Consider the following 243,793-nt stretch of genomic DNA (forward strand, 5'->3'; position numbering starts at 1 on the left):
GATTTCTAGTGGAGCTCAACTACTTGTGGATATTAGGAACATAGTTTGGTCTCTCAGATTTAGTTTCTAATTTAATATAGTGGGCATATAATGCCTGATTTTTCCAGTCCCCAAATAACATCAAGTCTGAAAGAATATAATGTATGTCAGAGCACTATGCACCAACACAAGATCCCTACTAACAAATTCTCATCTTCCCCACTTATACTCTCTAGTAAAGGTATTGAATGATGCAGCAGTGATGTCATGCTCCAAGGATCGTTGCCGGGGCCTTATGATCCACAATCACTTACAAATGTGTTGATACTAGAATAGCAGGAAGCTACTAGTTCAAACGTGTCTCTTGTCCCCTACCAAATTTCTGAATGCTCTACCACTGGACACTGAAGTTCTTCTCTCTTGTGATATCTCAGTGAAAGCAAAAAGGCCATAGTGTTGCCCAAGTCCTAGCACCATTGCCCTTAAATCTCAAAATGGGACATTGTAGGGTTAGGCTTGTTGACAGATCCCTGAAAATGAGACAGGCATCTTCTCTGCAGGGAAGAGAAAAGAGTGGAAGGAGAGATACTGAGAATCAAGGCAATGAAAGGGGAAACTGAAATATGAAGTCAGGGGAAAAGATTTCACCTACTTCTTGATTTCAACAAGGTCTCATTCTGATTAAATATAGGTCTGGATCTCTACCAGCGACCACAACAATATACATGACTGCCACAGGATAGCTAAACCATAGCTGCACACTCCTGCCTATGGCCACTTGCCAGTCTACCCTTTTCCATCTACTTCCCTCTGAAACCATCAATGGCTTCCCTCAGTGGGGCTCTCACAGGTCTGTCTTTTGACCTGTGTATGAGAGGGTGATGTTCACAATTATTAGAATAAAAATTTTAGTTCCTTAACTTGAGTCCTACAATTAAAAAGACCTTCATTCTGACTAAGAACGGAAAATGAGAACATGACCCACTCTTGCTTAATTAGCCCCCTCTTTTTCTGCCAAGATTTAATTCTACAAGTCTTTTGAAATGCAGCATATTAGAAATTAAATAACACAGAGTCCTCAAGCACTCTCAGGGGAGGAATGGAGAAAAGTCTTTGAAAAATAGCAAAAGTAATGGGAAAATAATTAAAGGAAACATCTCTGACATATTAAAACTGAAACAAACCATACGCTATGACAGAAAATTATTTCCTATAGCTCTGGATGAAGGCTAAAAGGGAAGGTCCAGTCTGGACCTAGAGGGCTAATCTGGGTTGGCTCAAACTGGAAACTCAGGGCCTTACTCCTCCTGACTCAAGGGCTCTAGGTGGCTGTCCCGCTCCTAAGTATCTGCCACGGAGCCTGCTACAGCACTAGCAGCAATTACTGGAATGTTGGGCATTGACCTACTTTCCAATTTTGTGAACCAGTAAAGCTAATTTAGTGCTCTCTTTTCAATTGCACAGACTTCATTGATTTTTTCAGATAGATAAATGCCAGCCACCCTAGACCTAGACAGCATTGAATAGTCTCTAAGCAGTGCTGCTGTGGTGAACTGAATTGCATAGACAACTACATATGTGCTTCTAGAGAGTATTCTTTATTTGATCTATGCATTCACTCTGAAATGAAATATCTCTAGGCAAATCAACAGAGTTACAAGTGTCACTTATAATCCATCAACTGAAAGGAAATGGCAAGACGCCAAGGAGCCGAGCCTGGGGCCTGTCAGTGATGCCAAGTTGGTGGCTTCAAACTTCAGGTAATTTGAAGAACACTCAAATATTAATTCTGCTCAAATCAGAGAATTTAAATGGAAGGGACCATTGAAACAATGAATGGTAGGGACCATTGAAACAATAAGGAAGGGACCATTGAAATGGAAGGCGCCGTTGAAACTATAAGTAAGGTTCAGTGATCTTCAACTCTTAGGTAGGCTGCAGGGGCAGAGCTGTTCACTGGAATCATGAGGGAGTTTTTTCAAGATATAAGCAGGCTACCTAGACCCTGCTAGCTCAATCTGAGAAAATATTAGAGTCTGGGAGCATTGTGGGGTGGTCTCACAAGTGTTTTAGAAGTTCATCAGGTAATTCTGATAAATGATTTCCCTCACCTCCCTAGAGAACCCACTATTTTAGAGACAAAGAAACTGAGCCCCAAAAGGCATGGTTTATCAAAAACCACTTACCTAGTAAGATGTAGAATTGGGACTCCCTACCCAGATGTTCTGATTCTGAATCCAAAACTTCTTTTATAAATTTACTTCATTTTGTTAGAACATAATCTTTTGTTTAATTTAGGAAGAGGCCAGGCCCGGTGGCTCATGCCTGTAATCCTAGCACTTTGGGAGGCTGAGGAGGACAAACTATCTGAGCTCAGGAGTTCAAGACCAGCCTGGGCAACATGGTGACAGCCACCCTAGACCTAGACAGCATTGAATAGTCTCTAAGCAGTTCTGCTGTGGTGAACTGAATTGCATAGGCAACTACATATGTGCTTCTAGAGAGTATTCTTTATTTGTCTGTCTCTAATAAAAATGCAAAAAATTAGCCAAATATGGTGGCGCATGCACGTAGCCCCAGCTACTCAGGAGGCTGAGGTATAAGAATGGCTTAAGTCTGGGAGATGGAGGTTGCGATGATCCAAGATCACACCACTGAACTCCAGCCAGGGTGACAGAGAGAGACTCTGTCTCAAAAAAAAAAAAAAAAATAGGGACTGTGTGCATTGAGTAACTGTTGATCTGAAAAAATTGATTATAATGTTTTTTCAAATATTAAGATTTTGTATGCAAAGTGGGTTTCTTTAAAGCAGCACATAGTTAGATCCTTCTTTTAATCCATGCTGACAATCTCTACCTTATATTTGGAGTGGTTAGACTATTTACATTTTATGTAATAATAATATGGTTGGGCTTAAATGTCCTATTGGCACTAACCATTTCATTTTCTCTTCTGTTTCTGCCTTTTTAGGGGGTAATGAAGTTCATTAATTCATTTTCAGTTCTATTTCTGTCTATTTCTTTCTATTCTCTATTTCTTTCCATTATTGGTTTATTATCTGTACTCCTTGCTGCTGCTGTTATCATTGTCATGTCTAGGCTTTACAGTACAAATTATTATTTCCACTTTAGAAAGCCAATTATCTTTTCAAGTAAAACATTTTAAATAGAAAAAGCATTTTATATTTGCCTACATATTTTCAAATGCTAGTGCTTTTTTTTTCTTTACATAGATCCAAATTTTCATCTAGTGTCATTTTTCTTCTACCTGAAGGGCTTCCTTTAATGTTTCTTATGGTGCGGGCAACAGTGTGCTAGAGCCAGCTCACAGAGGTTTGCAAGAACAGTGTGTGCATCTCTTCCATACTCTGTCTTCAGAAATGACAGGTTGTTAGCATAAAATTGGTCACTGTAGGAATATTTACAGCACAGAAGTCACAAAATGCTAAAAGTCTAGGTTTATTTTCCTGGAAAGCTACTTGTTAAAGATTTACCATTACACAACTTAATACAGGCCTATTTGGTGATACATTCTCTCAGTTTTCATGTGTCTAAAAATGCCTTGATTTCATTATTATTATTTTTTTAAGACAGAGTCTCACTCTGTCACCAGGCTAGAGTGCAGTGGCACGATCTCGGCTCACTGCAACCTTTGTCTCCTGGGTTCAAGCAATTCTCCTGCCTCAGCTTCCTGAGTAGCTGGAACTGCAGGTGTGCTTCACCACACCCAGCTAATTTTCGTATTTTTAGTAGATAGGATTTTACCACGTTGGCCAGGATGATCTCAATCTCTTGAACTTGTGGTCTGTCCACCTCAGACTCCCAAACTGCTGGGATTAGAGGCATAAGCCACCATGCGCAGCTGATTTCATATAAATTTTTTGAAAAAAGTTCATGACCCCAAAAAGGAGACATATAAAGAAAATAGCATAATCAAATTGCTAAAAACTAGCAATGAAAGAAAAGCTTTAAAATTCCCAAAGAAAAACAGATACACAATATATGGAAAAGTAAAGATGAAAATGACAGCCGACTTCTCAGGAGAAACATTGCAAGCCTGAAGAAATGAAGTAACATCTGTAAATTATTGAAAAGTGTCTGTTCATATCCTTTGCCCACTTTTTGATAGGGTTGTTTGTTTTTTCTTGGAAATTTGTTTTAGTTCTTTGTAGATTCTGGATATTAGCCCTTTGTCAGATGGGTAACTGGCAAAATTTTTTCCCATTCTGTTGGTTGCCAGTTCACTCTAATGATTGTTTCTTTTGCTGTGCAGAAACTCTTAAGTGTAATTAGATCCTATTTGTCTATTTTGGCTTTTGTTGCCTTGCTTTTGGTGTTTTAGTCACAAGGTCCTTGTCTATGCCTATGTCCTGAATGGTATTGCCTAGGTTTTCTTCTAGGGTTTTTATGGTGTTAGGTCTTATGTTTAAATCTTTAAGCCATCTGGAGTTAATTTTTGTATACGGTGTAAGGAAAGGGTCCAGTTTCACCTTTCTGTACATGGCTAGCCAGTTTTCCCAACACCATTTATTAAACAGGGAATCCTTTCCCCATTGCTTGTTTTTGTCAGGTTTCTCCAAGACCAGATGGTTGTAGATGTATGGTATTACTTCTGAGGCCTCTGTTCTGTTCCATTGGTCTATATATCTGTTTTGGTACCAGTACCATGCTGTTTTGATTACTGTAGCCTTGTAGTATAATTTCAACTCAGGTAGTGTGATACCTCCAACTTTGTTCTTTTTGCTTAGGATTGCCTTGGCTATGTGGGCTCATTTTTGGTTCTATATTGAAGTTTAAGGTGTTTTTTTTCCAGTTCTGTGAAGAAGGTCAGTGGTGGCTTGATAGGGATAGCATTAAATTTATAAATTACTTTGGGCAGTATGGCCATTTTCATGATGTTGATTTTTCCTAACTATGAGCATGGAATGTTTTTCCATCTGTTTATGTCCTCTCTTATTTCCTTGAGCAGTGGTTTGTAGTTCTCCTTGAAGAGGTCCTTCATGTCCCTTGTTGTTTGTATTCCTAGGTATTTTATTCTATTTTTAGGAATTGTGAATGGGATTTTGCTCTTGATTTGGCTCTCTGTTTGTCTGTTATCAGTGTATAGGAATGCTTGTGATTTTTGCACATTGATTTGTATCCTGAGACTTTGCTGAAGTTGCTTATCAGCTTAAGGAGATTTTGGGCTGAGACAATGGGGTCTTCTAAATATACAATCATGTCATCTGCAAATAGAGACAATTTGACTTCCTCTTTTCCTAATTGAATACCCTTTATTTGTTCTTAACTGATTGCTTTGACTAGAACTTCCAATACTATGTTGAATAGGAGTGGTGAGAGAGGGCACCCTTAACTACTGCCAGTTTTCTAAGGGAATGCTTCCAGTCTTTGCCTGTTCAGTATGATATTGGCTGTGGGTTTGTCATAAATAGCTTTCATTATTTTGAGATATGTTCCATTGATACCGAGTTTATTGAGAGTTTTTAGCATAAAGGGCTGTTGAATTTTGTTGAAGGCCTTCTCTGCATCTATTGAGATAATCATGTGGTTTTTGTCATTGGTTCTGTTTATGTGATGGATTACATTGATTGATTTGCATAATATGTACAACCAGCCTTGCATCCCTAGGATGAAGCTGACTTGATCATGATGGATAAACTTTTTGATGTTGGATTCGGTTTGCCAGTATTTTATTGAAGACTTTCACATCAATGTTTATCGTGGATGTTGGCCTAAATTTTCCTTTTTAGTTGTGTCTCTGCCAGGTTTTGGTATCAGGATGATGTTGGTCTCATAAAATGAGTTAGAGGGGACTCCCGCTTTTTATATTGTTTGGAATCATTTCAGAGGCAATGGTACCCTGGTAGAATGTACCATCTGGTACATCATTGTACATCTGGTAGAATTCATCTGTAAACCTATCTGGTCCTGGACTTTTTTGGTTGGTAGACTATTAATTGCTGCCTCAACTTCAGACCTTGTTATTGGTCTATTCAGGGATTGAAATTCTTCCTGATTTAGTCTTGGGAGGGTGTAAGTGTCCAGGAATTTATCAATTTCTTGTAGATTTACTGGTTTATGTGCATAGAGATATTTGTAGTAATCTCTGATAGTAGTTTGTATTTCTGTGGAATCAGTGGTGAAAACCCCTTTATCATTTTTTATTTGCGGCTATTCAATTCTTCTCTCTTTTCTTATTAGTCTGGCTAGCGATCTAACTATTTTGTTGATCTTTTCAAAAAACCAGCTCCTGGATTTAATGATTTTTTTTTGAAGGGTTTTTTGTTTCTCTATTTCTTTCCATTCTGCTCTGATCTTAGTTATTTCTTGCCTTCTTGTAGCTTTTGAATTTGTTTAATCTTGCTCCTCTAGTTCTTTTAATTGTGATGATAGGATGCAGATTTTAGATACTTCCTCACTTCTCATGTGGGCATTTAGTGCTATACATTTTCCTCTAGACACTGCTTTAAATGTGTCCCAAAGATTCTGGTACATTGTGTCTTTGTTCTCATTGGTTTTGAAGAACATCTTTATTCTGCGTTCATTTCATTATTTATCCAGTAGTCATCCAGGCACAAGTTGTTTAGTTTCCATGTAGTTGTGCAGTTTTGAGTGAGTTTCTTAATCTTGAGTTCTAATTTGATTGCACTGTAGTCTGAGAGACTATTATGATTTCCATTCTTTTGCATTTGCTGAGGACTGTTTTACTTCCAATTATGTGGTCAATTTTAGAGTAAGTGTGATGCGGTGCTCAGAAGAATGTATATTCTGTGGATTTGGGGTGGAGAGTTCTGTAGATGTCTATTAGGTCTGCTTGATCCAGATCTGAGTTCAAGTCCTGGATATCCTTGTTAATTTTTTGTCCCATTGATCTGTCTAATATTGACAGTGGAGCATTAAAATTTTCCACTATTATTGTGCAGGAGTCTAAGTCTCTTTGTAGGTTGTTAAACACTTGCTTTATGTATCTGGGTACTCCTGTATTGGGTGCATATATATTTAGTATAGTTAGCTCTTCTTGTTGCATTGATCCCGTTACCATCATGTAATGCCCTTCTTTGTCTCTTTTGATCTTGTTGCTTTAATTTCCATTTTATCAGAGACTAGGATTACAATCCCTGCTTTTTTTTGCTCTCCATTTACTTGGTAAATCCTTCTCCATCCCTTTATTTTGAGTCTATATGTGTCTTTGCACATGAGATGGGTCTCCTGAATACAGCACACTGATGAGTTTTGACTCTTTATTCAATTTGCCAGTCTGTGTCTATTGACTGGGACATTTAGCCAATTTACATTTAAGGTTAATATTGTTATATGTGAATTTTGATCCTACCATTTTGATACTAGCTGGTTGTCTTGCCCATTAGTTGATGCAGTTTCTTCGTTGTGTCAATGGTCTTTACCATTTGGTACATTTTTGCAGTGGCTGATACTGGTTGTTCCTTTCCATGTTCAGTGCTTCCTTCAGGAGCTCTTTTAAGGCAGGTCAGTAGTGATGAAATCTCTCAGCAATTGCTTGTCCATAAAGGATTTTATTTCTCCTTCACTTAAAGAAGATATTTATGAAGCTGACAAAAATATGAAAAAAATGCTCATCACTGGTCATTAGAGAAATGCAAATCAAAACCCCATTGAAATACCATCTCACACCAGTTAGAATGGCAATCATTAAAAAATCTGGAGACAACAGATGCTAGAGAGGTTGTGAAGAAAGAAGAACACTTTTACACTGTTGGTGGGATTGTAAATTAGTTCAACCATTGTGGAAGACAGTGTGGCAATTCCTCAAGGATCTAGAAGTAGAAATACATTTGATCTAACAATCCCATTACTGGATATATGCCCAAAGCATTATAAATCATTCTATTGTAAAGACACATGCACACGTATGTTTATTGCAGCACTGTTTACAATGGCAAAGACTTGGAAACAACCCAAATGCCCATCAATGATAGGCTGGATAAAGAAAATGTGGTACATATATACCATGGAATACTACACAGCCATAAAAAATGATGAGTTCGTGTCCTTTGCAGGGACATGGATGAAGCTGGAAACCATCATTCTCAGCAAACTGACACAAGAACAGAAAACTAAACACTGCATATTCTCATGCAGTGTTTAATAAGTGGATGTCGAACAATGAGAACACATAGACACAGAGAGGGGAACATCACACACTGGGGCCTTCTAAAGGGTTGGGGAGGCTAGAGGAGGAATAGCAGGGGGTGGAGGTATTGGGGAGGGATAACATGGAGAAATACCTAATGTAGGTGACGGGCAGGATAGATGCAGTAAACCACCATGTCATGCATGTATATACCTAGGTAACAATCCTGCACGATCTGCACATGTACCCCAGAACTTAAAGTATAATTAAAAAATAATAATAATGATAAATAAATAAATAAATTCTTGAAAGAGATAAACTATCAATCTAGAATTTTATACCCAGCAAAAAATTCTTTTAAAAATGAAGGTGAAATAAGGACTTTTAAGATTTACAAAAACTGAGAAAGCATACTAATGTCTAAGGAGGAATTCAGAAATATGCTCGTGAATTTGACCTGCTTGTGGGTAGGCCATCCAAAAGTCTATGTACCGGAGGAACTGAGGTATCTTTTGGTAGAAAAGACATCTTAAAATAAAAGGGAAGCAGACTGATCTAGTAGTAAAGTTTAATGGTAATGGAGGAAAGGAGAGTGTTATTACATAAGGGAAGTACAAAGTCATTTAGATTTTGCACAGAGCCAGGTCCTGATGGGATTTATATGTGAAGCCAGGAATAAAAACACAGACCTGACTATAATTAAAAACTGAAAGATATTTTTTCCAAAAATTCTATGAGATTTTATGGAGTAATCAAGAACATGTTGACATTCTTTTAACAGACTATAGCACCAGAAGAATTGAGAAACACTCTGTCCAAATTTACACCCATGTGATTATATCTAGATTTGTTTAAGAATGTGGAAAAGACTCATGTGGAAATCACCCAAAATATTAAAGGTATCTTTGCTGAGGGGAAAGAGAAAGTAGCATTTTATTTGATAATGCCCTTTTGTCATGGATGTGGCTAGCATCTTTTGAATTCTCCTCCCATTACTTGGAGTCTATCCTTTATCATGTTTCACCTCTCTGGGGTAGAAGTCAGAAACTCTTTTTTAGCCTCTTTTGCAGCTTGTGTGCAGTCAGATAAGCCATTGTGAAACCTTTATATAGAAAGAAACCAACCTGAGAAGCAGGTACCAAGAGGAATTCATTGTCTGGAATGAATGACCACAGTGACAGGTGGCTGGCCAAGATAACAGAGATGAAAGTTCTGGAATCAAATGCCAAGTAACAGTGAGGCAAGTTATATATCTGTGCTAAGTAGCAGCAGTAGCAGCAGCAAGATCTGTGTTGGATTAACCTCAGTGTGTGGTTTGGTTTATTATTGTTCCTCGTTCCATAGCTTCCAAGGCCCATTCTCTAGACCTCTCAGAGAGTCTGTGAGTTTCCTAATATCTTTAATAAATTTCTTTACTGTGTAAACCAATATGATAAGGTTCTATTGTTTTCATCTTAGATGACCAGCTGTTACAATTTCTATCACATCCTGATACTCAGGGTCATAATCAGTACTTCCTAAAACATTCCTATACTCTCTCATTCCCCCAAAGTGCTAAATTTTCCGGATTTGACTTTGCATACTCATGTGCAGTCAACTGGCAGATAAAATATTTTTCCAATGTATTCCTGACACAGCTCCAAAGAGCCTTGTAAACCCCACAAGACCTCAACTTGGCAAATATTGAGTATCTTTCAAGGGGCACCAGAGGAATATTGAATAAAAGGACTTATTCAGGCATATCTTCAGGAATCAGATTGTTTCATTTCCTTTTTTAATGGAAAGAGGACCTGTGATGGGAATTGTATATTCTCTTGTACACCAGGATACGTGGTGGAACCCTCATTCTCAACGTGAAGACTCTGCCACAGGTACTTGGAAGAACAATTAATGTTTTGGTCATCTAAGCAGCCACCAACTGTCTTTTCCACCATGCACACTTTACAAAAACAGCAGAATAATTTATTAAAAAATCAATCTGGAGTCCTCACTACAGAGCAGGAAGGGATTTTGACCAATTAAGAAATAGTGTTGAAAAATTTAGCTATTCGAGTTTTTGATATAACTTAAATTCCTCCTCTGTTTTTAGAAATATAAAAAGATAATCTTGAACATGCAAGTTTTTCTTACCATGTTTAAAATAATTTTGTAATTGACCATGATTTTATATATGTAGTGGCACAATAACTGGAATTAACATAATTTTATCTTTTAATAGCTTTTATCTCCTAGTGCTCCTGAGATTGTCTTTCTGTGATCCTTCTCGCTTCCACTCACCCTCCTTCCCTTTTCCAGCATTCAGTAAACCTTCTGCCTTTTGATACATTAGTTTCTGGCAGAAGAAGAGCGATGCCTTCATGCATACAAATGCGATTGATAACAAGTAACAACTAACTCTTTGACAGGTGTTTGCATTTCAACTTTAAGCCAAGAGGATGGATTGATCTGAGAGTCTGCTTGTGGCTTTCTTGTCAGTTCTGGATTTATGTTCTTTGTGAAGCTGCCGACCCTACTCACAGCCAGTATACAGAACAATACCATAGGTTGGCCCTGCCTGTCTACCTCGGAAGCTGAGTGTACATTTGTAGGTGTATATTTTCTTTCTCTATGGTTTTCTAAGTAATGTATACAAGAAGTACAAAAAATTTAAAAACTAAAAAAGCAAGTCTTAGAAGTCATTATAATGCCTGTGGGGTGTGCTATTTTGTACACAGCCAGAATGCACCTTCCTGTAATGTTATCTGCCTCCTGTAGGGACTAGACCTGCTGCAAGGAGCATTTGCCTTCAGGAGTAGTCTGATGGCTCTCGTTGGTGAGGCTAGCGGCACACTTAGTGGTCAAGAAGGTGCACCAAACTCTGTCAGGAGCAGAGCCATTTCACCCACTGTGACTCCAGGCATGCAATAACAGTTATTTGCATTTGTTATATTGGCTAGTAATTTCAAACACTTTCATACACAGCTACTTTGGGAGGACAGCAGGAGAGGAACTTTTCCTATTTGGCAGGCAGGTTTCAGAGTGAATGCAGTTACTCAGGTGACACATATAGGAATGCTAGGGAAGGAACTAAACTGATTGTAAATCTAGCGCTTTTTCTCCCACATCCTACTGTTTGTCATGCATCTCCGTTTCTCTCTCTCTTGTGTTTCTCCCCCCTCCACACACACACACACACACACACACACACACACACACACACACAGTATGAGAGGCTGATGAATATCAAACTAGCCCTTGTATGAAGAATATGTTTATAAGGATCTACAGAAATATCACACTGGCTTGATAAGATAACAGAACTCCTTCTGCATAGGGAAGAATTCAGCCCTTCATCTCACAAATATTTATTGATATCGCCTATTTTATATGATGCATTGGAAGAAGTACTGGGATACACTAGTACATAGAGCTGATAGGATCCCAGATCTCCTGGAGCTAATTTCACCATAAAGAAAATGAGAGCAGTTGATTATGTTAACAGTAAATGTTTAGGCTCACGTTTGCTTATGAGCCCAGCTGATTCCCTGTATGACTCACCCATCACCCATCACATTCTGCCTTATGCTGTAATTTTCTTATTAAAAGCCTCTTTTCTAGCTCGTTATAAATCCTACAGGGCAGAGGTCACAGATTTTTATAACCACCAAGTCAAGGGAGGGGAAGGGAGGATAATACTTGAAAAATTCCAGGGATAGCTCTCTGTAAAAGGAGTTGACGGCCATTGGATGAATTGTTAGTGTTTAGATTCTAAATAATTCCACCTGGTCCCTCTAGAGTCAGATGTTTTCTTTATGTAAAAAGAAAAAAAAAAACAAGTTGCCCACAAAAATGTAGCAAGTTTGGACTTTCAAACTGTGTTTGGGTCTATCAAAATTGCTTGAGCAAAACATTAGAGTTACCCGTTTTATGTAGGCAAGACATAGGTATCTAGCAGCTACTATCTAAAGAAAGATGTCTGTATGCTTCACTGTGGTATACATGGTACAAAACACCTGCATGTGCAGCCTCCATTTCTCTGTAAGCAGGTGATAGTGAATAGAGTGCCCAGATGCTCCATCATGAGGGAGGGCTAGCTTGCCTTCTGCATCTTTTCCTTAGCTCTTTTTCTGGCATCTTCCATATTTGTTTTCTTTAAAAAAATAGGAAATAATATGATAGGAATATTTTAAACTTTAATATTTATGTTCAGCAGACATTTATGCATATATACCATGTGCCAGCAGCTATGATACTGATCACTTTTCATAAAGAGCTTCTAATCTGTATGTGAGTTAAGAGACCTGCACACAAAAGTATAGCTTAAGGTTATTAAGAAAATGACACAGAGACACATAAGACAGGGATGGGAACATTGTAAGAGGAGAGTAAATTGAGTAATTAGTAGATAACTGATTAATTTGTTCCAACAATAATATATAATTAAACCACGTTTTAGGAACTTTGGAAGTTTGCTGGGAATATGGAAGAAAATAAAATAAGCTAAGTCCTTGAACTGATAAAATTTAAATTCTAGTGGAAGAGACAGGTAATAAATAAGCAAGAAGCAACTAATGTCACAATATATTTTGTTTCCAACCAACCCTAACATGTTCTCTATGCCACAGCCCTCCTGAGTAACTTGTTATGCTACATATGAGCCATCTTCATTCACATTTCTCAGATGGTGTGTCCTCACATACAAAAATTTCCTATACTTCTTGTTTGACTTAGATGGTTCCTTCCACCCTTCAAGGCTCAGCAGCTATCCTTCCAAGCATTTCCTCATAATTCCAGAAAAAGTCAACACTCTCTCCTCTGGGTTGCCATGATACTCGATACATTGGGACTTGATTTCTGTAAGTATAGCAATGAAATGCAAGTAATTGCTTATATTCCTTTCTACCATTAGACAAGGAGTCTCTCAAGAGAAAGGGCCATGGGTGATTTATTCTTTCCATGCCCTGTGCCTAGAGATCACCTGCACATGGGGATGAACTATACTGTCAACCACAGTGACAGCAGTGACACAAACTAAAAGTACCAACAACACACTGGGCATTCCACAAAGTAAGTGAATTCCACACATTTCTCTGAGTTACATATTTTATTATTCTCTTTGTTTTATAAATGAGAAAACTCAGAACCATGGAGGTTATGTGATTTGCCCAAGGCCAGAAAGCTAGTAAGGGAAAAACACCTGATGAGTGACTAAACAAATTGAATTTTAGTTTATTATTAACAGAGAACTCTGTGCACATGTGCTGATCCATAAAACTTAGATATTCATAAGTACCTGCTTAAAATTTCTTCAAGATTTGAGAAATATTGATTATTATTATTATCATAGCTGCAAAATCCAGTTATGTAGAATGTTTCATGAACCTGAACAATGTATATAATTTTAAAATTTAGAGAATAAATCATCTACATGAAGGAACTCTGATGCATACAATTCCCAGAGAAGCAATTGAAAATCTTAGCCTTTATTTTTTTTCCTGGACACATATTTTCTCTAATTCTCCAATTTCTTGAAGACAGCTGTTAGAAGGAAATGAGGCAAGGGATTTAGGGGTAGTCATGAGACTTAAAAATAGAAACTTGCATTTTTTAAGCATGCAGTGTCTTTTTTTTCTTCCATTGCACAATATACCATGTCTGTGACCACATAGCTGATAGTCATTATATCCGGGACAATCATCGTGGACACAGTAGCTCATTTTCATAGTTTACATAGAGAAATTGAATCAGAAATATTGACATTGTCTGCCTTATTCAATTTGCCTATATTACAGAGGCCCTGGGTTCATTGGATAATTGTTCACTCTTGTGCTCATGAGCTTCAGTAGGGACAATAAAGACCAAATCTGAACATGTTTATTCCCATTGGTCTGAAGTACTACACTAAATTTTTGTTTGCAAAAGCTTTGAGATCTGTATAGTAAGGATATCATGAAAAGGTAGGATGTTCTTTTTTTTTTTTTTGAGAAGGAGTTTCACTCTTGTTGCCCAGGCTGGAGTGCAATTGTACAATCTCAGCTCACAGCAACCTCTGCCTCCCAGGTTTAAGCGATTCTCCTTGCTTCAGCCGCCTGAGTAGCTGGTTTTACAGGTGCCCACTGCCATGCCTGGCTAATTTTTGTATTTTTAGTAGAGATGGGGTTTCACTGTATTGGGCTGAATAGTCTTCATCTCCTGACCTCGTGATCCTCCAGCCTGGGCCTCCCAAAGTGCTGGGATGACAGGCATGAGCCACTGCACCCAGTCGAATTTTTTGTATTTTTAGTAGAGATGGAGTTTTGTCATGTGGGCCAGGCTGGTCTCAAACTCCTAACCTCAGGTGATCCACCCACCTCAGCCTCCCAAAGTGATGGGATTATAGGCATGAGCCATCACACCCAGCCAGATGTTCTTTTTAACAATGTCTTCCTGATATCTGTTTTCTTTGCCATAAAAGTATCTATCTTGATAGATGGAGAATAAAGAAAATTTTGACCATTCTCTCCAGGGTCATTTTAATCAGCCTACTGCCTGAGTACTCATAATACCAACAGCATTCATTTTGAAAAATTCCTTTCAGTCATCCTAAATAAATGAACCATTTGAAATGCAATCAGGGAATGAGCTTGGGTATTGTAAACATACATGCTTACAATCTTGACATTTTTAAAAATATTCATATTATTGAGCTAGAAAAATATTACTAGCAGTATTAAACCGGATATCATTTAAAATTCATATACTTTTTCCTGCCACTAAAAATGTGAGATAATCTTCAGGGACTGAGCCATCTCTGGGCAGGAAGGAGGTCTGGCCTCACAAAACAAAGAGGAATCCATGGTTTGCCTTGGGTCCAACTTCAAATTATTAAGGAAGGCCCTAGAGAAGGGAAAGATTCTTAGAAGGGGTATTTATGAATTCCTATCAAATAAATAGAAGCTTTAAAGGATTCCATCTTGTTTCAGAAGAAGCCAGGACCTTAAGTCAAGGGCCACAATTGTTAAGATTTTGCAGCCTTCAGGAGAATGTCAAATATGTTAGTTACATTTGTTATCCCCTGTTCGTTTCATATTCTGAGTTGTGGTGAAACCCTTAAAACTAAACGGGAGACATGAAGGCAGCTGGAAGGCTATGGAAGAGCCTGCAAGAGCAAGTGGTGGCAAGGAAAGAATGTAACTAAAATTTATAAGGCAGACCTTTAGGAAAGGAGACTGGAAACTGGAGCATGGGCTTATGCTGCAGTCCACAGGTGGAATTTCTTCCTCCTCAGGGAGGCCTCAGCTCTGCTCTTAAGGCCTTTTAACTGACTGCATCAGGACTGCATCAACTATTAAGGATAATCTACTTTACTTAAAATCAGCTGATTATACATATCAATCACATCTACAGCATACCTTCACAAAAACACCTCATTTAGTGTTTGATTGAAGAGCTGAGTATTACAGCATAGCCAAGTTGACACACCAAAGTGTCCTTCAGCTGGGCGCGGTGGCTCACACCTGTAATCCCAGCACTTTGGGAGGCCCGGAAGGGCAGATTACCTGAGGTCAGGAGTTCAAGACCAGCCTGGGCAACATGGTGAAACCCTGTCTCTACTAAAAATACAAAAATTAGGCAGACATGGTGGTGCACACCTGTAATCCCAACTACTGGGGAGGCTGAGACAGGAGAATCACTTGAACCCAGGAGGCGGAGGTTGCAGTGAGCTGAGATCACGCCACTGCACTCCAGCCTGGGTGACAGAGCAAGACTCTGTCTCCAAAAAAAAAAAAAAGTGTCCTTCACAATGCACCCCTTGTCGTCTCAGCACCCATACACATTGCCTTAAACCATACCTAACCTTCACATAAAGATAATAACAAAGTCGTTTTTCTACTTAACATGATAAAACTATCCTACATAAAACTGAAAACAAAATAATCTTTTTCCAGAAGAGGATGTAAATTCCTTGGGTGATAGTCATTCACTTTTCTCATTGATATCCTGTTACTTAAGTACAGTGATGTAAAGTTAACTTATTAATGTATCTTATGTTAGATGTTAAGGGAGGGAAGAAACACACACACACACACACACATATAAAAAGAAGAAAAAGTAGGGTTTTGGTGTTTAAATTGATACTACATTTCCTGTAGCCTGATAAAATATATCTATTATTATAACATGTTTCTGAGAGCTTTAAACTACTTCCCTATTTTTATGCAATCATTTTAAAGATTATGGCTACATCTAATTTAGATGATCATTAAATCTAAATTCAAGAGAATAAAGCACCATTAATTCCAAAGGAAAAATTTTATATTAAGAAGTAGAGGTATGAGGGATATTTTATTATAATGTCCTTGTTATCAAAAAATGTCTTTATTTATGTGGGTGCCACATTGAACACAGTGTCTCTCAAAGTTTGTCAACTGGAAAAAAAAGTTGAAATCTATTTTTCTTGAGGAAATTGGAGATGTCATTAATAATTTTTGATTGGTAAAAGGTCTTATTTATTTGTTGAGGATTTGAGCTCTCTTTAAGAATTTATTTCAAAGGAACAAATACTTTGAATAATAATTATCTGAGTATGTTTAAACTAGGTAAGAAAAACATGGTGTTGTTTAATTGTCAATAGATTGGTACAAGATTGGATCAACAGTTGATGTGTTCAATTTTAGTATGTAGAGGTTTTGTAGGTTTCTTAGGTTTCAGTTTTTCTCTCCAAAAAAAATACCTAAAATTGCGGAAGTGCCTCTGGGTAGAAGCTGGAAAAATTTTGAGGACAATGATAGGAAAAAACCTAGAATGGTCAGGTGCAGCAGCTTATGCCTGTAATCCCAGCACTTTGGGAGCCTGAGGCAGGCAGATCACTTGAGGTCAGGAGTTCAAGACAAGCCTGGCCAACATGGTGAAACCCAATCTCTACCAAACAATAGAAAAATTAGCTGGTGTGGTGGTGCATGCCTATAGTCCCAGCTACTTGAGAGGCTGAGGTGGGAGAATCTCTTGTAACTGGGAAATGAAGTTTGCAGTGAACTGAGATCTGGCCACTGCACTCTAGCCTGGGCGACAAAGTGAGACCCTGTCTCAAAAAAAAAAAAAAAAAAAGAAAAGAATAAAACCTAGATTATGTTGAACAGACTATTGATAGAAATACGGATTTCAAAGATGACAATGGTGAGGCTCAGAAGGAAGTGAAGAACATTGTGGAGATAGCTTGTATTGTCTTAGAGAATACATATACAATCATGAACAGAATATTCGTAAAAAATATGAACCTTAAAGGCACTGCTACTGAAAACTCAGTCAGCAATGAAGAATATATGATTAAAAACTGGAGGAAAAGAAATTTTTGTTATACAGTGGCAGAAACTGTAAGTCTGAATTGTGTTCTATAGTTGTGTGGGAAGCATAACTTGTATGTGATGAATTTGGATATTTAGCTGAGATGTCCAAGAAAAGTGTTGACAATAGGACCTTGTTTCTCCTTGCAGCTTTTAGTAAAATGTGTGAGGAAAGAGAAATTTGAGGCAGGAAGTATTAAGCAAAAAGGAACCAGCACTTGGTGATTTGAGAGGTGCTCAGCCTATTCAGATTGCAAAGGATGCTAAAATTAGGAAATTCACTATTGAGAATGCGTGCTATGGAGAGAATTCTAAGTTTGGCTGGACAATCTTTTGCTGAAGAGATTAGGTGTGTGACTCATGAATCCACTCAATCATTCAGAAACAGCCAGGAATAGAGACAGGATTATCCAGGAAAGATCTGCGAAGTACATTACTCTCTAATAATGTATGTCTCTGTAACATACACAGGAGACCCACGTTTTTGATACTGTTGTATAAGCAGAAACCTTGCCAGCATGGATTGAAGGGAACAGAGGTAAGGCAAGTGAAACAGGGCTGTTGGACTTTTAAAATTCCATACTCAGAAAATGAGTTGATAGAGCAACTCAGCTTAACTTTGTTTAAACATGAATCCTTAAAAAAAAAAAAAAAAAAAGGAATGATGACTCTTGAGTGCAGCAGCCTGAGTACAGAGGCAGAGGCCAGAGGTGTAGAATTAAAGACTAGAGCTGTAGGCACAGACATCTTCAGAGCTCCTGAAGGCACAGAAGACAGAGCCTTGAGCCACAGAAATGGAACAGAACTTGCCTTGCTGGATTTCAAACTTGCTTGGGGTCAATTATCCCCTTTATTCTTTCTATTTTCTCCCTTTTGAAATGGGAATGTCTATTCTATGCCTGCCCCACCAATGTATTTTGGAAGCAGATAACTTGTGTCCTAGTTTCACAAGTCCACTGATGGTTAGGAATTTTGCCTCTAGATCAATAATACTTAGAGTCTCACCCATACCTGACTGGAGGATTTAGATGATGACATTTGGAACTTTTTGAGCTGATGATAATTAGATAGGATTTTGAACATAGAGTAGATGCTGTAATGGGTCAAGACATTTGAAGGTATTGGGATGAAATGAATGGGTTTTGTGTATAGGAAAGATGTAAATTTGGAGGGGCCAGAGAGTATAGTGTAGTTTGGGGTTAAACAGTGGCTCCCCAAAAGTTATACCCATACCATAATACCTGAAGTCTGGGAAGGTGATTTTATTTGGAAAAAGTGTTTTTGCAGATGTAACTAACATCTACCTGGTTATCCGGATGGGATCTAAATTTATTGACAAATGTCCTTATAAGAGACACACATAAGAGAGAGAGAAAAGAGGAAGAGAGCATGTAAAGACGGAGACAAAGTAGATGAGGGCACCGCAAACCCAGGAATGCCAACAGCCACCAGAAGCTGGAAGAGGCAAAGAATTGGTGCCTCTTCCTAGAGCCTCTGGGGGATCAGCCTTACTGACATTTTGATCTCAGACTTCTTGCTTTTATAATTGTGACAGTGTAAATGTTTGTTGTCTAGAACCACCAAGCCTGTGGCAATTTTTTTACAGCAACCCTAGGAAACTAAAAAGTCATCACATAGTAGAAAATGTGTGTGGGGTTCCCTCATGCAATTTTTCAATAACATTCTAGAATATACACAAAAGAGTGATTTCCTCTTTTCAGAAGTCATCTTGGATCTCAAAAGCATTATGCTAAGTAAAAGAACCCAGGCTCACTTACAACATACTGTGTGATTCCATTAAGGTAACAGTATGCATTTTATCTGGAGAAAGCTAGAAAAATTATAGTGCAAGAAAAGAGATTAGTGGTTGTCAGGGGCTCAGGGAGGAGGGAAACAACTCCACAGAGGGGTTCAAGGAATCTATTGAGGATGATGAACATAGTCTATATTTTGACCATGATGGTAGTTATACACTTGTATAAGTTGGTCAAAACTTATAGAACTGTATACCTAAAAAGGGTATATCTTACTGTCTATACAGTATACCACAATAAATCTGACCTTAAACATTTTTACCTTCTGCTGTTATAGGCTTATGTAACTCTTGTTTTAACTGCTTGGAGCAAGTAATATGAAAACATATAAATATCAGTCTCACATTGTTATTTATTTATAACTGCAATAGACTTGGTTTTACATGAATTTTTTAGTTTTTTGATATGAATCTACTCACTTCCAAAGGGCAATGATTTTCCTACCCTTGAGGATATACTAAAAAAAAATACACATATTCTGCCCTTAGTTCCTAAATAAGATTTTTAAAAATGTTTTGCTAATTAAGTATATAACAGCCAACAGTGACTACTTTGTTTAGTTTAACTTAACAAATATTTATTTAGTATCTTATGTAGAAGGCACTATGCTAAGTGTAGGACTGGAAGTAAAAGTGGTTACAGAGAAAATTAAGAAACAATTCTTCAATACGTAGATGTATAAAATAAGAAGCAAGTAACTCTAATTTTAAAAAAAAATTAAAAAAAAATTCAGGTCAGACACAGTGACTCACACCAGTAATCCCAGCACTTTGGGAGGACGAAGCAGGCAGATTACTTGAGGTCAGGAGTTCGAGACCATCCTGGCCAACATGATGAAATCTTGTCTCTACCAAAAATACAAAAATTAGCTGGATGTGGTGGTACACACCTATAGTACCAGCTACTTGGGAGGCTGAGGCAGGAGAATCGCTTGAGCCTGGAAATTGCAGTGGAGATTGCAGTGAGCTGAGATCATATCACTGTACTCCAGCCTGGGTGTCAGAGTGAGGCTCTGTCTTCAAACAAACAAACAAACAAAACAGATTCAAACAAAATGTTTTCAGGTCTTTGAAGAGAAAGCAATTACAACCAGTGAAAGTGTCTCTTTTAAATAGGTGAAATGATTTTAAAAATGGTTAATGGAGGATGTGAATTTCAATAAGATGGGGCATTTCAGGTAGAAGGAACTGCTTGGGCAAAGGTGCAGAAATAGTAACATACTCAGGGAATGGTGAATAGTCTCTTTGACCAGAAATTAGAGTACATGCAGAGGAGGGAGAGAAAAATGAGATAGTGGATTTAAAATAGCGTTCTGCATGTCTTAAATATCAAGTTGAGGCATTTATACGTAACTAGGTGGTGAGTGAGGAGTTATTAATGTATCTGTTTAGAACTTGAGAATTTGAAGAATCTGATAAAAGCTATGAATATATTTCCCTAAAAATGTGCACGGGTATATAAAATGTTGCATACCATCTCAAGAGGTTCACAGACACCTGGAGGTTCTCCAGACTCTTCCCTCACTGGTTACCCCTGGATTTAAAAATGTTTGAGAAGGAGCTGATATAAGGGAACTATCATTTCATGTTATTTTATTTCACTCCTCCATACATGATCAGAATGGAGAATTAGAGACAGTGACACAACTTAAGTTGAGAGTTTTAAAGTATGTACATTAGAATTACCTACAGGGGGCCGGGCGCGGTGGCTCACGCCTGTAATCCCAGCACTTTGGGAGGCCGAGGCGGGTGGATCACGAGGTCAAGAGATCGAGACCATCCTGGTCAACGTGGTGAAACCCCGTCGCTACTAAAAATACAAAAAATTAGCCGGGCATGGTGGCACATGCCTGTAATCCCAGCTACTCAGGAGGCTGAGGTAGGAGAATTGCCTGAACCCAGGAGGCGGAGGTTGCGGTGAGCCCAGATGGCACCATTGCACTCCAGCCTGGGTAACAAGAGCGAAACTCCGTCTCAAAAAAAAAAAATAAAAAAAAAAAATAAGAATTACCTACAGGGTTTATAAAACATCAATCTCCCTAAGTCCCTCCCCAAATATACTAAATGTCTCCAGTGGTGGGGCCATCTGAGATACGTTTTTAAGTACCTACCTGACTGTGATGCACATTGAATTCAGAAAAATGCTGATTTTGTGATGAAGAGGGCATTGTAGTGGACAGCGTGTCTTTTGACTTTCCAGCACCACATGGAAGGAACAGGAAGAACTCAAGCACAAAACTGTAAAAGATATTTTTTTCAACTACACTGATTCTCAAGACAATCCTATAATCAGTACCAATTTAGGACAAACATAGGAACATCTTCAGCTACAGTGTGTTAGACAGGACTGAATTTACCCTGGAGAAAGCTGTCACCTTTACATTAGCCAGAACATTTAAAAAGAACATTAGCATCATATATTCATAGTGTTGAAAGCTACTGATGGGTCCCAGTAGACTAAGATAAACAGTAATCATCCTTAACCTTAAATGATCACCTGCCACAGCAGCCAGAGAAGCTTCTGCTCTGTGTCTTGATCTGAGAAAAAGATCCACAGTTACACTTATGTATCAGTCAATCTTTCCAGGAAGGATTTTGCAAACTGACAGTAATTGGCACGGTCCTGGAATCAGTAGGGTCTGTTGCTTATCAGGGTTTTGTGGGATTCTGTTATCTTTTCATTTTTATAAAATAATCACCATGACTGTATTCTTAAAAATACTATTGATCCCTGACATTTTTTTCTTCTGACATTCCACACATTCATTTCTGGTTAGGAACACATTTTATGATTTAATATTAAACTACCAAATCAAGGTATTATACATCCTGATTATTTTTTAACCACAAACACAAAAATAAGTGTGAGAAATATGCTGATTAAGGAGTTAGTTGTTAAATGAAGCTGTCATTTTCATTTTCTAGAAATTCCAAGCTTGCTCATTGAATATTTACATAGCAAGCAGATATACTAGTATCTGTATCTGAGTTTTCAGTTCATCCAACAATAGTCATAGTACCTGCGTAAACAGCCATTTTTATTCTTCCTTGGGCATGGGAGAATGTATACATTTATTGTTTCAGAGTTCCCAGTACCTCTTTTCCTCTTCTTCTTGTTACAGAAACCCTGCTTCTTTTGGAGAGCTCTTCCTTCTCCACTCTAGTCATAAGGACTTTTTTTTTGAAGCTGTCAGTCACAGAACCCCACTCTGTCCTAGACTAGACCAATTGTGTTACCTCGCCTAATTAATGAGCCATCTGATTGACCTGAAAGTGGGCACAGTCAGAGTTTCTTCCCAAATATTTTTTGAGTGGAAATTGGAGTAGTCAGGGGGATCTTGATGGGAGGATGAAGAGTTCTCTCCTCTGTGATGAAGCTGAAAATGTGTGATTCTAGAGAGGCTAGCAGCCATGTGCCCAGGCACACTGAGAAATCAGAAGTGTACAGTAATGAAAGCATCACACAGAAAGAGAGGTGGTTCTTAAGGAACTCTTTTAGTTCTAAGAGCCACCCTAATATGTTTTAGTACTGTGCTATTTAATACAGTAGCCAACAGCTACTGAACTTCCAGTACGATGTTGAACAGGAGTGCTGAGAGTGGGCATCCTTGTCTTGTCCCAGTTCTCAGAGGGAATGCTTTCACCTTTTCCCCATTCAGATTTATGATGGCTGTGTATTTGTTATAGATGACTTTTATTGCATTGAGGTATGTCCCTTGTATGCTGATTTTGCCAAGGGTTTTAATCATGAAGGAATGCTGGATTTTGTTGAATGCTTTTTCTGCATCTATGGGAATGATCATATGGTTTTTGTTTTTGATTCTGTTTATTTGGTGTATTACATTTATTGACTCACATATGTTAAACTGTTCCTACAGCCCTGGTATGAAACCCATACGATCATGGCGAATTATCTCTTTGATATGTTGTTGGATTCGGTTAGCTAGTATTTTGTTAAGGATTTTTGCATCCATGTAGATCAGAGATATTGGTCTGTGGGTTTCTGTTTTGGTTATGTCCTTTCTTGGTTTGGGGATTAGGATAATACTGGTTTCATAGAATTATTTAGGGAGGATTCCCTCTTTATCTGTCTTGTGTAATAGTGTCAGTAGCATTGGTACCAATTCTTATTTGAATGTCTGGTAGAATTCTATGTGAATCTATCTGGTCCTGGACTTCTTTTTGTTGGTAATTTTTTAACTTACCACTTACATCTCAATGCTTGTTATTGGTCTGTTTGGGGTATCTGTGTCTTCCTGATATAAGCTAGAAGGGTTGTATCTTTCCAGGAATTTATTCATCTCCTGTAGGTTTTCTAGTTTGTGCGCATACAGTTGTTCATAGGAGCCTTGAATGATGTTTTGTATTTCTGTGGTGTCAGTTGTAATATCTCCCATTTTGTTTCTAATTGAGCTGATTTGGATTTTCTCTCTTTTTTTCTTGGTTAATCTTGCTAATGATCTATCAGTGTTATATATCTTTTCAAAGAACCAGATTTTTTTTTTCATTTATCTTTTGTTTGTTTTTTGTTTTTGTTGCTAGAATTTCATTTAGTTCTGCTCTGATCTTGGTTATTTCCTTTCTTCTGCTGGGTTTGGGTTTGGTATGTTCTTGTTTTTCTAGTTCCTTGAGGTGTGACCTTAGATTGTCTGTGTTATTTCAGACTTTTTTATGTAGGCATTTAGGGCTGTCTTTGCTTTTAGCACTGTCTTTGCTATATCCCATAGGTTTTGATAGGTCGTGTCACATTGTCTTTCAGTTCAAATAATTTTTTAATGTCCATCTTGATTTCATCATTCAGGAACAGGTTATTTAATTTCTATGTATTTGCATCAGTTTGAAGGTTCCTTTTGGAGTTGATTTGCAGTTTTATTCCACTGTGGTATGAGAGGGTGCTTGATATCATTTCAATTTTCTTAAATATATTGAGGCTCATCTTGTGGCCTATCATGTGGTCTAACTTGGTGGAAGTTCCATGCACTGTTGAATAGAATGTAGATTCTGCAGTTGTTGGGTAGAGTATTCTGTAAATATCTGTTAAGTCCATTTGTTCCAGGGTATAGTTTAAATCCATTGGGTCTTTGTTGACTTTCTGCCTTGGTGACCTATCTAGTGCTGTCATTGGAGTATTAAAGTTTCCCACTATTACTGTGTTACTGTCTCTCTCATTTCTTAGGTCTAGCATTAATTGTTTTATAAATTTGGGAGCTCCAGTGTTAGGTGCATATATAATTAGGATTGTGATATTTTCCTGCTGATCAAGACCTCTTATCATTATATAATGTCCCTCTTTGTCTTTTTATTTATTTATTTTTTTAAATATGGAACGCTTCACGAATTTGCGTGTCATCCTTGCGCAGGGGCCATGCTAATCTTCTCTGTATCGTTCCAATTTTAGAATATGTGCTGCCGAAGCGAGCACCCTCTTTGTCTTTTTTTAACATCGGTTGCTTTAAAGTTTGTTTTGTGTGATAGAATAATAGCTACTCCTACTTACTTTTGCTGTCCTTTTGCATGGAATGTCTTTGTCCACCCCTTTAAGTTAAGTTCATGTGAGTACTTATGTGTTAGATGAATCTCTTGATGGCAGCAGATAGTTGGTTGGTGAATCCTTATCTATTCTGCAATTCTGTATCTTTTAAATGCAGCATTTAGGCCATTTACATTCAATGTTAGTATTAAGATGTGGGGTACTAGTGCATTCATTGTGCTATTTGTTGCCTGTATAACTTGTTTTATTTTTTAATTGTATTTTTGTTTTAGGTCCTGTGAGATTTATGCTTTAAAGAGGCATCTATTTTTATGTGTGTTCCAGGATTTGGTTCTAGATTTAGAGCTTCTTTTAGCAGTTCTTGCAGTGCTGGCTTGGTACTAGTGACTTCTCCAAGTATTTGTTCAACTGAAAAAGACTATATCTTTTCTTCATTTATGAAGGTTAGTTTTGCTGGATACAAAATTCTTGGCTGCTAATTGTTTTTTTTAAGGAAGCCGAAGATAGAGCCTGATCCCTTCTAGCTTGTAGGTTTTCTGCTGAGAAATCTGCTGTTAATCTGATAGGTTTTCCTTTCTATGTTACCTTGTGCTTTTTCCTCACGGTTCTTAAGATGGTATTAACTTTAGATAACTTGAGGACAATGGGCCTACGCAATGATCTTTTAGTGATGAATTTCCCAGGTGTTCTTTGAGCTTCTTGTATTTAAAAAGCTAGGTCTCTAGCAAGACCAGGGAAGCTTTCCTCAATTATTCCCCCAAATATGTTTTCCAAATTTTAGATTTCTTCTCTTCTTCAGGAACAGCAATTATTCTTAGGTTTGATCATTTAACATAATCCCAAACTTTTGGAGGCTCTGTTCACTTTTTCTTATTCTTTTTTCTTTGTCTTTGTTGGATTGGGTTAATTCGAAAACCTTGTCTTTAAGCTCTGAAGTTCTTTTCCTTGTTCAATTCTGTTACTGAGACTTTCCAGATAATTTTGGATTTCTTTAAGTGCATCCATTATTTTCTGAAGTTTTGATTGTTTTTTATTTATGCTATTTCACTGAAGATTTCTCACTGCATTTCTTGTATCATGTTTTTTATTCCCTTAAATTGGACTTCACTTTTCTCTGGCACCTCCTTGATTAGCTTAATAACTGACCTCCTGAATTATTTTTCAGGTAAATCAGGGATTTCTTCTTGGTTTGGATCCATTGCTGGTGAGCTAGTGTGATTTTCAGGGATGTCAAAGAGCCTTGTTTTATTGTATTACCAGAATTGTTTTTCTGATTTCTTCTCATTTGGATAGCCTATGTCAGAGTGGAAGTCTAGAGCTCTAGGTTGCTGTTCAGATTCTTTTGTGCCACAGGGAGTTCCCTTGGTGTAGTTAAGTAAACCTCTGTGAGTCAATTTCCTCTTCTATAATATAGAGATAATTTTTGTCCTTCATCCTTCATAAAGTTATTTGGATAAACATTAAAACTACTTATAAATTGCAGGTTGATATACAAATGTGATATATTTTTATTATGTAAAGAAACTGCTAGTAATATTTTGCTACTTGGCACACTAATCAGAAGACTTATAAAAATAGCAGGCAAGATAACATCAAATTTAAAAAAAGTAGACTCTATTTCTGGCAATTTGACAGACTAGATACACTGCACAGCCATCCCAATTGAAACAATTAAAATCTTGGATAAATCATCTAAAAAGAAATATACTTTAAATGTATTTCTGATGGAAGATAGAAATTCTGAGCAGAGAATTAGGAAATACAAAAAAGAACAAAATGAAAATTTGAGACCTGAAAATTACAGTATCTGAAATTTTAAGTCATTTGGGCTCAATAGTAGAATTGAGAGGAGGAAAGAAAGAGCAAGTGAATTTGAAGATTCACTAATAAAAGTCAAATAATCTGAAGAATAAAGAAGAAATTATTGTATCCCTTGATATGGGAGCAATATTGTCTCACCAGCCCCTATGGTTCAAACTATTTTTATTTCAATCATATGATTAGAGTCCCTGAAAAAGAGTGGGTGGTACAAAGGAGGAATTGATACAGAACATTTGAAGAAAAATCACGCGAAACTTCTCAAATTTTGGCAGAAGCCATGAATTTACAGACTTAACAACTTCAACAAATTGGAAGCAAGATAAAATCAAATAAAGTCATATCCAAATATTATAAATAATGAAACTGCTGAAAACTAAAGACAAAGAGAAAAATATTTAAAGCAGTCAGAGAAAATTGCACATTACATTTATAGCAATTCAGATGACTGGGTTTCTCATTAGGCAACAAGCTAGAAGACAGTGGAACAACATCTTTAAAGTGCAACATGAAAAAGAACTATCAGTCAAGAATTTCATAATCAGTAAAAATATCCTTCAGGAATGAAAGCTAAATAAAGACAGTCTCAGGTGAAGGAAAACTAAGAAAATCCATTGCGAGCCAACCTGTTCTAAAAGAATTACTAAAGGAAATTCTTCAGGCTGAAGGAAAAATGATTAAGGAAAAATGAGCCTTTAGAAATGAATAAACAGTAACAGAAGTAGTAAATATCTGGGTAAATATAATACACTGTGTTTCTTCTACTTTTAATTTCTTTAAAATAGTTAATACTGTGTAAAGTAAAACTTGCAACATCACCTGGAGGGGTTTCAATATACATAGACAAAATGCATATGACAACTAAAGCATAAAGACAGTAAAGGTAAAAGCCCTACATGGTGCTAAGTTTCTTATGCCTTACTAAAATGACAAGATATTAACTATTTATAGACAGTGAAAAAATATATATCTATATATAAACATATGTTTCAATTGCTAGAGCAAATATTAAGTAAATTCAAACACGGATAGCAATAGACAAGTTGCACTGGAGTCATAAAAATAAGTAAATAAATAAAAGTTGACATTATGCAAAAGAATGCAGAAAATGAATAGCAGAAGGAAAAAAATAGAGAAAACAAAAAATGGTAGACCTAAGTTCTACCGTTTTCTCAATAATTACATAAATGTAATGATATGTACACATTAACTAAAAGATAAAAATTAACACATTGAGTTTTTAAAAGAAGATGAAGTATATGCTGTCTATACAAAATCTACTTTAAATATAATTACATGGATAAGTCAAAAGCAAAATGATAGAAAAATATAAACATAAAACTAATCAAAAAAAAGCTAGAGTCACTATATTAATATTACATGAAGTATATTTCAGTACAAGAAAAATGACAAGGAACAAAGAGGGCATTATATAATGATAAAAGAGTTAATTCACCAAGAATCCATAGAATGAGTTAATTCACCATGACCATCCTATATATGTCTGTACTTAGTTACAAAATATATAAAGCGACATTTGATGAACTGAAAAGAGAAACAGATCATTCTAAAATTGTGGGTGGAATTGCCAGGTAGAGAGGAACTTGGGAAGGATGTGGAAGACCTCACCAGTATCAGCCAACTTGACTTAATCAACATTTGAAAGTCATGTTGGCCAACGATAACAAAATATGCATTATTTTCAAGTGCATCTCAAATATTCAACAGACTAGACCATATTCTGGACCATAATATAAATCTTAACAAGCATAAGATAAATTAAATCATATGTACCATGAAACTAAAAATGAAACTAGAAATTAATAACACAAAAATACCTGGAAAATTGGAAATTAAACAAAACAATTCTATATTACCCATGAGCTAAAGAAGGAGTTTCAAAATACATTTGAAAATATTTTGAATTGAATGAAAAATAATGCAACACATCAAAAGCTGTAGGTTACAGCTAAAGCAATACTTAGAGAAAGTTTCTAAAGTAATACTTGAGGAAATTTTATGGCAATAAAACCTTGTATTAGAAAACAGGAAAGATTCAAATCAATAAGCTTCTATCTTATGAAACTAATAGAAGAGCCAATGAAACACAAAGTAAACAAAAGAAAATAAAGATAAAAGCAGAAATCATTAAAATTGAAAAAAGAGGAATAATTGAGGAAATCAATGAAAACAAGCTTTCTTTGATAAGATAAAATTTATAAGCTTTTAGATAGACTGACCAAAAATAAGAGAGAAAGAATATGCAAACTACCAATAACACAAATAAATAAGCAGAAACCGCTATAAACCCTGAAGACATTAAAAAGATAATAAGGGAATGCAAGAGCAACTCTACACCCATAAACTTGACAATGTAGATAAAATGTACCATTTTCTTGAAGGAAACAAATTACTAAAACTCACTCAAGAAGAACTAGAGAGCTGGAATGGTCATATGTTAATTAGAGAAATTTAATTCACAGCTGACAATCTTCCAAGAAAGAAAAATCCATTTCCAGATTGTTTTCCTGGTGAACTCTACTAAACATTTAAGAAGAAAAATGACCAAATACACATAATTTGTTCCAGAATAAAGAAGAAGTATTTCCCAACTCATTTTATGGAGCCAATATTGCCCTTTCTATACAACCTAACAATTCCACTCCTAGATATTTACTCAAGTAAAATGAAAATTAATGTTCACTTAAAATCTTGTACCTAAGTGTTTATAGTATCTTCATTAGTAATCATCAAAAACTGTAGACAACATACATGTCCATCAGCTGAGGAGTAGGTAAATAAATTGTTATATTCATATAATAGAATACTACTAAATATGCAAGATTATGGACGAATCTCAAACATATTATGCTAAGCAAAAAATCAGACTCAAAAGGCTAGATAGTGCATAATTTCAGTAGTTTCTAGGGGATTAAGCTGAGATGGGATGTGACCATAAAGGGTGACCATAAGATAATGGGAAGTGGAGTGGGTAATGTGGGTTCTGTGTCTTGATTGTGATGGTGGTTACCCAACTGTATGCATTTGTCTAAATTCATTGTATACCTAAAAGGTGTGAATCTTACTATGTGTCAATTATGTAAATCTCACCAAAAAATATAAAGATTAATATATATATATAATTTAAAATATATTTAGGCCAGGTGCAGTGGCTCACTCCTATAATCTAAGCACTTTGGGAGGCCAAGGTAGGTGGATCATTTGAGGTCAGGAGTTCAACACGAGCCTGGTCAACATAGTGAAACTCTTTATAAAAATACAAAAATTAGCTTGGTGTGGTGTCATGTGCCTGTAGTCCCTGCTACTCTAGAGGCGGAGGAAGGAGAATCGTTTGAACCTGAGTGGTGGAGGTTGCAGTGAGCCAAGATCACGCCACTGCACTTCAACCTGGGCAACAAAGCAAGACTCCACTAAAAATATAAATAAATAAATAAAAATTCAAAAACATCAGTCAGTGTAATTGATCACCTTTATGGTTTAGAGAAGACAAACCATACATCACCTAAGTCATTGCAGACCAAATTTAATAAAATTCAGCAAATTTTTATCATATTTTTGCAAACTGGAAATAGAATTACATTAACATTAGAAAGAGCATCTACAAAAAGCATATCACAAGAATCATACTAAATGGTGAACAGTCAAAATAGTTTATTTTAAGATCAGGAAAAATACAAAATGCTCACTGTCACCCCACTTGAACATTATACTGGAGGTCTTGGCCAGTACAGATAGAGAAAAGTAAAAAGGAAGGAAAAGGTATAAGAAATGACAGGTATGTAACAATGAAGAAATTCCAAAGAAAATTACAGCTATATCATTACGACTAGTGGAGAGTGGCAAGGTTTACTAAATAAAGATGAATGTATTAAAGTCAAATGTATTTCTTATACATCGGCAGTAATCAGTAAGAAAAATATAATTTTTAAAAGTACATCATTCACAATAGCAACAAAACAGAAAATACCTAGAAAAACTGGTATAATTTTGTACAATTTTTTTGTACCTTTTTTTTTCCAGGTACTTTATGTTTTGGTACAAAATTGTAAAATTTTATTGAATAATATAAAATATATAAATGGAAAAATGAATGTAATTCACTTGAATAGGAAGACTCAACATAATCAATATGTCAATTTATTTATTTATTTATTTTTTGGATCAAGTCTCACTCTGTCGCCCAGGCTGGAGTACAATGGCTTGATCTCTGCCTTCTGCAATCTTCACCTCCAGGGTTCCAGCAATTCTCCTGCCTCAGCCTCCAGAGTAGCTGGGATTACAGGCGCATGCCACCACGCCCAGCTAATCTGTGTTTTTTTAGTAGAGATAAGGTTTTACCATGTTGGCCAGGCTGGTCTTGAACTCCTGACCTCAAGTGATCCACCTACCTTGGCCTCCCAAAATGCTGGGATTACAGGCCTGAGCCGCTGGGCCTGGCCAAGATGCCAATTGTTTTTACATTTAGTCCAAATCCAATTTGGACTGCAATTCAAGTCCAAATCTCAGTAGGATTTTTTGTTGAAATTGATGGGCTTATTCCAATGTGCATTTGAAAAAACAAAGGACAAAGAATAGCTAAACATTCCTAGAGAAGAAAAATAGAGTAAGGTGGGAAAATTATCCCGTCAGTATAAAGATTTAGCATAAAGCTATAGTAGTTGTTAACATGATATTGTACCATAGTTGGAAAAAAAATAACCTAGAAATAAACCACAAATATATAAACCCTCTACTTGTGACAGAGCAGGCTTTGTACACCCATGGAAATAATTGAATATTTAATATGATAGTGCTAGAACAACAGATGAAAAAATGAAATTGCATCCTCACCTCATACTGTGCACAAAAATTGGGGTAGATTAAAAACCTAAATACACATAAGAATATGGTAAAAACTTTTAGAAGACCATTTAATTTTATAACCTTCAGGTAGGGAAAGATTTCTTAAATAAGATGAAAAAAGTAAAAATCTATATGAAGATCAGCAAATTTGACTCATAATTAAGAACTCAGTTCATCAAAGGACACTAAAAAAAGGAGTAAAAAGACAAGCCACAAACTATGAAAGATAGTTTTGATACCTAAATCTGAAAAGAATTACCCAGAATATATCTTTGTTAAAAATTCATATTGAACAATAAGTAAAAGACAAGTAATCAACTGAAAAAAAAATGAGCAAAAGACTTTGACAGTCATGTCTCAACAGAAGAAATGTTAAGTGTCTTAGATGAAACATTTGTATTACATAATATATTTTAAAATCTGTATTATATTTCCATATAACATATAAGACCTATATGCCCCATTAGGGAATTAAGGAATGCAAATTAAAATTACAATGAGAATCCATTTCAAACCCACAAGATTGAAAAAAATTTTGAAGTTGAACAATTTAATTTCCTTTGAATATGCGCCCAGGAGTGGGATTGTTGGATCATATGGCAATTCTATTTCTATTTCATTTCTATTTTCTTGATGATTAGTGATGCTGAGCATTTTTTTCAGGGGTCTGTTGGCCATTTGTATGTCTTCTTTTGAGAAATGTCTCTTCAAGTCTTTCACCAGTTTTTTAAATCACATTTTTAAATTTTTATTTTCATTTATTTTTTTCTATTGAGTTGTTTGGATTCCTTATATACGCTGGATATTAATTCCTTATCTGAATCAATATGTTGAGGAAGCATCTCTACTCCATGTTTATTGCAACACTATTCACAATAGCCAAGATATGGAAACAACCTATGTGGCCATCAACAACTGGATGGATAAATAAAATGTAGTATATATACTCAATAAAATACTATTCAGCCATAAGAAAGAATGAAATCCTGTTGTTTGCCTCAACATGAATGAAACTAGGGAACATTACGTTAAAGTGAAATAGACCAGGCACAGAAAGACAAAGACCATATGATCTTACTCATATGTGTAATCTAAAGAAGTAGATCTCTTAAAAGTAGAGAGTAGAATAGTGGTTACCAGAGGCTAGGGAGGGGAGAGGAAAGAGAGTATAGAGAGATGTTGAGCAACAGGTAAAAAGTTATTAGGAAGGAGGAATATGTTCTGGTGACTATGGTTAAAAATGTTGTACTGTATATTTCAAAGCAGCTAGAAGAGAAGACTTTGAATGTTCTCATCACAAAAACTAATAAATGCATGAGGTGATGGATATGCTAAGTACCTTGATTTTATTTTTACACAATGTATACATGTATCAAATATCACACTGTACCCCATCAATATGTATAACTATTATGTGTCAGTAAAAACAAAATTTAAAACAGTTTAATAATTCCAAATCTTTGTAAGGATACAGAACCAGGAAAATTCTCATCCACTGTTAATGGTAACATGTTATAATTTATTAGAAAAAGAAGTATGGCGTTATGTAGTAAATTTGAATGTGCCTAAGGATCGTCACACCTTTTCTTTCCCTTTCTCTCTCTGCCTCTTTTTTCCTCTCCCTTCCTCTTTTAAGCACACACACACTAAAGGGTGACATGTTTCTTTTAAACAAAGTATCAATGCACACAATAGGTTTATGTGTGCATTATGTTTTAATGATACCAAAATGCCATAAGATAGAAATTTCTTTTTTTTTCTATCACAGGAAGGCTGGGGTACAGCCTTACTGATAACGAATTCAGTGAGCATGCAATTATTTGGAATAATAACTAAAAGGCTTCTACCTTAGTATTCAAATCAGTGTTAGAATTTGACATCCAGATTCAGTTTTTATTTTTAGTAAAGTAGAGATCTACACCTATAGGCAGAGAAAGTCAGGGGAAAGAAGAATATCATCATTTTTGCAAACATGTGTTGTAAGTTACTATGTGCCAGGCCTGTGCTATATATTTTATGCCCAGACTTATAGATACTTAAGAATTTGTGCACACAGCTAGGAAGTGACAGAGTGAAACTACCAACTCAAACATTTAGCTTCCATAGGCTTCCCTACCATTATACATCTATCTAAAAGTCAGTAATAGCATCTTAAAATAGGCTTGACATTTTTGTTCTTTTTCGAGACGGAGTCTTGCTCTGTCACCCAGGCTAGAGCGCAGTGGTGTGATCTTGGCTCACTGTAACCTCCACCTCCTGGGTTCAAGCGATTCTCCTGCCTCAGTCTCCCGAGTAGCTGGGATTACAGGTACACATCATCATGCCCGGCTAATTTTTGTATTTTTAGTACAGATGGGATTTCACCACGTTGGCCAGGCTAGCCTTGAACTCTTGACCTCAGGTGATCCACCCGCCTCAGCCTCCCAAAATGCTGGGATTACAGGTGTGAGCCACCTCACCCAGCCTTGCCATTTTTTAAATAAAGAAAATGCCATAAAGATCCATGAAGTTGAAATTTGTATATAAGGTCTGTTTTTCCTTGTTTCTATTATTTTTTTTAGAAAAATTGCAGTTTATTAGTTTGGATAATAAAACTGCTATGCCCAACTTTGTTAATTACACTACAAAGATTTATAATACGTGTTTGTATTATCTGTATTGAGTCCAAATCTAAATCCTCCCAACTAAGATTGCAATTCCAAATTGCATGAACATAGTTCCATAGCTGTCAAAAGCTTTTCTAAGACTTCACAGTTCAATGTCATAAATTGTCAGACAGCCTGCTTCTGGAGTTTAAATAGATTATCTCCCTTTGAACTTTTATAATATACAGTTTAAACAGTAGGACTTTAGCTACCTAGCACAAAAGTAATCTTGATAGGCTTCAAATGCTATCATTTCCCATCATCTAGGCATTTCCAAATATCTAGATGGATAACACAATATAAGGAATATAGTTGGATGCTCTAAAGAAAGCATCAACAAACTATGGCTAGTGGGTCAAACCTGGCCTGCTGCCTGTTTTTACAAATTTATTTATAAATAAATATATGAATAAGTGTTCCACAGCCACACTTATTCATTTACTTATTCTGTATGGCTACTTTCACTATACAACAGCAGAACCGAATAGTTGCAATAGTGGCTTCAAAGCCTCTGCAAAGTCTAAAATACTTGCCATCTCTCAAGAAAAATTTGTCAATGCTGCTTCATCTGAAATATCTCTGCTTTCTTGGGTTTTGTTTTTATTTCTCAATAATGTCATGAAGAAGGAGAAAACTTCCCTTCCTGCTCCCTTCATTTTCTTTGGAGCATCTAACCCCTCTGAACCAGTTATTATATCCTACAAACTGGAATCAACATCACTAGCTGTAAAAATGTCTACTTTATAAAGTACATGTGAAAGGCAATATAATAATAATGAGACACTTGGGATTCTTATTCAACAGAGTGTGAGGTGATTCAAAACAGCCTGGAATAATTTTCCACCTCACAAATTTTACCTATGTTTTGGGTGACTTGGGCCACTAAGGATTGCAGGCAAGGTTTTGTAATCAGACCTGGGTTCCAGCCTTGGCTTTACCAACTATAAGCTGCATGGCTTACCTTCCACCTGCCCGCATTTCCTCCTCTGTTACGTGGAGATGATCATAATAGTGTCCATTTCCATGGGTTGTTAAGAGGATTAAATTCTATGAAGACAGCATGCTTAGCCTTGTGCCTGGCACATAGTAAGTCCTCACATCCTGCCATTGGCAACTTTAGAAGGGAACTAAAGAAAGGAATGCAGGAAGAAGGGAAGAAAGAATTATCACTAAAAGAATGTGGGCATTTTTCTGCTCTATTGCCTTACATTTTAATTTCCAGAATTAAGTAAAAAATTCTCTATTTAGAAACAAGAGCAAATGCTTCAAATACGAGATGCCTTTATAACTCAAATTATTTAGAAACTTAAGAATTGGCTTACTAATTTGACTAAATGGAATTCATGAAACCATGAATGTCTTGCTCATGCTTAGGGCTGATTTCAAACTTCAGGGATCCTGAATGAGATGTGAACTCATCCTCAATGCATGTGTACACATAAGCGAGAGGTGATTTTGTAAGCTCAAGAAGCATATTTGCTTTCAACTAGAAGTGAGCTCTTGCTTGGAAAATTGGCCTGAAAACCCGTTACTGCAGTGGATTCATTTTCATTTATTTCCCAACAGGTAATGGAGTTTATTTGGAGGAGTGAGAGATAGATAGTACTTCTGTGAGGTTGGATATTGTCTCATTTACATGCAAATATTTTTATCTTCATCTTAGGAAAAAACATGATCATGCTCTATAAAGTCTGTCCTGCACCCAGAATTTAATTAATGATGTATCTATGCAGAATCAAGATGAAAAGCTGAAATGAAAAAAAGTTTATGCAGGTATATTTGGCATCACATAGTTTCAAAGCCTTCAATTGTTTTAGTAATTTCATTCATTTACTCATTCAGTTATCCATTGATTTAATGAACATTTACTGAGTTCCTACTATATGTTAGACACTTGTATGTGATACAGACACTTAGTTGGAAAAACATAACTTTGCCTCCAAGAAGGCTACAATGTAATAGAGAGACAGAAGCAAAGAGAAAAGATCCTTCCTGTTCTGATGAAAGTAAGGCTTAAGTACAATGGCAGCATATATGCCCAGGGACAAAAAGATAAGCTTCACAGATAGGTAGTTTCTGAACAAGCCTTGAAAAATGAGCAGACATATGCTGAGGGCATGCCGGGCAAGGAACAGCAAGCGCCACATCTAGCAGCGTGCAGACCATGCAGTGTTTGAGGCACTAGAAGTGGCTCAATATTAGCAGAATGTACAATGTTAAGTGGGAGGGGCTAAAGGTATGAAGAACGGGTGAATGTGGAGGCTGAATGGACCTTGATTATGGAACACTTCTTCGAGCAAAACACTGCAGATTTTATCTGAAGATAATAAGAAGTCACTGCAGATTTTGGGGCTGGAGAAGGAGAATCAGATTTTCACACTGGAAAATTTCAGCAGCTTTGTGAAGGATAATGAGATAAGGCCAAAAGTGGCACAATCAGAAAATGCCCTATTATGACAAATGGGCAAACAATGCCGTTTGCATGGGCGTGAGTTATTCCAGTGACCATGGAAACAGACATCAGGGATGGAAATGATAATTCTTTAGGAGATGGAATCAATGGAGCATAGAGATTAACAAGATGTAGGATTTAAAGGAAAAATTGTAATCTGGGAGGATACCCTTGTCTCTGGGTTGGGCAGTGGGATGAAGTGTCATTTATAAGATAAGAAATTCAGGAAACTATTTATGGAAGCAGGGTGTGAGATTATTGTAGATGATGAATTCTGGCTGGGCCACCATTGCTATGGATTATCAAAGCAGAGACTCCTGGTAAACAAACAGAAATAAACATTTGAGGCTAAGAAACAGATGTGGACCAAAGTTCTAAATCTGAGAATTATGGATATTTGAGTGATATCTGATGTTGCAGGTATGAATGAAAACATGCAAGGAAAATGTACTGCAAGAAGAGAAGAAGAACTAAAATGGAAAACTGAAAGGATTTGGTGGGGGGGGAAAGGGAAGATTGAAAATTACCTGAAAGATAGCATCTGGGAGACCGTTGTTGGCTTTCCAGAGGAAGATTTGAATGAGAGGTGAAGTCAATATGTGGGAGATGGGGAGTAGCAGCACGGGGCCGTGGAGAGAGCAAGCTCAATTGTGAAGAGAAGATCTGGGGGAATAAAGAATGAAAAGAGGCTTATTGTGGAGAGGAAGAAAGAAAGAATGAATAATGGGAGAGAAAAATGAAAAGGGAGAGGTTGAAGGTTAGGAAAAAACAAACAGCTATTTATTAGATCAAGTCCTATGCATTTTGTTTAACTCTTTAAAAAAAGATACATTCGCTTTAAAAATAAGCATTTTCATGGGGAAAAAAATGGTGGGTGGTTCTACCTGATGTTAAATAATTATGTAGAGTGCATTCTCACTTTTAACTGGAATTTTTTTTGCCTGATATAAATAACTCTTTAAAGTTAATTTTGATGTGAGGTGATGAAAAACAAGAGTTGACTTGCTAAACACCAGGAGCATTTGAATGGTAGAGTCTCCTTGAGTTGAGAAGGAAACAAATGTGTTCTTTCTGAAGCTCATAAACTCTTTTTATGGAACACAAGATCCATTATAACCTTGTTAATGCATGATGAACTTGCTTTCAATTAAGGATTATCCTTTAATGAAGTGTGGTGTGTAACGTGTGTGGGACGCTTACCAAACACCAGAGGCGAGGTCTTCAAGAAGCAACTCTACAAGCCACAATCTTCTAAGAGAAAAGCTTTCTCAGGGAACCTAGTTTTTCAGATACACTGCTGCTGTTGCTGCTGCTACTCCAAGCGGCTCAGTGCTGGTCTTGTTCTTGGAGTGGAAGTGCCCAAAGTACAAAGCAAAGGACAGAAGCCATGGCTAATGACTCTCTCCCCTGGGGCCAGGCCTAGATAGCTTCACACCCTATGACAAATTTGAGCCAGCAATGAATGGGTTATGGTAGGCAGTAGAAGAAGGCAAAGGAAGCAGTACACGGGGAAACAAACCTATAATTCCCACACATCAGGAAGAGGACAGAGGATGTAGCTGAAGGATGGCTGAATGAGAAATCAAGCAGAGCACATTTAGCCACAGTTACCAGAAAGCTACTGAGTTAAATAATTTGCCTAATAAATACAACTGCCTAAGACACAGTTCCTAGCCTAGAGAATATAAACCTACACTCAGAAACGATGTCTAAAATTTTAAGTAGCAATGCATTTGTATTTTGTTCAATATATCCTATATATTACATGGCCAACCCAACAAAAAACAGATTGCCATATTAACTAAAGGTCTACATGTATTTTAAAATATTCTTGATGAGCTTGGTATTTCTGTTAACACTTATCTATATTACCTGATGCATTCTATTAGTAATTGCAAAAACATTTCACCACAAATAATGGAATCTGCTTCTAATTTAAATCAGATTGAATTAATATCTCCAACTAAAATCTCTTCATATGTACGTTATTCATGAAAGATTTAATAAAGATTAAAAGGGATTCCCAAATCACAACCTAGTTAATATTATACTTTACAGCAGGTAAAAACATTTTTTACTACAGGAGCAGAAAAATAAAATATCAACCAAAGTGGAGATCCTACTGTTTCTTTTTAAGCCTGATTGAATTAAGTTTTTGAAAAATTGAATTCAAAGCTGTAAGGAGAATATGAAAAATCTTTAGATGTTAAGGCTAGGTCCCAAGCAATGTAAGAATCAAATTTATATTCCAGTTATACATTTTTGGAGGGCAGATAGCATATATTATGCCAGTACCTAGAAAAGCAGAAGCAACTAAAATGGAAACTGAGGTTTTCTAGTCCTGGGGAAACTAACTTGAATTTTTCACATCTATTTTTCTGAAAGCTTGGTCATGAAAACCAGAAAGAAGTATAAAAGGTCTTTGCCATTTTCTTCTGAACACTCTGTGCTTCTGCAATAAATCCTATCATTAAGACATTTCTCTTATGCATACTCTGACAATTTCAGTATGTTGAGAAAATTGATCAATGGGAAAACTGTGGAAATCACAATAATATTAAGTGTAAAGAAGTAGGTTACATGTGTCTCTGTCTTCTCACAAATTTATCAGACTAAGGGTATAAAATGAAAAATATTTTTACAGCCATGTGTTGCATTTTAATTCTCACCAAAGGTCACCCAACCAGTTTACAATGCCAGCATGTCTTGTTTGCTAAATTACCTGAACATTATTTTCAGTATGTCAAACAGCCTTCCTGCCCTTTCTTATTCAACTCAGAGAGTGCTGAGTGGATAACTTCTCTAGCCTCATTTATTTTTTTACCGTGAATATTTGCTCTTTTCCTAAACATGCCTGTCTGTACCTCTCCCTCTACAACACATAGCCTAATAGTGTATTTCAGGTCCTTTGTTAGAGAATCTCCTTTACTGGAAACCACAATTTCAAGAGTAAAGGGTCTTGGAAAGACAGAGAACTGAATTTTTAAAAAGAGAAGAACAGCAAAGAGAAGAAATAAAAAAATACAAATGAAAGAATGAACAAAGCCAAGAGGAAGGTACACGCTCACAGAGCAGCAATACTGAAAAATACTGAAATTGAATTTATAGCATGACACCTGCAAGTATTGTTATATGGCATAAAACATTTTGAGTAAGCATATTACTCATGCCAAGGGCCATATTTGGTACTACCTTTAAGTCATAACGCGTGGAGAATTATAGAGTTGTCTTGGTCTAAAGGAAATTAGCTTCTATGTAAAGAAACTAGTCATTTTGTAGACAAACATGCCTAACTCTGTATTAGGAGGACCCCAGTTCAACCTCAATTAACCCTTCTCTTTGGTCAGTTGTCCAAAACAACCAAATAGTACTAAAGTCTTACATATTCTATCACTACTTCAAGTAGGTTTTTATTGTACCTAATGCAGTTAGAATCATTTTTAAGATTTGCATTATTACCGACCGGTAAGTTGAAAATAGTATTGACAATGAGTTGGTTTCTAATGATACAACTTATTGACGAGATATCTAAACCTCCTTTGAGGAGGTTAAATGTGGTACCTCTTACCACATTTAAACAGAACAAAGAAATTGCATGGGTCCAAGGTCTATGTGATAATTTCGGTTTTTCTTGATATTGACAAGTTTTATTCGTGCAGCGCTTCACAGTTTACATAGCAATTACCATGCTCGATCGTATTTGTGCCTCACAGAAACCCAGTAAGAGAAGCATTATTATGCCCATTTTCCTTATGAGGACTTTGAGGTTCAGAAAGGGATGCAAGCTGCCCAAGTTCATAAAATCAGTAAATGAAAAAGCCTTCATTCAAATCTATAATTCCCAATATTTTCTTCCTCCCAGCAAAGCTGGTTTCACTGAACAATGAGGCCAGATAACCAGATAAGGCTTGCTCCTGGGTTACATAAGTCGCTGAAATCATAGGAGCATGTTCTGGTCCCTTCAGGTACCCTCAGTGTCTATAAATTGAGACATTGCACTTATAATAATTGCATCATCAAATATCTTTAAATATGCAGTGTCCACATGTGGACATCTTTCCACTTTCCACTTCATAAAAGGCTATTTTCCTTTGGATCTCTCATTATGGCATTTTTCTGCTCTACTGTGCAATTTCACTGCAGAGGCTGCAAGGCAAAATTTTCTCTGTGGGAATCTTCTCAGACCTCACCTGGACTTGTCCTGGTTGTTTAAGTCTGCTGTTTTGTTGACATCACTGCAATTCAGAAAACACTCACCCTGGGGCAGGATGGGGATAGGGGAAGAGAGGCATGAGGGGTTGAACATCACCATGCAGTGACATGGACTTCCATCTCCACAGAGCTACCATGTGTGATAAAGAATGGAGGGTGGTGGAGGTGGCAGAAATTCGTGGGAAGCACCACCTGGCAGAGGGGGGAGCTGTGATATGGATCACATGAAGGGAGATCCTTTATGATTTCTAAAACTCCATACCATGTATTCTTTCTGCAAGCTCAGAGCTACGCAGACAATGCAGGTCTTTCTAGGATTCCTGACTCCTGACAAGATGACAAAAGCACAAACAGCCACAGGGTCCATTTTTTCTTAATGCATATCATTTAACTTTTGCAATTTGACTACTGTAAGTAGATGCCATAAAGGAATTTTCAAAGCTGTGAGTGGGAGCTGTGAATACTGGAAACTAAAGAATCAACTCACACACTTAACAATTCTATTCTAAACAACCAAGGTGTTTGGAAAGGAACACATAGCTCTGCTTTTAAATTGCCCAATTTTACATAAACATACAATTTTATTAATAGTCTATGTTGCTGGACTGTTCCAGCAACAATGCCAACACACTGGGCCTGACTCTGCACCCTAAATGCACTGCATTCATTGGACATGGGACTCAGGGAAGGAAGAAAAAGACTTCTCTATGATTAAGAAGCTTCTAGAAATCTTTTATTCTTTCCAGGAGCCCTTCAGGTACACAATGTGCAAAATCACCCCCAAACTCTCCATCTTTTAGCAGTGAATAATGCAAAATCTCTGAGCAGGAGAAAAAGAACTAATATATGCAAGACAAAATAAAGGCACTTCTGGTAATCACTACTTTTCTTAAAAAGTTGTCAATCAAATATCAGAAAACGTGTGTGTGCACACGCACGTGCCAGAGAAACTTACTATTATAAGAAAGCTTTGGATAATCTTTTGTTAATACAGAGTGTCTTCTCAAGGCACAAATAAAGTCCCATTTGTCTGTTTTGAAAATACATATTAGTCTGAATCTCTCTTTTGTTGTTTGATAGCAAGGTACATTTGCAATATTGTATTACTGTTTTACAGATAGTAAACGTGAAAACAAAAAGGTTACCTGGCTTAATTTTAGTTACATTCCAGTAATGTAACTAAATTTAGCTGCCTAAACCCTTAATTTTGTTGTCAAAAGGGAAACTGGTAGGAGGGCAGCTAATTTGGGTCTTGCTCCTTGTGCTGTCACACTGACATGTGGCTTCTGAGTCACAACTGAAATAGCGACTCGGAAGGATATTGATATTTTCTCTAGCATCTTCTCACTTCTCTAAACCAGAATCATCAGATTTAGTTCCTTATTTACTCTTTGAGTTATAGTTAACTTTTCTGAGCCTCAGTTGTTCAACCTTAAAAACAAGGCAATAGCACCTACTTTATCGGGTTGTTGTATGAATTGAATGAGCTTATCCCATGCAACCCTGACATGGCCTCCTGGGCCCTGTACACCTGTCCTGGCCCGCTACCCTCCCTCTGATCCTTCTACTGCCTTAATTGCCCTCTCCTTCCAGTCTGGACACACTCATTACCATTCTTCAAGCGTGTCAAGTCAACTTGCCCTATAGGGCTTTTGCATTCGCTTCTCCCAGTGCTAGAACCCCAAGCCCCTGATAGCTCCATGGCTCCCCTGCACCTCCATTCGGTCGTTGATCAAATAGAACATTGTAGGAGAATCCTACTGTGGTAGATAGAATAATGACCCCCAAAGATGTCCATATCCTGATCCCTGGAACCTGTGACTGTGTTCGCCTATATGGCATAATAGACTTTGCAACTGTGAATAAACATGAATAAAGAATATTGTGATGGGGGGAATGTCCTGGATTATCCAGATAGGCCCAATATAATTGCAGGGTCCTTATAAGAAGGAGGAGTGAGAGAGGGAGATTTGAGAATGTTACACTACTGGCTTTGAATGTAGAGAAATGGACCATGAGCCAGGGAATGCAGACAGTTTCTAAAAGGCAAAAAAGGCAAGAACCCTCCCCTAGAGCCTCCAGAAGAAATGTAGCCCTGCTAATCCATTTGAGACTTCTGACCTCCAAAGCTGTGAGGTAAAAAATTTGTGTTATTTTATGCCTCTAAGTATATGGCAACTGGTTGCAGCAGCATTAAGCAGCTAGTAGACCCTTCTCTCACTCTCTACATAAAATTGCTCACAGCTGTCCTGCCATACCATCACTTTCTATCATGCTTGCCTGCTGTATTTACCACTGTAGCACTGTCACCACCCAACATAGGTTTGGTTTTCTGTCTCACCTTACTAGAATGTAATCTTCATGAGAAAGGGGTCTTTGTTTTATTGTTTTGTCCCCTGCTTTGAAAAGTCCCTGGCACATAGTAGGTGCCCCAAAATATTTATGGGATGCATATAGAACCTAGCATAATATAAGCCTTCCGTGATTGATGAAAAACAAGATCACATCTGCCAGCGCAGAATTTCTAAACAGTGGGCTGCAGACTAAATGTTCCATCTCAAAAGAGTTCCAGGTGTGCCTGACATACTGCTCTCCTCTGCCCCCGAGTTGGCAGGTGTAGCAGCCATGTCTGCTTATTCAAGTGTACCATGCAACTATTGTAATTTTCTATGTGAGATGTGATACACAAAAGGTGTGGTAAAGTGTATTTGAGAGCATCGGTGATACAGGAGTTAAGAAGAAATCACTTAGGCAGATAGTAAGGGTATGGGAGTACTTGGTAAGGCTTTTCTTTTTAATGAAAAGCAACCCAAAATCATTTTCTAACAAAGAGCAGTCTGTAATGTTGAGTTGCAGACATAGAAAGCAAGCTGGGAGCTTGCAGGGGTGAATGCCTGCAGGAAGGAGGGACTAGACATGTTCAAGATGGCGGCCTGCTCTTCCCTTCTCTGCCAGCCACGTGTATAGTAAGGAGAAAACAAGATGGCATGGGCCAAGGAGAATTCATTTGCTTAATAAAATGAGGGTGGGGCAACCAGCCTCCCCCACCTGCTAGTAAACATCCTACCTGATGGAACCAATGTGTGAGCCCTGCATGAATCAGACACTGCCTTCTCAAACCACAGTATAAAATTCAGGGCATCTGCCACCAGCCAGTCCTTTCTGCTGGGAGACACCTCTCTATGTAGAGAGAACTGTTTCTCTTTCTCTTTTCTTCTGCCTCATAAACCTCTACTCCTAAACTCCTCATGTATGTCCAAATCCTAAATTTTCCTGGCGCGCGATGACAAACTCCAGGGTATATGCCCCACACAATGTAGCTGCTTCGTCGGCAATGATTACCCTGTGAAAATCAGGTTCTTACTTGTTGAGAGTTAAGAATGCAAGGAGGCTGTCCTCCCCACCACACACAGTTGTATAGTGAGCCTGAAGCAAGTTTTAGTTTGAAGGTCGTGATGTCAGCAGATATCCCTTTTTTTAATCTGGAATCTCTCTATGATTGGGAGTGACTTCCTAGAGTACAATACCTAGCACTGACAGTAGACAAATGTGAACTTCAGGGATAGGACCACATCTGTGGTTTTCATTGGGCTTTCTAGGCTCACTCTATCTCTTTAGACTGGGATTCTTTGCCTCTGTTATTTTCTCACCAGAAGCCCACATTTCTTAGCCTGCAAGACTCTCTGTTTCACCTACATTGGCCAACAATTTCAGTGAGCTTCCCTGCCACTAATATATGTTTCTTTTCTTCTTTGACTTTTAAAAAATTCTCTTCAAGAGTAACAGGATTATTACTCATTAGCCATTTCATTTGTTCTATTCTTACTACTGTCGCAGGAAGAGCTGACTGCTCTTATAATCAGAGCTGTTTATTCCTGGAATTTGCTGACCCAAATGTCTATGCTGATGGTGAGTGTGCTGTTGGAGAAAATGGCTCATTAGATTAAAGCCTTCTAGTGCTGGCCTTCTATTTTGATTCACTTATTCATTCATAGATCTATTAATTAAATAAATTGTGTTTAAGTATTTACTACATGCTGAAATAAATAGAGAATAAGGTAGACACCATCCCTTCCCTAATGAATGTTACAGTCCAGAAAGAAAATTAGACATTGATGACTAAGAGCAAGCATGTTGATCCTACAAAGGAAGAACGTATAATTTATTCGGTATTCAGCAGTTATTTAATTAATGGCTTCTATGTATGAGGACATATTTTTGGGAGCTGGGATTCAACAGTAAATAAGACTCGCAAGATTCTTGAACTTCTGGAACTTTTAATCTAGTAGAGGAAAGAGAAACAACAGTAAGGAGGTACACAGTGTCAGGGAATGATAAATGTTATGAACAAAGATAAGAAAAAGAGATGAAGGAAATGGTGAGTGAGTAGTCATAAAAAGACATTCGGAGATTATATCTGAGCTGGTCTCTTAATTATGAAGCATATTTTCTCAAGCTGCTTGCGATGTAGCCTTAGGAAGAGGAGTATTCAGAAATGTCCTCAAATTTTCACATTTGCTTGCAATGCCGGTATCATCATCACTTTAAGATGGGTCTCTGCCCCCAGCCTGCAAATGTTTTTCATGTTCCCATTAATAATCTTAAGAGCATGTTGAGTCCTTCATATTCATACAATGATCACACAGTAATTCAACTTTTACAGAGACCTATGGAATAGGTTTTAAAAAGTCAACAGACATCAGACAAGAGTATGAAAGTTAATTCCAAGGAAAAAAATTAAGAGTTAAATCTGAGACATAGGGGACTTAAATGAGATACAAATATTAATCTATTAGCAATCTTCTTGCCTAGGCAAACCTTTTTCATATCCATTTGAGGATAATACTCAGTGTGCAGAATCACTGACTAGAGAGCTCTATAATGTAGGAACAGTGGGTTTAAGGTTGACCAAAGAATAGGTATTTATTGAGCACTTACTACATGCATGGCTATATAGGCTAGGCATCTAGAAACAAGATTATTTTCTCCTGTTGATTTTCTCTACCTGAAATGTACTTTTATACCTTGTACTAGTTGTATTTATGCCTCAAAATCCAAGATAGATATCATCTCCTACATATGCCCTTCTCTGAGCTATGCCTCTTCAATCAAACTAAGTAAATTACTCCATCCTATATGCTACATGCTGGGCTTCTACACACTTATAATTTTGCTTTTACCATCATGAATTATCACTACTTAATTACATGTCTTCTTGAGGAGCTCTGCCTTATTCATCTCTGTATTCCCTTTATCTTACCTAATATTTTCCAAACTTCCCTGGTGATAAAAATTACACTTGTTAACTATCTGAACTATCTGGCCTCTCCCTAAAAATTTGGATTCAGTAGTTTTGGATTAGGGCCAAGGAATCTGTTGTAATTCCAGGTGATTCTTATCAGGTAAAATTGAGACATACCAGTACATAATACCACTAAGGAAATGTAATTGAGTAAATTAAGAAACTATGGATGAACACAAGTTTCTATCTTCCTTTAGATTAGATAATCATCAAATTTAGGCTCGCTCCTAATTTTGATGAAATCGGGAAAAGGTAAAGATGATGAATTATTTTATTTCTTTGGCCATGAGTGGGGTAAGTTAAGAAGTGAACAAATAAACTACAGTTACTGCTGATAATGTAGTTATTTATCAACCATTCACAACTTTGGCTTTATAACATGCAGTACTTTTCAATGGGGCAATTTTGCCCCCTAGGGAAGAATTGACAATGTCTGGAGGCATTTGGTTGTCACAACTGGAGGAGTGCTACTGGTGTCTAAAGAGTAGAGGATAGACATGCTGCTAGACACCCTACAATGCACAGGACAGCCCTCCTCAACAAAGAATCATCTGTCCCCAAATGTCAACAGCATTAAGCCTGAATAACCATATTTTACTCACCCAAACGCTTTAAAAATCCTGATTCCTAGGTTACTTCCCATACCAATGACCTCAGAATGTCTGAGGGTGGGACCCAGGCATTAGCATTCTGCAAGCTCTTCCCATGATCTCAATGTGCAACCAGAGCTAAGTGCGATGGCAGAGCATAGAGGATGCTAGAAAGAGAAGTGAACTCAGAAATTCAGTTTTAAGTCTGAAGTTTGCCACCACCTAGTAGGCTAGGAAATTAGACGTGTGACCTCCAAGTTTCTGTTTCTTCATCCATAAAATAAGAATAACTCTTAATCAGATGCTTATTAAAAGGATTAAAGGGATAATGCATGTGGCAGTGCTTTGTAACTATACAAACAAAAGTAAGGTATCATTACTGCTCCTTGTTTAGGCACCAATCCAAGTGGCAGAACTGGGTAGGTTACTTGCTCAACACCACAAATACATGCCTACATACAAATTCAGTCTTGTCTTTTTGCCTGAAATATGTTCTACATATGCCAAAGTGAGAAAACTCATGTGCTTTAGAGTATTTTTTTCATGCAATAAACAACCTTCTCCCATTCTTCCTACGTGTTCTGTTTGATATATTTGAATTTATGTGAGGTTTCGATAAAATAATGCCTATGTTGTTTGAAAATAATACCATTGGGCCGGGTGCAGTGGCTCACGCCTGTAATCCCAGCTCTTTGGGAGGCCAAGGCAAGTGGATCCCCTGAGGTCAGGCATTTGAGACCAGCCTGGACAACATGCTGAAACCCCGTCTCTACTAAAAATACAAAAATTAGCCGGGCATGGTGGTGGTCACCTGCAGTCCCAGCTACTAGAGAGGCCAAAGCAGGAGAATCACATGAACCTGGGAGGCAGAGGTTGCAGTAAGCCAAGATGGTGCCACCACACTCCAGCCAGGGTGACAGAGCAAGATTTCATCTCAAAAAATAAAATAATAATAATAATACAATTAGACCTGCAGTCCACCAGCTACTACACATAACCTAGTGACAGACCTCACTTGGAAAAGCTACCACAGATCTAATATAGCTAAAGTTGGACTAAGGGTAGGAGAGGCTATAGAGTTACAAAGACTCCACATGTTTAAGGAAAGCAAAGATGACATTAGCTTTGGTGCATGAGTTAAGATAGCTGAGTTATGGTAAGAGTCCTCTAGAACTGGATTGCTTTAGAGTATGGTCCACAGACAGCAGCATCCACATCCGAGGGTGATTATTAGAAATGCAGACTCTCAGGACACATCCAGATATATTGAACCAAAATGTTAATAAACTCCCCTGGTGACTTGTAGGCGTGTTCAGTTTACAGAAGCATTGTTCCAGCAAATCCTTCATGGGAAATTAGACAACTCAGTTCTCAGCAAACACCTAGCTTGCTGCTGCCCTTCATGAATCCATGGCAATTTCAGTTCCTTGTGCCTCTCAAAGGGAGTCAGACTGCATACTTAGGGATGCTCGTGGCTTGCTAATTCTTACATCCTTTGCCACTTGTGAGTTTTTAGAAGCCATTCTATGTTATTAGATAATGATCTTACAGTTTCCAGCGTATGTTTAGCCAGAAAATAATCACAATTTTCATCATTAAATTATTTGAAATGTTATTTCCTTGTTTTCATTATCCTGGAAAATAGTTTGCCTGGTAAAAGAAGGGTTAATTCATGAGCTGCAAGACTGGTTTCTTTTGTGCTGAGAGAATGAGGTGGATCATCCCTCTTGCTGAGAGAGGCAGTTAATCAGTATATAAAGGCCTGTGATTGATGTGGCATAACTTCAAAAGGTGCATGGTTTATTTCTCAATGCAAGTGCCTACTGCCTGAGAAGCAGGCCAGGGGAGAGCTGGAGTGGGGCTCTGGGAAGGCCACACTCTCTCATCTTTTCCTCTGCCTTTGTTCTTTTATTGTTCAATCATCTACAGCTATATTCCTACAAGTTTTTTGGCTTCAGATTCACAATATCTTTTTAAGAATATGTTTACATTGGTGAGGCAGCTTATTTTAAAATGACACTGGTACCTGTAAAGGAAGAAATTATCGATGACACTTGTTGAAGGCAGTAAGAAAGACTTTCTTCAAGGGAGTACTATTGTGAATGATTATAGGGACTACTTCAATGGGGTCTTGCAGTCGAGAAGAGAGTTTCGACTCAATTCTGATTCCAATAAGGACAACTGGGGATTTATAGCCAAGGAGCAGAATGGGGGTTAGTGGATAAGAAATTACTAAAAGGAAATATCAAGGGTGAGAAGGGATTCTACCTTAACCGGCCTAACAGGATTTTTACTGAAGGAAGGCCAGGGTGATCAGACATCACCTGGGGGATGGTGGAGGATGAGAAGTCTGATCAGATATCGAGGGTGATCAGCTATGGAGGGTGAGAGATTCTGGCTAAACTGACTTAGTGGGTTCTTGCTAAAACTGGACAAACACAAAAGTCCAAAATTCAAGACCTAGTTGAAAAGAGTTCAGGAGAACCTGAGTAGATTTTGCTCAAAGAGAGAATCTTTGTCACACCCAAACTTCGACTCGCTTTTAATGAGCTAGGAATTCCTTCTATTAATTCCTATTTCACCTTTTTTCAAAAGTTTTCCTACATTTTCAATCACATGACTTAATATTGTAAATTATATGCAGTCATTCAAATCTCCATCCAAGAAATTAAAACAGTTTCTGAGCTATTTGGTAATTTGTTTGGAGAAAGAATGATTCTGATGTGAGGGGAAGACACATATTTCACATGAAAAACCAAATCTAAAAATACTCAGTTCAGGAAGAAAAATATAAACCCCTAAAGAAGATTTGGGAATAAAAATAAGATTTACCTTGTCAGCAATTAAGTACTAAAAACCAGACTAGACCCCTTAAAGTGGAGATTAGCTTAGAGAGCCTAGAAAAGAGTTGTGTTTTTTTTTAAGTGTTCCAACCTCTTGAGTTAGGAACCCAAACCTTGACTTAAATTCCTAGCTAAACCACATTTATACTAAATATCAGTAAGGTAACCGCCTATGTAGTATACACGATTTAGGGTTCCTACAGTAGTATACATGATTTAGCATTCTTACAGTCCATTAAGCAGAATAATCAGCTCCTAGTCAAATAAATAATTATGATGTAACAAATACATTTCAAATTCAGTGTCTTTCATCTTATTAGCAATGCTAAATGCAACACCATGTATAAGATGTGACCATAAAGTTACACTTGTGTTTGTTATAAGAGCTCAGTCTCATTATTGTAAAGCCACAATTCATATAATAGTTTTGATAAGTAATTATTACTAAACTCTCTGAGGTCCTTTGAAACACAGCCACTAAATAGTTAAATAGAAAGAGTTTATATTTTATGAAATACCTAAATGAGACTGTCTTTTTAGAAGATCCTGAAGAGAAGATACTGAAAACAGTTTTGCCATGGACTTCGGGGAGTTGGGGAGAAGAGTGGGAGAGAGGCAAGGGATAAGAGACAACAAATATGGTGCCGTGTGTACTGCTCACGTGATGGGTGCACCAGGTTCTCACAAATCTCTGCCAAAGAACTTATTTATGTAACCAAAGACCACCTGCACCCCAATAACTTATGGAAAAATAATATTTAAAAGAAGAACTCAAGTGTCCTACGAGGGATTCAACAACAAAAACGTGACTGTATAAGCAAAATGAACTTTCACCCCCTGAAGTTTCAATAATTTCAGTCTATAAAACCACCTGACAATAGGCAGATTAACAGAGAAAGGCATACAAATGTATTAGGTGCAAGCTCAAGGGAATCCCCCAAAATATGAGATTCAAAGAAGGGCCAGATGGTTGAGGCTTAAATGACCTCTTCATAAGAGAGAAAAGTGGGGGATGTAGGCAATTCTCAAGGAAGAGTTAATGATGTTTAGGGAAGATAAATGGACCCAAAGAACAGACAACGGCCTGGGATAAAGCTTGTCTGGGCTCTGGGTGTGGGGTAAGCTCTAGTCTTTCTTTCTGTGATAGGCATCCATTTCCTCCAGTTGATGTCCTGTCTGGGGAAGGGATTCACAGCAATTGAATATCTTCTGGAGGACCTATAATAGCTTTCAGGTAGATCTGGGAACTTCAGAGAAAGCCAAAGCACATTTTGAGGTATTATTTTCTATGCCCCACATGGCATGAATATAGCATAATTTGAATTTTTAGAAACAGATGTTATGTTATTGTGTATGAGAAAAAAAGTGTTCAGAGAAAAGAGAGATCATGATAATTGGAATTTTCAGAGTATGTTTAAGGAAGAAGATGGAATGTAAAGCTGGAAACTAAAAAAGTTAAGTTTAGAATAAGAAGGCTGGAGGGAGCATTTTGGGCAGGGAAATCTGTATGCAAAAGCATGGAGCCAGAAATTAGTTCACCATGTATGCAACAAGCCATGTTGGATTGTTTATCTAACACACTTTGTACCCCATCTGTCCTTTTTGGCCTCTGCTTAGGATCTAGACAATCTATATACTTGTTCAGCCTCCTTTGCAGTTAGATGTGGTCATATGAACATAGATTTACTTCTGACCAGTAAGTCATATAAATAGAATTCTGCTTGAAGTTTTTGGCCAAGTGCTTGCTTTCTTGATAAAAGGGACAGATATAGTTCACGCTCTCCTTTCCCTTCGCCTTTCTTCATGAATGAATATGATGCCTGGTGCTATAGTACACATCTTGTGACCATGAGGGGAAAGCCTAGACAATTCTAAAAATACAAGCCTTGACACTGGTGAGTTACTAAATCAACACCAGCAACCACTTACCTCCCAGTCTCTTACAATGTGGCGGAAAAATTAACCCTTATTTGCTTAAGCTATTGTATCAGGTTTACTTGCAGGCAAGTTCATTTCTCCCTCATACAGTATATGAGAAGAGAAGTGAAAAATTCTGACTGACAAAGAAAGAATGTCATGGAGTGATAGAAAATAAGACTGTCTTAGATAAACTGGTTAGATTCTGGAGAGCAAATGAGTCTGTTCTGGAAACCATGGATGATAGGAAGTTACTGAGTATTATCAAAGGTAAGAGTATAAAAGAGCTACAATGTGGCAGATGCACCTGACTGCAATAACAAGCATCCTCTTTACCCTGAGAATGACTCTATGGTCTAAGAAGAGTGTCTGTTTAAAATTCCAAGCTAAAGAATCTGGGAGTAGCCAACCTGGAGATTCACTCCTTATCTATGAGGAACTCCGGAACCCCCTGCCTATCCCATGGAATGCAGTCCATGTAAGAGATAAGGTCGTTTGTTTTGGGTCAAATGAAGGTTGGTAGGTGGAAGTTGCTAGCGGGAGGAGGCTATATGAAAATGCTACATAAACTGCATGCATTTTACAAGTGGTCATGGTTCTCTTGTCCAGCCCATCATCACTGGACAAACCTATATATAAGTCTCCTCAGTAAACTCTATGCCTCATTTGCTGACTCTGGCTCTCTTCTTTGGCCTCTCAAACACGGTGCCATCCCTACTTAAGTCATTATGGGTCTGGAATGACAGCTACTTGTTGGAAATCTTACCAGTAAATATAAAGATTATCCTGACAATAACTTGCAAGATAATTTGGAAGAATTAGAAGCAGCACTGTCAATATCGAAGATGAACCTATAATAGTAAAATTTAAACTATTAACATTTTTTATTCCTCTAAGTCAGAATTTGATGTAACCAGACTAGGTGTTGTGATTTCATATTCTATGTATGGTATAGGTTCTAAAATAAGTGTGTTAAGATGAAAATTGCATATAGCTAAAAACGCCATGGGAAATTCCTTAGGAATCAAAGGACAAAACTACTTTTGTTTCTTTTTACATTTTTGCTGTGGTCTCATTTTCCCTAGAGTAGTGGTCAGCAAGTTTTTTCTATAAAGTTCTAGAGAGTAGGTAATTTAGGCTTAGCAGACTGTCTGTGTTGCAACTCATCAACTCAGCTCTTGGACAGCAAAAGCAGCCATAGACAATGGTATGCTGTGTTGCAATATAAGTTTATTTACAGAAACAGGCAGCAGGCTGGATTTAGCCTGCAAGGTATAGTTTGACAGCCCCTAACCTAGAGCATTGGAAGCTAATCTTCTTTAAAGTAGAGAAGAGCAATGAAGTAAATTAAGAATGAAGCCTATGTAATTTAATTTACATAAGGTACATGCACATGAAAATCAACCCTATTGTTTATGATGTATATGGTTGTGTGTATTTTCTATCATTTTTAGGGCCTCACTGAGAATAAAATAAATTCTTCCCAGGGTCAATAACTTTTTTAAGCAAAAGGCATTGAGTTTTAAAGAATGCTTAAATTCACTTTCAATTTCTAAAACTGTATTGTTTGGATAATTGTTATGCAATGAGATATTTTGATTTTCTTTATTAACATACTTCATTATCCCTACATAATGAATATCACAGAATGTCTGCATTTCTTTTAACATATTCTCTAATTCAAATTTAACTATGTTTTGTTTTTATAATTTTTCCCAGTAACTTAAATATCAAATTAGTTATTTCATTTTCAGTGTCAGTTTGCATATTAGTCAAGATAGGCTAGATGACGCTTTGGTAACAAATTACTGCTCACATCTCAGTGGTGTAACACAGTGAGCATTTTTTCTCATGCCAGGCAGCTTTCTAGGCACTTGTCATCCAGGCACTGACTCAAGGGTCCATCTTATAGCTTTGCCATCTGGAATTGTTGACGTTTAGGTCCCTGAGCAGGGGAAGAGAGATCACCACTGTTCTGTGCTTCAGCTGGAAGTTATATATGCCACTTCTGTTTATAGCCAAGTACCCAGAACTAGTTACATGACCCCAACTGAACTATCTGGTGACCTGGGCAATGCCATCTTCCTGTGTGATCAAATGGCATTTGGAGAATACACAGCATGGCCTCTACTGCACTTTTATTCTGTTGTATAAAAGGCCATCAAAGAGCCAATGTTTAGTGTTTTGGCTGAGGTTTAAGATTTAGGTAAATATCCAACATGATATATTATAACACATAGAGACACAGAATGAAGGTTGTTAATGGTCAAATGTTATTACCCAGTTTTCTTCTCCAGTTTAGATAGGTAACTATGTGAGAAACCTTTCATGAATTTCAAAAGAATTAGGTGAGAAGTAGAGAACCTACGAGGTGGAATTAGATTTTTTATTCCAATATCATGTTACTTGACAACCGCAAATAAACAAGTGGCAGGGTAGTGATGGTTATTCCAATACATTCTTTATAAGGATTTAACGAGCATCCTGAGCTAGGCATAGTTAAGAGAATGCCCTTTGTTACATGCCATCTTTCTGTTTTGCCTCTCAATTCCGTGAAACCAGTTGGGAATCTCACAAAATTATTATCCCTGATCTGCCCTGTAGTGCTGTTTCTTCAGAGGAAAGCCCTGAGTGCTATTGCTGGATACCTTAAATCTTTGATTATGCACATATTCTGAGATTACTTTATGCATCAAAGCTTTGTCAGTAGGGGCACCAAGGATACTTCACTTCCCTCTAATGAACTATCTAAAATTGGCTGCCTGCTTTGCGTATGACTCCCAAAGTAGCAGAATGTTACCATAATCTGTCTGTTCTCTCTAATCTGAGTCTTCTCACTCTGTAAATTTACCCTGGGTTTTCTGCCAGAGTTAGAACTATATTCAGCATCTTTTGGCTCAGGAATTCTCACCACGGATACGTGGATTTCTGGGTCTGAAAATGAAAATTAGAATCTCTGGAACTAAGAACAGTGGGTGTAAGGTGTTTATAGTAAGAAAAAGCATATTTAGCATGACAATGCAGTGTGATATTTTGGAAAACAATTGTTTTTATAATTCAAATGCCTAAAAGTAAAATTCAACCATCTTCTTGGCTGCTGCTAATACACAAATATTGATGACTTTCGTCAGGATTGCAGAGATGCATTTCTGAATCAGCAGGGAGTTGTTTTTTTAAATTTAGCCAAAAGGGAATTGGGTTGAAGATGTGGAGAAATTTTTTATCAAGGCAAAAGCTGAGCATAGATTGATCCTCCAGTGAGCAGTAAAAAGAAAACCAGGCCATGACTGAGAGATCTGAGGGTAAGTGGGTCAAAAAGGAAGAATTCAGAGCAGCAAACGAGGGGATAATGTCAGGAAACTGAAAACAGCTCTAGGAAATCTTTCAGAATATAAAGGCAGGCACTGGACATGACATGGTTGTGTGGATGGAGCTGAAATTGTTTCATTTGGATGTTAATAGAAGGCTGTTAAAGTTGGGATCCCTAGAGTTGCATTTATGTTTGGAGAGAGAACATGTGACCTACTGTACAGCCAAAATAATAAGCCCACCTGGGCTATGGTTTCACCTCCAAGGACGGGTGACAGACAAGGTCTTCTCCATTCAAAAATTCCATCATTTTCTGATACTTTTCCCCTACCAAATTCCCCCCTATGCTCCCGCCACACACAATAAAACAATTAGCTAATAGTCAATGAACATACATCAAAATCATATAATGATCCAAACATTGTGGCTAAGTTCTATAGGTGTTGCAAAAACAGAATATAGACTTTCCTGTCTGCAAGAAACTTACACTGTATTTGGGAAGATATTATTGTAAATGATGCAAAAAATACATAATTTTGTATTGGAACAGGGGTAGGCAAAATATGGCCCGCAAGACAAATCTGGCCCACCACCTGCTTTTGTTAATAAAGTTGTATTGGAACACAGCCACACCCTTTGTTTACATTTATGACTGCTTTCAAATGGCAAGGGCAGAGTTGAATAGTTGAAACTGAGACTGTTTAGCCCACAAGCCAAAATATTTACCCCTGGCACTTTACGGAAAAAGGTTGCCAACACGTATTTTAGAATAGTCAGATAACATCATAAGGTAAAACGAGATCAATTCCAAGAGGGTAACAGGGAGGTTGAAGGTATTGGAGTTGAGAGACCCAGGGTGTGCAAACTTCAAATGATTCCCCAGCCAGGTCCTGGAGACAGACAGGAAGGCAAGGACTTTGCTTCTATAAAAAGAAGGTGGGAAATGGGGGATTCTTATAATTAGTAAGAACATTCTGAAAGTAATTGCATATTGTTTTAATTACATCCTTTTCCTATCACTTTTACTATGCTGGCCCTCAAAATAATTAATTTGGAAAAGTCTAATCCTTTTAAATATTTTTCACAATGTTGTTCCAAAATCAACATTGATTAAAAATTCACCACCCCTCTCCTGAGAAGCAGGAAATATTTCTGTGTAGTTACTTATAAATAAGTGAAATTTTGTGATTCACTCTACAGATAATAAGAAGAATGTATAAAGGAGTTGCACGAGAAATTAAGATAGGAAAATCTAGAGTTAGAATTAAAATATCAGTATTTCTTATATTTTGATTGAGAGATTTCTATTACTATTTGTCCCTAATTCACAGATACATTTTCTTAACCACCATAATTTTTACAAATGAAAAGACAAAGATAAATAGTCATTGCTACAGTTTCAGGGTCTAATTATTTTCCACTGTTTGAAACTTTGCTGTTGTGGTGAAGCAGGTACTTTTAAAAATTTCAAAAGTTTTGGAAGAACAGGTGGTGTTTGGTTGCGTGGAAAAGTTCTTCAGTGGTGATTTTGAGATTTTGGTGCACCCACCACCCAAGCAGTGTACACTGGACCCAATGTGTAGTCTTTTATCCCTCACCCCGCCTCCCATATTTCTGCCCAAATCCCCAAAGTCCATTATACCATTCTTACGCCTGTATCCTCATAGCTTAGCTCCCGCTTAGAAGTGTGAACATACGATGATACCAAGTCTTTTCCATTTCTGCATTACTTCAGTTAGCATAATGGTCTCCAACTCCATCTAGGTTGCTGTGAATGATATTATTTGCAAGTGTCTATTTCATATAATTACCTCTTTTTTCTTAGTGCCTTTAAACATTTCTCAGTGCCTTAGAGCTCTTTAGATGTTATGGGGTCAGTCACCCACTGTAGGCCACTCTCAGGCCAGCCCCCTCCACATAACATCCTATGTTCCACAATCCTTACTCCAATCCAAATGTATTTTCCTCTGTTTGCTTAATATCTTGTATCTTGGGGGCCTTGCTCCTCGAGGACAATGATATATTTTTATTAAATATCGACTAGTGATATGATACAGTATTAGGATATGGAAGAATTCATTCACTCCTAAAACTTCCTGTGCCTGGCAATGTGCTAGGCTCAAGAAACACGAGGATAGATGTTAGCTTGCAGGAGCTTGCTGTCTCCAGCAGTGTGTCCCAAAAGGTGGTCCCTGAATGATCTCCAGATGAAACTCCTGGGCTACCTATTAAAATATGAAACTGTTTAGGCTCAAAAAGGGACTTACTCAGTGAGGATACCTTAGAATCCACTTTTAGCACGTTTTCATTTTCTGTGCATTAAGGATAGAGGGAGATAATTTCTGGATTTAAGGCATCCATTGATCAGCAGTTGAAAACTGGCAGCCATGGGCAGCTTTGTCTTACAGATATACTTTTTATATTAGAAAATATCACATAAATATTTTATTTCTTCCTCCTTTTAAAAAATTAGAAGTTCTAACATTGCTGGGTGTGTAGTTTTTTGACTCAGTGTGAGGAATTTTTTCCCTTTAGTTGGACAGAGGCTGTGCACTGCTGTTGGCTCAAATCTTTATCATTCTCTATTGTCTTCACCCTAGCCAGCCCTATTCAGATATCCTGCACACTTGGCCCTTATAATCATTTAATACAATGACTCTATGATCTACATTCAAGAGGATAATTTAAAAGAAAAACTCTGCCAATGTCATCCAGTTTCTCTGTGTCTCAGATAATGCTAGGCTAAGACTTAATTTCATGTACAACCTCTGAAAGGCCTTAGGAAGTGAGAATTTAAGGTTTGGAGTAGGGAGGGTGGTCAAGATATATAGGGCAAATAGTCATTTTCAGTCTTATAGCTAGCATGGGCTTGATTTAGACTGTTAAACATGGATAGCAGAAACAGAATAGAAATCTCTTCGTTTCTTTCCAAATCTAGCATTTCTATAGCAATTGTCACCATGGTATCTTGATGTGTTTTGACAGAAGAAATTTCACTTTTTGAAAAATGTGGTAATGAGGGAAAGAGAAACTGCTTCTATGCTTAAACTCCAGAGGCATTTCCTTAATAAAGAACTCAGAAATGTGTGTATATAGAATAGAAGTTCCAACATGGTCTGACCCAACTAAGGGCTGTTGGGGTTTCTTAATGATGAGGCTTTCTAGATCCAGCTGAAAGAACCCTTGAGTGCAAGGACTGGAAGGTAAATCAAGTCTATAATACTACTAGGGTAGCTCTTTTCAGTATTCAAGCACTTATCCATATTAATCTCATTTAATCCTCACAACAACCCTGTAAAGTGAGTATTGAAATTATCATCCCCATTTTTTAGAGACAAAACTAGACTCACTGAAGATCAGTGACTTGCATCAAGTCACAGAGAAATCATGCTCAAACAGGTCTTCAAGACCAAGTCCCTTGGACTTTCACCATACCAATGTTTTCTGAGTTTTCCTATTCAGACTTCTGTGGAGCATGAGGATGCCATTTCCATACACTACCAGATGAGTGGCACCCTCTGGAGTTGTGTAGCGTGGGTGATTCTAAGCCCTGAAACACTGTTGGAAAAAGTTTGCATGTAGGGTACACCACAGGCATAAATAAAACATGCGACTGCTTTGCGTAATTCATGACGGGCTGGCTGTGAATCTTCTTTTTCTCAGACTCTTTAAACTTGTTCAAAATCAAGTAAATGAGATGGTACAGAAATGACCTTGAATCTTGTAGGACTGAATGATCATGTCTTCCTAAAATTCATATGCGAAGCCCTTACACCAGATGTAATGGTATTTGTAGACACCTCTGAGAAGTAATTAGATTAGGTTGTGAAGGTAGAGTCCTTATGGTTCTACTATCAGTGAGTGGCAGAAGAGAAAAATCTCTCTCATTCTCTCTCTCTCTCTGCACATGCACTGAGGAAAGGCCATGTGAGGATGCAGCAGAAAGCTGGCCATCTACAAGCTAGAAAGAGGGCCCTCACCAGGAACCACGTGTGCCAGCATCTTGATCTTGGACTGCCGCTGGATTTTTAAAAAATGTCTAATTTAATAGTGCAGCATTTCTTTTTACCAATGGCTTGTGTTTCACAGAAGCTTTTAAAGATTGCTTGTCTAACTATAGCTGCATACTATATTCTAGCTATGAAAAACAAGTAAATCTTACTTCAGTTTTTGCCAGTTGTTTCTGTATTTAAAAAAAGATCACACTTCTGCTGGGCAGGATTTAGAGGTTTATTATCAGTCTATGTGTAAAGTTCAAAGCAAACTCAATTTTGCTTAAGGGAATGTTGTAAAGTAACAATTCTTGGTATTTCATGTCTCATATGATCCATTTCAAACCATAGAGATTACACCTTTGCGTGTCACTGTTTCAAGAGACAAATTTGAATAACTAAAACATCTTAAAAATAATACAAGTTTAAGAAGTCTCAAAAAAACTTGAATTTTCTGTACATACTCCTGTCAAATGAAGTAATTTCCTATACACCACTTCTCGAGCAAATTGGTCTTGTATTTCCTTTCATTTGACCTAGATCTGCTATGAGATCTAGAGAAGGATCGGGACAGCTTGTGATTTCTCTCTGAAGACAGTGGTCTCTCTCTTCTGTGTTTAGAAAGAAACCTGCTTCAGCTGTGATAGAAGCTTCTCCTTCTTGGAGATCTGCGGTGAGGTGGCAGACTCCTTCTGTGATAATCATCTTGAGGGTGAGGACCCCAAGACAGAGATAGGTCATGATTTCTATTTGTTACTTTGTTTTTCACCATTTGACAGTTTCACTCCTTTTTTTTTTTTTTTCCTCCCAGGTTGGAGTGCAGTGATACGATCTTGCTCACTATAGCCTCCACTTCCCCTGTTCAAGTGATTCTTGTGCCTTAGCCTCCTGAGTAGCTGGGATTACAGGTGCCCACCACCACACTCAGCTAATATATTTTTTTAAATAGAGACGTGGTTTCACCATGTTAGCCAGGCTGATCTTGAACTCCTGGCCTCAAGTGATCCGCCCACCTTGCCTCCTAAAGTGCTGGGATTACAGGCAAGAGCCACCGTGCCATGCCAATTCCATTCCAATGTGGTAGTCACAGGCTATTCTTCCATCGAGCTCTCAGACAGCATCGGCTGCATCTTGGGCTTCTCCAAATTCAAGAAAAGCAACCCACACACTTCGGAGTGGTCCATAGTAGCCTAAAGCCTGTTCCCATTTGGTCTTACTGCCATTGTTTCAAAGATTACCTACATAAACTTTACTGTCCGATGGACAGGAATCAAGATGTATTTCCCGATCTAGGGCAGGGGTTCTCACAGCCTGAGTGCCTACCAGTACTGGCCCATGGCCGTTAGGAACTGGGCAGCCCAGCAGGAGGTGAGTGGCTGTCAAGGGAGCAGGCATTACTACCTGAGCTCCGCATCCTGTCAGATCAGCCACAGTATTAGATTGTCGTAGGAGCGCCAACCCTACTGTGAACAGTGCATGTAAGGGATCTAGGTTGCAGGCTTCTTATGAGAATCTAACTAACACCTGATAATCCAAGGTGAAACAGTTTAATCCATGAAACCATCCCCCACCTACCCCATGAAAAACTGTCTTCCACAAAACTGGTCCCTGGTGCCAAAAAGGCTTGTGACCATTGGCCTAGGGTAAAAAATGTACAGGCTGAAATCCACACCCTCTGATTTGTCTTCCCACTTCCCTATGCCCCAGAACCCACTGATGCTGTCACTCACCCAGGATCCACGAAATGGCAGTGACTTTCCAATGTATATGCTTCATGCTGAGTTTCTCTATTAAGACTTTTGCAAGCACTTATTGAGAGTGTTAATATTTAATCTAAAATCACGGAATATTTGGTTTAAAATAAAAAATTTATACAAATAGCCTTGTTGGGACTGTTGTGTAGTTGTAGGATCATTTTTATTAATTCAACAAGTTATTTGTTTCTGAAACTCCATGCATGTTAGCGTGATTCTTAATTATTTAATAGGTATATGAAGAGTACGAAAATAGTAATAAGAGCCAAAACTTACTGAGGGCCTGGCACTGGTCTAAGTGTTTTAAATAAGTTAATGTAATCCTCTCAACAACCCTGTAGAGACAAGAGCCATTATGATTAACCTCATAACTGAAGAGATAATTGAGACATAATACTTGCCTAAGGTCACAAAGCTAGAAAGAGGCTTTTAATAATATAACCTTGAACTTAACCGCTAACTCTGTAGCGTATGACCTGAGTTGTATTCACTTGGAGGACAGAGCATTTGGTGATCTTCTAAGCTCTCTCTTACTTAGCATACCCTAATTGGCCTATCACACCTAAATTGTAATCTCTCAATAGAATTTAATTACTATATTTAATATGTACATTTTATAAACATAAATTTTTTTTAAACATAAAGTTTTTTACAAATTAAAAACAGATATTTTCATGTTTACTAGTCTCTCCTAGTGAGCATTTATTTCAATTATGACTTAAGGCAACAGGCCATAAGAGACCTGGCAGTGTCTGTGACTGTGTCACAGTAGAAGTTACAGACATTTAAATCTTGATACAATTGCCACAGATATCTCAAAATATAATTTTCAATCGTGGGGTCTGGTGCAGTGGCTCATATCTGTAATACCAGCACTCTGGGAGGCTGAGGCAGGCAGATCACTTGAAGTCGGACGCTCAAGACCAGCCTGGTCAACACGGCAATAACCCCTCCTACTAAAAATCCAAAAATTAGCTGGGCATGGGGGCTGGTACCTATAGTTCTAGCTACTTGGGAGGCTGAGTGAGAGAATTGCTTGAACCCAGAGGCTGAGGTTGCTGTGAGCTGAGATCATGCCACTGCACTCCAGCCTGGGCAACAGAGTGAGACTCTGTCTCAAAAAAAAAAAATTACAGTCATAGAAACTTCAAAATTATATCAATTATGGAGTTCACCACTGTATCTTGTTATTTACTATGCTAATAATCGCTTCCATTACTACCTTATAAATTTGTTTTTATATGCCTAATTTTGGTTACTGGATTTTAATATAACTATTTCCTTTAAGAGCCTATGTGTTTTATTTTATATACTTAAAACCTTTTTCTGAGAAGAAATTATTAGGCTTCACCACAATGTCAAAGGGGTCATTAGAGAAGGAAAGAAAGCAGTAATATTTACTTGATCCATTTGTTCATCTGCCTTTCCATCTATCCACACATCCATTCCATTCAATTAATATGAATAAATATTTCTTGACTGCTTGTTATGTGTTTGGCTAGTGTTAGATATTAAAAGTGTAGAGTTAATGTTCTTACAGACCCACCAATCTTCATTTGACCTTGAAGTTCAGAAAATCTGCCAAAAGTTTTCAGAATGTACTAGAATCTTCACATTTGAGATGGCTTTGTTCTATGAAACACCCTGTTAGTCATCAGTCTCTTAACTGGGTAGAGCTCAGGGCCACCTTCACTCTATTCCTCCTCTTCTCTTTTCAATCTCTGCCACTTCTCTTGTTTTCTGAAACCCATGCAGGCATGCCACTTTCTAGAAATGAAAGGAACATTACTACAATTTAAAAACTGTCAATACAGTCTGTTTTGCATAGTTATCATGTATTATAGTTTATGTATATATCATGTATTATATTCCATGAATGCAATGTGATCCTTTGTTGCCAGCCTGGATTTCATGTCAACTACAGATGAAGTAACAGATTCGTGCCTGGGCTCTATTTGTCAATGGTAAATAGAGAGTCTAAACTGGGTTCACCCCACTCCCAGGATACAAAAACAAATAATACAGTCCTGTTTATAATCCAATTAGGCAAGGAAACATTAGGAAGTTTTGTTATACTCTCTAAAAGTAAGTGCGGTTTTCAGTTCCAATCATGACAGAGAAGCTAGTACTGGCCCAACTCTAATACTGAAACAAAAAAGTAGAACAACATATATAAAACAACTGTTAAAAGGCATTGGCAAGCTGTGAGTGCAGGCAGGACTTTAGCAGCTATGATTCTTTTTTTTGAGACGGAGTCTGGCACTGTCGCCCAGGCTGGAGTCCAATGGTGTGATCTCGGCTCACTGCAACCTCTGTCTCCCAGGTTCAAGTGATTCTCATACTTCAGCTTTCCAAGTAGCTGGGATTACAGGCACCCTCCACCATTCCCAGCTAATTTTTTGCATTTTTAGTAGAGATGGGATTTTGCCATGTTACTCTAGGCTGGTTTCAAACTCCTGATCTCAGGTGATCCATGTGCCTCGGCCTCCCAAAGTGCTGGGATTACAGGCAGCAGCCACTGTGCCTGGCGCTAAAAGCTATGATTCTTGAGGGAAGAGCTAGGATGGAATTGGGGCAGCTGGGGAATAAAGACGACTTTTACTGGGCTAAGGAGATAGAGCTCAGGCCTTGGTGGTTGCCCAAGAGTCTTGGACTTGAAGGACAAAGTTCCAGAGGAGGAAGAAACTTCAGAGAAAGAGCCCCCAAAAAAAGTATGCATGCAATTTCCTCTCAAAATTAGGCAGAATTCTAAGCTGGGCATGTGTGGGATGAGACTCCAAGAAAACCATCAGAAAACAGCATCTTGGTGACTTAGGAGCTAAGCAAAAATTTCATAAACAGGACACAAAAACACTAACCATACAAGATAAAGATAAGTTGGATTGCACTAAAATTAAGAACTTATATTCTGATTACAAGTTCATGAAAATATTTTTCTTCTAGCAGCTTTGTTTCTTTACCACTCATGTTTAAATCTGCAATTCTAGGCTGGGCACAATGGTTCATGCCTGTAATCCCAGAACTTTGGGAATCTGAGGTGGAATGATGGCTTCAGCCCAGGAGTTTGAGACCAGCCTGGGTCACATAGTAAGACCCTGTCTCTACCAAAGAAAAAAAAATTACCCAGGTGTGGTGGCACACACTTGTGCTCCTAGCTATTCAGGATGCTGAAGTGGGAGGGTCCCTTGAGCCCAGGAAGTTGAGGCTGCAGTGAGCCGTAATCACATCGTTGCACTCCAGCCTGGGTAACAGAGCAAGAACTTCTCTAAAATAAATGAAAATAAAAATAAAAACCCACAAAACTATGATTCTGGTTATGTTTTCTTCTATAGTTCTAAAAATGTTTCTGTACAGAAAATATAACAAGACAATGTGGTATTTTAATATGGGGTGCCTTTACCAACTGTTCAAAGTCAGGCAATGTTTAGCAGGTTCAGCTCAATTCCTAACCTGTTGCCACCTCAAATTTTAAATTCTAGGAATGAGGTTCCCCTCTGCCATTCTAATGGCATCTATGGCCATGTTGGGTGATGGGAGAGGGCTGGTCAAGGCAGAAAAGTGTCAATCAAATGTGTTTTACGACTCAAATGGCACGGTGTCCTTTGGATGGTCAACTATCAGGAGGTGGAGACTGCAAGCCAACAAGGGAAGGTCCTTAACAGATGTCAAAGGAAGGAAAAAGCAGCAGTAAAATACATCCCAACTGAACTGATTCTTAACAAAGACGTTACTGCTGAAACAGATAGATAGTGGCATTAAGTGAGGGTGTCATAATGATGATGATAGTAATGACCAGTATGTGACTATCTATCTTTTGCCATAAGAAAAAAACATGTATAGAATTGCTAGCATAAAACATTTTCAGTAGTTAAATTTTTCTTTAATTGCCAGAATAAAACATTTCAGACTGGTTAAACCTTAATGGTGGTTTGTCAGAAGTATTTTTCCTTATTCTAAAAGAAACTTCACCTTCCCCAGAATGAAAATAGCAATACCAATGCTTTTTTTTCCCTTCAGTTCTTAAATCAAGAAGTGAAATAAATTAATCCTTCAAGTCTAGCCATGACATTGTTTTATAAATATTATGAATTAAATTATATGGTATGCTTATTGGTTAATTGAACAGCTGCTGCTGCATATACTTATATATTTTTAAATAATGTCATCACATTTCCAGGTGATTTTAAAATAAGCCCAACTAATTTGGATTAATGAAAAAAGTCTTGATGGACCAAAAAAACAAAAAGCAAAAAACAAAACTATTATCATCAAGTGGGATTTGGGGCAGGGTAAGGTGAAATTTACATCTCAAAAATTTCAAATGTAAATTTAGTATGTGACAAATGATTATGAGGAAGTGTTAATGTATTGGTTTATTTCGCAGTTTGACACAGGAGAGATATACATGTGCAGCTTTTTTCCTGCTTTTTGTATCCTAAGTAAATCCTGACTGAGTCAATCATAAATGCCATACGCATATTTATTAAAATCAAAAGACATCATCTTTAGTGTTCTTATTAATTCTTCAAACACTAAATTTCCTTTTGTGTTGAACAGTACTACATATCCCCAAGTGAAAGAAAAATCTCAGCTGTGGTTTTACAGCTGGCTCCATACTTCTAATCAGAGGAGGAAACGGTCTGATCTCACAACCTATTTATATAGTTTTTAAACTTTCTAAGAAAAATGAAGCTCCACTATAATTAATGCCTAATGGTATAAACACTCCTGCTTTAATATGGTTGCCTAGTAACTATATACGGCAGGCTTGTGACGTTGCTAAAGAGGCTGAATAAACAGAAATATTCAGGTCCATTTCCAATTCAGGTGGATAAGGGGAAGAGCAGGCCAGATTTTTTTGTTGTCAAAATTGTTTTTCCATAATGGTTTTGCACTAAAACATCTTTCTGCACTAAAACTTACTCTTGTAAATGACTTCTGCAGATAAGAGTCCAAACCAAAAAGTAATGATTTAAAATGTAAAAAACATTCAAGAGAATGGAACCAACACTATCTCATTGTTCAGTATTAGCCAGTTTCTGTTCTTAGAGTGACTGCACTGGGGGATGATTTTCTTAATGTGGCTCTAACCTTGCAGTAAAATGTTATATTTGGATATTACTTCAGCAATTGAGTGAACAGATACAGTTCCCAGTTAAAGGTGATGTTAAAAGGGGCTGGGAGTGATTATGTTAATTATTTATGTTTCCCTTTGGCTTGCTTCCTACATAGCAGATTTTATTTCCTAATTATGTTTTGCTTTAGCTTAGGTAAAATTAGCTTGCATTCCGTTGGCACACACCAACTGCAGTTGGTGGAGGAGGCCTTCCAAAAAACCATAGATTGTTGACAAGAGTGGCTAACTAGATTAGAATTAAATTTACTGAGTAAAATCCACAAAAAGCCTAAGGCGCATGTAGATAGGTTGACTATAAGGGAATGTAGTTAGGTCATAGGAAGATCGTTTCTGGCAATGGACACTCAGCTCCTCTGTACTCTTTGTCGTGGAGTTCCTGATGTCAAGATTTGGGGCTTCCTAGGTTGGTCACCGTGCTGCCGACAGGGATAAGCATGGTTTGCAGTATTTAAATTGTATAACTATAGGCTTGCAGATACAGTCAGAAATGATTTGCTACTATGTAATTCTGTCATTTGGCAATACTAAGACATGCTGACATACGGTTTGCTCTTTGGAATTAACATAAATGTTGTCATTTTACCAAAATAAAGAATTCTCTTACTCCATGATGGAAACAGTTTTAGGCTATGTGTATATTTCTTTATCTTTTCACATGGAAGGAAGCATCCTGTTGTATCATTATGTATAACTCTGGGTTTTTGGTTTAGTGGGTTGGAGGATGTGGCTGATGAGGCCAAGGACATGGTTTAATCAGAAAACCACTTGGCTCCCAAACATTTATCTGCATTCCTACCTTCAAGAACTAATTTCCCTGGTCATTTCACCCTTAGAGAGTGTGCTATAGCTCAGCACAAATATCTCTATTCCAGGGTTTGGAAAATAATTAGCCTCAAATTATTTAGTCAGTGGGTCATCAGCATCATTATTACATTCCAAAAAAAAAGATGTTAATTATAGTTTTCTCTATTTGCAATATATTCAATATTACTCCTTCCATTTTAAAGCTGAAAGGAATTTACTGATTAAGATTCACAATTCATTTTTGTTGAAGGGATTTATTTTCCCCCTGTTTATACTTCTATCTCACTCCTTTTTTACCCTGCCTTTCAGTAATTTTCACTGTAGCCCTGGGATGTCTTTTTAAATTATTATTATTAATTATCATTATTATTTAGCTGTTTAATGAGGCTTCAAAAGATTTAATTTCTGGAACCATCCAGTCACTACCCTTTCAGATCTATCTGCTTTGACTGTAATAGAGCCTGCCTTTGTGCAAAGAAAGTCTTAGAAAGAGTTAATTTGCAGTAGTAACAGAGGCTTATTCTCAAGAGAGAATTTAAACCAGCAAGTGTCTTCCTGGTGGAGAAGCAGCCTCAGGCCAGGCTACTGGTGAGGAAGTTAACTCCTAGTGTACCACTTCTGTGCAGTAGGTGAGATCCTCAGCCAACCTTCAACAGTGCCAGTTTTAAGGTGGAAACAGAATGCTGTCAATTCTCCTTCCAAGGTCCTGGATTTTGGTGGTTAGAGAATGTGGTGTCCTGTGATTTTTGTCTGTTTGTTTTCTTTCCATTTCACAAAAACAAACAAAAAATGCTGGGGGTGGGGGTGGGGAACAGGGACTGATTTCCATGTGGCATGATCCTGCTTTAATTGTATTTAGGTGAATACAAGCTATTTTTACTGAATGATTTTTTTTTAATTGGGCTGCATGTATAAAAGAGATTTGCTTCCCAGAGATAGTGTCATTTCATATTTCTAGCTCTTAACCCTGAGTAAAATTTATTATCTTATTCTTTTTTTTTTTTTCCAGAAGTGTGCCAGTTAATTGCTTGGGGAGTATTCAACATCAGAATCAAGAAAATTGATTGTCTTGCAATGTGTGAAAATGCATTTTGAAAAGAACAAGAAATGCTCTTGGACTTTAAATTTTTACTATCAGCTTGACATCTAACTTTTACTGTCCAATGCTTTTCTTTCATCTTAAAGGAATCTAGTAATTCTAATATTGAGCAGTTTTAGAGAGTATACTTAATAAAGAAAAGTGGTATAATGAACACGGATGATATTAAAGGGATAAGAGAGGGAGTAACTATCAGAGCTAATAAAAATAAATTAATAAATAAGTAAATAAATAAATAAAATACCTCTACTCACAGGATAACCTGGAGAGGATTTCTAGTCTTCTGACCTTTAGCCCCAGAGTTCTAGGTAAAGTTCTTTCTTCACCTCTCTTCTGGGACAGACCTTTTCACAATTTATTACTCAATCCCTTTCACGGTCTTTGTAGAAAAGGTTTTCTCTGCCCTGGTTTGTGTCATATTTGGATCCAATTTGGAAAGTGGAGCACTTAAAGTGTCAAAATCTTTCATTAAGACCTGCCATTAAAAAAAAAAAAAATTTGATCTGTAACTCTTGGACTGAACATTCCAGTCATTCATCTTCCAGAATTTCAAGTGCAGGATTTGGTTGTGGTTTGATTTTACTTCTTTGAGACAAAGCTTGAATGTCTCAATTTGATTTTATGCATTCGACACATTTTTAGGGATCTGGTGATTTGGGAAGGGCTGTACCATATGGTCTTGGTAAGGTGATAGATTTTCACATTCTGGAAATTGGCAGCAAATGGTAGGAAATGAGTTAGATGTGGGAAGGGAAGATTAAGTGTTTGGGCCTAATTCACTCATCTCATGAAAAATCTTCTGAGATGGGTAATTCCCATAAAATCTATGTTTACAAAGATGGCTTTTGATTGTTTTTTGTGTATATGTACACGTGTCCTCACACGAAGGGAATAATTTTTGTAAACTCTCTCAAAAGTAGAGGGCATAACAACATTTAGCTTTTAAAGCTATGACATTTAACGCTTCTTGGTTAGTCCTTCAGAAGAGACCTCAGACTTGAGGGGTCAAAGAACATACGACAGCCCACTACAAGGTCCCTGAAAAGGAGATTACAAAGTTAGAAGCTGAGGGGCCGGTGCCACGCACTAAAAGAAAACAGAACCAGACACATCGTTTTCACCTGAGGACTGTTTTTGGAGAAGGACTAGGGTCAAGATAGAGTAAGTAAATCAGAGCCAGGTGTATATACATATATATTGGGAGGGTAAAAACACCCTGGCGGCGGTGAAATTTAAGAAAGCAATTTAAGAAGAAAGGGGTGCCTTGTGTGATTCCTCGGGGCGGGATAGAGGGAGCTGAAGTGTAGGATTTTCCCTGATCTTTCAGAGAATTCAGGTTCAGGAGGCCTGACATTTAATCCGGTCTGTGCAAGGATTTCTCCGGCTTGGTGGGGGTTCTGCGGCACGCATCGCTTCTCGGGCGCTTTCTCCCTTTACCTCTTCCCTGGTCTTTGACCCCAGCCCGCGCGCAGGGCCGCAGCACGGTCAAGTCTTGCGCCCATTTCTCGCACCTCCACGAGCCCACGGCTGGCCCAGCCAGGCGCGGGGCACGGGGCGCGGGGCGGGACCGAGGCGGGGCGCTCTGGCACGCAGCGGGTTAAGCGGCGAGGGCGGCGGCGAGGGGCGGAGGGAGCGCGGCGGCTCCCGGCGCCCGCGTCCCGGACAGCAGCGGGTTAAGCGCCGCCCGCGCGGAGAGGGCTGAGTCCGGAGCCGCGGCTCCGAGCTCGCATTCGGATCCGCTAGAGCAGGAAGATGGCGACGGACGGCGCGAGCTGCGAGCCCGACTTGTCCCGGGCCCCAGAGGACGCGGCCGGGGCAGCGGCGGAGGCGGCGGTAACCGAGTTCCCGGGGCGGGTGCGGGGCGAGTGTAGACGCGGGCCGGGGGCGGCGCTGGGGCCCCAGCTGGACCCGGCTCCGCACCGCCGGGGCGTTCTGTAAGCCCGGGACCCTCGGGTGCCCCTTCCTCGGGGTGCCCGCACGGCGGAGGCCGGTGGGAGCGGAGCGGCCACCCGGGCTGGGGCTCCGTCCTGCCCCTTCCGCGCCCCTTGGGGAGCGGCCCCAGGTCGTCCGGTTCTCCCAGCCTCCTGCGTGCGTCCCGCGCGACCCCTTCGCCCACTCCCTCCGCTGCGGTGGATTCTGGCTGGGGGCGAGGCTGGGACGTGTTTCCTGGCGAATTTGACCCCCCATTGTTCACCTCTCGCTGCGCGCGTGGTTGCGAGCGCGTGTGTCGGGGGTGCCTGGTACCTCAGCGGACCTGGGAGAGCTTCGAGGGGGAGGCGGGCCATCGCCCAGCAGGTGTGGGGATGCCCATTGTGTGCATCTGTTCCTGTGCCTTCGGGAGGCCCTTTGGGAGAGGCCCCGTGTCCAGCTGTGGGCGCTGCTGCCGCTGAGGCCAGCGCTTTAGGTCCTAGCAGCCTGCTGCCCCATCACTTGGTGGTGGTGATTGGAGTGGGGTGGAGGGGTTGGTTCTTCCCGAGGCGATGCCCGGGCGAGGTGGAGGTTCTGCACCTGGTTTCAAGACATTGTTCTCCTTCTCTGGGGTCTAGAAGCCCAATGCGCTACCATTTATAACTGGTCCTCACTTTCACCCCCTGAATATCTCCGGGCAGATACTCACTGGTGGTTTCCAGCCTCTACCTTGTGGGAGGGCTGGACCCACATTTCCCGGGTGGAAAACGTTCTCAGTGTTTGGGAAGCAGTTTCGCAGAAGCTGCAAGGATCTGCAGAGAAAGGCAGATCTGTGAGCGCCTCCCACTCTTGGCCCGATCTAGCTGCTCCTGCCGAAGGATCGGGGTGGGTTGGAGCGAGCGGGGCGTGGACGCCCCCTCCCTTCCTCTCAAGACCTGAGCAGAGTCCGTGCAGAAGCGGGAGAGGGCAGGGCCAGGCATAAACAGCCAGGGCCGCTTTAACTTCCTCCCACCCTCTGGAGGTAGGGCTTTCTGGAGAGGGAAGAGGAGAGATGTGGAGGAAGGTACTTGGGGTGAGAGGAGCTGAGCCTGGGAGTGGAGGGAGAAACAGAGAGGGGGAGGAGGACTGCTGATTTCCACTTGTAAAACTGGCAAGTTTTGATTTGAACTTTTGGGAAAACTGAGTTTCCATTCTTTGCATTGAAAATCAGAGCTTTAAGATTTCCAACGAAACCTGCCCACTTAACGTGAATCAGCTCCCCTCTGTGGGGCACAGTAAGGAAACTAGCTATTAAGACAAGGCTCTCTGGGAAGTGGAAATGATTTGGTGCCTTCATCCCCAAAAGGTGGGAAGGAGAAGAAAGAGGAAAAAGAGGGTGCGGGGGGTGTGTGTGTGCAGGTGTGTGTGTGTGCGTGTGTGTGCGCGGGGGTTCGTGCAGGGGTGTGTGTGTAGGGGTGTGTGTGTGTAGGGGTATGTGTAGGAGTGTTTGCAGGGGGATGTGTTTCTTGTTCCCCAGGTTGAATTTGTTTACTTAATCTACTCAGAATGGGTTTCTTTCTATTACGCTCAGTATTTTAATCACCTGACAATTAACTCAAACACAAACATCTGATTGATGGTCTGTAGAGCTGATAGTTTTGTTTAGTTAGATCGTAAACAAAACCTTGGTCGCCAGGAAGATTTCTGTGTTAACAAGGTCAGTGTTCCCTCTCTGCTGTTTAAAATTTTCAAGTCTGATTTTCACTGTTGATATTTGGGGATTTGATAATTTCACCGTTGTTAATGGGCAGAGCCCTGGAAAATCTTCGAAAGTGAACCTTCTTTGCCATTTCCATGGAATCCTTTAGGGTTGCGAAATGCAATAAGGATTCTTCATCTAGTAGTTAAAAAGAAATAGTAATAATTTCTGACATTTTAGTAAAATTTCGATGATGGCTTCTTATGTAGTAAATTGGGCATTTTATTTTACTTCTCCAAACAGTTTTGACTTAATAAGGCATGGTTCTCTCATATCAGCCACTTGACTTGTAGATTGATTTTTAAATGAAAGGAAAGCTAGTGTAGAGGAGTGATATGTGTCATCACAGTTGCTCCTTAAAAATCAAAGGCGTTTTAATGCACGTTGGGTTCCTGTTAACTGAGAACTTAATTTTTATCCTAGTGAACAATTCACTTTGCATTTTGCAGATTTATTGAATTTCAAATTGGTTTACATATTGTGCATTTTTATGTATACATTTGGCAGTAAGGAGCCAATGGAAGCTCTGAAGCAGTAGGCTATTTTTGAAAGTGAGTGTTTTCACTAAGCTTTGACTATTTAGATTGTTGCTTAGAAACAAGCTTAATTTATAGTTTTCAGTTTAATATCATTTTAGTGGAATGTTTTAAATTTAGTTTGTGATTCTCATTCTTAGCTGTTTAAATCCTAAAAGCATACCAAGTTTAAAGCTGGGTAACAGTTACATTATTTAGTAGGATCGTATTAATAGTCTTTGCCATGAACCATGCTGGGAAACCTGGGTTATTTTCAGTGCCTTAGCCAAATGTGATGACTTTTATAGGCCATATTGTTGTTTCTACTCTGAAAATAACTCTTAATGGATAAGGCAGTATGGAAAACAGAAATCTTCATACTTTTTATTGTCACCAAATAATTTTGGAGTGAAAGGAAAATGGAGATCTTTTTAGAGTTATATTTGGGAAGCCAACCAACATTCTTGCCAGTCTGGGCTTTTCTGGAGCAGCTAATATGCAAGAAGTAGGTATAAAATTTGTTGTCATGGTGACAGTGACAAAGAAAAACTTGGACAGTGATTTAAAATGCACAACAGTGATGTAAACAAATTAACAGCTGACACCTTGAAATTTTTGTTTTCCAGGTGACAGTATTGAATGTAAATGCACAGAAAAGAACTTTCGTAGCCAATTTCACTATGTTTTTTTTTTAAAAAAACTAAATTATAGATATGTGGCAGCTATAGAATGTTGAAAGTTTTACAACTTAATGTTTTAAATGGGAAATAACATAGATTTAACACGTTACTGAACATTTACAGAGATGCAGGCATCGTGAGTATCATCTTTGCTGCCCTGAAGTAATACATCCCAGTGATAGAAACTGACATACACCAAGGAATCAAATCAGAGATGATGGTGTCATGAGAGGCACACGTGATTTTGCGTTAGAAGTTTGAAGTGCAACAGTCAGAGAGAGGAGCCCCAGTGGATGGATCTAGAAACTTCCATAGAAGGATGGCATTTGAGGTAGGCCTTGAGATTTAAGGATGATTTGGACTGGCACTGCAGGAAGGAGTGTGCAAATGTGGCCATATCCTCAGGAGACATATGCGAAGGGCTCTCAGTGATGAGCGTGGAGGTTTCCATTCTGGTCTCAGCTATGTGGTTTGGAAAAATAGCTCGGAAGTTGAGGAAACTGACTGGAATATTTTTCCAAAGACGAGAATATAACTGTTTTCAGTGTCCTGCTTTTCACTCTTTGTTTTTTCCTTCTTAAATAATAGGCTGTACATTTCTGTTTGCACCAGTTTTTGGACTTCATTATTATTGTTGCTGTCGTTGCTACTGTATTTCTCATAGGAGCAATTTTGTTTAGAGAACATTTGTCCTCTCAGTGATTGAACCCATGCCTCGGCTAGACTGCCAGTTGGTTCTATCCTGGTGTGCTTCACATAACTTTATGAGGTGAGAAAATGTTTCACAGCCTTGGTACTTAGATTTGCAAATAGCTGCTGTTGATCATGTGGACAGCAACGCTGTGGCTGGGAGAGAGTGGTGTGAAGTTTGTAAAAGAAAGCAAAGGTGCTAGCACAATGCCAGGCACATGGTAAGTGTTCCCCAAATATTTACTAAATGAAGAAAATAAAAGGAAGCTCACCAAGAAGTTGTGTCATAAAACTTAATGTTGATTGGCTAATTAGAAAATTCACTGTGTGTGTTACCAGCTAGCTTATAGTGAAACTATTGGCCTGCGACTTGTAATAATTAACATTATAGATATTAACAGATGTTGATTCAAAAAGATGACCCTAATTCTTAGTTTTAAAATTTTTCATCTTAATACTCCCCCTTTCCAAGCTACTTTTCTCAATAACTTCTTAGATTCTTCATAGGGGTTTTTTAAAAGTTTAATTTCCAACACTATTAGTTTTCTCTTTAGATTCTCTCTTTTCAAAATGATGATTGAGGCTGCACACCTGCCATCCTGCATCCTTCCAATAATAGAGTCAAGGCCACATCACCCACTGGGTTAGAAGAGAAGATGATTGATAGGGGGTTAAGAGAAACGTGGAGAAGTTTGGAAAGAGGAAAAGGGAATAAAAGGAAAGATTGGGCAGGAAAAAGGAGATTAGACAAGGCTTTAGAATAGTCTGCAATTGCACAGAAATGTAGGACTGGAGTAGTATCCCCCAACTCTGTTTACTTTGCCACCCAAGCCCCTCTGAGTATTGCGTTAGAAGGAGACTTTATTTAAACATGTTCCATTACATTATTCTCTCTTGGTGCTCCTTTGCAAAGCTTATATAACATGGAAAAGAGATTTGTCTTTTTTCTTGGTAGTTAGGTAAAGAATCAGAGAACAGGTACGAGAGAGGATGATGATAACACTGATAGTAAAAGATTTTTAAAATGTTAATGTTTTAAATAACTTACATAAGTAATGAGATCATATTATTAATGCTGTGTACAGCATGATGCCTTCCATACAGAAATCCTGATTTTAGAGGGGGGAGATACTCTGTTTAAATAAATTATTAGTAACCAACTAATAGGTTGGGGATCCATTTAATAGGTCATAGAAATGTAGTGTAGTCTAGGTAACATTGCTATGTGGAGTGGATACTTGGTTGCAAAGATTTGGTTTTGACATATTATATTTCATTGAAAAAGACAAGATGGTTCCAAAGGCCTGCCTCTTCTTTTGGCCCAGCCTCTTCATTTGAAAGTCAGCATGCAGACATTTGCCACCTACAGATAATCAAGACGATATTCTTTAATGCATTGTAAGCTTCTTAAAGGTTGGTTATTACATCTGAATGTCTGCTTGCCTGTGGAGCTGATCCACGTCCTGTGTTGGGCTGATGTAACATTGAAAAGCTGAGTTAGGGTGAAAATAGGTGTTTGTTTTATTTGAGATGTTGCCTTTTTTTTTTTCTAAGGAGGAAATAGAAACTGTGGGGAGATCTGAAAGGAGGAAAAGGGAGGTAGTTAGGCTTAATTATTAGAGGCTGTCACCCCTGACTGAGCCACTTTTCTGCCATTCTTTTCAGCTTTCTCTTAGTTAAAATTAGTTACACTCATTACCAGGTTTCCTTCCTGACATTGTTTCTTTGTCCGTATTACCTCCTTTCAATACACTGAGTTTCTTGTCTTGCATGAAAGACCCCAGACAGTGTGGTTGATTTGAGCTGAGGTACATGGCTTTGGAGAGCTGACACCAAATAGACCCTATCTTCTCGGTACTATATGTTGTCTTAAAGGCAAACGTCAAACTGCTTCCCTAGTTTAGGTTAGTCTAAATATTTTTGAAACACTGAATGATCTAGCACAGTTACTTAGTTGCCTCTAGAGTGGGCTGAAACATTGTATCTTAGTAAGATGGTTGTACCCGAGACATCCTTTGCACATTTCTGTTTTCCTACTGTGTGCAGTAGACATTTTATACCAAAGGTGTATATGGTGGGGTGGGGGCAGGGGTAACATGTTGGATAAAATCAAGTGAAGAAGTAATATTCTTACTGTCCTGACACATCTAGTAGGGGTGAGAAAATAATTAATAGATTTAATATGAGGAAATGCACAAGGCTGGACATGATTAACTGCCAAGTGAGGATTTTAAGACTGGAGAGAACAAGAGATTTCTGGAGTCTGGAAAGGCATTCAAAGGTGAGGTTTGAGCTATGTGCTAAAGAAAGCTAGGACTCAGATGAATCAGAGGAGAAGGGAGGATTAGGAAGAGCATCATCAGAGGTATGCAACCTCATCACGAAAATTATTTCCTCCTTGCAGAGAGAGAAATCAGGAAGATAATCTCAAGGTACGAAGTAGCTTCAGAGATTTGAGAATAGTTTGAGATCTTGAGAAGCCTGTACTTTTCTTCATGAAAACCCTTATAATTAGCTAAATTCTTAATATAGTCCATGTTCTTATGTACCCAGAGAGGTGGATTTAATTTTTTGCATGCCAGTGTTACAGCCTTCGCATTGTGATCGGGAACTTACAAGATGATTTCATTGCTTCTCCTTCTTTATAGCCCTTTTTCATTCCCAAAGCATAAATCTTGCTTACATAGAAATTTCTAAATGCATTATTAATTATTAGCATGTCTATTAAACTAGGAGGAAAATACATTTCTGTAACTTCTGAGCAAAGAGGCAAAACAGTTTTCCTCAAGTACCTCACAAAGGCTTTTAGGCTCAGGAAATGACCTAAATAAATTTCCTCAGTCCAGTAATCCAGTTACCCTGATGTTACATGAAATCAGGACATTTAGGGGCTGGAGGAGATTTAAGAGATCACTTGCTCCAGCATCCTTATTTTACTGATGGAAACCCTGAGATTCAAACAGATGAAATGATTTGTCCTACTTTGCTGATTGTTCCCTAGCCACATCTCTCATCACCCAACCTTCCAGTCTGCTTGCTTTCTCCTGTGTAAAACTTACTGATGGAAAATAGGCACAACCTGCTGGATTTTAAACTGGAAAAGAGGCTCCTGGGGTTGGTGGAAAGAGCCAGAGAATGTGCCTGAGTTTGTGTTTGGTCACCAGCATATCCCCCAGCAGCCCTGATAGGACGGATGTGTTTGAGGAAAGATCTGAGGGGTATCTGTGGCTCATTAGGTCTCCTGAAGGCATTTTGATAACTGATCAATGTGCTGCCTCCACTAATTCTTAAAGGATATGGGCAAGACTTTTCTATTAATATTTAGCTGTGTCTACTGAATTTCCCACATAAACCTAGTATTTTAGATTTGGGGAACTGGCGGGGGGGATGGTAAATTTGGTATTGGCCTGTGTTCAGTTCTGGAAATTTAAGATGACTTGATTCAGCCAGGGTCTATTTTATGTGTTCTGCCTCTTTCTCTTTCTCTCAGCCCGAATGAGAAAAAATCCTAAAGAATGCCCACCCCATGATTGCCCCCTGTAATTCAGAGCTGTTCAAAACTACTGTGTTGAACAGTTGAGTGTGGGATTATTTCTCCTCATTTATACATAATATATATCATATATATGTATATATGATATATAAGTATAATTTTTAATTTTAAAATAAACTATAATTTGTAATATACAATAGATTAACATAAAGTAAATTAATGTATATGACTTGTATCCCAAGCAAGACATACTTTGTATTTGATGACCAGATTCTGGATTAGTTGAAGCTGCCATGCCAGATAGGTGTTAAGCGATTTTTCTGGAATACTTTTCCTGGCAAATGTAACCGGCAGAAGGGTGGCGTGTGAATTTGAAATCTAGCAGGTCTGGTTTTGTTTTGTTTTGTTTTGTTTTGTTTTGTTTTTAGTTTCTTTTCATCACTAAAAATTAAGAGCTGGATTTTTCTTTTTTAATTGGGAAAAGCAACTTCAATAGTGAACCTTAGTCTGTGAATGTGTCTGCTGTGGTTTTTTTTGGGGGGGGGGCGGGTCGAGGATTTGGGGGTCATGTTTTCATGAATGCTTTGATAGAGACTTTAATTTTTTGTGTGAATAGCATTTGGATATGTTCTGTCTTATATCCAATTTGAAAATTAGTTTATCAAGGCAGTCTTTTATAAACATTATATGATTAAAAACAATTCCTTTGGCTCCTAAACCAAGAAACTTAACAATTTTTTTCTACATCTAAGTACTTTTGTACCATATGCACCTAAGATTAATGCCACTTCTTACATATATACATATATGTATATATCGTTTTTTTGTAGAATTTTTGCTTCTGGGCTTATTTTTCTAAAAATACCAAAGTGCTTTGTATTTATTTATGAAATACTTGGAGTCTTAAGATCTTCAGCATCTTTTCATGCTTTTTTTTTAAACCTGTTTTGCCGGAATAGAATGGAAATGAAAGGTGTTGAAAATTTGAAATTATTATAATATTTGTACTATGAAAGGCCAGAAATTAGTAGTTTTAGTGGAGAAATAGGGGTGGAAACATCGAAGAGAGACAAGCAGACAGATGCACTGTATGTTTCAAACAGTATATCATACATTGTGATGGGAAACAGATTTATTTTTTTAACATTCTGTGTGACATAATCTATGGTTTAGCACGGACTTTTGTACCACTGTTTTTTTTATTTTAATGAATTTCCCTCTTTATTGATGATAATATATAGAAAAACAGAAGTTTGGGCTGTAGGTCACATGTATTGCTGCTGCTGATGGAAGCAGGGCAGGCTCTCCTGATTCTAATATGAATCAGGATCTTGGCAATGTCTTTCATAATTTATTAGTTTTTAAAATGGAGCACTTTGCTTATAAAGCTTTGGAGAAACAGGACAATAAAATATACAATTAATTAAAATCTTTAGAGCAACCAGCAGCATCATTAATAAAACATTACCCTCTAAAGCACACAAGAATTGCAGCTTACTCTCCCATCTCAGTGGGAAAAAACAGGATAAAAGAGCCTGTCTTTCATCATAGTCAATAAACTGAGTTTATTGGACTTGGGCTGGTAGATCTTCAAAGAAATAGGCTCCTGGCCAATACCCCACTCCTCTCTACATGAAACATCTGGGTTAATAATAACAATCGCCTGCCTTCTTTTGCCACTTACTTCATTGATATGTTCTTGTTTAATCCTCAGAAGAATGCAGGGTAGATGTTAGGATTTCCATTATACAGATGAGAAAACAGAGAATGACATAAGTTAAAGAAATGCTCCTCAGAGTGTAATCTTTGGACCAGCAACATCAGCAGGAGCTTTTTAGAAGGGCAGATTCACAGCTGCACCTCAGACTCACTGAATTACAATTTCCAGAGGTGGAGCCCTGTGGCTTGTTTTTTCACAAGGTCTTCAGGTGATTCTTATGCATGCCAAAGTTTGAGAACAATTGGCTTATAAGACTTTATGGACACTACTGTGTAGTGGGAGCAGAAATTGAGACGTGGTATATTGGATTTTACTATTCGTAGGAAGCATCTCTAAGAAATCTTTGTAGCAGGCATCCCTGAGGACTACACATGATTTATGCATAGGTTTTCCTTTTCTCTTTATCCTCAGTCTTTGCCTTCCCAAATAACTTCTCTGTCTAGTGTATATGCAAAAAGAAATGATTTTAAGAGAGAGTCTTTTTAAAATCTTTCTTGAGAGAACACCCTAGCTCTGGTCTCTTTCCCCTTCGTGTCATCATATCTCTTTCCAGAAGCTTCTTTTGAAACTTAAATGTGACCATTCTGGTCATGCCTGTTTGAAAGCCTTTGAAGTAATTTATTGTCTTTGCTATGTATACTTTTGTGTCTTCACAGAAATAGCCTGGTGTTCATGTTGGCTGATTGATAGGATGATACCTTTTTTATCTAATCTCAAAGAGCTTATTCTAGAATGTTGGTGCCATGCTGGTAAAGTGTGAAGATAAGTCATGGCATTTGGTCATACATCCTGGTTTTACTGTTTACTGGTTGCACAATCTGGATACATTAGCTGACTTTTCTGAGTTTCAATTTTAAAAATGGAGATGACAATATGGTGTAAATTAGAGTTGATTCTTTGAGAATACTTTGGAAGTCATTGGGTGCTATGCAAATGTGAAGTAATGTTCTGGCACATTTTGAGCAATTCTAAGGGCAAGTGTACAGAGAGATTTGGGAATGAATGTTGCGTTCCCCTCCACTATGATGGTGACTGGGCTTGTCAAATGAGTCTGTCTACCGTAGGGAGGAACAGAGTGTGCCTGGTGGAAGGAGCACAGGCTGACTGTGAACTTACCAATGATGATCTCTCAGCTTTATCTCTAAAACGAATGCCAGAGGACCTACTTGTAAAAGTTCCTATGAGAAAGGAGATTGGAGCAGAAGACAAAAGAATCAAGAGTCAGTGGTATATCAATGGGATTTAAAGCCTTGAGAGGTTGGCTGCAGTCACTCAGGGAAGAAATGTACAAGAGAAGACAAGGGCTGGGAGAACCTTGTGTGAGAAATTATAACCGCCTCCCCTCCCCAGCCCCCATACCTAGGACCCTGGTGCTGACTTCATGTTGTAGCTGGGTCCCTGGAAGGCTCACTTATTCCAGCCTCAGCTCCCTCCCAGGCCTGCCAAGAAGCTACAGAGGCATTCATAAGAAGGCACTTTGATAACCAAATAGCAGAGGTTCCAAACTCACCTGACTGTGGCAGCCCAGATGACCACATATGGGTGGCAGTCCTGGCTTCTTAAAAGTGTGTGTGCCTGTACTGTGTGTGTGTGTGTGTGTATGTAGGTATGTGTTGGTGGGGGAGGGTTGGCAACATGAGGAATGTGTTCCTTCTTGAGGGGCAACTACTTCCTGGCTCTGTGGATTATCACCCTGAGGAAATGTGAATCTGGGGTTACCTAGTCATCTGACATTTGAAGACAAGCCAGGGATCTGGATTTTTTGGTGACATCTTCAGATTTTTTAAATGTTGGCTAAATAAAAAACAGCAACGACGACAAACCCACTTTGTGGCCCAAGTAACACACATCTGTGGGCCAGATTTGGCTGCCAGCTGGTGGCCTCTGCTGCAGAGTATATAAACATGACCTATTATTATTGGATGTTCTGGAATTTGTAATAACCTCCCCGGAGCCTTTATGTTGGGGGCCTTCTAGGAATACATCCATGCTTTCTTTGCTACCCTTGAAACTCCCCCACTCCCCTAAGATATACCAGAGCTATTTTGCTCCAGACTCCAGGGACTTTAAGTTTGTGCTGTGTAATTTGTAGAGATTTTGAATCTGGGTGTGTAGGCAGACTGGGGAACTGTAGCTCTTTGGAGGGGAGAGTGGAGAGACTGGCATTATCGTTTTTACCTCTCCTCCTAGAAGGTCAAGGCATAGATTGTCTGCTGCAAATAGTACCCCATTCCTCTTGGATCTGCTGAGCCACTAGAATAAAAATGATCCATTGTATACCCTTAGAATGTGTGTGTCTTCCTTAGGAAAAGATTTTTCATTGTCTTGTTTTTTGTGTGTTACAGAAAAAAGAGTTTGATGTGGATACTCTCAGTAAATCCGAGCTGCGAATGCTCCTCAGCGTGATGGAAGGGGAGCTGGAGGCCAGAGACCTTGTCATCGAGGCCCTGCGGGTAAGAACAACACGGGACTGGGTCTCCGTGCTGGGTCATTTGCTTTTTTCAAAGAGCCATTGGCAAACCGTCTTTCTCTTAGTGTTTGAATAAAATAGATTTAAAATGTTACATCAGGTCAAAACGTGTTCTTCACCCCAAACTCTAACCCATAACCTTTATAAGCCCAAACAAACACTGAAGTCAGATGGTCGTTGAGATGGTAGAGGCTGAGAGTAAACTGTTCAATACGGGAAACTTGAGAAGTCAGCTATACTCGTTCAAAAATCCTTTCATGTTTCACATGTTTAATTGGTTAGAAACATGTGTTTTCAGAAAATGGGTAATTTGGGATCCTACATGTTTGTGAGGGCAGTTAGGAAAAGTTGAGATTTATAAAAAATATTGCTGGTAGTGGATACTTTTTTCCCTGTAAAAAATTATAATCATTTTTTAGAAACTATGAGTTAAAAAGTTAATGTTTATATGTCCCTACCTTCAAATAGTGTTAATTTTTTCTGATCTTCCAGTAATTTTGAAATATTTCTGTAATAGCTTACAAAGAATATATTACTTAAATGTCTCAATAAAATTTTCTTTTTGAAAAAACAATGGCAATTAGACTTTCTTGGTGCAGTTTTCCAATTGAATATTCTAGATCTTGCATTTGTTTTGGTGTGTAGATCAAACATAATTTGGTGCTTGTTTGTATTTTTATTTTTCCCTCTTTTCTATTTAATCCTTTGTATGTGATTAGTTATTTTTTGGCTCTCGGTCATTTGGTCAAGGATATATTTATTAAGTATGGGTTTTTCTTATTTCATCAGGGAATTATTTCCTCAAACCTTGTCTTAGGAAGTTTATTTTAATGTACATATGAAAATCTGTGGAATGTTAACAAAGTGTTGCCTGTGACAGGAGCTTATATGGTAGAGGAGGGAGGTGGTGGTGCTGGATGGTCAGACATAATAATGGAGAAGGTGGATATGGGGAGAACCCGGTTGTGTGAGAAGAACAGATAGTTCCTGAAGTCATGTCTTCAATGTATTTTCATAAACCCGAAGTTGGCATAGTAGATGTGATGATTAGCCCTCAATTTGATTACAGGAACAAACTGCCACAGAAAAGTGGCACTTCAACGCTGTCGGCAAGCCAGTATTGAGTTGAAGGTGTCGCATTTTGAGTGAAATTAAAGTTCTGCTAAGTAGACATTTGCAGTTTGGTTGTGTTCCTCCTGTTTCACATTTAGAACATCTATATTGCTTGCAAATGTATATTTTTCTGAATAAATTGTTTGGGAGAAATGCTGAGGCAGCATATAACTAACATATGTGACCCTTAGCCCAAGGACAGAACAAGGGCACAGTCAGCTCCTGAGGCCAGTAGTGTAGCCTCCTGTGGCCAGACTGAAGGGCTCCAGCTGTGCCTTAGGTATTTTTTTTGTCCTTCTATGTTAAGCTGTGAAAGGCATCAGAACTAGGAAATTCCCCCCCGCCCCCCGCTCACATCGATGTTTGAACATTTAGTGAAGTCTGTGTTTTCATGTATCACCTTAGCAACCACATGTATTTCGCTTTTTAATTTAATTGCAGTACTTTGAAATGTAAGAGTAGAGGTAAAGGCTTGCTAATAATCAGCACTTGCCAAATGAACATTTTTCGTAGAGTCAAGAATGTTAGAATTACAGAGAGCCTTAGATTATATTGTAGGTCAGCCTTTTGCATCCCTATCAGATCTAGTGTCTCCTTTTCATAAAATATTTTATTACCTTTTTACTATCCTGCAATGAAATTTATGGACAATTGCACGTATAAGTAGGTTCTGTTAAAAATTACAAAACCAATACAAAGATAACAGGAAAATATTTAAAATATGATATACTCAATATATAAATGCTCAGACATGACTGTACTGTCAGATGTGGTAAAGCACATGGCTATTTGAACCTCTTCATGGTATTGACATGAATACAATAGTTGCAAAAGAATCCTGATTCCATCCTGCTAATGTTGTTTACTTTGAGTCAGCAGATTTGTGGAGGGTGAATTGATTTTTCTGAAATGGTGAATGACTCTTACTAGAGTTCCAAACAAAGTACACATGTGCACAGGAGTTGAATCCCTAGAAAATTCAGTTTGTTAAAACATTAAGGGCCTGGCGCGGTGGCTCACGCCTGTAATCCCAGCACTTTGGGAGGCCGAGGCGGGTGGATCACGAGGTCAAGAGATCAAGACCATCCTGGTCAACATGGTGAAACCCCTTCTCTACTAAAAATACAAAAAATTAGCTGGGCATAGTGGCACGTGCCTGTAATCCCAGCTACTCAGGAGGCTGAGGCAGGAGAATTGCCTGAACCCAGGAGGCGGAGGTTGCGGTGAGCCGAGATCGCGCCATTGCACTCCAGCCTGGGTAACAAGAGCGAAACTCCATCTCAAAAAAAAAAAAAAAACATTAAAATGACTTGTTTAATAAGTAAAAAGGAGTTACTCTCCAGACTGGTCATACAGAGGGTTCCAATGAAAGGAATGAACAGAGAGACATTTGAAAGTGGTAGGGAACATGGCACAGTTCCTGGATATGTGGCAGGGAACCACATTTTTGCCCTGCCTCCCTAAGTGCCAATCACTGTGAAAACCAAAAATGCTCTTGTCTGTTTCTAAAACAGATCCTAAGGTACTGCTCCTGTGGAGAACCATTGGCCAAGATCAGTCTCCTTTGTTTATAGAAAAAAATCAAACAAACAAAAAAGCCTGGAGATTTCTGACTTATCTAAGGTCACAGATATGGCATGCATAAGAGCTTCCAGTTCATTTTCTTTTTCTTTGCTTTTTTTTTTTGCTCTGTTGCCAAGGCTGGAGTACAGTGGTGTTATCTTGGCTCACTGCAATGTCTGCCTCCCAGCTTCAGGTGATTGTTCTGCTTCAGCCTCCTAAGTAGCCGGGATTACAGGTGCACACCACCACACCCAGCTAATTTTTGTATTTTTAGTAGAGACAGGGTTTTACCATGTTGGCCAGGCTGATCTTGAACTGCTGACATTGTGATCCACCCACCTTGGCCTCCCAAAATGCTGATATTACAGGCGTGAGCCACCACACCTTGCCGCGTCCAGTTCATTTTCACACAGCCTCCCATATGGAACTCGGTGTATATGGAGATTCTTAAAGCTTCTTGGTTTAAAATTAAGAATTGTGATTTCTTTATTTAGATGATTGTTTTTTACAGCAGGTAACATCATTTTCACATACATGTGGTAGCCATCATGGACTCACTGCAGTGATTTACCGATTGAGTGTTCCCTGGGACATTCATTGCTCCAAGTGTGTCATCTGTTTGCCTTTTCCTATAGTGGTAAAATGTAACTGAGTGACTAATGCCCCAGAAAGAAATTGGGAAGGAGAGAGATTTTGAAACTGTCATTTTAATTTTGTTTTACATTATGAGATCAATTTATTCCTAAATCAAGAATCAAAATCTCCTCCATGGGTAATCAGTGTGCTGCTATTCAACTGGGAATGAAGTTCATCTTGTGTTTCTTTCAGCCAAAATTAATATTCCACTAAAATAGTAAATAATTTTGAACTTAATATATAAATTGTAAAGATATCTAATTTGTACACTGAACTTTATTAAATTTAGAAATGATTTTGTTGTGAGACCTTCAAATTCTTTAGAATTTAAAAATCTTTAAACATATATTTCAGATGAAGCTATTTTACTTTTTAAATCATGCTATGTTGATGCTTTGATTTCAAGTTATTAAAAATTGCATATATCATTGGATTAATGGCAATGGACTTTTCAGAACAATCCAGAAATATAATTTGGGATGGGGAGGATGTTAAGAGATTGCAATATATATCATGGTACCTTTGTTATTTTCATATATTTAAGGTATAGATACTTCCCAGTATAAAAAGTCCATGATAGTATGGAAGACATTAATTTCTATTTATTTGTTTATTTATTTATTTTTGAGATGGAGTCTTGCTCTGTCACCCAGGCTGGAGTGCAGTGGTGCGATCTTGGCTCACTGCAACCTCCGCCTCCCAGTTTCAAGTGATTCTCCTGACTCAGCCTCCAAAGTAGCTGACATTATAGGCATGCACCACCACACCCGGCTAATTTTCATATTTTTGGCAGCGTCGGAGTTTCACAAAGTTGGCCAGGCTGGTCTTGAACTCCTGACCTCAGGTGATCCACTTGCCTCAGCCTCCCAAAGTGCTGGGATTACAGGCATGAGTCACAGTGCCTGGCCATTTAATTTTAAAAAGAGCAATATTGAAAAAATCTGAATTGCATAAAGCTGCTTAACTGAAATATATTTTAATTGATTCCCATGGGAAGTATTTAGGTTTTCAAAAATTCCTCCATATTCACATAGAGTAGGAGTAAATCTTTGAATAGATAGATACATTCCAATAAAGTCCAGAGAAAAATACTTTGTAGTTTAATAAGGAATATGCCCAAAGAGAAGCAGCTGCATTTTCTGAACACCAGGACAGGCACAGAAGCTTTTGAATTAAATTTAATTGGCTATTCAAAATCTGAGTATACAATTTATACAGAAATTAGTGATTCAAGGTTAATTGTTTACTTTTTGGAGTCTTCTAGCTTTTTGTTTTTGTTTTTTGTCTTTTTTTTCTCTTGTTACTGGTATTCTTACAGTATCTTAGAGACACAGTCAAGATGATGAAGATGCTATGATTACAAAATTTTAAAAGTCAAAATTACATGATTAAACCTACATTTTACAGGGCCCAGCCTGCTAGCTGAGTTTACATAAATATTATATCATTTAAACAATGAATTTATTTGGCAGTTATCTTCAGATTTCTTCTGTGCCTTTTTCCTTTAGATTGGGTAAATGAGATTGACCATATTAAATCCATGGCAATTCTTCCTCCTAACCTTCATGTATAGAGTATATAATCTAGACTCTCAAATATTACTTGCATTGAAATTTTTTAAATTTAGCCAGTTTAACATTTCTTCAGATAGAATGCATTTATAACCCCAGTAACATAGGGGATTATCAGTTCTAGAATTGCTTTGTGCAAGTGACTGTAACAAAGAGACTCAACGTACGACAGATTAAATAAGTTCATTTCTCTCACGTAACAAATCTGGAGGTGAGTAATTCCAGCTGGAGAGGCAGCTCCATGCCAAGCGGTCATTCAACAACCCAGGTTATTTTTGTTTTACTACTACTCTTAGGGAGTTAGCTTCATCAGCATACTTGAAACAGGATCGATGCCTGCTCCACATCCCAATACATGGTAAGGGGGAAAGAGGGGAAATGAAGGGCAAGCACTTCTCTAAGCATGGGCTTTCTGCTGCAGAGTGCACACAGGTGTATCCGTGAGACCTTTCATAGACATGCAACTTTTCCTAGTTGCATAGGAGCCTGGAAAATGGCCCTGGCTGGCTGGCTGGCTGGCTACACTGCAGTACTATGGAAGAAGGGAGGACTTTGGAGAACTTTAACAACCTGCTGAAGTCCAAGAGGGAGGGGTCCTATCTTGATTTCAATATTATTTTTCAAAATATCCTGGGCTAAGATATAGGAAGATAGAAATTTCCTTCCTTCCTTCCTCAGTAAGTGTCTGGTGAGTACCTACTATGTAGCAGGCATAAAAATAAAGTTTGAAGTACATATAAGTGAAGATATGTTATGCCAAAATTGTATCTGTTTAGAAAATTCTATTTCTTGACTTTATGTATTTAAAATTGTTCTGTGTAGTGTCATTTAGGCCTAAGTTTTACTTTTCTCAGACTGCGACTCAGTACGTTGAGTTTACCTAGAATGATCTTCCTTTTCAAAAGCTTGACCTGTTCATTGGGTTCAAAATTCAAAAAAAATTTTAAAGCTTTTTAGTAATTTTGCTTTAAAGCAGGTTTTCTCAACCTGAGCACTGTTGATATTTGGGACCAGTTATTTTTTGCTGTTTGCGGGGAGCTGTCCTGTACCTGGTAGGACATTTAGCAGCATCCTTGGTCTCTACCCACTAGATGCCAGTAGCAACTCTTCAGTCGTGACAAGAAGGTTTCTCCTTGCCACCCCTTGGGAAATGCTGCTTTAAGGAGGTAATACTGGTCAAGGAAGAATTATTCTTAAAACTGTTTTTGCTAAAATTGGCCAGGTGTGATGGCTCACGCCTATAATCCCAACACTTTGGAAGGCCGAGGTGGGCAGATCACTTGAGGTCAGGAGTTCAAGACCAGCCCGGCCAATGTGGTGAAACTCCATCTCTACTAAAAATACAAAAATTAGCCAGGCATGGTGGCAGGCTGCAAATTTGGGAAGAAGTCCCTCTGTTTATGGCTATTAATGCAGATAGTCCACCTGAGGCGACAGCTGGTTGACACCCATCCTCTCTGTAGAACTGAGCCCTCCCACGTGCAACAGTGAGCTCTTGCTTTGGGACAGGCAGATTTACTTTGCCAGTGATTATAAGATGTATCTCAGGCTGGGTGCTGTGGCTCATGCCTGCAATCCCAGCACTTTGGGAGGCTGAGGCAGGCAGATCACTTGAGGTCAGGAGTTTGAAACTCTCTGGACAACATAGTGAAACCCCGTCTCTACTGAAAGTACAAAAATTAGGTGTGGTGGCACACACCTGTAATCCCAGCTACTTGAGAGGCCCAGGCAGGAAAATTGCCTGAACTTGGGAGGCAGAGTTTGCAGTGAGCCAGGATCAAGCCACTGTACTCTAGCCTGGGTGACAGAGCAAGACTCTGTCTTTAAAAAAAAAAATTGTATTTTTGCTAAAATAAATGTAAAAACACTATTCATATACATTGCATTATGATACAGTGATTTTTCTTGCAAGGGATACTTCCCTTCAAGCTAAAAATAATCTGAAAATGCCCATTTTAACAAATATAACAAATTTCAGGACCGTTTCAAAATGCATTACATATTTTACTATTTAAAATTGAATTACAGTTTCTTCTGCAGAAATTAAATGCCTTATTTTCCAAATTAAAAAGCCTTTATGGTTGTATGGCTCAGTGCTAGAGTCTTGACATAGAACAAAGGCAATCACTTTAAGTAGAATAATGGTTCCACTCTAGTTTTAAAAACAGCTACAGAGTATGCTACAGAGTATTGTGAATGTTTTCCTCATATGACACATCTGCTAAATCCTGATAAAAGAATAACAATCTGTTTTTTTATTGGTTTCAGCTAAGTAAAACATGCAGTCTCTTGTATTTCAAAATTCTCCTGTGAATGCAGGCATTTGATTGACCAAAACATACCCTTTTTGTGCTGTTCATTATAATTAATGAATGAATTTGCTGAGCAGAGCTAAATTTATGAAAACATAAATTAATTTTAGTTTCCTTTCCTGTCTGTTGAGATAACGCTTTTGTGCCATGCTAGAGAAAGGAAGAAGGGTGTTGACCAGATTTTGTGTTGTTTCTGCAAGCAAATCAGTTTGCAGAAAGAACAAGTAGCTGATGATTTTTAAATAGCATTGTATTTGTTCCAGTAGGACAAACACTGAAATGAGAAACTGATTTTTCTGGTAAATTTTTTTCTCTGATAAACATTTCCCATTAATAACAAAAAATAGATGAATACCATGCAAAACATTGCTTTTGCATATATTAGAAAAAGATGGTGATGAGGTGATGAAAGCAAAATGTTTATGATCACTATTTCTGGACAATTTAATAAGCAACTGAAATAACTGTGTAGCATTTGCCTGCCGATTATTATTAATAAGTTATCAAGATATCTGTAAGGAGAACAAATTAAAGATGAAGCTTTCCCCAGCTCAATCCCACATACCATTTGATCTGTTCTGGCACAGGATAGAATCAAGGTTACAAATAAGATGAAACCGGGAATATATTTTTGTACACTTCAAAGATGATCACAATTGTGGGGACTGTCAGTCCAATTAACAGTTCTTTTTTAGAATTCCATGTATTCTGAAAATACAAGGTGTTCCTCTGAGGCATTCTGATTACATTTTAGCCACCTCATCCTGACACTTGGTGGCTAAGCTACAAGTCATGGGTTTTTGCAGAAATTTCTTTTGCCACATTTATGATTAATTATATGTTTTGATTATAATATAAGCAGTGTGCTTATATTCAGTGTGCAGCTTATTCTTTATTAAATAAATTTTTAAATTTTGTGTGACATTATTTTCAACTTTGTATAAATAATTGTTTGCAACCACCTCCATTCACAACCATTTAAAAGTAAACTAAAAATGAAAAAAAAAGAAAAGGGTGGTTTTTATCATTTTAAACTAAAACAATTTCTTTTCTTTACCTCCATCTGTCCCATGATGGTGAGCAGTAACCAAACCAAAATCAAGAAAAGGGTAATTCCATTTGGCGCATGCTTTGCAGGAATCCTAAGGTTAATTGCCGTTTACAACAAGCTAGAATTTGAGCAGGGGATGGAGATAGAATGGGGCTTAATGTTGTTAGGTTTTGGTTATGTGTCAGGCATTTCATAGGCATTATTTCTTATCTTTATGAAATTTTTTGAGATCAGTGGTGGTACCTCCACTTTAGGAACAGAGAAAGTAAAGCTAATAGGATATATGCCATTTTCTGTCTGACTCCTAACCTTAGCTCTCACCATGTCTCTGCCCCAAAGGCAACATTAATGAAACTAAGCATTTTCCTGGAGCTGAAAATTGTCATTTATGGATTCTTTATTTTACTTTAATTGCTACGAAGTCTGAGATCATTTCTACACACCTGTAATCAATTGTAAATTTCAAAAGCTACACAGAAGTTGAAGCTACAAAGAAATTGTTAGTCTTCTATGTTTAATCATTCATTTGCTGTTCCTTTGCAATTGAGCACAGGTAATTATAAACAGAAGTAAATCCTTGAAGACTTCTAAGATCCTATTGAATGGCAAGTATGATAATGTAGAATAACATCATTGATTTTTAATGTGTCCTCCTTATTATCATACCAAAAGCTTGTACTTTTCTGTAATTAGGATATAATTCTGCATCCTCTGGATGAGAGAGAACATGCTGGTGCATGTGAGAATGCTGCATGACCTGAGTTTAGGGACGTGATGGAGATTTCTGAAGTTTACAAGGACACAGTTATTAAGGAACTGCTCTTTCCATCCTGACCATCTTTGCATATTTCAGTCATTAAGTCTGTCTCTTATAGTTGCATTTTGTTTTTAAATTTGTAAATCTATTTTAGTTTATCATATTTGATCTTTTTTTTTTTTTTTGGTTTTGTGTCTCCAAAACATCATCAGGTAGTAAATTGAGTCTTTAAATAGAAATTTGGTTTGGTTTCCATGAAAGGCTATTGTATAGATTTCCTTAATGTTATGTAATTCTTTGATTTGTTTTTTCTAATTGATAAAAGTTAAAGTGAATTTTCGAAGTTAGATTATGTAAGCCAGGGTCATGATAGAGGCACTAAGAGGAAGAGTTCAGTATTTTGCATAATTGGTATATTAAAATGTGGCTGTGCCATTGGCCTTGTTAGAAAGTTCAGGTTTCCTTTCACGAAGCCTGAATCAACAGAATCCAGTTTTAGATTTTTTTTAAGACAAACTTTTAAGTAATCCCTACAAGTATTTATAGTTGATTCTTTTTTTTTTTTTTTTTTTTAAGAGATGGAGTTTTGCTCTTGTCGCCCAGGCTGGAGTGCAGTGGAGTGATCTCAGCTTACTGTAACCTCTACCTCCTGGGTTCAAGCAATTCTTCTGTCTCAGCCTCCCAAATAGCTGGGATTACAGGTGCTCACCGCCATACCTGGCTAATTTTTCGTATTTTTAGTAGAGACGGAATTTCACCATATTGGGCAGGCTGGTCTTAAACTCCTGACATCAGGTGATCCACCCACCTCGGATTACAGGCATGAGCCACCTCGCCCAGTGGAGTTGATGATTTTCTATTGATGAGTCTCTTTCCATGAGTGACTGGGAATACATTTTTCATAAAAAGTCTCAAAAGTGTATTGGGCTTCCTTCTTCTGGATAAAATAGAGACTTCACTAGTGTAACTGAGAAGCAACCTTTCATCATGTTTGCTTGGCTACATCAGAGATTCCATACATTTTTGTGCCTGTCTGGGAATAGTAACAAGTTGTTAAGTTTGGTTTGGTGGACTGTAGGTAGAACAACTAATGGAAGAGCTTTAGAAACTCTTAATAGATATTGAGAGTATGTTAAACTCTTAATGAGTTTAGATTTCAGACAGTTGACAGTTGAGATTCACTGTAGGCTCTGAGGTAGGAAACTGATGTGATAAAAATGCTGTTTAAGGGAGATTATGTTAACCACTTTTGGAAATAGATTGACAGTAAAAGGGAAAGAAAGAATCTGAGGAAGCAATTACAGTTGACGTTAATTAAAGTATGGTTCTATGAAGCTCTGAATTTCTGGGTAATGGCTCTAAATGTGAGTAATTTGTTGTGTGTGTGATGGGGTTGGGTATTAACAGGACTTGAATAGATGGAGGAGATTGGGAATAAAATTATCTCCTCCAGCATGAGTGCATTATTTTCCTTTATTTCCTCTCTTCCTTTTCTTTCTCGATTTTATTTTCTTTTTGTCTTAAATAGAGACAGGGTCTTGCTATGTTGCTCAACCTGTAATCAAACTCCTGGGCTCAAGAGATCCTCTTACCTCAGCCTCCCAAGTAATGGGACTACAGGTGTATACCACCACACCAAGCTTAAGAGTACATTGTTTTCTAACTGGTGACAGCAAATCGTTGTTCCTAATGCAATTTCAGTGTTAAGGTAGAAACTTTGTTTTTTAAGGACATTGTATTTATGCTCCATGTAAATTTATGCTCAATTAATTCAGGCATTTATTCTAGTTCTTCCAGCGGCCTTTTTAGTGCTAGCTGTTCAACATTCACCTAGCAAGTATTTTCTCGGTGTATATTTATGTCAGGTGTTGCACTGGGCACTGGGAAGAGAGTGTATACTAGACAGTCCTGGTACTTCTAAAATGTTTTGTCTGGTGTAGAACACTAACCATAATTTACAGGTTCCATGTATGATAAGTGCAATAATGGAAAAGTACCGGGCTTTTAATCTACGCTAAGATTATGTACCATGACTGATGGGGTATTTTTCTGAGACCCACTGTGGATGGAGGGCTGTGTAAAAATAGGGCCAAGGTAAGAATACAAAAACTTTGCAAAATATTTATAATATATCGAATAAAATAAAAATAACCATGTTTCTCGTTTGGTCTCCACCTACTTAGGTTTCCCTGGATTTTGTGTAACTCCCCCAAAGTTGTTTCATTTTGTGCAGCTGCTTTGCCGGGTCTCCTTTTGATCTCTCCTTATATGCAGATGGTGACCTCATGAATTTCTTGCTTTTCAGAGTGAATATTAGTCTCTCTTATTTATCTGTCATTCTTTGGTTACTTGAAGTTACAAAGCAGTATGGCTGTAACAAACTTCTTAAAACAAAACAAGGTCATGCCATTGCATTCCAGCCTTGTTGACAGATGACTTTATAGAGGTGGTTTGTTTGTTTGTTTTGTTTTAAGAAGACGTCTCTGTCAACCAGGCTGGAGTGCAATGGCATGACCGTAGCACACTGCAGCCTTGAACCAATCTATATATATATAGGGTTTGGTACTATCTGTGGTTTCAAGCATGCACTTAGTGTCTTAGCACGTATTCCCTATAGATACAGGAAGGCTATTGTATATTCTATTAATCAAGCAGTCACAGAGCTTAGATTCAAGGTGAAGAGACATAAACCTGACACACGAGAAATGTTGAAAAATTGGAGGATGTTCTAAAACCTCCAGGAAATAGTTGCCCTTGTTTGCTGAGCCTTAACTGCTAGGTATGCTATTTAGTATTTCATGTGGATTATGTCATTTAACCTTCATGAATACCCCTGGAAGTAGGTACTGTTGTTATCTCACTTTAAGGCTCATGGTTAAAGAAGGTGTTCTGTATCACACAGCTAAGTGCCGAGCCTAAGTTTGAAGCCAGGTCTTTCTAACTCCAAATGCATCTTCTTAACTATTCTTCTATATAATCTCGTGGAAGAGAGCTAGGTGATAGCTACTAATGATAATGCAGGGCTGGCTTGTGTATGTGTTTAGTAAAGCCCAGACAAAAGAGTTCTAATGAAGATGAATTATGGATGGCTTCTGGGAAGAGGTGGCATTCCTGCAGTCTTTTGAAGAATAAGTACCTTAATGAATAGAACAGGGAGAAGTATATTCTGATCAGAAAGAGCCAGAGCACAGGATCTGTGTTTGCTCTGGGCAGAGTGAGGAGGTAATGAATGAAGGCACAGGGGTGTGGACTGATGGAGTAGGAGTTAGGATGGACTCTATCCAGGAGGTTTTGAATGCCAAGCTGAAGCATCCATGTCCTTAACCTGATAGGCAGAGAAGAGTCCCTGAAGATTATCAAAAAGGAAAATGGAATAATCTGAGCCTTTTGTTCTCCAAGTGTGGTTTCCAGACCAGCAGGATCAGCTTCATCTCATTAAAAATGCAAATTCTTAGAGCCCTTACCCTAGATCCACTAACTCAGAAACTCTGGGGATAAAGCAAAGTGTTCCATTCAGTGTTTCCGCAAGTCCTCTGGGTGATTCTGATGCATGCTGAAGTTTGAGAACCCGCTGATCTGGACAGTCACTCATAAAGCTGATGTATTTGTGTAACATCAGGGTGCACGGTGAAATCGCTGATGCTGATTAGGTGTCAGGGCTGGAAAGGCTTTCTGCTCACTAAGCATGATGGCCAGCAAATTGGTCTAGCGTTTTTCTTTTTCTCATCTGCTGGATGCAATAAAGAGAGGCAGTGGCTCTTCTCAGGACAGCTTTTTCATAAGCCATCAGCAAGTGCCTCAAAGTGACTCAGCCTGGATACTTTCTTAAGGAAGCCTGTGGAAATAGCACTAAAGGAGCTTTCTTGAATTGTTGGATTAAAAATAAAACATGAATTACTAAGACAATAAGAACTGTATGCAATAGACTGAATAAAATATAATTATGTTATTCACTTATACTTCTAATTGTTCCGCATAGGAATTAAAGTGGTTTACAGGAATAAAAACAGCAAAATGGGAAAATCTAAGTATATAAAAATTAGGACTAGAACAATGACTTTAAAAACCTTTTAATAATAAGACCTCTTATTCAAGTGAAATCTTACTTGAGTCCCAGTACGTAAAATAGAAGCTGAGCTCTTGGGGTGGAGCAAATGATTAGAGTCCTAAGTTTCCTGAATAAACTAAAAGGGAAAATAAAATAGGAGCAGGTTGAGTTACATATGATTTGTTGTTGTTAATAAGGTAGAAAAAAGCTGTAGCAATTACTTCCTCAGGGAAGGCAAATGTTTCCTGATACTGGGCTCTAAAATTTCTTCTCTGCCTCTTCAAATTGGAGGTATTGGGTAATGTGGTCATGTTTTCAACAATATCAACCTAAAACTGTAATGGCTGGGTATAAATGGGTGCTTTTGCATAAAATTCATTGACATAAGTGAGAGGCAGGATGCTTGGGCGAGTAGCTGGGGTGGAGGTGATGGGGTGGGGTGGTGAGGCGTGGACAAGACAGTTGGATTTAGAGAGGGATGGGCACCACGGCAGGGTGGTCTGCTGTGAACTGGATCTTCAGCAGATCATCTCAAGAAGCAGATGGGCTGTGTGACCTTCAGATCATTTGCCAGTTTGATCTCATAACATTTGCTAATGTTCCTTGTTTAATCATGTTATGTACATGTTTTCCAGACTGAACAAATATTCAAATATGTGTAGGCAGGCCGGCCACAGTGGCTCACACCTGTAATCTCAGCACATTGGGAGACTGAGGTGGGTGGATAATGATGTCAAGAGATCGAGACCATCTTGGCCAACACAGTGAAACCCCATCTCTACTAAAAATACAAAAATTAGCTGGGCGTGGTGATGCGCACCTGTAGTCCCAGCTATTCAGGAGGCTGAGGCAGGAGAATTGCTTGATCCCAGGGGGTGTAGATTGCAGTGAGCCGAGATTGCACTACTGCACTCCAGCCTGGTGACAGAGCAAGACTCTGTCTCAAAAAAAATATACATATATATATATATAAATACATATATATATATATATCCACACACACACACACACACACATGCACATACTGGGCTTTTATATATATATATTTATGTATATAAATATATATATGGTTAGAAAAGCAGTATCTAAAAATTTGAACATGAAACAAAAGCATGGAAAACAGTTTTATCAATGCTTCCACAATAAAATGAGAGTTGATGTCAAATAATTTTAGCTTATAACACTCTTTCTCAGAATGTATGATGACTGTAACACAAATTATGTTACAAATTTATGAACATACTTTAAAGTACTAGTAGTTGACAGTAAACAATATTTTTCTATGATACGGAAATAATTTGTTGAATTATTTTTTCTAATCAACTTATTTCAGTTTAGAACACTCCTTTTTTTTTTTTTTTTTTTTAAAGAGTCTTGCTCTGTTGCCCTGATTGGAGTGCAGTGGCGCGATCTCAGCTCACTACAACATCTGCCTCCTGGTTCCAGCAATTTTCCTGCCTCAGCCTCCCAAGTAGCTGGGATTACAAGTGTGCCCCTCCACGCTCAGCTAATTTTTGTATTTTTAGTAGAGACGGGTTTCACCATGTTGGCTAGGCTGGTCTTGAACTCCTGGCTTCAGGTGATCTGCCGGCCTCAACGTTCTAAAGTGCTGGGATAACAGGCATGAGCTACCATGCCCGGCCCAGTTTTCTACGTTCTTGTTTTTGGACTTTCCAACTCCCTTTATTGTCCTACTTTTAATTTCTTTGAAAACCAGTTTGTGCGTTTTTTTTTTTTCCTGGATGCCCCTGAAATGGTTTAAATGTTAGAAGCATGTTGGTAACCCTGTAATCTAAAATTTTGTTATTTAGCTCTTCTTCTTGTTGATGAATTGAATATCAATTTTTTTTTTTTTTTTTTTGAGACGGAGTTTCGCTCTTGATACCCAGGCTGGAGTGCAATGGCGCGATCTCGGCTCACCGCAACCTCCGCCTCCTGGGTTCAGGCAATTCTCCTGCCTCAGCCTTCTGAGTAGCTGGGATTACAGGCACGCGCCACCGTGCCCAGCTAATTTTTTGTATTAGTAGAGACGGGGTTTCACCATGTTGACCAGGATGGTCTCGATCTCTTGACCTCGTGATCCACCCGCCTCGGCCTCCCAAAGTGCTGGGATTACAGGCTTGAGCCACCGCGCCCGGCCTTGAATATCAATTTTTGCAGGGCATTGTTCTTTCTGTGGTGTCTCTTAACAGTCTCAAATTGTCGCTAAGTCAGTCTGTCTTTACATTGTAACTAACCAAGTGTAACTTCTGGTAAACATTCACTACCATTTTTTCTTCATAATAAGTTAAGCCACCCCTTTGACATGAGAGTATTTTTTTTTCTTTTAGTTACAAGATGACATTAAATTATATAAATGTTGGTTTAAGAAAAGTCACAATGTTCAAGAAACCAGTTTTTAAATCTTGATACATTTAAGGAATGAAGATTAGTAATAATAATGGAGCAGCTTTTAATATTTTTATAATTATTTATGAGCATTGAGTTTATATCAGTTTTGTAAAATATAACAATTTAATTTACAGGCAATTCAAATGTTTCTTCATTAATCCTTTTCCTAATGCTATAAATAGCATTATGTGATATTTTAAAGTATTTTTTTTCTTTTGGTAGGTGAACAATGATTGTGGGATCCCTGTGGGATTAGTCCTCCTCCATGAGTTATTTTTCTCACTAGTAACAGACTTCTAATTATTTATGTAACATAAAGTTATACTTCCTTTTCTTAATGCAAACATGTGTCATTTGATTATTAAATTACTGACTTTTTAACCCATAAACCTACTGCCATAACATAGTTGTAACCACATTATACAATAGTTTTATATTCTTCATTTTTTATCAAGCATTTTAACTGTTTTTAGTTTTTCTAGTATTCATAAATTATAGCCTGCTTGAGTATACGGTATTTCACATGGTTGAAGGACCAAAACCTTATTATTACTCTATATTCTGTCATCAGCTGTTTTTCCATTAGCTATGAATAGGGATGATATTCAAAATATTTAACAACAGAAACCACACAGGCAGGAGTAAATCAGAAAGGATGCCTAAATTACCAGGACAGATTACATTCGTTACACCATCTTGATGTGTACTGACTGAACCACAGCCCTTGCTGTGGATATCATTTGGTAATGTTTTAATCTGCAAAACCCTCCATAGAGAAGCACAGCCCAGTCAAATGTATTTGCTTATAAAAATCTGTGTCATCTTAATGAGCATTGGTAGTGCCTGCTAGATTTTGGGGCAGCTTGAAATGTGTAATTTAGGTAGATACAATTTTAAATGACATAATCTGCAAGACATTTTAATAGTTGTGCTATTTAAGATACGATTTATAGATTTTTTCTAATTATTAGTGTAATAAATGTTCTTCATTGAATATCTTCAAAGGCACAAAAGGAAATTTTCCCATCACTCAGAAGCAACCGTTTTTCTCTGCATTAATGAACACATATAATACAGAGCTCTCAGAAATGGGAACATGCTCTATACAGTAATTTGTTCAGCCTGCTTGCATTCTTAATATATTGTGAGTGAACATATCCCTAGCTATTCTTCAACTTTGAGATTTTCAATCACTGCGTATCATTTATTTACTCAAACCTCTGTGCTTGGACATCTCTTTACCCGTCTTAAACCCCATGAACTATTGCTGCAATTCCTCCTTTGCAGACGCCCCTATTCCCTTGGTCTTCATCTGGCAAAACCCTGGTGCCTATGAAATTAAATTCTCTGGCTACCTCTTGCCCATACCAATAGGCTTGCACAAGGCTGAAGAAAACCCATCCAACCTTGCTGACTGCCCTCACTTTAAATTCACCACATCCTCTTGGTGGTCCTTTTTGCTGCTTGGCAATTGTATGGCATTTCTCAATGCTTTTACTCACCTGTGTTCTCCTAGACTCTTTTACACTTTCTTCTCTCTTCTGAGGCCTTCAGTACCTCTTTGCTTTACTCCCCTCTCAGTTGCTTTTAGTTTCATCGAGAGCATAGAAGCAATCAGAAAGAGCTTCCCGACTCTCCCGTTAGCACATCAATCCATGTGCTCACTTTTTCTCCCCTCACTCTGGCAAACCATCCATGTCTGAGGCTCAGGTCCAGCTGGCCATTGTGCATTCAGGTCTGTCCCTCTCACACATTCAGATGTCATCAAGTTTTTCCTCTCATCCACCCTGCCTCCCCTTTAGCTGTTGTGACATTATTTCCTTTTGCCCTATTGCAGCAAAAGTCCTTAAAATAGTTGCCTGCTAGTTGACTGCAATTCCTTTTTGTCCATACTCCCTTGAACCTGCTGTAGTTAGATTTTTGCCAACACTGTTCTAACCAAAAGTTGCTATATTTTTGTAGTTTTCAGGAACAAAAATAACATTGGACTTGATTTCTCTTTTTCTCCCATTCCCTACATCCAGTCTCTCTGTACATCTTGTTGGCTCTAAGGTTAGGATGTACCTTAAGTCCTTCTGCTTCACCCCGTCTCCACTGACACCATCCTGTATTAGCTTCCTATTGCTGCTGTAACAAATTATCACAAATGTCCTGGCTTAGAAAGAACACAAATTTATTATCTTACAGCTCTGGAGATCAGAGGTCTAAAATGAGTCATCAGGGCTGCATTTCTTCTGGAGGTTCCATGGGAGAATCCATTTCCTTCTCTTTTCCAGCTTCTAGAGGCTGCCTGCATTCCTTGGCTTATGATCCCTTCCTCCATCTTCAAGGCCAGTAGGGTGGCATGTTCTGATATCTATCCCTCCCACTGTGTGTGTGTGTGTGTGTGTGTGTGTGTGTGTGTGTCTGTGTGTCTGTCTCTCTCTCTCTTTCTCTCTCATTTCTTCTTCTGTTGTTCTGCCTCTTTCTCTGACTCCAAGTCTCCTTTCTCTCTCTTTTGATGACCCTTGCTGTTACATTTGCCCACCCCATATCTGAGATAATCTTCCCATCTCAAGATCTTTAAGTTAATCACATCTGCAACATCCCTTTTGCCACGTAAGGGAACATATTCACAGATCCCCAGGGTTAGGATGTAGACATCTTCAGGGGTCATTATTCTCCCCACCACAACCCTCTTGTCTGAATTAAGTTAATGCCTTCCTAACTGGTCCTCCCACTTGCATGGCTGCCCCACTCCAGTTTCTGTTTTCCATAGCAATTGAGTTATCCTGTTAAAACAAGGCCAGGGTCATATCACCCTTCAGCTCACAGCCTTCCAGTGGCCACCATCTTGCTCAGAGTAAAAAGCCAAGGCCTTTCTGTGGCCTCAAGGCTGTATAATCCACCTCCCTTATGTTTCTGAATCACTTCTTAGTATCATCCCTTTTATTTTACAGCCCTCCTGGCCCCTTTGCCTGTTCCAGCCCTAAAGCTTTGGTATTTGTTTTCTCTGTCTGGAAAGCTCTCCTAAATGGACCTGTAGCTCCTTCCCTCACTGTTTTAGATGTTTGCTGAGATGTCATCTTAGTGAGGCTTACTCTGACCATCTATTTAAAATTGACATTCTTGTCTACACGACATGCAACCTCCATCCTTTCTGGCTTTATTTAGCTCCTCTACACTTAGCACTATCTGATATTCAGTCACCCCTCAGTATCTGTGGGGATTGGTTTCGGGACCCCCTGGAACACTGAAAATCACTGATGTCCAAGTCTCTGATATAAAATGGCCTAGTATAATCTATACATACCTTCTCATATACTTTAAATTTTCTCTATTTATAATACTTAAGTCAATGTAAGTGCTATGTAAAAAGTTGTTATACTGTATTATTTAGGGAATAATTAAAAGAAATCTGTACATGTTTAGTACAGATTACAATCATTCTTATTCCTCCCTCCCCAAATACTTTTGATCCTCTGTTAAATCCGTGGATGTGAATTTCCAGCCCATGAATACAGAGGGCTGACTATACTACATATTTTTAAATGTTTATTGTTTGTTTTACTTTTCGCACTGTAATGTAAGCTCCATGAGGGCAGGAATTTTATTCTGTTCACTGCTCTATTGTACCTGGCTCAATAAGCATTTGCTGAATGAAAGTATATTGACTCCAAATTTCCCTTGTTAAATATAGATGAATCTTTATATCAAGGAGTTTAGATTAATGAATACTGTATAAACATAGAAATGATTTCTTCCTTTTATCTTTTTCATGTTATGCAGAAATATCCACTTTCTGATTTTAGGTTAATATATTTTTTCTATCTCTATTTGCTTCTTCCATAGTTGATATTGGAGCCAGTGGGGGGGCACTTTTTATACATTACCTAGTTCTGTTTTATTGTTGAGTACATGTTTCTATGGACCCTGGAGTACTTTACCTTGCTTTACTGTGATTCATTCTTTCTTTTCTTTCTCTTTCCCTTTTTCCTTCCCTCCTTCCCTCCCTTTCTTCCTCTCTTTTCTTTTCCTTTCTTTTTTCCTTTCTTTTCCTTTCCCCTCCCCCACTTCCCCCCTTCCCTCCCTCCCTCCCTCCCTTCCTTCCTTCCTATTTTGCTGGGCACAGTGGCTCAGGCCTGTAATCCCAGCACTTTGGGAGGACAAAGCAGGCAGATTGCCTGAGGTCAGGACCAGCCTGGCCAGCATGGTGAAACCCTGTATCTACTGAAAATACAAAAAATTCGCTGGGCATGGTGGCACATGCCTGTAATCCCAGCTACTCAGGAGGCTGAGGCAGGAGAATTGCCTGAACCCAGGAGGCGGAGGTTGCGGTGAGCCAAGATCGCGCCATTGCACTCCAGCCTGAGCAACAAGAGTGAAACTCCGTCTCAAAAAAAAAAACCAAAAAAAAAAAAACGAAACTCTGTCTCAAAAAAAAGGACTATTTTTTAGAGAAGTTTTAGCTTTATATAAAAATTGAGCAGAAAGTAGAGAGGGTTCTCATATGGCCCCCTCCACCAGTTTCCTCTATGGTTAACCTATTTTTAACCCTATAGTATGTAGAGTGGTTAGTGGTTAGTGTGGTGCCATGACCCCTGGAAGAGCTTGTGAGAAACTGGGTTCCTTTTTCCCACCATCTCTCTCATGCTCTCCTGCAAGCCAGGGAACTGTTGCTTCTTTTGTTTCTAGGTTCTAGTGCATTTCAAGTAGCATCCCTGCTGTTTACTGTCCTGATTGTGGATTCTAATGGCAACTACTTCTGGTTGTTACTGTTCCATTTTTTCTCTTTTATGTTTTGACTTTCCATTCTTTTTAGTACCTCATCATTTTTCAGCCATCACGAAAAAGAGAAGTAATCTTTTATCTGACCACACCAGTTAGTAGTGTCTCTGCGTGTGTAATCATTGTATTCATTGCACCTATTTAATTCCCCTGCATTCCTATGCATGCAGTTTCTGATGGAGAGATGAGATTTAGCTGAAAGGTCATAGCTTTCTATCTGAGACTGACTTTATCTTTGGAGAGGTATGGGGAAGACTCTTTGGGTCCAAGGGCAACAACCACATTGGCATTTGATGTGTGGGGGATGCTGTACTTTCTTTAACTTTCTGGATGCTTCATTCCCTATAGCAAAGCTGATAGAAGGCTAAAATGTTCCAAATGGCTTAATGAAAGGATGGACATGAAAGAAAAAAAAGAAAGAAAGTAATAAAGTCTAGTCTCTCAAAGTATGGGCCATGATTCAAGATCTCTAAGACCCTGCTAAGCAGTCTATGAGTTCAAAACAGTTTTCTTAATAATAGTAAACATTATTTTCTTTTTTCACTCTCATCTGTCATACGTATACATTGTAGCTTTCCAGCAGCTACAATGACAGATGATTTTTTTTAACAGATTAGATGAAGCAGCAGAAACCAGACTTCAGATGTTTTCTGTGAGGCCAGATAGTAAAGAAATTGGCAGAAATACAAAACAGTGCCATTCTTCTCACTTATTTAGGTTTGAAAAATACAGTGATTTTTCTATAAAAATGTTTAAGTTAACACATAAGTGGATTTATAATTATTTTTAAATTAATGCATTTAAAATTTCTGTTTTAATTTTTAATAACTAGCAAAAGCTGTAACACAAAATCTTTGTGTTTTTAATAATTTTTAAGAACATAAAGGGGTTCTGAGACTAGAAAGTTGGAGAACTGCTGAATTTGGCTTTTGAAGTATAGCTTGTTGCACTGCCTAGACTCATTCTTCCTCCAGAGTCCATGCCGGGCTATTTCAGTCCCTCATGAGAAGATGAGCAGCCTCTCTACTTGAAGTTTGCCCTCACCATTCAGATTTTCTGCTGGAGAACATAGCTTTTCCCAATGATACTGAAAAAAATTGCCTACAGGAGAGACCAGACTTCTTCCTGAAGAGATAATAGTCATTTGCTTCACAGCCACAGCTAGCTAACTATATCACATGACACTTGTGTGCTTTTACATAAGGCACTTGTGTAATGATTTACATGTATTGATATGAGAGGTTTACGTGAGAGGACATTGGAGGAAGCAGGGAAATAATTTTTGTTGTTAAGACATGTCTTAAACTCTGTCACTCAGGTAGGAGTGCAGTGGCACAAACATGGCTGAATTGCAGCCTCAGCCTTGGCTCAAGTGATTCTCTCTGGGTGGCCTCTCTAGTAGCAGGGACCACAGGCATGCCACACAGCATCTGGCTAATTTAGGATTTTTTTTTTAAGATTCTATTTACCTGACCCTAGCTTGATAATGGGGATGCTCACAGGTATCAGAAATATCCCCTTACTTTTCAACTTTTTTGGACAGGACTATTGGTTGTTACCAACTGTCCTGCTTTTCCACAAAATATATTTTTCTCCCTTCTAGGCTATTTCTGGAACTAGCAGTGATTCAAAAGCCCATGGGTTCAATAAAACTGTGATGCTTAGTTATGGTTTTGTACTTCGTAGCCTTCAAAAACCTTTAAAGTATACCCTAGATATTTATGGATTGTATGAACAGGTGTGCGTGTATATATAAGTATATATTTGTATGTACATACATATAAACATATGTGTATGTATTCATTAATCTGTATACCCCACATAAATTTGGAGTAGTGAATCTTTCAGAATCAGGAAAATATTTTGAGACTTCAGACATTTATGTTAACCAGATTTGGTTATTTGGTGGTTTATTATTATTAGGGAGAATTACAGTCATGAAGAGTTTTACAGATAAAGCCTACTTTAAAACTATTTTGGGGAAATTTTGGAGGAGTAAAGATGAATTACTCCATGGGGTCCTGTAGATAATAGAGCTAAAGTAGAGAGGTGGGACAATGTGTGTGGAGTCCTGAAAGCTGGTCAGGACCACAGCAGGAAGTAGAACTAAAACTAGGCTCTGGTTTCCTGCCATTCTTCAATCCGAAGTCAGAGACTGGACTTTGATTCTTCCTTAGACAGAAGGAGCATTTTTGTTAAATTCGCCATGTGGCCGAAATGCTCCTAAGAATGAATTTAAAAAAGTACCTGTTTTAAAATGAATAGTCACTAGCATATTAAATATAACAATTTGTCACATTACAAGTGTGTTGAAGTTTTATATTTATTATGATCCCTTAGCTATAACTAGAGGATTTTGCCAAATTACTAGATGTATTATTAAGGCAATTCTGTGGTTCTGACACAGGGCTTTGGAACTAAGACCAGACTGCTATTGTCAGCTGTGTGACTTTAGGAAATTTATTCCTGTTCCTTAAATCTCAGTTTACCACTCTTGACTAATGGCATATAAAGAGCTATCTTAACATGATTGTCAGAATTTAATGAGACTACATATATACTTTAATAGTTGTAGGTAACACTTGATGACTGGGTGCTCATCTGCCAGACAAGGGATCGGGTGAGGGGAACACACTATGAAAATAATTACAAACTGTGTTGAAATTTTGTACTAAGAGAATTACAGGCAGGTTCCTACTTTAGGTAGGGCAGTTGGGGAATGCCTTAACTTGAATATTAATGTTTCTGGGAAAAAACAGTAAACCTGTGGAAATTGTACTTTGGAGGATTTTTTTTTAAAGCTCCCCTTTGCAATGTTACTATACATTATTAAACAAAAATCTGGAAAACAGTTTAAAGAAATGAAGAAATTCCAAATAAAATGGTACTGTGGTTTCTAGCTGCAGCTAAATAAATGCATGTTATTAAAAAGATGAATAAAAATAAGCCCAGGAAACTATAGTAAATCCTGAAATCTTCATTTTATGGCAGGTTTCTTTCAGTATTTTATATGTTGCTAATTTTATTAACATTTTTGTAAAGGCAAAATCAAAGGTGATGCATGACTTGCCCCTCATAGATTAAAAAATGTAGATTTTGGAGATTCAGCTGTCTCAAATCTTCCAGACTGGATCATTTGTTAAATAGCTGGTCATTTGTAAAAATGGCTGAATTCGTCTATTAATCTTTTGAACATCTGGGGTGGTTTTCACAGATTGAGCCTGTGATTAATGCAGAGTTACTCTGTTAATGAATTTTTAAATTTTTATTTTTCTTTTTAGTAACACTTAGTGTCTAAAGAGAAGAATTGTTTATAGTCTAAGTTATCCTCCAAAACAAGGTGTTACATAACCACACATTCTTTTTTTTGAGATGGAGTCTCGCTCTGTTGCCCAGGCTGGAGTGCAGTGACGTGATCTCAGCTCACTGCAACCTCCACCTCCCGGGTTCAAGCAATTCTCCTGCCTCAGCCTCCCCAGTAGCTGGAATTACAGGCATGCACCACCATGCCCAGCTAATTTTTGTATTTTTAGTAGAGATGGGGTTTCGCCATGTTGACCAGGCTGGTCTTGAACTCCTGACCTCAGGTGATCCACCCACCTCAGCCTCCCAAAGTGCTAGGATTACAGGCGTGAGCCACTGCCCAGCCTAGACTCCTTGATGATACTAGCATTAGAGACCATGCTCATGTTTTGTGCAATGCATTCTTTATGACAGGCCACATTTTATGAGATCAGAAATTGCAGCTCAGCAACTGAAACCTGCACGTGGTGTTAGTGGCAGAAATACCATCTTTGGGCTCAGAATTTAGTGTTTTTGTTTCCCTGGTGATTGCTAACACCAAAGATGGGCTCTGCTACTTGGGAAGGGTTTTATGGAAAGCATTCAAATATTCAGCCCTGTCTTGCAGCTTGGTCGGTGGTACTTATCTCTAGGTGGAGACTATCTCACCTTAGGAGATTACATCCTTGAGGCTAACGTTTCGCTTATCTATGGTCACATAACAAATTACACTAGCATTTTGTGACTTTAACCCATGAGTGGTTAACTTTGAGATCTCTGTCTCTGGGCATTGGCTGGGCTTAGCTGGGCCAGTGTAAGGGATAGGGTAGTAGGTGGTGAGGCCATGAATGCAGATGGGAGCCAGATGATGAAGGGTACTACACGTTACAGTGTCAGGTGGATGTCACTTTTCTGGCGTATCTTGGCCGTCCTTTATAGACAGGTATGGGTTGAGCATCCCTAATCTGAAATTCAAATGCACTAAAATCCAAAACTTTCTGAGCATCAACATGATGCCACAAGTGGAAAATTCCACACCTGGCCTCATGGGATGGATCACAGTCAAACACAGACAAAACTTTGTTTCATGCACAAAATTATTTAAAATATGACATAAAATTACCTCCAGGCTATGTGTATAAGGTGTATGTGACATATAAATGAATTTCATATTTAAACTTGGGTCTCATATCTAAGATATCTTATGTACATGAAAGTATCTCAAAATCTGAAAAACTGAAATTCAAAATGCTTCTGGTTCCAAGAATGTTGAATATGAGATCCTCAACCTGTAGTTGGCATTTTCTTAACTGAGGGAGGCTGGTTAGGGCAAATGACAGGGAGGAAGAGAGGAAGAGCAGAGAAGGTAGCAGGGGTATACTGAGAGAGAGGCAGAAATCAGAAAATATGTGCAAAGAATGCTGTCAAAGTTAGTGGTAGTGAGAAAAGCAGTAAAAGTTTATTAGACTGGTAGATGTTAGCAAGTGAACATTTTGTTATTGGTGGTTTTGTTGTTGTTATAATAGTCTGGCATTCAGTGGCTTAGTAGGGGAATTTTTGGTTGCAAGTGACAGAAACCCTTACCTCTCAAGGGACATATTGGCTCATGTAACTGAAAAATTGTAGGACTAAGTCTAGATTTTAGGTTTGGCTAGATGTAGGGGCTCAAATGATGTCTATCAGAACTCAGTCTCACTCTCCTTGTCTCTCAATCCTGATTTCTTTGGATTAACTCTGCTTAGGCAAAACACTGACCCTGGATTCTTTAAAAAGTACAACATTGGGTCTGGGCACGGTGGCTCACATCTTTAATCCCAGCACTTTGGGAGGCTGAGGCAGGTGGATCATGAGGTCAAGAGATCAAGACCATCTTGGCCAACATGGTAAAACCCCGTCTCTACTAAAAATACAAAAATTAGCTGGGTGTGGTGGCACACACTTATAATCCCAGCTACTCAGGAGGCTGAGGCAGGAGAATCACTTGAACCGGGGAGATGGAGTTTGCAGTGAGCCAAGATTGCACCACTGCACTCCAGCCTGGTGAGAGAGCGAGACTCCATCTCAAAAAAAAAAAAAAGTACAACATTGGTAGAATTGGATGGTGATACGGTTTGGCTGTGTCCCCACCCAAATCTCATCTTGAATTATAGCTCCCATAACTCCCACATGTTGTGGAAGGGACCCCATGGGAGATAATTGAATCATGGGGCCACTTCCCACCATACTGTTCTCGTGGTAGTGAATAAGTCTCATGAGATCTGATGGTTTTATAAGGGGTTTTCCCTTTCACTTGGTTCTCATTTACTCTCTTGCCTGGTGCCGTGATTGTGAGGCCTCCCAAGCTACATGGAACTGTGAGTCAACTAAACCCCTTTCCTTTATAAATTACCCAGTCTTAGGTGTGTCTTTATTAGCAGTGTGAGAACAGCAAGTGACATATTTAATAACCCTCTCAGTATTTTTAAAGATCACTCTCTTCAGTTTTATATAAAAGAAACTTGAGGTGGGAGGGGACTTGAAATGATAACAAGGTAGCAGCGGTTCTTAATTTACTAATCCAAGAATGGGCTTGTGCTTAAAACTTGAGAAGGTGGAAGCAACAGTCTTGGTAATGAAGCCTCCTCTTTCCAGCCCTCCAGCTCAGACTTAGTCTGGGTAGTTCATAGGGGGATGTCAATTATCCTATTCTCTCTTCTTGAAAGTGACAGAACTCGACACTTTTACTTGTGTCAGACAACAATGCTTGTGCCATACCATTACTTCTTTGAACTTTACAGTAATCCTGTGACTTAGGTGTTAGTTGTAGGTATTATTACTAATACTAGGTATTACCTAGTTTATACAAACTGAGGCTTAGAGTGGTTAGCAACTTGGCAAAGGCCACAGAGCTAGGAACTTTAGAGCCCAAACTCAAATCTAGGCAATTGAAAACCAGAACCCCCAATGTGGACTGAATTATGTGGCTCCGCGTCCTTATAATCCTCAATCTCTTTCCAGATGCACAACCAGACTCTCTGGCTTTAATCAAGACAAACGCTTGTTAAAAGGAAAACTTTAGACAAATTAAATTTTAACAATTCAATTGAGCAAAGAATGATTCTCAAATTGGACAGCCCCTGAACCAGAATAGATTTGGTACAACTCCAGGGTGGCCACATGGTCAATAACATTTATGGACAGAAAAAGGAAAGTGACTAGAGAGAGAAAAGGGAAGTGAGGGAAACAGCTGGATTGGTTACAGCTGAGTGTTTGCTTTGTTTGAATCTGCTTCTAACAGTTGGCCCCCTGTGGTTGACTGAAGTTTGGCTGCTGTGATTGGCTGAGTCTTGGCTACTTGTTAGAAAAGTAGATTCCAGTCTGTTTTCACATCAAGTTGGGTCACAGTTCACTACAATTAGAGAAACCTTTAGGCTGAACTTAAAACATGTAAGATGTCAGCTTTGGGCCAAACTTAATTAAACATAAGTTAGTGTGCATATCTTTCATGTGGACAAGACACACTGACAACTCACCATGGCGTCCTTAGGGCTCAGAGAGAGGCTTGTTCCTATTTCTGCCAACACTTAAACTGCAACTTCAGCTGTCCCCTGTGGGAGGCTTGGTGTTGAGAGCGTCCATTCATGTGTGGCAGCTGAGCTGCTTGGGTTTAGAATTCCACCTACGGAGGTGTGCACTGCAAGCTGTTTTTGCTTTTATTGATGCTGGCAATTATCTGAATAGTATAGGAAAATTGGAACACTGCTACATCACTTTAAGGCATTTCCAAGAGGCAACTCTAAGTAAACAAGTGAAACCTGAAGCATTTTTCTTGTGTGGCTTTGAAGGGCCAGAATTATTTTGTTTTGAATAAGTAAACCCAACCTAGCACCTTTGATGTGGACTAAAGAACTAGTACATGCATTTCTATCCCTATGTTTAAACAAAATAGAATAAATTACAAAATCTCATCACTTCTTGAAAGTAGTATTGAATGGACTTAAATGAGACTTCTCTAAACGTTAAATGGAGAAGTTTATGACTCACACTAAAAAGTAACATGTGTTCCTTCATCAATATTAAATGTATTAGAGTTCTTTTCAAAATGACTTAGATACATATTTTTTTCTTTAAACTATGTACTTACATAGAATTCTAGCAATTTATGATTCAAATACTGAACTGCCCTTCTTGAGGATAAAAAGAGAGATTAGCTTGTTTAAATCTGTACTTTCCCATCATTTCCTAACTGGGGTGATTTTTCTCCTAAGTAGGGAGAAAAAAGCAAATTAGCATAAGTTCTCAGTTCAGAGTCAGATTATCTTCTCTGATTTTTGCAGATACTGTATTGCAAATTCCAAAATTGTGCCAAATACCCTTAGTCAAATATACATATGAAAATACATTCCAGGCCGGTGTGGTGGCTCACGTCTGTAATCCCACCACTTTGTGAAGCAAGGGCAGGTGGATGACCTGAGGTCAGGAGTTCGAGATCAGCTTGACCAATGAGGTGAAACCCCATCTACCAAAAGTACAAAAATTAGCCAGTGTGTGGCAGACACCTTTAGTCCCTGAGGTTGCACCACTGCGCTCCAGCCTGGGTGATGGAGTAAGACTCTATCTCAAAAAAAAAAAAAAAAAATTCGTTCCAAAGTCAATATATATTTGACTGGTTAAGCCACCATTAAGATGTTGTCCATCTATCTCTATATATTTTTGGATAGTTTAAAGAACTGTGAGTAAGGGGTGTCTAAGGTTATTATTGATTGATGTCTTTTTTCTTCCAGCTGGGAAATTCTTAATGGAGAAGCTCTATTTCAAAGCAGCAATGCTGATCATTAAGTACTACTCAATACTGACATTAGCAGTGCACACTCAGACTAATCGATTGAAGAATTAATTGAGTGCTTGTTGTATACTAGGCAAAGTGCTCACAATAAACATGAGTATGGCTTGGTCCCTTTCTTGTAGCTCCCAGCCCAGCCTTGGAGGAGAGAGAAGAGATGGAATTATAAACAAATCACTAGGTTGTAGTGGAATGTGAATTCGGTGAGGAGCTATGTACAAAATACAGTGATCACAGAATAGACTCAACATTGGGGTGGTTAGGAAAGGCTTTTCAGAGAAAGAAGAACTAGACTCTTTGGCTCTTGTAGGATGGATGCAACTCACCAGCTTCACATACACAGGCATGAAACCACATGGTGAACTCAGGACTCAGAATTGTTTTGTAATTGGAACTTGTTTTAAAATGCACTCAGGATTTGTTTTAGTCAGATAAGACAAGACACACAAACACAGAAATGACTTTCATGAAGGAAGATGTTTTTATTCTGAGAGATTGCTAGAAACAGGAGGCACAGCATGTCAACAGGACCACATGGGAAGTCCCAGGGCTGGTCAGGAGGCAGAGAGAGTGAGGGGAAGCATGGGCCAGCACCTTCATTGTGGTTTCCATGGGAAGGAAGGAGTGAGGCGGAGGAAAGCAGGTTTGAGATTAGCTAGTTTGAATAATTTCGGCAGGTTCCTGCGCTGTAGGGACTGCCTCTGGTTGTGGGACTTACGATACCTGGACCTAGGGGTGATTAGTGCAGGGAGATGGTGGCTTGATGTGTGAGTTCAATAAAAAAAAAAAAAATGGCTGATGAGCAAACGTTATGGGATGTAGGTTGATTAGTAGTCATTTGCTGTCTCTAAGAATTGGCTTGTCTCTCCCCAGTCTATGATGTCCCAGATACTAGAGCATCAAGAGTATAGAAAACAAACAAATAAAAACATAGTTAATCCAAAGCTTTGCAGAGAGAAAGGAGGAAATGAATTGTAGTATGTAAAAAAAGAAAAAATGAGAGTAGAGCGAGAATAAGGAGTCAGATCATGGAAGAACTTGGTGAGGGTTTGGGCTGTATTTTTAGGTATTGGAGAACTCTTGACAGATTTGGAGAAATGTGGTAATACCTGAGACGTACATTTTAGGGTAGTCCCTCTTAGCAGCAGAGAGGAAGGTTGACTGAAGGAGTGTCAGGTCTGAAGATGTAGGGACTGAGCAGGAGTCAGCTGCAAGTGTTAGTGTGAAAGATGCTGAGGGGTAGAGTCGCATGGTGGTGGCTCGGATGGAGAGGAGGGGATGAGGATGAGCAGGATTTATAATAGGATTTAGCCATTATAGTCCTTGATGGACTAGCTGTGGGCAGGGGGGAAGTGATGTCTCTGTGGGCACTCGGGTTTCAGGTGAGTTGTAGGATGGCAGTGCCACAGCCAGGGCATGGAATGTGTGAGGTACAAGGTGCTTGGTGGGAAAGATGCAGAGTTCACTTTAGTTCTTGTTGAGTTTTAGGGGCTTGTTGAAACATCCAAGCCAATTTATTCAACAGGTATTTGAATTTAACAGTTTGGAACCTGTCATTTTGGTCATAGAATACTGTTTCTAGAAGCACAACACAGAGAGAATTAATAACCTGAGAGGAGCAAAGAATTGGTTTCCTTTAAGAAAGAGAATAATGTTGAAAGCAGAATGTTGAAAATACTTGAAAAAGAAACTGATCCGTGGTGTGAAGAAGACAGCAAGATTAAATGTCATGAGGAGGATGAGGGTGGGTTAGGAGTGCAGTAAGGGTTTGGAATGTCCACCTCTAGCAACAGACACAGGAGAGAATAGGCTCCTGGCCAACACAATTCATTGAAACTGTCATAGTCTTTGCTCCTGGGACCCAGGTGTGTTTGGAGACCTCAAATGTACACAGTCTTTCAAATGTGCTGTTGTGTACTTGAGAGAGAGCACAGATGGCAGATTCTGGATGGACCCAAGCTCACAGTATTGAGAAATAAATGGCTTGAATCATATTGGCTAGCAGGAGCCTATTCTCTCCTGTGGCTGTGGCTCAAAGAGGACATTCCAAACCTTTACACTCCTAACCCACCATTATCCTCCTCATGACGTGCAATCTTGCTTTCTTCTGGAGCAAGAGATGATTCTCCAGAATCATCTGGAGAAATGTTAAGAGCTCTACACTGGTTGGGGAGTGGGAGATGAAGTTGGGGAAGATGCTGAGATCTTTGTGTAGTTATGATGGAGCCCACAGACATGAGGTGTCGGGGAGTTCTAGTGAAGGCTGTTGGAGCCAAGGATATTAAGAAATAGTGAGCTCTTGGTATTCCTTTGCTTATCCACATGGTTCGAGGACTCCTGGGTAATGACAGAGTTCTCGGTGAATGAGGGGACTTAGGGCTTTAGATAGCCATGTGTATGTTTTATCTCTAGGTGCTCGAAAAGTTTTAAATGTAGGTTTAATAGCCAATAAATAGTTGTACACAGAATTACACTTTAACCCTGAGGTTTATTTACTTTAAGAAACAAAAAATAATAATAAAAAAATACTTACAGGTGAAAACATTACCTATTTTCTAGCCAGGAGTATTCTTTGACCATTTGGTAGTCTAGGCTATTCATCCCCAAAGTGGAATTCAAATATAAATCCTTCTTATGACCTTGTGAAACAAAAACAGTCATTACTTTCTCAGTTAATTCAGCCAGAAGTGTTTATTTTCTGTGTGGCAGGCAGCTTTCAGAAGTGCCAAATAGCCAGGGAAGGGTGGCATTCATTCTAGAGAGGGAGGCATTCCTAGTAAAGAAAGAGCAGACAAACAGGGTTTCAAAACCATTAGCTGTTTAGTGACTCTAATGCCTTCTTGGGTCTCTTCTCCCTCCAAATAATATATCAGCTTTAAGGATATTTCTCCCGATGGCTATATATTTTTAATTGTTTACTTTCATTTCCAAATGAGTTTGAGTGTTCTTGACACTCAGAGCAAAGAGGAAAGAATAGGAGTGCCAGATGCGTTGATGGTCAGCATGTCTTTGGCTGTTCATTCATTCAAGAGCTAGCAGGTTAATTGATCTTGGGGTAGATTCTTAATATATCATGGTGCGAATGAATTTTTTGACCTTAGAAGGTCTCCATGGAGCCCTTGTTGTTGGCATCGAAGTGTGACTTTGTAACTCAACAGAATTGTAGTGAAACATTGTAACGTAGGTCACCTGTAGAAGTATATTCAATTAAAAGTAACTTGATTGCCTATTGTACACTTGGTACACGTACTTGTGCATGTATTTTAAAAGTCTGTTATCATTAGAGTCATTTTAAGACTGAAAAATAGAAATAAAATTAAGACTGTTGCCAATACTAAATTAGCTTCCAAAGTAGTTATTTCGGAACTTGGCTCTCAAGATATTTACTTGCATTAATTGGCTTTTTAAGATCATTTTGGTGGACTCTTCTGTTGATACTCCTATTTCTATGGAATGGAGTAGGAATTGTTTCTATGGATGCCAGGCTTAATTCTCAAGTACATGTTATTCTTTACTTCTCAAACACAGCTGCAAGCATCCATGTGCTTGGTACCAATATTTAAAAATAGACTACACAGGCAAAACCATGCATTCACAGGCAAGCATGACATTATTTTAGAGGGCTCTTCTAGATGTATGGCTGTTCTGAGACAGCTCAAACTATCAGGATGCCTCATATGTATTCTGACACCTCCTCTTGTATGAATTCTGATGTGCAGTTGCTCAATCGGTTTGGGCTATTGTGACTAGAGCTGTGGTTGTAATTCCTCTTTGGGGCGCTTACTATAGCACAGAGGTAGTTATTTTATACCTGGGTCCTTTTCCACTGGCTGGCCACGTGGGGAGATAGTGATGAGGAGGAATAGGGCATGAGCATATGTGGATCCCTTATTCCTAGTCCCATTGTATCCTGAGAAAGTCCACAGCATCATCTGCCTAATACAAAGAAAAGGTGCAGGTGAGAAGGAAATGAGTACCTTTAGTCTGAACTCGTAGTGCTGCCTGCCCTGGCTGAGGGTCTGACACAGGCTTTAGCTTTGCCTAAACCAACACTTCGGTGTAACTGATGAGTTTTAAGAACAGACGTATTTGGGGCAGAAGCTGAAGACCTTAGTCTTATCCTAACTAACTTTATTATTTTTGCCATCCTTGTGTTCTCTAGGAATATTAATGATAGATAAAGGACATTAAAGGACAGAGACAGATGCCTTCAGTAGCTGCTCCAGAATAGAGGGGGTGGGAATGGTCAGGTCCTGACCTCCTTCCTGCAGCAAATTCCAACAAGCTCTGTTATGTGCCACCTACACAGAATGGTGTCACATGCTCTGAGGCCACTGAGGCCTGAAGGCTTGTGCTCCACTTTCAGTGAGAAAGTGGGTGGCATAGCTTGGAGAAGAGAAAACAGATTCCTACAAGAATAGATTTTAAATACATAATTCAGGTTTAGTCTTTTCAGAAGTTGATCACAGCCAGTCATAAATAAATCATGTTGGAGACTCAGGAAATGATTTACATCCATCTTGGTCTAAACTCCTTTGGAGGAGATGCTACATTTCACTGTTTTATAATGTGTAACACATGTTTACAGTATTCTAGCATTTATTCTGTATTAAAGACTATTTAATAGATCGTACCCACGTCCCATTCTGCCCCCAAATGCCCAACATAATAAGAAAGACAAGGGAAGCTGATTGCTGGAGAAAAATTGTGTACACATAGACAATTCTTGATGAATTTTCTTTGGATAAATGATGTAATATTAAAAAGTCTAGCAGAAATATAAATAGTTGAGCATTTTTACCAATATGAATGAACAAAAACAGGCTTGTGACAAATGGCCTGTTCAGTTTTATATTGCTGATACCAATTAACCTATGCACTACATTTGATGGTTTGTAAAGCATTTTTTTTACAGCAGTTAATATATTACCTACAATGAAGGAAGACAAAATTGCATGATCTGAAATAGATTCTTACCTGTTCCTGCAAATGATACTTGTCCTGATGAGATGTGCTTACCCCTGAGCAAGACCAGCTTTTCCCTTCACCTCTTGCCTAGGTCCCTGTACCTCTGACTTAAGGGTAGCCAGGAGTGCCCTATCCACTGTTTGCACATTTGCCGCTCATCTGAGGGGTACACATGTTCTTTATTGCAGGGATAAGATGGAGTTACCCTCAAAGGACTCTGCTTTCTTTCTGGGCTGCCCCATGATCCTTTTCTGTCAGCCTCCAATGTTTTCTGGTTTGCTCTGGGAGTAGCAGGAGGTATACATTCTCTCAGTGACTAGGGAACATTTATTTAATGGTGGTAAAATCACTGGCAGGGTTTGAATAAAGACTGCTTTCAAACTGTTGACGTTCCTTTTCCCTTGATTGTTTTTGATATGGAGTGAGTCATCTTCAGCTGGTAGATGGTGAGAATGTTAAGATCTTTCTGTTTATTTTTTCCAGATGCTCAGTGGTTCTTGCAATTGGCAAGTTACTCGTCAGTGGCCAAGACTGGTTCTGCAGGGAGTTTGGGGCAGGGGCGTGGGGGGAGTACAGGAAAACAACTGTCTCCACCAGTCACTCTTAGGGTCCTGGGGAATTTTATTTTTAACCAAGCCAACTTATGTTTCTTGGAGCCATAAAAGGGACTGTATTTAAAATTTTTAATCACAACTTCTGCCCACAGAAATTATCTGTTGTTATTTTCCCTAGTAGACAAGACACTAAGTTTATTTCTGTGTTTTTCACTCGGTAAATTTTGTGTGTGGGAATGCTTCTGTTAACTCTGTTTCCATATCCACTACTATTTCCCCATTTCTTTTCTCAAGTCACAGAGAAGTAGGCATTTCTGGAATTATACTGTAAACTGTATTCTTCCCGAAATATTGAAACACCTCAGGGAAACTTCCTGCATTCTCTTAAGGTTTTTCATTTGCTTGTTTGTTTGTATACCTGCTTATGTGTTTATTTTATGTGAGAAGTTTAATATTGAGAATTTTTTTCTGTTATGAGTTGAAATGTCTTAGATGATTAAAATAAAAGCAAAAACCCACAAACATGATTAAAGCCAAATAAGAAAATGCTTCTGTGCGGTCATAATGATGAGAACAACCTGCAAATGGGGGAAACTCCTGTTTGAAAATTTCCAAAACAGGAATTTAGTCTAGTAAACATGAAAGCAGAACCTGCTGAATCCTGCGCCAGCCCCCACTCTCAGTGTGTTTGCTACGGTGCTATTCATCCCCCAGAACATGATGACTGTTTCTTTGGACAATATCAAACCCTCTTCAGAAGCCTTATTTTCTAAACACTTACTTTAAAAGTAATGGTCAATTGGTCAGTTGCAGTGGCTCATACCTATAATCCCAGCACTTTGGGAGGCTGAGGCAGGTGGATCAATTGAGGCCAGGAGTTCAAGACCAGCCTGCCCAACATGGTGAAACCCTGTCTGTACTAAAATTACAAAAATTAGCTGGGTGCAGTGGCATGCTCCTGCAATCCATTACTCGGGAGGCTGAGGCAGGAGAATCGCTTAAACCTGGGAGACAGAGGTTGCAGTGAGCCAGAATTGTGCCACTGGACTCCAGCCTGGGCAATAGAGTGAGACTCTGCCTCAAAATAATAATAATAATAATAATAATAATAATAATAATCAATTGAAAATTTAACTTTCTTTTAAATTATTGAAAGAATGTCTTATAGATCTTCTAAAGTCTTTATAGGAGCTATTACTATAATTATCTAGTTTATTGTAATGTCACAAACTTGGTTCACTTTATGATGGGATTAGTATCACAAACATTGATAAGTTTTATGATAAGATTGCTTAGAAAATCATATCACTCAAGATTTAGAAGCTTGAGAAAACTTAACATAAAGGATATGATTTAGAACTTCAGTAAATGAATAGATTTTGTATATTTGTTATTTTAGGGCTACAGACAATATTTATACATTCACATCTAAATTTACCCTGAAAGCTGAAAACATTTATTAATAGGGACAAGACTTATAAAGTTAATGATATAATAATAACTTTTTTGTTCCTAAATGTTATGCTTTAGAACACATCATTTGACTCACATTAGACCTGAATTCATGTATTAAAGAATGACCTTGAAACAGGATTCTGGTGCATTTTGTTCTAAGCCCTTTTTTTCTCTGTAATCCTTTAAAAACTATCACTTGAAAGGATTTATTTATATTTTCTCACTACATGGAGTGTTATGTTCATGCATGTTTATGTAAGTGTTGGATCATGGTGAGTTCATTTTCATCCTTGGGCACGTGGATACATTCGACATAATTAGCTGTGTTTCATGAGTGCGCCCATCATTCTTGGCTCTCCCCAGATGATGAGGGGCTCTAGAATAATAGGTGGTTAGGAGCGCCAAGGTTTTTTCTTCTAGAGTGTGATGCAATTGAAGAGAAAGAACAGTTATGACTGTGTGGACACACACATGGAAACAGTCACCCAGCATGCTAGATACCTGATAAACTGCAGTTGGGAGTTCTAAATAACACGGAAACGTTGGCACTGGCATCTGGCTCCCCACTTCCCTTTTCTCTAATGAGACATCCTAAGGATATAAAAACGGGGGAAAACTTACACCAATGCTACAAACTGGAAAGAGCATAATCATTATTGCAAAGATAACTGTGATTTGTCACATGCTTCCGTTTGTTTAGGCACCCAGCTAAGTGCCTTGCCTGCATTATTTCTTCTTCTTCAAAGCAACGACGAAATTCTGGGTTAGGTACTCTACTGCCTTCATGTAACTGCTGAAAGCCCAAGGGGAGTAAAGTAACCAACCCAAGTTTACATAACTTGGAAGCAACAGATTCTATGTCTAAATCCAGTTTGTCTGACCTCTGAGCTCACCCCTGCACTGTTGCACTACCTGTAGCCTGAAAAATAAAGGAATGCCTGATAGATTTAATGTCTGTATGACCAGGCTGAGGGATAAATGAAAACCGACTCTTCCTGAGACCCTGTGATGCTCTGGAAAAGAGCTAGCCAACGCCTACCCTCTTGTATTTGGAGAGGCCAAAGCAGAATGTGGGATAGGTAGGAGTTGCTGATTGAAATCCCTTCTGTGACTGTGAAGGAGAAGTACCAGAAAGCAGCATTGCAAGCGTGCATGGCTCAGACAGAAGTAACAACCGGAGAGCTGGTCATTCCCTTATACTCTGCAAGGACTGAGGATAACACAGACTTTTTCTTGTGCCTGTAGGTAGACACAGCCAAAGAGACTGCATATCCTTAACACAGATGAGAAGAAAAAAACCTAATTAGGAGTCCATTTGTCTTGAAGGGCCTGCCATTGGCTTTTACTCTCTCTCGCTCAAATGAAAGGTGCAATAAAATGTAAATTTGTACCAGTTTATCCATTGACTCCTGGTATTAAAGAAGCATTTTAATGGCAACCAGCTGGACCATAAAGATATTCAGGAAGAGTCTACCCGCATGACCTGCTTATGGATAAACACCAGATCTGGGTTAACTCCTACTGGTCTAAGGATGGAGTAAACAAGAAAAAAGAAAACATAAGGCCCATGAAAGATTTTGCAGGATAGAACAAGGAAGATAACGTAACATTTAAAATGCAAAGGAACAACTTACATTTGAGAAAATTATTATAAGAAACAAATTTTAGAGTGTCATTTTTAGATACCATCTGTTCTGTGTCTTACAATTTGAAGAAACCTAGGCTTTGAAGTGAAGGAAGCCAGATTGTGAAGGGTGGACTAGCTGTGAAGCTGGGGAAGAGAAAGCATTGAATGGGGCATAGATCTTGGAGGCAGATTGCTAGGAGTGAGTCCAGGCTCCAAAACTTCTAGCCATGCAGTTGTGGGCAACTGCTTACGCTTTCTTGGTGCTACAGTTTTCCTATCTTTAAAATGAGCATCTTAGTACCTAGGTAATATGATTGTTATGAGAACTTAAAGTACATTAGCAGAATTAAAGCATGTATTGGAAGTAGTAGAAAAAATCAACACTGTAAAAAATTGAATCAGTAACAAACTTAAGAAGATCTCCCAGAACCCCGAACCTGGTGGAAAGGAATAAAGTGATAAAGTAGAAATGAAGATTCATGTAATGTGCAAGATGCAGAATGGAGATCCACCAGGAGAAAAATTGATGTTCCTCAAATAGCCTGGAACAAGTGGAATAAATGCTGCTACCAAGATTTCACGGAATTTTTATATAAAAAACACTATATGCCAGAAAGATAGCAGCTGACACCAAGAATAACCTTAAATATTATGTATTTTAAGGTAAGAAAAAGAATTGGCTTAACAAGGCAGAAAAACAGAAGGTTTACTGAAAAGGAGAAAAATCCACCTTACCTCAGGCTTGCTCTTGCATACTCTTGAATTCAGGAGATGTTGAAATTAATATCTGCCGTTGTGAGGGATACTACTTAAGCATGTTTTTTACCAGACAAGGCAGTGTTTACATAAGAAGAAAATAGAAATCTTCTTCAAATTGGAAAGGATAGAAAATATTCCCATCTAATGGCTGCTTGGAAAAAAAAGACCAGACAGATTCCTAGTTGGAAATAAGCATAAAGAAATTAGATGAGCCTGGGCAACATGGCGAAACCCCTTCTCTACAAAAAATACAAAAATTAGCCAGGAGTGGTGCGTGTGCCCATAGTCCCAGCTACTGGGGAGACAGCGGGGAGGATCGCTTGAACCCAGGAGGTTAAGGCTGCAGTGAGCCATGATTGCACTCCAGCCTGGATGACAGAGCAAGACTCTGTCTCCAAAAAAAAAGTGTCCAAGAAGAGCAAGAAATCAGTAACTAGGTCTTATCCTTGGCTGGGGCATCCAAGGACTTAGGAGAATCAAGTGGACTTGCCATTGAGTGTTGACCCGACTCTGAATGTTTGCAGAGTTATGCAGGTGATTCTGCTGAGCGGTCAGGATTGAGAACTACTGCTTTAGCAATTTTATTCAAGATAAATAAGTACAAAGAAAATTAGGCAAATGAGGATATTACAAAAGATATCTGAAAATATTTTTATTTTCAAATTTATGCAAATTCATTTGAAAATATAAACCTTTCTAAGCTATAAAAGCAAATTTTAGTATATTAAGGAACAATATGTTTTTTTAACAAGACTTAATTTTATGAAGAAGTCTTATTTTAATTGTATCTCTAATTTACACATAATTCCAATCAAAATTATGATTGTTTATTTTTAGAAGCAGATCAAATAAATTGCATCTAGAAGAATAAGCTAGTTGTATAGCAAATTTTAAGAAATGAACAGAGTTTTGTCCTACTGTAGCAGGTAGTACTTATATTTTCCCATCTATTATATAGTAATGTGTAATAATATACAATATATAATATATTTAAATATATATGAGTAAATGGTAGCATTTACTAATATAAATTAAAATATTTATATTGGTGAATTACGAATAGACAAAGGAAACAATAGAAGATTCAATAACAGGCCCAGTGTTACAGAGATATTACAGTTCATAATGATAAAAGGGACAATTCATCACAAAGATGAAGTGTTTATGTGGCTAATAACAGAGCCTCAATATACATGAAGCAAACATTGACAGAATTAAAAAGAGAAATAGACAATTTCATAATCATACCTTTTATACCTCTCTCAGTAATTAGTAGAACAGCTAGAAAACAACTCAGTAAGAACCACCCTCTACCACCTTGATTGACATTTGTGGAGTATTAGATCCAACAACTGCAGAAAACGCATTCTGGTTAAGTGCATGTGATACATTTATTGAGGTAGGCCGTATGCTGGGCCATGAAACAAGTCTTAATTTAAATAATAGAGTGTATTCAGTGACCTCAATAGACTTAAATGAGAAATCAATCACAGTTAGCTCTTTAGGAAAATTCCAAGTATCTGTGGATTAAAAACGAAAACAAAACAAAACTCATGTGTCCAAGACAAAAGGATTTAGACAGTAATTTGAACTGAATGGCAGCAAATATGCAACATGCCAAAACATTTGAGATGCAGCTAAAACAGTGCTTAGAGGAAAATTTAGAGCTCTAAAGGTTTATATTGAAAAAGGGAAAGATATAAATCAATGACCTATGGTTCTACTTTATGAAATGACAAGGGCAGGAAAGTCAACTCAAAGTAAGTAGAAGGGAAAAAATTTTTGTTAAAAGCAGCAGTCAATGAAATGCAAAATAGATATACAATAGTAAAAATAATAAAGCCAAGAGTTGATTCATTGAAAAGATCAACAAAACTGACATACTCCTAGCTAGAATGAACAAGAAAAAAAGAATGCAAATCACCAGTATTAAGGATTGAAAAAGGGATTATCATTATAGATTTAACAGATGCTAAAAAGATATTCAGTAAATACTATGAACACTTTTGACAACCTAGATAAAGTAGGCAAATTTCTTGAAAAAATACAACGTATAAAACTAATACAAGAAGGAATAAAAAATCCAAATAGCCTTGTATCTGTTTTAAAAATTGAGTTCACTATCAAAAACTATTCCCAAAAGAAAATTTCAGGCCTAGATGATTTCCCTGGTAAATGAGTGAACTCAATTTATGAGGTCAGAAGTATCATAATCCCAAAACTGCCAAGGTATTAACAACAAAAAAAAGAAAATTACAGAGTAATACTCTTCATAACTATAGATGTAAAAAATCCTAAACAGAATATTAGCAAATTGAGTTCCAAACAACAATATAATCAGAGTTTAATATTCAAACATCAAACAATAAAATTCACTGTATTGACAATATAAAGTATAAAAGCCACATATTCTCATTAACAGATGGAGAAAAATATTTGAAAAATTTCAACAGCAAACCAGAAATAGTAGAGAATTGCAAAGTGATAAAGGGTACAGCTACAAAAAAAAAAAAAAAAAAAAAAACCACAAAAAACAAAACAAAACAAAAAACCTGAAAAAGAAAAAAACCCAGACTACTAACATAATAATTGAGGGATGCAATTTAGACAGGATTAAGGGAAGCACTTAGCACTTTCACAGCACATTTGTTCAGTGTCAAGCTGGAAATCCTAGCCATTGCAAGATGGGAATAAAAGAAATAAAAAGCATAAAGAAGTAAAATTGTCACTTCTGCAGATATTACTGCTTGTGTAAAAATTCTAGGTCATCTTCAAAAACAACTGAAACCAAAAAAGGAATTTATAAAATGTGTGGAATAAAAACTTTGCATTGAAAAGTCAGTTATATTCCTACATACTATTAGAAAAATAATTAGAAAATGAAATTTAAGTAATTTCTTTGCAGTAGCATCAAAAAAATACAATACTTAAGAATAAACCTAACAAAATATAAACATAAGCATAAAAAACACATAAGCATAAAAACAAAGCTTTTATGCTGAAAACAAAAATAAAATTGCTGAGAGAATATAAAATGAGTTACCAAACTCAATTAAAATTTCAGGAGACTTATTAAAAAAAAAACTTTACAAATGGATTCTAAAATTCATGTGGAAAAACAAAGATCCTGGAATAATGAAAGCAGTTTTTAAAAAGAAGAATTTGAAAGACTTAACCTACCTGATGTCAGTACTTATTATAAAGCAAAGATACATACATATGCCTCATGGACTAGAATATAGAATCCAGAAACAGAGTCCCATAGGTGATCAGTTGATTTTCAACAAAGGCATCAGAGATATTCAATGGGGAAAGACTAGTCTTTTCAGCAAATGATTGAGAAATTGAATCTATATGTGGAAAAGGTGAACATCAACCCTTTTTTTCCAACACCATACACAAATGTTGCCTCAAAGGGGATCATGAACTTAAAAGCTATATACATAAAACTTCCAGAAGAAAATCTTTAGACTTCAAGTTGGGCAAAGGTTTCTTAGCTATTAAATAGAAGATGAAAAACATGACACTTGAAAAAGTGGTTGAATTGGATTTCATCAAAATTAAAAACATATTCTCTAGAAGTAAAGATCTAGCTAATGATATTTCAGTGCCCAGGGCAGAAATGGTAGGTTGGTTCATCTGTGCTCCAGTGATTACTAATAAGTGGTGGCTGTCTGGAGTCTTAATAAGACAAAGTTGGAGGTTGTTCTGGATTCAGCTTTAAGTGCACTGATAATTTAATAACGTCTACCCTGGGCAAGAGAGTGGAACAGTGCAGCACTTGTATACCATTCTTGACCTAGTTAGGGAATAAAAATGATGTTATTTTCTACAGATGAGCATGGGCTCCCACATCTGACTGAGAGAGTACTGATGAATGTGTACAAGGTAGTAAGTGGCATACAAGGTCAAAAGAAAGTGGTGGGAGATTTCAGAAAGGAGAGAGGTTACTTCTGGCTCTGACTTGTGTGAAACCAAGCCTTTCATGAATTCTGTTAGAATTGTCTACACTTTGAGAAAAAATTGGTGGTTTATTGAAGTATGCCTTCCACATTTTAGCTTTGGGAACAAAATAAATCAGTCTTAGTATGATTCACAGTATGCATTATGTATATTCTGGCATGACAATTTCTGCACCTCCAGATTATGATGTCTATGAGCAGGTAGGACATTGTAGGAGGCAGAAAGGTTCGGGGGATGAAGGTGGGAGGCGAGAGGGAAGAGGAAAAGCTTCTCTCTTCTCTGACATTCTCAGCATTGCACGGAAAATCATGTGATGCCATGACATTCTCCTTCATTTCTGTGGCTTAAGTATATCTTCACACATAGATGTGTCTGAGATGCAGACACTGAAATGAACTCTTCAGTTCTTTTGGCATTTAAGTCATAATTCCAGAAGTTATTCTTCATTTCTGGCCAGTGAATTTCTAAGGCTTTAAAAATGTGTGTGTGTGTGAGAGAGAGAGAAAGAGAGGAGAAAAGAGAAAGAGTGTGTGAATGTGTAAACTCACTCCTATGCTGTTCTACCCCTCTTAGAGTGAGAATGAATTTTGGGGACTGAGGCTTATCTCTGGCTTTCCATTCTTTTTTATTTACAAGTAGAATTTTCCCCCTTCCTTCTTAAAAGAGCTTTTAATTTTAGTGTTATTTAATGTTGGTCTACTTGAACTCCTTAACACTAAGAGATTTATAGCTGGATAGATAAATTTTTGTGTTGGCTGTTTGGAAAAACTGCTATGTATTTTCTATCCTTTTTAATTTTGAGTCATAGAATTTCGGGGTTTGAGAGGGATATAACAGTTTAGAAGCCAAAGACCTTCCTGACTTTTGAGACTCCGGAATTACATTTCTAGCATGTGTTTTTTCAGCCTGCATTTGAAACACAGCTGAAGGCAGAGATTTTGTTCCAGTCAAATTCAGCTCGTTTTATCTGTGGAAAAGCTTTGACCCTTAAAAATTCTTTATTATATTGACCATAATTTTATTCCTTAGGAATCATGTAAATAAATCATCGAACATCTATTTAAACATAAAATGCTTTCAGGTATTGAAAGAGCGCCATCATGCACCTGGAAGTCTTTTCTACTTTGAAGTGTACTTTCTGCTCTTTGTCTTCAGTCTTGTCTTCAGATTTGCTATTGATCGTTCTTTGAATACCTCAGCCAAAAATGATTCCAGAAGTCCAGTTCTGACACCTGTTCTCTACTGAATAAGGAAGTCTGGGGTGGGGTTGCTGGTTTGGAGGAGGGTCAGTGTCCATTTCACGGTTTGCTGGTCCAGTATTTTGTTGATTGACACCCCTATGTGTTTTTCATGCTTGCTTCTGTGCTTGTACTCAAGAACTGACTCATTTCTTCCTGAAAAACTCCATCTTGCCAGATTGGACTCACCATTTCAACCATCCCCTATGACTTTTTGTATCATTGGCACCCAAGATAGTGACAGTTGTGTTGAGCAGGTTAGAGCAGAGTACAGAATTCCTTAGTGGTCTTCTTGCAGTTAGATCTGTATTAATGCTAGTTTTTTGGTTATTTTTTTGTTATTCTTAGGTAATCAGTGGTTTGTGAAAAAAAAATCTGAAAACCATTTTTATTGTTGGATTTTATACTTAGATGATATAATATATTCTGTGCGGAATCTTGAAAAACCATTTAAGCCTGATTAAATCATGTTAGCATGTGGTCAGTAATAATGGAAGTACAAATACAGCATATAGAAAACTAACTTATTGAGAAACTGTCATATTTTTGTCTTTCTTTTAAACCTAATTTCTTTATAGTGGTTTAAAAAGTGTTGTAAACAGCAGTTATTTCTGAAGCCTTTTCTAGTGTTCCAAAATACTACAGTCATAATTATCTTTTAGTGCTTAAAAATGTGGGCTTTAGCATAGTGCTTGCCTGGGTTCAGTATCAGCTGTTGAAGTGACCTTAAGCAAGCAAGTTAATTTTTCTAAGCCTCAGTCTGCTTATCTATAAAATGTGAATTAAAATAATGGATATCTCCTGGGCTTATTTTTAGGACAAAATAAATATAAAGCACCTAGCAATAAATAATGTCAATAAAAGTCATCTTTTGTTAGTATTATCTTTAAAATTGTTACAGAATCATTCTGGCTTTTCATAAAATGAAGTTATTTTAGTTATAAGTTTGTCAGTACGTTTTAAAATTGGTAATATGTTTTATAATGTTTAATTATGACTCACAGTGCCAGTTCTAGTTTCTGTTTCTCAGAGGATTACATACTATAGGAAAGGTTGGCTATTTTAAGTATGCTTTCTTTTATTTTTACTAATCATGTCCAAACTAGATCAATTGATTATATCAAACAAGGAAAGCCAAAGTAGAAACCTTATGTATGTTAAATCCTCTGGTAATAATGGTCATCTTTTAACCTCCTGCTGGTGACATTCCCAACAAAAAACTTCACATTCTGATGAAATTATATTTTTATACACCAGTGTGGCTAGGTTTAAGAGTTCTTTTAAGAGTCTGTTTTTATTATAAGTAGTTCATGTCTTCATAATGACTCATTTCCCTGAAGTGCATTTCATTCTCAATTAATTCTGATGCATAAACCAAGACATTCTCTATACATTCAGGTCTTCCTTTTTTAGGATCAGGCCTCCTCAAACCCAGGATAATAAACATTCCAAGTCATTTTTTGTTACATGGTCTCCTTCCATATTAAAACCATTTATAGTGTTGATCTGCCCTTATTAAACATAATGTAATACATAACAAACAAGAACCTCATTGAAAGTAAAGTTTTAAGAATAGTAAACTTTTTACAAGAATGTTAGAAGGAATACACATTTTGTTTGTTGAAAAGTAGGTACACTTAAGAGACTTTAAGTGGCTTGGACATGTGTTTCATTACGGATGTTTTCTTGAGTCCAAATTAGGCTAAACTCTGAAGCTTTTGACATGAGCATGAAAAGAAGAGGTGGCAGTGAGGGCTGGCAGGTCATGGGGAGATACACGGGTAAAGGAGGGGAAGCATCCCAAGCAACGCAAAAGCCTGGGGCAAAAGGGTGCTGAAAGGCTTTGAGCAGAGAAATGACTGAGAAGGTTTCCATTTTAGAAAGACTACCCCGACAACTGTGTGTTGTACAGAGTGCCTCCATGCAGCACAATTCAGGGGGTGCAAAGTTACCATTACAAACAATGGTGAACCATGCAAAACCAAACCAATATACCCTGTTGTTCTGGAACTGCTCTCACCTGCCTTTAGGTTGGAAAGTTGATGAATCCTTCCTGGGATCCCTACTTTCTGTCTTGGGCAGTGGGTGAACTGATCCTTAGCTATCATTTTCTCTAGAATTAGTCCTGCATAGAGGAGTCTGACATTGGCCCAACTTTCTCTCCAGATTCCTGGGAAGATTGCTCCCTTGGAAAAGAGACTTCCCTCCAACAGGGAAATGTGGTCTGAGCTCTTTCTTCAAGGATACATCTGCTATTTTCCTAAGTCTGTTAGATGCTACCTTTGTTCAGTCAACCAGTGTGCATTATGCACCAGTTTTTTGCCCTGTAGGGGATTGGATGTGTCAGTTAAATAACAGTACCCCTACTTAAAAGGAACTCAAAGCAAAATGCTTAGGAGAAGATATAGGCTAGTGAGTCTCAGAGCGACTGGACTCTTCCCACAAGTCACAGATGATAAACTGGCTGTCCAAACCAGGCCTGCCAGTTGTATTTTGTTTCACTGGCAAAGTGTCATGATTTTTTACAAAACTTGAATGTTTTTTGTTAGAGCAGATCATGTTTAGTTCACCGAAAGTCTGCCATTTCACACTGATTAATAGCAAGCTAAACATACACACTGATGTTGGCTACCTGGCCCCTGCATGCATTTGTGGGAGTCAGCACTGCCCAGCATCCTAATAGTGGGGAGCCTGTTGTTGGATCTTGAAATTTCCAAGTCACCAAAAGTTCCTAGGTGGATACTTTTGTCTGCTATGTTTTCTATTCCTCTATCTGGGAAAACTCATCCACTGGAGGTAGGATATATTTATATAGAAAAGTAACTTTCTATTTATCTCTGGTACTAATCAATTTTAAAAAATACATGGATATATATTCAACATTAAATATATCAAAATATATTTTTTAATTAGTTGTTAGTGGATTATCTGTCTATGTCATGAGTGCACTGATTCATATTATAGCATCTTGTCTTCATGTCATAGTCTTATTTAATCTATGACTTTTCACCATGGAATCAAAATGGGCAACTGGATTCTAATTTATAAGCCTAATAGAAAGCTGTAGACCAAAAAGCACATTTTAATTGTTAGAATTATATATTTCTAGAAACCCTTGCTATAAGACAAGAATATCAAAAGTACATGTTGAATATATGTAATACACATAAATAGATGCATATGTGGTCATAGAACAAGATTATTAGCTGGCATCGCTGAAAATAATATGAATTTAGGAGTCAGTTTAATGTTAATTAAGAACATGTGATCTTTGACATTCATTTTTTACCTGGTTTCCATGCTTTTAAGGACTTAAAAATGAAAGAATGAAATCAGGTTTTCTGTCTAAACTCAAAGTGTCTTAAGCAACACAGGCTGCTTCATTTCTCTCATTTCGATAACTAAAGATAACACAGTTGCATAGCTAGTTAGCAAAAAACACAAAGCCACTGTTTCTACCCTTGAAGGAATCTAATATACATATTTTATACTCCATAAAGGCTATATGTTAGTCCATATTTGTGAAGCAAATTAATTGGCGGTTTTAGGCTGGCATGGAGGCTCACTCCTGTAATAACAGCACTTTGGGAGGCTGCGGCAGGAGGATTGCTTGAGCTCAGGAGTTCAAGACCAGCCTGAGCAACGTAGTGAGACTTCATCTGTACCAAAATTTTAAAAAATACCTAGGTGTGGTGGCACATGCCTATAGTATCAGCTATGCGGGAAGCTGAGATGTGGGAGGATCAGTTAAGCCCAAGAGTTCAAGGCTACAGTGAGCCGTGATCACACCACTGCACTCCAGCCTGGGTGGCAGAGCAAGACCCTATCTCTAAATAAATAGGCAGTTTTATGTTTATGAAACTGTACATGTATCACTTTACGACATTTTCAGCAGAAAAAAAATTTGCATTTAACAATGTCATAATGTGATTATCAGTTAAAACTAGTAATTTTAAAACAAAAACAATCACAGCAAAAATACACATATACAAAACTTTCACACCAGTAAAAAAAAAAAAAAAAAGACATACTTTCTGACCATAAAATCTGTTGGGCAAAACTGGAAATGGGTCTGTGATACATATATTTACCTCTTACATTATACAAAAAATAATTTTAACCCATTTATCAAGATAAATTTACTCAGGCTTAAGAATAACTTGTGTGTTAACAAATTGCTTGATCAGCGTTAAGTATTGTACATCATAAAATATGTTGTATGGGTGAGTAGACATCAGGTAATTACAATGGGTTGTTAAAATGTCCGTTTCAGCAGAGAACGCATTGTGATAAATATCAGATATTACAGTGAGGACCAAGATGCAAATTTTCAGAAGAAATATTTAAAAGCTAGTGTTGACTTTTAAACCTTTCATCCACATTGAGAATATAAAATAATGTAGTTTTTGGAGATTAAAGAAAGATTTCTGTCAGCGAGCATTTCTCTGCAGATAATTGTGCTGTCAGACTTGCCTCATCCAGTTGCTTCTCCCTTCATCTCAAGAGAAAAGGGCTTCAGAGAGACTTTTGAATGACATGATAGATTTTTTCTGCAGATCTTGGTGGGCTCAATGGAGGTGGGGCTGAACAAGCAGCCATTCTGTAGAAGTGAGAGAGAGATAGATGTGGGGATCATCTTGCAGAGACTCCCAACTTTGGTTTAGATAAACATCCATGAATGTTTCTTGTAGACCAGTTTGAGCCACGGTCATGAAATGGTAGGAATGAGATCGATTCAGGCCTTGTTCAATAGGGAAGTCTGGAGAGAACATGGGACCTCAGTTAACAAAAGGTGGATTCCAAATGCTAATAAGGAGAGTATGCAAGGCTGGGCTTTATGGGTGTGCAACCTGTGCAGTCACAAAGGCCATGCACTTAGAAGGGCCACTTGCCTGGTTAAATACTGTGCTGTTGCCATCTTGAAATGCTTAATAATTTTGAACAAAAAGTCCGTGTCTTCATCTTGCAGTGGGTCCTGCAGATTATGTAGCTTGTCCTATGGCCTACATTGAAGAAACTGTAGATGAAGGAGTCCCAGCAGTGCAAGAAGGGGTGTTCCTGTAAGAAATCACCAAGCCCTTCATGGGAAAAGAGTAGGCTTTAAATATTCTGCACATTCTGTTGGCAAACCCAGCTGACCAACTGAACCAATCAGGTACAGCGTTCCTGCTCCCTTCACCTCTCCTTTATCATCTACCTCCAATCCCTTCCAACCCAGAGGGAACTAAAACAGCTTAGAAAGAGGGGAAGAAGGTCTTGGGAAAAAGAGAGAGGTTGTCATATAAACCCCTTTGCCGGGTGGTGGATGTTAGCCTGCAGTAGATGCTAGCTGAGGAAGGGAAGTTGCCATAACTCTGAATGAAGATGGACATTTTAATAACCAAATTGAGACTGTTTTGACGCAAAGTGACTCTAGGTCTTTTATTAAATTAAATTGATTAGAAAAAACAGAGAGCTAGCCAAGTGTTCATCCAGGGGTGGGAAAAGAACTATATCAAATAAATATTAAGAAAAAAGTGAAGGACAAAATGAAATTGCTTTTGAAATTGCATCTCTCAAGTGATACTTATTTGGTGTATTGATTACATAATTGAATTTAAAGAATCTAGAAACACCAAATGCTTTTAACTCATAAATGTTATCTTTAAAGTTTGAAGTGGTCTTCTGAAAGCTAGCTTAAATTTAATGATGAAACTGGACTTAAGTTGATAATAGGGAAAGAAATGTTAGCTTTTTTCCAGTTGTCATAAGACTTGTGTTTATCTAGTTGTTGGCTTACTGATAATGGCCTAAAATGGAAAAGTGTAGTTTTTCAAGTAAGGAACTGTATGGATTAATAATATTTCTTTAGAAAACATGTTTAATGTTTTGAACAAATAAGAGCTTGATTTTGATTTTGATTTTTTTTTTTTTTTTTTTTTTTTTTTTCCGAGACTGTGTCTTGCTCTGTCACCCAGGCTGGAGTGCAGTGGCATGATCTTGGCTCACTGCAACTTCTGCCTCCAGGGTTCAAGCAATTGTCCTGCCTCAGCCTCCTGAGTAGCTGGGATTATAGGCACACACCAACACACCCAGCTAATTTTTGTATTTTTAGTAGAGATGGGGTTTCACCATGTTGGCCAGGATGGATTCGATCTCTTGAACTCGTGATCCGCCCGCCTTGGCCTCCCAAAGTGCTGGGATTATAGACGTGAGCCAATGCACTCGGTCTAATTTAATTTTTCTACTGGCAGTGACATAGATATTTTTTCTTTCTAGTGGCTATTCTAAAATGACCTGAATTAGGAAAATGTTGCTAGGTTTTAATACATTTCTACTGCTATTTTCCATTTTTATGCAATGACTTTGTAGGCTAATTATAGAAAATTGCATTTGGTCCTCATTATGTGGGTGTGAAATTAACTTTGTTGCTGATGGACTGACATTTAGTGTATAATTAGGTTGCATTCTTTCCTGGGATTCTGTGAACTATATTTTAATGCCCTTCAGTGAGAAGGAGATAGATGCATTTTTTAAATTTTCTGAAGGCTGTTGTGGTTGATCAAACTTTACAGACTATGAATATTGTGATTTATTTTTACGTTAAAAATTTTAGTTTTTTTAATTAAAATTTTTACATTAAAAATTTTGCAAGGAATTTTCTTCTTACTAGTTATCCATATGACTTCCTTCTGGCTATAAAAAACTTGTAGGGGATTTTTTGTGTGCATGATTTAACCTGATATTTATTATTTTAAATATAAGTTCCATCAACATAGAGATAATATTATTTTTAAACTTGCTAAAAGTTATTTTAATTGTCAATATTTCTGATTTTACTTTAAATTAGAAAAGACTAAGTGGGGTGTGGTGGCCTCACAGCACTTTGGGAGGCTGAGGCGGGGGGATTACTTGAGCCCAGGAGTTTGAGACCAGCCTGGGCAACAAAGTGAGATTCCATCATAAATTCAAAAAAATCAAAAAAATTAGCTGGTTGTGGTAGCATGCATCTACAGTCTCAGCTATAAGGCTGGCTGAGGCAAGAGGATTGTTGAGCCCAGAAGGTTGAGGCTGCAGTGAGCTGTGATTGCGCCACTGCATTCCAACCTGGATGACAGAGCAAGAACTTGTCTCGGGGGAAATAAAGACTGGGCCTTAAATTCTGATCCTTGAATGTAGTACAGCATGCAAACTATATTTGCATCATTTGCAATGTAAAATATGATATTCTTAAAGGAAGAAAATTTGAAAGCAGATGGAATGGTATTCCAGGCTAGTCAGCGATCGGGGGTCACATTTGCCTCTCACTCACCACTGACATCATGTATAAGCCATTACTCACAGCAGTTGGGAATACCATTTGGAAATGTAATCACAAAACCTTATAAATATCTTTCTGTATATTTTCATTTCTTACTTCAATACATTTCTCTAATTTTGTTCCAGGCTCGCAGGAAGGAGGTATTTATCCAGGAACGGTATGGGAGATTTAATCTAAATGACCCGTTCTTGGCACTCCAGAGAGACTATGAAGCAGGTGCTGGTGACAAAGAGAAGAAGCCAGTTTGTACCAACCCCCTCTCCATCCTTGAAGCAGTCATGGCCCACTGCAGGAAAATGCAAGAAAGGATGTCCGCACAGCTGGCTGCTGCTGAGAGCAGACAAAAGAAGGTACTGAGACGTTCAAATGGTCATTTTCCCCTCAACATGGTGTCAGATGAAGAGATCATCTCCAAGGTTGTTGTTTGTTCTTAAGTACTACATTTTCAGGCAGCATTGCAATAAGTACTTAGAAGTGCAAGAGGCTGAAAGATTCTTTAAGTCAATGTAACTTCATGTTTAAAATGTAGCTCAAAATAACACTAAACTATACAGGAAGTATAACAGAAAAATTAGGTTTCTAATAATGGTTACTTTGGTGCTTTGTTTAAAATCTCTCTCTCTATATATATGTTTTTGGACTTCTACTCCCTTCTAGAAAACATGCTTAGCTGCTAGGTAGGTTAATCCAGTGATGCAACCAGGGCTCTCTGATCATATGGTAACATCCCAACTTATTTTATCCAGCTTCTGTCTAAAATAGTTATTTGCAATTAGAAATTATTATTTTTTATTTTTGGTGGGGGGAAATGAAAATAATGTGAAGAAAATGGAATGCACGTTTCCATGGTATATCCAGTCTCACAGTGTGTCATCTTAAAAGTCCTGGTTAGTGTCAAACTCACCTCTGCGATGTGATAGTTGTGTCAGCTGCAGACCTCAAGCCTCCTGCTCACATGTGTTTCATTTTAACCAACCTCCTCCCCCCCCTTCCCCTACCATCACACACATATTCCTTTCACTTGAGCATCTACTTCAAAGAGTACAAAGTTCAATAAAAACTTACCTTGATCAGCCAGAAGGAAATAGAAATTTAAATTTTGTCCTTCCAGTACGCTGCCAAAACTATTGATTCCTTTTATTAGAAAAGAGAGGAAGTTAAAAGTTGATGCTGTGTGGTATGATTAAAATTAAAACTAATGGGCCAGACGCAGTGGCTCACGCCTGTAATTCTAACACTTTGGGAATCCGAGGCAGGCAGATCATGAGCTCAGGAGTTCAAGACCAGCCAGGTCAGCATGATGAAACCTGTCTCTACTAAAAATACAAAAAATTAACTGGGCATGGTGGTGCACACCTATAATCCCAGGTATTTGGGAGAATGAGGCAGGGGAATTGCTTGAACCTGGGAGGCAGAGGTTGAATTGCTTGAACCTGGGAGGCAGAGGTTGCAGTGAGTTGAGGTCACACTACTGTACTCCAGTCTGGGTAACAGAGTGAGACTCCATGTCAAGAACTGAAAAAACAATTAAAACTAATATGTTCTCTTCACCATTATTATTAAAGCATAAATTAAAATGTTTCTTTTATTTGGCCTTTTCAGAGAACTTCTAATATCTCATATGTAACACCTGGTTGATGATTAACTTGAATGTACTATACCTATAAATATTTATGATAGATATTGTCATTTCATGTGTGTCTTTTCCCTGAAATTTTATCTTTACATTAACATAAATGCCACTGTTCTGGTATGGGTGCTGCATAAAAGGAAACATTTTTCTGAGTAAGTTACATGGTAGAAAACCAAAGCACTGAGTAAAATAGTTAAGAAAAATAGAAGGCTTTCCATAGCTGTAAGGCAAAATCAGACAGTTTAACTCGGGATTTTGAAAGCCCTTTACAAAGCCCTGCAGACAACCACTGAGATACCTGGAGGTTTTCAAAACTTTCCACATACCGCATAAACAAGAGCCAATGAATTTCAGCTGATGTCACTGAAACTCATTTGTATTTCTTGGATAGGATACATTTCAGTTATGCCTGTAATGTGTCAAGTTAGTTATTTCACATAAATTATTTCTGCTGGATTTTATGCTGCATTATAAAAAATTAAGAAAACATTTTGTTGTCCGTGAATATATAAAAAATACTTTCCTAAATTTTACTTCTGTTCTGCCTTTAAAAAAACTCATTTCTCTTTTAGGAGAAAAAAAGTACATTTCTAGTTGGATCAAAGAGTTTATTATCTAGCTGATTTTTTTAAAAATCAACTTACATCCTGTTTGTTTCTGAATGACTGGGTCATTTCCAACCTGGCTGACAGTGAAAGGAAATTGTTTCTGTCCTATGGGTCCTGAGAGTCTAACATAAAATGAGCCAGTGGTGAGTCTCCCATGTATAATGGGAATACAGGAGTCCTTTATGGCTAAATTCATTGGCTATGTAGTCTCAGCGAAGGGTTTATCTGACACAGTGCTACATTTTATTCTTAAAAATATTATATTTTAGTAGATTATAGTGTATGAGAAGTTAATAATTTGTACTCTTACCCTGTGTCTTAAAAGGAAAATATATCAGCTGATGCAAGCAAAAACACCAAAATCATCTCTTTAACAACAAAATTATCTGTCACCTTTAGTCCTCTGAAAGCAAATATTTTAACCAAATGTCTTCAGTTCCCTCGCGTATAAATTGCCGCTTTAGAAATCTAAAAGCCATAAGGAAAAAAAATCCATTATTTTAAATGAGTCCAGTTCTTTAAATCACTGCCAGAGAAAATGTCTGGAAAAGCAAAGGCTCCATTATCTATGATTTAAGTATTTATTATCTGACACCAGGCATATCTCTTTGCTAATTCTAAGGCACTTGGCCTGAGTGCTGCCCTGGTTGGCCTCTCAAGGCAGGAGAACAGGGTCCATGCTCATTCATGCGTTGGCTCCTGCTGTGACTACTAATAGGCAGGTTAACTGTTTGGTAATTTGTGTGCCAGGGAAATTTGGGCAAGAGTCAATTTGGCAAATGGACTGAGCCTGTAAAGCCACTTTGAATAAGCTAATGAGTAATCATCATGGGGAACTTTGCCTCCGGTAATCCACTTCCCATTTTGAGCCAGTAACCCAGGATGAAATGATATTTGGAGGTTTTTTTTTCTTTTATAATCTTGTCTATCATCTTTTAATGGAATTTCCATTCTAATTTATTTGAACAGTAGGGAGGAAATCTATATATTTTCAAACATTTTCTTCACAGTTAGAAAACGTAAGTTCTAGCCCTGAAATAGGAAAGACCTTTTAATTTAATCAGAACCTTTGAATATATGTAGCCAAAATAATAACCAGGAAATTCAGAGGGGGAGAAATTCTTTTCACCAGTGAAAAACCAAAAATAGCTGTGTATATTAGATACAGCTTCTTCTACATGGCAGCACATCATAAATAGGTGAGTTGCATGGCAATAGATGCCTCAGATGGGATTCTTAGTTGTGAACAGATAAACCAATGTTCACTGAGAAGGCAGAAAGGGCATTTATTGACTGGTTTACAGAAATAGTAGTTGGCTTACAATGTGGTTCATCATGGCTGGCAAAGCCTAGAGGACCAGCTCTTCCCAGCCAGCATCACAGACAAGTACCCTCTGCAGAGCTCATCTGCAGCAGAGGATGCTTCTGCTGATGGGAATTGGATGCTGCAGCTTGCTTTTCACCCTGTTGATGCCAGACAGCACCAGTGCCCTCACTGCTCCAGATCCTGAGTGGTCCTTCCCCAGGCCCTTGTTTATATCACGAATTTCCTATTTGAAGCCTAAAACAAGTGCATGTCATTAACCAAGCTTAGGCGACACAGAAGACCAGGAAAGCAACTATTGGACATACTTAGCTTCTACAGGGGAGAATCATAAAATAGAGAATTCTTCTAACATAGGAAGGAGTTTCCAGTGCTAGACAACTAAAGAAATGGAAATGGGTCAGAAAAGAACAAAGTATTTGCTTTGTTTCCTTGATTTCATATGCCCTTTTCTTCTTATAAATATTTGCACTTTATTCAGCCATTTGTATTCCATGCTCTCTACTTCATTATATATTGCTTATCACATATATAAAGATATTTTCATTTTAAATTGCTTTCTAGACTTTGATTCAGTAATAATAGGGTAGAGAATCATATGTAATAAAATTATGCACATGAATGATTATTTAGCTCATTTCTGAGTCTTTTTTGTTGCATTGCTACATTACAAAATGCATTGATTCCCCAGGAGCATTGCAGAGCCATTATCAAGGGGGATTTGGAGATTGAGGTCTGTGGCTCTGAGTAGAAATTTCAAGGACAGAGTAGTTTGCCTGATCCACATAAATAGAAATGATCCGGCCGGGTGCAGTGGCTCATGCCTGTTAATCCCAGCACTTTGGGAGGTCAAGGGGGGCAGACCATGAGGTCAGGAGTTTGAGACCAGCCTAACCAACATGATGAAACCCTGTGTCTACTAAAAATATAAAAATTAGCTGAGTGTGGTGGCACACGCCTGTAATCTCAGCTACTCAGGAGGCTGGGGCAGGAGAATCACTTGAACCCAGGAGACAGAGGTTGCAGTGAGCCAATATTGCATGATTACACTCCAGCCTGGGTGACAGAGCAAGACTTCATCTCAAAAAAAAAAAAAAAAAAAAGCCAAACCTCTGCTTCCAGGGCCACTCTTGAAACTCTAGATTAAGAGGGAGGGGCAGATGAGAACTGTATAGCACAAATCACTGAATTGTAGCCACAGCCCCTTTGAAATTAAGAAAAAAAATGAAAAGATCTATTAATATATCTTGTTGTTATATATTTGTTTACCAGTGTGAGCATATGGGTTGAGTTTCCCAGGGGGAGAAGAGCACAATGATGTAATGAGCCTTAAAAGATTTGGGGGGAGCAGTAGAGAATATGGTTAAATGTTGTAAGAGTGTTTTGTGGTGTAGCAGATATGCACTCTGCTTTCTCAATTTATAAATGGCCATAATTGCTTTCCTCTCAGTTTTCCACTTTGAATTAGAACTAATTGCCTTTACATAGCTGCTGTGCTCCCACCTACATAGTTTTCCCTTTCATTCTATAAAAACATGTGCTTAGTGCCTCTTCATTCATAGCTTTCAGTTTGGGTGCTATTCTTGGAGCAACCACCCACTTTCTCACTACCAGGGAAGCTGTGTTCATTCTTCTGAGCTCTTCCACACAATCCACTGCTTTTTGCAAAAGAGTTCAGTGATACTGCTCCATGCAAAGTTACCCTCAGCCCCTACTTGAAAGTGTTAGAAGGAGATAGAAATTTGACAATAACATAACAAAGTCACCTGGAACTCCATAATTTATGTATACTGTGGTTCGTTTTTAGTATGTGGTCCTGCCATCTGATCATCTCTCTAAAATTTGTGTAAAGTGCTACAATCAAATAAGTGGAATTAATGAATTTTCATAGCCTTTGTAGTTTCTAGTGTGGTTTCTTATATGCAGTTCAGTACATACTTTCTCTCCAAAAGTTCTTTAAGACATTGCTTGTGATCGGAGGTGAACAAACTTATACCAAGGTGACTCATATTTAAACAAGTGTGCATTCACTGCTGTTATACTGACCTGAAAAATTCTTTAAAAAATTATTATTGGAAACTACTTTATTGATGTTAAGAAAAAATATAGGAAATAATGAATGACTCGGTGGCTATAATGACAGGAGGTTTCAAAATTATATGATGAAACTCAGAATGCTTAAGGGATTCTCCTGAGATGTAATGAGCTCACAGTGCCCTACGCCCTATTAAATCAACTCATTTGATCCTTAGGATATTATTATTACATACAGTAGAGGCTATTATTATTGCAGTTTAAGCATAAGTAAGTTAAGATCACAGAGAAGTTGAACAACTGTGCCTGCTGGTTTGAAGACAAGCAGTTGGCCTTTGGAGTCCACATACTTAGCTGCTGTGCAAGGGCGACTTTCCTATAGCCACTTGGTGGGAGAACTCGGATCTTCTGCTTCTCAGGCTTCCTCTTATATGTACGGCATTTCTTTCTTACTGCTAAAAAAGTTGAAAATCTTTAATAGTTTGGATTCTTTGTGATTTTATGTCATTCCTTCAAGCGACTTAAGATTGAGAGACACAGATTTTAACACATTTATTCCCCCATAGCTCTACAATTAAGAGAATATCCCAAAGTTTCGAGGGAAAAAATGCCTATCTGATATTGGATCAAAAGAGCAGCTCTAAAACCCTTATCCTTAAATGTGTGGTCGACCTAGATCACGCTTCAAAAAGAGCTAAAAACATGAAGGATGGGTATTCAAAAGACATTCAAGATGTATAAAACAATCAAGAACGGAGTCCACAGGAAAGATTTTGCTTGAAATGGGTTTTTTCCTACATATTATGGAAAATGAACATGCAGGAAATTTTTGATTTTAAGTTCCAGGGTACATGTGCAGGACGTGCAGGTTTGTTACATAGGTAAACATGTGCCATGGTGGTTTGCTGCACCTGTTAACCCATCACCTAGGTATTAAGCTCAGCATGCATTAGCTCTTCTTCTTGATGCTCTCCCTACCCCTGTCCTGCCCCAACAGGCCTCAGTGTGTGGTGTTCCCCTCCCTGTCTCTATGCTTTCACATTGTTCAGCTCCTCTTACAAGTGAGAACATGTGGTGTTTGGTTTTCTCTTCCTCCATTAGTTTGCTGAGAGTAATGGCTTCCAGCTCCATCCATGTCCCTGCAAAGGACATGATCTTGCTCTTTTGTTTGGCTGCATAGTATTCCATGGTGTGTATGTACCACATTTTCTTTATCCAGTCTATCACTGATGGGCATTGGTTGATTCCATGTCTTTGCTAATGTGAATAGTCATATAGGAAATTTATAATAATGAGTTAGGACTTTTCAGTTTGATCACCAGAAAAAAAATGTTTATTGTATACATGAATGGTTTGAGAAACTTAGTGGGCTCATAACATTTATTAAAATTGAAGCCAGGCTTGGCTGGGCACAGTGGCTCACACCTGTAGTCCCAGAACTTTGGGAGACTGAGGCAGGCATATCACTTGAGATCAGGAGTTCAAGGCCAGCCTAGCCAACATGGTGAAACTCTGTCTCTACTAAGAATACAAAAATTAGCCAGTCATGGTCGCATATACCTGTAGTCCTAGCTACTCAGGATGCTGAGGCAAAAGAATCTCTTGAACCCAGGAGGCAGAAGTTGCAGTGAGCTGAGATTGCGCCATTACACCCCAGCCTGGGTGACAGAGCGAGACTCCTCTCAAAAATAAATAAATAAGGCCGGGCGCGGTGGCTCAAGCCTGTAATCCCAGCACTTTGGGAGGCCGAGACGGGTGGATCACGAGGTCAAGAGATCGAGACCGTTCTGGTCAACATGGTGAAACCCCGTCTCTACTAATAGAAAAAATTAGCTGGGCATGGTGGCGCGTGCCTGTAATCCCAGCTACTCAGGAGGCTGAGGCAGGAGAATTGCCTGAACCCAGGAGGCGGAGGTTGCGGTGAGCCGAGATCGCGCCATTGCACTCCAGCCTGGGTAACGAGCGAAACTCCGCCTCAAAAAATAAATAAATAAATAAATAAATAAATAAATAAAAATTGAGTCCAGGTTTTTGAACATCAAAAAGCAGTTATTCAAATATTCACCATACTAAATTACTAAAAATCATGTATCATGATTTACATATATTATTTTTTTATTTTATTTTTGAGATGGAGTCTCGCTGGAGTGCAGTAGCGCAGTCTTGACTCACTGCAACCTCCACCTCCCTGGTTCAAGCGATTCTCCTGCCTCAGGCTCCGGAGTAGCTGGGACTACAGGCGTGCGCCACCACGCCCAGCTAATTTCTGTATTTTTAGTAGAGACCAGGTTTCACCATATTGGTCAGGCTGGTCTTGAACTCCTGACCTCGTGATCCGCTCACCTCAGCCTCCCAAAGTGCTGGGATTACAGGCATGAGCCATGGCGCCAGCTTTTTAATTTTTTAATGACAAAAATGTAGTTCCTTCTTCGATGCCATTTGGTATCCATTTCTTCAAGAATCTTATTGGCTCTCTTTTATTCCTTGCAATAGCCTTTTCTGGCTTTCTGTGGTAATGCTTTAAATCTCCCGGTGCATTCTTCTTTATTTAGAGAAGATTCTCACCCTCTCTTTACTTATGTCTTTTGATGGATTCCAGACATACCTTTTTAGATGAGTCAAAACTCCCTTAATACATAAAAGCCATTCTTCCTTGGTCTTTCTTATTTTCATTTTTCAACTTTATTTTGAAGCTTCTTAAAAAATAATTTCAATTTTATTTTAGATTTAGGGGAAATGTGCAGGTTTGTTACATTGGCATATTGTGTGATTCTGAGGTTTGAAGCATCATTGATCCTGTCACCCAAGTATTGAGTATGGTACCCAATAGGTAGTTTTTTGGTCTCTTCCCCTCTCCCCTCTTTTGGAGTCCTCAGCATCTATTGTTCCTGTCTTTTTATCTATGTGTGCCCAATGTTTAGCCTCCACTTGTAAGTAAGAACTTGCGGTATTTGGTTTCTGTTCTTGCATTACTTTGCTTAGAATAATGGCCTCCAGCTGCATCCATGCTGCTGCAAAGGACATGATTTCATTCTTTTATATGGCTGTGTGGTGTTCCATGGTGTATATGTACCACATTTTCTTTATCCAGTTCACTGTTGCTGGTCACGTAGGTTGATTCTGTGTCTTTGCTATTGTGAATAGTGCTGAGATAAACATAGGCATGCATGTGTCCTTTTTGGTAGAACAATGTATTTTCCTTTGGGTGTGTATACCCAGTAATGGGTTTGCTGGGTTGAATGGTATTTCTACGTTCTTTGAGAAATCTCCAAACTGCTTTCTACAGTGGCTGAACTCATTTACATTCTTATCGGCAGTGTGTAAGTGTCCTCTTTTCTCTACAGCCTCTCCAGCATCTATTACTTTTTGACTTTTTAGTAATAGCCATTCTGACTGGTGTGAAATGGTATCTCATTGTGGTTTTGATTTGCATTTCTCTGATGATTAGTAATATGGAGCATTTTTTCATGTCCGTTGACTACTTGTGTATCTTCCTTTGAGAAACGTCTGTTCATGTCCTTTACCCACTTTTTAATGGGGTTAGTTGCTTGTTATTTATAGATTCTGGATGTTAGACCTCTGTCAGATGCATAGTTTACAAATATTTTCTCCTATTCTGTAGGGTTTCTTTGGTCATATAGAAGGAATTTAGTTTAATTAGGTCTCACTTGACAATTTTTATTTTTGTCGGGATTGCTTTCAAGGTCTTAGCCATACATTTTTTTTTTTTGCCAATGCTGAAGTCCAGAATGATATTTCCTAGGTTTTGTTCTAGGATTTTTATAATTTGAGATGTTATGTTTAAATATTTGATTCATCTTGGGTTATTTATTTTATATGGTGAAAGATGGGGGTCCAGTTTTGCTCTTCTGTATATGACTATTTTGAAGCTTTCAAAAGAAATCCTTCCTCCTCATATTCAAGTGATTACCATATCTATTTCTTACATAATTGTAATTTCCCTCTATTGTAGTGCCGCTTACATTTTCCAAACTTTTAATTTTGATATAATTTCAACCTTACAGAAAAGTTGCAAGAATAGTACAATAACAGCGTTCTTTACCTAGATTCATAGTTGTTTATATTTTATACCTGATCTGTTTTATCATTTTTTTCTTCCCCTCTTTACACACATACACATGTGTGCACATGCACACACACACAGATTTGTTTCCAAACCATTAGAGAATAAATTAGAGACATAGTGCTTTTTTACTCCCAAATATGTTGATGTATATTTCCTAAGAACAGGGACAATCTTTTATATAATCACCATACAGTTTTTTAAAATCAGGAAATTTATCATTGAAACAGCATTTTTTCTAATTTACATATTTATTTTCCCCCAGTTGTTCCAATAATGATTTTTGTAGCAATTATTTTCCTAATTCAAGATCAGGCATTGCATTTAATTGTTGTTTCTCTTTTGTCTCCTTTAAGCTGCAACAGTTCTTCAGCCCTTCTTTGCTTTATTTACCTTGATATTTCTGAAGAGCATGGGCTAGGTATTTTGTAAAACGTCACTCAATTCAAATTTGTTTAATGTTTCCTGACGATTTTATTCAGCTTTTGCATTTTTGGTAGAAATACCATGTCTGTGATGTTGTGTTTTTGTTAGTTCTTAAAATTCAAAAGGCATATGATGTTGATTTTTTTCAAAACCAAGTCATGTGATTGATAGTAGCATTGATCACCTGGTTAAGGTGGTGTCTCTCCGTTATCCTCACTGTTTAGTTGTTACTTTTTCTTTTGTGTTAGTAATTTGCGGAGAAATATGTTGAGATTCTTTAAATATCTTATTCATTAAATGTTCACCTGCTAGTTTTAGAATCCACTGATGATTTTCCAACCCCCATTACTCCTTCTACATTTTTTATGTGGCATTCTACTGTAAGGAAAAGCTTTCCTTTCTCCCCCGTTTACTTGTTTATTACATCAGTGTGGAGTCACAGATGCTTATTCGATAAGTTAGAAACTTACCATCACTATCTGTCCCAGATTTAGCCAGTGGGAGCCCTCTTAAGATGTCTCTTTCTATATATTCTCATCATTTTTGAGCACTTGAGCAAGATACTCCATGCTCATTTTGTGTTTTCTTTAACCCGATGATTGGAATTAGCTGTTTCTTCCAGGAGCATTAAGTTTCCTCTTTGATGGGAGACGGTACTTAGCAACAAGTCTGGAGCTAGGAAATTATATATATTTATGATATTCATAGGTACCCCAAAACATAGCTATATTTTGTCTGTCTCTCTGTGTATCAAGCTGTCAGTATAGTGACACTGACATTCCTGACTCTAATTCCAAGCTATAGAGTATGTGCCAGTCCTTTTACTATTTATGACTCCTTTTTTCCACCAGTGAGAAACCCGATTTTCACTGTACTTCGGTATATTTACTCATTTACTGAAGCATGGAACACACAGAGTAGTTTCAGAATTACTTACTCATATGTCTGTATAAAGCCAAAATAGAAACCTGGAATTCAATATTTATTTACAGATTTTTAAGGCAAAGTTTACAGGAAGTACAGTTCACATATCTTAAGTTTAAAAATTAATGAGTTTTGAAAATGCATACACCTGTGTAATCTGTACATACCCCGACCCTACCAACAAGATATAGAATATTTCCATTGTCACATAAAGGTTCCTGGAGTATCTCTCCAATAAGTCCCTTCCCCAGCTCAGGCAACTACTAAGCACTATTCTTATTTTTTCATCATGGATTAGTCTTACCTGTATTAGGTAAACGATGACTATTGTTTTATAGTTAGTATGCCTTAAATTCAGGAGCTGTTAGTCTTCTGCCTTTGTTTTGCTTTATCAAAATTGTTTGGCTGGTCTAGATCCTTTGGTCTTCTATACGAAAAAAAAAAAATTAAAGGCAGTTTGGTTTCTCCAAAAGTTTTCAGGGGTCGAAATTTCACTGAATCTATAAACTAATTTTGTCAGAACTGACATCTTAGTAAAATGTAGTGTTCCAATGCATGATTGTAGTATATTTCTCCATTCATTTGGTTCTTTTATTTCTCTTAGCAACATTTGGCTTCTATCAGTGTAGCGGTCTTAGAAGTCATTTGTTGCTATTATTTATATTTTATTTTTTGATGCTGTTGTAAATCTCATTATTTAAAAATTTTGAATGTTTGTTGTTAATGTGCAGGTATTCAGTTGATTTTTGTACGTTCATATTGTATTCTGTAATCTTGCTATATTACTTAGTTCTAGCCATTATCTTGTATATTCATGATTTTCTAGGCTAAAAATATAAAACCATGTGATCTATAAATAGAGAACATTTTACTTCTTCATTTCCAAATTGCTTGCCTGGCTTCCTTTTTCTTCTTCTTCCCCACCAGTGCCCTGGAATTACAGCAGTCACTAGAACCTCCGGTACAATGTTGAATAGAAGTATGAAAGTAGACTTTATTGTCCTTTTCTCTTTCTTTGGGAAAAATATTTCATGTTTTATCATTAAGTACAATGTTAGTTGTGCTTTTTATACATGCCCTTTATCGCATTTGAGGTTTCATTCTATTCTTTTACATTGTAGAAAGTTTTTTTTTTTTTTAAGTCATGAATGGTTTTGATTTTAAAAACTGGTTTATCTGCATTTGTTGACATATCCTGGTGTTTCTCTTTTTTCTTTTAATATAATGAATTACACAGATTGATTTTCAAATACTAAACCAACTTAGATCCCTGAGGTAAATCTTACATGGTCACCTTTTTATTACTCTTTTTATTTATAGGTGGATTTCATTTCCCTGTGTTTTGCTAAGGAGTTTTGTGTCTGTGTTCAAAAGAGATTTTTTTTTCTGTAAACTTTTAAAATATATCTTGTTATATATAAAGGTAATGTTTTGTTCATAAAATGAATTGGAAGTGTTTACTCCTCTGTTTTTTTGAAAGGGTATGTATAAGTTTGGCATTTTTTTTTTTTTTTTTGGCATTTTTTTTCACGTTTGCTAGAATTCATCAGTAAAACCTTATAAGCAAGGAGTTTTCTTTGGGGAAAAGTTTTTAATTGTGAATTTAGTTCCTCTTTAAAAAAAATGAAGCCATTCCAAATTTCTGTGTCATTTTGCAATTTCTGAAAGTGTATGTTTCAGAAGAATTTGGTTTTTTTAATTTATCGAATTTATTGGCACAAAGTTATTATCTTTTAATATTTGTTTATTCTATAGTGATATCCCCTCATTCATTTCTGTTATTTGTAATTTGTGTTTTTCTCTAATTCTAAATCTGGTTCTCTACATATTTAGCAGTATTATTAATCTTTTAGATGAGACACAACTTTTGGCTTTGTTAATTTCTCTATCATTTATTTCTTCTGTTTCATCAATTTCTTTGGTATTTGCTTCCTTCTACTTACTGTGGATTTAATTTGCCCATCTTTTCCTAGCTTCTTAAGGTGAAACTAGGATAACGGATTTGAGGCAGCTCTTCCAATGTAAACATTTAAAGCCATAAATTTCTCTCTGTCCTCTGCTTTAGCTGCTTTTAGATGCTCTGCTTTCACTGAGTCCCACAAATTTTGGTATGCTGTGTTCTTATATTCATTCAGCCCCAAATATATTCTAAATTACTTTGTGATTTTCTCTTAACCCGCTTTACTGTTTAACAATATTGTTTTACTTTTGAATTTTGAGGTTTTCTTAATATCTTATGATTTATTTCCAGTTTAATTCTGCTTCAGTCAGAGAACACGTTCTATAAAATTTTAGCCTGTTGAAATCTATTGGTTTGGCAGTTCTCAATAGCTCAGCAAGTGTGTTTGAAAAGCATGTCTTTTGTAGCTTTGGTATATTGTACCCTATAAATATCAATAGCCAGGTGATTTTTGTAATGTTTTCAGACACACTATTTATATTTTTGCTGAGCTTTTTAATCTAGGTTTTTAAAATGAGATATTGTTATTATTGCAGATTTGTCTATTTTCCCTGTATTTCTGTCAAGTTCTGCTTTGTTTATTTTAGAGAAATTGCCATGATTTTTGTTGTAGGTTCTCTATATGTAATATGTCTTTAATTTTTTGGCTGATTTTAAGATTATTTACCTTTCTTTTCAGCAGTTTTACTATGATGTGCCTAGGTTTAACTTTCTTTATATTTTTTTTGCTTTGGGATTGCTGAGCTTCCTGGATTTGTATGTTTTCTTTTTTATCAAATTTATAAATTTGGGGCCATTTTTTTTTCTAAGATATTTTTCTTCCTCATTCTATCTTTTTTCTCATTTTGGATCTCCAGTTCATGAAAGTTAGACCAGTTTATATTGCCCTAGATATAAATAAGATGCTGTTCATTTTTTTTTCAGTCATTTTTTTCTGTGCTCTTCAAATTGGATACTTTCTTTTCCTTTATTTTCAAATTCATTATCCTTTATATTCTCTTTCAAATCTGCTATTAAGCCCATTCATTGAACTTTTTGTCAGTTTAGATATTATACTTATCAGTTCTGTTTGTACATCTGGTTCTTTTTTACAGTTTTCATTTGTATGCCAAGATTCCTCCAATTTATTGTGACCATATTTTCTTTGAAAATGGCTGGCTGCTTTAAAATTCTTGTCTGCTAATTCCAATGTGGATAATCTTGGGCCAGTTTTTATTGACTACTTTTCTCTGGACTATGACTCACTTTTTCTTAATTTCTTTGTATGTTTAGTAATTTCTTATTGTATACTGAACACTGCAGATGATATGGTACAGACTCTGGATCCTGTTACCTGCTGAAGGGTTGTACTTTGTTCTAGTATTTGCAGTTGGCAGCATCTGAGGTCTTTGCTCAGCTCTCTCAGCCATTCAGTAGCCACCTTCTGTCATTCTCTGGGGTCTCTCCCATGAATGTGTAATTCAAGGATCAACCAAGATTGCTGATAAATCACAGCAACCCCAGTTTCATCTTCTGACTCTTAAAGCCCATATGATCAGTGCATTGTATTTGAGCTTCACAATTATGAAACATATCAGAGAAAGTTCCACTACCAGTAATGGAGAAGCAATGTTTATTAGACCCCATCTAACTTATAAAAACATTCATCTACATGTTTAATATGGTGTATTCTCTAGATCTTTGTATGCCTCTAATGTGTTTTCAGAGGAAGAAATATAGTGCAAAGGCACACATTTTAAAATAATACAAGTAGCTATTGTATTATGAATTGAAAATTTAGTATTTTTTAGTGCCAGGCACTATACTATGTGCTTTACGCATCTTGTCTTATTTAAAAGCATAAAATAACATAAAGATTGGTTCTGTATGGTCCTAATAATTAAAGGGAGAACTTACCAAAGTCACACAGCTAGTAAGTTTGAAATCAGAATTTAGTACTACATCTCTTATGCTCTTAAGTACACATACTTTGCCTCTGAGCTTAAATGGTCAAGGAGTTTTTAATGTAAAAATTATTTTTAAAATATGGGAGTATGTTTACATGCTGACTGGAAGGCTCCTGTAGAGAAACAGGAGTTTAATATTTTAAAAGAGCAACATGATAACTGATGGAGTGAGTCCCAGAGGTGATGGGAGAGAATGAAGTTAATTGCTGAAGGAAAGTTCAGCATTGAACAGATGGAAAGCTTTCTTCCTTAGATTGAAGGGAAGGACATATGGATTGATGTGGCTATGAAAAAGCTTAAAGGAGGAGATAGGATGAAAGGGAGAGTGAGTTAGTTTGAATGTTTTTGATAAAAGAGTCTGTAAAGAGAGACTAAGAGTCAGTTGAGTGGTCATTGGGTCAAGATTTGGGGAAAGGCAAAGGTTTGAAATATCCCTTGTAGTAAATGGCAGAGGAAGCTAAATAAAGTTAGGTAGAGTGATTGATGGTTGGGGGTCAAAGGTTAATTGAGTTTGGAGCCATATGTTTATATGTATGTCAATTGTGAGGTTTCCTCTGCTCGGCTATCTGTGGTAAGATTTTTTTTTAAGTCATGCATTAGTCTGAGATAGGATTTACAAAGCTCAAGTGATGGAGGACAAAGAAAAGAATTACAGATGCTTTTATAATAGTATAGTTTTCTGTATAAATATCTGACATTAGCTGAGTTGCTCTCCACTTGGAACTCTTTTTTCAATTTGATTTTGAAAGATGATCATCCACAGTGCAGAATTACTGTGGACAAAATGTGAGATATGGTGAGAAAAACTTGAGACAAGCAGAACACAGAGTGATTACCATGACTCTGACACTTATTAGCTGGATGACATTAGAAAAAAACGCTAATAAGGCCTCTAGTAATTGTTTTGTAAAATGAAGGTAGCTCTTAAAATTCTCTACCTTCAGAGGCAGATGATAAAATTTGTATTTTAATAGCAAGCTGAAAATTGACCTAGTTTATGTTTTTCTTACATTGCTGTAAATTTTTTTTTTGGTTGGGGTTAGTATAAAATATGATTTAAATTTTCTTACTAGTTCTAACTTTGCATATGCCTTCTAACACCAGTCTGTTATTTGGTGCATTTAAAAAGAGTTCAACGTGTTTTAGTTAATATGTCAAATTTGTGCAAGGCACCCACGTGAATAAGATACACATGAATACAGTATATGACACTATTGTTCCCCAAATCTTACCTAATCTACTTATGAAATTACTCCTAAAATTTCATACAGTAGAATAAAGTATATGTGTAATTATTCTTGAGGAATAATCTATATTCTTGATCATCTATTTATGGGACACATCCCAGTGCTATTTAGCAATTGTTCGTCAAAGCAGGAAGCATCCCAGAGTAAAGAAACAATATCTCTGACCACCAGTTGGATAGCAAGCCATTTTCTCCTTTTGGTCCCATGACTGACTGAGGGGAATATAGTTGTAGATTTTTATAACAGAGTAAGGAACAGGAGTACATCCTCATGACTCATAGATCATGAAAGTGTCTTCTTCCTCTGTTATTGATGACAAAAATTTGACTCAAATAAGTAATGACTCTCTTGAGAGTATATTTGTGTTTAACATCTAGAGGAGAAGGTAAATCTATCCATGTCTTTATAATCAGGTAGATCTACTTTAACCTTTAGAAACCATAAGGCCCATTAGACTGCCAGGGGAATATTTCACTAGTTGGGCAAGGGAGGCGTGTGAGCCAGTCTGGCTTCTGCATACCAGCTAGGGGTGTGTCCTTTGTCCTTCATGAGCCCCTCATGGCAGATGCTCCCCTGGAGAGAAGTGAGAAATCTGCAAGAATATGTTAGACTAGTGTTGCTGTGAGGTTGCCCACGTATCCGGAAAGCCCATTAGTAACTGAAGTTCATTGTTATCAGTGGAACTGTGTTAATTTCAGCTCATTCATTCAATTTACAATTTATTAAGGACCACTGTGTGCCAGCCACTGTTCTTTGTCTAAAAGACACAGTCCCTGCCCTCAGTGAAGTCACATTCTAGGTTGGGGGTGTCGGGGGTGCAGGCAGGTAGTGAACAAAGGGTGATAAACACAAGGGTGGGAGGGACTGTTATTTTCCACAGGGTGGTGATGGAAGCCCTCACTGTAAAAGTGACAGCTGAGCAGAAGCCTGGAAGAAATGAAGGAGCCAACCTCTTATGCTATCGGGAGCTTTTGTGTATATTAGAAAGCCCCATCTGGAGAGAAAAAGGCTTTAAAAACTCCCTCTCTAGGTTGATCAGTTAGAAAAAAGGATTCTGCTCTGGAAAGCACCAATCCTAATGGCCTGTGACTTGGTGAACAGACAGTGCCTTTCTGTGAAGGAAAAGGCACCCCTCTCTACATGCCTGGGCAAGTGGCTGAGTGAGTAGGGAAATTTGCAGGAAGGGAGGGAGGGCTGGAGTTTTGCTCCCACTCACCCTCCTGCTTGTCACTCCTGTGCCGTGCTCACGTGGCTTTCGGGAGTGCTATGGGAAGGTGTGCGATGGGAATTCTACACAGAGAGAACAGCAAGGGCAAAGACCCTGAGGCAGGACCATGTTTAGGAAACTCCAGGCATCCAGTGAAGCTAAGGGAGCAAGCGGGATCAAAGTAGGAGACAAGGTCAGACTCCACGGACACCAAATACAGTTCTAATAAGATCATTCTTTAGCTCCTTAGAGTTTTCAAAAAACTTTCATGTATGATTTGGTATGATTTCCACAACAACTCATCATAGGAAGCTCAGAGAAGTTTCATTACTGAGATAGGTAATACAATTAGCAAATATAGGGGCTTAGAATTTCACTGAAGTCCTCAGTCTTCAGTACACTCCATAATACTTTATCTCAGGGATTAATATTAAATCATTAAACCTTTTTAAAAAATATCACCAATTCCATCACAGAGCTGTGTTTTTACAAAAATAGACCTTTTCAATCCCTGTGCTGTGATTTAAAGCATCTGGTTATTGCTCTCCTTTTCTGTAGTTAACTTCAATAGATTTTAAAAATTCTCTATTGTTGTAATTTAGATTTTTTTAATAAAACCGTTTACATGTATTTTCTCATTTTAATGAGCCTTTAAAATATTTATCACAACACTTTTTGAAAATGTGGCATTTTTGCTAACCCAAATTATGTAATTGTTAGAAAATTAATAAAAATCTCACAAAAGGCATTTCTCTGGTGAAAAGAAAAATTCTGTATCTTAATCAGGGTTTTCCTGTGAATTTTTCAGCTGGAAATGGAAAAGCTTCAGCTACAAGCCCTTGAGCAAGAGCACAAGAAGCTGGCCACCCGCCTCGAGGAAGAGCGTGGCAAGAACAAGCAGGTGGTCCTGATGCTGGTCAAAGAGTGCAAGCAGCTCTCGGGCAAAGTCATAGAGGAGGCCCAGAAGCTCGAAGACGTAATGGCCAAACTGGAAGAGGAAAAGAAAAAGACGAATGAATTGGAAGAGGAACTCTCTGCTGAGAAACGAAGAAGCACAGAAATGGAAGCTCAGATGGAAAAACAACTCTCTGAGTTTGACACCGAGCGGGAACAGCTTCGTGCCAAGCTGAACCGAGAAGAAGCACACACCACTGACCTCAAAGAGGAGATAGACAAGATGAAGAAAATGATTGAGCAACTGAAAAGGGGAAGTGACAGCAAACCAAGCCTCTCTCTTCCACGGAAGACAAAAGATAGGCGTTTGGTTTCCATATCTGTGGGAACAGAAGGAACTGTGACGAGGTCTGTTGCTTGCCAGACAGACCTAGTGACAGAAAGTGCTGACCACGTGAAAAAGTTGCCTTTAACCATGCCTGTAAAACCTTCCACAGGGAGCCCCCTAGCTTCTGCAAATGCAAAAGGAAGCGTGTGCACCAGTGCTGCAATGGCCAGACCAGGTATTGATAGGCAGGCTTCCCATGGTGACTTGATTGGCGTTTCTGTACCCGCTTTCCCACCTTCAAGTGCGAGCAGAATTGAGGAAAATGGACCAAGCACTGGCTCAACACCAGATCCAACCAGTAGCACACCCCAACTTCCCAGTAACGCTGCCCCTCCCACTGCTCAAACACCAGGCATAACTCCTCAGAACTCGCAAGCTCCACCTATGCACAGTTTACATTCACCATGTGCCAACGCCTCTTTGCATCCAGGTCTAAACCCACGAATCCAAGCAGCTAGATTTAGATTTCAGGGCAATGCTAATGACCCAGACCAAAATGGAAATACTACCCAAAGTCCTCCGTCAAGAGATGTCTCGCCTACAAGTCGTGACAACCTAGTGGCCAAACAACTGGCTCGGAATACTGTGACCCAAGCACTGTCAAGATTTACAGGACCTCAAGCAGGTGCTCCCCCAAGGCCTGGAGCGCCCCCAGCAGGGGATGTCGGCACCCACCCTTCAGTCGGTCGGACCAGTGTAAAGACTCATGGCGTAGCACGAGTTGACAGAGGAAATCCTCCTCCTATCCCTCCAAAAAAGCCAGGACTCTCCCAAACGCCTTCTCCACCACACCCCCAACTCAAGGTTATTATAGATAGCAGCAGGGCCTCGAACACAGGGGCCAAAGGTGATAACAAAACTGTGGCTTCTCCTCCTTCCAGTTTGCCACAAGGGAACAGGGTGATCAATGAGGAGAACCTTCCTAAGTCATCCTCCCCTCAGCTGCCACCAAAACCATCCATAGATTTAACTGTGGCACCTGCAGGCTGTGCCGTTTCAGCCCTGGCCACGTCTCAGGTGGGTGCCTGGCCTGCTGCAACCCCCGGACTGAACCAACCTGCATGTTCAGACAGTTCCCTTGTCATTCCTACCACCATTGCCTTTTGCTCTTCCATAAACCCCGTTAGTGCCTCATCCTGTAGACCAGGTGCCTCAGACAGCCTCCTGGTAACAGCATCAGGTAAAGGGATTGAAATGTTATACCCTTTTTAAACAATGTGGCCTCTCCTCTCACTTGCCTTGATTTTCTTCACAGTGCCTTGAAACTGTTTTTTTTTTTTAATTTGATGCTTTTTTCCCCTATTTCTTTTCTCTCTCTCTCTTTTTTTGTATTTTTTAAAGGCTCCAGGGTATGGTGATTCATCTTGCTATATGAATTGTGGTTTTGCTATGCTAAATGCTTTCTTCTTTTAAAATAACCTTGAAAATTGTGGCTTAAAGCACATGGAGACCATTAATTTAGAGAGACTAAAATATTTACATGGGAGAAAAGGATATTCCTTCTTATTAAATATTTATCTCACAAGACCTCAGTATTAATGGGTCATCATCAGACAGTATAGTATGTGTTCAATTATGTTCCTTCTGAGATGACATTTTTAAAGGCCTTTCAAGTAATTATTAACACTACATTGGATTATCACATTTACTAGATTTGTTCTGTAATTGGTATATTTTAAGTTCTAAATATCAGTTGGGTGTTTAGGGTTTTTTTTTAACCTTCAGAAATGGAGTGTGAATATTTATACATCTCTGTTCTAAGTTTAGTTTATTTCAAAAGCCATGTACCCTATTTAGTGCTGCTGTCTTCCAACACTTGGGCACAGATGGTTAACATAGCATGTGGTCTGTGTTAGAGAAGGTTTCCATTGCAGGTGTGCCTTATGAAGTCACTGAATCTGGGACTCTTGAACAAAGAAGAGGTGGATTTTCCCCTTTTGTTCTACAGTGCTAGAAAAAGCATTGCTTCTTTTTATTGACGTGACTGGATTAGTTCTTTACTAAGCAAATGTGGCTCTAAAGTAATGTTACCAAAAACGTAATTGTAAATGGCAGAAACTAGATTCCAACACACGTCTGACTAACTGAAAGGTCCATGCTGTTTCCAGTTTGCAATTTTACCCCTCAAAATGTGGATGACAACGTTCTGTTGAAGCTTTGGAGAAGTCTCTCCTACTATGAGATCTTAGTGGTTAGTGGAGATTGTTGGTTCTAATGGGAGGGAACTTTTACAATTACAGGAAGGTTTGAATTGTTGTTATATTTAACCCTTTGAGGGGAGAGAGAGAAAAACAAGTAGCATCATATTTGCTAATTATCAGGTGATGAGAACAATATACCAGGATTTATTTGTCCAATTGTAAACTATCAACTTGACTTTAAGGTCTTTGAGAGGCTTTATCCATATTTTGAGAGACAAAATAGGGAATTGGAAGCAGCATGTACTTTGAAGTTAGATCTGTGTTGAAATCTAGTCTCTGCCATTTACAGTAGTGCATTTTTGGTGACTTCTTATGCTACTCATATGGGGGAGGGTGGCTGTTAGGAGGATCAGATCCTATAACCTGTCAGAGAGCTTAGTATTGAGCTTAGAACAGCATGAGTAATCAATAAATAGAGGTGATATTACTGCTTCAATGATGTTGTTGCTTACAGTATTTTTGAGAATTTGCTTTGGAATTGACTTTGGTATTTTTTTGAGATGTCTTTACAGGCATTCAGCATTCTATATTTTTGATCCAAAATGGTATTACTGAGCTGAACAGCTCTTCTCGTGGCCTAAAATAATTTTGGCTGTTTCTCACAAATTAAATCCACCCTCAGAAGACAAATTTTGCTACTCAGGAAAATAGAGAATGTACTATAAGATCTTTGGGCAGTCACAAAACACAAGTTCCAGAAATGTGTGGAGCAGTGGCAGTGCCATTGCTGTAAATGCATGACTGTAAAGTAGAAAATGCTTCCTAGGATATAGAAGTTTTGTCACTTAAAAAAAAAATGCAAAGCCATCTTTACTTTGAGACCTTGAGGCTTTGCCACTTGTCGCCTTGGTCATTACTGTGGTCCAGGGTTTAGCTACACATGCCCTTTTGTTTTAGCAGAGAAGCTTTAAAACCAGGATCTATGACTGAGGAACGTTTTGTCAGCAGGATTGAAAAGTTAATGGATTAAAATCTGTTAACTTTTAAAGACAGAGATTTACTAATCCTAGGGCAGGATGTCCTGCCCTAGGATACAGTGAAATTTTGGATAAAAGAGCTATAACTCCTCTGAAAAATGCCTTTCACTTATGTCTGGAGAACAAAAGACAATATAGACCAGAGACCAAAGAAATAGCAGCCACTGAAGATGCAGAAAACGATTCCTTCTTTGTTTCTTTTTTTTTTCTTTTTTTTTTTTTTGAGACGGAGTCTTACTCTGTTACCCAGGCTGGAGTGCAGTGGCATGGTCTTGGCTCACTGCAAACTCCACCTCCCGGGTTCCAGCGATTCTCCTGCCCAAACCTCCTGAGTAGCTGGGACTACAGGTGTGTGCCACCACACCCGGCTAGTTTTTGTATTTTTAGTAGAGATGGAGTTTCACTCTATTGGCCAGTCTGGTCTTGAACTCCTGACCTTGTGGTCTACCCACTTCAGCCTCCCAAAGTGCTGGGATTACAGGCATAAGCCACTGTGCCCGGCCAGATTCCTTATTTTCCACTCTGATTTTTGCAATTTTGCCAAAGTATTTTATTTATTCCTCTCAGAACTGCATGATTACCTTTGGTAGAATAACAGGTTTCTATGTCTTTGATTATAAGATGTGGCTTGTTATGGGAGAATAGAGGCACTGGAGGCCTTTAGTCATTCAGCAAGTGTTTACTGAGCACCTAGACTGGGAAATGGAAGTGTTATTACACTTGCACAATGGGGGTGTATAACTTTACAACTCAACTATAAATGTAGGTCAGCTGAACTTCTCAAATAAGATATAGGATTTCAACTCTGTTTTGCATTTGTACTGCCCCTATTTTCGCCACCATGCCCGTTGCAACTAAGAAGCACAAGAGCTGCCTCCACCCTGCTTACTAACCTGTCTGTGCCTGGGTGAGCTTGTGCCTCTCCAGGTCATGATGCCTTTGAAGGGTATTAACCTTCCAAACAGCCACTGATTCCATTGTGGTTGCCAAAAGCCAGGCACAGGGACAAAGCACATCTGTCAAATACCTGTCAGGTATCTCTTCCAGTTTCAGTGATCAAACAAGCACTGAACTAACTATAGTAAGGCAGGATTAGTCCATTCCTGCCCCTTTATAAGTATCACCCTAGAGAGCTAATTCCCTCTGAGCCATTAGCTTTTTCATTTAAAAACAAAAGCATTGCCGGCTACAGTGCTCATACCTATAATCCAAGCACATTGGGAGGCGGAGGCAGGAAGATCACTTGTGCCCAGGAGTTCAAGACCAGCCAGGGCAACATGGCGAAACCCCATCTTTACAAAAAATACCAAAATTAGCTGTGCATAGTGGTGTGTACCTGTGGTCCCAGCTGCGCGGGAGGCTGAAACGGGAGGATCACTTGAGCTCAGGAAGTCAAGGCTGCACTAAGCCATAATCATGCCACTGTATACCAGCCTGGGTGACATAGTGAGACCATGTCTCAAAAAAATAAGCAGTGAATCAAAATTATAATATTTCTAGACAAAAAAATATTTAAACTCGCCTGATGAATTTTCAAACTACCTCTCCGTCCTTGGACAGCTACTGGCCCATGATCTTTCCAACTCTAGAATCCTGTGTTTCTATGTCGCCTTCTATCTATAACAATTCTGACTAAGTTAAAGCCCCAAGGAAAATTGGAATGACAGAAGTTACCATTTTAATGAATCGTAGCATAAATTACCCAAACTCTATTTGGCAACCTTTATAGCCAAATGTCAAAATTTTAAATAACATTCCTAATTCTAAATGAACTAGAATTTCTTGTTCCTCCTGAACTTGCCAAATAAACACATTTCAAATGTTAGGTGAACGGAAGCCTAAACCAGAAATCACTCCAGGCAACTGAGTTTCCATACCCTTGGACATTTTTTTTTTCTGTTTTTTTTTTCCTTATACATTTGATTTAATTTGGTTTATACGTTTTCCCTATTGACACATATCTTTTAAAAATTATTCTCCATGTATGATTGGCTTAAAGGCTACATCAGAAAACAAGAATGATCTGGGCTATGACATTAACCTTCTCCACCCTCTGAAGCTGATGCCAGAAGCTGTTCTCATGCCTTCCCTCTGCCATTGCATGATCAGTTGTTCCCTTCCTCCTGGCATGTTGTGCAGGATGCTTCCCTTACTAATGTTTGCGTATGATACTGCTAAGCTGAATGACCTTTTGCTAACATCATTAGAGTAGCTGTATGAATACCGGTCTGTTCTGTCTTAACCATTATTTAACCACTTAACTAAGCATTACCATTTTTATCATTGTCAGGAATTTCAGATGAACAATATAGTCTCATGGTGAAGTCTTATTTTTCCCATATTTAGGCAGGATTTATTAAAATAAGCTTGTCTGTGCTAGAGAACATTGGAAATGTTAGTGAAGATGTAAAATGTATTTATAGTTTTAAATTACTTGGTATTTATAAAGCATTTTTCCTTTGTAAAGATTTTTAAAATATATTTCAGACCTCTAAGAAAATAAGGCAACTGACATATCTTCTGAAGTTCTGTATAATAAGACCCTTGTGTGGTCTAAATATTGAAAAAAAAAAACAGAAAATAAATTATCTTTCAGATAACTAATTAAAAATAGAGTTTCCCAGGAAATTACAGCTGCAATTGAATATTTCCATGTAAAGCAGTTGAAAAATATATTTAAACTGTCTCCTCCCCTCAAAATCCTAGATTTATGGTGAAAAAAGAAAAATGTTAACAAAACCCAAAAGAATAGCAAACCATTTACATATGTTGGTATTCATAAAGGAATATCAATAACCAAGACCCCTTGGATGAGATCTAAAGAGAGAGAGAATGAAAGAGAGGCTGAGTATGAGCCCCATTCCCTCCTGTTCCACAGAGGACGTAGTGTGATGCCTTCATATTGCCTGTATTTGCTTTGCAGTCAAGGTTTTATACCTTTGTGTTTATAATTTCTCTGTTTATCATCCATTTCTAATAAGTACTGATTTAATTTTTGTGGGCCTGTTTTTTGTTTGTTTGTTTGTTTTTAAGAAAATACAAAAGGTAAAATGTACCAGAGAGGAGCCTTCTTGTAAGTATGAAGTAAAAATATTACTTTTGTAAGAAGAGCTAATGAGTATCAGTAGGAAAATATCATAAAGTTTAGATATTGAATTTTATGAGCATTTTAATTTCGTATGTCACTACAAGTAGGATTAAAAATAGTACATTATTCATAGACCCAAATAATTGATTATGAAGATATAATGTCCAGCTTTTTATAAGCAGTGTAGCTTCACTTGTATACTTGGCTTTGTTTTGCATTTTTAGTAAAGAATTTTTAAAATACTGAGAAATTCCTTTGATATGTACCCTTTTAATATTTATTAAGATAATTTAAGGCCAGTAATTTAGGATTTAATCATAATTGAGTATTACATATGTATTACTATGACACACATATGCTTAGACTATTATGCTAATACCAGTGTACAGAGAATGTAAAACATACATCTGTTGTATCTTACTAAAGGGATGTTAGCATGTATCATAATCAGATGGCCATTCTGCCTTGTATTCCCCTGCTAAGAATGGACATACAGGTAAATATGGCAAGGTCTTATCTCATGATAGCACACATTTGCAAAAGGATGGAAAGTCAAAAGCCCGTGTAACCATTGTTATGAACAGAAGGTTCAATATGGTTTTAATTTTCTTTTACAGGTGGTAGTGGATAGTTATAAACATTTTGAAAGCCCAAATGATGTAGTTTCTTAATATAAAATTTTATTGCAGCTAGTAAAAAATAATCTTTGTTTTATGCACAATGAAATGCATTGTGCATATAGAAATTCAGGGTCTAGTCATTGTGAAGTGCTATTTAGAATAAAGCCCTCCATCTGTGATCACTTTGGTCAGGACCAAAAAGTCCTAATTGGTCTGTGAAAGTGTGCCCTTAGGGATGAATATATGTACATATGCACAATGATGTTACAGGTATTAGAACCCTATAAGAAAAAAGGAACATTTCTTATTTTGAATATTCACTGTATTTAAGTCTAAAATACACAAATACCTGTATATCACATTGAATGAACATTTTTACTTTACTGTTTTTACAGCCTTTTGATCAAGGAAGAATTCAGAAAATTTTTCATGCTATATGCAGCCGACTTCACACACTTAACAGATTCTCTTCTAAAGCTGCTAAATACTGATGAGAAGTATCTAACTATATAACTCATTATTTTTGTTAAAATTATATAGTTGAGTGTCCTCTTTTGTTGGCTGATTGAAAGTTTGTTAGGCATTTTGTAAAGGTGGCCAGATGATGCAGTCTTCACAATTGTATATTGAATATTTGTGCTGGTGAATTCTAGATCCAGTTATATATGTTAAGTTTTATTAGCTCTGAATACTGAATAGCAGTTGGTTTCCATTATTTCTATTCCCAAATAAGGGAATTCAAGGAATATAAATAAACTCTTTGGTCCATCTTAATGGTTTACATAAAATTTGTAGTTAAACAACTTTGAAACCTTGTTGAGAAAGAAAAATGTGTTGCTTACAATGATTTCTCTTATACCTAAAAATATCAGTTCACTTTTCCAGATTAATGTTGAACTAGAGGAAACCTTTACATTGTAAAACCTTTACATTTTAAAATTCGAAAATTTTTTTTAAATCCTGAAGAGGAATTTGAACAAAAGTTCAATTTTAAAAAATGAGACAGCCATCTGAGTTTTTCTAAAACCAATTACCACTTTAACACTTACCTGTGCAAGACTCATGACTAAAAATAATTTTTCACCATGTATGTTGATTTAATTAGCAGCAGATAGAAGATCTGAAATAACAGTCCAGATTCATGCTAAGTAAATATTAACAGATTGATAATGTTAGACACCACATAATCCTCTAAGGACACATGTTCATATGTTTGTGTGTGTGTAATTCAGAAAGGAATGGGTAATATCTGTCTCTTGTCCTTACTCCTACTCTCTAATGAGGGTCACTTTAACCTACAGGCTGGTCACCCTCCCTAACCCCTTTGCTAATGAGTGGTGGTCCTGCCCCCCTGGCTGGCAGGCCCACCCTTCTTCAGCAAGCTGCTGCCCAGGGAAATGTCACTTTATTATCAATGCTGCTTAATGAAGAAGGACTGGACATTAATTACTCCTGTGAAGATGGCCATTCTGCCTTGTATTCTGCTGCTAAGAATGGACATACAGGTAAATACGGCAAGATCTTATGTCATCGTACCACGCACTTGCAAAAGGATGGAAAGTCAAAAGCCCACGTATCCATTGTTATGAGCAGAAGGTTCAATTTAGTTTTATTTTTCTTTTACAGGTGGTAATGGATAGTTTTTTTTTACATGAGATTTAAAGTTTTTATAAACATTTAAAAAATACAAATTGTACAGTTCCTTAATATCAAATTTTACCACAGCTAGTAAAAAGTAATCTTTGTTTTATGCATGATGGAATGTATTGTGCATATAGAAATTCAGGGTCTACTCATTGTGAAGCACAGTTTAGAATAAAGCCCTCCATCTGTGATTACTTTGGTCAGGACAGAACGGTCCTAACTGGTCTGTTAGAAATACCTGATGTGTGAGAAAGTCTAAGTATCAGAACTTTAGGGCTGTATGCTACAGTGAGGGAAAGTTTTAGTAGTTAGGAAAGGTCATCGGCCTGAAATTGTTCCATGGTTGGAACAATTTATAGTTATTTGAATGTCTTAAAAGAACCGAGAAATTGTGTAACTATAAATGGTATATCGATGAAGACTGGGAATTATTCTTGTTCTTTAAAATGCAAATCCTGTAGTCAAATCTACCAAAACATATGGTAGTGCAGAAAAAGAGATGATTTGACCGCAAATGCAAAGTCAGATGGCATTGCATATGTGAGCCCATATGATTGTCGATTAATTCAGATAAATGGAGGATTCTAGTGAGCTACGAGAGCCCATTATTTAAAAAATATTCTAGAATTATTTATTTCATAAACACTATGGAGATTTTCTTTAATATAGAAGTAAATCTAGTAAGTAACATGAGGAATGTGACATCTAGGTGATATTTATTCCTGAGTTAGGTGACTTTCTATGGGCTCTCCTTTAGCCTCATTCGTGGAGTGAAGTGTAGGATGACCACCATCCAAAAGCAGTTTAAAGATTAAACATCATGAAGTAAGAATTTATTTAAATACAAAGAATGGTATTTCAATTTGGTAAATGAATTTGGTTCTCCATCCAGGAACATTGTTTTCTGGGATAGGCTGGTGGAAAAATCTGGTAAAGCATTTTCTGGCACATGACGTTCCTTTTACTCAGCAGCAACTCTTCCCAAAATGCACATGCACATGGGCACACACACACACACATACACACACCCCCTATATCTTAGTCGGTGAGTCTGGGGTATTATACTCTTTGAGAAAAGAGGCTGCTTTTCCTGTAAAGTAGTCTGCAGAGTCTTATGTCTGCCATGATGGAATTGTGAGATGAACTGTGCAGGGGAGAGGCCCTTTGGGTTTAGAATCTATCTACAGCTTGTATAGAATTTGGCACATCATAACTCCAAATGGGGAATTTACATGGCTTTCTATTAAAATCCTTAGACTGTGTGAGATTGCTGCTGAGTGCAGAAGCCCAAGTCAATGCTGCTGATAAAAATGGCTTCACACCCTTGTGTGCTGCAGCTGCTCAGGGACATTTCAAGTAAGTTGCTCTTAATTCTTTTTTCCCCACTATGAAAGGAGCCTGTTTTTATAATTTGCACATGTATTTTAGTTCTGGCTGAATGTGTAAACTAGTGTTTAAAATCACTGGCAAATAAATTCACTAAATATATTTTGAGGATTTAAATGCAAACCAGGATTCTAAATTTGCTCCTAATAATAGTTATGTTTGAGGGAAGTGAAGAAGAGAACTGTGCTGGGTCCCAACTGAATGCGACTGAACTTTCTTTGGAAGATAATCTATGGCATATCAACACATATGTCATGAGATAAAGGACTGTTGAGAAGTTTGTTGTTCACTGTTTTACACCATTCCAACCCCTCAAAAGATTTTTTACTTATGATGTCGCTAAAGTAGAACATAGAATTATATTGGTTGTAATAATCTGAACTTCCTAGTGGTAATGTATTCTAATTATTCATCTTGTTTTACCATTTAAAACAAAATTGAAGCATGAATATTACATGCTGAAAGTAGTTTGAGCATTAAGCCAAAGAGACCATATTAATTAAAATAATACATAACTTTAGCAGTGATTTCTTTAATAGCTTACTAAGGCAGTTAGATATAGGCATGACTTTGTAACATTAAGTTGCTTTCTCTGCCTGTGCTGAAATGGCAGATTGTGGGAAATGCAGGTTACTTTCAGCTTTTGAATCTAACTGTTCCAATAGAAATGTTCTTTAACAAATTCCAGAATTATTGAAATACGGGGTTTTAAGGTTGACCTCCATGTTATTAATCATAAATATAAAATTTTAAAAATTCAAAATGAATTATTTATGTATAGCATTATTTACTTTTCTGCATATCTAACACATATCTCATTACCCTGAGTTTGTCAAAGAACCCTAGACCCTGATTTTGCTGTTACTCTTTGGACATATCCTGACTCCTTCAAAAGGAATTTCTCCTTCTAGGCTGTGCTTTTTACCTTTACTTTCACTAGGCAACCTGTAGGGCCACTTTCTTGGAGAGTATAGCAGTCACGGGAATGGAAGCATGGATAACTGCAAAAAGGAAGAACCCTGGAGAAATCTGGGGACTGGTTAATTTAAATGTATCTGATACACACATATATCGACATGTCACTTAATTTTTTAAAAAATATATAAATCAGATACTACAAGGGAAAACTAGGAAAAATGTTCATTGGAGTGAAAAAAGAGGAAGTGGATTGCTTCGTACTTTGATTATGATTTAACCCTCTTTTCTAAGTTTATTTTCACCTAATTTTACAACTTAAACTCTGCATGTTTAGCTAGGAACTAAGTGTCACAAATTCTTGACTTTGCCTCATTTCTTTTCTCCTTGATTCTCAGGGCAGTGAGTTCCTGCTTAGCTATCTTTTTCCTCATCAACTAGACTGCCTTCAGGAGACAGGACAACCTCTGCTATCTTTTCTCCCCAAGGCAACCCTTTTCTCAGCCTTTCTGCTGCCTTTTATAGAGAAGGCACATGGTGCCCTGCTGTCTATGCTATTTATAATTATTTTCTCAAGTGAAAATCTCAGAATGACTCAGCAGCCTTTTTTCAGTGTTCAAACTATTTTGAACCAAAATAATGTATACTTATCAAATACAGTTAAACTGTTCATCCCAGCAAGTTAAACAAATTCTAAGGACTCCACACAAGTCGGTTATAGGGAAATGTCATAAAGCAGATATTAGCACTTTTCAGATTTTCATGGGAGAAATTAAATTTTATGATTAGAATATATTTTCTAGCCTTGTGAAAACACAGTATTGATGTAATAAAATCCATAATAGTTGATATATAAATAGAAACAATTGATGTATATAAAGATGAACCATTGCCTTCTTTTCTATATTTAATGTCTTGGTTAGGTGCTGCTTCAAACGTCAAACCCAGGTTTTGTGTAATTCTAATCTTGTGTTTAGGTGTGTAGAATTATTAATTGCATATGATGCTAATATTAATCATGCTGCTGATGGAGGACAGACACCTCTATACCTGGCCTGTAAAAATGGAAATAAAGAATGTATTAAACTCTTATTGGAAGCTGGAACCGATCGAAGTGTAAAAACCACAGTGAGTACCAGTCAGGGTTTTTTTTTTTTTTTTTTCCTGTATATATAATTTGCACTATATCTGTAAACTCTACAACTAGAAAAACACGTTAAAATAGAGGTTACTTTATTTTGTTTTGACTGTAGGATTTGGAAAGTGTCTGACCCTTGTTTGAGTCTCTTGCCTGTTAATTAAATGCCTTGTTAATTAGCCTAACCAGTCCTTTAACCTCTGAGCTTCAGATTCATCTGTCAAACAGGAAAACAAATACCTATACTTTGATTGCTTTTAGGACTAGGGCAGACAAGATGTAACTTTTTATTCATTCAACAAATAATAGTCTCAGATCCCAGGTTTTCTTAAGTAAAAGAGAACCAATAGTTAATAACATAAGCAGATATGTAATAAGCTAGATATAAACATTTTTATTGACTCTTGTTGCTAGAACTTTTTTTTAACTCTTCCTATTTTTTGAAAATCTGAGAAAACAGTTAAGTTTTATATTTTCATGTTATATATATTACTTGGGAAATCTGTGGTGTTACATATATTCAGGATAAATTTCTATAGTGAAAAATAAGTGAATTTTATATCTCCAGGCTGAATGAAAAATATGTAGTACAGCATAAAAATTAGCCACACCTTAAGTTAGAGAACAAAGAAATCCATGCGTTCCAGCTAGTTGCTGATGAGCTGAACAAAACCTTTAGAAGTATAGATGCTCAAAACAGTGTAATTGGGAACAATTAATTATGTCTTGTGCCTTATAATAAGAAAATTTCAAAAGAGAATGGAAGATATAAATTTTCTTTTTCCAGAAATGGTTGCATGACATTTGTAATATAAATTCGGAAAGGCCAAAAGCACTTACACTCTTTGGTAGTAGACTACTTGTGTAGTATGCTGTTATACTACCCAAGTAAAGGTATCTACAACCCAGTGAAGAACACGTCTGAATGGAGCTGATTGAAGCACCATATCTTGTCTTAGCCAAGTGGACTGTATTTACTTGATTGGAGCACCATTGTCTTATCTTAGCCAAGTGGATTGTATTGGTATGAGATACCAACCCAGAGAAAAAGCCACGTCATAAAGGGACAGCTTTTGCAAATGATCAGATGACTTAGCCTAAATTTAGATTGTTTTTTGTCTATTTCTGTCTTCCACTCTATTATTTTTTTTAAAGTGTGCTGTAGCTTACTGAAATATACTTAGTATAACAATGTGAAATACTACATGAAAAAAGTATGTCAAGGGGAAATTAAAGGTAGAAAAATAAAGCCAAAATACAAATCACTAAAATGAGGCCTGGCTCTTTTATGAAAATTTTTTTTTTTTTTTTTTTTTTTTGAGACGAAGTTTTCGCTCTTGTTACCCAGGCTGGAGTGCAGTGGGGCGATCTCGGCTCACCGCAACCTCCGCCTCCCGGGTTCAGGCAATTCTCCTACCTCAGCCTCCCGAGTAGCTGGGATTACAGGCACGCACTACCATGCCCAGCTAATTTTTTGTATTTTTAGTAGAGACGGGGTTTCACCATGTTGACCAGGATGGTCTCGATCTCTTGACCTCGTGATCCACCCGCCTCGGCCTCCCAAAGTGCTGGGATAACAGGTGTGAGCCACTGCGCCCGGCCAAAATTTTTAAAAAGTAATGAAGATGGGTGCCTGAGTAGAAGGCAGACCCATCTCTATATAAAGATGGAAGACTATAGATAGAACCTCAATATTTCCAAGAATAATGCTGGTTAAACTTTAGCGTATCAGAATCTCCTGGAGGGCTTAAGTCAGATTGGTAGACCCTATCCCCAGAGTTTCTGCTTCAGTAGATTTGAGATAAGGTTTAAAAATTCACATTTCTATCAAGTTCCCAGGTAATACTGATGCTGCTGGTCTGAAGACCACATCTGAGAACCACTGCCCTAAAAAGGACTTGTATTAATACCGCTACTCTAGCAACCAGCTAAGTGGGTAATAAGGCTCCAAAGTAATATATTCTAGAAAACAGACCCAACAATTTTAGTTGAAACATTTTCTAAGCTTGTAATGATCAGTATCCCTCTGCAGTCACGAAACACTCAATAGGGGCCCATAAACATCCACTGAAATTATTTGGCTTTGTTTCTCCTTCATGTCTACCTTTTCCCTATTATCTAGGGTCTCTTCTTGTGGAATGGTTCACATAAAATTTTAAGATCACAGAGTTAGGTCAGTGCCCTGTAAGTAACACTGGCTTGTAACTATATTCTTTCAGTACTCTACTAATAACATTATTCTTGCATATACATTTTTTAAATCCCTTTAAGCTAAAATTCATTCTCCTTCATAGTATTAAATTGAGATTTTGATTGACCATACATAACGCCCAGTTATGCCCTGGACAGTACTGGCTCACCCCAAATGTTTAACTGGTAGGTGGAAGTGATTGCAAAATAGCAAACATGAGTCATAACAGTTGGAAATACTGTTAACTGACAGAGGTCAGAGAACTTTACCCAGCTCATCAGTGGTGATGTTCACGATTGGAATGCCTGCTTTTCCCAGCTCAGTGGTCCATGCCCAGGAACATTTAGAAGTGAACTTTCAGTAACATTATCCTTGACATTAATGTTGTTATCAACCCCTTTCCCCATGGTCATTTTATTTTCAGGATGGCTGGACACCAGTTCACGCAGCTGTGGACACTGGTAATGTGGACAGCCTCAAGCTTCTTATGTACCACAGAGTACCAGCTCATGGAAACTCTTTCAGTGAGGAGGAGTCCGAGTCAGGTGTCTTTGACTTGGATGGAGGAGAAGAGAGTCCTGAAGGCAAATCCAAGCCTGTTGTTACTGCAGACCTCATTAACCATGCCAACAGAGAAGGCTGGACTGCTGCCCACATTGCTGCTTCCAAAGGTTTTAAGGTGTGTCTGGTAGCAGCTGGCCTCATCACGCAGCTGTAATTTGATGAGCAGCAAACTTGTCTGCTATAGATTAAGTGTACTTAAATTGAATAATTGGAGACTGAGTAATACACTTGCAGATGTTATTTACCAATACAAATCGACATTATTCCTATGCAGCAGTTACGGTCAAGGGTATGAGACTTTTAATAAAAATCACTTATTTGTAGTTTGTTAATAAATATGGGGGTAATTTCAAACATTTTATCTTGTTTACGATGGGAGCAAATCATTGGTGTTGATTTAGTCCATTGGGTTGCTTACTTCAGCACCAACGCCACGCTGCTAGAGGCAGGGCCAGGATTCACACTCATGCTGCAGCGCTCATTCTCTTGCCCTGTACCCTCAGCTGCCAAACTTACACCTGTGTGTGCTGTCTTACCGTATCTAAGAGGGAGCTCTAGATGCTCAGATAGAGTATAGAAAGATTCTGAATATTAAAGAAATAGTGTAACATAGTAGTCAGTTCTCACGTTCTGATGTCAATCACTTTAGCATTAATATGTGTTAGCAATAAGATAATAGGAAGTTCCTGACTGCAAGGCACTGTGTGTGCTAACATCTGCAAGGATCATTTCTGCCATTAGGTAGCTCCTAGTTCAATGGCAAGTGTGCAGGATACACAACAAATGTAGGATAAGAAAAGCACGAAAAAATGAGCACAAGGAAATTAGAAATGCAGTTGGAACAGTATAAAAATGCAGCAATTATGGGGGGGGAAAAGAGAACACACATATTTCAAAGGACAGAGCTCCAGGAATGTTAGGCTCAGGCATGGCTCATTCTGAGGAGGTGGAAATTATTTCGAGCTTTGCAAGGAGGGTTAAATTCACCATCACCACTGAGAAAGGAGAGTGGTTCAGGTGAAAGGAGCAGTAAAAACAAACACATGGAAGTAGACAGGTGGATAACAGGTCCCTGTTAATCATGGAGAGTAGTGAGAACTAAGACCTGACTGGGAGTTTCACAGCAGGGCCTGGGGCCTTCAATGACATATCAAGGCATCTGGTGTTAATTTACTAGTCAAAGTGAAACCATTGAAAGGTTTTGTACAAAGGAACAAAATAATCAACTCAATAGTTTAAGTAGATTCATTTAGCAACAACATCGAGAAGATTTGGGATTATGAAGAAACTGGTATCAGGAAGAGATACTACATGAAAGACAATTAGAGCAGTGGAAATAATGAGAAACATTAGAAATGCCCAAGGAATGAACATGAATTAGATGTGGGAAATGGGGGAGCTGAATAAAAAGATAATAGTGACATTCCCAGAAAGAACATAGAAAAGACATCATTTTGATCAAGAAGACTGAATGCGGTTTTAGACATGCTGAATGTAAGTGCTACGATTTGTTCATCCAGTTGGAGATAGCTAAGGATGTGTATTTAGAGCTCCTGGTTGGGTAACTTCCTGTTACTGTGATCTTAGCAGAAGATACTCATTTTGGACTTTGGTTTTTTCCAAAATGAGAAAAGAGCATAATTCAATTCAATCTGGAGGTGTTGTTTGTTAGTAGTAGTTTTGTTTTTCCCACTTTACCCTTTGACAAAAAAGACACAAAAATTCTGGGAACTTGATTTGTATGTATGATTTGAATGGAATGCAATAATATTTGACATAAAAGTTTTTAGGAAACAGGAAGATAGGAAATGTGAATGGTTTAAACTTGAATATGCACAGTTAATTGAGGACTGTGAATCTCTTTTGCTGTTGTAGAGGTGCATGGAAAGGGTAGTTTGCAACCTGCTTCCACCCCTTTAAAAGAACATCTCTGAATGTAATATGAGATGTTAATGATAGGACTGTGTTATGCCTGCACTCAGCTTAGAGGCAAAAAAGAAAAAACCTGAACCCCCTTTTTCTAGGATGTTCAGCTACTGAACCTCTCAGGCTAGGCAGAGAGGAACACACTCCCCAGGGCGAGTTACCCTTCAGTGTAGGGCGATTGTGATGCTGCTTAGCTTCTTAATTATGAACTGTTTATTAGTTCTGGTGTTTTTATGATCAAAGATGGCATTGTCATTGATTTCTGCACCTCTGGCCTTTTGTCCAAGGGAAATGTGACCTTTTTCTCCCATAGACTATGACTCTACTGTATTCTTTTACTTTAAGAAGCACAAGACGAATTTTGGAGAAGGAAAGAGAGATTTTTTTTAAAGTGGACATTACTGACAACATTCACACACGGCTAGACTATTAATATCTCTTTTAAGTCCTGTAGTGGCTATTTAATCTTCTAGTCTAACCTCTTCATTTTATGATTAAGACATTTAAACCCCAGAGGGTTTAGTAGATAAAAGTTGGGAATGAAGCCCAGATTGCCTGAGTCCATTAGTCTTTTCACTATACCATACTTCCTTCTCTCCTAGTTAAGGATATTGCAAAATATATTTTTATCATTTACCTAATATTTATATTCTGGCTGAGATCATTCTTCAAAAAGGTAATCCATTTATAAATACAGCTCTGAGTTAGTCATTGTATTGGTAAAAAGATTCTACGCTGACCACAAGTAGAGCTTAAAAATAGATTGTTTTTTCTTTAGCATACATTTGTCTAGTCTACACAGGGTAGTAGTGTCATTGCAACCCAAGAAGATGACTTAAGTTTTCACATGGTTTTCAGTAGAGAATTGCGGAATTTCAGAGCTTGGAGGGACAGAACGTAGCTCAGTGGTCTCCAGCATTTTTGTCAGCAGGGACGGGTTTCTTGGAAGGCAGTTTTTCCTTGGATTGGGCTGGGGTGGAGTGGGAATGGTTTCAGGACGAAACTGTTCTACCTCATAAGGAGCACACAACCTAGACCCCTTGCATGTGCGGTTACAGTAGGAGTCACACTCCTATGAGAGTCTAATGCCACCTCTGATCTGAAAGGAGATGGAGCTCAGGCAGGAATGCTTTGCCCCTCCCTTTACCTCCTGCTGTGTGGCCTGGTTCCTAACAGGCCACAGAATGATGCTGCTCTGTGACCCGGGGTTTGGGGACTCCTGACATAGTTCATCTAGTCAATTTCCCATGTGTTGTAGATAAAGAAACCAAGTATGTATCTACAACAAATGGGAAATGGGTAAGTAATTCCTCAAGCTCAATTCATTGAAGATCAAATTCCCAAATCTGTGCTTTTTCCATTTTAGCCCTTGGTCTTTTTTCCCAATGGTTAAGAAATTTGTTGCAGACCACTATTAAGTGTCATTGGAAAACCTCTCTCTGCAGCTGGCTGACTATCCAGAGAGGCTGCTGAACTAAGGATAAGTCTTTGTTTCCATCACTTCATGTGAATAGATAGATGAGTTTCTTAACGAAACTTCCTGTTGTATCATGAAACCATTGGCATGTTAGTTTCCTGCAACAGAATCAAATTAAGGAGATTGTCTGGATTTGAGCATCTCTGTTGTTGAAGCTCATATACCCAGAGATTGTTTTCACTGGGGGGACTGCATGAATTTTTGACTACAGGAGGAAGTTATACTTTTTGCTTGCATGTTGCTGAAGCCAGTGGCTTCCTGTCACTTCTGCTCTTGCTCAGTCTCCCTGGGTGTTTTAACAAGTTGATGATTTAGTGCAAACTTTTTCCTCCCTGGACTTCCAGAACATTGCCCTTTTCTCACTTCCCCTCCAACTTTGCTGACCAGGCTATTTGTTTTTCTCTCTCTCTCTCTGTGTGTGTGTGTGTGTGTGTGTGTGTGTGTGTGTGTGTGTGTGTGTGTGTGTGTGTGTGTTAACTCTAAGCAACTACCAAACTTGATTCTCAGCTGCCTACCATTTTCTAAGAGCTTATCCACTCTTCTCAGCTTTAACTATGACTCCATCAGTAACTAGTCCCAAACCTGTATCTCCGTATCTGCCTTTTTACTTATCCTCCAGGCATTTATCTCCAGCATCCTAGAGGTCATCTCTGGGCAGACCCACTGTCCTCTGATCAGGTGGTAGCCCTTTTGTTACTCTCTTTAGGTCATTTTTATGTGTTAGGATTGCAGTCTGCCTGATGCATTGTTAGCTTTTAGCCATAGGAGAGTCAGACGTTTGCACTCACACTGTAGTAGCCACCTCAGTCCTCCAAGAGGTCTACGTGAGGTATGTGCAAAGGTCCACATAATTTTGATTCCTTCTTCCTAGGTATTGGATGCAACAGGAACAAGACAATAGGAGTCACTAATGTTATTCATTGTCACATGGAATTGGGTAACTAGAAAAGAAAATATTAGATAAGGTTGCCTGTAAAGGCACAGAGTTACTGGAACTAGATTTTAATCATGACAAATAGAAATCTGGTATTTGAACTGTGTTGTAATGCTTTTGATTATCTTTGATTATTTCCTTTTTTCTTTTAATTTTTGAAAAATTATTTTGGAAAATGCCTTTTTATACTCATTCCCGATAACGTTCAGTGAAGAGTACTGAATCCTTTCTTCTTTGGGCGGCAGTGACTGGCAGAACCCTAAAGGGAATGTCAACTTGGCCGACCAGGGTCATGCTCCACCTCTTCCAAGACGTGGGCCTTCCAGTGTGTCCCACCAACAGCTTTCATGGACCTGGGTTTTGAGCCTTTTTCTTATCTCACTCTGAACTTTCTCACTTGAATGATCTTGTTGATCCCCAGAATATAATCTATAGGGATTCTAAAATCTCATCTCTAGCCATACTTAAGCATTTTCTGAGTCTGTCTAGGCAGGTCCTTTTCAGGAAGGAGAGGGTTATCCTCTCCTTGATAACAAACTCTCTCCCTCTCCACCTTCTCTGAATAATTACTTTTTAATCCTTACATATGCTGTGTCCAGCAGAGTCTGTGGCCCAAAAGTGCTAAATGTTTGCTGAATCAGTAAGAGAATAGACTAGTTCATTTTTCTTAACTGGTCTTCTTCCTGTCACTCTCTTTCTTTCCAATGTAATTTTCTAGTACAACAACTGGTTTTCAGAAAAGAGCTGAACATGGAACTTTCCTTCCCAAACACATCCCCGTGCGCACAGAAAAGCATGCAAACTGCATAACACTCAGTCCTTCACAGCTGACAGCAGCCAGCTTCATCTGTGCCATGCACACCTAAGTCTACCTTCTTGCTCGTGTCATCATTTCCCACATTAACAGCTTCCATCTCCCCAGCCCTGTAAAGCAGCAGGTACACCCCAAGGTTGTTCTCAGCACTTGAGCTGGGTTATAAATGCATAAATGCAAACTGTTTTCACTTTCTTTTCCTCTGCTCAATCTCAAACTGTTGGGTCCCTGCTCTGACTTTGATTTTTAAGTCTAGTTCTCTGGACTTTAGGTTTCTAATGAATTTCATGGGTGCTGGTACCTTGTTTCTCAGCTGTGTTTAAAGGAGCCTGGCAGTTCCATCACCCCTCAGCCTCTCCTCTTTCCTTGGTTTATAATAATGGATCCCTCATTTCAGTGGGACCCATGGGTACCCAGCATAAAGATGCCATTCTCCAGTCCCCATCGCAGGGAACTGTGGCCAAAACTTGAGTTCTGGCAAGCGGAATGTGAGTGCACATGAAAGCTGAGGCCTAAGCTACTACTTTAAAAAGTCTCTGTAATAGCAGATGTCTCTATGTCCTAATTAATAGGAATTTAGCTTAAACTCATCCATCTAGATCCCTCTCTTCTTATAACTTGGATAGGATATCCTGCCCAGTTTAGGGCCTTTGGAAATCTATTTCCAGAAGCAGGAACTGGTATCACAGCATTTGTCCTCTTCACACAGTCGCATCCAACAAGGAGAGAGTGTAGATGCTTCTCTCCCTCTTTACCTCCTCCTGCTCGTCTGTAAAGTAAAACTGTACTCGTTGCTTCACCAGCCTCTCTTCTGAGTGTATCAGGACACTTTGCATTCCTCCCTGAGACATGGAACTGCTCTATCTTATTCAGGACCCTCAGCCTTCATAATAGCCCCTGGCCCAAAGGGGCTTTGTGCCTTACTTATAAAGTTGCTGTGAGGGCTAAATGAACATTGAATACTTGCAAAGTGTAGAATGTGCCTAGAACTTAGTGTGCGCTCAAGCCATTGTTGTAGCTGTCGTTAAGTGTCAGTGGGGCCAAAGTTTTCACTTTCTTTGAGTTCCCCGTGCAGCCAGCATAGCACTGCAGAATTTACACTTGTAGTAGTGTTTGGCTATGCAGTACTCTCATGGGGACTGACATTCATGCTTCCTTAAAGAGAAAGTCTCTGCTTCATGTTCTGGCCCACTGTCCTATCTGAATGTAATAAAAATTAGAAATAACCTACTTCGAAGGTCAGAAATAAAAGATGATCAGTTCAGGAGGACTGCAAACTTATGTTGCACCTTTTATCATTTCTGTTCGCAATTTGAATTAACACTTAAATTGTCTTGAAATTAGTGACGTTTGTTGATGTGTTATAGTACCTCACCAGTTAATTGGATATTTGGACTGTTTTCTAGTTGATGATGATGATGATTATAATAATAATAATAGCTGCTGATAAATATTGGGAGTTTAGTATAGGCCAAGAGTGTAAGAACTTTGTGTGCATCTTTCATTTAAGTCACATTAACAACCTTACAAGATTATAGATATTTGAAATACAGATAGGGAAATGGAAGCAGAAAAATGTTAAATGATTCAGCAACATTGGTAGATAAAGTCATTTTGATTGGCAGGATTAGAATCCAGGTCTGCTGTGGCTCTTACCTACGTTTACTGCAAGTTCTAACTTGCAAAATAAACATGATTTTCGTCTCTTATCTTGAGGACTCATTAAGTTTAGTTCTCAGATTGCTTTCTATTTAAGTTTCTAATTAGAGTTCATTTCTAAATCAACACTATCTTATTTACTTTTTGTCCAAATTAGTAATAACAAATTGATATGAATTGACATTTATCTTTGTTTTCTGTTAATTTCTTAGCTTAGTGATTTCTTAAATCTGAACTGTAGACCTATGAAAGCCAACTTCTAGACTTTTCTTTAAGATTTATTTTTTTTAATGGCCACATAATAATTGTACAGACTGCCAGATTTAAATGACAAGTTTTAGAGAGATCCCTTCAACCTGAACCGGGGCAGGCAGTGAGAAACAAATGTCCTAGTTGTTTCCCTTTGCAAGCAGGCAGGTTTTCTTTACTTAGGAAACCAAGACCCGGTTTCCCATTCTTCCACCATCCAAGAAAGTTCTCTCTGTCAGCTTTACCCTCAGAGAAGCACTGGCTTCCTGTTAAAATTCCACTGAATTGGTGGTTTCTGCTTACTCCTTATTTTTCTTTCTAGCCCTCAGGGACTCCCTGTACTTTCTCGTGAACTCATTATTGCATTTAAAAGTATGTTTCAGAGGCAACATGAAGCAATTGGAACTCATGTATACTCCTTGTGGAAGTGCAGATTGGTGTAGCCACTTTTGAAAACTCTTTGCAGTATGGACTAATGTAGATCATATGCATGCCCTGTGCACAGCAATCCAGCTCTGCTATGTACCCAACATGTTCCCACCACAGGAAATGTACTAGAATGTTTATAGCAGAACAACAATGTCCGTCAATAAGAGAATGGATAAGTAAATTGTGGTTTACCACAATGGAATATAATGGAATCCCACATAGTAATCATTTTTTAATGAAGATGAATTCTGACTACTCCCAACACATAGATGAATCTTAGAGACATTATGTTGAGTGAAAGAAGCCAAATATAAAAATGCACGTGCATACAGTATGATTCCCTTTATATAGAGTTCACAAATAGGCCAAACCAATCTCTAATATTAGAAATCAGATAGTAGTTGCCTCTGAGGGGGGAGAGAGGAGTTAATTGTTGAGACGGAGTACAAAAGGGGCTTCCAAAGTGCTCCTTTCACAGATGTGTCTGCTTTGTGATAATGCTTCAAGTTATACACTTCTGCCTTTTTTTTTTTTTTTTTTTTTGAGACAGAGTCTTGTTCTGTCACCCAGGCTGGAATGCAGTGGCATGATCTTGGCTCAGTGCAACCTCTGCCTCTTGGGTTCAAGTGATTCTCCTGCCTCAGCCTCTGGAGTAGCTGGGACTACAGGCACCCACCACCATGTCTGGCTAATTTTTATATTTTTAGTAGGATGGGATTTCACCATGGTGGCCAGGTCAGCCTGGTCTCAAACTCCTAACCTCAAGTGATCCACCTGCCTTGGCCTCCCAAAGTGCCAGGATTACAGGCATGAGCCACTGCATCCAGCTGGATATTGTATTTCTTTTAAAAATATATTAGGAAAAAAGTATATTTTAAAAGTGGTTAAAAGGGTGTGTTACAGAAAGATTAGAAAAGGCTATTCAAGATGACTTGATTTAATATGTTGTTAGAACTGCAGGACAGCCCCATGCCTCTGAGTGGGTGTGTTTACATGTGCGTGTGCATGCACGTGTGTGTATTTAGGGGAATGATGGGCAGGGCATTGCTTGTTTTGGTTATTAGTTCCTTGTCATGCTTTCTGATCTATTCATTTTTCTGCTTAGCCTTGCAGGAAATCAGTAAACAAATCATCAAGTGGTAAACATTGATATAGGAAAGTTCCTTGGTAAATATCCTGATATAATATCTTGTCATGTGATTATTTATTAGAAAATGTGTGTGTGTGTATAATATATAGTATATATGTACACACACATATAGTATATATATATATAGTCTCTTTGCATTTGAAAAAATATGGAGACCTAAGACCTTTCAGTACATAGTTATATTTTTTGAATGGAGATTTCCTTAAGCAACACAGAAGAAGAAAAAGCTGAAAAGGAGAGGAAACATAACTTTAATATCTATAGGGAATGTTTTTCTAAAATCTCAATAAACATGATATGCATATTTTTCAAATAAAATATGGCAAGGTAACATCTCAAATACCAATATGCTTATGAGGACTCTTAGAATTGTTAAAATTAGAACCCTGCACTTCTTTTACCAGGAAAGCAGTTTATAGTCTAGAAGACAGCAAAGTACATCCCATTATAGCAAAAGTCTTTTTGCTTTATATTGCCAAATTACCATAAAAGGAGAAAGTCTGCTGAAGTTAATTTTGTTCTTAATTTCAATCTGCAGATGAGTGATTAGTAAGCTATTTTTTTTTCTTGGAAACCTAAGAAGCAGTTCTGTGGAACAGTGTTATGATCGTATCATTTGCATTTAAATGAAGCACTTTGTTTTGCATTTCTAGACATTGTTTAGTTTAATCTAAGATTAATCTGTATGTTGGGGTTGATGGAATTGAAACAAGATTTATAGCTGTGAATTCTTGATTTGATTGTAATAGGCAACTGGCTTTTCTTTTGGGTTTTGCACTCAAGTTAATTCATTTGGATTTGGAGGTAATAGAGCCCTTGTCTTTACAGAATTGCCTAGAAATCTTGTGTAGGCACGGAGGGCTTGAGACAGAAAGGAGAGACAAGTGCAATCGGACCGTGCATGACGTTGCCACTGATGACTGCAAGCATTTGCTGGAGAATCTGAGTGAGTGATGTTCAGAGCTTATTATTTATCTTTCCCCTGTGCTACTGGGCCTCTAGTACAACTATTTACAGTTTTCACATCCCCTTTTTAACCTTTTTGGAGCCCTAGCTATGGCAAAAATATTATGACATAATATTTAAGTGTCATAATAAATTCTTTTTCCATGTAGAATGACTTTTTGCAGAACTAATTGCTATTCAAGTAATGCTGGCTACTCCTTCTATTTTACTAACCTAGGAGAGCAATCTAAGTACTTTTTACATTTTTCTTCTGACTTACGTTGTCTTTCTAGATATTAGACCAGCAGGATAGGAGAAATCCAAGCTATGTACTCTGCATCAGCTGATTGTATGAGCCAGGCAAGTTGATTTGTCTCCCAGCACCTGGTTGCCTACTTTTCTATGAAGATAATTGATGATTTGTTGGGTTCCTTCCAGCTCTAAGAGTACATGCTCCTCAGCACATTTTGTAAATGCTCACTTGTAGGTTCATGAGTGTGGAGTATAGACCTTAGGAAATATTATGACCTCTTATATTAATATTATCATCCAATCCATCCAGTCAGCCAAGTATATCAGTAATTCAATTTTAGGATAAACAGGATTTTAAAAATTGAAATAATGTTTTTATCTTTAACCTAATACATAGATTCATGTTCTTTTATTTTGTGAAGAAAATTTTAGAATGGTCAGGAAGCATATATGCAAACTGTGTAAGTATACTTTAATATAAAAAGATAGAATCATAGAAATTCTCTTAAACCTGAGTGGGTTTTCTTTTTTTGTTGACAAAAGTCTTACCTTAAACTTTGAATCGCTGCTCATTGTCTGAAACAGTGCCTTGTACAGAATTTCTCCAAAGTGGTTCTCTTATTACAAGCTGATGCTTACCTAATGACAAACATGGAAAGCTTTCTGTTGGGCTAAAATTTTATTATGGAATTTAAATGCTATAATTTAATTGTATTTCACTTTTTGATATTAAATATTTAAAAAATAGAAGGAATAAATATGTATAGATATGGCATCTGAGATGTGAAAAATATGAAGCGTATTTGCATGGCTGGGATAGAGGTGTGATTAGAGGTAGGGAATTGGAAGGATGAGGCAGCACAGTTGATGCTTTGGGCAGTTTCATGCTCATTTCAGTAGTTTTGACTTTATATGACAATCAAAGATAAGCCAATGAGATTCTTGATAGTGCATAATATAATACAAATGGCATTTTGGAATTTTGTAGGAAGCTCTATGTGGGACAAATCAACCTATAGAGAGTCTGGAAACAGATCAAGCATCAAAAAGTTTTAATGATATGTCAGCAGTTGGGCCAGGGTAAAGGAGAGGGATAGCAAATCCTAAAATTGAGGATGAAGGAGGACTTTATGAAATAAAAGACTGATATGGGAGACCTGAGTATAATTTCTGTCTCAGACATGATGGCAGGATTTGCACATGCATATGCCGTGGAACACGCAGGTAGTGTGATTTAAGGGAAAGGACAGCTGAATCCCAGTACCATTTTTTGAGGTCTATGTAATGTCAGACAAGGTGCTTCACCTTTTCTTACCTCAGTTTCACCTGTTAATAGGGTTAATAATTATTCATATACCCGAGTGCAAAAGAGTGGATTGTTTCTTAGGGTTTTTCTAAGATTTGCACATCTGACAATCTGAGAGAAGTAACAAAGACAGGATATGCATTTAGATTGTGATTACTTCCATAAGGCTGATGATAAAAGCTGCGAATGCAAATGAACTATAGGAAGTTATTTGAGATATTCTGTCAAATATTTCAAAGAATATGAATATGCCAAGCGCAGAGATGCATAATCATTTTCATTTCTTTAACAAATTATCTCTTGCCTAAGCACATAGCTAGAAGCAGTCCTGCACATGTGTACCAGGAGACATATGAAGATGTGTGTTGCAGCATTGCATGTAATACTAGAAAACTGAAAGTATTCTAAAGGAAATCTATTAGGGAATAGATAAATAGAATAAACTGTAGAAAATCTGTATTTTAAAGGTACCAAATAGCACTTAAAAATAAATTTTATCTAGGCCGGGCGCGGTGGCTCACGCCTGTAATCCCAGCACTTTGGGAGGCCGAGGCGGGCGGATCATGAGGTCAAGAGATCGAGACCATCCTGGCCGACATGGTGAAACCCCGTCTTTACTAAAAATACAAAAAAATTAGCTGGGCATGGTGGCGCATGCCTGTAGTCCCAGCTACTCAGGAGGCTGAGGCAGGAGAATTGCTTGAACCCGGGAGGTGGAGGTTGCAGTGCCGAGGTTGCGTCACTGCACTCCAGCCTGGCGCCTGGTGATGGAGTGAGACTCTGTCTCAAAAAAATAAATAAATAAATAAAATTAATTTTATCTATATAAATCACCATAAATACATTAAAAAATGTTGAGTGAAGAAGTCAGTTATAAAAGGACACATAATATAAAACCATCTGTGTAAAAGTTTAAAAATACAACTCCAAGCCTATATTTGTTATAAGTACCACTAAATGAGGCAAAGTGTAAAAATATGCACTTTTTAAAATAGGGGAGGTAAGAGCTTCCCCGTGGAAGATTGAAGTGAAAATTGAAGAGCTGAGCCAAGAAAGAGTGGAAAATCGAGCCATTCCAGGTGAACCAGCAGCATATCAGGAGGCACTGAAGGGAATGTACTTAGGAGTCTCTAGAGGTATTCAGCTATATCTGCAGTGCTAGGGAGAAGAGGGAGATGAGTGTGGAAAGTCAGATCATAAAAGGCCTCGTATTCCTTTTGACTCAATCCTCCATGTAAGTTTTGATGCAATCCTGTGGACGTGAATGAACAATTGATTGATTGTAAGTGAGGAAGTAAGATGTAGGTAATGTGGAAATAATTGTCTTGATACATAGGGTACCAAAGATGGGGAGCATGACTGTTACCTAGTAAGAGGGAAGGAAGCCTGAACAAGCCAGGGAGGAACAGGGCTGGAGGACAGGGTCACAGTTCAAGTCACAAGTGTGCTATGAGACATGAATGATGTATAGGGTGAGGGCAAAAGGGAACTGGAGGCCAAGCCCAGAGAAACCCCTATTCTTAGGTCAGAAAAGATAAAAAATTACTCTAAAAGAAGTTCGGGAAATAGGAAGGAAGAGTCAAAAAAAACAATGGTGTATGGTCAGGCATGGTGGCTTACGCCTGTAATCCCAGCATTTTGGGAGGCTGAGGCAGGAGGTTTGCTTGAGCCCAGGAGTTCAAGATCAGTCTGGGCAACATGGCAAAAGCCCATCTCTTCAAAAATTATGAAAAGTAGCCAGGCATGGTGGTGTGTGCCTGTAGTCCCCACTATTCTATACTCTGGGGACGTTGAGGCAGGAGGATTACCTGAGCAAGGGAGGTCAAGGCTGCAGTGAGCCAAAATGGTACCACTGCCTTCCAGCCTGGGTGACAGAGTAAGATCCTGTCTCAGAAAAAAAGAAAAAGAAAAAACAATAGTGTAATTGGACTCAAGTTAGGAGACCTTTCCAACAGGAAGGAGTGATTTAACAGTATCTCATTCCCTAGACTGTAAGAGTTAAAAGGAGAGTCGATTGCATTTGGCAAACAGGAAGTTACTGCTAACAGGGGGGCAAGCTTCATGCAGTTATGTAGACAGAAGCTGATTATTTTAAGCAGAGAATAATACGGAAAGGCAGTGGAAGAAAATCTCTAGTAGAAGAGTGTTGTTCACTCACTGAATACCCTTTTATTAATTCATTGAGCACATGCTTATTGAGCTGCTGTCTGTGCCAGTCACTATCTTTGCCACTTGAGGTAAGTCAGAGAATTTTTAAGAAGATTGTTCTCATCCTGAAGCTCATAGTCTAATATTAAGAGAGAAAATGAACAATAGACATAAGGAAAAGGTTTTTTATGGCATTGTGAGATGGTGAGATGTGCTGTGGTAAAGACTAAGGGGGATTGGCATTGCAAGGGTGGGTTTCAGCTTTTAAAATGGTGGCCAAGTTTGCCTCACTGATAAGACATTTAAGCCAAGGCTTGAAGGAGGTAAACAGGGTATCTATGAGGATATCTGTGGTAGGAGCTTTAGCACCAGTTGGGCAGAGGCCTGAGTTAGAAGCATTCCTGTTCTGTCTGAGGAACTGCAAGGAGGGCAGGGTGACTGGGTTAAAACGAATGAGAAAAGAGAAGCAGGAGGACAGGGCAGAGCAGTAGCCATTTCAGTGTTTAAGTGTAGGAGAGCAGTTACCGAGTGGAGTGGGGCCTCATATTGTTGGAATGTGTAGGCCGTCATAAGAACTTAAGGTAGACAATGTAGGGTTCGTGTGTAGGATAGAGGGGATCTGATGCACATTTTAACAGTAGCACTAGATGCTTTGTTGAGAATCAACTATAGGAAGTCATAGGTAAATCAGGAACACTTGTTAGTACATGAATGTAGTATTCCGGGTGAGAGTCTATGATGTTGACTCAATGTAGGACTGTAGCAGATAAGGTAGTGAGAAGGACTTGGTTTCTGGATACAGTTGAAGGTAGAGTCAACAGAACTTCCTCATGGGTTGAATGTGAAGGATGTGGGGGAGATTCATAGATAATTGAAGGTGTTCAGTCTGAGCAACTGGCAGGATGGAGTTGCCAGTACTTGTTAGGGGAAAGGCTGGGGGTGACAGATTTTGCTCATGAAGTTGCAGAGTTCAGATTAGGATGCAGGAATTTGAGATGTCTCTTAGGATATCTGTTTAGAGATGGCAAGTCAGCAGGAATTCCAGAGGCAAGTGTGAGCTGGGTGAATAAATCTGAAGGTCAGCAGTCTATCAGATATTTAAAGTCATGAGACTGGATGAGATCACTAAGGGATGAATACATACAAAATAAATAGAAAAAGAAGCCCCAAAACACACTATCATTAAGAAGTCTGGAAAACTTGGAGGGGACATCAATGGAACAAAATTAAAGAGCAACCGGGGAGGTACAGGAGATCCAGGAGGAATATATCCAGCAGGTACAGGAGATCCAGGAGGAGTGTATCCAGCAGGTACAGGAGATCCAGGAGGAGTGTATCCAGCAGGTACAGGAGATCTAGGAGGAGTGTATCCAGGAGGTACAGGAGATCCAGGAGGAGTGTATCCAGAGGTACAAGACATCCAAAAGGAGTGTATCCTGGAGGAGTGTATCAAGGAGGTACAGGAGATCCAGGAGGAGTGTATCCAGGAGGTACAGGAGGTCAAGGAGGAGTGTATCCAGGAGGTACAGGAGATCCAGGAGGAGGGTATCCTGCAGGTACAAGAGATCCAGGAGGAGTGTATCCAGCAAGTACAGGAGATGCAGGAGGAGTGTATCCAGCAGGTATAGGAGATCTAGGAGGAGTGTATCCAGGAGGTGCAGGAGATCCAGGAGGAGTGTATCCAGGATGAGTGTATCCAGGAGGTACAGGAGATCCAGGGGGAGTGTATCCAGGAGGAGTGTATCAAGAAGGTACAGGAGATCCAGGAGGAGTGTATTCAGGAGGTACAGGAGATCCCGGAGGAATGTGTCCAGGAGGTACAGAAGATCCAGGAGGAGTGTATCCAGGAGGTACAGGAGATCCAGGAGGAGTGTATCCAGCAGGTACTGGAGATGCAGCAGGAGTGTATCCAGCAGGTATAGGAGATCCAGGAGGAGTGTATCCAGGAGGTACAGGAGATCCAGGAGGAGTGTATCCAGGAGGTACAGGAGATCCAGGAGGAGTGTATCCAGCAGGTACAGGAGATGCAGGAGGAGTGTATCCAGGAGGAGTGTATCACGGAGGTACAGGAGATCCAGGAGGAGTGTATCCAGGAGGTACAGGAGATCCAGGAGGAGTGTATCCAGGAGGAGTGTATCAAGGAGGTACAGGAGATCAAGGAGGAGTGTATCCAGCAGGTACAGGAGATGCAGGAGGAGTGTATCCAGCCGCTATAGGAGATCCAGGAGGAGTGTATCCAGGAGGTACAGGAGATCCAGGAGGAGTGTATCCAGGAGGTACAGGAGATCCAGGAGGAGTGTATCCAGGAGGTACAGGAGATCCAGGAGGAGTGCATCCAGGAGGTACAGGAGATCCAGGAGGAGTGCATCCAGGAGGTACAGGAGATCCCGGAGGAGTGTATCCAGGAGGTACAGAAGATCCCGGAGGAGTGTATCCAGGAGGTACAGGAGATCCAGGAGGAGTGTATCCAGGAGGAGTGTATCAAGGAGGTACAGAAGGTCAAGGAGGAGTGTATCCAGCAGGTACAGGAGATGCAGGAGGAGTGTATCCAGGAGGTACAGGAGATCCAAGAGGAGTGCATCCAGGAGGAGTGTATCAAGGAGGTACAGAAGATCTAGGAGGAGTGTATCCAGCAGGTATAGGAGATCCAGGAGGAGTGTATCCAGTAGGTACAGGAGATCCATGAGGAGTATATCCAGGAGGAGTGTATCAAGGAGGTACGGGAGACAGGAGGAGTATATCCAGGAGGTACAGGAGATCCCGGAGGACTATGTCCAGGAGTTACAGGAGATCCAGGAGGAGTGTATCCAGGAGGTACAGGAGATCCAGGAGGAGTGTATCCAGGAGGTACAGGAGATCCAGGAGGAGTGTATCCAGGAGGTGCAGGAGATCCAGTAGGAGTGTATCCAGGAGGTACAGGAGATCCAGAAGGAGTGCATCCAGGAGGTACAGGAGATCCAGGAGGAGTGTATCCAGGAGGTACAGGAGATCCAGGAGAAGTGTATCAAAGAGGTACAGGAGATCCAGGAGGAGTGTATCCAGGAGGTACAGGAGATCCAGGAGGAGTGTGTCCAGGAGGTACAGGAGATCCAGGAGGAGTGTGTCCAGGAGGTACAGGAGATCCAGGAGGAGTGTATTCAGGAGGTACAGGAGGTCAAGGAGGAGTGTATCTAGGAGGTACAGGAGATCCAGGAGGAGTGTATCCAGCAGGTACAGGAGTTGCAGGAGGAGTGTATCCAGCAGGTATAGGAGATCCAGGAGTAGTGTATCCAGGAGTCTCAGGAGATGCAGGAGGAGTGTATCCCGGAGACACAGGAGATGCAGGAGGAGTGCATCCAGGAGGTACAGGAGATCCAGGAGGAGTGTATCCAGGAGGAGTGTATCAAGGAGGTACAGGAGATCCAGGAGGAGTGTATCCAGCAGGTACAGGACATGCAGGAGGAGTGTATCCAGCAGGTACAGGACATGCAGGAGGAGTGTATCCAGCAGGTATAGGAGATCCAGGAGGAGTGTATCCAGGAGGTACAGGAGATCCAGGAGGAGTGTATCCAGGAGGTACAGGAGATCCCGGAGGACTATGTCCAGGAGGTGCAGGAGATCCAGGAGGAGTGTATCCAGGAGGTACAGGAGATCCCGGAGGAGTGTATCCAGGAGGTACAGGAGATCCAGGAGGAGTGTGTCCAGGAGGTAGAGGAGATCCAGGAGGAGTGTATCCAGGAGGTACAGGAGATCCAGGAGGAGTGTATCCGGAAGGTAGACGAGATCCAGGAGGAGTGTATCCAGGAGGTACAGGAGATCCAGGAGGAGTGTGTCCAGGAGGTACAGGTGGTCAAGGAGGAGTGTATCCAGGAGGTACAGGAGATCCAGTAGGAGTGTATCCAGCAGGTACAAGAGATCCAGGAGGAGTGTATCCGGCAGGTACAGGAGATGCAGGAGGAGTGTATCCAGCAGGTATAGGAGATCCAGGAGGTGTGTATCCAGGAGGTACAGGAGATCCAGGACAAGTGTATCCAGGAGGAGTGTATCAAGGAGTTACAGGAGATCCCGGAGGAGTGTGTCCAGGAGGTACAGGAGATCCAGGAGGAGTGTATCCAGGAGGTACAGGAGATCCAGGAGGAGTGTATCCAGGAGGTACAGGAGATCCAGGAGGAGTGTATCCAGGAGGTACAGGAGATCCTGGAGGAGTGTATCCAGGAGGAGTGTATCAAGGAGGTACAGGACATCCAGGAGGAGTGTATCCAGGAGGTACAGGAGATCCAGGAGGAGTGTGTCCAGGAGGTACAGGAGATCAAGGAGGAGTGTATCCAGGAGTTACAGGAGATCCAGGAGGAGTGTATCCAGCAGGTACAGTAGATCCAGGAGGAGTGTATCCAGCAGGTACAGGAGATGCAGGAGGAGTGTATCCAGCAGGTATAGGATATCCAGGAGGAGTGTATCCAGGAGGTACAGGAGAACCTGGAGGAGTGTATCCAGGAGGAGTCTATCAAGGAGGTACAGGAGATCCAGGAGGAGCGTGTCCAGGAGGTACAGGAGATCCAGGAGGAGTGTGTCCATGACGTTCAGGAGATCCAGGAGGAGTGTATGCAGGAGGTACAGGAGATCCAGTAGGAGTGTATCCAGGAGGGATGTATCAAGGAGGTACAGGAGATCCAGAGGAGTGTATCCAGGAGGTACAGGAGATCCAGGAGGCGTGTGTCCAGGAGGTACAGGAGATCCAGGAGGAGTGTATCCAGCAGATACAGGAGATCCAGGAGAAATGTGTCCAGGAGGTACAGGAGATCCAGGAAGAGTGTATCCATTAGGTACTGGAGATCCAGCAGGAGTGTATTCAGCAGGTACAGGAGATCCAGGAGGAGTGTATCCAGGAGGCTCAGGAGATGCAGGAGGAGTGTGTCCAGGAGGTACAGGAGATCCAGGAGGAGTGTATCCAGGAGGTACAGGAGATCCAGAAGGAGTGTATCCAGGAGGTACAGGAGATCCAGGAGGAGTGTATCCAGTAGGTATTGGAGATCCAGGAGAAGTGTATCCAGGAGGTACAGGAGATCCAGGAGGAGTGTATCCAGGAGGTACAGGAGATCCAGGAGGAGTGTATCCAGCAGGTACAGGAGATCCAGGAGGAGTGTATCCAGCAGGTACAGGAGATGCAGGAGGAGTGTATCCAGTAGGTATCGGAGATCCAGGAGAAGTGTATCCAGGAGGTACAGGAGATCCAGGAGGAGTGTATCCAGGAGGTACAGGAGATCCAGGAGGAGTGTATCCAGGAGGAGTGTATCAAGGAGGTACGGGAGATCCAGGAGGAGTGTATCCAGGAGGTACAGGATATCCCTGAGGACTATGTCCAGGAGGTACAGGAGATCCAGGAGGAGTGTATCCAGGAGGTACAGGAGATCCAGGAGGAGTGTATCCAGGAGGTACAGGAGATCCAGGAGGAGTGTATTCAGGAGGTACAGGAGATCCAGGAGGAGTGTATCCAGGAGGTACAGGAGATCCAGGAGAAGTGTATCAAAGAGGTACAGAAGATCCAGGAGGTGTGTATCCAGGAGGTACAGGAGATCCAGTAGGAGTGTATCCAGGAGGTACAGGAGATCCAGGAGAAGTGTATCAAAGAGGTACAGAAGATCCAGGAGGAGTGTATCCATGAGGTACAGGAGATCCAGGAGGAGTGTATTCAGGAGGTACAGGAGGTCAAGGAGGAGTGTATCCAGGAGGTACAGGAGATCCAGGAGGAGTGTATCCAGCAGGTACAGGAGTTGCAGGAGGAGTGTATCCAGCAGGTATAGGAGATCCAGTAGGAGTGTATCCAGGAGGAGTGTATCAAGGAGGTACAGGAGATCCAGGAGTAGTGTATTCAGGAGGTACAGGAGATCCAGGAGGAGTATATCCAGCAGGTACAGGAGATGCAGGAAGAGTGTATCCAGCAGGTATAGGATATCCAGGAGGAGTGTATCCAGGAGGTACAGGAGATCCTGGAGGAGTGTATCCAGGAGGAGTGTATCAAGGAGGTACAGGAGATCCAGGAGGAGTGTGTCCAGGAGGTAGAGGAGATCCAGGAGGCGTGTGTCCATGATGTTCAGGAGATCCAGGAGGCGTGTATCCAGGAGGTACAGGAGATCCGGTAGGAGTGTATCCAGGAAGGGTATATCAAGGAGGTACAGGAGGTCCAGAGGAGTGTATCCAGGAGGTACAGGAGATCCAGGAGGAGTGTGTTCAGGAGGTACAGGAGATCCAGGAGGAGTGTATCCAGCAGATACAGGAGATCCAGGAGGAGTGTGTCCAGGAGGTACAGGAGATCCAGGAAGAGTGTATCCATTAGGTACTGGAGATCCAGGAGGAGTGTATTCAGCAGGTACAGGAGATCCAGGAGGAGTGTATCCAGGAGGCTCAGGAGATGCAGGAGGAGTGTGTCCAGGAGATCCAGGAGGAGTGTATCCAGGAGGTACAGGAGATCCAGGAGGAGTGTGTCCAGGAGGTACAGGAGATCCAGGAGGAGTGTGTCCAGGAGGTACAGGAGATCTAGGAGGAGTGTATCCAGAAGGTACAGGAGATCCAGGAGGAGTGTATCCAGGGGGTACAGGAGTTCCAGGTGGAGTGTATCCAGGAGGCACAGGAGATCCAGGAGGAGTGTATCCAGAAGGTACAGGAGATCCAGGAGAAGTGTATTCAGGAGGTACAGGAGATCTAGGAGGAGTGTATCCAGTAGATACAGGAGATCCAGGGGGAGCGTATCCAGCAGGTACAGGAGATCCAAGAGCAGTGTATCCAGGAGGTACACGAAATCCAGGAGGAGTATATCCAGCAGGTACAGAAGATCCAGGAGGTGTGCATCCAGGAGGTACAGGAGATCCAGGAGGAGTATATCCTGCAGGTACAGGACATCCAGGAGGAGTGTATCCAACAGGTACAGCAGATCCAGAAGGAATGTGTCCAGGAGGTACAGGAGATCCAGGAGTAGTGTATCCAGCAGGTACAGGAGATCCAGGAGGAGTGAGTGTATCCCGGAGGTACAGGAGATCCAGGAGGAGTGTATCCAGGAGGTACAGGAGATCCAGGAGGAATGTATCCAGCAGGTACAGGAGATCCAGGAGGAGTGTATCCAGTGGGTACTGGATATTCAGGAGGAGTATATCAAGGAACAGAAAGTAGTCACTTGTGTCAGATACTGTGGATAAGTAAGATGACTGAGGGTCAGCAATTGGAAAATAACGTAATCCAGCAGTTGGTTAAAGAGAGAATCATATAAATACATGTTGTTTTAAGGCATTTAATTTTAATTTTAAAGCATAGAAAGTCATTTTTTTTTAATCAACATTTAGATAGAGGTCTTTAGTATTAGTTCTACCAATTAAAATTCCACATACTCATTTGAAGACAACATACCTTTAATGCATCATCCATGATTTGTAGTGTTTGAATGTTTAAACACGTTTATGAAGCAAACTAAAGGTAATGTCTGTCCAGAGATTATTAAACTGTTTCTAATTCCATATAGGCGTCCCATTTATGCCTCATTAGCTAACCTTTAATAGCAATCCCTAAAGTGTCTCTAAAGGATTCAGCGTAGTTTTCATAGGAACAGTAACTTGTATTTCATCAATTTATGGAATATTTAATTCACTAATTATAGTCATCAGTTCAATGGACATAGAATATTTAGAAACAAAAACAAGTAACTCAGTATACAGCCTGGTCATGAGAACAGCAGAAGTGCATGAGGGTGCTGCCCACCGCCCTGGAGCCTCAGTCAGAAATCGGAAAGACCATTTCCAAAGCTCATTCTACTACTCTGTTAACCATTTCTCAAATATTTTATGGTATTTACCATATAAGAATATGTAAAAGCTGTTACAAAAGTAAGTTCATTTATTCTTCATACCAACTTGATGTACATTCCCGAAATAAATTGGGATACAGAGATCAAGGAAATTTACAAGTACACATAGCTGTAGGAGGCTGCTCCTGACCCTGAGGCTCAACCCAAGGTCTGTATGATTCTCAGCTACTGTCCTAAGCGTACCAACCTTTCCAACTATAACCTGCCCCATCCATGACATTATCTGTGAAGAAAAGTAGAATATAGAGAACTCAGGGTCAAGGGAGGGTTATAGTTCTCTCATTTTTTTTTTTTAACTTGGCAGTCTTGCTGATGGGAAAGAGTTAACGTGTTTAAGCAGTCAAATACTAGAAAAAGCCAAAGATACAAGGAAAGAGACAGTTCGTACAACATGCTTCTAAAGAAACTGGAAGAGATTGGGAGACAAAAGTTTACTCCAGTGTAAGAACGTGCAATGTAATGTTATTTGAGGAAATAAAATAGCAATCCTTTTGTTTTATTTTAAATGTTTATATCTGCTGATTTTACATAATAATTTTGCAACATTTTTCTACCTAGATTTTTTTTAACTCCTAATTCTTTTATTCTTCTAACAGATGCTCTTAAAATACCCTTAAGGATTTCAGTGGGTGAGATTGAACCAAGCAACTATGGTTCTGATGACTTTGAATGCGAAAACACAATATGTGCTTTAAATATCCGCAAACAGACATCATGGGATGATTTTTCAAAAGCAGTGAGTCAAGCTCTGACAAATCATTTCCAGGCAATCTCTTCTGATGGATGGTGGAGTCTGGAAGACGTGACTTGTAATAACACTACTGATTCCAACATTGGCCTCAGTGCAAGAAGCATACGATCCATCACGCTAGGTATCAGCAGTCCTACGATGAAGAGAAAGTGAAATTTCGGGGTTTATTTATGTTTGTGGGTTTCATAACATGATTCTTAGTTCATTGATTAAGCACATTCAAAGCTTACTTGTGGCAGCTGCCGGTGCTGAAAAACTTGAGTATTCACAATGTACCCATTATGTAATGTTGCCTGTTAATATAAAAATGCTTTTATGCCTCAAATAATACTCAAAGAATAAAAAACATGAAAGCCTTTGATGAGGCTTTGTGATTGTGCTTGCTATTCTAGATAAATGTAAGAAACTAAACACCCTGCAGCTGCTTACTTTTGCACAAGTACTAAACACAGCTCAAAATATGTTCTTGAGTTGGGCCAGGAGCACTGTAGTGCATTAGTACCTTACCTCTAGGACAGGTTTTCTGATGAAGTCTAGACTTGAAAGAAGCACTTTAATGAAGATATATTCAATGCTCCCACCTGGGATGAATCAGGGTGATAATTGGTGATTTCAATTTGATAGACACCACAAAACAGATTCCAAAGAACTTATAAAAAGAAAGAGATTTGCTTTCTGCTGGGCATAGTAAGTACTCTGTAAATATGAATTGTCCCTGGTTAGCTCCTTTCTTCTTGGTCCAGGAGAACTACCATCTATGGGAAGTCTGCTCCTTTGCAAGGACTGTGTTGGGTGCTTTATAAATGGTCCTGTCAGTGGTGTCATTTTACAGATAACTGTGTACAAGATGACTTGCTTGAGGTCACAGAACCAATGAGCAAAGCAAAAGGATTCAAATCAGATTCTGTCTGATAGGAAAGCTTGTGCACTTTCAATGGTACTATACTGGAAAAGAATGGCCAAGGTTGAGGGAAAGGTGGGCTTTTTATCATTGCTATTTATCTGTAAGATTATTATATTGGAAAGCAGTTTATTCTGTTTACTCAAATATGCTTATTCACTTTCAAAAAAATGTTACTAGTTTTTAGACAAAAGTATTCATGACAACTTGATTTTATGCAACTTTGGCATGATCCTTGAAATTACTATTATTGGCTGGGCCTAGTGGCTTATACCGGTAATCCCAGTGCTTTGGAAGGATGAGGCAGAAGGATCACTTGAGCCCAGGAGTTCAACATACTGAGACCTCATATTTACAAATCAATTTTTTTTTTAACTAGCTGGGTGTGGCTGCATGCACTTGTAGTCCCAGCTACTCAGAGGCTAAGGTGGGAAAATCCCTTGATCCCAAGAGTTTGAGGCAGCAGTGAGCTATGATGGAGCCACTGCACTCCAGCCTGGGCCACTAAGTGAGACCCTGTCTCTTTAAAAAAACTAAGATTATTATTATCATAGAATTGTTATTATGTACTTAAAATTGCATTAAGAAATTGTCCAGTTCTTAGGAACACATTTTGTCCACACATCGAGTATTATTCAAAATGTGGTTCTGCCCCAGGGTCTGATAAACAAAGTCAGCACAACTGTGTTTTGAAGGGAATGGCCCTCCATCAGCCTTCATTCAGCTAATGTGGAAAGTGACAAAGGCAGATGGATATTCATTGCCAACAGATAAGTTTACCTCTGTGAGCAATGCATGCTAAGGCTTGATTCTTGCAGTGTTCATGCTTGTCTAAGGTATAACGCACCCTAGTAGCATTTCACATCCAAAAATCATTGAGTTTTGTGGATAAAGGGCTTAGTTTAGTGCCTGGCTGTAAACGCTTCATAATTGGTAATTACAACATTAGTATTATTGTTGTGTATACGTAAGTGAGTTTGCTGGATTCATAACTTAAGCTACATGGAAGGAACTTCAGGTCAGCAGATAAGCAGAGTTCCAGGTGTGTGTGCGTGTATATTCTCAGGCAGGCTGAGAATAGATGTTTAAGAATTGATCTGTGGAAGGAAGAGATGAAAACAAATACTTATTATCAATCACTCCCTAGAGAAGATATCTATGAAGTAGAACCCTTTCAGAACCAGAGTGAGCAAAGGGCCCACAATGGGAGAAGGCTTGCCTTATTCTGAGCACCTGAAATTATCTTTTTTGTTTTGTTTTGCTTTGTTTTTTTTCCTGGAATCTAAAAATTTGCTGGCAAGAGCCTCAGGAACCAGTTCGTAAATGATCTAATATCTCATCCAAAGTGCTTCTTAGGCTTTGAGAAACAAGCATTGGAAGAACCCTGAAACAGTTTTTGATTATGGTCAGCTTTGTTCTTCAGAGCTTAACCCTAGAAATATTTGAGTGGATATATTTGCTTTCTAGATCTCTCTCTTAATCCCTCCTCTGGGCTGCTTTGGAGAAGTCTGTAGACTGAACGCTTTCCTTTCGACCTTCAGCAAGAATTTCATTAGGGAGCTAACCCCTTTTGTAGCCTTATAGGTATTCTGTATGTGCCTTGGACAGTTTAAGCTCTGCATTCCTTAGAGTTCTCACAGAGGAGAGCGTATGTTTACCCTTGTGAGAGAAATCACTCATAAGCTGCCCTTGACATTTTATTTCATTTTTCGGAACTAGGAAATGTGCCATGGTCAGTGGGTCAGAGCTTTGCGCAGTCCCCGTGGGACTTTATGATGAAGAATAAGGCAGAGCACATCACTGTGCTTTTGTCAGGTAAGGATGTCTCTACCTGAGGTGATGTTTAAATTAGAGTGTTTGCTTCATGGCTGCCTCATAGCACCAATTCTTAAAGCTTCACGTTTTGTTCCGTGTCTTCTAGCCACACACTTGTGACTTCCACCACTAGGTCATTAGATGTTTTTTGAAATGTTTGATTAAGAGGAGGAAAACTCAAAGCTATGTTCTTGACACCCATGGTGATGTCTGTCTGGATCATTGATTCCTGCCATTCTGATTGCATCCTTCATTGAAAATAAACCGGAGGCCAAACTGACATGCTGATAAGAAAGTGACAGAGACTGTGTTAAAAGAGAAATGTCTTTTTTTTTTGTTTTACTGTCAAGTACAGCCTATGCTTAATATGATTATTATAATGGTACAGGCTAATATTTAGTGAGCACCTACTATGTGCTAGACTCTGTTGTTTATAGCATAAGTATCAAATCATTTAACTCTCATAACAGCCCAATGAGATATGCATTTCTGCTTATCCCCATTTTATATCCAAGGACATCGAGGCTCTGAGAGATTGATATTCTTGCCTAAGGTCATGCTACCACTATGTGGTATAGGAATACTCAATTTCTCAGCCCTCGATTCTGAACAGCTATGGATTTCATCATGTATTTCCCATACTTGGGAATGGAGTCTTTGAAAATTCAATCTTTACTAATAAAAGTTTATTTTATTACTTGAACTGGACTTACTGAAGATTAAAGAAAAGTGTTGAGGCCACCCCAGAACATTGCTTTAGGCCCAAATAATGTATTGAGAGAATGGCAGAACTTAGGGGTGGGCAGAGTATTGCCAGTGGACCTGACACTGGCGAAGGCTAAAGCTTTCTGAGGTTTGCAATGATCTATGATAACTTTTACTTATGAACTGTAAAACATTGAGCCCAGCAATCAGCAGATACCGGGCACAGTGTTGGGGCTGGGATCTGGAGGCCCTGGCTATAGTTGCTGGGAGGTGAGTGGGCTTCCCAGGGGGCAGGGGGAGGAGCAGCTGGGAGCTCTTGGGAGGTCAGGATCAGTGGCAGTTTATCAGCCAGAACAAAGCGTGGTCATATTTTCACAACAGAAAGGCACATTGGTGCCTCCTGGCCAAATGTTACCTCTGCCTACATAAGTCAACAAACACATTTTATCTTTTATGATGGATTCTGTGGTGTTTTGATCATTTATATTTAATAAGGGAGCACGCATTTTTCTTCTGTCTCTCCTTTCCTACAGGTCCTCAAGAAGGCTGCCTCAGTAGTGTGACTTATGCCTCCATGATCCCTCTTCAGATGATGCAGAACTACCTCAGGCTGGTAGGTGGACACTGCTGAGCAGAGGCCTGTGCTTCCCGTCCCTGCCACTGGAAAATTGGGTGGCCCATTTTTATGTTTAGAGGAGGCGTACAGCCCCCACCCACCCTGTGCTCTGACACCATTACCTTCCCCATCAGCCCACTCCCTGGCAGGCTGCCTGTTACATAGTCTGGATTTCTGTCACTGTCATCAAAGTATCTATTGCCTGGATCCAGAGACCACCTGTGACCTGTGAAGTGTTATAATTTGGGCAGGAGGAGGATGTCTTCCTTTAACAAAAACTTGATGTCAAGTAAATGATGATCAATGTGGAAGAGAATGGCCACAAATATCAAGATGCCTTACTGTAAACTTTTATAATTTAAAATTGAGTAAAGATGCTAGCATTAGTGAGAAGGTTAATTTGGCCACTTTAACAGAAACCAAATAATTACAGCTTAAACGGGATAGAAGATTATTTTTTTCAAATATATAAGTCCCAGCAGGTGAGAGGGCTGGGGAGGGAGAAGTGGCAGGTGACCTCCCCAGGGTCTCGGCACCCTTGCTCCCTGCTCCACTCTTCCCTGGGATGTTGTTTGTGTTGCTTGGTCAAAGGTAGTCACCACTTCCACTCCCACTTCCTAGCTGGAAGGAGAGAGCCTGGAGGGCGAGCTTTCCTTTCAAGGGAAGCGCCCATATCCTTCCTGCCCACATCCCATTCAGCAGAACTTACACACCTGTCGGTGCCTAGCTGGGAAGTGGGGCTTTTGCTGGGCAATCGTGCACCCACCTAAAACTAGGTGGTCTGTTACTAAAAGGAAGAAGAAGAATATGATCATCAAAAGAAAATAGCAAATTATAAATGTAAAATGGATAAATGTAATGCTTTGCATTTGTTAAATACTTATTACATGCCAGGCAGTATGCCGAGTGCTGTTATGATCTATTTTATTTTATTCTTCAGAACATCCCTATGAGATAATTTCATCCATTTTATAGATGGGGAAACTGAACAGAGAGAGGTAAAATGCTCAAAGTCATGTCTCTAGTAAGTGATGAAGCCAGAATTGTGCAAGTCTCTGATGTGTATGGGATCTATCTAAAACTAATGCTACTAGTGTAAAACATAAGGAAACAATAGTTTTGCTTGCTGCCTTAATTTAGATGACCTTTTAAAATAAATGAGTTGGAACTATGACACTTTACAAAAGTTGTTTCCATAGACTGTGAATTGATGCCTTTGTTTTCACCTCTCATGAAAAGAAGTATTCAGAACCATTCCATTGATCATCTAGCTAGGCTCAAAGTTAGGATTAGCCTTTGTACCAGCAGCCACAGTAGCAGAGAAACATTCAAAGCCTCACAGTGTGGAAAGAGTGGATTCTCCTGAATCAGATCTTTCACTTCTTTGCTTTACTCTTTGTCCCCCTTTCCCTAAAGCATCAAAGTAAGCCTGTGATGGGAAGGAGATCTGTCTCTTTACTTGGCTTAAGTGAAGGTAGAAGGGCGTGATCAACTGGTTTTCAGGAATGTTAGCCTCGGGCTTTCAGCAGAGTCAGCTGGTAGAACCACTTCCTTCTCTCCCTTTCCCTCTTCTCAGCTTCTCCATACAAGGCAAGGCTCCAACCCAGGACTTTTCCTTAATCCATTAAGATGATAAAATGCAACTGCAAATTATCGTTGACTAGCAAATCTGTAAAACGAAATGTTTGCTAGTCACATTATATGTAAAATATCCCAAGTACACCTATATATGTGACTCCTTTTACCTGAGACTTAGTTTGACTACCAATGACCAGGAAACCAGAGAACAAACACTGTTGTTAATTGTATTCTGAATTCAGTGAGTGTACATAAAAGGCTTTTTAATCCAACAGTTAACTCTTGAAGGAATATAATAAAAATGTGTCACTTATTTCAGCAGTCTGCAAAATGTAAAGTGACTGAGACAATACATCACAATGGTTGTGAATGTTTTCTCTTCCATAAACAATTGTAAGCCCCTTAAGAGCATAGACCATGTGTTATGCACTTTTGTGTCATGTTAGTTATTTCACTTGTTTGACAGCTGTTTATTGAGAGCCTCTTAAATGCAGGTAATGTTTTAGAAACTGAGGATAGAGTTATGTATAAGATGCATTCCCTGGTCTCATAGGGTTTACCTTCTAGTGGTAAAGAAGGCAGATTTTTAAAAAATCAAATGAATAAATGCATATGTATCGTGATGACCAGCACTAACACAAGTGTGTAGAAAAATAAAGCAGTCAAGGAGGTAAAGAGTGGGTGGAAGGGGAGGCAGCAAGCACTATTTTTAGATGGAGTTTTCAGGAAAGATCTTACTGTAGTGACATTTGGACTGAAAAACAAATGAAGTGAAGGGAGTAGCCTTGTGGAGGGTGCTTGAGGTACAGGGAGCCACAGATACAAATGTGTTCAGGTTGACAGTGAAGTCTGGGAAATGTTCAGAAACTAGATCATGCAGGAATATGGCAAAAACTGAATTTTATTCCAGGTGGGTAGGAAGCCGCTGGGGGAATTTGAGCCAGAGAGTAGCGTAGCTTCCCAGTTCCACAAATAACTACACACATGTTGATGTGTGTTGAATTGTTGGAAACCTGTACAGTAGATAAACAAATGGAATAATAGTTGACTCTGTTTACCTTTAACTTTTATGTTACAGGGTACATGTGCAGGATGTGCAGGTTTATTAAATAGGTAAATGTGTGCCATGGTGGTTTGCTACACAGATCATCTCATCACCTAGGTGTTAAGCCCAGCCTCCATCAGCTGTTCTTCCTGATGCTCTCCGTCCCCCCACACCAACCCTGACAGGCCCCAGTGTGTGTTGTTCCCCATGTGTCCATGTGTTCTCATCATTCAGCTCACGCTTATAAGTGAGAACATGCAGTATTTGGTTTTCTGTTCCTGCATTAGTTTGCAGAGGATTATGGCTTCCAGCTCCATTTGTGTCCCTACAAAGAACATGATCTCATTCCTTTATATGGTGGCAGAGTATTCCATGGTGTGTACGTACCACATTTTCTTTATCCAGTCTATCACTGTTGGGCATTTAGGTTGATTCCACGTCTTTGCTATTATCCGTAGTCCTGCAGCTAACATATATATGCATGTATCTTTATAACAGAATGATTTATATTCCTCTGGGTAAATTCCCAGTAATGAGATTGCTGGGTCAAATGATACTTCTGCCTCTAGAAAGAAATGAGGAATCACCACATTGTTTTCTGCAGTGGCTGGACTAATTAACACTTCCACTAACAGTGTGAAAGTGTTTCTCTTTCACCACAACCTTGCGGCATCTGTTGTTTCTGGACTTTTTAATAATCACCATTCTGACTGGCATGAGATGGTATCTCATTGTGGTTTTGATTTGCATTTCTCTAATCATCAGTGATATTGAGCTGTTTTCCGTATGTTTCTTGGCCACATGAATGTCTTCTTTTGAGAATTGTCTATTCATGTCCTTTGCCCACTTTTTAATGTTTTTTTTTCTTGTAAATTTGTTTAAATTCCTTGTAGACTCTGGATATGTGAGACCTTTGTCAGATGGATAGATTCAAAAATGTTCTCCCATTCTGTACGTTGTCTCTTCACTCTGATGATAGTTGCTTTTGAATAGCTAACTTTTTATTGTGCATTTATTATATACCTACCTCTGTTCTAAATATATGGATAATCTCATTTAATCTTTCTATGAGATAGACACCCCATACAAGTTACATTTTACAGGTAAATAAACAGACTCAAAGTAATTTACCCAGTGCTTTCAGTGATTAAATGATGGGACCCCCAGAGTTGAAAAAGCCTTTCTGCCTATTCATGCGTATAATCATAGTTATGCTAGTTATTAGCCTCTTGATTAAGCATTGACGTACCAGTCATTACTATGTATGCAAATGTATTGTATAAAATGCATGTGTTAAAACCCTTATGCAGAACACCACATGTAGTGAAGATTTTAAATCAGGATTCTGCTTCTGTTTTTTTTAAATGATGTTATTTTTAAATACTTTTATTGTTAAAAATAATACAAGTACATTTTAAATCTCCACCCTTGATTTAATAGGGAAAATATTCAACCTAATTGAGTTTTGAATCGCTAGTAGTTTATTGTAATTGTGGAATTTTTTGGCATTAACATAACTCAGACATTTCTCTTAGCCACTTTGTAATTTTTTATTAGGTTATTTGAAAGCTTGTGTTTTAATAATTTACAATGAATAATTATTTTATTAGAAAAAATGCTGGAGTTCAATTATCCTGATCTGAGCCCTACTTTAAAATTAAGACTCTGAATGTTCAGGATGGGATCCTTGAGATTCTTCTACCTGTTTTTCATTCACTCCAATATGTGCCGTGCCAGTCATTAAGAATCATCACTAGGAGAATCTAATTATTCTCCATACATTCCCAAAGTAAATTCACTACTTTCCCAGAAAAATAAGGTTGTAGCAGGGCACAGTGGCTCACACCTGTAATCTCAGTACTTTGGGAGGCTGAGGTGGGCAGATCACGAGGTCAAGAGATTAAGACCATCCTGGCCAAGATGATGAAACCCCATCTCTATTAAAAATGCAAAACTTAACTGTGCATGGTGGTGGGCACCTGTAATCCCAGCTACTCGGGAGGCTGAGGCAGGAAAATCGCTTGAACCCGGGAGGCGGAGGTTGCAGTGAGGCGAGATTGCACCACTGCACTCCAGTCTGGCGACAGAGCAAGACTCTGTCAAAAGAAAAGAGAGAAAGAGAAAGTTGTAAGTGGTGGTTATGTGTGTAAGACATCCCACGACCCTGTTAGCAGAGAGTCAGCTCTAGCCTGATGTTTCTCAGGAAGGAGCAAGCCTGGGTGAGGTCCTAGTGGAAGTGGGAAGCAGCCGGTTGCCTAGTATGAGGAAGAGGTGCTCTGCCACCAGCGGAACATTTGGCTTCCACGGCAATAATGGAAGAGGATTCTGGGCAGTAAGTTAGTGTCAGACCAGAAAAGGACTAGAGCAGAAAAACTTCATGAATTCCAGAGGCTGGCTGACAAGGGAGCAGTTATGTCCAAGAGTTCCATTTTATGTTTTCTGTTTTTAAAATAGCTGTAGTACCCAAGTTATTATGTCTATGTCAATAAATGGGGACTTGTCTATATTTGAAGTTAGTAATCAAGTCTGATGTTGGCTTTTAAGTTTCAATAAGCTGATTTTAAAAATAGTGCATGTATGTCTCTATGTATGTAAACCGTAATTTCTCTTAAATTTCTATTACTCTCTTATACCTATTCTTTAAAAGGGACCTCAGCAAATGATTAAAAGCTCTCTAACATGAAGAATTCCAATTTTTTATATTCCAAATGCTGGATGTTCCAATATTGTTTGAGAAAATTTTATGTTAATGAATACACTGTAATTGTGTCATTAGTGGCTCTAAAGTTACAAGTAAATTAGTTATTTAAAATTGGGTGTCAGAAGTGGATGGAATAAAATTTGTAGCTATAAAGCATGTGATTTTAAGCTGTGACCATCCCGATTTTATTGGCTCTATAATGCCCTTTTCATTTTTATTTATTTATTTATTTTTAAGTCAGCACAAGCTGGCCTAGAACCGTCTCTGGACAGACACTTTTTTTCCTCAGACTGTGTATGACGACTGAAACTCCAAACAAAACTTGTGATTTACTGCTTTAAAATGCCACACACACAAAATTAAAGTGCCACAACTCTGCAGACACATTACAGGTGCCACATCAACAGTAGTGGAGACCACAGCTCCTCTGGTAAGCCCCATTCTGCAGGAAAGCATTGTGGAGGGGAAAATAGAGATGCATGATCCATTGTTGAGGTCGCTTGTTTCCATTTAATCCAGAATCTCTTTGCCTCACAAAGCACTAATTGACATGTGATGAGCTTCCTGAATAGGCTGTGAAGACACTAGAATAAAAGGGATTGGTACCAATTGTGATAATGAGGCCAGTGTCCCTTTACTAATAAGCAGAAATGTCACACTATAAATGTGCACTTAGGGGATGATTCTGGCAACTACAATTAAGACTGTAATTTTAAAAGTTGTGTTCTATCTTTTTCAAAGAACAGATCTCCTTTCAGTACAATTAGAATTTTTATACCCTTCTTTCCCCAAAAAATCTGCCTATGTATCTATCTTTAGAGCCCTCTGCTGGAAGCATGGAGCATATATATTCATTATATTCAGATTTTGGTGTTTGGAGAAATATAACATGATAACTTCAAAACAATATGTAATGTCTCAGCAAAACTTTACATGGAGTAACAGGTTCCCAGTAATTAAGCTATTTTTGCTGTTGTTCAGAAATTAAATGGTAACCAACACGACTATATCATTTGATAACAAAATGCCTTTTAGAAAAAAATTGGTAATATCTGAAATGAAGAGAAACCTAATGAAATGCATGCATTAAAATATAGGAATATACATTTGTTTTTCTCTTTACCTATCTAATTCACTTATTTATGTATATTTTTACTTTATCTCATGAAGAACATTAGACTAGGTAAAACAAAGGGCTTACTGCTAGTGAATGGCCTTTCCAATGAAATTTTAAATTGAATGTTTCCTGTATGTATTTCCTAAAAGCCTATAGTCTGAGAACAAATGAAGTTTTGAAACTAAAGATAGCTTCTTTATGAAAGTGGGTCTCTATCTGTTACTTGATTTCAAAATCAGTCTTAAGAAAGTGTAGGCAGTTTGACAGAATGGCCATAATGAATAGAGCACTCTTATTCTCAGAAGTGAGACAAGATTAAATAGCCACGCTAGTTGAAAATCTCAGGGGTAAATCTTGAAAATCTTTAGCCTGTTTGTTTTCAATAAATCTTAAAAATCGGTGTTCTGTTTCACCAGTATGAAACAATTCGTTACTTGTGAAAAGAAAAATTCTACCTAATAAATCATAGCAATTTGGGATTAATTTGGAAAGCTCAAGAGCTCTGGTTTAAAATTGCACCTGGCTAGCAAACTGTGTACCTAATACGCAATTTCCCACTAAAGTACTTTTGAAAATTGACAAAACCTCATAGTAAGAGAAAAATAGAACTGAGGTCTCTCTTTGGTAAGAATCTGGAAACATTTTCTACGATTGTTAAGGGTAATAGAGTATTAGGCCCACTTATGTGAGAACTCCCTGAAATTAGGTAGGAAATCATTATCATCCTTCCCTTACCCATCTTCCTGGTGATTCAAAAACCAAGATTTATACCAGTTAGAAAATTGGGCATTTATCCTTTACTTCATAGTCTCTGCTTTTTATCATAGTGCATATCTGCACTGTGATACTCTCCTCCACTCCCAGGAGGTCCTTCCACATCCATCTGAAGACTACAGCTCCTAGAAATAACTGGACAAGAAGTTGGTGTGGATTAGTGAGACTGTGCTGCATCCCAGGAGGTGGATTCTCCAGAAGCACTCAGCAGGGATGGAGACAGGAGCTGCTGGGTTGCAGCACTTCCTGGGACTATGGTTTATCCTCATGCTGTTCATCCTCATTGGACAGCAGGAGTTCATTCCACTGAAGCCATTGCTAGACCCCGGAGTTTAGTAACTGCAGACACCAAGCTGTCATCCACCCACTGACCCAAGAAGGAGATTCAGCCACACAATTTGTGGACAGCGAGTGAAGCCAGTGGTGGGCCACACATCCTGCTTTCCTGCAAAATTCTTTCTCTGGTTTTATAGTATGTAAACAAATAATAACAAATTAACCTCATACCTATGGAAGAATACTGCAGAATAGTTTTCAGCCTGAGAACTCAAGGAAGAACACACGCTTAAAATTATTTACTAATGTCTTAGTCCATTCAGGCTGCCGTAACAAAATATCAGACTAGGTGGCTTATAAACAACAGAAATAAATTTCTCACAGCTCTAGGGTGTGAGAAGGTCAAGATCAAGGTGCCAGCAGATTCAGTGTCTGGTGAGGGCCTGTTTCCTAGTTCATAGATGGCACCTTCTCATTCCATCTTCAAGTGGTGGAAGGGGCAAGGAGTTCCCCTCACCCTCATTTATAAGGGCACTAATCCCTCCCAAAGACCCCAACTCCTAATTCAATCACCTTGGGGGTTAGAATTTTAACATATGAATTGGGGCCAGGGGGAAGCAACAGAAACATTTTGACCACAGCAACTAGAAAAAACAGAAGTTTGGAAAATTATGTTCTTTGTCTACAGAATGCAAGGTGGTAGACTATGCAAGGAGTGCAAGAAAGTCATAGTAGAGTCTGGGCTTAGATTACAAAAAATAGTGTTAGAAAGGAGATGAATGAGGTAAGGCAATATTAGAACAACTGAAAATGCAATGGCATCAAGTTGCACTTGACTGTAGAGAGCAGAAGTGAGATCATGAATATTCTGTTGAGTGTTGTGCAAGACTAATTTGAGGAGCTCTCTCTGAATGCAAAAGAGGAAAAGGTTATAATGATGAGATAAGATGATAGATACAGAAAACAGAAATTAAGCACTGTAGGTGTTCCTTATAATTAAAGAGACCTAGAAGAGGAGAAATCACCAAAAAATTGGAGAAAAATTTCCTAATCCAAAATTTCTGACTATGCATATCAAAAGGACTTACCATGCTCCACTGAAGACTGGGAGAAAGAGGCCATAACAAGATATATCTGGGCAACGTTTTTTATTGATAAGTACAATCTGTACATTGCATGGGCTTCCCCATCTCATAACTATAAATGGAAACGTATTATTCTTGAATAATTATTTAATAATAATGTACCTCTGCAAACCTGTGGCCCCACTGCCTTACTCCTAGAGGCAGAACCTCAGCAGCGTTTTCTAGGGCATTCTTCTTTCCTGTGTCTCTGGGGAAGTTCCTGCTTCAGCTTTGGTCCTTGCCTGTACCTCCACCGTAAGCCTTTTACTAAAGGTGTGCTAATAATGGAATAGTATTCCAACTCAGAGAATATTACTGCAGGCTTCCAGACATACTGTCTTTCAGAGCCTAAAACTCAGTCCCAAGCCCAACATCAAGGAACCCCTTAAAGGACCACTGCCCCGTTAGCTCATGGTCTGATACCTGGTTGTCATGTCTGGCTTGCTCCACTTTCCAGAAGTGCCCACAAACCTTCCTTAGTCTCCTTAGAGGCCAAACCTCATGTCTTTTTGTTGTTGTTGTTGTTTTCCTTGAGATAGTCTCACTCTATTGTCAGGCTGGAGTGCAGTGGCATGATCTTGGCTCATGGCAACTTCCACCCCCCCGAGTTCAAGTGATTCTCCTGCCTCAGCCTCCCAAGTAGCTGGGATTACAGGCACCCACCACCACACCTGGTTATTTTTTTTTATTTTTAGTGGAGATGGGGTTTTACCATGTTTGCCAGGCTGGTCTCAAACTTCTGACCTCAAGTGATCTGCCCACCTCAGCCTCTCAAAGTGCATGAGTCACCATGCCCGGCCCAAAACTTAAGACTTAAAGACCTAGGATAAGGAAAAAGTTACCTTATCTTTTATGCTAAGAGTTTTTCCTCAAGCCTTCCTTTTATATCCCACAATCTGCCTCCCTGTAATCATGTACTGGGTCATATTTACTATCTTCACAGAAGTCCACCCCCGCTACCATAAAGGGTGAGCCTTTCCCTGTGATCACGAAAGAACAACTACAATAGAAGACAACACAGAAATATACACACACATTCTTACATTGTCCTGTTCTAGGTTATAGAGAGAACAAACCCAAAACTTCTCTAAGTCTGGGTGGCTCAACCTTCACATGTGAGCAACATCAGCAGTACCAGTTAGGTTGGAGCCTTGCCTGTCCAAGTCCTTTCCTGCAAGACCTTGCTGCAAGGCCGGAAAAGCCTCTCCCAAGCATGTGTGCTGGGAGGGGGCAGGGGTGTCAGCCCTGGGATGACAGAAGTGGGGAGCTGACTTTCCTCTCCACATTTTTCTCAAGACCGTTATCGCTGCCTTTGCCTTGTGTAGATGATAATTGCCTTTCCATCCAAGTGCCTGCCGAATCTCCATGTTCTCAGGAGATATATTTTTATACACAAGGATAAAGGTTAAAAATAAAATCTATAAGCATCCAAGCCAGAGTTTTTCTTTTGACAAAGCAAAAGTGATCCATCTCTACCTAAATTTCTTTGAAACACTGAATTCCAAAATGAAATAATATATAAAGTTGATCTGAGTTTTATACTTTCCAAAGCATATTTTACCTAAGAAGTCAACACAAAGACATTCTCTTATATACAACAGCTGTAAAAAGATTACACTCATGTACCCATCTTTTAAACATACACACACACACACACACAGCCACTATGGAAATAAAACACTGAAGAAAACAAAAATATTTATGGTGACTGTGGGTGCTGACACTCAGTAATTTTTTATTCTTCTTTATTTTACCAAAATTTCCATAATGAAATACATTACTGTTTTAACCACTAAAAAGTTAAATAAACACTGAGAAAATTCAACATAAAGAGCATCTGCAAAGGATAATAAAGAAAAAATTACAGAATTTCTGCAAGGGACAAAGTGTACTTGGAACTGTGTTTCTCAGCTAACCTGCTGAACCTCACTGTAGAAAATAGAGGGAAAATTTTGTTTTTTAAATATCAGATCTTGCTAAATACTTTGCCCATGTTTCATATTCAAATGAGAGTACACATGTCCAGTGAATAAAACTAATCTCTAAAATACTGTTTTTAATCTTTCAAAAGTATGATGACAAAAGAGAATTCCACACATGTGTACCACTTTTTTTTTTTCCTCTTCTCAACTTAGCATCTTCACCCTAGGTCTCTTCTTGGTTTGTTAATAGGTTGAGCAATATCATAATGTCATTTTCCACGGCCCAGAAGGAAGCTTGCAAGACTACATAGTACATCAGCTTGCGCTCTGCCTGAAGGTATTGATTACTTGTATACCATCTCCTTTTCTTTGAAAATTGGCAAGTATGTAGAACTAATCACCATGTTTTCTTATCACAGCACAGACAAATGGCTGCGGGATTCTCCTGCGAAATAGTGAGAGCTGAAGTAGATGCTGGTTTTTCCAAGAAACAGCTACTAGACCTGTTCATCAGTAGCGGTAAGAACATTTTAGCAAATTGGCAGTGATAACCTAAAGGCATGCTTTTCAATGGTGCCATTAAAAGGAAATACACTGTGTTGCTTGAGAATACACTTAAGATAACTTTAATTATTCAGCAGTTATGGGATAAACACTTGCAAAAATTATCTTCATGTGTATATTATTGCATTTGTTGAGCATCCTGCATTTTCTTCTTTTTGTTATCTTTTGTTATGAATCATTAATTTTTGCTAGCATACTGTGTTACTGGCACTAGTGGTCTACCAAGGAAGGATGTGGTAGGAGCAGTTCACCCTAGCTGAATTAGGTATTGAATCTTTGATGCTGTTTAGAATTGCTGGAGCATGGTGGTGATAAACAGCAGATCGATTTTTTTAGTAAATTTTATTACTCATAAATTCTCTACAACCAATACATCCCTTAGTGCTGCACCTGGGGTCAGCAGTCTGCCTGCCTTGGGCCTCCCAAAGTGCTGGGATTACAGACGTAAGCCACCGTGCCTAGCTAGCACTTTCTAAGTCAACAGATGAATAGATAAAGAAAATGTGGTACATATACACAATGGAGTACTATTCGGCCATAGTAAAGAATGAGATCCTGTTATTTACAACACGGATGGAACTGGAGATCACTATGTTAAGTGAAATAAGCCAGGCACAGAAAGACAAACATCACGGGGTCTCAATTGTTTGAGGGATCTAAAAATCAAAACAATTGAACTCATGGAGACAGAAAGCAGAAGGGTGGTTACCAGAGGAAGGGAAGGGTAATGGGGTGTTGAGGGGCAGGTGGGGATGATTAGTAGGTACTGAAAAAAGTAGAATGAATGAGACCTACTGTTTGATAGCACAACAGGGTGACTAGAGTCAGTAATAACTTAATTGCACATTGTTAAATAACTAGAAGAATGTAATTGGATTGTTTGTAACACAAAGGGTAAATGCTTGAGGGGATAGATACCTCATTCTCCGTGATGTGATTATTTCACATTGTATGCCTGTATCAAAACACCTCATATACACATAAATATACACACCTACTATGTAGCCACATTTTTTATTTTAATTTTTTAAAAAAGAAATGAAATTCAGAGGCAGGTTTAAGGAAGCACAGAGGATTTCACTGAGAATACCACAAACCTAGAAGCACATCTTGGGGGCAGAAAAATTCCAGTAGAATCTGAGTATCACTGTACTACACAGGCCGGCCTTGGGCTAGAAACTAGTGAAAGTTAGCTACACAGAAAGCTGTTTTTTCTGATAATGTTACTAATTGTAGCTAACACTTTTTAAGCTCTTACTCTGGTAGGCCCTGTTCTGAACACTGCATTTATTAACTCACAACTTTATGGGGCAGGTACAATCCCATCCCTGATTTATAAGCATGAAAACACTTGAGATAAAAGATTAAGTGTCCTGCCCAGAGGTCCCCCAGCAGGAACACAAAACAGAACTCCAACCCCAGCAGTCTGGCTCCTAAGCCTGACCTTACTCACTACGGGCCTTAAAAACTCCCCAGTGCCAAAATATCCTTTTTCCCCCATTAGTTATCTAACAAAAGTTCCCCACATTTTTTCAACTTTCAGTCTTGCTTCTTCTCAATGTAAGAAGCTAAAGTATTTTGTGCTCACCCTATGAGGGTAGATAGCAAAGACAGACTGAAGTCTACTCTAAGCTTAGAGAGTTAAGAAGACTGGAATGAGGTCATGAAGGATGCAAAGGTGACCAGCTCAGCATTTCTAGATCTATGGTGGCATCTTCTTAGAAACAGCTCCTCTTCCTCATTTCCCAGTTTGGAGAGTGGCCCATGTTTCTTGGCTCCCACACTGGAAACTCAGATCTCGTTGGCAGGCTTGAAAACTTCAATGCCCCCAAGTAACAACAAGCCACAGGAAGAGGTGAAGCAGGCTGGGCGGGGTTGCAGTAGAGGGGAGGAAGAGGGGAGGCATGCCCCAATCCCCATGAGGCGCAGTAGCTCTCAGAGCCAGCTGTTTGTTGCTGACAGAACTGTAGGTCCAGTGTCGTCAGGTCTTGTGACTTTTAGGAATTAGCCAGAAATCCAGGTTTTTATGTAAAAGCTTTGAGGTTTTGTTCCTTCAGTATTACTAACTGTTCTAATTTTTTAAAGCACTGTGAGAACCACATAGAACCCCAGGTTCTCTCATTTGCAGACCCTCACCCTTGTCCCACGGTTAGTCTCAATCTGCTTTTAAAAATCCATTTCCATCGGCACCATCTTACTTTAATGCTCCCCTTTCCTAGAACTCCTCGCTTTTATGTCAGTGGTTTTTCTGTCTGTCGTTTCTCCTCCCTGAGCATTCTTCACAGGCCAGCAGACCTCAGGTTAAAATCCCTGTGATATCTGCCCCTCCCATCCTGCATCTCTCCATTGCCCAATAGACTAGGTCGATGCGTTCAAGGCCTTCTATTCTGGGGCCTTCCAACACCTGATGTGCCTATCTCACCCTTTTAAAGTAGATACCCATGCTCCAGCAGATTATGACGTTTCCTCCCTACGTATCCTTTGCTTTCCACTCTCCATGTCTTTGCTCATGCTGCAGCTCCCACTAGAATTAAGGAGTAAACACGTCAACGCCTCTCATCCCACACACACCATGGCTACCACATAGCAGGTATGATGCCAAGTAGTCGGTTATTCACTGGTGATTAAAGTAGACACAGTCTCTGTCCTTCTGGAAACTGTCAAAATACTTGAAGGACACCTCAAATGAAGCTTCTGTGATTCCCTCCTCCTGGTAAACAGCAGGGGACTTTGTTTATCCTTCTGGGCACCACCCAACTGTTATGTCAAGTCAGTGAGGGTATTATTTGGGGTTTTGCCTCGTCCCACACACGTGTTACATCATGAGCTCCATGAAGGCTAGCATTTAACTTATTCTTCTCTTAGCCTTGTAGATAGATTCTCAATGATTATTTGTTGAATGAATTGGTGAATTTTCTGATACAAGAAATAGCATAGGCAAAGAAAAGGGGAATTCTTAGCCCAATTCAGGTGTCAGCAAGTAGAAGAACTTGCTTAGAGTCGAGGTAGAAAGAAGTAAGTTTAGAGAGACAGGAGTCGGTAAGGGAGTCATTGATGACCTGGCACAAAGATAGAATAATTTGGATTTTAAAAAATGAAGTGTTTAAACAATAGACTAAGGACAAAAAAAACTTCACTGTAGGTTCAAGAAGGAAGAGTAGGAAATTGTATGTCATCTCCAAATACAGAATAAAAATCCTTCTATAGCCTTCATATCACATGAATGTGATTTGGTAAGGAGGCTGTGAGTGCATATTATAAATGGATTAAATATTCCTCAGTGCAAGGTATGGAATTAGGTTAGTAAGACAGATACATTTTTAAATTACAAGTGATCATAAGCAGTAAAGCAGAAAAAAAATTCATACAGAAGGATTTTTATTCTGTATTTGGCTTAGTAATTTACAAGTATCAATATCTTTCTTTACTTTTTTTGGTTTGCTTTTTGAGATGGAGTCTTGCTCTGTCAACAGGCTGGAGTGCAGTGGCACGATCGTGGCTCACTGCAACCTCTGCCTCCTGGGTTCAAGCAATACTCTTGCCTCAGCCTCCCAAGTAGCTGGGACTACAGGCGCACGCCACCACGCCCAGCTAATTTTTATATTTTTTTAGTAGAGACAGGGTTTCACCGTGTTGGCCAGGATGGTCTCGATCTCTTGACCTTGTGATCCACCCACCTCGGCCTCCCAAAGAGCTGAGAGTACAGGCGTGAGCCACCGCGCCCAGCCTCTTCACTTTTTAATAATAAAACTATGATAGAAATACAAGGTTCATCTGCTAAGACCTTGACTGCGGTTCCCCAAGTTAGCAAGATGGGCATTATAACTTCCTGTCTGCCTCATTCCTCATGTCTAGGCAGTCCCTAAGCTCTATGGAATGTGCTTCCTCTATCTCATCTCCTCCTCCTGCTCTCCATTCCCCCTATCACCTATCATTTCTTGTTCAAGGGATTCTGGAGGCCTCATCATTAACCCTTCATATTTCCTCTGGTCTCACTCCCTCCAGGGGCCCTCCACAAGGCATTCGGGGGCTCACTGGAGGATACATAACCATTCAGACTGTTCCCTGATATCACATTCCCAAGGCTCCAGAATGAAAGCTAAAACTCTCAGAATCTACATCAGGAACATTGTGGGCTGGCCTCTCATCCTTCCCTTGCCACGGTTCACCCTCATCTCCTAAAACCCACTCCACCTTCACCACCATCTTCTCAGTAGGACCCATGCTGTGGGCTGGAGGCTGATGAAGACAGCAGAGAACTAGAATCAGTGAGGGCACCAGAGATTTCAGAGCAGTGCAGGGGAACTCCCGTGAGCCAGAGAGAAGGATCCATCAACGGGCATGGTGTCAGCACTTTCACTGTGCAGAAAGCATGCAGCAGGGAATGATCTTTCAGTCAAGAGGTGATGGATGAGGCCACAGGGTAGAGAAGGCAGAGATCCGGATGGAGGAAAGCGGTTTTCTAGGCTGTTCCACTCAAGCATTTAGAATAGTGAGTATATGGGGATTATTTACCAGCTACTCTCTTTTTTACAAAGAAATTAATCAAATGATAAGTACCACAACTGAAGAGTACATTGATTCCTGAGGTATTCTACATGTATTCCTGATGGTTCACCTTATTTTCTCTGAAGAGAGAGCCTTAACCTGCGTGGATTGAACTGGGGTCAGAATGCTGAGTTCTGTCTTCCACTGAGCACAGCACACATTGCCTTACTTGTTCCTCTCTACGACACTGCAGAAGAAAGCCAGTGAACAGCCACAGAGAAAGCATTAAAGAAGTGTGTGAGCAAAAAGGACAGAAATGAAGAGTAGCAATAGTAATTTAAATAATTAGCTTTAAGAATCTAAAGCTTAGAGATTAAAATGGTGCCAAAGAAGAAAAGAACAGAGGACTTAAGACCACTTCAAAGAGAATGACACAGCAGTTATTCTAAGATAAATTACTTTGTGTTTATTTTTAAATGACATTTCCTTCTCATATTCCCTTTCTTGAGAGAGAGTCACGTCATATGACTCTGTTATTTGGTAAGGAGGCTGTGAATGCATATTAGAATCAGGTCAAATTTCTTCTCAGTGTAAAGTATGAAGTTGGGTTAGCAAGACAGATACTTTTTAAAATGACAGGTGACTGGAAACAGTAAAACAGAAATTTAAACACTAGATGGGTATTTTAATCTTTGAATTTTTCAAGGGAACTTTCCTTTGTAAAAGTAATGAGGATGGGATTACTGTAATAACAATAAGAGACTATGACAATTGGAGTCTCCAGAAATGAGTTTACGTCCTTGGACCCTGCATTCCAGGAGGCTAGTTAAAGACTTGCCCTATGCTTCCTGCTTGGACTCTCAGAGCATCATTCCTGCAGAGCCGTGGTTTACAAACACATGGAAAAGAGGGGCTGTTTTCTATCCTCAAAGGGTAGATTATAGTCTTGGAGTCACCTAAGACACAAAGCAGTTTGGGTTTAGCTATAAATGTGATATGTTAATTATATTTAAGCTGATAAGTTTTGCTGCAGAATTTACTCTCTGGGACTTTTAATATAAAAATGTTCAAAACTGGGCTGTAGTCCTGAGTCTCACAAAGACTGTCCAGTTAAAATTACCAACCTGCAGGAGAGGAGCAGGGCTGATGGAACCTATAAAGTTGGAAGAAAAACGTCAAAAAGAGCAGACTGGTTTCAGAAATACCATTTTGAAGTAGCACAAAGCAAAGGGAATTCAAATGGCTGACTTTCTGACCACAGGTAAAAAGGAACCTGCAGCTGTAACATGGGGTGTGTGGCCTTCATTCTCACCTCTCCATCATCCTTGATCAGAGACTGGTTAATCCTTGAAACTGTAATGAGTTTTTGTTCCACCTTGACTAAGGATATTGAACGTAAGTAGTCAGAAGGAAAAGTAGGTACTAATGAAAAACTGAGGCAATGAGGCAAGCGGATGAAGACAAAGCTTTTCCCCAAAGAAACTCTGCTGTTTGACTTGATTGCAGCTCATGGGAAGCCAAGATAAAGATGAAGTGGAAGCATAACCCAATGGTTATGAATAGCATCCCTTCCCCGTTTTTGTCTGGGGCACAAGCTCCATTTCTTTCTTCCTCAGTCCATTGAATGTGAGATGAATTAGGTCATTAGCAATATAGTCCTTGCTTGTGGACCCAGGAGAATGAGCATACTGCCTCTTTCTAAGAGACCCCAGCATGCCTGAAAACTTATTTATTTTATCTCCAGCCTAGACCCTTCCTCAGTGCCCTCACCCTCATGCCCCACCACCTGCTGGACATCAGAGAAGCAATGCTTCACTCATCAAACACGTCAAGCCTGAAGCATAACCCGTCAGCACCGCCCCCTCCTCAAGTACATGCTTGGTCGTCTGCTCTCTGCCTCCATTAACTGCACAACCTCTTCCCTGGTGGGAACTTAAGAGTTGTTTCCAGTATTTCCTCTCTGCCCCTCTCTCAATAAGTCAACCACTGAGATTTACTGATTCAGGCTCAAACTGCCTTTTCAGTCTGCCTTGGTCCTGAATGAGGCTCCCATCATCTCTTTCCTTATTAACCACAGCATAAGAGTCTAGGAGATGTGTTCTTCTATTTCTTTCCTCCTCAGCCAATTCTCTGCACCAGTGAGGATCTCAGAGCAGGAGTCAAATCCTGTTTATCCCTCTACTTAAAGACTTCCACTTATTCCCACAACTGGTAGCTCCCTTCCAACAAGACATTCTGGGTCTTCTACTTTTCATTTTTGGCTTGGTCCTGAGGCTTCATATCAGCATGTCTCACCCCTGGTTGCACATTCCGGTCACTAGGGCGCTTTTATGAAATGCCAATGCCCCAGGCCCAGCACGGAGCAATGAAATCAGAATCACTGAGAATCGCTGCGTATGGATCCAATGTTCATGCAGCCCAGGATGAAGACGCATCCTGCCTTCTGCCACTGCCCACAGCTGTGACTGCTGGATCCCATGCCACTCCTGTGGTTCCACCCCAAGTTCCCAGCCCTGCCCCAGCTTTCCATATGGATCAGCTTTGAGCTCACCATCATGCCACTTTTGTAATTATTCTGACCTTGATGTGATGCCCCATTTCCTTCTAGAATTGAGTCCTGCCCAGCCTCCATTCTTCAGCCAGTGCCATTTCTTAAACTTACTTTAAAATGCCACACACCCCCAGTTAGAATGAGTGACTACTGGCATGCCATAGTATTCAGCATACGGTACCTGTAGCAAAGAAGCATTGGGTAAGCATTTGTTGAAATGCAAGGAAATATTCCTTCCTTCAGATACATTCTGGCTGGCTGCAGCAGCTTCAGAGCCACTTAAACTAGTGATGCACTTAAATCAGGGAAAATCTAGAGACCTTCAGTCCTCAGTTACAGAAAACCAGATACATCAACCATCAATCCTGTGTTTTTTTTAAATCACTGAATTAAAAGGGTTAGTTTTCCATTGTCATTTTAACTAACTATGGATTTCTCATACTTCCACAATACATCTATTTCTGAAATAACATTTGAACCCAAACAAACACACAGAATTTTAGCATTCTTTACTGAATAGCTGTGTTGAAAAGGATCTGACACTCACTAGATGCTAGTGTTAACGGCCCTCTACAAGTACAACTAGATTGAGAGGTGGCTGTGATTGTTTCGAGCCTTCTAGTTTTTAAATTTTCATAGCATTCAGAAAAGCTATTTCTGTCTGAGAGGAGATCCATTTACAATGTTCAAGGAGTTCTTTTGAAAATGAAAATGCATTGTGTCTATAGTAACAAGGAATTGACAATAGACTATCATGAGTATTTATAAAAAGTCAACTATTCGGTAATGTTATTCTCAAGTAGTTTAAACTGGTCTCTTTTCAAGGTTAATTTGGCTAAAATTGTGGCATCTTAGAATTTTCGAGAAATAAAGTGCTTTTATTTTTTAATTGATTGGTATATAGGAAGTGCCATATATAATACATTTTAACTAAAATATTAATAGTTTTTGCTTAGTAGATGCCAGGTACTGTTTTAAGTGTGTTTTGTGCTCTGACTTATTCATGTCCTATATATAATAATAATTTTTCCTTTACTTTCCAACTTTCATTTTGGGTTGACATGAAGTCAGCCCTTCCCATCCTGAGTGGAAGGAATATGAAAATATGACTCAGAAGTTCTGGATTTCACTCCTCCCTTACCATTGTTTCTGAGACCACTTCAACCTCTCCGAGATCTGGAAAATGGAGAGAGGGACCTACTTATCTCTCTGAGGTCCTGTCTACATTTTTTTTTTGAGACAGGGTCTTGCTCTGTTGCACAGGCTGCAGTGCAGTGGCACGATCACAGCTCACTGTAGCCTCAACCTCCTGGGCTCAAGTGATCCTCTCACCTCAGCCTCCCAAGTAGCTGGAAATACAGGCACATGCCACTATGTCTGGCTAACTTTTTGTAGAGGCCAAGTTTCACCACATTGCCTGGGCTGGTCTTGAACTTCTTGGCTCAAGTGATCGGCCCACCTTGGCCTCCCAAAGTGCTGGGATTACCAGCATAAGCCACACACCTAGCCTTGATTATATAATTTTATGAACATTTTACATATGCAGAATTTAAAGGTAATTTAAGGGCATTTAACCTTTTATATTGTGAAATAGATACGCTAAAATATATACTACTTACGTTTACAGGTTAATGAATAATTTTAAATAACCATTTGACCACTGACTAGGCCAAGAAATAGAATATTCTCAGCTCCCAGAATGTGACTGTGTGGTCTTTACCTTTATCACAAACCCTTCCCTTTGGAAATAAGCACTACTCTTATCTTTCATGATAATCATTTCTTAGCTTTTCTTTATAGTTTTACTCCCTGGGTATGAATCCCTAAATTATAGATTTAGTGTTACCTGTTTTCAGTTTTACATGATGAAATCACATTTATATAATCTTTTCTGATTTGCTTCTTAATATCTTGTTTGTGAGTCTTCCATGTTGTAAAAGTTGTCATTTGTTCACTTTCTATTTGTTGTATGAACATACTCTTATTTACGTATTTATTCATTTTATTGTTAATGACATTGGGTTGATTCCATTTGAGACCTGTTGCAGAACAAGACATGTTGCATCATTGTGAATGTATTCAAATATATCAAATAATTCCAAACAGTTTTCCAGAGTTGTTCATTCTCCCAGCAATTTAAGAACTTCTCCTTATACCACATCTCTGCCAATGCTTTATAAATGCAGACTTTTTGATTTTTGCCAATTTGGATAAATTTTTGTCAAAAGCTTGAATCAGTGAATTTACTTTTATTTTACAGCTTGTCTGATCCCAGTGAAACAATCTCCTGTTAAGAAGAAAATCATCATCATTTTAGAGAATTTGGAAAAATCTTCATTGTCTGAGTTATTGAGGGACTTTTTGGCACCTCTTGAAAATCGCAGCACTGAAAGTCCCTGCACTTTCCAAAAAGGTAACGCTAATAGAGGGAGCATGCTGAGAAGCAAGCTTCCATAATATTCTGATCTTTCTGTTTCCCAGAGTACCAGTTATACTTCATATTCTTTTAGTTATTTGAATTTGAATTTGTCCCATAATATAACTCACTGAGGATGGGCCATTGCTTTTGGTGTGTTTCAGGAAATGGAATGTCTGAGTGTTACTACTTTCATGAGAACTGCTTTCTGATGGGAACCATCGCCAAGGCCTGTCTCCAGGGCTCTGACTTGCTGGTGCAGCAGCATTTCCGCTGGGTGCAGCTGCGGTGGGATGCTGAGCCCATGCAAGGACTGCTGCAGAGGTTCTTACGAAGGAAAGTTGTGAATAAGGTAACAAACAGCAACTGCAGCCTATTGCCAGGACAGCAGGGGTTTTAGTTGTCAGGAGAGTTGGACTTGAGTTCCACCGCTTACTAACTATGCAGCCTTGGCCAAGTAAAATATTTTGATATTGAAGGGCTAAATAACATAATGAATGTGAAACCCATAACAATTTCTGCACTATGGCTGGGCACAGTGGCACACGCCTGTAATCCCAGCACTTTGGGAGGCTGAGGCAGGTGGATCACGAGGTTAAGAGATGGAGACCATCCTGGTCAAGACGGTGAAACCCCTTCTCTACTAAAAATTAAAAAATTATCTGGGCATGGTGGTGCGTGCCTGTAGTCCCAGCTACTTTGGAGGCTGAGGCAGGAGAATTGCTTGAACCTGGGAGGTGGCGGTTGCAGTGAGTTGAGATTGCGCCACTGTACTCCAGCCTGGTGACAGAGTGAGACTCGGTCTCAGAAACAAAACAAAATGAAAACAACAACAACAAAAAAAACAATTTCTGCACTATATGAAGTACAAGAAAAAGTAAACTGGCTTTACTGTTGTCAGCTGTTGTCAGGGAATCTCCCCAAGTTCTAAATGCTGTAGAAGGCTTCATTAGAAAATTAATCACTCTTCTTAAGGAAAAGTTACTGCTTTCTTGGAGCCTTCAAAACATACACCACTGTGGGCACATTTTAAAATAGGACTTTTACACTATGCTATGGTAAAATTAAAAAGCCACATGAAAAAGTTGAATTCTATATCTTGTGACACATTTTCAAGAGTAATACTAACTTCTGGCGACTTTCACAGAATAACAAAATAAGTGTTCTGTATTCTCCCAAATGATAAAAATAATTGAGAGCTGAGCAGATCTAACGCATCATTATTTAATATTTTAAAATTGGGCCAGTAACTGAGCATCAGGGTAGATTAGAAATAATAGAGCTTGATTTAGTAAGATTTCTCATTTAATTTTGCACAATGGGCCACATTTGCAGAACCGTCTTATCATTGCATTATTGCAGTATTTTAAGCTGCTAATAACAGAACACCCCAACTGCTAGCTGCTTCTTAGAGGATTTTCTCCCTCATGTAACCAGATATCTTGTGGTAGGTGTTCAACATCTCAGCCTCCAGGTCCAGGGGAGTCTGTTGACCTTCCCTTCAAGACTGCAGGGTACCTACTAGGCTGCAGACGCCATGCCTTTATGAAAACACGTTCAAGGGCAGAAAGCAGGCTGTAGCGAAGAATAGAGAGCTTTGGCATCCTCAGTCTCTTTATCAGGGAGGAAAGCACTTTTCCAGAAACATAAGACTTCTCTTTAATGTTTCATTAGCCAAAACTGGTTTCATCTCAGACCATGGCCAGGCCTGCTTTTGCAAGACTGAAGCTCTCCACCAAGGGCTTGAACAGATTTCTGTGTCTGTTGTGTTAGAGTGTGTGCACACATGTGCGCTGGGGCGGGGGAGATAGGCGGGGGAGAAGTGTTGGGTGAGAATGGCTTTTGGGAATTCATCGAACAGTCCCTGCCATTGGTAGTTAGAATTAATATATGAAATCTCCAATTTAATTAGAGAATTCTGCCTCATGTTGTATTTAAATCAGTGACCTGGTCATAAGTATATGTTTTTGGCCAAAGCCCAGCCACTGTATGATCTCAACAAGAAGGAAGAATGGTGAGGTAAAGACAATCATAAGTCTTAGCTTTTCAAATTACTGATGCGTGCATTAACTTTATCACTGTCAATATTTAAATCTCATTGCCCAAGATAATTCACATAAATAAGCAGAAAAGATACAAGTTTTATTATGTAGGATTGATCCTATTTCAGGTAAAGGGTACCTCCCTCCCCCTAGGTCTCTGATAAAAATTAACTTATTTTGAAAGGAAAGTTCCAAGCTTCAGGTTCACTCTCTTTTCCATTATATTTGAGAGTGGGGTGTGCTGCCGATAATAGAACGGGAAGAAAGGGAAATGCCTGTCCTTCACCAAGAAACACTTCAAGTAGGTTAATAAAACATTCCCTGGGGTGTGTGTACAAGGGAATGAATGACTCTTGCGAAACATCAGAAATCTTGTAATGTCACAGAACCTAATCTTTGTGGGTACTTAAAGCACACTGGCAATTGATCACAATTTCTTCTTCCAGTTCCTTGAAGAGATAGAAGAAAATCGAACTTTCAGGATGATACTAGGCTTTCTACTAGTATTAAATAAAAAATAATTATACCATTTTTAGTAGGAAATGTTAGACTGTCATTAATTGTATAATACATGATCTGAGGATTGTCACTGAAAACTATGAAAGAATTATATAATGATCATTACTCTTTTGAAGAGAAGGAAAATTGTGACAGATCCCAAAGCCTCAGATAACACAGTGATAACAATTTAATAGAGCTGCTGCTATCACAGAATCAGCTTTTTTGGGTTTCCTTGGCCAAATTATTTCCTTCATGTAAAACATACCAACATTCCCAATTGTCCCCTGTCTTAATATCATCATTACTTGAAAAAGCAAAGATTTATATGAATCTTCTTTTTTTTGAAATGGAGTCTTGCTCTGTTGCCAGGCTGGAGTGCAGTGGAATGATCTTGGCTCATTGCAACTTCTGCTTCCAGGGTTCAAGCGATTCTCCTGCCTCAGCCTCTCAAGTAGCTGGAACTATAGGCAGATGCCACCACACCTGGCTAATTTTGTATTTTTAGTAGAGACCATGTTTCACCATGATGGTGATGGCCAGGATGGTCTCGATCTCCTGACCTCATGATCCACCCTCCTTGGCTTCCCAAAGTGCTAGGATTACAGGCGTGAGCCACCACACCCAGCCAGACTCTTCTTTCTTAGAAAATACAAAGTTAGTTTCTATGCCTGACTTTTAATCAAGGGATATTTCTCCTAATAGTAAATAAATATTTATTTTTGTGTGAACCCTCCATACCACCAAAAAAGGGATTTGGTTTTTGTAAAATATAATTCTAAAAAGAATTGCTTCCTTTAGGTCATGTGTGTTATGTGGTATTATTTAAAATGGGCACATTTTAAATTTTGGAAAAAATGTCTTTATGCTGAAAGAGCTCTGTACATTTTGGTGACATTAGCATTTTAGCTGAGACCTTACTTTTAGAAAAATGAAATTGTTTTTCATTACCATTAATACCAGGTGAACATACTAAAATTCAGGTACAGCATCTTTTCACTTACCCAGAATATGAAGTATTTAATGTCATTAAGTCAAAAAACTTTTTTAAACATTTATTTGTAAGACCTGGTGAGTTACTATATATACATACATGTAAATAATGTTCCTTCCAGAATTCATGTTTAAAAATTCATCCAAGTTTCTCCTTTGTCTACGTACCCCTTTATTTTGTGTCAGTTTCATGTAATCAGCTACAGATCTGTATAACCTAGTGCATCTGCCACTGCACACGTAACAGACTCAACACGTCCTGTCCCCGGACCTAACTCTGGGCTTCCCTCCAGTCCCCGACTTCCTTTTTTGTTATCAGTCATCCAGACTTAGAACTACTCAGCCTGTTCTTGTCGTTGGTCAATCACAGCATTTTATAAGTCCTCACTTTGTGGCACACTAAGGAAAATGCAGTACTAAGATTGAAAGATGTCTAGCCATGGAAACTGATCATCAGAACACAGTGTGATACATGCATCAGAACAGTGTTAGCTGGTTATTCTGTAAATATTTGCCCCTGGCCTGGGGACTCTGGGACAAGATGGGGGTCCTCCCCACCCTCAGAGAGCTAGTGTTCTCGTGGAAAGATAGGCCTCAAAAAAGAAACTATCTTTGTGGGAATTGGGACTTAGAGGACAGTTTTTATTCAGGAGATATTATTCAAGTGCTATTTAAAAAAATGTATTCAGTGTATTAGAGTTGCACATCCAAATACCCCGCTTTCCCTCAAGCTTTTAAGTTAATTGTATAAGCTTTATCTTTCTATGTATAAATCAAGTAAAGTTTAACAATCATCTTTGAAGGGACTCATAACTTAATTACATTTCTTTACATAGATTCTAGGTCTTTAAAACTTTAATATATTTTATTTCTCTTTTTAAGAACTTCTTCTGTCTGACAAATCTTCCCAAGTACTTAATTCTCACAAAACCAGAAAATTAAATTTATAAATCCAGTGGCTCAAATGTTCTCTTAATTCTTTTACCATTTACATACCCTTCATAAAATTCTCTTACCCCTTCTTTCTTAAGATCACAACCCTAAATCAATAACTCGTTACCATTTTAAACTAGACATGAAGTTTTTCTAATATATGAAATGCCTATAAACATTTCAAGTATTTAAAAATACCCAGTATATGATTCTCTCATCCTAACCCAAAAAATAATGTTTGATTATATTTAATTCTGAATATTAGTGAAGATAAAAATATACCCCATACCCCTATACCCACCTCCCATTTTTTGCCATCTCAAGAAACCTGGGTTCTTTTTCTATGAAAATTTAGGGTTATTTTCTTGGCTGGCCAAGTCTGTGTGTTGGCCAGGCTTGTTGAGGACTTATGATCTGACCTTAGACTTTTCTCAATAATAGAGAAAAAAACAGTAGAGTCTCACTAATAGTCACTGTGTACAAGTGTTTAAGTCCATGCCTTCCAAGTAGAGTAGATTCAGTTTACATTTCTAATCCTCAGCTTCAGTTTGAATCTGTAACCCTTACCCATGCTATTTCAGCATTGGACTGGATTCAACTATTGAAGCCTTGTCTCTTCCTGAGTGGCAGGGCCACAAATCTGATAAATGACATCAGATTAAACTCTGTGTTCCCACTTCTGATTCTGTTTGACTTCATGGGTACAACACTCAAATCATGCTAATTTAACAGGTGGCTAATATGTGCTGTGAAAGAAATAGGTAACATACCACTATAGAAACTCTGGCAGAAGTGGGGAGGCGTACTTGTTTTAGGAACTGGGGGGCGGAAGCCTCTCTGTCTGTGGTCACATTAAAGGATTTGTAGGTCACTCTAATTTGTTATCTAAAGGAAGAAGAGTTTGCTGAGAATAGGGAGGCAGGGGGTGTAGGCAGAAGGAGCAGCACTTGCAACACATCTCAGGCATAGGGAAGAGGAGGTTGGTGTGTGGGAAAACTCAAGGACAACTGCGTGGTTGTATAGTCATTCAGGGGACGTGCGAGGTCGGGACCAGGTCCAGCACCTTGAATCAATAACAGTTACATAGATTGTTTACTTGTAGAAGCCTGTCATTTATTCATCCCTTTTCTTATTTGCAAACATCAGCATCCATTTTGACTGCTCCTCCACAGTTTCTTCCCTCTTCTATATTTGGGACACGCTTTCCGCCTCCCCTCACCAATCATGTGTCCTGGACATCCTGTGAGAGACCCGGCTGAAGTCCCACCTCATCTATTTGCCTTTCCTGACCATGCTGTATTTAGTCAATTCTTCTTTCGAATTACCATAGCAGCTTGTGTCTGTCTGTACTTCAAGACTGCCAGTCTGGAAGGTATATCTGAAGGATAAAGGGCCTGGCCCAATTTCCTCATTTTTCCAGTTGGTAAAATTCAAAAGAAAAAAATGGAAGGCAATTGCAGTACCTGGTGGGTGGCTTCCTTAGCTCCATCAAACTGCACCAGGACTGATTATTTGCTCTTCAATAGCTTTTCACACCCTTTCTTGTTGCCTCTGTATTTCATAAGTATACTAACTTACGTGGAATTTTCCTTCTTAGCAGCAATAACAAATAGGCATAGAATACATAGTAGGAATACACACCTCTAGGCAAAATTATCCATTAACACTGAAGGAATATATCTCTAGGGAAGGAAATAAAAACGTGGTTACTGGAAAATCTATTTATCAGCTAGTCCCTTTAATGAAACACCAGTTTTTAATGTACTGCCCAATAATGACCACTTTTCCCATAATACAGCCACCTTGCAAAATAAGAAATTTCATATAAACAACATCTGTACTTTGGCGAGAAGGGGTGCTCACCTGTTTGTTCAGGTCCTTAGGAAAGGCAGATTACATTCTGCCTTTAGGAACTGTGAAATGTGATTCTGCTACAATGTCTAACAGTCTGATCTTTAGAAGGAGTTTATTAGACAGTCATTAAGAGAATAATTCAGTCTTCCCAGAAAAAAGTAATGTTTTCCTGGGGACCGGTTATAATGAGAGCTCTACCCTCCTTCTTCCTTCCTCTACATTGGTCTTGATGAGACAGCTGGAGAGACTCCTCTCCCTCTATCAGCTGCCCACAAAGCTAAGCCTGTTCTTTCAGCCCTGGCTGACCAAGAAAGTGAAGCTTAAACAGAGAGCTTCAGAAATGGTAAGCCTGAGGACGAAGAGGAAGTTCTTTAGCTTAATAGTGATTACTGAATTCATTTTAAATGTGACAAATGACTCCTTTGTTATTTCAGCTATATGCTATATCCTATTTCTCTATTAAAGATAAGCCCTATATAGTTAATATATACTTGCAGATTGCAGAGAGTAGATCTTAAATGTTCTCACCATAAAAAATAAGTATGTGAAGGGATGGATATGTTAATTAGCCTAATTTAATAATTTCACAGTATATACATACATCAAAACATCATGATATACACCACAAATATGTATAATTTTTGTCAATTATACCTTAATAAAAAATATAAATAGACTCTAGCCCTGGCTTTGCCCTGTTGTGGGACTTTGGGCAAGTTGTTTTTTCTTCCTGGCTCGGGGTCTTGATACACAAAATGGGGTAAAAATGCCTAACTCAAGCTCCTAGTGAGAGTTAAAGGAGAAAAAATGCTGATCACACTAACACATTTGCACAACCAGTAGTATGTGTTATCTGTCCTTCAGCCATCCCAAGTAAAGTTAAATAAGATTCAGCTAGTTTTCAGTTTTGATTTGAAGTATTATATTTTTAATTTCGGGCTTCTAAAGACAAAATGTTCTAAACCAAGCTCCTGTGTTCCACCTCCCTGCCTCTCTAGTTCAGAGGTCAGGTGCCTCCTCCCTGCGATCCTGTGTGCAAGACTGTCGACTGGGCTCTGTCTGTCTGGCGTCAGCTTAACTCCTGCCTGGCCCGCTTGGGCACACCTGAAGCACTTCTTGGACCAAAGTATTTCTTGTCTTGTCCTGTAGTCCCTGGACATGCCCAAGTGACAGTGAAGTAAGTGCCATTTTTCCTTGTTTTCCTGCTTATGATAGAGACATGGCCAATTCAGGATGTTTGAGAGTGAGAATGCTGTCCAGGCTGCCTTGCGCCACCTCCTGTCGCTGACGTGGAGTGCCAGTGCTCTCTGCTCTTTCAGAGGACGGCCACAGCTTGTCTATTGCGTGCTTCCTTCCTAAGGCACCTGCATTTTTGCTAAGAGCTAGGTGGCAGTTTTTTCTCCATTAGAAAACTCTCATCCAAGTCATGTTCGGCTTGCTATGCAGAGTCTCCTGAATGAGGTACCACATAAGAAGTTTCATCAATTATTCTATGCACACCCTCCAAAAACCTGCCTTCTTTTAATGAATTGAAAAGCTTCTCCCTTTATTGGGACATATGTTCAGTACCTACCATGTTTTCCTTTGAAGCAGCTTATGAGAACAGACATATATACAATAAGGTTAATGAAATAGAAAATCAGGAGAAAAATGAAAGGAGAAAAAAATTGTCACTATCCAGCTTAATAATGCTTCTGTGACCAGCAAGCACATTTGATACTGCAGTTTCTGGTGTCATGGGCAGAAGTCTATTTTGGAAAGCAGGAGATAGACATAATATCTTCTCAGCTGGGTATGGTGGTTCATGCCTGTAATCCCATCACTTTGGGAAGTTGAGAGGGGAGGATCACTTGGGGCCAGGAGTTAAAGATCAGCCCAGGCAACGTAGTGAGACCCCAGCTCTATTAAAAAACAAAAAAAGTGGCCAGGCATAGTGGCATGCACTACCTGTAGTCCTAGCTACTTGAGTGGGGAAGCTAAGGCAGGAGGATCAGTTGAGCCCAGGAGGTCAAGGCTGCAGTGAGCTTTGATTAAGCCACTGAACTCCAGCCTGGGTGACAGAGCAAGACCCTGTCTCTATAAAATATATGTATATCTTCTTTATTGTAAGACAAACCACCATTTTTATAACAGCTAATTGGAGGGAAAGGAAGAATTACCATATTAAATATATATTTAGAATTTTGCTACAAAATAAATAGTTGTTGATATAATTACCACTTTCTTCATTATTCTCTCAATTAAATTATTTTTTATATCCAGAGTCTCAGGATTCTTAGTAACCAATCTTGACCTCTCCTATATGGAGTATAGTCTTTGTCAAGAACTGTGGAGCTTCCAAGATTTTTACCTTATTTGCAAGCTACCAAGTTAGCCTGCCATGGTTCAGGATGCTAGGTTAAGGACACAGGACTTCATCACCCACAGCACAGCAGGCAGCCTGAGCTTCACTTTTACGTAGGTTCCCTTTACCCCTGAAGTCCCACAGGGTGATACATAGTAGCCCATGTGGATGCTGGATTTTGCCTCACAGCAGTGGAGACCCCCTTCCCATCCCTCCAAGGCTTCTAAAGAGGGATGCTGCAACTCTGTTGATCCTTGGCCCTGGAAGAAGATGTTATTTTAGTATCCTGATCAGGAAACAATTCTGCCCTCTGCTCCTGAAGGAAACATTTATCTCTGTCTTCCAAGACTGAAAAGATAGTCCAGAACAAAACCTGACACCAGATGTGCAGAAATGCCGCAGAGACTTGTCTACCAATGGCTAAGTTAAGGAATTGATTTTTTTTTTTCAAACCACAGCTTATCATATTTATACCTTTAGCACTTTTAGGAATAACTGCATAATTTTGATTCATGCTGTAGAATACCAGAATTGTGTCTGTGTTCCCTATCGTACTTTTATTTTTCCCCCTGATTACACAGCCCTAGATGTTAAGAGAGAAACTTAAAACAGATGGATGCTTAATACCTGGGTCATAGTGTTTGACAATTCTCGGACATTATATGCAATGTCCAATAGCTTTGAAAACATTCCTAACCTGGGTGATGTGGTTTTGTTTCTATGGCCTTTAATCATGTAAGTGTTTTTAAATACTGCAACAAAGCATAATCTTTTTTTGAAAGAATTTTAATTGGCATTGAGTGCTGCAAATTTGGGCTGAAGTCCCACCGTTTATGGCTATTCATGCAAACAGTCCACCTGAGGTGATAGCTGTTTGATCCCTATCTCTCTATAGAACTCAGTCCACCCAGGTGCTACAGTGAGCCCTTGCCTTAGGACAGGTAGATTTAATTTGCCAGTGATTATAAATTGTATCCCAGGCTGGGTGTAGTGGTTTACGCCTGTTAATCCCAGCACTTTGGGAAGCCAAGGAGGGCGGATCACTTGAGGTCAGGAGTTCGAAACCAGCCTGGCCGACATGGTGAAACTCCATCTCTACTAAAAGTACAAAAATTAGCCAGGCATGGTGGCACACAACTGTAATCCCACCTACATGGAAGGCTGAGGCACGAGAATCTCTTGAACCCAAAAGGCAGATGTTGCAGTAAGCAGAGATTACACCTCAGCACTCCAGCCTGGATGACAGAGCGAGACTCTGTCTTAAAAAAAAAAGTATCCCAATTTCAGAAATATTAAAATACAATATATGTGTACCTTATTAAGGAGATGTAACAAAGAAATTGAAGCTATTTAGACATGGACTGTTAGGACATCTTTTTTCCAGATTTCTTCAGTCTTTAAATTTACCTGTTTTTCCACGTATTGGTTCATGCGTTCGTTCACTCAGCACTCAAGCTTTGATTCTGCATTGAGAGATACATGTAAACAATCAGTTTCATTTGAAATACACTGTATTTTTGAGGCAGATTACTTTTGTATTGGATAATTTCACTTCTTTGAAAACTACCTGGGAAAGGTAGCATATGTATAGAAACACATTTTTTCCCCATAGTCTTCAAACTGTCCTTTCATAGAATTGTGTATAATTATTGAGAAGCCTGCTCCTAAGGGATGAATCGGCCCCTCTCTTGCTAGATGGATGTCTAAGCTGTGGAATGGCGTCATCACACCCAGAGTTCAAGAAGCAATATTGTCAAGAGCTTCTGTGAAAAGACAACCTGGCTTTGGGCAGACAACTGCTAAAAGACACCCTAGCCAAGGACAGCAGGCTGTGGTCAAAGCTGCTCTCAGCATCTTGCTAAACAAAGCTGTACTGCATGGCTGTCCCCTCCCTAGAGCAGGTATGTGGGTTTCTGCAGAGAGGAGAGGAAATTCACACCCTTATAAAATATCTTTTAAAAGTTGTTTTTAGAGAGCTGGCTATCTTCTCTTTGTAATTAGAAAAATATACATTTTATAGCAGTGTTCCAGAACTGTGAATTTAATTACTGGTTAATGCTTGAATTCTAGACCTCTAAGTAAAGTTTGTGCTGGTTCACAAAGCCCCAGCTTGGATATTAAACAAGTGCATGATTTTGAAGAGTCCATATCTTTGAGAAATGGAAACGTATTTTACTTTAATCAAGGAAACTGCATTATCCCTGTTGTGATTCATGTTGTTTCAGAGCTAGAACAGCATACAGCTGATTTCAAAGGAGGAAGTTTCCCTTTATCCATAGTTTCCAGTTATAACAGTTGTAGCAAGAAGAAAGGAGAGAGTGGTGCCTGGAGAAGGGTGAACACCAGTCCTCGCAGGAAGTCTAGCCGCTTCTCTTTACCCACCTGGAATAAGCCAGACCTAAGCACCGAAGGTAAGGGGCAGGGGTTGGCATGCTGCCTGCAAGGAGATGGACATTCCCGGTCCAGTGTCTGAAAGCAAACCTGCTTTCATTTTTATCCACTCTGCATTTGGCAAAACAAAGTTTAAGTATTTCAATGCACATTTTCTTAGAATAAACTATATAGAAGGTACATTTTCAAAAATATATGGGAGATCCCTACCTGAAAAATACCACTTTCAAACTAGAATTCCAAAATTAATCTTCACCTTATTAATGGCCATTTATTAATTTGTTTTTCTTGCTCTTCATAATTTGCATAATAAAATCATCGCATTATTGTATAATAAAATCATTGGCATATTTCTCTCCTATTATGTCACTCCTAAGTTAATCTTACATTAAAAAAAATATATGTAGAGACATATTTAATACCCACTTAAGGCCTTTCCAGGTGAATCAGGTGTACACATTTCTTTCTTATGTATGATGTGTACCATGTGCCAGGTTCTGTTCTAGGCACTGGAAACAGAGTGGTTATATATATATATATAATATATATATTCCTGGACAGGCACGGTGGCTCACACCTGTAATCCCAGAACTTTGAGAAGCTGAGGCGGGTGGATAGCTTGAGGTCAGGAGGGTGAAACCCTGTCTCTACTAAAAATACAAAAATTACCTGGGCATGGTACCACATGCCTGTTATCCCAGGTACTTGTGAGGCTGAGGCATGAGAATTGCTTGAACCTGCGAGACAGAGGTTGCAGTGAGCCGAGATCACGCCACTGCACTCCAAGCTAGGTGACATAGCAAGATGCTTGGCTCAAGAAAAAAATTCCTGCCTTCAGAGTTTATATTCTAATAAATTAGACAGATTTCATATGATGGGACATCATGTGAAAAATAAATATGTAAGCTTTCATTCTAACAAAGAAGATATAACACATCTGTATCTTCCTGTGTTAGACCTATTCCCTTTGGCATTGATAATAGGATAATCAGCTATTATATAAATTATAAATGTCCTTCCCAAATGAAATCCAAATTGGAATAAAAATGAAAAAAAAAAATCCACCTCTTATGCACTGTGGACTTCAGATTATATAATTCATGTGCCTCCCTTCTCAAAGTATTTGTTTTGTGGAATTTTATGCCAACTTTATAGCAGCTGGTTTCTAAATTAGATGCTTAAAATCTTATATATTTTAAAACATAAAGTTGTTTTTAGTTTTGAGTATATTTTCATTCTTAAGCTTGTATTTTGTTAATTTTAATAGAAGTTTAATGTTTTTTAAGCCTATCAATATATGCTAGGGTTCTTTAATTACCCCAAGTGCATGATAGCAAATTGTGACCCCCTTTTTTAAGTGACTGAATGAAAATTTATGGAATAAAATGAATTTTCTTTATAATTTTAAAAAGATAAATATTTTATATTGATAAGATACTGTTTTGATGTTAAGAGCTTGTCATTACTTCCCAAAGTTGTCAGAGGGTTTGATTCAGGGAGGGAGAGTCACTAGACTCCAGCCCACCAATTTAGTATAGACCCCCCAGATGACTTTCTGTAGCAAGGATTATACCTTTCATTTGCTCTTCATCCTTTCGGTATGCAAGAAAGCTCTAAGACAATGACAATGGTCTCCATTTACAGAGAACACTGAGGTTCAGAAACCCAATGATCTCCATTTACAGAGAACAACACTGAGGTTCAGAAACCCTTAGATAGCTCCAAATTGCCTCTTCTGGAAATGTGGGGTTCTGTAATTGGCTCTTGCAAGTCCAGTGCTATTTTCTGTAGTCCATGCCACCCTAATCCTGTTAGACATGCAGTGATCTGTGAGCACTCAAATAACTGGAAACCCACTGAGGCTCTTCACTGTGTCATTTCTAAGCTTATTAGAATCTCTACATAAAGTTTAAGATCAACTTTTTGAGCTAATAAGTGTTGTTGATATATGCTTTAGAGTGGACAAACAGAATCAAAATGAATATGAATTTAAAGCAGTATCATGGAAAAGTCTAGCTCAGAAAACTATATTATGCTAAATGTAAAAAGAAAAAGATGAATAGATTTGAAATTATATTTTAATAATTTTAGTTTTAGAACTATTTGATATCAAATGTTATGTTCCTTAAAGCATGAACTTCTTTGACAGAATAAAACTATAAGAGTTTACACTGACTTCTAGGAGATTTCTAAAAGGTAATTTTACAGAGTATATAATTCGTGAGTCAGTAGTTGGGTTAAAAACCATGACTGACAATGCCTCTCATTATTTTTATAATGGTAAATTTTTCCAATAATTGCATTGCATATATGAGTATTACAATGGTTGAGGTGACTTTGGTTGTTTTAAAAAAAATACCAACACAGGAATCCTTTTGCATGCAGATCACTGTGGAAGCTCATAAAATTTTATAAAGACACAGCCCATTTCCTTCCTCACCTAAAACAGAAAGGCCAGTGATGTCAGATCCCAGGCCTTTAGGGCAGTCTGCGCCCAAGGCTGTGTGCTATGTAGTAATTAGTAGAAGCCACTAGTTGGTGCTTTGGGACAATAATGACGAAAGTAGGAGTAAAGAAACTCAACAGTGATTTTCTTTGATCTGCTTTTAATGAGGATATATTTACTTTTCAAAAACATTCTTTAGAGAAAACTTGTGCTGGCAATATTAATATTTTATAATTCACTCAAAAGCAACTAAGTCTTTTAATGCATTTATAACATTGAGTGTTTCTCAAACTTTGACCATAACCGTAGTGAGAAATACATTTTACACCATAACCTGTATACACAAGCCTTTGCATTTGTGTGTATATAACTGATACAAATCAGTATACCTACAGCAAGCAATACAGGCTATTTTCTCTTTTTTTTAATTAGGTCATAATCTGCAGTTCATAAGACATTGATATGATTTTCAGCATTTTTTAAATTCCATGACTTTTTCTATACTGTTCATATTTTCTTTACCGCATAATGCAAAAGCTGTTATTTCTACAAATGCATGGCTAATGCCACATATAAAAAACTATGCCTGACTACATAGTAATGTTGGATTGCACACAAAGGTAGAGAAAGGGTGATTACCATCACCAAAAGGCAGGTATTAAAATCTTTAGGTACTTTGAGAACAAGGGCCTAAGGAACTAGGAACTTGACTAGAGAGAAGGGCCATCAATAAAAGCGAAGTTCAGGATTCTTGACTTGAGATTCAGATAGTGTTAGTTGTACCAAGTTCCATCAAAATGTACTCGAGGGAGCTGGCTATTCCTTGACCTTCCCACAATGCCTGTGCAGGAGGCTATGCCCGGAGCCTCTGTCCTGGGAAAAGTCTCCTCAAGTCATGGATGCTAACCCAAGGACAGTATGAAAGTGTTGGAGAGTCCACAGTCTGTTTCTTTTAAATACAGAGTTCAAGATGCACAGGGACAATGATCTATTGAAAATGGTTCTGTTTTTTTAACAGGAATAAAAAATAAGACCCTGTCACAGCTGAATTGTAACAGGAATGCTTCTCTGTCAAAACAAAAGTAAGTCCCCCTTTCAGATTTCACTCATAGCAAACAAAGATAAATCAAGTAACTTCAATTACTATTTTGAATGTTCCATATTCTCAATTATTTGTATGACTATTATGCTGTTAATAATTTTTTGAAAAGTAATAGATGTCATTCAAATGCTGATATTAAACTGAAATCTAATGAATGGTATCCGTGGATGACATCTAAACTGTTCCTTAAGATTAATATAAACACTATTTTGCTTATAATTTGTTGAATAAGGTTAGAAATATTACAGATTTCATTTCTGATCAAATTGTTTATGCATTTATGAACTTTTAGACAGTCATTAGATGACTTTTCCACAGATTTACAGAAACAGCATGACTAGTTTTAAGTGCTATATAGTTACAGTGATAATTTATTATATTGTTCCTAAGAAGTTGACTATTTCAGCTTACAAATACTGATATATAAAGGATGATTTGGACGATTATAGAAATGTTTAGGCAGTTTGTAAATAGGTCCCCGTGATAGCACAATAAATTGTGCACCCTGTCACTTGGCAGGTAACATTTAGGATCCTGTCCTCTGGTTTGTAGCATTACAGAAGAGGAGAGGGTGAAGAGAGAGAGAAGGGGGAGATGAAGGAAACCGCATGGCCTGCTATTTTCTGCCAGGACCACTGCTACATCCATGACATGCAACAGCCTGTATCATTTTTCCAGTAACCCTAGGATGTACACATAAGGGTTATTTACAGAACAGGGAACCCAGGAACTAAGGTGTTAAGGAGGGAAAAAACCTGATGCATGGTCATACTGCTAGTTAGCAGTAGAGCCAACTTTGAAATTCGTGTTTGTCCCGTTTTATCACACTGTCCCCTATGCCACAGTGTTTGGCATCTTAGTTTTATTTGGCCTGGAATATTGGACATCAAAGTGAATGTCTTTGTGAAACAAAATTCTATCCTATCAAGAAGTTTTGAGTAGGAGTTATCAAAATCCTGTGGAAATTTCTTACCTTAGTATTCTAATCTCAGGGTATCGGAGTGGGTTGCTGCATTAAATGACATTTATGAAATACTTTAAAGGATATTAAAAACGTTTTCCCTACCCCACACCAAATCCTAGAAAAGGTACAGTGTCTAGATTTCCAAATTGGGAATTGTTCTCACTTTGAAAAACATTTTTCTGAACTTTGTGTTAGGTCTTTAGAGAATGATGTATCACTGACGTTGAATTTGGATCAGAGACTCTCTCTGGGTTCAGATGATGAAGCAGATCTTGTCAAGGAACTTCAGAGCATGTGCTCCAGCAAGTCTGAGTCTGATATCAGCAAGGTGAGCAGTACAAATATCGGGCATTGAATGGCTCTACCCAACAGCTGGGAGACTTTTGGGGGACCACAATTTCCTAAAAGAAATTCCTTATTGAATAGCATGGTTAATACTCCAAATCAAACCATCCCTCACGTTGCTTAGAAAAGCTGTTTCTTCCGAAATACTATTTTGACAGTAAAAGAGCTCTACTTTGTAAAGCCTGCCTATCCATACTCCTTCTAGACCTGAGGTTAAAATTGTATGCTGTGGAGTGCAGTGCCATGATCTCAGCACACTGCAACCTCCACCCACCGAGTTCAAGCAATTCTCCCTGCCTCAGCCTCCCAAGTAGCTGGGATTACAGGTGCCCGCCACAATGCCGAGCCAATTTTTGTATTTTTTAGTAGAGACAGGGTTTCACCATGTTGGCCAGACTGGTCTTGAACTCCTGACCTCAGGTGATCTGCCTTCCTCGGCCTCCCAAAGTGCTGAGATGACAGGCGTGAGCCACCATGCCTGGCCTGGGCAGCTTTTTATATGAGCCTAAATTTCAGTTTCCTCAGATCTTTTTCCTTTCCATATTCCTAACTAACTTTGGCATCTCAGTCATCTATCAGTAAGAAAAGTACAAGCATCACAGCAGACTTACAGATCAAGCAACAACTTTCTTTGCAAATAAGAAAAGGAATTAGCTTGTATAATGCATATCATCATAATCTTTAAGCTGTGAAATTTGAGATCCAAATATGGAAACCAGTGACCTGAAATCTCAAAGAAAACATGCATCAAGTTCAACCTGTTTTGGCACTCACTCTGGTATCCGCAGCAGGTTTCACTGAGCTGCCTTGATTGATAGATGCCTTTTGCCTGAAAGGGAGCATAAGAAAGTGGTTGAAACTTGTTCGGGTTCCCCTGAAACACTCAACTGTGTTATTTGAGTCATCATAATATCTACAACAAAGTACAATTCACTAGCTTTTTTAACTTTCTTGGAAACAAAATATGTATCCACTGGAAAAGTAAGGTAATGATTAAAATCTTGCAAATTTTATATCCTTTCTTTACTTGCCAAGTAACGTTTTTTTTCTTAGAGAGTTCGTCTTCTGGTCTTCTTTTGACTTTTCACATGGATTATTTTCCCTTAGAGGATGTTTCTCATGCATTTGCTGTCAGTTTTACATAAAGACTTCAAGTATTTCATGTGAACAGTTCAGGATTTGAGGGGCAGGGAAGAGGATAAGGGTAATATTTCTGAGTTTCTCTGCCATTTAGCTGTGCCCTGAGTATACACAGTGTGACTGTGGAGATATGACTGGGCAAATTCTGTATTTTCCAGATTGCTGATTCCAGGGATGATTTAAGGATGTTTGATAGTTCTGGAAACAACCCTGTATTTTCAGCAACTATTAATAATCTGAGAATGCCAGTGTCACAAAAGGTAAGTGTCCTTTTCTCCCCAAAATGAGCAAAGGAGGATTGCTCTGGAATTGACTTCACAAAGCATCTTTCAGTGTGAATCACAGAGTTATTTTTTTAAACCAAAGCTAAGAACTGAAAAATGTGATAAAAGTAAAAGTGTTCATTAGTTTTTCTAATCTTGATAGAGTTTTTATAGAACATTTGGAAAAAATGACATAGAAAAGCATTACTTTTTTCCCTTCTATTTGATTCCTAAAATTTTATTCCAAAATTTTGGGTGCCTGTTGAGCTCTCCTTTTTTTTTTTTTTTTTTCATTTGTATATGACAAAACTAGAAATACAGTAGTTCTGCTCTATCCTCAGGTGATGCCTGAACCCAACATAGTACCAAAGTTTATATATGTTTCTTCAATCCAGTAACCCAGGGACTAAACTGGGTGCTGGAGATAATGTGGATAAGTTGATTCACATCCTGGGCAGGACAGAGTAGGATGGTGCAAGATTTCATCATGCTACTTAGAACGGCCTGCAAACTTAGGAATTGTGTATTTCCAGGCCACAAGTTAACTGAAAACACAGAAAACAAAATTGTGGATGAGGAGGGTACTCCTTTAACAAAACTTTGGTCATCTTGGTGGTTCCCTTTTTTTTTTTACATGTATTTTTAAGATTCCCTGCATTTTAGAAAATTGGAGTTAATTATAACAAAGCAAAGCACTGAGTGATAGCATAAAGGTCTTATACATTGCAAAAAAATCTCAATTTTATCTTATCCTGATTTTTCATAACATGTATTACATTTCAATGCGACTTTGAAAACAAGTCTGAATGGCAACTAAAAGAAGAACCAGGATTCCAATAGACTTCCTTAACCTTTTGAAATAGCTTCCATGACTACAGCACTGAACCATTATCAACTGGTTAATAAATGGCAAGAGCTAGCACAGCCTGGTATTCCCAGGTGAGCAGAAACAATAAAAAACATCTCACCCATTAGTTATGCGGTGACGATGCAGACTTCACAGAAGCACTTTGTAATATACGGTTTGTTCACCAAACCATGTTGATTGATTGCCATTTGCATCCTGTTCTCATCTACTCCCAGCGTGGCTTACAAAGACCTGTGTGTGGGTGGGAGGGTGGGGTGCAGATAGCAGGATTATAAAGTAAGCACAGTGAGACTATTAAGTTATTAAGCCTTATCTGATCACCCAGCAGCACTGGGCCCCACAGCCCTGCCCCCTCACTGCTTCGTTAGGTTTTGATCCTGGCTATTACATGTGGAACTATATGGGCTGCATGCATTGTGGGGAGCAGGTGTGGGAATCTGCATGGCGGGGAGCCCTAATACAAAACATTTAACATGATATCCTGTGAAGAAATGCATGGCTTTCAAGCTCACTCTACCATAATGTCTGCCCTTTTTTTGTTCAATTGGAAACAATTTAGAAGCCCAGCAAAATTTGGATGACGACCTAAGGAGGTGGCCTGGAGTCAGCACTGAGCATTCTGGTTTGTCCAGGGCCCATCCCTTTACCATCTTTAAAGCCTCAACTCACTGCCCCTGGATTTATGGCTTGCCCTGAGCTGTGCTTGACTGGAGGTCAGTCTCTAGGACCTAAGAATTTAGGATTCCTTGTGGAACATGGTCAGTGGAAGGGGCCAGGAGGATCCAGGTAGAGGAACAGTGAGCCACCTTCCCCACAGGGCCAAATCACTTTCTTGTGTAAAAATGTTGTTGACTGGTAGAGACTGGCTGTTGAAATGTCTAATGGAGAAACATGGTCATACCCCTACTTCTGTGTCACAGGACCATATTAGGTTGCTACAATAAGGTACTGTCCACAAAATAATAGTACTGAAAATCAAAGCTCAGGGCAACTTTGTTTAAAAGATCTTTTTTAAAACGGGTACTTTTATACTATCTGGACTCTTATACAAAAAAAAAAAAAAAAACCCTCACACACTGTTATTATTTAAATGTGCAATTTGATGTGGGGATTAGGACCACTGTCTCCTACTCTTCCTGAAAAGCTAGATGATGTTTTTCTCAGAAACTGCCAGCAGAGGGCAAAGTAGTACTGTTGGCAGCCTTCTGAAACCTTGGCTGGCTCGTTCCTTTTCTCTTCTACTCAGCTGGTATTTCTTGGTTAGATGCCCGGTTTCTTCTGTCATCAGGAAGTATCTCCATTTAGAGGTTCTTACCTCCCTGGGTTAGTCGAGCTCACTTTCTCCTTCATGGTTAGAAGGCTGGCAATGCCTCCATTGGAGAGGGGGCCTGCAACCATCATTATCTGTTGGAAAACAAAAATGAGTAAGTTATCTTTCTTTATTATTATTTGCCAAAATATAACTCCTCACTGCTCTAACAGTAAGGGAGTATAATTGGGTTTATGAATCAAGTGGCATTTAGCTGGCCTTCTAAATTAGAAACAAATACACATAAAGCAACAGGAAGAACGAATGCTAATGAATGTTTTCCTTTCATGTAAATCCTCCTGAAGCACACGTTCACATCTTTGGTTGCATGATAAAATCCACTTGAGGATTTTTTTTTTAATCCTCAGAGCCTGGACAATGGGTTTCTTACAGCTCCCGGACAATGGGTTTCTTACAGCTCCCTGGTGATTCTTATGTGCAGCCAGGGTTGAGACCCACTACTCTAAAGTATAGCTCTAATCTGTCATCTTCATTTTCCACCCATTTCTTTCTTTCCAAATATATCTTTAGAGGGGTTGATATGCCTTCATGTAGCTTGTTTTTTACAAGTTTCTTTTTACATGTAATTTACTACTCCCCCACCCCTCACTCCCCCCTACAGAACCCTCTCTTTCCATCTGTCAGTCCTGTGCCTCTTTAAAGAGCCACCCCCACTGCCATCTTCCTTATATATTTTTCTTTTCCTCCTGCCCCCTAGTTTCCCGTTTAGAGAACTTATAGTATCCTCTTAGCTTCTAGCAGATGCTGCATATTGAATGAGTTGCACTGAATGAATTGCTCTAACGATAATTCTTAAAGGCTAAATAAAACTTACTTTAGGTCAGTGCCTTCCTATACAAATTAGAGTTTTTCTTTAACATGCACAGCAATGTAGATAGTAAACGTTATACATTTAATACAGACTGTGGAGGTTTTATCCCAGGAAGCATTAAACACCCTTAACTCTCCTGCTCCAAAATTCCGCTACCTCCTAGTCTTGACTTCCAGGGTGTCAGGAACACTTTTCAGGCAGGATGCAGTACATCGGTCACTTGCTCTATTCTGCACGCCTGGCCTAGAATTGCTGTGGCTCACACTAAGCCCAGGTGATTCTCCATGCTCTCATCCTGCCTCCTCACATTCTAGCCTCGATCATGTTACCTGCACTGTTTTTACAGTTATGTCTCAGTATGTGACTCTTTCACCATCCAACAACTCATGACAAGCAATTTAACTTCTCATTTTCTTTCTGGTAACTTGAAAGCATAAGCATCTTTATAAAGCAAAAGCAGAACATACTAAACAGATTCACCCTTAACCTACCATCAGCCACACATGGAGGTGACAAGGATGGACTTGGATGTGGGTCCTCACCAGACGTTGGCTCAGCCTTTTTCCAGGCTTCCTTGGATGTCGTTAAAACTGAGCCCATCTGCTTTTTGTTTTGTCAGGAAGCTCTTGCCTTTCTAAGCTAGCTTCTTGCAGTCTCAGCTTCTCATTTTCCTTTCCCTGCAAATGCAGGTGTTCTGGACCCCATATTTGTCCCGTCTTTATTATTACATATTTGATATTTCAGTGCTTTTATGTTTCCCCAAACCTCTAGCCAAGTGTGTATTAGAGTTACATTGCTGTTCCCTTTAAGATTAGCTGAGTCTGAAAATCTGACACCAAGAGATGTCACTTTGGTGATTTGGGGGAAGTTTAATGGGCATGTTGTGTTGGGCTTCAAAGAATTATTAGGACTTTAATAGCAGGAAATAAAGGAAAAATGGGACTTAAAGGGGATTGGAGCCAAACTTTAAAAGAACTTTAGTGACGTGCTTAAAAGCTTGGGGCTTGTTCTGTAGTTAGTGAGGACTTAATTATCCCTTACCTTCCTATTTGCACCAATACCACTGTCATTCTCTGCCCATTTTTGTGGGTAACACTGGATTAGGTTGGTGAGGAGGAGAGAGAGAGGTAGATGCTAAAGATAACTGAGGGTCTCCTGCTAAATTCACTGGGAGAGCAGCATTAACCAGTAATAAGACCAGAGGAATGGCTTCAGGAAATAAGTAGTATTGAAGAAATGCAATAAATACAGTTTTAGAAAGAGTTGGAAGTGTGGCTGGACATAGAGATGAGTTAGTAGGGTGAAAATCAGTTCTTAGATACAGGAGATAAATGAGGGCTAAAGAAAGAACTTTGGGAGATATCTAATTAGAGATCATTGAAATACTCTGAAGGAAAGATCATCAAATGTGTGACATAGAGGGCTAAGAGAAATGGTACCTTTTAAGACAGCAGTCCCAACCATTTTGGCACCAGGGACTGATTTCATGGAGGACATTTTTCCATGGATCTGGGTAGAAGGTATGGTTTCCAGATGAAACTGTTCCATTTCAGATTACCAGGCATTAGATTATCACAAGGAGTGGGCCACCTAGATCCCTCACTTGCACAGTTCACAACAGGGTTTGCACTCCTGTGAGAAGCTAATGCTATTGACCTGACAGGTAGCAGAGCTCTGGTAGTAATGCTGGCTCACCTCCTGCTGTGTGTGGGCCAGTTCTTAACAGGCCATGGACTGGTCCACAGCCTGGAGGCTGGGGACCCCCTGATTTAATTGGTCACTGGAGAAAAAGGATATTGAGGAATTAAGCTAGGGGTTCTCAACTTTGGCTGCATATTAGAAAGATTTTTAAAAATCGTATGTCCATGCCACACCCCAGAACTATGAAACCTGAATCTCTGGGAATAGGGCCCAGCCAAGGACTCTTAAAGCTCCAACGTGATTCCAATGTCATGGTCAAGGTTGACAGCAACTCCTGTAAGAAGATTCCCAGGAGAATGCAACTGACAGCTGAGGCTAAATTTTGCCTGTTACGTTTTCATTTTGTTTTAAATCTTTCAATGGTTATATGGCTGTTAGGCCGCATTATTACTTTTGGAGAGGGGACATTATCAGGGTCAACTCCTTCAGAGGCATTCAGAGCAGCTCACTTAGTAGGAGTCATATCACGTTAGTTTGCAGAATTTAATGCAATATAGGGGAAAACACCTTGAGTGAAAGTTGGGAGACCTGAGATCTTGTCCCAGCTTCACCACTCGTTCACTATGGGCAAGACATCTTACCTATCCAGCTTTCAGATTCTTCATGGACAAAATGAGAGACATTGACCAGGTAATCATAGGACTTCTGAAACACTGGAGAAATGAGAACATGCAGCTTCCAAGTATGGAAGATCTTGAGCCACCTAATCATAGATGCACTAGAGTGCAGACTCTGCTAGGGAAGGAATGCTTCTCTTATGTTTTCTGCTCTATGCCAGTTTTTCTTATGTCTCCAAATTATTTGATTATTAATAGTTCATTTTTAAGACATGAAAGTAGAAAAGTTAGGTGACTTACCCAAGGTGACAGTTTGTTTGTAGAGCCGCCTACAAATTGGATACTCCAATTTGGTGATTTCCTCATGCCTGTAATTGAGTGAAGTTTCTGTTAGTAAAGAGATCGATACTTTAGCACTTGATTCACTGACTCCTGTATTTAGGAATTTTGTAACACCAGTAAGGGATTAATGAAAATCATGCAGTAGCCTACAGGAAATTAATTATTCAGCTTCTCCTCTCCATTTTTTTATTTTTTCATGAGAATCTATAGTTTTAGAGAGAAACTCCTGTGCATTTGCTCAGACACAAAGAGGAGGCAGGGGTAGGGCTCATAACAGGAGAAGCTGGTGACGACATTGACAATAACAATGGCAAATGTGATAAACTTGTTTGGTTTCTCTTCTCTTACAGGAGGTCTGTCCTCTCAGCAGCCATCAAACTACTGAATGCAGCAACAGTAAATCAAAGACTGAGTTGGGTGTTTCAAGAGTTAAATCTTTTCTTCCTGTTCCTAGAAGTAAAGTCACCCAGTGTTCCCAGAACACCAAAAGAAGCAGCAGCAGCAGTAATACAAGGCAAATAGAAATCAACAACAACTCAAAAGAAGAGAATTGGAACTTACACAAAAATGAACACCTAGAAAAACCTAACAAATAGGCCTGCCTACAATATTCTCACTATTAACTTCCTCTATTTCACACAGAAACCAAGGACAACAAGATATAAATACCTTTAAATGAATAAAATGTTTTCACTGTAATATAAATTATGAGTGCGGGACCACTATTCAATTTTTTTGTAAAGAATGTATTTATAACCAACATTTTGTTGCTTTTTTTAAAATTCAGTAGGATTGAACTTCAATACCAAGAAGTTATGCCAACTTTTCAAGTAGTTTTATAATAGAAAAATTGTAATAGTTTTAATCAAGATGTTCAGGGGTATTAAAACAGAACTGTCTGTGTACTGTATATCTGTATATATGTACATATGTATGTATATTTAAGGAAGTCCACAAATCATATTGCATACATGCTACAAAATGCATATAACTTTGGCTTAGATAACATTTGCCATTTTAAATGGAGATCATAATTTTATGTTCACTTGATGGGGAATGACTAGAATGGGGCAATAACAAATCATTTCTAAACAGTTATTTTCCATTAAAAGCCATATTAAGTATTTTGCCTGTTAAATTCTAATTTTATGTTTTAAATCTTTTAGTGGTTACATTGCCATTTCATAGCATCATGTATATATTTATGCTTATGAGTTTGCATTATGACTCCTGTAAAATATGAAATTATAATGCAATAAAAGTGTTATCTTTCTTACAAAAAGTTTTGTACCTAAGTGGATATAAATTACATAAATGCTTCAATAAATTAATTCAGAATTAATTCCTTCAATATTATTTCCAGAACTGGTAAAACTGATATTTTCTAGAAATGTTACTTCTAAAATTACAAACAAAATTACTTATACAACTCAGTTAAGATGCTTTGACATTAAATAAAATGCTGATTTAGTGAAATAATTTTGCTGTACATTTTATCTATAGCTCTTTGTAGTCTATATAACAAATAATTTGTGTTCAAGTTAGTAAATGCTAATAAAACTTGCCCTCCATGTTAATATTTCACTAGCTGTTCACAACAAGACTCAACCCTATTAGAAGAATAATCTTAGTTTAAAAATACTTAAATGGAGCACCAGGAATTGGGTGCTCTCTGAGTTAAAACACCTTTTTTTCCATAAATACCAAAAAAGTACAATTTTGTACCAAGAATCATTTACTTGCCTAAAGTCATTGAAAGCGGGTTTTTTTTGTTTTTTTTTTGGCCAGAATAGTTATTTACAATGAAGTACACACACCTGCCTTGTCTTGCTAGTACAAAACTGCACATATCTTAAAATAAACAATGTCTAGTGGAGATTCACTAATCTTGGGAACAAAACTGAATGCTCTCAAAATCATAGATAATATCTAGATTCAGGTAGCTCTAATGTGTTTTATTTCCTGCTTACATACACCTGCTTAGATTATATCTAATTTGATTTGTTAGTGCCAAGGCATTGTGTTTTATATTAGCACCTTTCTGAAAATAAAGATCCCATTAGTGTACTCAAGAACTAGAGGTGAGAGAACAAAACCAAATTTGTAATGCATTATTAAGATGACCTGTAGTAAGTTATCCATGTTACTGTCAGTAACATTCAACACGTACACTTTTTGTAATTGATGGCAGACTACAAGATGTCTAAAGAGGACATTTAGAACAGGGCTTTCAAAATACAGGTAGAGACCTACCAGTGGGTCATTATAGCGATGTAGTGAGTTACAACTAGCATTAAAAATTAGAAAATATCGGAGTCATCTTTTATTGTCTCACTGTCAATACAAGAACTGTTTGCGACAGTTTCTATCAGGTGGTTGTAGGAATGTATGTACATGTGACGCAAAGTATAACTGTGGGACATGGTCAAAAATCTTTGAAAGTCAATACTCTATAATGGCACCTAGGGGTGGCAGTGGGGCTGCATTGAGGGGTCACATGGTCTTTGATGGTAAACAGCCTTGGGGATGAATTAGGCACAGCCATTTGTTAGCTGTGTGGCATGCGACTTGTTTTGTTTTTTTTTTTGAGATAGAGTCTGTCACCCAGGCTGGAGTGCAATAGTGCAATCTCGGCTCACTGCAACCTCCACCTCCCAGGCTCAAGCGATTCTCTAGCCTCAACTTCCAAGTAGCTGAGATTACAGGCATGCACCACCATGTTCAGCTAATTTTTGTATTTTTAGTAGAGACAGGGTTTCACTATGTTGGCCAGGCTGGTCTTGAACTCCTGATCTAGTGATCCTCCCACTTCAGCCTCCCAAAGTACTGGGATTACAGGCATGAGCCACCGTGTGCAGCCAATCTTTTTTATTCAGTTTTCTCAGTATTAAAAAAAAAAAAAAACCTACAGGTCATCCATGAGTGTTAAAAAAGATAACACAGTAAAGCATTCCTAATTGCCTCACACATTCATAAAATAAGTAATCGATTTCTCAGAACTTTTTGTGGTATTCCCTATGAAGTACATTTTAAGGATCTGAAGTTAAAGACAGACAGCAATACAATAACAGTAGGAGACTTCAATATCCTGCTTTCAATAATTGACAGAGCATCCAGACAAAAATCAATAAGGAAATATTGGACTTAAACTACACTTTAGACCAAATGGACTTAGATATACACAGAACATTTCATCCAACAGCAGCAGAATATACATTCTTCTCAAGCACACACACAGCATTCTCCAAGACAGGTCATTATTAAGCCACAAAACAAGACTTAACTTTAAAAAGATTGAAATCATATCAAATACCTTTTCTGACCTATGGTATGAAATTAGAAATCAGTAAGAAGTTTCAGAAAATTCAGAAATATATGGAAGTTAAACAATATGCTTCTGAACTACCAATGGATCAATGAAGAAATTAAAAAGCAAATTAAAAATATCTTGAGACAAAAATGGAAACACACCAAACTTTATGGGGTGCAGCAAAAGCAGTTTAGGAGGGAAGTTCATGGTAATACACATCCAAAAATGACAAAGATCCCAAATAACCTAAATAGCACACCTTAAGACATTAGAAAAAAAGAACAAACTAAGCCCAGAGTTGGAAGAACGGAAATAAAGGTCAGAGAGGAAAATTTTTAAAAAGGCATGGTATTCAAAAATCTTTTCAAATTGTAATAATCCACAAATACTGGCAACTATATTATGAAAGCTGAATTTTAAACCATGAGTGTATGAAACAACTAATTCACAGAAATATCTAACTGGAAATTAGTAACTGTAGCAACGTTAGCAATTTCCAATTTCATTCTATTTTAAGAGTTTCTCCAAAATACACTAATAAATTTTGTAGTTGCTTATGTAAAACGGAAAACAAGTAGATTTCATAAAAGCTACTTATTAGTAGAAGTAGCCAATTTTGATAAACAAGGTCAATTTTTCACAAATACAATATATTTGTGAGCAGCTAATCCTTAACATTAGATTCAGTTGACTAGCCCTAGACATCACCTTATTAAGGCATCTGTTCTTAACAACTAAGACCCATTATAGAAAAGTCACTCTCTGAAGTAATGTGAAGCTTTCTAAATTCTATCCCATCCTTTGCAAAATCATTTTATTCAGATAACATTCTGCAGGTGTCAAAGGAAAAAAATGAGTGAATAGATATCCTCTATTTGCCTGGTTTTGACCATGAATAAATATGTTTAGTTGTGTATCAAGATGCCCATTAAGTGTTAATTTGAAAGAGAAGACTGGGAAACACACTGAGAAGAAATGTGCAGTTACGTGCCATATCTAGTCTGCCTTTCATGGTGAAGCACTCATATCAGGAGTCGTGAGCTCAGGTTCTGGCCACGGAGCTGACTACAATGACACTTAACATCTCTGGCTTTAATGTCATCATGGTAAAAATTCAGAGGGTTTTTCTGCCTCCCAGAAAGGAAACCAATGGAAAAATTAAAAATCCTGCCAGCTGTTTCTATAAATCCTGATACCTTATAGTAAGGGCATAAGCTAAACATACCATAAAAGTTATTTCAGTTGTAATTTAAGGAAATCAAGAATATATCTCTCCTGAGCTAATTCAAATGTTCACATATGCTCAGAGTGACTTCAAACCTTACTTATTCATTAAAGTAACATCTACTAGGGACTAGGAATAAAGCATTAAGACATGCCAGGCACTTTCATCTTCATAGGGCTGAGATAGTAAATGAAGCAAATAAAGCAAGGTAATACAGAGCACTTGGTAAAGATTGTGGAAGGATTACTTTAGAACAGAATGGTTCAAGGAAGGGTCTTCAGGGATCAAGGTATGTAGCGGCCAGGGTAAACAGCATTAGCAACTCTTCTTATGGAAAAACAGACAAATGAGATTAAATTATATTAAATTCAAAAGCATCACACAGCAAAGGAAACAATCCAAAAAGTGAAGAAGCAACTTACAGAATGAAAGAACAATTTTGCAAACCACATAGCTGATAAGGGTTAATATCCAAAATATATAAAAATTCAACTCAATAGCAAGAAAACAACCCAATTAAATGAGCTGAATAGATATTTCTCAAGAGAAGCCAACAGGGATGTGAAAGAATGTTCAAATATGAATCATCAAGGCAATGCAAATTAAAACCACAAGGAGACATCACTTCACACCTGTTAGAATAACCATTATCAAAAAAGATAAGTGCTGAAGAGGATGTAGAGTGAACCCTGTACACTGTTAGTAGGAATATAAACTAGTACAGCCATTGTACAAAACAGTATAAAGGTTCCTTTAAAAATTAAAAATAGAACTAACATAGGATCCAGCAATCCTTCTACTGGTAGGGATATTTCATTTCCAAAGGAAATGACATCAGTATGTCAAAGAGATATCTGCACTCCCATGTTTACTGTAGCACTATTTAAAATGTCCAAGATATGGAATCATCCTAAGTGTCCATCAACAGATGAATGGATAAAGAAAATATGGCACATAATGTTCGTCCACAGCATGAAACTGGAGGACATTATAAGTGAAATAAGTCAGACACAGAAGGACAAATACCACATGATCTCACTTACATGGCAGAATCTTTAAAAAATATCAACTCATAGAAAGAGAAAGTGGAATGGAGAGGAGACTGGGAAGGTATTGCTGAAAGGGTACAAAATTTCAGTTAGAGGCTAGGCGTGGGGGCTCACACCTGTAATCTGAAGCAGGTGAATCGCCTGAGCTCTGCAGTTCGAGGCCAGTCTAGGCAATATGGCAAAACCCTATCTCTACAAAAAATACAAATAATTAACCAGGTGTGGTGGTATGCACCTGTAGTCCCAGCTACATGGGAGGCTGGGGTGGGAGGATGGCTTGAACCTAGATCATGCCACTGCACTCTAGCCTTGGCAACAAAACTAGACCCTGTCTTAAAAAAAAAAATCAGAAGGGAGAAATAAGTTGAAGAGGTCTATTGCATATCATGGTGACTATGGTTAATAATATATTGGCCGGGCACGGTGGCTCATGCCTGTAATCCCAGCACTTTGGGAGGTCAAGGGGGGCAGATTATATGAGGTCAGGAGTTCTAGACCTGCCAGGCCAATATGGTGAAACCCTGTCTCTACTAAAAATACAAAAATTTGTGGTGGTGGGCACCTGTAATCCCAGCTACTCAGAAGGCTGAAGCAGAATTGCTTGAACCCAGGAGGTGGAGGCTGCAGTGAGCCGAGATTGTGCCACTGTACTCCAGCTTGGGAAATGGAGAAAGACTATGTCTCAAATAGTAATAATAATAATGCATTGTATTTTTGAAAATCCCCAAATTTACAGATTTAAAGCAATCCTAACCAAAATCTATGCAGGAACTTTTATTGTTTTTAAGAAGTCAACAAGCTCTTTAAACACATGACTTCCCTTTTAATCTGGATTTTTTGGTGTGTCTGCTTGGTTTTCTGAAATAAACATAGCACACGGCTATTCAACTTATTCTGACTTAGAGCTGAATTATTCCTATGGTGACCACCCATTCATTTGGGGCCTTTTATTCTCTTTAGGAAGAGAAAACTGACTGACCAAGTTTATTTGACTTCTAGGTTTCTGTGCTAAGGGACCTAAACAATGTTCTATTTTCTTCCTAACAAATCCTTCAAGGGGTATTTATGTCCAAATATTATTATATTTCCACCAAAATATTTTTTGAGGTAGAAGCAGCATGAGTTGGTTTTATCAAACCAGTTTATTACTCAGAACTTCCCGACAATTTACCAGGAGATTTCAAGACTGGCTTTGTGAGTAATGAAATTGGAACTAGTGTAGTATGCAGCCCCTGTGTGGTGTAATTTGAGAGGCAAGGTGTGGTGTGCCTGCTACGCTATCCCTCTCTTCCTTATTTCTTGTTTTATTAAAATGTGATACATTATTTTGTGTTATGGTAAATAGAGAATTGAAGTAATGAAACTCCTCCCTGTGCTGCCCATGAGTGATCTGTATCACTGACCATGCGACCCTTCCCTGCACCTGGGTTTTTAACTTGGAGCTAAGGTAGCTTATAACTCCTGAACTCTTCTATAATTCATCAGGCACATTTCAAATAGTTCAGATTTTATTTTCCTGCCCAAATGCTGAGGGAATGGAATCAGAACCCCTGCATTTAGTTAGAGAGAAAGAATCAGATACGATTGAGGATCTGGGCTTTTAACATGGGGTGATATCCCACGTGTATGTTGTTATGAGGGGGACAGTGACTAACGACCTGCTGGAACAGGAAGTGGAGAGCGACAAAGCCAAGAGAAAGATGCGCTGAAAGCCAGAAAAGCGGACACGAGGGGAAACAAGGCAGCACAGGCTGAAGTTTAGCATTTTGGTAAAGAGATATTCCATCTGGCTTGTCTTAGCTGAGTCCAGGAACTTTAAGGGGGAAAAAAATGTTCCATGTATTTGCTACCAACCAAACTCTGTCAACTGCTTGAAGGCAAAGTCCATTCATACCTTACGCATTTCTTTTGGTTTCCGATATCTAGTACTACCATATACAAGTACTATAGGAGATACATGTTTGACAAGAACTATAAAAATACGATGATCATCATGACGATCATCATGATATAATGGTGGTGTCCTAGCCTAACCAAGAACCCGAGTTCAGTTCAAGTTCCTCTCAAGTAAATTTGTGAGAGTTTTTCACTCTCACCACCTCCTTCACCACCATAGGAATCTATCATGTAGGCTTTTAGAACTCCTGCAGTCACATTACATGGAGTAAGTGGATAATAGGAGGGCAAAAAACAAAGAAATAGAACTGGCACTGTGGAAAGTATAGGCAATCAGCTAGCAAACACTGTATCCTTGGGGGTCCTGAACATCTAAACAGGGCCTCTTGCTCTGGATATTGGCCAGCACCCATGGAGTAGCTTCTCTCTTGAACCATGTTTTCCAATATTTCCCAGTATTTCAGGCTTTGGCATTACCCAACCCCTTTTTTGGTCTTCCTTTTCCACCTCCATTATTTCATACCCACCAACCCCCTTCTCCCTTGCAGAAGGTGCTTGGGTTCCTTTGATGCTTATGCTGTATTCTCTCTCAAGAGTGTCTTCAAAATATTTTAGCCAGGCTACAGAACTTGAATACTTATTTAACCAAAGAGACCATATTTCTAACTTCCAGTAAGCTGTCAAGTCACTAATTTCACCAATAATAACTCATTTCTGACATTTATTACACTAATTAGCAAAGACTCTAATGTCAATCAATAATAAAGTTAGAGAAATGCTTGTGGTAGCCGCCTCTGCATTTTTCTAGGATGCTCCTGTGACATGGATTTGTAATTAAGAAGTACTAAGTGATAACAGAAAATCCTGAAAGTAGCTAGAAAAAAAGCATGTTATAGGAAAGAACTACTTCAGGTTTATCATAAACTGTATTCTGCAGAAAAAAATAAAATATTTCTGAAGTGACGGACTAAAAACACTGTCAACCTAAAACTTCTATATCTAGTAAAAATATCTTTCTAAAACAAAGATGAAACACAGGAGAAGAAAACACATGAACATTTCAATACAGGCAGAAAAACATAAGACAAAATTTAACATTTATTTGTGATTAAAAAATAACTCTCAACTGACCAGGAAGAGAAGGCACTTAACCTGAAAAGTGCATCTGTAAAAAAACAACAAATGAATAAAAACAAAATAAACACAGCTAACATTATGTTCATCCCTAAGATCAGAAATAAGACAAAAATGACTACTTTTGCCTCTTCTAGTCATCATTGTACTAGAGATTCTAGCTAGTTCAAATAGACAAGATAAAGAAAATAAAACTTTGCACAATGAAAAAGTAGCAAATTTTTCTTTGCGGATGTAATTGATGTTACAAAAATTTTAAGGAATCTAAAAGTAAGCAGCTAAAACTAATAAGTTAGTAAGATCATAAGATACAAGATCAATACATAAAAATAAATTGTAATTCTACATACCAGCAAATTGAATTTTAAAGATATTTATAATAGCATCAAAATTAAGAAATATCTATGGGCACTTTAATAAAGTATGTAAGATGTGTACCCTGTAAACTAAAAATCACAGAGGTGTACCATGTCAATGGATGAGAAGAATCAATATTTTTAAAATGTCAGTTCTCCCCCAAATAATTTATAGATTCAATGCAATCTCCATCAAAAATTTTTGTAGCATTTTTCTTCTTTTTTATGAAAATTAATAAGCTGAATCCAAAATTTATATGGAAATACGAAGGATATCTAATAGCCAAAACAATTGTGAAAAGAATAAAGTTGTAGAATTGGCATTAACAGTAAAGACTTTACTATAAAACTACAGTAATTAAGATAAGGTAGTACTAGCACAAGGACAAATATACAGATCCTGGGACAGAACAGAGTTCAAAAATCAACCCACTCACACATGCTTAATTATTTTTTTATAAAGTGCCAAAGTTGTTCAATGGAGAAAAATATAATCTTTACAACAAATGGTGTTGAAACAGTTGTATATCAATAAATACCAATAAAAGAAAATGCTAATCTTTAATTTATAACATATATAAAAATCAACTCAAATGGATGACAGAGCTAAGTGTAAGAGCCAAAATTATACACCTTCTAAAAAAATAGGAAAAACTTTGACTGCAGATTAGGCAAGATGTCTTAGGACACAAAATACTAACAGCCGAATTTGCCTGCTGGCAACTCAAGCCACATCTAAAGAAGCTGATGAGATGCTTGGATGCCCCAACTTTTGCATTATTGAGAAATTCAAACCAAATAAGCCCCAGCTTACACAAGAGAACTCTCTCTCCAGCCATGCTATTCCACCACATAAACCCCAAGTCAGTTCTCCCTCCCTGCTCTCTCAATCCATTTTTAGACTTGCTTGGGAGCCTGGCCTGCTTTTCTCAGAAGACCTCATTATATGAGTAATAAACTTTTTCATACCATCTTGAGGTGTATGTGTATATGTATGTGTATGTGTGTGTTTGTGTCATATTAGCTTTGATAACTGAACCAAATTTTGGTTGGGCAGTTCCAGTTCCTTTGTGGGATGACCACAACACTATCTTCCTTCTCATCCTTTGAGACACTAAATATTATTTTATACCTCACTTAATCCTATAAATACTTATAAGTATCTTGGCCTTTAAACCTAATATTTATCCTATGTACTTGACAAGCATTACTCT

General features: G+C 38.6%; 1 protein-coding gene and 1 non-coding gene across 10 annotated transcripts; one reads left to right on the forward strand and one right to left on the reverse strand.

Annotated features, from left to right (window-relative positions):
* Window positions 1-24,518: 24,518 nt before the first annotated feature.
* On the reverse strand, window positions 24,519-24,625 carry LOC135274609 (U6 spliceosomal RNA). Its single transcript, XR_010342399.1, has one exon. It is a non-coding gene; the product is annotated as a U6 spliceosomal RNA (small nuclear RNA).
* Window positions 24,626-69,157: 44,532 nt separating this feature from the next.
* Window positions 69,158-235,088, forward strand: CTTNBP2 (cortactin binding protein 2). Of its 9 annotated transcripts, XM_064374099.1 has the most exons (24): window positions 70,411-70,684; window positions 80,521-80,628; window positions 130,948-131,172; window positions 149,024-150,514; window positions 155,709-155,748; window positions 157,685-157,888; window positions 159,284-159,383; window positions 161,306-161,456; window positions 164,082-164,336; window positions 173,688-173,805; window positions 185,938-186,213; window positions 188,713-188,808; window positions 190,047-190,126; window positions 200,917-201,003; window positions 201,086-201,185; window positions 210,530-210,682; window positions 210,850-211,037; window positions 218,004-218,182; window positions 221,045-221,250; window positions 221,575-221,760; window positions 225,205-225,268; window positions 226,448-226,580; window positions 227,896-227,997; window positions 233,960-235,088. In XM_064374099.1, the coding sequence occupies exons 1-24, from the start codon at window positions 70,658-70,660 to the stop codon at window positions 234,203-234,205; spliced, it is 4,815 nt and encodes a 1,604-aa protein (XP_064230169.1). In that variant the 5' UTR covers window positions 70,411-70,657; the 3' UTR covers window positions 234,206-235,088. The 9 variants fall into 9 exon arrangements, with proteins under 9 accessions (XP_012331828.2, XP_064230181.1, XP_012331829.2 ...); XM_012476405.2 differs by lacking the exons at window positions 70,411-70,684; window positions 155,709-155,748 and adding an exon at window positions 69,158-69,264 and having other exon boundaries at window positions 149,024-150,677; XM_064374111.1 differs by lacking the exons at window positions 70,411-70,684; window positions 155,709-155,748 and adding an exon at window positions 69,158-69,264.
* The last annotated feature ends 8,705 nt before the right edge of the window (window positions 235,089-243,793 follow it).

The sequence above is a fragment of the Aotus nancymaae genome, unplaced genomic scaffold, assembly GCF_030222135.1.
Source record: "Aotus nancymaae isolate 86718 unplaced genomic scaffold, 86718_ANA_hifiasm-v0.15.2.pri h1tg000002l, whole genome shotgun sequence".
NCBI classification, from domain to species: Eukaryota; Metazoa; Chordata; class Mammalia; order Primates; family Aotidae; genus Aotus; species Aotus nancymaae.

What these genes read in the sequence shown, in the direction of transcription:
- CTTNBP2 (XM_012476405.2), top strand. Translation starts at nt 69,184, where the DNA reads ATGGCGACGGACGGCGCGAGCTGCGAGCCCGACTTGTCCCGGGCCCCA. An exon ending in GCTGCTCAGGGACATTTCAA is followed by an intron (nt 159,384 to 161,305) that starts GTAAGTTGCTCT and finishes TCTTGTGTTTAG; the next exon opens with GTGTGTAGAATTATTAATTG. An exon ending in ATCGAAGTGTAAAAACCACA is followed by an intron (nt 161,457 to 164,081) that starts GTGAGTACCAGT and finishes TTTTATTTTCAG; the next exon opens with GATGGCTGGACACCAGTTCA.